At 38.5% G+C, this 288,358-nt stretch overlaps 1 protein-coding gene across 4 annotated transcripts; it reads left to right on the top strand.

The window, feature by feature from the left end:
* The first annotated feature begins 145,987 nt into the window (after positions 1-145,987).
* phf14 (PHD finger protein 14) lies at positions 145,988-287,880 on the top strand. Of its 4 annotated transcripts, none has more exons than XM_033998851.3 (18): positions 145,988-146,105; positions 148,561-148,671; positions 153,552-154,231; positions 156,739-156,883; positions 175,081-175,240; positions 186,091-186,202; positions 186,439-186,576; positions 199,104-199,250; positions 199,647-199,917; positions 200,229-200,335; positions 201,331-201,426; positions 208,272-208,375; positions 210,989-211,120; positions 216,231-216,399; positions 224,750-224,806; positions 224,893-225,014; positions 245,431-245,548; positions 287,357-287,880. In XM_033998851.3, coding segments are annotated over exons 1-18 (2,742 nt in total). In that variant the 5' UTR covers positions 145,988-146,104; the 3' UTR covers positions 287,429-287,880. The 4 variants fall into 4 exon arrangements, with proteins under 4 accessions (XP_033854742.1, XP_058877980.1, XP_058877979.1 ...); XM_059021997.1 differs by lacking the exon at positions 287,357-287,880 and adding an exon at positions 246,859-248,452 and having other exon boundaries at positions 216,231-216,387; XM_059021996.1 differs by lacking the exon at positions 287,357-287,880 and adding an exon at positions 246,859-248,450.
* Positions 287,881-288,358: the final 478 nt, after the last annotated feature.

The raw sequence follows: 288,358 nt of genomic DNA, 5'->3' as shown, positions 1-288,358 counted from the left end.
ACCACTCAATAGAAAATGAACACACAATAAGAAGTTAAGTGTTTAGAGACCAGCCCTAACCTACTCTAGTACCACTTAATTATCACTAAGGGGGAAAGGAGACTTAAATAAGCAATAGCTCGGATATCTTTATTATGTAGTAAAACCTAATATAATTAATTACAAGTAGAAAAAGAGAATAGATGATTGTTAAAAATAAACCTACTATTCAATTACAAGCAGTATAATAGATAATGTAGCATTCAGTCTAAATAAAGGAAAAGCAATTTAAATAAGTGAAAGATAATACATATCTATTGTGTAATATACATTTTAGAACACTTCACGTTTCTAATCTCTTTTTTCTTACAGCGCTATACTTTCAGCGTCCTTCACCTTGCTCTCCCACTCTCTCGTTTTCCTTTTTCAGGCTATTTTTATACTCAAAGCACATAATTGGAAACACCTGCATTTGCACGAGATGAAAATGCATGCTGTCCCCAGTCACTACGCCACTGTGCACGCACATTACAAGTGTGTTTATTAAAAGCTAAGTCTCAGAGTCTGTAATGAGCGGTCATTACAAGTATATTTTATACAAGAATATACTTTATAATTTGTATTGTAAACATCATTCATTTTAGGAAAAGTGTTAAAATGTCCTTGAAGTGTTCCTAAGCTTCATATTCAACACCAGTTAAACAATAATGTTTTCTTCACTGGGTTTCAGCAACCTGTCCAAAAAATACATTTAAGTAGTCAATTTGTAAATCAGATTTTTGTTACAAGGATGTATCAAACAACTAGTAATATATATATATATATATATATATATATATATATATATATATATATATATATATATATATATATATATAAATAACATCTTAAATATTAATACAGGCCCATTTTTGCTTGTATAACTTTCTAGGGTGTCTTAGTATTCTTGGTAAAGTGTCTTTGAGAAGTGTAATGAGGTAATGAGATTTTTCCCCAACCTTTTAATACCTTACACATTTTAAATAATAATAAAAAAACGTCATCTAATTGCAGAGGCAAACCCAATGGAGTGTGTTTATCTTGGCTTTACACATGGGGATTTATTGGAAAATTCACCTTACGCTAAATCTCATGTTCACTGGTGCATTAAAATAAAAATTATGAATAGAGAATATTTTTAAATACTTTGAAATCAGAATCAGAACACAAGCTGAGTCTTACTATAGAGGCATTGCACATTCTTATTGTACATACATAATACACTTAAAAATGAGAGCGAAAGTATGGGTGTTTATACTCAACCAAAAAAAAGTTAGGTATTTAAAGTTCAACATTCTTTATTAGTTTTTTGTAATTTAAATTCAAAATTGATTAGCAACTAATTAATTGTTGGAAATTAAATTATATTCTATAAATGTTGGAGGTCATGTTCCTGAATGTTATCCTTATTACAAGGACCACCCTTTAAAATAAAGCTAAAGCTGATACTTTTCTAGAAATTTCTCCAAAACAAAGAATTTTAGGAAAAATCTTTTGCAGCAAAAGTTTTGCTTTTGTGGATGAGGAAAAAAAAAGTTACAAGAAATAGATGTCTACAATTATTTATTCCAGCAATTTTTTGCAAAACTCCAAAAATGCTAATTCAAAAGTATTCATACCCTTTGATGCTATGACAGTATTGTCTACCAGGTGCTAGAAATTTCAATATGATAATGCAGAACCTAATTCTAGAAAAGTCTAGAAAATGCTGGATTGTAGGTGAACATTCTTAGAGAGTATACGCGAGTTAGGCATAGGATGATTGCTGTCATTACCAATAAGTCAATATGGGAAAAAGTAAAGAGCTATCTGAAGACCTTAGGCAGAACATCATTTATTGTCATAAAGCTGGAGAAGGATACAAGAAGATTTCCAAGCATTTGAGTATCCCAATTTCAACTATTATCAAGAAGTACAAGACTCATGGTACTGTCACAACACTCCCTCAGTCTGGAAGAAAAACGGTTCTTTCACCAAGAACAAGTAGAATAATTGTGAGGAAGTTTAATAACAAGCTGAGTTTGACTGCCAAAGTGAATTGGATGCAAGTGGGGCTGGGGTTTCCATTTCAACCATAGGTCAAGTATTGCATGGTGCAGGTCTCAATGGTCGCAGGCCAAGGAAAAAGACACTCTTTGGAAAACGTCACAAGGACAATCGCTTAAAATTTGCAAAATGGCATTTGAAGGATGGATATGGGTTCTAGTCAAAGGCTGTGTGGAGTAATGAAACACAACTTGAGCTATTTGGTCATGCTGATTGCACCGTGTAACAATTTATTATTTTTTTTTGGTTCCTGGGTAGTAAGTGTTATTTCCTAATTGCTTATGCCTCAAAAGTATAGAAAATGGCTATTATTCCCCACAAACTTTGCTTTTGTGACCAGGACAGTGATATTTTGAAATGTACCTATTTTCCAGAACATTCCAGATAGATTCAGTGCTGAGTAAACTTGGAGTAACTTCTAGAACTTTCTAGAACTTTCCAGTAATATAAATAGTAGTATAAATACAGGGGCCTTAAGCCCACCAGTTCAGTTTAGTTCGAGCTGCCTAAGTGGATACATATCTGCATTTTTCTGAGATGGCATCAAGAGGCTGCAAGCATCCGGCAGACGCATTTTGCTATGTCTGCGGCCAATTTATCAAGACAAGAGTGAAAAAGTACTCCGTGGAAGCATCTGCTAAGATGTGTGAGGCCTACAAGGCATATTTCGGCATGCCTGTCGGGGATCAAGACAAACCCTGGGCACCTCATTTCACCTGCAAGCACTGCAAAAAACTCTGGAAGGTAAGATGGACAATTGTTGCTCGGAATTTTATGTTATAAAATTTGTTAAAATTTTTAAAATTGTAAAAGTTTTTAATTTTAAAATGTTTTACAATTTTCAATGTTATTGAAAAAATATATCATATATGAAAAATGTTGCGAGAATCTCTTACACATTAGTCATGGGTGAAATAAATGTATTTTTGTAGGATGGTACAGAGGGGAAAAGAGAGCCATGAAGTTCGCTATCCCAAGAATTTGGCGGGAACCCACTGACAACTGCTACTTCTGCATGGTGGACCCTTCCAAGCGGACCGAGTTCTCTGTGGGGAGGAACAACGTCAAGTGGGAGCCACTGGTGGACCCCCGGAAGGTGCTGATGTCACCACTGCACATCAAATTGGGCCTTATGAAACAATTTGTCAGAGCTCTAGATAAGGAGTCGGCAGCCTTCAAGTACCTTCAAGATTTCTTCCCTAAGCTGTCTGAGGCAAAGGTCAAAGCCGGTGTCTTCGTCGGACCACAGATAAAGAAGATCCTGGAGTGCAATGAATTCCCCAAGAAGCTCACTAGTAAGGAGAAAGCGGCTTGGAACAGCTTTGTCGCAGTGGTTCGGGGCTTCCTGGGCAATCACAAGGCCGAAAACTATGTGGAGCTGGTTGAGACTCTGGTGAAGAACTATGGCACAATGGGCTGTAGAATGTCCCTCAAAGTCCATATCCTTGATGCTCATCTTGATAAATTCAAGGAGAACATGGGAGCGTACTCGGAGGAGCAAGGCGAGCGCTTCCACCAGGATATACTGGACTTTGAACGCCGCTACCAAGGACAGTATAACGAGAACATGATGGGAGACTACATTTGGGGGCTGATTCGTGAAAGTGATTTACAGTTTAATCGTAAATCTCGAAAAACTACTCACTTCTAAATCTTTTGTAGTCATTTTTGTATTACTTTAGTATAAATACATGTTAATTTGGATTCATATGTTGTTTTTTTCTGACTTTATGTGAACGAAAAGACACAAATTTCATTGGAAATAGGTAAATTTCAAAATATCACTGTCCTGGTCACAAAAGCAAAGTTTGTGGGGAATAATATCCATTATCTATACTTTTGAGGCATAAGCAATTAGGAAATAACACTTACTACCCAGGAACAAAAATTGTGTTACATAGTGTTGTCGTTACATTAGTCTGGTGAGGCGTACGAATAAAATAACACCATACCTACTGTCAAGCATGGAAATGGTAATATCCTTCTATGGGGCTGTTTTTCCTCTAATGGCACAGAAAATTTAGTTCCAATACATGGTAAAATAGATTCCATAGCATAACAAAAGATATTGGCCCCTCATCTGAAATTCTCCGGTTTAAAGTGCAACTGGATGTTCCAACACAACAGCGATCCAAAGCACACATCAAAATCTACTTCAGAATGGTTAAAGAAGAAGAAAATCAAGGTTCTGGAATGGCCTAGTCAAAGTCCCGATCTAAATCTGATTGAGAATCTTTGGTATGATTTGAAGAAGGCTGTGCAGAGAAGTCCTCCGAATTTGAATGAACTGGAACAATTTTGCAATGAAGAATGGTCAAAGATCACTAAAGAATCATGCCAAAATTTCATTGACAAATATCCTTATCGTTTAAAAGAGGATATTATTGCTAAAGGTGCCTCAACTAGCTATTAATTTCATTTTACTTGTCAGGGTAAGAATACTTTTGAATTAGCATTTTTGGAGTTTTGCAAAAAAATTGCTGAAATAAATAATTGTAGACATCTATTTCTTGTAACTTTTTTTCCTCATCGACAAAAGCAAAACTTTTGCTACTAAAGATTTTTCCTATAATTCTTTGTTTTCAAGACATGTCTAGAAATTATAAATTTCCATTGGGGTATGTAAGCTTTTGACTACAACTATACATATATATATATATATATATATATATATATATATATATATATGTGTATATATATATATATATATGTATATATATATATATATATATATATATATATATATATATATATATACCATATTACTTCAATTTGGTGCCGCCCTCGAATAAAAGATGCCCTCATATTGACGCCGCAGTCATATATCAGCTTTATAATAGAGGCCGCATCTCGAATAAACACAGCGATCAATAAAGAACATTAAGATATTTTTTTCTCCCCCTACAAAAAAAACCACACACAGTAAACAAATAAACGTGCCACAATGTAACATCCCCAAAGAGACAGGAGCCTCAATCTAGCACGTAAATTATAAACTAATGTACACACACATAGCAAGCACATTGTATTTTATGGCAGTACAGTTCTGAAAGAAAATCCAAAGAAACACTACTTACAGAACAGCAGTCTTTCTGGAGTTCTTATAGGTGGTTTTGTTTTTAGTTCAATTGTAATTCCCGTACTCTATCTATGAGAAGATTTAGTTTCGATTTATCTTGCAGAGAAATTACAAACAAGTAATTTACAGTGAGAAAAAAAATAACCATAGTTTTTACAGAAATCAAACTGATATTCTGAGGTAATTTTTGGTGCAGAAAAACATCTACGTCACACTCTTGGACTTAACTGCCACACCAGCATTGTCCCACCCCTTATATATGGATGATCCTGTAAAGTGTGGAACTGTAAAGACCAAATTACTATTTTTAGATGATCATGAATAAAAAAATGTTGTGATTAAAGCAATAAGAATAATGTATTCATATGACATTGATAAGAACAGGGTCTACAGAATTAAGATAAGCCAAATATCACTGATCAGGATCACTGATTACTGAATATTTTTACCCAATAACTTGATCCAAAATAAACAAAGTTCCCAATGATGAGGAGACCTGAGGCAGGACTAAGTGATGCAGTGAAATAATTGTACTCTTTAGTAAACGAGACAGTCAACTCTGACAACAGATAAATGACCTACAATGGGTTTGAATGGATAGCTGCACACAGACATTCAAGCTAAATTGAAAAAATGAGTTCAGTCAGTTCCTTGGAAGTGTTTAAAGTATTATATGTGGATATGATATCATTAGGTGTGAACTAATGAACTGCCAAAAGGCATTTTGCTCTGTTAAAAAAATATCAAATTAATCTAGTGTCAGTAAATTGTAAAAATTGAAAGGTGACAAATGGTGCCTAGTTAGTCATACACACGTTTTCAATACATTTTTTCAATTTTGGCTTAAATAATTGTCAAAGATGTGGCAAGTGTTTTTCTGATCTATTAGAAACAGGTTAAGGAAGTTTCATAACCAGGTTAATTGTAGAATGCTGAAATGCAGTTGAAGGGAGTGGCAGACTTTATCACCTTGGAAGCGATTATTGGTTTCAAAGTGGAACAATTTAAACGTCTGATAAACAGTCACGCCATGATTAAAAGAACTGTCCAAAGTGCATTTTTACTGCTTGTGGCTTGTGGAAATCAGTGGAAAGGAACTGTAACAATCTATCCTGCAGTGGACATAACTGTAGACACAGTGGGAAAGATATTTTCTCAAACACTGCCACAGTTTAATTGAATGCAAATCAGTAAAAATAATAAATAATAATAACAATAATTTGCATTTGTTTAGAAAACAGCCCCCGAGTGTGGCAGTACAAAAACAGCATTACTCTCCTCATTGAGTAGATGGTGGTCATCACAGGTAATTACAGAGAATACAGCTTCAATTTGTACAAAACACTAGGCACTGTATATTTGTTATCCACTTGCTGCACTAGGGTAAAGCATTATTCCTTAGCAATGGAGGATGTAGCAGTTATATAGCCCTGGCTTCAGTATCTGCAGGGCTGAGTTTGAATCTGTCACAGTCACACACACAACATGAGTGATCCGATCAGTTCAGCAATAGGTGATGACTTTTTGTCAGAACCAATATATTGTATAGGGGGCTGGACCAAAAAAAAAAATAGAAATACCTGCCAAAAAAATGTCAAGGACACCACTGATTGTTCATTTTCTTCTGGGGTACTAAAACTGGAAAGATGCTATGAAAACTGAAAAGATGCTATGAAAACTGGAAAGATGCTATGAAAACTGGAAAGATGCTATGAAAACTGGAAAGATACTATGAAAATTGGAAAGATGCTATGAAAACTGAAAAGATGTTATGAAAACTGGAAAGATGCTATGAAAACTGAAAAGATGCTATGAAAACTGAAAAGATGCTATGAAAACTGAAAAGATGTTATGAAAACTGAAAAGATGTTATGAAAACTGAAAAGATGCTATGAAAACTGAAAAGATGCTATGAAAACTGAAAAGATGCTATGAAAACTGAAAAGATGTTATGAAAACTGGAAAGATGCTATGAAAACTGGAAAGATGCTATGAAAACTGGAAAGATGCTATGAAAACTGAAAAGATGCTATGAAAACTGGAAAGATGCTATGAAAACTGGAAAGATGCTATGAAAACTGGAAAGATGTTATGAAAACTGGAAAGATGCTATGAAAACTGGAAAGATGCTATGCTTATTTTAAAAAGAATGCATGTCAAAGACAACATGATGGTACTATTCTTGTACAATTTTAACCTTGTTCTTATCCATAGATAGATAACTGTAAAAAGATGGAAAAAATAACACACTTTTATTTTGTACCAGCACCCATGAAGTAAAAGAATTCCAGGACAGAGAGAGAACAGAAAAAAAGACAATAAATGCCGAAGCAATGCAGTGCAGTGACCTATTTTGTTCAAATCCAATGAGGAAAGAAGTCTTTGACCTTTTGAAAGGTGTTTTGGAGAAAAAGGTAGAGTGTATCAGCAGCTACATCTGATTTTACAGCAGTTTTAATTGAAGTGAAAGATCCTTGACTTCATACTGTTAGGTTAAGCTTATACTGAGGAATCACGTAGGATTATTAGTAAAGCTTCTGAAAGGAGTGTTTAGTGTGCCCCATCACACAAATGGAAAGTTGAAGGTCTGTGATTTCAAGGGTGTTTTTCTAATTCTCAGGTGTACAGTTCTCTCTACTCCAGTTAGTAACCATTTTTAAAAATCAAATGCAAATTTAGAACTGAACAGAATCCCGTTTTTATTATGAATTTAGTATTTTAAATAAACAGGTTTATGAGAGCTTAATTGTAAAGCTTGTTCTTAATCTTCCTCTGACAATAGAGAAACAGTGCCAGGCTTTTTAACAGTGCTTTCTAATTGTATCTTCAGAATCAGACCAACATCTGCAAAAGGCATAGTTAGTCCCAAGATATGATTTTTTAAATGCAAAGCCTGCATTTGACAAGTTTGGTGTTAGAAATGTTAAACTAATTTGAAACTATTAAAGTTCCAAACAATTAAGAGATATAAATAGGCATTTGTCTACAAGGACTCATTTGCAGTATGTATGATCAGTGCCTGGCCTGTATTAGTCCTTAGGGACCTCTTTCTCAGCATAAACTGTAATGTTGGATATCTGGGTATTAACATCGACTGACACCCATTTTAAATTAAATGACCAGAGGTGCTAAGCATTATTTAAATACAGGAGTCATGGATTTTCAATGCTTTATATACACATCTTTGAATATCCCTTAATTGTTTGGAACAGTGTCATTTAACTTGCAAAGTCATTCAAGTTTGAGATATGATCATACAGATTATAATTAGGGCTTCTGTTTTTCGGGTTTTATTAATTGTATTTTTCGGTGCTTATTTTTAGCTATTTTTGAGTTTTATGTAAATCGTTTTTTTTTCAGGGCTATCATTTTTGATATACTGTATGAAATTAGTGTTTTTGGTTACTTTTCAACATGCTTGAGCGTTTTTGTTTTTTGTTTTTTTTTCTGTTAAAATATGTATAGTAGTAACTCAACAGTACTTGCACACTTAAGTTGTACCTTCTTTCCTTTGCTGTCTTCCACAACAAAATCCCTGTGGTCACGGGCACATTCTTCTGGGGTTTTTGTGTGTAGGAATTTTCTTTACATTTTGCCACAATTCTGTTTTAAATCCTCTGTATCTTAATTGTAATATATCTTTAAATCCCGCTAACAATCCTCCATCCTGACTGTAATCTCGTTTTAAATCTCACAAGCAGAGTTTCCAATACCAGTAGTTGGGGCGGGTTTAAAGTATTCAGAATGAATCAATGATAGATACAAGTCAGGGAGGCGGGACATTGCCCAGCAGCCCTGGGAAATGTATTTATTATTATTTTTGTAGTAGGGTTTATTTTTTTATGGGAAGAGGAGAAAGTCATTGTGAATTGATTAACCATTTCCACAGTTTTTCCGGTGTCTATTGGCTATCCACCAATTTCATTTTTTTTGTATTGGGTGTGTTTTATCAGGTTTTATCGGTTAAAACCTAAAATCAGAAGCCCTAATTATAATGGATACTTACAGTTACAAACACTATTGATCATTCTGTTTAAATTGATCACCTTTAAAATCAGGTTGTGTTCTGTCTTGGATTCGATCCTATCTCTCAAACAGGTTGCAATTTGTTCAAATAGAGGAGGAGACCTCTTTGTTGTCAAAGGTTACATGTGGGGTCCCACAGGGCTCAATTCTTGGCCCAACTCTCTTTTCTTTGTATATGCTGCCTATGGGCAATATTATGCATAGCTATGGGGTTAATTTTCATTGTTACACTGATGATGCAGAGCTTTATTTATCCCTGAAACAGGGCGACACCTCTGTAAATAATTTGAGCACCTGTCTTGTCGACATAAAAAAATGAATGCTTGAAAACTTTTTAATGCTAAACAGATAAAACAGAAGTGATGATGCTGGGATCTCAGAAGCAACAAAGTAATATGTCTGACTTACTCCTTGGCGGCTTCACTTATGAACTTGCAGAAATCTGAGTGTGATCTTCGACCCAAATCCTTCTTTTGAGACATTATTAAAATGTATTTTTATCATGTAAGAAATATTGCCAAGTATTCTTTCCCACTCAGATACTGAGCGATTGATGCATGCTTTTGTATTTTCTAGAAATAAGAAATGCCCTGTTCTCTGGTACTCATAGCCATGTTATATCTCAACTGCAATTTATACAAAATGCTTCAGCTAGAATTTTAACCCGGACTAAGAGACGAGACCACATTATTCCTGTGCTAGCATCTCTGCACTGGCTTCTGGTCCCATTCAGGATAGATTTTAAGGTGTTGCTTTTAACTTATAAGGCATTAAATTGCCTTGCACCATCATATTTCAATGATCTTTTAATACCATATATTTCTAGACGCCCACTCAGATCACAGAATGCCATGATGTAGAGCATTCAGCTATAGGGCCCCAAAATTCTGGAATGATCTGCCTAGCTCTGTAAGAGACACCAAGTGTCACAGCTTTTAAAACAAGATTAAAATCACTATTTTATAATGTAGTGCTTTTATGCTAAGATTATGTTCCTTTTATGCTCTGCCTTGTTTTACTGTTCTATGTGTTCTTTCTTTTGTTTTTCTTGCATTCTTTTATTAATATTTGTCAATGTTTTTATTCATGTGAAGCCCTTTGTGGCAATTTTTATTGTGAAAGGCGCTATATTAAACTATATTAAAAATAAAGATTATTATTATTATTATTATTATTATTATTATTATTATTATTATTATTATTATTATTATTATTTTTTAAAGTATTAGTATTAAAAGACATCACAGCCTGCTTTAATTATTCTTTCTAATGTGTATATATATATATATATATATATATATATATATATATATATATATATATATATATATATATATACACATGTTTTTATATATGTTTTTACAACATATATAAATATCAAGAAAGGAGTGGCTATAAGAAGATACTTAATGGAATAAATAACTTATATTTTATTTATAAATATTTATTTTGATCAAATAATCGAGAGTAGTGTCCATTATTGCTTATAAAGACACTAAGAATAAATGTGTATTATGTCATTGCAATCACTCAGGTGAAACAATGTCTTGTAATTTGCCCAAACATCAATATTTTTCAACAAATCTATCAGGAAGTATTGTACAGTCATAAAATAACACCTTTTTTTATATACTTTAGTTTCTCTAGGCAGAACACATAATAACAATTACTTCACTTTAAAAATAAATAAATACATAAATAAATATGGTGTTGAAAAAAAGTGAAAAGTTTGCATGGTTTCTGAAGTACTTTATAATGTTCCCCAGAGTGTTCTGAAAAAAGGATACTATTGCAAAAAATAGATATTTAGTGAATTTCTATAGCAAGACAGTCAAATACAGCCAAAAAACGCCTGGTCCTGGGGGAGCAACCCACTGAAAATGTTTGGTCCTGAAAGGGTTAAATGTCCTGCATTGCCATAGTCATTTAATAACTTTTTTTTTAATTACAATTAATTATGTTAAATACCCAAAGCTGATAAGACAGAGAATTATTCACACAGGTAATTCTATTTTCAATACAATGGCAACAAGTGACCACATTTATTCACTCCACAATACAGTGGTGCTACCTTAATTTTCCCTTAAACTAGTAGGCCTGTGGGTGTGACCGGTCTGTATAGGCCTTGCCGTGCTGCTGGTACAATGCTCCTCAAATTGATTCATACTCTTTTATGGACTCTGCCTACCTGTTTACTCATTGATGGACACCCAATTCTGTACGTCGTTCACCAACACACCCAATGCTCAGCCTAAATGACTGCAAACACTTGATTGGTCATCAAAACTTTTGATAATGATTACATTTGTAAAATGTAAAACTGTCATAAAATAAATTATTTATTTATTTTGTATTACATAGATATTGTATAGGTATAGAAATCATGTGTTACATACATATTTGAATGACTGACACATATTATGAAATGTTTACATCTGCTGATGGTTAGTTATTGCAATTGTGACACATGGTGAGGTTTTTTTAACAAAATCACAGCATGTACTTGGGGATTTCCTTTTTTCTTCAGTCTATGGTACAATATTTGAAATATTTAGATTAAAATGCTTTAAAACAACACTTTTCTGTAACATTCTTTAAAAAAATAGAATGAACACTAATAGGGGATGTTGGTGAAATGTTCTCCCAAATAAATAGACTTATGATCAATGTAAGGATGACAAATACTTTTACAATTTTTTTTTTTAAACAGTTCAATAAGGATTATTATTATTCTTAAAGATACAGGTGTTCGTAATAAGACAGTTCTAATATATAAAAATAATACATCAGTGTCAATGTTATTTGCCGCTATTAATTGTCAATTCCAATTAAAGACTGTTAAACTGCATAATCATTAAAAAGTATGTTGAATTCAGCAAAATAATGATTAATTACTAGCACAGAGTAAAATACATCACTGCTGATAATGACATCTAAAATGTATGAGACGCAGCAGCAAATGTGTTACTGTCAGCTCCAATTTCAACAAATCACGTCATACAGGCTTTTTGTAAACTTCATGAAACACTAATCATAATAATTAGTAAATAATTGTTACCCACAATTACTTGTATTACTACTGTAATAATAAGGAACTAGTTGTTTAAAAGTTAATTTGGCCTCCAGATTTAGTGAAATTATTCTATTACATTTAGGGCACAAGTTTTGGAGAACAATCTACAAAATAAAACAGTAACCAATTCCAAAAACAGATTGCAATGTTGGATAAGGAGTCAAAATCAAGCTGCTCCACAAATTCCCTATTGGTGGTTATTATACCACCAAATACTGTAGTTTCAGATATCCTGCATCAAATACATCAGACATCAATCAGATCGATTGTTCTTGGGACTGCTTGTTAAAACAGGTTCCTGAGCATAATTAAGCAATAAGGCACGAGAGGGCCTGGGTTGTGCTGGATATTGCCACTTCTTGGTGCGTTGTTAGACCTTGTTTAAAAGCCCGATGTGTTAGCAGAGAGAGAGCAGGAGAGATTTGAATTTTATTTAAATCTGTTTCTGAAATCAGAGGATGGTGGTTCTGCTTCACTCTCATTAAGAAATTGTTCAGATGACAATCCTCCAAAAATTCACTCGTGTTTAATTATTATTAGTAAGGCGTAGTAATAGTAATAGATCAGGTAAGTGAGTAGGTCTATGATGTCATAGCCGTGCGGTAAGACAATTGTTACTGCACGGCCATGTGATCTTGTTCAGCCAATCATAGCACTTAATTTAAGTCATTTTATAATATATAGCGCTATATATAACAACAACAAAAAAGTTCCCATAATTTGGAATATTCTTTGCATATGTGTTTGTTTTTTTTTAAATTGAGACATACTTTTAAAAATGCTTTTTGGTGTGTAATTTCCGACGCAGTTCCCATACAGCTGGTTTGGGAGTACAATTCAATCCAAGGACAAGCATTATCTGGGTAACACACTACACTTTCCTTTGATACAAATATATTTTAAATGCCACTTCCCTGAAACAAAATACCAATGGAAAAAGTACATTGTTGCCAATCCAGGAAGCTTTTAAAATGTTGTTCCCAAAAATAATGTTTAAATTATCCTGTTTAAGTTCTGACAAGTGAAGTATGGGCTAAAGTGAAACCATTTGGTTACTATAACTGTAATTACACAATTCTAGTTCTCTTCAAGTGATTTTCCCCTCATCAATACATCACATGAGTGGTGTGATTGAGCATTAAAAACACACCTGTCAGCTGCCACTAACATCTGGGTCATTAGCATCACAATCTGTAATCTAAGGCACTGTTGATGCCATCCAGATTTTCCATACTGCATGTGTTGCAACACTACTGCCAAAGAACATACTTTAATACCCAACTTCCTCTTTAGCTGCAATCGTTTGTTCCTTTATTCACCACTTGTTCAGGCCTCTACTCACATACCCAAACCTAGTGGTAATCCTTGACAACGACAAACTAGTGAGCAGAGATACAATGCAGTAGACATGACAATATGTCTTTAGGGAAAAGGGGATGGTGATGTATAACACTACAGAACTGTAATAAAACAGAATCTGCTTGGAAATCTGATTTTCCCTGAATTTAATCGTTGCTGATGTCCACTGTTATGACAGATGGTGAAGGCCACTTGTGTACTCCATTAAAACAAAAAATCACCCTGTTTTTGTAAGGTAAGCATGTTTTTACAAAGCATATCAACTCTGTTAATGTTATTTTTGTTTAATGCAATATACTGTATAGGCTTTGCGTATATATTAGTTAACTCAAGCTTCTGTTGCCTAAATAGCACTATGGCCATACAACTGGCTTTATTGAAACAATACTGATGGGGTAAAACCAAAAACCAAACAGGACATAATGAAACCTATAGATAAACTAATTAGTCCCCTAACTTCCTAAGTCGTTTTTTCTAATGAATCTTCCAATAAAGATAAACCAAACCTGCAATGGTTGCTGCTAATGGCCATTAAGAAGTTATAGACCTTTGTTTTGGCATCTCAGTAAGCAAGTAGATTGCTGTTTTAATTCTATGGCATGTTAAGCACACAGTATAATGTCATGGGCTCTTATGTCTCCTGTTCCACAGAAAATACAGCAGCATTTTAATTAGGCTAAACAACTCTGATCCTTTTTGTATAACCCTCTATTGTTAATATAAATAGAATATTATATGGGTCCAAATATATATTATTACACATTATACACCATCACAACCTTTCCAACTAATCAAATCGCTCCATTCCTCCAGGATATGGCATGACACATTAGAGCTTTTGATTCCTGTAGTGTATGAAATTAGGTTTATACAAAAAACAAACAAAAAAAAACAATTTCATCACTACAGCAACAATGTCGACGACTGCAAAAAGCAAAAATGTCTACATTTATGCAAGCTTTCGAGAAAAAAAGAAAAAGTATTAAAACAGAACGCGCTTTAAGGTGTTTTTTTAGTAATGGTGTATAATAACTCAGAGGTAAACGTTGCAAATTCTAAAATAAGCAACTTGGCAGGCCATGTTTATTAGAATTTGGAATATTTACCTTCTCGTACACTACAGTTAATCTCTTAAATAGTCTCAAGGTTTCTGGCAGCAATGCACAACTAGAGCAGCCAAGAAATATAAATAAACCAAAGAAAAATACATTACTGGTACATAAGTCAATTTTCTACAGTACTGTGCGTGCACCAACAGTGAAAAAAATGTTTGTTAGTAAAACTTGCAGATAGGAAAGGGTTATGACTTAAGGAGTTGTATTTTACAGGAATATATTTTTTGCATGAACATGAGGAATACAAGGATGCAACTGATGAAAGTTCTTCATTTAAACCTCCGGGAGATTCAGTTCAAAGCATATGTATATTTCGCTTCTTTTTGTAACAGTATTTAATCATGATCATCACCCCTCCTTGGATTCTTAAAAAAGAATATATGCAAATGAAATATGGATTTGTGTAATCTTTATTATTTATACTACAGACTGGGCTTCAAAGTTTCTATGACTTGTACAGTATTTATTTACAATACCAGTACATACAATATGGGATTCCCTTAAGGAGTATGTATATTGCTTTGTAGCAAGGGGACAAAAAAAAAGTGTTTTGTGAAATGGTTATTGAAGGGATGATAGTAGGGGAAGTCATGACATTGTACTGATTGGGGAGCTGAAAATAATTGTAACTATTGTGTGAACCCTGACAAGTCTTAGAAATCAGGCTTGCATTCTGTAACAGTAGCTTTAGCATAATCGGGTGTTGAAACCAATCAAGAGAAAGCCAAACGTAATCTAGGGTGACACTTGACTAAATTTCAAGGTTTTGGAAAACTTTAATATGGTTGGAATTCACATTGAATCTTTTCATATAATGAATAGAAAGAGCTGGAGGATGTGGTTGTTATCTCCTGTAAGACCATTCTAACTGAATAGTCTGTTTTATGATTTACGTCTTCCCATTATTGTCACTTTCTTTCATTTTACTGACAAAATATTTCAGCTGTATTGCTCAGGGTGTGCTGAGTAACGAGTATCTGTAATGAATAGGACAGTTTTTTTGTTTGTTTGGTTTTTTTTTAGTACAAAGCTCATTACTCGTACTTTTTATTTAGGGTACTTCCAGATTTAACTCGGCCCACTTGGTAAAAATACTTGTTAGGTCTTTAAAATTTGGACACAAGCTAACATGGTGCACAGATCCCACATGCAGCTGTGAATCAGCTGTTCTCTATAGACAGTATTTTTATACATAGTATAATGAAGTGCAGTTAATGAACAGTAAAAAGTCATCCAAACAAAGGTACCTGGAGAATTGATATACAGTACCAATCACAGTGCTCTTTCCAGTTTTCTCTTTCTTTCACTTTCTCTCCATTCTTCTCTCTGACTCTCTCTCTCCTACACTCTCCTTCTCTCTCCTACACGCTCCCCTCATTTCTCCTACACACTCCCCTCCTCTCTCCTACACACTCTCCTTCTCTCTCCTACATGCTCCCCTCTCTCCTAAACACTCCCCTCCTCTCTCCTACACGCTCCCCTCCTCTCTCCTACACACTCTCCATCTCTCTCCTACACGCTCCCCTCCTCTCTCCTACACACCCTCCTCCTCTCTCCTACACACTCTCCTTCTCTCTCCTACACGCTTCCCTCCTCTCTCCTACACGCTCCCCTCCTCTCTCCTACACACTCTCCATCTCTCTCCTACACGCTCCCCTCCTCTCTCCTACACACTCTCCTTCTCTCTCCTACACGCTCCCCCCTCTCTCCTACACGCTCCCCTCCTCTCCTCTACACGCTCCCCTCCTCTCTCCTACACGCTCCCCTCCTCTCTCCTACACGCTCCCCTCCTCTCTCCTACACACTCTCCTTCTCTCTCCTACACGCTCCCCTCCTCTCTCCTACACGCTCCCCTCCTCTCTCCTACACACTCCCCTCCTCTCTCCTACACGCTCCCCTCCTCTATCCTACACTCTCCTTCTCTCTCCTACACGCTCCCCTCCTCTCTCCTACACGCTCCCCTCCTCTCTCCTACACACTCTCCATCTCTCTCCTACACGCTCCCCTCCTCTCTCCTACACACTCTCCTTCTCTCTCGTACACGTTCCCCTCCTCTCTCCTACACGCTCCCCTCCTCTCCTCTACACGCTCCCCTCCTCTCTCCTACACGCTCCCCTCCTCTCTCCTACATGCTCTCCTTTTCTCTCCTACACGTATTAATGAAACTTTTGTTTTATTTTAAATGCATCTGCGTGGAGTATGGATTATGTAAAAAAACAGACCTGACTGCTGAGTTGACATCCACGTAGTTGTTATTTTTAGGTCTATATCTGAAATGCCTTCATCATTCAGGATAGATGCTACATTTATTCAAATGGTAAATCTAAGCCCTGTATGTTTGATTTTATATTTTCATTATATAAATGTCTTTGAATTAGAGTTGATTTTCTTGTATTATATTTCTGTGAAATGTGTCAAGGGTTTTCAGATTTTGAGATTCCCACTGTAACAATATATACCTTGGGCATACCTACTTTTGTTTATTTTTACACCTGGTCTGAATATTTTTGTACTAAATTAATTACTCTTATGAGACATGTTAGTTTTCTGAAAAAAATGTACTCTTCATACTTACCAGATACCAGTATTAGCATTCTAGCTCAAAAGAGTTCATGTTAACACACATTCACATGATTTTATGCATATTAACCTATGAGACTGTTTTTAATTATAATTCTATGCAATGTCCCAGAATGTTTATTTTGTTTTAGTTACACTCATTTCATTTCATGCAGAGCATTAAACCACCTGTCTCTGTTCTAAGGACCTAAAAGGAAAAGGTATACAACAATAACCTGAACCATTAAATTAGATTTGTTTCATAAAAATCATACACGTAAGATCATCATATGTTTACACTGAGCCATTAGAAGGTTGAGTGAAGCTCAATGAAATGAGATTGACATATTCATGTGATTGTCATTTAGGAAAACCAGGGCAGCAGCTAGGTTGCTCAAGGGTCCAAAAAAAGGGTTCATAAAATGTAACAGGCCTTGTTGGACTGATAACTAAAACAAATCACACCTACAGAATTGTTACAGACAAGTCTTGTGATTAGAATGATATGCAGGTTTTTTATTGGTGGTTAGGTGGTCAGTATCCATATTTTGTAGAATGGTTGTTAAAAAAAAACAACAAAAAAACATACAAACAAAAAATAACAATATTGTGTTCTTATTCATTTACTGCGCAAATTAGAAATTGAACTGTATATAACAATAAAAGGTACTGTATTTTCATGGGCAGTTGTTGATTTAAACAAGTATTTATAGAATTAAACCTAGATTTAAACCGTTGCCTCGATTTCATTTCATATCCAAAAACAATATTACTTGCTGACGTACAGATTCACCCACAATCTTAAACACATTCCAGTGCTCGGTTATATCTGCCAGAATGCTCATCTGTAAACCATTCAGATTTTTTAATGAACAAAAATGGACATTGTGAAAGTATGTTTTTTAACAGGAATATAAAACATAAAAAAGTACAGCAGAAAACCAAGCATTCCCATAGAAACCATTGTGAAAGCCCCATTGAATGTGCAGTACTGTCAAATAAAAAGGGCACAGTAGGAAATCAAACAATGATCCTGATTTATTTTTTCATTAATTTGTAAGGATATGCGCTTTCAGTTTAAGGATCACTTTTTGTGTCGTTTTTAATGCACAAAAGTTTTCTTTTCTAATACAGCAGTCTTTGTGTATAGGAACATCTCCTAAGAGAACATTTGCCTAAGGGAACAGCATTGTGGTGAAACAGATTTTTCCCAATGCAAATGCTCCTGCTAAAGGAACAGGAACTTTGCTTAAAAGAACACCTTCTTGGCATCGGTAGCGATTCATTTACAACGGATACAGTACTCTTTTGTAACCTGATAACTCATAATCATCAAACTTAAAATAAAATGGTTTATTCAGTCTTTTTCAAAAGCGACTTGTCATCGCGAGAGTGTCTTGAGGTGATATCATTGTCTTGTTTTGTATTCTGATTTCTACGAGAGCTACAAAAAGTGTAAATTGTATATTGTGTCTGGTGGCTAAATCCATCTTAAGCCCCATTCACACTGGCACTCCTACCCAGGTCACAATCCCGCATAGTGAAACCAAGTACCTAGGTTGAACCCAGGTTGACCCGGGTCACAGCAATCCACTTCAGGATGTGGGTCGACATGCTTTGACCCCGGTTGAGCGAGACAAAATGCATGATGGCCGTTCATGAGCTGATGAAATAACAAACATTTCTGTTTTTTCTGTTTAGTCATATTTTTTTCAATTGAGACACACCATGACCCAGATTGCAGCAGGGATGAAGAAACATTTGCTCTAATCAACATTTGGGCCGACGGTTCAATACAGAGAAGCTTGGATGGAAGTGTCCGTAACAAGCTGCTTCTGGGGCATTGATACGCGCATTGTGTACTTACGTCTGTCACCCAAAGCACTGTAAAATTGCATAGCCGACCCACAAGACACCAGGTCCTGACCCTGTAGGTTCTGACCCGGGCAGAGTATGCCAGTGTGAAAGGGGCTCTAGATTCCACCTCTATATCAAGTTTAATTACAGATAAAGTCAACAGGTACAGACCAGAACTGCAGGGGTTTCTTTGTATATTTGAATACACCATATCACCTTGTCCTGTTAAATTAAACTTAAAATCTGCAAAGTGTAGAGAAATATCATGGACCATCAGACAACAACCCATATGGAATACTATAATACCTGCAATTTTCTGCAGATCATCAACTCAGTTGCCTCCCTCGTGAATGAGACTACTGGTTAAAAACACTTTACTGGAGCATTTGTTCTCAACAGTACTCTATTCCAGGACCTTGTTTTAACTAGACCCATCATCATTTAATTGAAGCTAGCAACTGGAATTAACTTAGAGTGTTTTTTTTTTTTAATTTTTTTTTTAATTTAGAGTCATCTCTTGTTTACAATACTTGAGTGTGCGCCATTTCAGTCTTATCTTATTTTGAGGCCTTAAAAATGGCTGCTTCACAACCATTTAAACCAGCACAGTGACTATCATCTTCATTGTTGCTACAGAAACAAGTGTGGAATTAAGTCTTGCGGTGAATTGCTGTACTGTTAGCTGCCTGTTACGTACATCACAGTAATATAAAGATCATTCATTTTCAATTTTTCTATCTTGTTTTCTTTTTTTTTTAAATTTAAAAAATATTCTTTGATGTACACAACTTAAAAGACAGGGAGATCTCGAGCTATTATATATGATATGATTGCATGCTCTGTAAGTATCTGGAACATTCTACAACTTTTGGTGACATATATTGGATAACATGTTATGATATTTGGTAATTAAAGATACCAATACCAAATCATCTGTGGCCACCACTGGCAGAAGAATTACCACCTTGGAGCTTGATCCTCTCTTATCTCAGAAGCTAAGCAAAGTCGGGCCTGGCCAATGAGCAGCAGATGCTGCAGGAGTTCCTTGCTGTTGAAAGTGCAGTCTTTTCACTCTAAGGGTGGCTGCTAGTGAAATACTTTGAGTCAATAAGACAGATTATTACTGTAGAGTCAAAACTACTTTTTCTGTCAAAAGGAGAACACCTGTTAAAGTTACAAAATGAGAAATAAACACAGTAGGCAGTTTAAGTAAGTTAGTTGTAACTTATGCTCTGTGTGAAAGGTGCTGCAAGAAGTACTACGAGAATATTTTCCAGAAGGTCTGTTCCAGGAGAAACCAGGCCATACCCAGTTGGTACAGCATCACATCCTCTTAAAAGAGCAAGTGCCAATACGTCAGAGACCCTACCGAATCCCCCCCAAAATGTTGTCAGTCCTGAAGGGCAAACTGGACTTGATGTTAAATCTTGGAGTTGTGCAGCTATCCCAAAGTGAATGGAGTAGTCCTGCAGTCCTGGTACCTAAGAGGGATGGAAGTATGTGCGTTTGCCTTGATTTCCATCGGTTGAATGCCATCTCTAAATTTGATTCCTACCCCACGATAGATGATCTCATGGAGTGCTTGGGGAAGGCAAAATATATCAGCACACTACATCTTTGACACTAGACACAGCCTTTAGGTCACCATTTGGGCTCTACCAGTTTGCAGTGATCCCATTCCATCTTCATGAGGCACCTGCAACTTTTCAAAGACTGACGGACCAAGTTTTACAGGGCACAGAAGACTATGCAGCCAAGTATCAAGACGATATTGTCGATATTGTACAACTCGTCTTGGGAAGAGCATCTCCAACATGTAGCAACTGTTCTGAAAAGGATCAAAGAAGCTGGATTGACGGTAAATCCAAAAAAAGCCACTTCGGCTAAAAAGATAAGATACCTGGGATATGTCCTGGGTTATGGAGTTATACTTCCTCAAGTAGAGAAGGTAAAAGCAGTCAGGAAGTTTGTGAGACCTACAGCGTAGAAACAAGTACTTTCGTTTTTAGGCCTAGTAGGGTGGTAATAATAATATAATAATATCTTTATTTTTATATAGCACATTTCATAGTGGACCACCATCACAAAGAACTTTACAGAGGTAGACTGTGAACTGTGCATTATATGCAGGGTCGCTTACAATAGGACATTGATTTAACATCTCATCCGCAGGATGGAGCACAAGGAGGTTAACCTGTTAACACTTTGCGGTCCATTTATTCAGCACCTCTCAGGCGCGTCAGGTCCAATTTATTTTCACATACGTTGTTTATTTTACACATGCTATTTAAAAGTAATTTTATTTATAGTAAAACAGGTTTAAAATACACTGCATATCAACAGGACACTTAATACTGCATCTCCAGCCCTGTCCCACCCCTTGTTCGCTGTATTTATCACATATCTCTTCATAGTAGTGCATACTGATAAATCATCTCCTGAACACTCGTTTTATCACCAAACTCCTTAATAATGCTATCCAAGTCATTATTTTATTACTATAACATCTCAAAAAGCTTGGCAAATGTCTGTGATATTCTTTAAGCGCTGGATATGGAAGCAGCTATCTTGTTTGTTTGTCCATGTTATGTCTGTGGTGAAGAGACTATGCGTATTGCTCAGATCCGCCTCCTTTTTTTTGGCTTCTCTCGGCTTCTATCGGCCTCACTCGGCCATTGAAAGCTTTTCTCTGCATTTTTTGGAGAAAAAACAACTAGAGACCTGTGCTTGACATCTTTCTGATAATGTCGGACCGCAAAGGGTTAAAGTAATCAGGGTCCATCAAGTACAGTGGACAGAGGTCTGCACAAAGTCTTTTGACTTGTTAAAATAAGTTTTATGACGAGAGCCAGAAGTTACAACCAGTGGCCTACATCAGCTGAAAGCTCTTTCCAAGAGAGGGTCATTACTCTACCATAGAAAAAGAATGCTTAGCTATTAAATGGACAGTGGACTCTTTTAAATACTGTCTTTTAGGCAGAGAGCTTTTCCTCAAGACGGACCATAGAGCACTACAATGGTTAGGAATAATGCAAGATTTTAATGCCAGGGTGATCCACTGTATCTCGCTGTGCAACCTTTCCATTTTACAGTAAAGTACCGGCAAGGACGTCAGAACCTAAATGCAGATTTTCTCTCTTGTTTCCCCAACGGCAGCAGTTGCAATGAGAGGGGGGATGTTAAGCCTTTGCGGTCTTATGTTGGACCTGGTCCGACATTGCAATTTTCCCTTTCCAGTCCGATGTTGGACACTGTCCGACATCATCAAAAAGACGCAAAAAACAGGTCTCTAGTCGTTTTTTCTCCGGAAAAAGCCGAGAAAACCATTGAATGGCTGAATGAGATCGATAGGCACTCGTTCAAAGCTTATTTATTTATTATTTGCATCTGCATGAAAAAATGGATTTAGTTATTTTAGCATGTCCAAAATCTGACAATAGGCTTATGACACAATCAGAGTGCACTAATCTTCAGATTCACTTAGACCTTGTTGTCTTGTTCTTAGTTAATTTCTTTGCAGTTCTAGGTTTTCAAGCTCATTCTCTGTTACGTTCATTTGCCTTTCTGTATTATTGCTTGTAGTACTAGAGTTTTGTAGCAGGTTTTCAACAGCTGTAGCTGGATCGGGTGTTGTAGGTGAGGTTGGTAAACATACCCACTCCGGTATTGATATGTGCCCATGTGGAAGGGTGGTGGGCAATTCACTGACACACAGGAGACAGAACTGTAGTTGAAATGCCACTCCAGCGCACTAATTTATTATGGCATGCAGAGGACGCTGTTGTCCATGGCCTGAATACCGGCAATGGTAGTCAGGACCACAGAGTTACCAACACTGGTATACAGTCCGGTTCACGCAGGTGCTCAAAATAATAATGAAAAAAAAGGCGAAATGAAAAGGGAAAATAAAACACAGTAATAAAACTACAAAATAAAGGTGCTGCTTATGCAGTGCCCCCACTGCCGCTAAGCCGGTCAGCTCGGGTCTCCATCCTACACTGTTATGCACTGTTATGGGGTGGCCAAGGTTCCACTATCACTACACACGTCCCCTCGGGTACGTAACAATATATTTTAATAAATAGTTTATTTATTGCTGGCTGTCTTCCTCAGCCGTGCTTGCTTGTTTTGGTCGCTCGCTCCAACCACTGGCGATCTTGCCTGATCTGTGTTTACACTGGCCTTCTCAGCCAGCGTCTCTGTGTATTCCCAATCACAGCCACCCGAATGCATAACCAAGCGCAGTACTCATGGACCGAGCAATCCCCCAAGGCCCTGACAGGCAGATCTAAGAGGCTGCTGCCCCCTTCCTGCAGTACCATGCATGCGCTAGATGGTCAGCACAGATCCCCCCGTTACAGCCCAAATTAATCAAAATGTACATAAATAGACTCAGAGTTTAAGTAGCTTGTCATGTTGTCAGTTTAGCTGTAAGCAGGAATGCAATTTTTAAAAAGTTGGTATACACATGGATTGATTTTAAATTTGATTCACAGTTGGTGCTGAGACATTCCAGTGGGCATCTACCATCTATTAGAGCCTGCTAGAGCTGGAAGCTGATTGGCTGACGGTACTGAATCATTTTCTAATGGGCATCTGTATTTGTAGAAGCCAGTTCTAAATATAAATACTTTATTATCCTATATATTCTTTGGCTATTGCAATATACCTGCTGCCAAGCCACTTTTCCAGAACAGGAGGCGTAAAACAATCTGTTTTAGAAAGGCTGTCATTCAAAGTGTAGTGAGGCAATTTTAGAGGAGAGGAAGTTGTAGCCTGCAATTTAGGAAATGTACGTACCCTGTAATTTCCAGCTTCCGCTGTGCACTTTTGGCTTTCAAATGGCCTTTTCTACCTTGTGCCATTTTACTTCCCATCTCAAAGAAGAGTATACTGTTTGTCTCCAAAGCACTCAAAGAATACCTGCTGGCTTTTTTTTTTTTACTTAACCAACTTTAACGGGCAAAGAATGGAGGACCATTTTTCATTCTGTCTCATAATGAGAGTAAGCAGTGAAAATGCTTATAATTGATTACTGGGGAGGATTCCGTGACATTTTCTCATAGATGGCTGCAGTGGAACTGTTCATGGTTGAATGTCATTCTGGTGCATCACAGTCTGCCTTCCATAAAGAACAAACAGTCATTTGAAACCCCCCGAAAGGTCATTTAAATCTAACAAATACCTTATGAAACTCTTAATGCTTTTTACCTTTTCCTTCGCACAAGTGTACTTCTATCAATTTCCAGCTTCAGTGCAGATGAAGAGAGATAGAGGGAGAAAATTGGAAGTTTAGTTTAAAATGCAGACAAGTCTGCCTTTTCTGCTTGACAGACTGTAACATTTCCATGCACTGCACTTTGCATGGAAGAATAGCTACTAGTAATAGAATTCTCCCACAGTGGAGGTTAATTACATTTCAGCTCCTGCAAAAATACATTTGCTGTCAGGCCTGGTGACAGTAATGTGCTACTGTCACCATTTTAACCTGTAGTTTTAATTCCATGTTAATTTCACCATGAATTTACTGAATTTGGTTTCTCACTGGTGGGTCGTGGACTGCTTCTAAGTGGGTTGCAAAGCTTCCCAAAATAATTAATATTATTAATTAATTAATAGCATTTCTTCCTGTCTCAACATTAACATTAATTATTTTTTTAACCCTGTGTAATTTGACTCCAGTAAACCAAAATAGTGTGCTTGCAAAATAAAGAGTACCGCCAATCAACAATCTTTTTAATTTACACTGAGAACGAGGCAGCTGGAAATGATGTTGAGTGCAAGAAAGTGAGTGCTTTTGAACTGTTAAGACTCGAAGAGCGCTAGGATCTGAAAAGCTCAAGTGGTAAAAAGCAAAAGGTGTAAGGAGTAGTTAAGAATTAAAGTTAAATTAAGTGTTTCTAAAACAAAAGAAAATAAAATAATTGCAATTAATTAGATTTGTGAATTAAACAAATAAATACATAAATAAATGGATTGTTTCTGGAAACACGTTGGGCCTGACCAAGAAGCTGCATCACCATCGAATTCAGTGACAGGGTCAGCAGAAACCAAAGGCATAGCAAAAAGAAAATAAAAAGTGGTGGGCCTCAACGTAAATATGACAAATCGTATCTTCAGTTGGGCTTCCGAAACTGAACCCCAACCACAGTGTGCCATTGCTGTGAAGTGCTTGCCAATGAAAGCATGAAACCATCAAAACTCAAGAGGCATCAACACATGCTACTCCCAGGTGATGAAGGTAAACCTTTGGCTTACTTTGAAAGTAAATTGAAGCCGATACAACACAAATATGGTTAGCTGTGCTTCTACTGTATCTCAGAGTGCTTTGAAAGCTTCCTTTCTAGTTTCACAGCATATAGCTAAATGTAAGAAACCCCACACGATAACTGAAGAGTTGATATTACCAGCTGCTTTGGATATGTGTACCAAAATGTTTGGAGAATCTGCTGCCAGGAAACAAGTCGATTGATGCTGTACACAGGAGGATAACAGACATTTCAAGACACAAATGCACAAATTGGTAAATGGTAAAAAAAAATCATCTTGTATTATACTTCCAATGGGGTAGATATATTAAAAAATAAAAATTCTATATTGTGATTAATGAATTATTCATATGTCCTCATTTGAGGACACTGTGCTTCATTGACACTTCAATACAAAAAGCGGGCATTCCAGGTTTCCCAGGTTGCTTAGAACACATCAATGTGATCTGGCAACAAATTCAATCAGCTAAAAAGGAGAGGAAGGAGCTCCATGTGACATTCCTGGATTTGGCTAATGCATATGGTTCAGTGCCACATGAACTACTTTGGGCAGCATTTGATTTTTTCAGTGTACCGATGACAATAACAAATTTAGTGAAAGCCTATTTTGGAGATTTGCAATTCAGTTTTTCAACTTCAGAATTCAGCACTACATGGCAATGCCTAGAGGTTGGAATAATGGCAGGATGCACCATTTCTCCACTGGCTTTTACCATGGCAATGGAAGTAATCATTAGGGCATCAAAATGGGTAGTAGGAGGAGAGCGCTTGGCTTCTGGATTGCGACTACCACCAATTCGAGCATATATGGATGACATGACAACCATGACTACAACAGTAGCCTGCACTAATCGATTATTGGGCAAATTAACCAATAACATTGAATGGGCACGAATGCAATTCAAGCCCACTAAATCAAGGAGCATCTCTATAATTAAAGGCAAAGTAGTAGATAAAACATTCTTCATTAATGGTGAGGCAATACCAACAGTGTCTGAGAAGCCAGTGAAGAGTCTTGGGAGATGGTACGACGGGGATCTAAAGGACACAGTTCGTGTGGGAGAAGTTAGACAACAAGCAGTGGAAGGGTTGAAGAGCATAGACAGCTGCGCTCTACCAGGTAAACTAAAACTCTGGTGCTTTCAGTTTGGTCTACTGCCGAGGTTGCTGTGGCCACTGACTGTGTACGAGGTTTCTTTGACAACAGTAGAGAAGCTGGAAGCTTTAATCAGTTCATACATCAGGAAATGGTTGGGAGTTCCACGCTGCCTTAGCAGAGTGGGACTTTATGGTAAAGGAATACTGCAGCTACCAGTCTCTGCTCTAACCGAGGAGTTTAAGTGCGCCAAGGTCAGACTGGAAATGACATTAGTAGAGTCACGCGATAAATGCGTGAGGGAGGCAGCACCTGTGTTGAAAACTGGAAGAAAGTGGGCGGCAAAGGAAGCTGTGGAAGATGCAAAGGCTGCCCTTCGAATTGGTGATATCATGGGGCAAGTTCAGCATGGAAGAGGGGGTCTTGGTTTCAGTTCAACTCCTCCTACATGGCACAAAGCGGCCCCAGCTCAAAGGAGGAAGCTGGTAGTCAACGAGGTGCAAAAGCAGGAGGAGAGGATGAGGTGTATAAAGGCCATTTCCCAGGCCAAACAGGGAGAATGGATGAGATGGGAGAGTGTGGAACAACGCAAGATTGGCTGGAAAGACCTATGGTCAATGGAACAGAGCAGGATCAGTTTCCTCATCAGGTCAACATATGATGTTCTCCCATCACCACAGAACCTAAACCTCTGGGTAGGAGAGGATCCCTCATGTCCTTTGTGTTCATCACCTGCAACATTAAGGCACATTTTGACAGGATGTAAGGTGGCTCTTAGCCAAGGACGGTTTACTTGGCGCCATGACCAGGTGCTGCGATGTTTGGCCTTAGCATTGGAAGACAAGCGTAACAAGACCAATAAGTTGCCACCTGTTCCATCAAAACATTACACACAAAAGACAACATTCCTCCGCCCAGGAGAGCAACCACCAAGAAAAGGTGTTAAAACCAATCCTCGCCCAGGACAACTGGAAGCTGCTAGAGACTGGAATATGTTGGCAGATGTTGGTCAACGGCTTATTTTTCCACCTGAGATTGCCACCACTAACCTTCGACCAGATATTGTCTTGTGGTCTGGATCAGCACGCCTTGTTCACCTGGTAGAGTTAACAGTGCCATGGGAGGATGCTGTAGATGAGGCGTATGAGAGGAAGAAACTGCGGTATGCTCAACTAGCCACTGAAGCGGAACAGCGAGGATGGAGAGTTCGGGTTTACCCAGTGGAAGTGGGTTGTCGAGGATTTGTGGCACACTCTACAACCCGGTTTCTCAGAGACGTCGGATTCAGTGGCCAAGAGTTGCGTCGCACAGTGAAGAACTTATCTGAAGCAGCAGAGAGGAGCAGCAACTGGCTGTGGTTGAGACGGAAAGATTCTGGCTGGGGACAGGTAAGTAAGCTGGGCTGAGTTGAGTGGGGGACGGAGGGGGGTGATGCTGGGACGCCAGAATCACCGTCGAGCCCTCTTGAGGTGTCGTGGGCTAGTCGACGAAACACTGAGGATGGAAGGTGCCCACTTGAAAACCCCAGAGATGTACCCTACTTAGCTCAATCCAGACGGTTGTCATGCTGATGCGCTGGGGAGGCCGCACTTTGGTTGATCCCCGGAGCCAGCATTGCAGCCGTTGTGTGTGCTGATGCGCCAGGGAGGCAAAATAAGCTGATCCCTGGAGCCAGCATTACACTTCAGCCATTAACACCAGACAGAAGGATATCTACATCATCATATGGAAGGAAACGTAAATGGATGGAGACACATATGGATCACATTAGTTTACTGTAAAGCTACGTCTTAGTTGGTGCTTATCTTGGCGAGAGCCGAGTTCAAATCAGCATGAAGTTTTAACATCTACTCTCGTGTAATGGAAATCATGAAGATCTGGATACGTCCAGTGACTGCTGTGAATAGCGCAGCTGGCAACAAGGGAAAGACCTTGTGACAGCCTGGAGAGACAGCTGACAGGAGGAAAGAGACCCCATTGGGGCTGGTAAGGGTTAGCTACCCTTGTCGGCAGTATCCAGCTCTGTGTTTACAGGATGCTGGAGACACCCGCCCAAGGCTTCTAAGAAATTAAAGAGAAAAATACCCCTAGAGTCTGCGAGAGCGGGGGCGGAAGATGACTCAACGTTGGACAACACGGTTAACGACTTAGGAACGGAAACGGATATGAGTATGGAGAGTACTTCACAAAAGACTAGTTCAAGATCTGCAGTTAACAAAGACATGGAACTCCAGGTTTGTGTCTGCGGCTGGAGCAAGGCGACAACGGTCAGGGGTTTGAAGATTCATCAAGGGAGAATGAAATGCTTGAGGGAGAAGGGACAAGGGCCTCGCATTGATCAGTACTTCTTACGAAGTCAGTCAATTCAGTCGAATGAAATCCAGCGACAGGAAGCAAACCACAGTTCGCAGGATATCAGCACCCCTGTCATAGATGTGAGGAGGACTTGCATGGACACAGTTAGTGATGAACCTAATGATCCTTGTGAACCCGGTCAGACAAACCAGCATAAGAGAGAAAAGAACCTCAACGGGCACAAGCCTGGAGTTAAATGGCCAAGAGCTTGTGAGAAAACTGCATGGGACACAGTAAACACAGATCTCTGCGTTGCATTGGAAAGATTAAGTGGAACAGTTGAAAAGAAGCTGGATAAATTTGGGGACATCATCTACGCATATGGAAGTGAGAGGTTTGGAGTTGAAAAAAGGAAGGAAAAAGTACAAACTATTCCTGGAAAGTCTAGACGGCAGCAGGAGATTGAACGCTTAGTTAGAGAAAGGAGACAGCTGAGGAACCAATGGAGAAGAGCAGAACAAAGTCAGAAGGAGGGACTCAATCTCTTACAAAAGGTCATAAAAGATAAGCTTGCAACATTGCGCAGAGCTGAGCGCCTACGGAAACGCTACAAAAAGAAGGAGCGTGCGAGAGCTAACTTTTATAAAGACCCATTCAAATTTGTAAAGAAGTTATTCACCAGTGAGAAGAATGGCACACTAAAAGCATCTAAGGTTGAGCTGGAGAGATATTTGGAGGAAACACATACAGATTCAAAAAGGCAGGAGTCTATGTCAATTCCGTCAGACATCCCACCTATCAATCCACCAGAATACCAAATGGAGGACTGTGCACCTAAGTGGAAAGAAATAGAGCAAGCTGTGAAAAAAGCAAGGGCTTCATCATCTCCAGGGCCTAATGGAGTTCCGTACAGAGTGTACAAGAGTGCTTCAGGAGTTCTACGAATTCTGTGGAAATTGATGAAAGTGGCATGGGAAAAACAGGTTGTACCAAGAGCATGGCGCCGAGCAGGTGGAGTCTTTATACCTAAAGAAAAAGATTCTACAAGCATCAGTCAGTTTCGTCCCATTTCCCTATTAAACGTAGAAGGCAAGATTTTCTTCAGCATTATTGCTCAGAGATTGTCAGCTTACCTATTAAAGAACTGCTTCATTGACACTTCAATACAAAAAGCGGGCATTCCAGGTTTCCCAGGTTGCTTAGAACACATCAATGTGATCTGGCAACAAATTCAATCAGCTAAAAAGGAGAGGAAGGAGCTCCATGTGACATTCCTGGATTTGGCTAATGCATATGGTTCAGTGCCACATGAACTACTTTGGGCAGCATTTGATTTTTTCAGTGTACCGATGACAATAACAAATTTAGTGAAAGCCTATTTTGGAGATTTGCAATTCAGTTTTTCAACTTCAGAATTCAGCACTACATGGCAATGCCTAGAGGTTGGAATAATGGCAGGATGCACCATTTCTCCACTGGCTTTTACCATGGCAATGGAAGTAATCATTAGGGCATCAAAATGGGTAGTAGGAGGAGAGCGCTTGGCTTCTGGATTGCGACTACCACCAATTCGAGCATATATGGATGACATGACAACCATGACTACAACAGTAGCCTGCACTAATCGATTATTGGGCAAATTAACCAATAACATTGAATGGGCACGAATGCAATTCAAGCCCACTAAATCAAGGAGCATCTCTATAATTAAAGGCAAAGTAGTAGATAAAACATTCTTCATTAATGGTGAGGCAATACCAACAGTGTCTGAGAAGCCAGTGAAGAGTCTTGGGAGATGGTACGACGGGGATCTAAAGGACACAGTTCGTGTGGGAGAAGTTAGACAACAAGCAGTGGAAGGGTTGAAGAGCATAGACAGCTGCGCTCTACCAGGTAAACTAAAACTCTGGTGCTTTCAGTTTGGTCTACTGCCGAGGTTGCTGTGGCCACTGACTGTGTACGAGGTTTCTTTGACAACAGTAGAGAAGCTGGAAGCTTTAATCAGTTCATACATCAGGAAATGGTTGGGAGTTCCACGCTGCCTTAGCAGAGTGGGACTTTATGGTAAAGGAATACTGCAGCTACCAGTCTCTGCTCTAACCGAGGAGTTTAAGTGCGCCAAGGTCAGACTGGAAATGACATTAGTAGAGTCACGCGATAAATGCGTGAGGGAGGCAGCACCTGTGTTGAAAACTGGAAGAAAGTGGGCGGCAAAGGAAGCTGTGGAAGATGCAAAGGCTGCCCTTCGAATTGGTGATATCATGGGGCAAGTTCAGCATGGAAGAGGGGGTCTTGGTTTCAGTTCAACTCCTCCTACATGGCACAAAGCGGCCCCAGCTCAAAGGAGGAAGCTGGTAGTCAACGAGGTGCAAAAGCAGGAGGAGAGGATGAGGTGTATAAAGGCCATTTCCCAGGCCAAACAGGGAGAATGGATGAGATGGGAGAGTGTGGAACAACGCAAGATTGGCTGGAAAGACCTATGGTCAATGGAACAGAGCAGGATCAGTTTCCTCATCAGGTCAACATATGATGTTCTCCCATCACCACAGAACCTAAACCTCTGGGTAGGAGAGGATCCCTCATGTCCTTTGTGTTCATCACCTGCAACATTAAGGCACATTTTGACAGGATGTAAGGTGGCTCTTAGCCAAGGACGGTTTACTTGGCGCCATGACCAGGTGCTGCGATGTTTGGCCTTAGCATTGGAAGACAAGCGTAACAAGACCAATAAGTTGCCACCTGTTCCATCAAAACATTACACACAAAAGACAACATTCCTCCGCCCAGGAGAGCAACCACCAAGAAAAGGTGTTAAAACCAATCCTCGCCCAGGACAACTGGAAGCTGCTAGAGACTGGAATATGTTGGCAGATGTTGGTCAACGGCTTATTTTTCCACCTGAGATTGCCACCACTAACCTTCGACCAGATATTGTCTTGTGGTCTGGATCAGCACGCCTTGTTCACCTGGTAGAGTTAACAGTGCCATGGGAGGATGCTGTAGATGAGGCGTATGAGAGGAAGAAACTGCGGTATGCTCAACTAGCCACTGAAGCGGAACAGCGAGGATGGAGAGTTCGGGTTTACCCAGTGGAAGTGGGTTGTCGAGGATTTGTGGCACACTCTACAACCCGGTTTCTCAGAGACGTCGGATTCAGTGGCCAAGAGTTGCGTCGCACAGTGAAGAACTTATCTGAAGCAGCAGAGAGGAGCAGCAACTGGCTGTGGTTGAGACGGAAAGATTCTGGCTGGGGACAGGTAAGTAAGCTGGGCTGAGTTGAGTGGGGGACGGAGGGGGGTGATGCTGGGACGCCAGAATCACCGTCGAGCCCTCTTGAGGTGTCGTGGGCTAGTCGACGAAACACTGAGGATGGAAGGTGCCCACTTGAAAACCCCAGAGATGTACCCTACTTAGCTCAATCCAGACGGTTGTCATGCTGATGCGCTGGGGAGGCCGCACTTTGGTTGATCCCCGGAGCCAGCATTGCAGCCGTTGTGTGTGCTGATGCGCCAGGGAGGCAAAATAAGCTGATCCCTGGAGCCAGCATTACACTTCAGCCATTAACACCAGACAGAAGGATATCTACATCATCATATGGAAGGAAACGTAAATGGATGGAGACACATATGGATCACATTAGTTTACTGTAAAGCTACGTCTTAGTTGGTGCTTATCTTGGCGAGAGCCGAGTTCAAATCAGCATGAAGTTTTAACATCTACTCTCGTGTAATGGAAATCATGCAATTAAGGTTATACAAATACTTACATTCGATGCACAAAACACGTACAAAATCAGTATATTAGTTTAATTACATAAAACTATTTACATAAATGTCAGTGTGGCTTAGTAATTAATAAACTGAACTACAGACCACAGGGTCAGATGGCAGGTACAGATACTACTGCCGCTATAGCCGTGAGTAAGGAGGTACTTTACCCTAAAATTGCTGCAATAAAATATAGCCAACTGTATTAACAGGAACCAGAATCTATGCATGAAATATAATTAATTCCCAGGTGGGACACTGCTGCTGCTGCTGCTGCTGTACTCTTGAAAAAGGTACTTGACCCAAAATTGCTCCCGTTTACTTTTGGAAATGACCCATACAGGTTGGGCAGATGGGTACTCTGCATTTCACATCGGAACCTGGTCTCTTTTTTTGCATGAGAGTCATGACATCTGTTCTCTTGATGACATCTGGTCTTTTCTCGCCAGTGAGTGCCAACTTCATGGTATCGCACTTCTCTCGCAACTGTCATGGCGGGTGCTCTTCTCTTTATTGGGGGTGGTGTTATGTTTTTAGAGGGGTGACCTCTTGTTCACTTCTCTACATTGCCCATGTTGATCAGAGAATGCGCAACTGAAGCCTGGTTTGACGATACAATGCAATGTGGTCCATCATATCCACTCCTCCCATGTGGTGGTTGTACACTTTCATGGAGTTTGGCCGGTCAATTTACACTTTTGCCTTATCTTTCTTAGACCACATGTACAACAGTATTGTCCTGCCAATGGTAATGTTATCATTTGAAGTGGCTGACTGATCCCCTCCCACTCCTCTTCAACTCTTTCTCAGCTGTCAGTTTCTCTTCACATCCCATCAGCCAGTTGCATCGAATTGTGCCAAAGCTGTGCACTCCTTTCTCTTTGAGATGCTGGATCAGGGGTATGGTGCAGAAGAGGTTATCAAAATATACTTTGTGGTTCTTGTAATGCAAGTCCCCACACAAACGAACCACAACATCTGGCACAACACGTAGGACAACAGGAGCATGATTACCCCCACTGCCTTGGTAGAATTCATATTTATAGACGTATCCTGAGACACCAGCCATCACTCACACCTTGTAGCCCCATGGGTGGGGTTTATCTTTGATATATTGCTTCAGAGTGGATCTTCCCTGGAATGGGATCATCATCTCATCAACAGACACTTGCTCTACATCAACAGCTTCATGAAATGTTTGAGCCAGTTTGTTAAGGAAAGGCCTGATCTTCCAGAGATCAGTGATGAGGTCTGGCTTGTCATCATCATTTGTGATATGAAGAAACTTCCTGATTTCTTCAAATCGTCGCAGTGGCATACTGTTGGCAATGAGGTTTTGGCATATTGAAGCTTGCCCAGACCAGTACATTCTTACACGTGCAAAGTGGATGTAAGTCATAACAAAGTTTATTCCGAGAAAGGTGAGGAACAGTGAGGTTGAAAGTTGCACTTTGGTGCTGCATTGCATGTAAGTTGGACTGAAAAACCATATCCTGCAGAAAGTCCTCTGGCACTAGCTGCAAGAATAAAGCGACAGGCTCTTCTTCATCAATGTTCACCTTATGTTCCCCAGAGAAGGGTGGAGGAATGGTGGCATGGTTGTTTTCCTTCCTGACACTCCAAATTGGTCACATTGTCTTATCTGTGGAGGAATGACTGATGGGCTGTGCACCTTCATCTTCTTCAACTTCTTCAACAGGTTGCAAAGCGGGTTCCAGTTCAGCTTCATTAACATCTTCATCAGAAATGCTGTCGTCTTCTGAATCTGAGGGAAGTGGTTCCTCATTACAAATCAATTACAGAGCATCTTCTGCTCTGCTGTGTAAATGCATTGCATCATGGAAATCAATCCTGTGACAAACAAAAAGTGGTAATAAAACTGAGTAAATGTGTATCACTAAACAATAACTTCAAAATTGTATCAGATTAATTTCACAAATAAAAATGTACCTTCATTCCAAAAACATTAACTAGGTGGCTTTATCTCAGAATAAAACTTATATATTTAAAAAACTAAACTGCTAAGTCTGTAGGAAAATTATAGTTGGATATGTATTATTATAATATAAATGAAGGAACTGTTTTTTTATACACACTGGCTGGCAACTTTATTATTAACTAAACCTAATAACCTGTTTTTCCAACTTTTATCCAACAAATAGCCCTGGAAAAGGATAATAATAAGACTTTGAATGCAAGTCGCAGGAAGGGCGTATTCCTTTGAGTGCTTCGGAGACAAACGTCAGTGTACAGTGATTATTATTATTATTATTATTATTATTATTATTATTATTATTATTATTATACTTCATTACCATTGATTCATTATTTATTATACTTCATTAACATTGATTCATTATTTATTATACTTCATTAACATTGATTCATTATTTATTATACCATCTCACAGGGGAGGGAAAGGCGTGCTCCGATAGGGCATAAAACACGACTTGGATTTCACTAAACACCGTATTTCTTAATAAAGTGGCCAGCCAGTGTACAACATCTCAAGGTGATTTACAAAACAATAAATATTTAAAATATATGTTGTTACCATATTTCCCTGACATTTTAACACCTATTCATATTTTTCGTGTAAAATAATCACGAAAGAGACCACTGAAACAAACGCGCATAGCTACCAGGCTTCATGTACTGTATTTATACCCACTATTGCGCAATGTTTGCAAAAGAGGACACATATAAATAAGTTTGTTCCTCGTAATTCAAATTGAAATACAAATACAACTTCTAACACTCTTGTGACGGAAATATAATGAGTTCTGGTTGTAAATCTCCCTCCCAACCTGTGAAGTAGCGAAAGGGAAAGGCTTTGGACGGGTTGGCCTGACAGTTCATTTCCTGGTTCGGAAAGTCAGTCAGCCTGGAAGAAGGCAAGACTCCATTGCAGGAACGTATTGACCCGGAAGGTAAACAAGGTAGCAGCTGCAGGCAATAGAGTCAGCTGTAATCGTTTACCAAGGGGTCATGCATGATCGCATAAAGGGGGCTGGAGAATTGTAAATCTTTCCCTTCGTTTTGGTTTTGAAATAGACTGTGTATTGAGAATCGTGAGTGTTTTGTTTGTTTCGTCTTGTCTATAATTGTTACTTGTGTGTTTATAGACGGCTAACATGTTCCGGAGCTGTCGCTTAGGGCCAGCACTGAACCCGGAACAGCACTGCACCGTTCAGTTCTGGTCACCTCGTTACAAAAAGGATATTGCTGCTCTAGAAAGAGTACAAAGAAGAGCAACCGGAATTATTCCGGGTTTAAAAGGCATGTCGTATGCAGACAGGCTAAAATAATTGAATCTATTCAGTCTTGAACAAAGAAGACTACGTGGTGATCAGATTCAAGCATTCAAAATCCTAAAAGGTATAGACAATGTCGACCCAGGGGACTTTTTTGACCTGAAAAAAGAAACAAGGACCAGGGGTCACAAATGGAGATTAGATAAAGGGGCATTCAGAACAAAAAATAGGAGGCACTTTTTTACACAGAGAATTGTGAGGGTCTGGAACCAACTCCCCAGTAATGTTGTTGAAGCTGACACCCTGGGATCCTTCAAGAAGCTGCTTGATGAGATCCTCGGGTCAATAAGCTACTAACAACCAAACGAGCAAGATGGGCTGAATGGCCTCCTCTGGTGACTGTGGTTGTATATTGTGGGAGAGATACTGTGTTTATTGTTTAGGGCTGCAATCCGTTACTGTTCTCTGTGTTTTCCACATTGCTGTGTATAACCGGAGTTTATTATTATTTGGTCACCAGACCATTTTCCATACCGGATTACAAATCTCTATCTGTTTATTCCTGCACTGCATCACCTCTGCACCTGTTCATAATCAGCAACCACTTTGCCACAACTCTCTATAATACTTACTAAGGTTGATCAAAAAGACTCCCTGTTTCTGTGTTGTATGGAAAGCTGTTTGATTTATGACACAATACCGACATCACAAGCTTGCGTACAAAACCATGGTAACTGAATAGCTAATACACGTCCTGGAAAGCAATGTGGCATGTTAAACACAAGGGGCTGCAAACCACTTTCTGAGGTTGTTGAGTAAGCACTAAGAACAAGAACAGAATAATTGATGCATTTGTGAACGAAGAAAACCACGATTTTGTATCTGTCAAATGAGGACAGAGCAACTTGTGGATTTTTTTTAAGCGAGCAAGCTGTTTGCCATTCAAATAGAAGAGTTGACAGATGTAGCTGACTGTGCAGGTTTGCTTTGTGTGTGTTACTGCTGCAATGGTGACTTACAGGACTTACAGAATTTGCTGTATAGTGCAGAACTCCCACACAAAAACAAAAGCCGAGGAGATTTTCAAGGTTTTGAACACTTTTATGGTAAAAAACGCATTGGAATGGAAGAATTGCTACAGATGGTGCTGCCGCTGTGACAGGCAGGAAGTCAGTGGTTGTTCAGTGCATTTTGCAAGTAGCAAAAGGTTCTCCTTGGTGTCACCACTCGATTTCTGTCCCTTTTATTGTTGGAAGAGAGAGCTCAACACTACCGATGAAAACACACATGCAGATTGGCAAAAAGGGAAATTTATTCTGAAAGAATAAAATAAAAAATTATGTTTCAGGGATACACTTCTCAACTGGCAACTCAGGTCACTGTGTAAACAAACAAGTATACTGTATACGTTTAATACATATCCAGGTCATTCATTTTCTGTGCGGGCAAAAGTAAATTAAATTAAAATATCCTTAACACCCAGTCTTTTTTACATTCTATGTATTTACCAACACACACTATCGATCATGACACTGTTTTTAACTTATTAACAACTTAATAAACCAAGTTTTATGTATTTGTCACAAAGACGGCCGGAGTGGGTGGCGTCAGACCAGAAGCAGGAAATAAACAGACAGAGAGGTGTGGTTTGGTGAAGCTGAGCGAATGCTTTCGCTCAGCATTTAATAAACAGAACAGAAAATAAAAGGTTTTAAACACAAAACAGGACACGGCACTTGCGCCAAAATAAATAGACAAACAAAACGTACTAAACACTTAACAAACGGTGCACGGAGAGACAAACAAACACGGTGAGTACAAACACTTACAGATTATTTCACTTTATTTTTTCTCCTTCTCTTTCTCACCCGTTCTCCACTCTCGAACACCCTACCCTGAGTGAATGAAAATGTGTCTATATATACTGTTGTGCTGGGATTCAATTACTAATTCATTATTCACTTGAATCCCAGCACGTGAATTAATTCTGTGCAACCCCGTGCTCACATATTACATTTAACCAGCACGTGAAGTGATTTGTGCCCTCCTCGTGCCTAAATACAAATCTACATTTTTAAATACACGTGAAACACAGACCCGTTTATATCCCGTGTACCAATGACTATACACCAACATTAACACACGCACGCAACATACAACACATAATATGCACACAGGGGCGGGGCACATTGCCACATATACCACCCCCTGTGCAAAGCACTCATGGCCTCAACGGCCACCTCCCCCCTTAAAAATCCAGCAGTCCAGGACAAAGTCTCGGGCTGGGAAGGGAGGCTTCAGTGGGCCCATGGCTGGCCATGCTGTCAGCACCCCTTCCGGTAGTGGCACGGCTGACAGCCTGCTAGTCCACGCTTGCAGCGAAATTGCTGCGGGGGATGCTGGTCTCCTGACCTCTCCCCCTTCCTTAGTAGCCGGTAGCTCCCCTTGGTGGGGCTCCGACCACAGTACTGCCGGCAGCGAAGAAGCTGCAGTGGGAGCAGGTCTCTGGACCTCCCCCACGATCTCCGGCAGCGAAACTGCTGCTGGGGTTGGTGGTCTCCAGACCTCCTCCCCCTTCTTCGTGGCCGACAGCTCCCCTTTCTTGGGCTCCGGCCACCATATTCTCTGTGGTGGAGGTACGGGAAGCAGAGACAGCTCCTGCTGTTCTGCTTCTGGCAGTGGCGGAGGCAGATGCAGCTCCTGCTCCTCTGCTCCTGGAAGTGGCAGAGGCAGCTCCTGCTCCTCTGCTCCTGGCAGTGGTGGAGGCAGAGGCAGAGGCAGCTCCTGCTCCTCTGCTCCTGGTGGTGGTGGAGGCAGAGGCAGCCCCTGCTCCTCTGCTCCTAGTGGAGGAAGCGGTGGGGGTGACGGAGGCAGAGGCAGCTCCTGCTGCTCTGCTCCTTGCGGTGGTGGTGGCAGAGGCAGAGGCAGCTCCTGCTCCTCTGCTCCTGGCGGTGGTGGAGGCAGAGGCAGCTCCTGCTGGTGAAGGTGGCGGAGGCAGAGGCAGCTCCTGCTGCTCTGCTCCTGCCAGTGGAGGTGGGAGCGGCGTGTAGTCTCCTGGCGGCGGAGGTGGGAGCGGCGTGTAGTCTACCCTTGTTTCAGGGGACTGGTGCGGCCCTCCCTCTCTTGCAGGGGACTGGTGCGGCTCTGCCTCGGAAGGGGAGACCAGCAGGCATTCACCCTCGGCTGGTGGACAGGGACCCAGCAGGCATTCACCCTCTGCTGGTGGACAGGGACCCAGCAGGCATTCACCCTCTGCTGGTGGAGACTGTGGACGCTCTACCTTCCTCTTCTTGGGCCGTGGACGCACCAACTCCTCCCTCTTGGGCTGTGGACGCACCGACTCCTCCCTTTTGGGCTGTGGACGCACCGACTCCTCCGTTTTGGGCTGTGGACGCACCGACTCCTCCCTCTTGGGCTGTGGACGTTCGGGCTCCTCCCACTCAGGCGTAGGACGTTCGAGCTCCTCCCACTCAGGCGTAGGACGTTCGGGCTCCTCCCACTCAGGCTGTGGACGCTCAGGCTCCTCCCGCTTGGGCTGTGGACGCTCAGGCTCCTCCCACTTGGGCTGTGGACGCTCAGGCTCCTCCCGCTTGGGCTGCGGACGCTCAGGCTCCTCCCGCTTGGGCTGCGGACGCTCAGGCTCCTCCTGCTTGGGCTGTGGACGCCCAGGTTCCTCCTGCTTGGGCTGTGGACGCTCAGGCTCCTCCCGCTCAGGTACTGGAGAGGGCAGCGACTGCTCCTCTCCCTCTTGCTCACTGGAAGGCATCCCTCCCATGTCTGCCGCTAGGTACCCCAGCACCACCATGGTGAGGTCACGCACTGATGCCGGGTTGTGCTGTTGCTCCCAGTCCTCCCATCGTTCTCCATCTCGCATCCGTAGTGTGTTAATAACCCAGGGGAGGTCACTGGCGAAGTTCCCCTCGGGGTGCACCAGCCAGTCCCATATTTCCCGGGACGGTGGGGAACCCGGTGGCAGTGGGGGTAGAGGGGTGGCTACTGCCCCGTTGTGGCTGTCCTCCTCCCAGCCCGGCATGCAGGGTGAGGACTGCAGCTGTTGTTGTTGCTGCTGCTGCTGCTTCCTGCAGCTCTTTCTTCCCATCCTCACTTTACTTTTTTTTTTTTTTTGTAATCCAAAAAAATGCGGTTCCTGCTCTGGCCTGAGTCCTGGAGGCGCTGTCGATCCCACTTCTGACACCACGTGTCACAAAGACGGCCGAAGTGGGTGGCGTCAGACCAGAAGCAGGAAATAAACAGACAGAGAGGTGTGGTTTGGTGAAGCTGAGCGAATGCTTTCGCTCAGCATTTAATAAACAGAACAGAAAATAAAAGGTTTTAAACACAAAACAGGACACGGCACTTGCGCCAAAATAAATAGACAAACAAAACGTACTAAACACTTAACAAACGGTGCACGGAGAGACAAACAAACACAGTGAGTACAAACACAGATTATTTCACTTTATCGTTTCTCCTTCTCTTTCTCACCCGTTCTCCACTCTCGAACACCCAACCCTGAGTGAATGAAAATGTGTCTATTTATACTGTTGTGCTGGGATTCAATTACTAATTCATTATTCACTTGAATCCCAGCACGTGAATTAATTCTGTGCAACCCCGTGCTCACATATTACATTTAACCAGCACGTGAAGTGATTTGTGCCCTCCTCGTGCCTAAATACAAATCTACATGTTTAAATACACGTGAAACACAGACCCGTTTATATCCCGTGTACCAATGACTATACACCAACATTAACACACGCACGCAACATACAACACATAATATGCACACAGGGGTGGGGCACGTTGCCACAGTATTATTCAGGTACCTTACAGAGGAATGAAAAAGATAACAACTCACCCACTGCTAGTCTCCATTACACTGTTGTATAGTGGTGGGAGTCGATTCTCAGAAGAGTCGATTCCCGATTCTGACGTTCGAAATTATGAGAATCGATTCCAAGGATGAGGAGTGAAATTTCTTTGGAAATATTTTGTATTCGAGGGCGAGGAAAGGAAAACGGTGAAATGCCAAATGTGCAAGAAAATTCTTGGATATAATCAAACAACGTCTCGTGAAACATCTGAAAATTTACCACAAGGAAAACATTGGGCAGGATCCACAGGTACCGGTATGTTTATTTTTGTTTACATTTAAATGTGTAACATTGCTTCCCTTATTACTGCTACTACGTAGTATTAATAATGATACCTTTATATTTATTTACATACTTATATTCATATTTTTTCTTTGTTTTAGAGTGTTGAATATGATGGTGATTAATAACAAAAACGACTATTATTATTATTATTATTATTATTATTATTATTATTATTATTATTATTATTATTATTAAATATGCAGTAGCAGTGTCCTAACCTAACATACTATTTGGGTATGAAATGTCTGCCTTTAAATCTCAATCAAATGTTGTTAAGAGCATCTTTCTACATTTATTACAATATAATGATTTCATTCACGGACAGAAATATACATAGTCGTTGGAACGTTGGGCACATGCAAGAATCCGAAATTGCATTAGCTACTCAAGGAGCCGCTAATTCTTTTCTTCCGTGTCATACACATGTAGAGAGTTAATAATTGACCAGTTTTAAAAAAAATGCTCCAGTCTTGGAGCAAAGCAAGTGAAAGGGACAACGTGACAGCTACTTTTGTTATGTTTTGTTTTATTTATTTATTTTTCAATTATGTTTTCACACCATAACCTGTCAAAGGTGACAAAGTGACAGCTTTTTTGGTTGTTTGGTTTTATTTTTGTTGGTTTTTTTTTCCAATTTTGTTTTATTTTTACTTTTTTTATTAAGCAGACCAAATTGTAAATAGTTTTGTGATGCAATAAATATGCTTGTTTACACAGCAGTATGTGTGAGTTTCTTTATCTTTTATTTATTGGAATCGGAATTGACAGGAATGGCTTTGGGAATCAATTCTTGGAATCGATCCCATCGATTCTCAAATTAAGAATCGATTCTGGTATCGACTCCAAACACTTTGGAATCGAACACCCTTACTGTTGTAGAATGAGGTAAAACAGAATGCAATATCTAAAATGGAGGGAGTCTTGACCTGCCTGGTGACTGTGAAAACAATCTCATAGAACCGTTTGAAGAAACCTTACAGAGGGCAAGCAGGCACAGATCAGGTTATTTTTTTTAATATAATTTAATTAGTTTATAGTATTTGTAAAATGTACTGTTCGGTTTCTTTCTTTCTTTCTTTCTTTCTTTCTTTCTAATATCTACATAAAATTAAGTATTTTACCTTTTTATGTCTTTATGGCTTTGTTTTTACTGAGTGGGTCACAGCTTCAGTAGAAAAATACAAAAGTGGGTCTCCAAAAAGAAAAAGTTGAGAACCACCTCTCTAAGGTATATTTGGGCTTAACACTAATACAGTAACAAGATGTGTGTTAAAAAGTATGCTTGCCTCTCCCAGGAGCATTGTAGAGATGATTAACTGGCCTGTCTTAAGCCTTGAAGAGCTAAATAGGATCCAACCGGAAAGAAAATGTCACCATAAAGACAAAATACACAAATGTGGCAAAGAAAGATTAAAATATGTAATGTAAATCCCACTTGCTCCAGAAACAGTATAGAAGTGTCTCAGTAATGTAATACTTACTTGATCTTACCACTGACCGAAAGACAACATTGATGCCTCTAATGTACTATACATTTCTATATTTATAACTCACAAAAATTACAAAGAAATATAATACTTTACCATAATTAAGCAATAATTTGTTAATTATGATTTGTTAATTATGAGTTTAATTTGCAAGGTGATGAATATCTTGTCATTAATTTAGGGCAAACTATATCATAAAAACAGGGGTTCTGATTTCAGTTAGGCCCAATGAGAAATATGTTTAAAATGATACTAAGATATTGGACAGCACAGGTTACAGCAAAGGAAAAGTAATCCATTTCTTGTAAATACTGCAGAGTGTTCTGTAACATTTTTAGGATCTGATTTTACCCAATTTCCCTATATTCTGTATCTCTGTGCAGAAATAAAGCCAGATTAATCTTGTTTTTTTTAACCTAGAAATTACAAACCCTGCATATACATATAAACCTTAACACAAATCCAGATATGTTTTTTCTTTCCAACTAGCAGGTTAAAAAAAATAGAACAGTTACTGCTGGATGAGTCACATGTTCATTAGCATAAAGTTTTAGCACTCTAAGACCTAGCTTTGCTGCAACATCTGCACGCACTGAAGACAGGAGCCTCCAGTGCTTTTCCACTAGGCAATCCTCCCACCGGTCCAAAGGCAATCCTCCCACCGGAGCCTTAACCAGGCCCAGCTTTTCCATGACTTTCAATGAAGCAAGCCGAACGGCTTGCTTCAACACACTGAAGGCAAGGGAACTGCAATAGACTCAAAGCTCTTTTTCAAAATACGTTTAGATACTAGCACAGAGGGTCTTACCTTACCGTCTTGAGAGGCAAAAAGAAAAATGGCTTCCGTGGAATAACGGCTTTAACCCCTCGGTAAGTGGGATCCATACGTAATGTTTTGGTGGTCGTTTTTGAATTGAAAGAGAATCCTGCTGTCTTAACCATCTGACTCGCCTTTCTTCACTGTCTCTCTTCTCCTTTACCACCGCACACTCACTCTCTTTACAGGTACAAAAATGTAACATTGACATGCTAGAAAAAAACTCGAAATGAAATTAATACCACAAAACAAACAAATTGAGCTGTTAAATGCTTAAATGACTGGCTTTCAAAAAAAATCACTTTAAATTAATTACTTAATGATTAATAATCTTCATCCCAGCAAAGCACCTTAAACTCTTGCTCTGTTTGGTATACGCTAGAGCCAGTGGGAGTTACCTAGCAACAATGTTATGTAGAATATGCTGGAAGGGCTCACAGAGATACAACTAAGCAAGGTTTTTTTGATAGGTATTTAAAGTCAGAAAAATTGACTGAAACACATCTAAGCAAGGTTTTTATAGTTATTTAAAGTCTTTATTGAAAAAAAATGTATTGCTTTTACTGAAACAAAAAAAAATGAAAATCTTTTACTTGAATATTATTTCTAGTTCATAGGGACTATGTTGTGGAAGGTTATACCTCAAAATGTTAATACATTTTTTAGAAACAATATAGATTTCTCCTTTCTTTTTTATAAAACATTTAAAAATCCATTTTATAAAAGCAATAAGGCATTTGAGGGCATGGGTTGTGCTGGATGTTGACACTTCTTGGTTGGTTGCAGGCACTCGACTGTGTCTCGTGCCTAACAACGCAACAAGAAGAGATAATATCCAGCAGAACCCATGCCCGCTCGTGCCTTATTGCTTAATTATAATTAAATCAAGAAAGCCATCATGTTGAGAACATAACATGATTAGTAGTCACATTGTTGGCTCAAAAATGTTGCCTTAGTGTCAAAAACAGCGAGAGACTGTTAATTACCATACAACTGGAAAGATCTGCAATCTTGTGAAGGTCAACATTAGTGAAACATAAATGTGAACCCACCTCTTTATAGTTATATATCTGTGTATAATAAATTAATATTATTAGGCTCTACACATTTACTTCAGATTGTAACATATTTCTATAACATGTGTCTTGAGAGTGGCATAGATTAATATTAAGTATTGTGTATCAGCAAACAGTACTTTCTTAAAATCAGGTTTTTACAAATGGATTTGAATGTACAAAGAATCAAGCAGCCCTTGTTCCAGATATTAATGGCCACTACCACATTGTTTGTAGTAAATGAAAATACACTTGGTTTGCAAGAACAGTTTTCTAGTCATTAAATGCACCGTCAAGCACAGTTTTTTTTTTATTTTGTTTGTATTTTTTTATTTTTGTATTTTAAGGATCATAATATATTTTCCTCCAGTAATTTCATACTCAACCTAACATTTTTTTTTATTTTTGTATTTACTTCTTTATGTCCTTGTCTATGTCCTTATGGCCCACACACTTTCAAAGAGGCTTGTTTATTTCCAGGTATAATGTTGCCACTGAATGAATCTAATAAAGATGGCTGTTATAATGTAAAGTAGATATATAAAGTTGGCTGATTATTTTGTTTTAGATCCAACTAGTTTATTCCATCACATGTCACCTTCTATCACCTCAGTGAGGTGATCAGGAGTTCTTGACACCTAATAAAATGGGCACAGAAAGCACATTAATGCATTCCTTCAACTGAAGGTACACATAGTGTATCTGGAGTAAATTAACAGGTTATAGAAGAGGACATTTTGCCAGCTGTTTTATTTTTAAATTACAGTGTTGTGATTGGATTCATTCTCTGGTCCCCCCTAGTAAACATTACCTCAAGGAGTTGAACTCATGCAGACTGTAAAACCAGAGCAGCAATGTGTTGTCCTCTTTGCATTAAAAAAAAACATCTATAGTAGAACATTTTCTACAAAAATATATTATTAAAATAGTAATAGTAGTGTTCTGGTCACTGTACCTTCAATTCTTCTCTCTCCACTGATCTACCCAAGCTTTGAATTCTTCATGATTGCATGCCTTAGTACCAAGGCCTCACAGCCCTGTATGGTACTTGTCCAGATTCATTGCTGGTAATGTAGTGATCTGCCTGTGATTTAAAAAAAAAACTGTAACATATTTAAAAGTGCCAACCCATTCAATTTAACCCATTTCAGGGGTGATCTGGAGTTGATAAATCACTAAGTAGGAGTCTGATTGTGGGTGATTATTTTTTTTTTTTAACTTTTCTTTAAGGTTTGTAAATAGGTTACTATATATTAACTTTCATCAACAAAATGAACAGCATTTGGTAATGTGTTAGTAAGCCAGTTATTTCACCTCACCACTCCATCCCACTTACTGATCAGGAGGACGAGAGATCAACAGCTAACCCATTATTAAGCCAATCGGCTCTTTTCACCCAATAAACCTAAGCGTGTCTCAGCTCTTACTGGCCTCACTGAAAAGCAATGAGGCAAACTATCTCCAATTGATTTTATGCACTAATCCACAGGAGCACATAGACCAATAAAGCAATCCCTGCAGACCCTAGCCAAGATCATCAAACTCAACGCGACCCGTATTTGAAGGAGCAAGCTCCTGATTGTATGGCTCATTCTGTATATAGTCCATACTTTACAGAGTATATGTTATATAGCAGCCCAGTTTGAACAAATGGGGACAAAAAAAGCAAAAGGAAACTGTTGAGTTGTTGGATAGCAGCAAGGAGTCACTGGAGATCAAGAAAACAGTGAAGTGAACACAGAAAAGCACCTTCATGTTCATCATGAACATATCAAGCAGCATGATATTGGAGATAGATTACCTGTCTGTGGCAGCTAACAGATCTCCCCTAAGGGCTAGTAGACAAGGTGCAGCCAGTAAATTCCAATTACTGTGGCTTAGAAATAAGAGATGAGTGAGTTTGGCACAAAATATAGACATGCCTTTTAATCCATGATACTGTTTGAAAACCTGACACCACTAGTCTGACGGCATACCTAAAAGTACAATATAAAGAGACTCAAGAATACATACAGTTTTCTTGAAATATTGGTCAAATGTTAGGATCTAAATATATATCAAGTAAAAACAACTGATGCTATTTTAAAGACATTAATTTGCCACTTTTACCAACATCAATCTCCCTGTTTTGAAATTAAAACCCAGTCCATATATCCATATCTAAACAATGTCACCCTGTAGAGAAAGGATGCTGGGTAATGTAGAAGATATGACATATAGTACTGAAATGACAACACAAATGTCTGCAGCTACAAGCTGGTTAACACCAGTGGCCCTCCACTGAGGTTTATGGATACAGGCTTTTTATGTTTTTCAGTGGCATTGCAGAATAACTTGTAAATTAGTTTATTTCACCAGTAGTGATAATAAGGTTCCAAAAAGTGACAAAATATACAGAATATGTTAACAAGATCAGTTGACACACGTCGTCAGTGTTGTCACTTCATTGTTTTCCCACCAGCATATCAATACAAAGGTGCTTATGGTCTCTTTTTTTACTCCCTATGAAACTGATTCAGTAAGCCTGTTTAAATTTAAATGGTTTACATTTAAATTCTTAGTTTTAATATTCCTCTAGTATGTATTCACCTTTGTAGATTTCTATGACTAATATACTTTATAATTATTATTATTATTTATTTCTTAGCTGACACCCTTATCCAGGGCGATTTACAGTCGTAAACAAAAATACATATCAAGGATCGCAGTACAAGTAATAATACAATTAAGAGCATGATAAATACAATGACTTTGGTTCTAGCAAGTACAAGTATGACAAAATATGATTCAATAACGGAGCAGTGCTGTCTGAAGAGGTGAGTCTTGAGGAGGCGCCAGAAGGTGGTCAGGGACTGGGCAGTCCTGACATCTGTAGGAAGGTCATTCCACCACTGCGGGGCGAGGGTGGAGAAGGAGCAGGCTCTGGAGGCAGGGGAGCGTAAAGGAGGTAGAGCCAGTCTTCTAGTGCAGGAGGAGCGGAGAGGTCAAGTGGGGGTGTAGGGAGAGATGAGGGTCTGGAGGTAGCTGGGTGCAGTCTGGTCAAGGCATCTGTAGGCTAGTACAAGAGTCTTGAACTGGATGCGAGCGGTGATTGGGAGCCAGGGGAGTGAGCGGAGCAGTGGAGTTGCATGGGAGAAGCGAGGCAGAGAGAACACCAGGCGAGCAGCGGAGTTCTGGATGAGCTGGAGCGGACGGGTGGCGGATGAAGGCAGGCCAGCCAGGAGGGAGTTGCAGTAGTCTAGGCGGGAGAGTACCAGGGCCTGGACCAGGAGCTGGGTGGCGTAGTTAGTGAGGAAGGGTTGGATTCTTCGTATGTTGCTCAGGAAGAATCGGCAAGTGCGTGCCAGAGTGGAGAAGTGCTGGGAATAAGAGAGGCAGGGGTCCAGGGTGACTCCGAGGTTCTTAGCTGAGGAGGAGGGAGAGAGTGTGGTAGATTCCAGAGGAATGGAGATAGGGAGATCAGAGGAGGGGGAGGAGGAGGTGGGAAAGAAAAGGAGGTCAGATTTAGAGAGGTTGAGTTTGAGGTGATGCGAGTGCATCCAGGAGCAGATAGCAGACAGATAGGTAGAGATACGGGAGGGGAAGGTGGAGTCAGAGGTGGGGAAGGAGAGGAAAATCTGAGCATCATCAGCATAGAAATGGTATGAGAAACCATAGGATGCGATGAGGGGGCCCAGGGAGCGGGTGTAGAGAGAGAACAGGAGAGGACCCAAGACAGACCCTTGGGGGACTCCTGTTGAGAGAGGGCGAGGTGTGGAGGTTGCTCCACGCCAGGTTACCTGGTAAGTGCGGTTGGAGAGGTAGGAGGAGAACCAGGCCAGAGCAGTGCCAGAGATTCCCATGACTATGTAAATAATCACAAATGCATGTCAAAATCAGGTTGTTTTTTTTATTAAAAAACAAAAATCCTGGGAATGTATCTGCTATTCATTACAACACAGGTGGAAATCAATGCAAAATATTATTTTCCTAGAGTTCTGGGTAAATATCAGGGGTAATATCGGGGGACGGATGTATATTCTAAATTTACAGCTGTGGTTTATCTTGATATACATGAGTATTTCCATATGCTTAAGGGAGTGCCATTTCAGATAAAACTGATCTATAGCATATGTTAAACCTGGTCCTTTTTTGGTAAAAATAAATAAATAACAACAAAAAAAGAGGGCTTGATCATATGCACTCATTTGCATGAGCCTTTCTCTTCTTTAAAAAGAATGGGAATTGTGAAGAAGACCCCAACGTTTTTTTAAATAGAAATGAGTTTAAAAACAACAACTACTGCAACAGCCCATGCACATCATTTAGGTAATTCTGATTCAGAAGTCAAACAATGTATATTGTTTACATTAAATGTATCCTGTATGTCACTTATAGAGTTTTCTTTCCTATCATTATATATATAAGCTAAGTTCCTCCATATTTCTCCTAGGGCGACTTATAATAGCCATTTGCTGACTTACACAGGTCCAGAAAGTATGACAAGACAGTTGTTAACATGAAGGCACATTTGCTCTTACCTTGCAATGTTATGCAGGACTACAGCAGCACAGATGATGTTACAGGCTCGCTCAGGCACCATCTTCAGTTCTCCATGCAGACAGTGGAACCTTCTCTTCAGCACACCAAAACACCTCTCTATCACATTCCTTGATTTTGTGTGAGCGTTGTTATTGTGTGTATGGGCTTCATTGGTTGGGTTGATGAATGGCGTAAGTAACCATGGTTTCAGCTGATATCCACTGTCTCTGAGCAGTATACCAGGTATTGTGCCACCTTCAAAAGCTTCATGTACAACAGACTGCCTCAGGATGCGAGAATCATGGGTTGAACCAGGCCAGTGTGCCACACAGTTGATGATGCTCAGGTTAGCATCAAAGATCATTTGAACATTTATGCTATGGTATCCCTTCCTATTGACATACAGGTGTTCATCAGCTGAAGGAGCTTGTATCAACTGCTTCCACAACATTAGGAAAACCAAGCGCGGGAGGGGGTGGAGGGCGGACACATAACAACACACTAAACAATCTGACTAAAATACAAAATAAAATAACTTACAACCCAGGTAAAAATACAAGGCAGTAATACTGTAGAACAAAGGAGGAATATCAAAAGCCAACTGTAGAAAATAGCTTTTCAAAAGGGCTCTATATACCTACTGTGTTTTAAGGATGAAGGTAACATGAGTGTTGTAATAGTGAAAGGGAGACTAATGCTGTGAGTACACTAGTCTGAAACACAACTTAGTAAAATGTGCAGAATATGTAGTCTGAAAAAAACAGGTGGTACTGTAGCAGTCCTGTATTTAAATTTTAAATCATGGTATCTTGTACTATACTAAGCTAAAGAAAGTTTCCATGTAACTTTCCCTGTATGTGTGTTACTGCTTCACTTCCTTTTCAAAAGCATCGCCATTGTTTAGGATTAAGTTTCAAGTACAGAAAATAGTTGATCTTTAACCTTCAAATGTAACATGCATATATTTTAAAGGGGCTATATCACACGTATTCTTTTTCTGTGTAGATACAATTGAACAGTAAGGCACTACAGGGGGGGGGGGGGTCTTTAACATGGATCAATCAAGACTTAGGAGTATACAGTAATACAGTAGCGTACAGTAAAGGTTTTAAAAAAACAGTATCATTAAAATCCAATCACTATTTAAGAAGAAATAATAGTAAATTAGTACAATATATTCCTTATTCAGATATGCAATTTAAAAAACCTAGGCCTTTGATGGGTTGTCAAAATGTAATGATCATCATACATTTAATCTTCTCATCTATTTAAGAACATAAGAACATAAGAAAGTTTACAAACGAGAGGAGGCCATTCGGCCCATCTTGCTTGTTTGGTTGCTAGTAGCTTATTGATCCCAGAATCTCATCAAGCAACTTCTTGAAGGATCCCAGGGTGTCAGCTTCAACAACATTACTGGGGAGTTGGTTCCAGACCCTCACAATTCTCTGTGTAAAAATGTGCCTCCTATTTTCTGTTCTGAATGCCCCTTTATCTAATCTCCATTTGTGACCCTTGGTCCTTGTTTCTTTTTTTAGGTCGAAAAAGTCCCCTGGGTCGACATTGTCAATACCTTTTAGAATTTTGAATGCTTGAATCAGATCACCACGTAGTCTTCTTTGTTCAAGACTGAATAGATTCAATTCTTTTAGCCTTCTTTGCACTCTTTCTACAGCAGCAATATCCTTTTTGTAACGAGGTGACCAGAACTGAACACAATATTCTAGGTGAGGTCTTACTAATGCATTGTAAAGTTTTAACATTACTTCCCTTGATTTAAATTCAACACTTCACAATATATCTGAGCATCTTGTTGGCCTTTTTTATAGCTTCCCCACATTGTCTAGATGAAGACATTTCTGAGTCAACATAAACTCCCAGGTCTTTTTCATAGATTTCTTCTTCAATTTCAGTATCTCCCATATGATATTTATAATGCACATTTTTATTGCCTGCGTGCAGTACCTTACACTTTTCTCTATTAAATGTCATTTGCCATGTGTCTGCCCAGTTCTGAATGCTGACTTTTGCTGCTGCAACAGTGTTTGCCACTCCTCCTATTTTTGTGTCGTCTGCAAATTTAACAAGTTTGTTTACTATACCAGAATCTGTCATTAATGTAGATTAGGAATAGCAGAGGACCTAATATTGATCCCTGTGGTACTCCACTGGTTACCTAGCTCCATTTTGAGGTTTCACCTCTAATCAGTACTTTACAATGTGTTGCACCGGTTGTTTACTGTACAAGAAACACTTAATATGGAAAGATGAGTCCAGTTTAGAATTGTTTGAATGAATTGCTGTGTTTCTGACTCATACAACAAAACTAATGATGAGAAATACACATTTCCAACACAAAGTTAAGATTGCCATTATGAGGCAGCAAAATGTGTTAGTGTTAAATCTATAGAGAGGCATATATAAAGTCAGAGTAGCCAAATAGTGTAGGTACTCTTGCATTTGTTAATTAAACAAACAGGATTAAAACAAGCCTGGACTTTCTTTTCTTGTATTTAGAAGTAATATGTTTCGATTCCTCCAGGGCAGATAAAACAATGTATCATATATATGAACCTGGTTCTTAAAACCTTTTATTAAAAAAAAAAAAAAAAAAATTCTATACATGTACAGTATTTGATAAAAAAATAAATATGTGTTAAAACCCATCCTTTCTTTAAATCATGGAGTGGAACCAATTTTGTGGGGAGGAAACTGTTATCATAAGCTCATATCAAATAGGATAGGGAATATACATTATCTGCTATTGCTGCATGTTGTGTTGCACTGTACATATCCGTGCAATATGATTGTTTTGATATTTGTATTCACATATCCATGATCATACATGCTTTTGATGTTTTTTTGTTGTTGTTTGCCACCATGCCACCCATCAAGGATGCCCATGAAAACTCCATGTTAACATCACTCTGCAGTGGTGGAATGACCTTCCTACAGATGTCAGGACTGCCCAGTCCCTGACCACATTCCGGCACCTCCTTAAGACTCACCTCTTGAAGGAGCACCTGTAGAACTCCTCTGTTTGTATCCTGGGACACTATCACCCTTCATGTAAATGTGCTTTATTTTGCTCTTATCTGCCCCCTATTTTACTGCATTTAATCCTGTACTTCAGAATACTGTAATCTGCCAAGTGTTTAACATGTAGTACTTTGTATTTAATCATATCCTGATGTAACTATCACTATTTAATCATACCCTGATGTAACTATCACTATTATCTGCTGTATTATTGAATTGTGGTTTGTCACACTTATACTTTGCTTGAACAAAAGTTATTGCATTTCTTGCTCTTATTGTATTACTTGTATTGTAACACTTGAAATGTATTTGCTTACGATTGTAAGTCGCCCTGGATAAGGGCGTCTGCTAAGAAATAAATAATAATAATAATAATAATAATCACTGCATCCACTGTTTACATCAGGCCTGTGACTTGTCCTTGGTTTCCAGTGAGTTTAACGTTTTGATTGGTTCATCTGTCCACCATCTTTGCAGATGTTCTTTTCAGCTCACTCCACGACATACACAGATGCATGAACAGGTTTATGAATATGCATGACATATGTTAGACATGGCACCCTTCAAAAACAATTACGATTCTTAACTTCATGAACGTGTATCCTCATTATATTCTATTATGTTACAGTATATTATATTATAATATATTATTTGCTGTGATTTTACAGAAAATAAGTGTCCCTTCATACTTATACCAATTTACACTGTTATATTATACTCTTCCAAAAGTTTGCTCACCAAGGCTTCAGGGTCCTCCAGGATCATTTATTTGTGATTAACCAATGTGACTTTGTGGATTATTGTCAGACCAATCTTAAATCTGATCCAGTACATTTTAACGTCATGTCTGCTATGACTACAAAGACCAGCTCATTTGAAGATTATGTCTCAAATATTGTAATATTCAATAGATAAAGCCTTCAGTAATCCAAAATGTAATCTACCCTCATCTCTAGGCTTACATTTGGAATTATAAAAGAGGATTTTACAAAATTCATAGAATCAATCGGATATTTTAATATAATGGAATACACTTTTTTCTTTTTTCTTTTTTTTTACTTTGGCATCATTCATTTTAATAAAGTATTCATTATATGTGTAGGTGTAGGCTTACTGTTAGATAAAGCTAAGAAAAATTGATGAAAAGCAGAGTGGTAGGTTTATATTTCTTTCAAACCAAATTATATGTATGCATGCTTCACTGAGAATTTCAAGTACAATTAAATTTTAATATGTTTTATTTTATAGTTATGAACCACCTGCACAATACAGATAAGATATTCAATTAACTAAACCATAAAGATCCATGTCATTAAATAAATATTAATAATCTTAAATATTGCTTGATTTTAACTGCTTAATTATAAAAGTACTAAGTATTAAATAACTCTTAATTCTTTTGATTTATAATCAAACACAATTAGGGTTAACCCTCATGAGAGTCCTGTTAATGCACGAGAAGAGACTCATCTAGATTCCTTCTTAACACAGCATTTGCCACCATTTTTAAGAAATGGAATAGCCCTTTAGCCCTATATAATATTTTTTATAAAAAGACGTTAAGATAATGAGGATAAAGGTTTTCAAGATACAGTCCTAGTGGTGCTTGCACTGAACAGGGTATTATTTAAAAATACATGGTTCAATTGTAACAAAAAGTAACAAGGTTAGGTTTGCAATGGGACAATAACAGGCTGACTTTCATTCCTCTAAACTGCTGAAGCACCTCGCTACTGAATGAACACCTTTGAGGTTTAGTTTCTTCACACTTGCGACCTCCTAGAGCTGAAACTTCCATATAAGTGGCAGCATTGGGAGGACTTACGAACAGTTCTTTTTTTTTAAGCCGAGGCACCAGAGAACGCTGGTAAGTCATTGTCAGAATAATGGAAAAAAAACAGCGGGTGTGTTAAGCAATTATACTCTAAGGCTTTATATTACTGAATACTTTAGCACCTGAAAAAAGTAATCCTGCTGATTCACAGCTCTTTTTACATTCCAGTAAGAAGTGAAACATGTCAAAGTATTTCCATTAAGAAATATTTAGGGACCTAGGAAATAGGAGAATGGGAATCACCTTTTATGATTTTTTGGGGAGGATGGTGACCTTTGACCCAATTAATCACAATAACACCACACATGCTTTGTATCTGCTGACATGTCTAGCATACGTTCACCACACTAATGGAATGAATACAAAGGGAGAAAAATACACCCCCACATTTGTATCTAATCTAAAAAAGACATACATGTTTTAGAAGCAACATGACTTTTTGTATTTTCTGTTGGCTGTTTATAGTGTGACACTGATGCATTTATGTAATCAGAATTCCCCTACAAAGGGAATTGAATCCAGAGTCTTCACAAGTGTTTATTGAGCTTGAGTAGTCTTAGTACCATAACAAGTGTTTTCAACAGTACTCAAGAACATTCAAACTTTTCTCTTTTTAAGTATCAAAGGACCTGTACACCCGCAGATATCAAAAAAGGAAATAACCTTGCAGTCTTTATTCATTGTTCAGCTTGTCTGTGACTCCAGATATTATAAAACAGCAATCGTCAGACATTGGCCATTCTTCTGTTCATTCTGTAGGTCTTTTTTTTACCAAAGGGAGGTTATGTAAACCCAATGATGTTCAATTTCTGATATGCATTTTAAAAAATGGATAATGTCGATAATGAAGGAATGGAAATAACCATCCACCCTATATTTATAGAGTAAGTAGCAGGGTTCTGAAAAATACAGCGTTATACGTCGCCACATGTTGCTACAACTGTTTAAATATTTTTTTTCAAAATGGCCGCTGTAGTGCACAGGTGTTTGAGCTCTGTCCTCAGTCTAAATCACGGCAAGAAAAAAAAAAAAAACATAACAACACGTGCCCTGGCTTTTTTAGTTCCGTACCACATCATGGATCGTTATTGCTGTGTTACCTGTTTGACAATGTGAGCAATAATCCTTCACTATCAGTGCACTAGAGCGACCATTTTGAAAAAAGCTTTGAAACAGACTTGAAAGTTATATATATATATATAATATATATATATATATATATATATATATATATATATATATACACACACACACACACACACACACACACACACACACACACACAGTGTATGTAAAGCAATTTAATATGCTCTCTGGTAATGCTGTACTTTAAAATCATGGTATATACGGTAATCAAAACCGAAACCTGATACTGAAATGCTGCACCTCATAATAAAAGCTATCTCTATTGGCCTGGGGCTTTAGTGAAATGTATTTTGATTGGAAAGTCATCCCTGAAGTTTATCTTGTGAATATTTTGCAGTTAATATTTAGTAGATGTATTCTGGGGTTTATAAACATTTTGGACTATTTAGTATGATTTCTGGTACTCTTGTACTTGTGATAGCCAAATCTCCTGACAAAAAAAAAAAACTCACTTGTCTAGCTTTCTGTCAATCTAACTTTATTATTATTATTATTATTATTATTATTACTATTATTATTATTATTATTATTATTATTATTATTATTATTATTATTATTATTATTAATATTATTATTTATTTATTTATTTATTTATTAGCAGACACCCTTATCCAGGGCGACTTACAATTGTTCCAAAATATTACAGGACAAAGTATCACAGTACAAAATATTACATTACAGAATATCACATTAGAGTATCATATTACAGATAAGAGCAGTTATAAAATACAATAAAATCAGTAGCAAATAAGATCAAATTCAGATAAGAGCAAACTAAAGAATACAGTAAATAATTATATTTGAGAGCGAGTTCGACTAAGAGCAGTTAACTTATAGTAAAAATATTTGCGTATATGAGTAAAGTCCAGTAAGAGCACGTAGTAAGTACGATAAATGGGTGAGAACGATTTCAAATAAGAGCAATTACAAACACGTAAATACAGATACCTATAAGAGAAAAATCAAATACAAGATGCAGGAAGTAATTATAATTAAGAGCAGTAGTAGAATATGGCAAGGTATGGAGCAGTTCAGTACAAGTACAAGCTGATGCAAGTACTGGTACAATTGGGTGCCATACAGTCGAGAGTTTACAGATGCTGTCTGAACAGGTGTGTCTTGAGAAAGCAACGGAAGGTGGTCAGGGACTGAGCAGTCCTGATATCCGTGGGTAGGTCGTTCCACCCCTGATGGGCAAGGGTAGAGAAGGGCGAGCAGTGGTGTAGCATGGGAGAAACAAGAAGGGAAAAGATGCAGTAGTTGCAGTAGTCAAGGCGGGACAGTACTAGGGCCTGAACTAGGAGCTGTGTGAAGTAGTCGGTGAGGAAGGGGCAAATTCTGTGTATGTTGCAAAGGAAGAAGCGACAGGAGCGTGCCAGAGTAGAGATGTGGTGAGAATAGGAGAGGGATGGGTCGAGGGTGACATCAAGGTTCTTGGTAGATGAGGAGGGAGAGAGGGTGGTGGATTCAAGAGGAACAGAGAGAGAGAGATCAGTGGTGAGGGAGGAAGAGGGGGGGAGAAAAGGAGGTCTGATTTGGAGAGATTGAGTTTAAGATGATGCGAGTGCATCTAGAAGATGACCAAATCAGGTAGAGATATGAGACGAAATGTTGGAATCAGAGGGGTGAAAGGAGAGGAAGATCTGGGCATGTGACAAGGAGCGAATTAATCTGAATCAACAATCTCCCTTTCGACCTGTGAGAGCACTGTACAGCAGGAATTGCCTGCCCCGTACTGAATGTTTCGGCAGTTTATTCCGGGGGCAGTCGGAAGCCGGCCATTCAGGAAAGGGATGGCGTCACGGTACCAGGAGTCACCACCCTAGTACGGTAAGCAAAGTTTCATTCGTGAATTGGAGGAGACGTGATTGAACTTGCTATCGAAGAGGGCGGGGCTGAGTATACTTTAGGGGGACGTGATGCCGTAATCGGTTCCTTTGTTGTGGTTGATGGGAGGAAACCAGGACTGTTTGCAGCGAGAGTTGAGTGTTTTTGTTTGTTTTGCAACCGTGTGTGTTTTGTCATTGCCAGAATAATTAAGCACGGCTCTGGGAGCTGCAGCCTGGGGCCAGCGATTCACCCGGACTTCACCTCACCTGCACTTAACCAGCATCACTGTTTCCAGCACCGCACCTGCACTAAGAGCATGCACTGTCCGGAGACATGTCTGTGTTTGTGTTGTGTCTGTGGTTTTTGTAATTATTATTTCAGGACTGCAACCCCTTGTTTTGGCGCTGGCAATACCCATTGCTGGGTAGAGCCAGCTGTATCATTTGAGCCCGGTTTTGTGCTGGCAATACCCATTACTGGGTAGAGCCAGCTTTATTATTTAAAACGTTGGTCAAGAAATAAAAGGAACTTGAACCGTGAACTTTCTGTTTGTCCTTGTCTGGAGCACCTGCATCACCCTTTTACAACGCACTGCAACCCACACGTTCACAAGGCATCATCAGCATAGAAATGATACAAGAAGCCATAGGAAGAGATGAGGGGACCCAGGGAGCAGGTGTAGAGAGAAATCAGTAGAGGTCCCAGGACTCAGCCTTGGGGGACACCTGTCGAAAGAGAACAAGAGGCAGAGGGTGAGCCATGCCAGGACAACCCAGTACATGTGATCAGGTAGGTAGGAGGTAGGAGGAGAACCAGGCAAGAGTAGTGCCGGAGAGTCCCAGGTCAGCGAGGGAGGACAAGAGAATAGTATGGTCAACCATGTCAAAGGCTGCAGAGGTCGAGGAGAATTAGGACAGAGGAGAGGGAGGTGACACGGGCAGAGAGTAGAGAGTTAGTGATGGAGAGAAGAGCAGTTTCAGTGGAGTGTGCTTGGCAAAAACCAGATTTGAGTGGGTCGAGCAGAGTGTTGACAGGAAAGCAGAGTTGGCGAAGTACCACTCGCTCAAGGGTTTTAGAGAGGAACAGGAGAAGGGAGACAGGACAGTAGTTCTGGAGGGATGAGGGATCAAGGGAGGATTTTTTTAAGATGGGGGTGATGCAGGCCTGTTTGAAGGCAGAGGGGAAACAGTCAGAAAGCAGAGAGGTGTTGAGAAGCGAGGAAATGAAAGGGAGTAAAGAAGGGGCAGCAGTCTTGAAGAGGTGAGTGAGGAGGGTATCCAATGCACACATGGTGGGTTTATGGCTCTGGAGCAGGGGTGGGGAGTGAGTGAGCAGAGGACGGGGGGGGGGGGGGGGGGTTGGTTGGAGAAGGAGGCTAAGTATTGAAGAATCTGCGGATATCTGTGATTTTGGAGGAGAAGAAGGAGGCAAAGTCATCAGCCGAGATAGAGGAAGGTTGAAGGGGGGGGGGGGGGCTAAGGAGGGAGGAGAAGGTAGAGAAAGTTTACAGGAATTGTTAGTGGAAGACTGAATAATAGCATGGTATTAGAGGTGAGTGTAAAAGTGAAGGAAGAGAGGAGTGAGCGATAGAGATCCAAGCAGCAGGGAGATTGGTTTTCTTATATTTCTTTTCATCAGAGCGCAGTTCGGTAGGAGCTGAGCAGAACATGGAGGACAGCCAGGGCTGGAGTGGGGAGGGGCGGTCAGATCGAGGGGTGAGAGGACAAAGGGAGTCGAGGCAGGAGGTGAGGGAGGAGAAAACAGTGGAGGTGGCCAAATCTACAAAGAGTTGGGAGAAGGATAGAGGGGAGGTGCAAGAGGGCAACAGAGGAGAAGACAAAGGGGGAGAGGGAACAGAGGTTTCGACAGAAGGTGACAGAGGGGGTCAGCAGAGGAGGAAGGGATGGGAGCAACAGACAGAAGGAGATAAAGTAGTGATCAGAGATATCGAGAGGAGTGACCGAGGGCAGGGGGAGAGCAGTCCCTGGTGAAGACGAGGTCCAGTTGATGGCACGCTGAGTGAGTGGGGGGGACAAGGAGAGACAGAAGGCAAAGGAGTGAAGGGGAAGAAATCCAGCAGAGTGGTTGGGGTTGGAGATGTGGATGTTGAATTTTAATGTACATCATGGCTCACCTCTCTTACTTAAATCTAATAAACATTAATTTTATGTAATACTTGAAGTTTCCGTAGTATATTTAACATCATGTAATCAAATGTTGCAAGTTGCAGTCTTCCACAAAGTACCCTCCAGTACCCTCTGCCATTTTTTCAAGATTTCTTTTTTTGATACCGCACTTAGGTAGACAAGATTAATCCATGTTTTTCCTACTCGATCAGTGCCCACAGGTGTGACCAATTGATTCCTCTTTAATCGATTAAAACCCAAACTTTGCATTTGATCTAATCTATATGTTCACCAACACTCCAGTAATTTTCATTTTTACAGTTTTTAGCTCAGTTATATATATAATGAGTAGCACTAATGAGTATGCTGTAAAGGTTATTACACATTTTTAGATCTTGTACGGTTTTATCCTTTCCCTCTTCCAATGGTAAAAATACACATACAAATTATCAAAACCAAAATTGACTAAGTACTGGTCCCAGAAATGAGTTTTATGACACTTCTGATTTTACTTCTGAGTTCTCATAGCCTAATTAGTATGAGTATGAGTAATGGCCACTCTCCACACACCTAGTCAAAAACCTCACAGGAAAGGTCAGAGTAGCATGTTCTGTGGTACTGCAGCAAGCAGTCTACTCGCTCTGTGCAATGTATCGAGATCTCTATATAATTACTGTCACTACAGGGATATACAGAAAACAGGAAGCTCAATGAACATGACATTACATATTATTAGTTCATATACTCCCATGTTTTTATTGTATCTTTCCCAGTCTTATAATTTAAGCACTAGTCAGGAGAAGATTCATGTAACTGGTCTTTGGTAACCAAAAATAAACATGGCCATGAGTTTATCAGTACTTGCAGCAGAAGGTTTCTCCGCAGGTAGCCCGTTAGCTACCTTCTGGGACACTATATTTACCTGTGAAAACAGATACCAATCTGTCACAGATGAAACAAAGTCCCTGTCTTTATTAAGTTTAAAGGACAGCATAGGGGTTTATCTCACCCTACAGGTGAGGGATCCTCTCCACACACAGAGCTGGGGCTGGTTGTGAATAGTTCAGGCCTAAGGAGATCTCCAAATCTGGTCAGTTTGTTTGAGATCACCACTTTCTGCACCACCGGCTACAGAAGGAATGATTTTACTCTGTGCACCAGATGTCTGTGTTGCACAGATAGTACAAAAAGTACAAATATATCTTTGTCAAAACTTTGCTCTTTTATACAAAGTCACACTTTAATAGGAGACCTTTAATTAGGCTGTTATGGTACTGAAAGGCCAACAGAGAGAACTGGAGAATAGAAATGCCATCACCTACAGTGAAGGATGCTCTTATGAGATCTAAGATGGAATTGCACCAGACATTTATCCCTGTCAGAAATAAATCAAAGCAATTGTCCCTGGCTGTGAAGTCAGAATTAAGTACATCTGTACTTTTTTATGAGAACACTTTGTAACTGTGCCATAATACATGACTTCATTTATTTTAATGCAACTAAGCAACTTGTAAATTTAGACTTTGAAATATGTCTTTTAAATATATGTCCATGTATGTTAAATAGCAACTTAAATAGCAGCATAAATTGGACTAACTTGTTGTGGTGGGCTGCGATATGTATGTGATATGTATGTATTGGTGCACAGAGTGTGGGTTATCACTGGTGATTTAAAATATATAGTTGTGTTTAGGCACAGGGATTGCACAAATTAATTAACATGCCGTGTTTGTTTTGGGTTTGTCTCACCGTGTTTGTTTTGGGTTTGTCTCATCATGTTTGTTTAGGGTTTCTCTCATCGTGTTTGTTTTGGGTTTGTCTCATCATGTTTGTTTAGGGTTTGTCTCATCGTGTTTGTTTTGGGTTTGACTCACCGTGTTTGTTTTGGGTTTGACTCACTGTGTTTGTTTAGGGTTTGTCTCATCGTGTTTGTTTTGGGTTTGACTCACCGTGTTTGATTTGGGTTTGACTCACTGTGTTTGTTTAGGGTTTCTCTCATCGTGTTTGTTTTGGGTTTGTCTCATCGTGTTTGTTTTGGGTTTGACTCACCGTGTTTGTTTTGGGTTTGACTCACTGTGTTTGTTTAGGGTTTGTCTCATCGTGTTTGTTTTGGGTTTGACTCACCGTGTTTGTTTTGGGTTTGACTCACTGTGTTTGTTTAGGGTTTCTCTCATCATGTTTGTTTAGGGTTTGTCTCACCGTGTTTGTTTTAGGTTTGTCTCGCTGTGTTTGTTTAGGGTTTGTCTCATCATGTTTGTTTTGGGTTTGTCTCATCGTGTTTGTTTTGGGTTTGACTCACCGTGTTTGTTTTGGGTTTGACTCACTGTGTTTGTTTAGGGTTTGTCTCATCGTGTTTGTTTTGGGTTTGACTCACCGTGTTTGTTTTGGGTTTGACTCACTGTGTTTGTTTAGGGTTTCTCTCATCGTGTTTGTTTTGGGTTTGTCTCACCGTGTTTGTTTAGGGTTTGTCTCACCGTGTGTGTTTAGGGTTTGTCTCATGATGTTTGTTTAGGGTTTCTCTCATCATGTTTGTTTTGGGTTTGACTCACCGTGTTTGTTTAGGGTTTGTCTCATCGTGTTTGTTTTGGGTTTGTCTCATCGTGTTTGTTTTGGGTTTGTCTCATCATGTTTGTTTTGGGTTTGTATCACCGTGTTTGTTTAGGGTTTCTCTCATCGTGTTTGTTTTGGGTTTGACTCACCGTGATTGTTTAGGGTTTGTCTCATCGTGTTTGTTTTGGGTTTGTATCACCGTGTTTGTTTAGGGTTTGTCTCATCATGTTTGTTTAGGGTTTGTCTCATCATGTTTGTTTAGGGTTTGTCTCATCATGTTTGTTTAGGGTTTGTCTCATCGTGTTTGTTTTGGGTTTGTATCACCGTGTTTGTTTAGGGTTTGTCTCGCTGTGTTTGTTTAGGGTTTGTATCACCGTGTTTGTTTAGGGTTGTATCACTGTGTTTGTTTAGGGTTTGTCTCATCGTGTTTGTTTTGGGTTTGTCTCATCGTGTTTGTTTAGGGTTTCTCTCATCGTGTTTGTTTTGGGTTTGTCTCATCATGTTTGTTTAGGGTTTGTCTCATCATGTTTGTTTAGGGTTTGTCTCATCATGTTTGTTTTGGGTTTGTATCACCGTGTTTGTTTAGGGTTTCTCTCATCGTGTTTGTTTTGGGTTTGTCTCATCATGTGTGTTTAGGGTTTGTCTCACCGTGTTTGTTTAGGGTTTGTCTCATCGTGTTTGTTTTGGGTTTGACTCACCGTGTTTGTTTTGGGTTTGTCTCATCATGTTTGTTTAGGGTTTGTCTCATCGTGTTTGTTTAGGGTTTGTCTCACCGTGTTTGTTTTGGGTTTGTCTCATCATGTTTGTTTAGGGTTTGTCTCATCATGTTTGTTTTGGGTTTGACTCACTGTGTTTGTTTTGGGTTTGTCTCGCTGTGTTTGTTTAGGGTTTGTCTCATCATGTTTGTTTTGGGTTTGTATCACCGTGTTTGTTTTGGGTTTCTCTCAATGTGTTTGTTTTGGGTTTGACTCACCGTGTTTGTTTAGGGTTTGTCTCATCGTGTTTGTTTTGGGTTTGTATCACCGTGTTTGTTTTGGGTTTGACTCACCGTGTTTGATTTGGGTTTGACTCACCGTGTTTGTTTTGGGTTTGTCTCATCATGTTTGTTTAGGGTTTGTCTCATCATGTTTGTTTAGGGTTTCTCTCATCATGTTTGTTTTGGGTTTGACTCACCGTGTTTGTTTTGGGTTTGTCTCATCATGTTTGTTTAGGGTTTGTCTCATCATGTTTGTTTTGGGTTTGTATCACCGTGTTTGTTTTGGGTTTGTCTCGCTGTGTTTGTTTAGGGTTTGTCTCACCGTGTTTGTTTTGGGTTTGTCTCATCGTGTTTGTTTTGGGTTTGTCTCATCATGTTTGTTTAGGGTTTGTCTCATCATGTTTGTTTTGGGTTTGTCTCATCATGTTTGTTTTGGGTTTGTCTCATCATGTTTGTTTAGGGTTTGTCTCATCGTGTTTGTTTAGGGTTTCTCTCATCGTGTTTGTTTTGGGTTTGTCTCATCATGTGTGTTTAGGGTTTGTCTCATCATGTTTGTTTAGGGTTTCTCTCATCATGTTTGTTTTGGGTTTGTATCACCGTGTTTGTTTAGGGTTTCTCTCACCGTGTTTGTTTAGGGTTTGTCTCATCATGTTTGTTTAGGGTTTGTCTCATCGTGTTTGTTTAGAGTTTGTCTCGCTGTGTTTGTTTAGTCTCTGTCTGTTTTGGCCACCGTGCCTTTTTTCTGTAGTGTTTGTGTTTTTGTTCAATCTTTTTATTTCTTTATTTATTAATAAAACGCACAAGCAGCGCATTCACATTCACTCACAGTACCATGTGTTCTTCCGGGTCTGACGTCAATTGACTGATGCAGTATCAGCTACACTGAAACAATATAATTAACAAATCTATGGAAATAACTATAAATGTTATCCAATTTATCAAAGGTAATAAATTATTTTTTCTGGATATAGTACATTACTGTTTCGATTTTCATATTAATCAAGTGAGATTTAACACGACTGAAATCCCTCAGGCCACCAGAGAAGTGGTATATTACCAGTGATACCAGAAAAATGGTTTTAGTTCTGATTTGTAAGTTCTGTAGTGACAAGTGTCACTGTGTCTTTATCCGTGAAGAGAAAGGTCACCAAGAGTGCTGTGTGTTTCAAGAGAAATGGGAAATTTCGCATTTCTTTGTGGACATGAATGGAAAGCCAACGTGCTTAATTTGTAAGCAATGTGTGGCTGTTGTGAAAGAATACAGCATTAAGAAGACACTTTGAAGCAAACCATGGCAAGAAATATGATAAATACAGGAACGTTACCTGAAGATAAATACTCTAAATTAGCACAGGCATTGAAAAAGCAGCAATTGATGTTTACGTATACTTGTAGCAGAAGTGATGCTGCTGTTAAAGTGAGCTATGTGATTGTCCACAAAATAGCTGTTTCTTCAAAACCATTTTCTAATGGAGAGTTTTTGAAGAAATGCTGCTCAAAGATGCTGAAATAGTGTGTTCTGAGAAGCAGCAAGCTTTCTCAGTCATGAATATCAACAAATCTAAATGTTGTTCTCAACTAACTGACACACACCATAACTCAATACCGAAGAGATCCTCAGCCCAGTCATGCTCCAGATGTTGATGCGCTGGTTCAAGCAAAGAGGTCCCAAGTATCAGGAAGCAGCAGTAGCAGTCACTAATATTCTTTGTCTTTATCTTTTGGTGTGTGTTAAATAAAATTAAATAAAATTAAATAAAAAATATAGATCCATATCTATTTATATTTTGTGATTTATTGCAATTTTATTTATTATTATTATTATTTATTTCTTAGCAGACGCCCTTATCCAGGGCGACTTGCATTATTACAAGATATTACATTATTTTTACATACAATTACCCATTTACACAGTCAGGTTTTTCTCTAGGTAAAGTACCTTGCTCAAGGGTACAGCAGCAGTGTCCCCACCGGGGATTAAACCCACAACCTTCCGGTCAAGAGTCCAGAGCCCTAACCACTACTCCACACTGCTGCCCATTTACCAGCATCCCATACCTGTCAACACTGAGTTTTCAAAATAAGGGAGCTTTTGTGAACTGAAATCTTAGTGTCCTTAATTGAAGTGAATACCTACATAAGACAAAGGCATACAACTATTCCACTATTACTTGGTAGAATGATAGACTGTGATACGGTGCTCCTTCTAATTGGTTTTAAAAAGGAAAAATATCAAAAAGAAAAACAACCATGACATGCGTCACAATCAAATGCTCTCTTGGCCCCAGTGGTTCTTATTGTACTGTAGTTGTAGTTGGATGATTTGGCAGCAGCACCAGTACTTTGTAAACAGGTCCAATGTGGCTGATTTTGCACGACAGCAAAGCATACATACACAGCTGGCATTGTTACTTTCATCACACGGCAAACCTAAAGGATGAGCTGTGGCATGTACTTTATAACAAGAAAGAAAACCCTCTAAATTCAATAAGTCATCATTAAAATAAAAAAAGCCAAAATACACATCATCAACATGGTATTGCAATGTTATTCACTACACTGCACATATGTGGCGAATCAATAATACCACTGTCAGTAACATTTCATTGTTAACTATCTTCTATTTTAAATGAACACACTAGTACTGTATATAAACACATGCTATCAATCTGAATTTCTAAAGCAATGTTGATGCTGAAATTGTAATAGAAACGCCTTTCACTATTTGTTAGACTTTTTGACTTTCCCGCAGAATTCTTTGCAATTTGTGAGTCTGGTACCATGTTTACTACAGATTTGCTGAACTAGTCACAAGATGTAAAGGTCTCTGCATATGTAACTTTATTGATCTCTGTTTTTCCTCTGGCAACAAAAGTTATTGATACTTGCTCCCACCATTAAAATCAGTCCTGCATAGTTTACAGAAAAAATGCATTTTTTCAGCGTTGCTTCGGATTATGTAAGAATATGTTGTTGTCCAAGAAGCATCAATATTTGTGTTTTTTTTTTACGGGGAGGGCTTATTGCACGCAAAGCCATTGTAGATGGTCAAGTATGTGAGCATGCCTCGTGCACTGAATGTATGCCTGCCACAGGACTCCCCTGGGTCCTAAACCCTGTCAGGTACAGACAGAAATTGCAGTAACCACAGACTGTACATGACTTTTGCAGAAATTAAAGGTTTGCTGACATAAAGGGGTTTAACAGTAGAGTTTTGAACAAAACACAGGAAAAAACCTGTCCGGGAGAATTGTCAAAAAAACAGGAGAGTCCCAGCAAATAAGGGAGAGCTGACAGGTCTGGTATCCTATTGAATAAAAAAATGATATTCTGCAATATTCCATGGGCCGGATCACATCACTCCAGGGGCCGGATCTGGCCCGTGGGCCATATGTTTGACACCCCTGATGCAGAAAATCCTTAATTTCAGAAAATGTGTTTTAACCCGAGTTTGTTTCAACTCATATGTATATATATATATATTTTCTTTTAAGTGCCAGCATTTCTCACATTATTCACAAAGAAAAAAATTCCTGCATAATTTGTATAAATTCATGAGCTGAAGACAAGTAATTCTAGGGCAGCTGTAAGATAGCTGCCAATGCCAGATGATGAACCTTGAAATTGTGGATATAGAAGACAGGATGGGTAATACAATCCCAACCCCTATAGTCTTGCTGTAAATCATTTGTTGTTGCCATTATTTAGGCTGAGGCCCTGTACATGTAAACAGTGTGTTTTTGGAGTTGGTTTTGTAAATAAGGGGGGTGTTGACACAGGCAGGGGCAAAATTACAGGCATTATTAACATTAGGTAAATACATTACATTTACAAATTAGGCATGCACACAGTCACACTAAAGAATCAAGAAGTGTAGTTAACATATTTATTGACTGGTGAAATACAATTCAAAATTGCTGCAGTATGTCCACTGTTTTGTCATTTCAAATATTTTCACAAAACAAACATTAAACTTTAAAGCTACAGTGTGCCACACAAAAGCACATCATGAAAAAACACATTTGTAGGTGAAAAATGCTAGAATAAAAGTCGCTATGTTTAAAAAATATATAAACATGTGACATGTTCGGCCCACTAAAATAAATGGCTTTAAATAATATCTGTAAGTAACAAATGCCCAGTGTGAAAAGACAACACAAAATAAATTAGCATAGCATCCAAAGTAGCACTATAGCATCAAAATGTGCAATACAAAAAATGCCTGAGTTACAACTCTTGCAGTGTCAAAAAAAGAAAAAAAAGAAAAAAATCCAAAATATGGATTATAGTGTGTGACGGGGTATTCCCCGCCCCTGTGCATATTATGCTTTGTGTTATTTTGTATTCATTGTATTAGTATTTAAATGTACTCTTCTGTGTATTTAAAACACACCGTTTTACTGTTATTGTTTTACAGCCTGGATAGGGTAAAATGCCCCACACAGATAAAATCATGAGTATGCGTGGTCAACAGCGAGTGCTTATTGAGAAACTGGCTGTTGAACACACATATGATAAAATCTGTGCTGAATATGGTTGAGGAGTAAATTAGGTAATTGATAGCCAGTTGACCTCTAGGCCACAATATAAAAGACCTGCAGCTTTGGCTGAATGGGGTTAGTGTGTTTAGAGCCGGAACGAGACGTGAGTGAAAGAGAAACTAAAAGAAATCACCTGTTTTGGCCAACATGCCTTTTTGTTTCTGTAAAGTGTTTTGATATTTTTCAAACCTTTTATTTATTTTACAATAAACTGGCACATCAGCACATTCATTCATATCCCAGTACTATTGTCTGTCTACTTGCTTCCTGGCCTGACATCACCACACAAGTCATCGTGTGACTCAAGCTCTTGCAGTGTCTAAAAATAAATACAAAATACAAAATATGTATTGTAGCATAACAACAGGAAAGCGTAATCAATCAGACTGCAGAGTCTGTAGCTGATGCAAGCAGTTGTCTGAATCATTAATGCACAGATCAACTATTTCTATGCAGTTTTTTCTATTCACGTGAGACGTGATATTTCCCCTCAGGCATTATTTGTGCATGAAAGGGGGAGGGATGAACTTAGATGGTGGACAGCCGGCCCGCTGTTGTTTCCCACCAGCTGTGGAGCGTTGCTCAACTCCAAGGTTGTACAGCAGTGGGCCCGCAGGTGTCCAGGTTTCCCACTGTGCCTGCAGAGGTTCCTTGGTGGGGCCTCCCTTCATCTTCGTTTCATACGGGTCTAGTGGGGGGTCACTACTCACCTCTGGGGGGGAATGCTTTCTGAGTGAGGCAACAGACATCAGCAGTCAGCACTCCAAGCTTCTCCCTCTGTGCCTGATACCTGCTGTTCAGTCTCTTCTTCAGATCCCCCTGTGGCTCCACGATCCCGAACCACAGGTTGAGGACTGCCAACAGAGTCTGGAAGTCTTGCTGCTGCTCTGTATCCATGTCCAGCAGTATCTGAAGCACCACTCCTTCCAATGCCTCTGCCATTAGAACATAAGAACATAAGAACGTTTACAAACGAGAGGAGGCCATTCAGCCCATCTTGCTCGTTTGGTTGTTAGTAGCTTATTGATCCCAGAATCTCATCAAGCAGCTTCTTGAAGGATCCCAGGGTGCCAGCATCAACAACATTACTGGGGAGTTGGTTCCATACCCTCACAATTCTCTGTGTAAAAAAGTGGCTCCTATTTTCTGTTCTGAATGTCCCTGTATCTAATCTCCATTTGTGACCACTGGTCCTTGTTTATTTTTTTAGGTCAAAAAAGTCCCCTGGGTCGACATTGTCTATACCTTTTAGGATTTTGAATGCTTGAATCAGATCGCTGCGTAGTCTTCTTTGTTCAAGACTGAATAGATTCAATTCTTTTAGCCTGTCTGCATACGACATGCCTTTTAAACCCGGGATAATTCTGGTTGCTCTTCTTTGCACTCTTTCTAGAGCAGTGATATCCTTTTTGTAACGAGGTGACCAGAACTGAACACAATATTCTAGGTGAGGTCTTACTAATGCATTGTAAAGTTTTAACATTACTTCCTTTGATTTAAATTCAACACTTCTCACAATATATCCGAGCATCTTATTGGCATTTTATATGGCTTCCCCACATTGTCTAGATGAAGACATTTCTGAGTCAACATAAACTCTTAGGTCTTTTTCATAGTTTCCTTCTTCAATTTCAGTATCTCCCATATGATATTTACATTTCATATGATATGCACATTTTTATTGCCTGCGTGCAGTACTTTACACTTTTCTCTATTAAATGTTATTTGCCATGTGTCTGCCCAATTCTGAATGCTGTCTAGATCATTTAGAATGACCTTTGCTGCAGCAACAGTGTTTGCCACTCCTCCTATGTTTGTGTCGTCTGCAAATTTAACAAGTTTGCTTACTATACCAGAATCTAAATCATTAATGTAGATTAGGAATAGCAGAGGACATAATTCTGATCCCTGTGGTACACCACTAGTTACCTCGCTCCATTTTGTGGTTTCTCCTCTAATCAGTACTTTCTGTTTTCTACATATTAACCACTCCCTAATCCATGTGCGTGCATTTCCTTGAATCCCAACTGCGTTCCTATCCCTACTGCATTATATTCGTCTCCATCACTCTCAGACAACCAAGTTTCTGTAACACCTATCACATCGTAGTTACTTGTTAGTGCAGTAGCTTCAAGTTCTAACATTTTGTTTCTGAGACTTCTAGCATTAAGATAAATACATTTAATAGCTGTCTTACTTGAGTTGTTGACTTTGTTTTGATGTGGTCTCCCTTCTGTTTTTTTTGTTTTCTCCCCCCTTCCTTTCTAGTTTAAATGCGTCTGAACCTCCTCAAGGATCCTTTCTCCGAGTAGATTGGTTCCCTTTTTGTTTGAGTGCAGTCCGTTACGCCTATATAGATAGTCCTTGTTGTAGAATGTGCTCCAATGTTCAAGAAAGATGAAGCCTTTCTGTGTGCACCACGATTTCAGCCATGCATTTTGATTTTGTATTTCCAGCTGTCCATATGGTCCTTTGCAAGGTGCCGGCAGTATCCCAGAAAATACCACAGTTTTGGTCTTGTCTTTTTATTTCCTTCCTAGCTCTCTGAATTTGTTTTGCAGGGATTTTGGTCTGTCTCTTCCAATGTTGTTTGTACCGATGTAGACGACTACTACTGGGTCCACATTCTTAGTGATGTGTGTGACAGAGGCTCCTGGAAGGCAGCACACTGTTGTAGTAAGAGGGTCCAAACTGCGAACTGAACTTGCTGTGTTTCTCAATATGGAGTCCCCAACAATCATGACCTCCCTTCTTTTTGCTGCCTGGCCAGCACTGTTTATAGGGTCCTGGATGTTGTTCCTTTCATTCTCTTGATGTTGGTTTTGGTCATCTAAAGTGGCTCAAATTTGTTGGATGTTTTGATTTCTGGTGGTTGTGTTTGACAAAGTTTCTTTATTTCCCTGCTTCTGCCTATCTGAACCCAGCTGTTTCGAACCTCTTCCATCTCCCTGGTGGCTTTCAGTCTGCTAGGGGTGCAGACGTCCATGAATTGTGGGTGTGCCAGCTCCTCAAGCTCCTGTTGCTGTCTCATTTCCTGCAGCTCCATTTCTAACACACTTATTCGTTTAAGCAAGTGCTGGATCGTGCGACACTTTACACAAACTTGGTTGAGCTCTGTTGGGTTTTCTCGGATTTCCCACATCATGCAGTTGTCACAGATCACTGGCTTAATTTTTTTATTTTTTTGGAAGTTTAGTTTAGTTCGTGCAGCTGTCAACCTGCTATCAAACTGCTTCTAACTGCTCTGTACTTTTCCACGACTGAACTTCTCCCATGCTGTCGCATCCACACGCTGTGAACACTGGCAGGCTTTTGTTTGCTGCTGGCTCCGCCCCTCCCCCGTATTCTCAGAACGGCGGCAAATTTGAATCAGCTGTTCTGCGTTCAGCTTGTTATCAGAAAAAGACACGCAGCTGTTAGACTTTAAGCTGCAGTGTTTTCTGATTAAAGCAATTAAAGATTGAACTTACCTTGATTACCAGCCTGCTGCTGGTCTGCTCCTCCATGTGACTCAGCCCCCCATTGTCTGCGGCATGGTGCTTTGCAACGGCACTCTGCTGCCGCTGAGTCCCGCCTTTCCCCCATGGCTGCAGGGCTCCCCTCTCACTGGCTCCGGGCTGCTGGAGCGGGTCCCTGGCTTGGCTGTGGGGCTCCTTTTGGCTGGCAAGTGCCGAGCTGTTGCTCCAACCTGGTCCGCAGCTTGGCCACCTTCACCAGCAGCCATTACAGCCTAAGCAGGCTTGGGCAGGCGCTTTCTGCTCGGCCACCTCTGGCAGCTATGTAGCGAGCTAGACTGGAACTCAAGCAAGATGCTAGTTTTCAGGAAAAACATCACGCTCTTTATTGAACATGAACAGCTGGTACAGTGTTCAGCACCACAAACAGCAACAGCAACACAGCACATTCCAAAAAGCAACTGAACACAGAGCGCTCTTGGCGCTTGCAGATATACAAGACAATCGGACCTGGTTGAATAACTCCAAGTCCCTTACAGGGGTTGGCGCAATGCCAAGTGGGGGAAAGGTCGCAGTTGTCCCAAAGTGCTGCAGCAAGCACACCCGCTGCCTTGCTGCAATATATATGTATGACTGCCTCCACCATATCCCCTTTGAAGGGGATTTCATAATAATATTATTACAAATCGCGGCCAACAGTAAACAAGGATAGTTTTAGAATGTAAATGTTCAAATTATATTTCTTGTACTGTGTAAATTATTCTGAAGTATGTTCCAATTAACATCTTCTTATTTAACATGTCGTTTCTAGAGCTAGTTGTTAATGGATTGCTTCAGCAAGGTACTATTCATATACCAGGACAAACCTTATTAATTAAAACAGGGAGCACTAGCTCTGTGGCAGTTATGACAAGCATGCTGGTGTTGATGCCTTAGGTTTGGTATCTAATGAGACTTTGAGCTTTCAGGCAAAGTAAGACTGCATCGCTGCCTGTCTGGTATGGACTAAGCATTAACACTGTAGGAGACCCTGCTTATCAGCTACCTTGCTATTACTATTCCAATCCCATTATGCATAAGCAATATTTTCATCCTCTTCCCAAGAGATTTATCTGTCTGTTGAAGTAGAAAATGAATATTTTGCAGTTCACTTGTCTGATCAATTAACTACAAGCTGTTGTGGTATTTTACAGCAAGTGGGAGAGCAGTGTAGGTGAGGACAGAGACGTCTAGAGGGAATCTTTTAGCCAACTACAAAAAGATGTTGAGAATAAGCTATCTCAAATGAACCTTTGTTTAAATGGGTCTAGTCAGATATTTCAGCACAACCACTGAAAGCTTTTAAATGACAATCAGAGTGACATGAATTCCAAAGGTGACAAAATATGATTGCATGATTAGAGGATAATAAGTGTTGTTTCATTCAAAGCCAATTTGTATTTCATAAGATGACTTCCCCTTTGTATTCTCGAAGCAGAAACCTGCCTCTAGATAATTGTAGTGAAATTAGAAAAGAACAAAGGCAGGCTACTTGTGTTAGTATTTATCCTGTTTGCTAACTTTGTTCATAAATTGCAAATAGTATACACACCACTACATTATTTGTTACAAAATCATTTATAGGGCATCACAGTGTGTGTAGTTTAATTTTGTCATTGAAATTAGAGTTTAGGTGAACACTGTAAATAAAGACTAAAAGACTAATATTAATGAAAGAACACAAGCTGCCAACAATACATCATATTTTTAAATGATGTGTTTGCTGTTTGAACACGGTTTTATTTCATTATTGATTTATGTATTATGTCACTTATTTAGTTATAGTTTCACAAGTAGTTTGATTATATATTTACTTTTGATTCTTTGTGTTACTGATTTCACCTGATTGTGTTTTATTTTATTTTTCTTTGTGTTTTATTCACATCCTGCAACCAGAAACGGATTTAAGCACTGCCACCTGAAATTAATGAGTGGCCGCCCACACAGCTTAAAAGCCGGCAGGTTAGCCAAACAGGGAGAGAGAGAGATACAGGAGACACAGAGAAAAGTGGAAGCAGGAATGAGCAAGCAGACAGGACTAAAGAAAGGCAGAGAGAAACAAGACTGCGGGGAGCAACTGAGAAAGAAAAGAACAAGATCAACAGAAGCTGAAAGTGGATCGAAACAAGGAAGAGAAAAACAGCATACCGCCTGAAGTCGGACAGGACTGCCCCAGGATGACTGCAGATTAGTGTGTCTGCAGATTTACGCTAGTGAGGGAAGCGACAGGAGACAATTTTTTCCAAGACCAAAGTTAAGTGCACTAAGACAGACGAGGACCTCTCTGGATCCCATTTTAAACGATTTAGACGCATAGAGTCCTGATTACTTTTTATAAAGCGACATTAATCTTTGCAATTCATTGGTGACCTCAAGGCACAGTCCTGCACGGGTCAGATTTTTACTACCAGCTTCCGACCCGGACTCGTTACTACAGGACCCGACCTGAACCCGCAACCTGCTGCCACACCGTTTTCTTACCCGCGACCCGACCCGAACCCACAAGTGTTTGTCCTTTACCTACTGCATGTGCCAACTGACTCTCTCATGCACTCACATTCACACACACAGATATCACTACCATTCTCCACAGATTTAGTTTTTACCGTACACAATAACACAATGACTTTTACAGGTTTTACAAGCAACAAATCCAGTCACATGTTCATGTGATTCTATGATTCTAAATAAATTCCACACTTCTGATTTACCTCTCAAACTATTATCCACTGCATGATATAAACCCTGCGCTATCTCTTCTTTCACTCGTCCACAGACATTTTTAATATCACCAAGCAAACATGATAAAAGGATCTTGCGACTATTCGAACAAGCGGCAAAACAAACCGAGAACACTGCTTAGTCAGCTGACTCCTTTATAATAGCCTCCTGCTTTAGTGCAGAAAATACATTTATCTTCTAATACGTTATTTGGGAAAGGGTTACAGATGAGTACACAGAAAGGACAGAAAAGGTTGGTGGTGATTCAAATTCAGACCTGTCACAGGTGTAGGGGGTTTATGTCTTTAAAACCTTCAGTTTCATATTATAAAATGTAAAGGATAGAGGGAGCAACAAGTGTTCCAACCAGTGTAGATATGTCACTGTACCAGCACCATATTTCAATACCTTGTTTAATTGCTTTGATAGACTACACATTATGATTATTTACCACTTTCAACATAAGCTTGTCAGGCAGTTGTTTTGAGCATTCACTAAATAGTGTTCAAATTCTTGTTAACCAGTTAACGAGTAAGTAGCGGGGTTCCAAAAAATCTAGCGTTACACGTCTCCACTGTAGCTACAACAGTTTAAATAATGTACCTGTAATTTTTATTTTCATTATTAACATCCTTACAACTTTTTACACTGCCTTTAGTCTGTTTCAAAGATCTATGCACTCTAGTGCACTGAGTATTGCCCACATTGTCAAACAGTTAACACAGCAATAACAATCCATGATGTGGTACGGAACAGAAAAGCCAGAGCACTTGTTTTTATGTATGTATGTATATATATATATATATATATATATATATATATATATATATATATATATATATATATTAATTGCTCTTCCTGCAGGTTTACTTTTATTCCGAACAGGGCCAGCACAGGAACATCTTAATAGCACAAGCACACATACCTGTACTCCATAGTACTCCATGATCATTAATGGACTAGCCTAGCTGTATTTAATATCCTCGTTCATCTCCATTGGGTGTTACTGTGCAGGTATGTGTAGCAAATAGCCAAATGAAATACATATTATGAATATTTTTTTGTTTATTTATTTATTTTGTAATTTAAGTAACACTAGCACATACCTATATGTAGCACAAAGGAATTATTCAGGAAAAAGGACACCCCAGAAAAAACGAATATAAATATAATTTCAGTCCGGTTATTGCAGTGAAATGCATATATTAAGATCAGTCTATTAATGCTGCCATCAGTAGAGTGTGACAGCGCCTCTATGACACAGTGCTTGATAGGAGGCTGTGTGGTCCAGGGGTTATAGAAAGGGCTTGTAACCAGAAGGTCCCCAGTTCAAATCCCACCTCAGCCACTGACTCATTGTGTGACCTTGAGCAAGTCACTTAACCTCCTTGTGCTCCGTCTTTCGGGTGAGATGTAATTGTAAGTGACTCTGCAGCTGATGCATAGTTCACACACCCTAGTCTCTGTAAGTCGCCTTGGATAAAGGTGTCTGCTAAATAAACAAATAATAATTGGGATACACCTTGGATTAGCCTTAACAAAGACACCAGGGTGAATGCAGTAAATTGTAGATGGATGTGTGGAGCTGTACAGTTCACAAGAACTTTTCTTTTACTTTTTGCAGAAAATCAATAAAAGTGTGTAAAAGCAGATTCACAAAGCTTTAACTCATGAATAAAATACAGTTTAACATCCATGGTACTATCCAGAACATGCAGGAAGGGTACGTTGTCATCCCATAACGCCCTGTGTTGTAAGACCGAAAGAGGGGTTCCTAGCCATTTTGGCTTGATAAACACCATACTGTAGCATTCAAACGTCATATGGTAAGGACAATACAAAAAATGATTTATGTAACTGCGAGAAGAACACACAGAAATCTCAATCTAAAATATTCAAATCTAAAATTTGATAGCTGATATAGAGATCTTGCTTCTAAGCTAAACATAGCAGCTACAAAGGAAAACAGTCCAAGTAATGTTTTAAAACCATTGCATAGTCTCACATATATGCTCCAGTTCAAAATCAATAAACTCTAATTTGCTTAATATTACAGAAAGAAATGTATCTTGAACGGCTAAGAGTTTAGCATAATAATGCATGTTACAAAATACTGGTAAGTAATTTTCATTACTTTCAGATAAAAAAGGGTTGTTCACTACTGCGCTTAAAAAATAGTGAAAATATTTCACAAAGAACACATCGCACCATACTTTAAGCACCTATCATACTTTAAGTACCTAAAATCATCAATGTAGTTAAAATGCCCAAACGTACAGTAATACTAAGAGGTAAATTGTATTTTGAATAACCATACTAACATAAAAAAACTGGTATTGTAGCTGCTGTTTCATAAACACATGCAAAATACCCCAGCAGCGCAAACAAACACTTTTCTTTTTTTTTTTTACTGGTGTAATAATTGATCTGTGCACCAACTATGACAAAATCCACAGACCACTTCTTAAAAATTCATTGAAAACAATACAGTTCCATCCTCAACCTGCTTTCATTTGGCAATGTTGATTGTGCTTATTCCCAAAATCATGCTGCTGTTGTCTGGTCTGCCCATTTTCGTTTTTTTTTAATGTATTCAATAAAAAAGCAAATCATATTTAACCAAACTAACTCTAAACCATCTATCCAGGATGCAAATCCGGATGTATTAAATTAATCAAACACATCTAGAGCTGATTAACTCAATTCTGGAAAACAAAGATGACCGTGCATCAGCTTCATTGATCGTCTGTACCGTGTGCTATAGTGCCAGTGGCTGTAGAGTACAGGAATGTAAAAAACAAATAAATACAATTATTAAAGCTCCAGAGGGTTGTTTGTGTGTTCATTTCTTGGGCAGTGCATTATTACATTACATTTCATGTACAATTGTATTTTATTATTTTAATTTTATAAGATTGTACATGAGTTTGGAAGTGGTAGTTTGGATTTTAAAAACAATTTTAGCAAAATATGGCTTTTTCACCAGTTCTTTTTTGTTTTCTAAAACAAACATAGTATAACGTCAGATCAATATACATTAAACCAGACAACAAACACTAAACCCCTTTTCTACCGCATTTAAGTTTTAAGCTTATGTAAATAAAAATCTATTGATTGACCCACCAAATAAGTATTGATTGGTAAGATATAATAAAACAGGACAAAAACGATTATTTTAGAAACAGTTTATTTTAGTTTGGCATTTCTCAGTGCTGGCAGGATGCAGACTGCTTATTTCTCTCCGTCTACTCCATAGTTTTTGCAAACTGGAAGAGCGCAGGTACTCTAGATTTACCTTCCATGCTGCTGATGCTCTTCTCTCTGTCTAGAGGCGCAGGCCTTGTGCGCGCCAGAAGAAGGGTTGCATTTATTGAAAATGAAACTGATCGTGTAATTAATTTTATCATAAAGACTATGACTCGAGTCAAGTGGAGTGGAGTCGAGTCACTGATTCGAGTCATTACAACTCTGAGTTACCTTGTATAGTTTGTTTATGTGCAAAAGGACTGAGTCCAGCAAGTGTTCACATTGAGGTTTAGCAAGCAAACCAAGTTTGTTTGCCAAACGGACCGAGACCACCTCTTCAGGTGTACTCGGTACAGTACATTTCCCAAGCAGACTTCTTTGTTCACGCTTCACACCAAATGTACCATACAGTGTGGACCAAAACCTAAACTGACCCAGTGTTAACACAGCCTTAGATATTTAAACAGGATTAATCCTCTAATGTGCAGCATTTCTTTTCCAGGGATGTCCTGGCGTCGTTTATAGGGTTTGGGAATGTAAAGACTTTTCTTTGTTTTGGTTTTGACTACCTCTTACTGTGTCTCAGATAAAGTAGAATGCATTGGGCATTAATAGAGGGCGTACAGGAAACGGGTGGGTTAGAGGAACGGATATGAAAGGAGAAACATAAATAAAGTTGAAGTTCAAACATCAGTGCTACGTTTGTATTCTTTTGTGTAAAGACAGAACATCACAGATACCACTTCCTGCAGTGCCTGTGTTTTTGAGTATCTCCCATCCAATTGCTGACCAAGATATCTTAAAACTATTAAAACATGGGTTAATTATAATAAGATAATTTATACGCATGTCAGGTGACAAAGGCATCAGCCATTATTTCATAATCAGTTTCTTATGCTGTCATAATAAATGATGTTTTTCACATCAAAGATATATATTTTCTGATGTACAATTAATTAAGTAAAACAGTCTTAATCTCAAGCAGATTCTTCCGGCCCAGATATATAAGCTATTATTAAATCTAAGCATTTATCTTCATTAAACAAACATTTAATTATAGTGTCCTGGATTTTGCAGGGTGTCTTATTGCAATACTTCTAGAACTCAGACATGGTACTTAACATAAGATGTTTGTAGTCAGGGATTTGCTGTGGGGATGTCAGCACGTATATAGGGAATAATGCATGGAGCAGTGTGTGATGTGAGAATTGAATGCCCACCTGAGGGGTGGGATGCTACATAAACCCGAGGGGTGGTTTATCCAAGCATCCCACCCCGAGGGTGGGCATTAAATTCTCATTTATCACACACTGCCCAAAGCATTTTTTTTTTATAATCTGTGGTAAGCATTTATTTTCCTGTCAGTTTTAAAATTCTGTGTTGCTTGTTGTGGAATTCCTTTCAGTTTGACAGCTCACACTGGTGCTCTGTTGCTGGTGAGCATGCGTTTCCTGTAATAACCGGCCGGTTATTTATGGGAAATATCAACTGGATGAGCCCATTGAAAGGAAACAGTTCAAAGCTATTTTTTTTTTTTTTTTACATATTTAGAAATACTAAAAGCAACTTAGTAAATACAAAATGTTTTTCCATGTTTGACTTATTTACTTGCTTATATGACGTACTGTAACTAGCGGTGTTCATACCTCAGCATAGATATTGTCTAATACGAACAGAATCTGCATATGCACATTCCTCTTAATGGCACCATGGGACCATTAATGAAAAAATAGTACTATTCATGCATATTAGAAAATCTATATGGTTATCCCTGGATGGGTTTGCCTCAAAATGCTTAATATGCTAGTTTATAACATTTGACCCAACTTATGTCAAGCATGCAAAATCAATTGTGTGCATTTAGGCTGTATTATATTAGCTCAGGTAGCACTGGTATAGTTTGTTTTTAAAATATGGTCTGCTCAGGATGTGTTTAACAGAGTGTGTGCTGTCTTGTTTAAAGATATTTGCAAACTTTGGGTCATTGTACATATCTGCTGTGGTCAGCTATAATGAATCATTGTCCACAAAGTCTGTGAGGTATATTATGGGAGTTTTGGATATCTGTGGGTAGAGTTTCGATTATCCAAACCATTTTTAAAAATTAGATAACAAATATCAGTGCGTGTGGTTTATAAGAAATGTTGTACAAGTATACATAGAAAGTGGAATTTCTTCTTCTTAGAAAGGACTAATTCAAGTATTTAGCAGCTTTTATCTATGTTGTTATTTAAAAACGTAAATGATTTAATTAAAATTTCAATTAATAATTCAAATGAACTATATTGCATTCTATACAGGCCTGTGAATCACTCTTCTGTTTGTAGCACTGCTACTCAAACACAGAATGTGGTTAGAAGCAAATTGGGTGAATTACAACAAAGTCCACACCCCAGTCATTCTTCATAACTAGAGAACTGAATTTGGTGCATGTGACAGGGAGGACCCTGTCGCTGGTTCTTGCGCGGTTGTGTGCAGCTGGGACGTGTAACAGGAGACATGTTGCTAGGCAACCAATTGAGCAGGGAGGCTCCCCCGGCGCTGAGCTGATCGGGAGGTCTGGATTGGCTAGGGGGCGTGCCCGGGAAGCCTGCACGCTGCTCGAGGCGATTGCACCACCATGGTTACACTGACAGGTGCTTTGTTTACATCAAAGAGAGCGTCCACTCCGCAGGATAACTACTGCAGAACCCTTCAACTGCAAGACGGTGCCTGTGAAGGCTCTGCTCAGCCAGGACCATCAGAAAGAACCGGAGCCGCCGGGAGGCCAGGAGCAACAGCAGTAGGTTAGTTTAGGGGATGTGGATCCCTACCAGTATGGAGAGGGTATCCTAGTGTAGTAGGTTCCTGGAGCGGGATGTCTCTTATAATGAAGTTAGCACTCGCCTTGTGCGGCAAAATTTTACTTGGAGCTTTGTTTTGTTTTGTTTATGATACGAAGGCTACCACTGCTTGTACCCTAGTGGCACCTGTGTGTTTATTAAATCTGTGCACCTGTGCGGCATGTTAACACCCAGTGCTCTGTGTCTGTCTCATTATTATTCAGTGACGACCCACTGAATATATTTGAAGAAGATGATTATTGATTTTGAGATTCATATTATTTGTAGTAAGCAAGTGATCTCAGTGGAGTAAAAAAGGGGGAAAAGTACCACAACTCATTGACCACAAACCAGTATACTATCTACTTTTTTGGTAAGCCTTCCTATAAAATATTCAATTGAGCCATTGTGAATTTGGGAAAATTGGAAAACAGCCCTGTGGCAGAGCAGGGCTCTGCCCTTAGAAATACTGGCAGGGAAGGAGTTAAATTCTCCTCCCTGCCCAGATTGATTGTGTCAGGTGGGAGCAATCAGTTAATTAATCATCCAATTAAGGACCCAGCCACCTGGCATAAAAGGAGGCCTCAGCCTCTCATTTTGGAGAGAGAGTTCCAGAAGGAGAGGAAGCAACTGTTTGTCTGTGTGTGCTGTTTTGTAAGTTTTTGAATCCAGTGAAGGCAACGCCCAGCCTGGAAGCCTTATTCTTGTAAGTTTTGTTTTGTGTATTTTGTGTTTAGAAACCTTTTTGTTTGGCCCTTGTGCCGATTTATTTTGTATTTTTGTTTATTAAAAAAACTTTATTTTGAACTTTAAACTGTCTCTGAGCCTCAACCTCGGTCATTCTTGTCACAAGCCCTGATAAAACAAAACAAATTGGTGGTCAGGCACCAATTGTGTTATGTTATTGTGGAATGTCTGTAGAACTGGGAGTTTTTTTTTTTTTATTTATAATATCATTTAAATACTAAGCTTGCTCATAGAAATTCATTATAAACAGGGGCTGTTCAGTTCTTAAAAGAACAATTATATATTACTGAACATTGCTTTTGCAATTATTTCAATTAAAGTGTTCTGACTTGACTCAGTTATTTCTTTTGGGGACTATGGTGATATGCTCGCTGTCATTGCCAAAGGATGAATGTTTTATTAAGAAACGTATAATTTTTTATAATTGACTACTGGGATTTATTTTAACACAAACAAACATCTAATGAATTTTAATTGTCTTGTTAATTTTGTTATTTGTGTGTCTGTTCCCAAGAAATAGCTTTTAAATGTTTGAGTCAATAAAGTTTTTACTTAATAAAGCTTCTGTATTTTACAAAATGTTGTTATTTTCTCATAGCGGGGGTTATTTGCAGGTTTATTGTATGTTGTGTGGTACCAGCTATATATATTTTCCTTAATTTATTGTAATGTAAACGGAGATAATGTTGGAGTTCTGTTAGATGTGGTAAAAATCCTGACCAGATTAGGTTTCAGTTTTACATGCACAAGAAAAACCAAGACAACAATAATATTTCAATTTTCAATCTTTTAAACAATTCCTCAATGTTTATAGTGATCCTCAAACTGTATTTCATTTTGCTACTTTTGACAGTAAATGGAGTTAATATAAGTTACTAAATAAAAAGGTGTATTTTTATTTGGAGAAAGGCATTTCAATGTACTTTTAATAAATTCTTATAATTAGGTAAGAGGATTTAAATGCCCTGTCAGGATGTGAGTGGTGCAGGTAAGGATACAATGTCCACAAAGAAGGTGTTTTTACAGCAATTGTCCTGTTTTAAAGAACTGTGTCCCCACTACCAGCAATGGTATCGGGGATCAAACAGTAGGCTTGCAGTCCCAAACAATAATAAAGCAATAAATACAGTCCAAGGTGCTGGCACGTGTTGTGGGGATGGGTACGTGCTGAAGTGCTGGTACAGTTGTAGTGGCAGTGCGGCTGGTAGTGCTGGCTCCGTGGCTTCAGCTCCCGAATCCGTCTCCATCTGCTAGCACACAAAAAACAACAAACACAGCAGCACTCCCGTCTGCTCACGTGTCAACGTAAGGGACCGTACTCGTGTAGCTGCATCCTCTTTGTACTGCTAAACTCCTCCCTGTGATCAGTGCGGCGTACCACCAATCTTACTTAGCGCTGTTCCAGGTCAGGAGGTAGATGTGCAGCTCAGATTCATTCTCTCCCATTCACATGCTCCCACTGTTAATAACACCCATTCCCTGTCACATATGTAAATACCAAATTTGAGCGATCAGTGTAGTACAAAAACTGAATAAACATATGCATTGTACATGTAAAAATGTAAGTGTGACATATGGGCAGACATCAACAGATTCTGATACTTCCAATTATTTGCGATGATGAAGAATGCTCGGTAATAATGTATATAAAGTCAGACTGACAAAAACCTCCTTATATTCCTAGATTAGATAGTCTTAATAATTTGTGTTAAAGAATGACAAAACCTAGTTTTATAATTGGATAAACTTCTCTAAAAGTAAAATGTTAGTTTACATGGAGACAGATGACCAGTCTCCAAATAGCAGCAACATTGATGTTATGAAGAGGAATCCAGAACAGAAAGAAGTCTTGGATTTAGGTTTAGGAGATTTGAGAGAATAAATATGTTTGAGTTTGTCTTTCACAACAGTGCTCAGTTAATTGTACAGAAAACATCATGAAGTAATGCCAAGCCAAAAAATAGATTCACAGAACTATATTTATGGTACATTTTACATGATATGATTTGGGAAGATCTGACGAAATAACATATATTGGCAAAGTCGACGATCTTCGCTGGGGACTCGCGTCATATGGGCTTGTGGCAGAGTGTCCCGCCCGTATTTATTATTTGTATTTTTGTTTGCGGCGCGGATAAAAGCGCTGCGTCTTTTGTTATTGTTTTTTTTTATATTTATAATTTAAAAACCCTGTGAGGATGCATGACTGATCAGCTACTGATTATTTAACTAGCCGACAGTCATGCATCCTTACCAAACACGTGCAGACTGTGGCCGAGGGGTAATAAGATAATTAACAGCTAGTTAACCCCTCGGCCAGAGTATAAGAACCTGCAGCTGTCCGTGCTACAGGGTTGGGTGGACAGAGAGGAGGTACGGGGAGATAGAGAGGAGACAGAAATTAAAATAAACAATTGCTAAAACGTGCTGGATTAGCCAGCACGACACTTACTTCTTTGTCTGTTTATTCGTTTGGCCCTCGTGCCCTTTTGTTTTTGTTGTTTTGTTCAAATCATTTGTTTTGTTTATTAATAAAATCAACTGAACGCCATTGCGTTCAGTTTCACCCGCCCATCCATTGTTGTGATTCAGTTACTTCCTGGTCCATGACGTCACCACACCTCACCACTGTGAGCCATCCTGCCACATATGGTGTCCTGCGTGGGACAAACAACGCCTCCAGGAGCCGGACCAGGAAAAGGACGTTTTTTTGTTTTTTTCAAAAAGTGTGTTTTTTGTGTTTGGAGGAAAAATTAAAAAAATGGATAAAGTGGATGCCTACATATAGAGATGGCATGCGCATCAGAGGGAGTTGAAGGAAGGAGAGGCTACATGGTGCCTTGCCTGCCTGGAGTATTGGCACCTCCCTGATGTGTGCCCATATGAAGACCCCCTCTTTGTGCAGGCCTTCGATCGAGGTGAGGTGAAGACCGCGGAGGAGTGGATCCACCTGAAGGCCGTATCATCGCCGCAGGGGGATCAGGAAACCTGCCTCAAAGGGGAGGAGTGGTGCTTTGCCGTCGGCAAGGTTGGGCACAAAACACCTGACCAACCCCCTCCATGGCAGGAGGTGGAACTGCTGGTCCCGAAGAAGGAAAGGAGTGGTGGTGCCAAGAAGGCAAAGAAGCAGGCTCCAGCGCCTGAGTGGGAGCAGCCCGAATGTCCACAGCCCAAGAGGGGGGAGTCGGTGCATCCACAGCCCAGAAGCGGGAAGCGCGTGCATCCAGTGCCCAGAGGGGGGGAGCACGTGCATCCAGCGCCCAGAGGGGGGGAGTGCGAGCATCCAGCCCCCAGAAGGAGGGAGCCCGTGCATCCAGCGCCCAGAGGGGGGGAGCCCGTGCATCCAGCGCCCAGAGGGGGGGGGGGAGCCCGTGCATCCAGCGCCCAGTGGGGGGGGGGAGCCCGTGCATCCAGCGCCCAGAGGGGGGGGAGCCCGTGCATCCAGCGCACAGAGGGGGGGAGCCCGTGCATCCAGCGCCCAGAAGGGGGGAGCTCATAGGTCCAGAATCTAGGCCTCCAGGAGCAGAGCAGCGGGAGCTGCCTCTGCCTCCGCCACATCCACCGCTTCCACCACCAGGAGCAGAGCAGCGGGAGCTGCCTCTGTCTCCGCCACCTCCACCACTTCCACCACCAGGAGCAGAACAGCGGGAGCTGCCTCTGTCTCCACCACCACTAGGGGCAGAGCAGCAGGAGCTGCCTCTGCCTCCTCCACCAGCAGAGGGTGAATGCCTGCTGGTTCCGCCTCAACCACCGTGGGAGAACTGCTTGCCCCTCCCACCTCCACCAGCAGAGGGTGAATGCCTGCTGGTTCCATCTCAAGCGCTGTGGGAGGACTGTTTACCGCTCCCAGCTCCACCAGCAGAGGGTGAATTCCTGCTGGTTCCGCCTCAACCGCCGTGGGAAGATTTCTTGCCCCTCCCACCTCCACCAGCAGAGGGTGAATACCTGCTGGTTCCATCTCCACCTCCACCAGCAGAGGGTGAATACCTGCTGGTTCCACATCCACCGTCATGGGAAGGACTGCTCCTGCCCTGCCTCGCACCGCCCAAAGATGCCTGCTTCACACCGCCCAAGGATGCCTGCTTCGCACCGCCCAAGGATGCCTGCTTCGCACCGCCCAAGGATGCCTGCTTCGCACCGCCCAAGGATGCCTGCTTCGCACCGCCCAAGGATGCCTGCTACGCACCGCCCAAGGATGCCTGCTACGCACCGCCCAAGGATGCCTGCTTCGCACTGCCCAAGAATGCCTGTTGCTCCGCATCGCCTGGGGCTGCCTGTTGCTCTGCATCGCCTGGGGCTGCCTGTTGCTCCGCATCGCCTGGATCTGCCTGTTGCTCCGCATCGCCTGGGGCTAACTGTTGCTCCGCATTGCCTGCAGAGCCACCAGTTACAAGGTATGAGGGAGAAGTGGAGTTCCCGCTGCCGCCTCCATGGCCAGGGGCTCCCCTCCCGAGTTCGCCTCCCGAGGGTCCGCTGCTGCTGCCGTCGCCTCCCGAGGGTCCGCTGCGGCTGCCGTCGCCTCCCGAGGGTCTGCTGCGGCTGCCGTTGCCTCTCAAGGGTCCGCTGCTGCTGCCGTTGCCTGCCGAAGGTCTGCAGCTGCTGCTGTCGCCTCCCGAGGGTCTTGTTTTGCCTGGGGTCGCTACCAGTCCTGCCATGCGGCAGGAAATACTGTGGCTGGAGCCCCATGAAGGGGAGCTGCCGGCCACGGAAAAGGGGGGTGGGGATCAGGAGACTAGCTCCCCCAGCCGCACTTTCGCGGCAGGAAATACTGTGGCTGGAGCCCCATGAAGGGCAGCTGCCGGCCACGAAGAAGGGGGGGGAGGTCAAAAGACCAGCTCCCCCCGCAGCAATTTCGCTGCAGGAGAAAGGGTGGCCGGAGCCCCATGGAGGGGAGCTGCCGGCCATGAAGAAGGGGGGGCAGGTCTGGAGACCACCCCCCAAATTTTTCTGGCCAGAGGAGCTGGCCTGTGCGTGGTCCACTGAGACGCTACAGTTGTTGGGGTGGGAGGAGGACATCCCGCCGTGGCCGCCCCCGGAGACACCTTGCTTCCCCTGTTCCTGGGCCGAGACTGCTACCCGGGACTTTAGGGAATAAGGGGGGGAGGTGGCCGAAAGGGGGGGCATGTGTGGCGGAGTGTCCCGCCCCTATTTATTATTATTTGTATTTTTGTTTGCGGCGCGGATAAAAGCGCAGCGTCTTTTGTTATTGTTTTTTATATTTATAATTTAAAAACCCTGTGAGGATGCATGAATGATCAGCTACTGATTATTTAACTAGCTGACAGTCATGCATCCTTACCAAACACGTGCAGTCTGTGGCCGAGGGGTAATAAGATAATTAACAGCTAGTTAACCCCTCGGCCAGAGTATAAGAACCTGCAGCTGTCCGTGCTACAGGGTTGGGTGTACAGAGAGGAGGTACGGGGAGATAGAGAGGAGACAGAAATTAAAATAAACAATTGCTAAAACGTGCTGGATTAGCCAGCACGACACTTACTTGTTTGTCTGTTTATTCATTTGGCCCTAGTGCCCTTTTGTTTTTGTTGTTTTGTTCAAATCGTTTGTTTTGTTTATTAATAAAATCAACTGAACGCCGTTGCGTTCAGTTTCACCCGCCCATCCATTGTTGTGATTCAGATACTTCCTGGTCCGTGACGTCACCACACCTCACCACTGTGAGCCATCCTGCCACAGGGCTCTGATGCTCTGGCAGGTTAGGGAGGCAAAACCGGCAGGGACTATTTCTCCTAATCTTGCTACATCAGACCCAACGACCAGGCACCTAATGAGCTCAGGCAGACACTTGCTGTGTTGTTTAAATATATTTTACAACATTTTACTTTTATACTCAAACTTCTTTATGACATGTGCACTCTTTTGAAATCTACATAGAAGACACCTAAAGGTGTCAAGTATGAATCTGTACAAATAAACACTGTTTCCAAAATGCTTTGTTTATTCTACAGCTATGATATGACGTGGTATAAACGTCCAAACAAGTACCAAACTATCTATATCAATTTTAAATCACTTGTTCCATCATTGTTAGTTTGTTCATAGGTTGACTTGTTTGACTTGTGAGATTTGCATTAGAAAGCGAATTCACATTCAGTCTGAGCTGCAGGGGATATCACAAAAAAAGGGGATTCCTTAATTGTTTTGGCTTCTTTTTAATTTTTTTTATAACTGTAGTCGTCGGCAATGATTTTTACCCCAGTTTTCTCCCCAATTTGGAATGTCCAATTATTATTTTCATCCTGGTTCACCGCTGCAACTCCCACGCCAACTTGGGAAACAGCAGCAGACACATGCATCCTCCGAAACGTGTCCTGCCAAGCCATCTTTTTTCATGCTGCAGGTCTACAGCGAAGCCACCAGACCCATAGTGCTGGAGAAAAACACAGATCTGAGTGGCTTCTAGAGCAGACCCGTAGACGCCCTATTCGCCACAGGAGTTGCTGGTGCTCGGTGAACCAAGGATTGCCCTGCCAACCTGAGCCCTCCCCACCCGGGCGGCCAATTGTGCGCCGCCCCTTGAGAACTCCCGGCCACGATCGGTGAAACTATTTCTTTTAAAAAATAATTGTCAATAATAACGGTTCATAAATTATTCTATACTTATACAAGTTGCTACTTTGTAGCTGTTCGACACCATTATTAAATACATTGTGGCATTTTGTATATTTACTTGCAACACTATTGTAATAATGTTCATTATTTGTGAGGACACTCAATTATCCTCAACTCCTCCAGTGACAAATACTTTGCATTGAAGATACTTTTTACCTTTTAAGCTGCATTTGTTTGGGTCTTTGATAGGCACAGTAGCTGTATTTTGAAAGGTAGGTCATTTCAAGCAAAGCAGTCTCCCTAGCTTTCTATGTTTCTCATTTTAATTTCTAATTGAGTTGAAATGCGACCATGATAACCGCCATGGGGGTGGAGCAAGTAAAAAAAAAGTTGCGAAGGAGGGGCTTGATTAAAAAAAGGCTGTTCCAGCAGCATTTGCCTGTGAATGAAGCAACAGTGTGCTGTAATATGGTGTAGCAAACCAACATCAGATAATGCAGCTCTCCATGTGGACCTCTAGCCAAGATCAGGAACTTTGTACGACCAAGACTCAAACCGATAAGCTCCGGATTGCATTTCTCACACCACATTCCACATAGTACCTGGGATGCTACTGAGGACCCTTGAGTCTCTTTTTCCTGGTATAATACCATGAAATACATCTAAAATAGTCTTGGCAACTCGATTGAAATGTTTTTTGTTGTATTCAATACTTGGAATGAAACATTTCCACTGACTGTCATTTTATTTGATTTGTATAAAGTTGTACAGATCATCAGGAAACTTTTCAACATACATGCATTCATCAGCATTCCTCCTAACTTGTTAATGCTAGAGACTGCACATGAAAGCTAGAAATAATCAAATCATCAAACCCTTAAACTAAAAAAAACTATTTAAGTTTATGATTAGGGAATGATGGCTGGCCTAGCGGCACTCATTCCTGGACTTTGGAATGTGACAAGGTAAACAGAGGGGCTCAGGGGCAGATTACAGTGAAACTGTAACAGTATTTTAAATGGGTGCTTGTGTCTTACTAAATGTGCATTTCTTTAAAAATAGAATTTTTTTTCTGTGCCTGGACAGTTTCTACATCTCTGCAAAGACAGCTAACATACTTCACATTCTATGCTGCGTCATCCCCTCATATTACTTTCCCATACCTTTACACACCTACACCTGTAGCCTTGTTTAACTAGTTATACTGCATCTTTTTCATTCACCTTGCAAAGTATGCGTGAGATACTAATAATGTTTCAATTGACATTTCAATTTTAAATGTTCTAAAGGATTCCAATGAGTACAATTTACCATTTTGTAGAGCAAACCCTCATAAAACGTTTTGGCAAGCAAGATTTCAGCAGGTAATTGATTTTGATATGTCAGTAAACAGTGCAAGCAAGCTGATGTTCCACTTTTATAAAGAAATACATATTTTTCTGTTTTGTAAATATTTTAAAAAGAGAGGTGTTGTGTTACATGAGCTCATTTATGTTTTGAATAACCCTATGTTATGACTTATTACTCTTTCATCTTTTTTTTCTAAATCCTCTCATTCTACACAAATATGTAAAAGCACTTGCTGTAAACTCGCTGAAATATCATGTAGTCACTTCTCAATCGTGTATGTAAACTATTTAATTTGAATTTCAGGTAAGATTTAGATGTCCTCGAAAGCATGCCATATTGTTTGTGTTGATTTATTTTTCTTTACAGTTTAAGCTTTAAAGTTGGCGAAAGCAAATAAAAAGTACATTTTGAATAGGTTCGAAAATGAGAGTGATGAAATAAGGAATGGTTACCACCAAGCAGAAAATATGCACATTTTATGTGTAAGTTAATTATGGCACTTCAGAGGCGCTTTTGAAAGGATAAGGAAAGCTGCATAAATTTAGCTGTAATCCAGGCAGGCAAAACTCATTTGCAAGGACGGTCTTATCTAGCCACTGCAGCTTTCTCAAAAAATTAACCTTGGATATTTGGGCCCAATTCAGAAAGTATTTGATTTTTTTTCTCCTCTGCTCAGCATATGAGAATTTCAAATGCAATACAATAGCTGACTTTTAAGAGGCACTACTAATGCTGTAGGCAGTTCAGAGTTATTACTGCTATGTAAAAAAAAAAAAAAAAAGAAAAGAAAAAAACATTGGCCTTCATGGCCGTTATTCCAGCTCCTTATATATGCATCAGAAGGCCTATCTGGAAATGTATGGTGTTTTTTTTTTTGGATTAAGGGAGGATGCAACTCATTTTTATGCACTTAAAATAATCATCAAAGTTCATTGCTGAAGAAGTCATGCATACTGGCTTGCTCATTCCACTGGAAAGGAAAATATTCCCCATAAAATATGTTTAATGAAGTGTTGGACTGAAGTCTATTCAGAAATTATTGGTTTGTATGCAGCGCAATTAAAAGTTTGGTTTTCTTTTCTTGTTTATCTTGTAAAGTGGACTCTTTGACTTGTATATTAAGTTTAATAAATTTGAATATTTGACACCTAAGGATTCTGTTTACAAATAAAATAAGCGATTGCAAATACACAGAAATAGATTTACCACAAACACAGTGAAACAGAATGTATGTAGCAACAGTGTGCCTTGCTCTTCATGCTCTCACCACATTTGTGTTGTGATATCTTGGGCAACCCAGGAGCTGTATTGTATTTTATGAAATTAAACTCCTAGTCTACAGGAAATAGAATAGGAAAATACTAATTATTATGAAATTGTTCTGATAAACTCTCTTATTGGTTGTAAGTGATCACATGACTGTGAAGTGATTTCCGCACTATTGCACAGCTGTGGCAGCATTCATTCACACTGTAGTTTTTTGTGTGCTACCAACTTGACAGAAAATAAAAGATAACAGTGACCATTTTGTCTTTCACCTTGAAATCTGAATACTTTCATAAATATTTAATATAAGGAATAATGGACACCAAACCGCATAAAAAAGGGTGTAATTAGAAATGCATTTATTAATCTCACCAGAAAGCCAGTATATGTATGAAAATATTCAGATTTCAAAGCGAAAAACATAATAGCCGTTGTTATTTTTAAATGTTATGTCAAGTTGGTAGCACACTGATACAACTACAAGTTTGCTTATTAACAATTCATTTTCAACTGCAGTATTTTATTTTATTTTTGGGGGTGGGGGTGCACGGGATGACTTATTATTACTGTATTATTATATATGTCTTATTACTAAGAATCAGGGTAGAACATTTGCTTGGCTTTTTTGAAGTGGAGTTGGTCGATTTCTTTTTGAGGATGTGAGTGTTGGTGCTGGAGACAAAGGCAGTATAATAATAAAACTGCTCCGTGGTGCTGTGTTAGTGCAGGTGCTCGTGCTCCATGGTGCTGTGCTCCGGTGTAGTGCTGTGTTAGTGCAGGTGCTCGTGCTCCGTGGTGCTGTGCCCCGGTGCTGTGCTGTGTTAGTGCAGGTGCTCGTGCTCCATGGTGCTGTGCTCCGGTGTAGTGCTGTGTTAGTGCAGGTGCTCGTGCTCCATGGTGCTGTGCTCCAGTGCAGTGCTGTGTTAGTGCAGGTGCTTGTGCTCCGTGGTGCTGTGCTCCGATGCAGTGCTGTGTTAGTGCAGGTGCTCGTGCTCCGTGGTGTTGTGCTCCGTAGTGCTGTGCTCCGGTGTAGTGCTGTGTTAGTGCAGGTGCTTGTGCTCCGTGGTGTTGTGCTCCGTAGTGTTGCGCCCCGGTGCAGTGCTGTGTTAGTGCAGGTGCTCGTGCTCCATGGTGCTGTGCTCCGGTGTAGTGCTGTGTTAGTGCAGGTGCTCGTGCTCCGTGGTGCTGTGCTCCGGTGCAGTGCTGTGTTAGTGCAGGTGCTTGTGCTCCGTGGTGCTGTGCTCCGATGCAGTGCTGTGTTAGTGCAGGTGCTCGTGCTCCGTGGTGCTGTGCTCCGGTGCAGTGCTGTGTTAGTGCAGGTGCTTGTGCTCCGTGGTGCTGTGCTCCGATGCAGTGCTGTGTTAGTGCAGGTGCTCGTGCTCTGTGGTGCTGTGCCCCGGTGCTGTGCTGTGTTAGTGCAGGTGCTCGTGCTCCATGGTGCTGTGCTCCTGTGTAGTGCTGTGTTAGTGCAGGTGCTCGTGCTCCGTGGTGCTGTGCTCCGATGCAGTGCTGTGTTAGTGCAGGTGCTCGTGCTCCATGGTGCTGTGCTCCGGTGCAGTGCTGTGTTAGTGCAGGTGCTCATGCTCCGTGGTGCTGTGCTCCGGTGTAATGCTGTGTTAGTGCAGGTGCTGTGCCCCGGTGCAGTGCTGTGTTAGTGCAGGTGCTCGTGCTCTGTGGTGCTGTGCTCTGGTGCAGTGCTGTGTTAGTGCAGGTGCTCGTGCTCCGTGGTGCTGTGCTGTGTTAGTGCAGGTGCTCGTGCTCCGTGGTGCTGTGCTTCGATGCAGTGCTGTGCTAGTGCAGGTGCTCGTACTCCGTGGTGCTGTGCTCCATGGTGCTGTGCTCCGGTGCAGTGCTGTGTTAGTGCAGGTGCTCGTGCTCCGTGGTGCTGTGCCTGTTGTAGTGCTGTGTTAGTGCAGGTGCTCATGCTCCGTGGTGCTGTGCTCCGGTGTAGTGCTGTGTTAGTGCAGGTGCTTGTGTTCCGTGTTGCTGTGTCAGTGCAAGTGCTCGTGCTCCATGGTGCTGTGCTCCATGGTGCTGTGCTCCGGTGCAGTGCTGTGTTAGTGCAGGTGCTCGTGCTCCATGGTGCTGTGCTCCGTGGTGCTGTGCTGTGTTAGTGCAGGTGCTCGTGATCCGTGGTGCTGTGCCCCGGTGCAGTGCTGTGTTAGTGCAGGTGCTCGTGCTCCATGGTGCTGTGCTCCGTGGTGCTGTGCTGTGTTAGTGCAGGTGCTCGTGATCCGTGGTGCTGTGCCCCGGTGCAGTGCTGTGTTAGTGCAGGTGCTCGTGCTCCATGGTGCTGTGCTCCGTGGTGCTGTGCTGTGTTATTGCAGGTGCTCGTGCTCTGTGGTGCTGTGCTCTGGTGCAGTGCTGTGTTAGTGCAGGTGCTCGTGCTCCGTGGTGCAGTGCTGTGTTAGTGCAGGTGCTCGTGCTCCGTGGTGCTGTGCTCTGGTGCAGTGCTGTGTTAGTGCAGGTGCTCGTGCTCCGTGGTGCTGTGCTTCGATGCAGTGCTGTGCTAGTGCAGGTGCTCGTACTCCGTGGTGCTGTGCTCCGGTGCAGTGCTGTGTTAGTGCAGGTGCTCGTGCTCCGTGGTGCTGTGCTCCGGTGCAGTGCTGTGTTAGTGCAGGTGCTCGTGCTCTGTGGTGCTGTGCTCCGGTGCAGTGCTGTGTTAGTGCAGGTGCTCGTGCTCCGTGGTGCTGTGCCTGTTGTAGTGCTGTGTTAGTGCAGGTGCTCGTGCTCCGTGGTGCTGTGCTCCGGTGTAGTGCTGTGTTAGTGCAGGTGCTCATGCTCCATGGTGCTGTGCTCCGTTGCAGTGCTGTATTAGTGCAGATGCTCGTGCTCTGTGGTGCTGTGCTCTGATGTAGTTCTGTGTTAGTACATGTGCTCCAGGTGGTTGTGCTGGCTCAGTGGTCTCTGTCTGCAAAAACAAAACAAAACAAAGCAGCGCTCTGGCTGGGTCACGTTTCAGCGTAAGGAGCCGTATTCACGTAGCTTTGTCCCCTTTGTACTGCTAAACTCCTCCCTGTGATCAGTGCGGCACCACACTCTATCCTATCGCCACACGCAACACAGCTGATCACAGTACAGTCGTTCAGAAGTCTTACAGCTACACCTTTTTCCCCAGATTATCGACTTCCAGTTCCGTCCTACCATCGAGTTGGCCCCCAACCTTACTTAGCACCCTTCCTGGTTGGGAGGTGGATTTGCAGCTCAAATTCCTTCTCTCCTGTTCACAGATGGCCATCAGTCTACAGTACGAATGGGTCGGTATATCGGTTTTGAGGTTTACCGCGGTTTAGATACATTCGGTATAGATACCATTCCTGTGGCGCTGCACCGCAATTATCGGAATTGCGGTATAGAATGGTTAATGCTCATCTTCCTATGAAAAAAGTGAAGGAAAATGTAATTTTCATTCGAACTTCTTTTTATTCAGCATCCTGTACAAAACAAGTCTCGAGTACTACTCTGCTCTCCCACCTAGTTGTGCATTTCCACGAACCGTCCTGTTAATCATCAGTGCCACCATAAGCTGAGCATATAGAATGTTAACACATGTCAACATAATGCGTTATTTATTTGTATTCTCTAAAATATAGTATAGAGAATTTATTAGTTTTGGAGATGGGGTTCTATGTTAAAAAAAAAAAAGACTCAAACGCAAACTGCAAACCATGAATAAAATCCATGTTTTACAACCGTGTTGTATTTGCTTCATTTTATAACGTGCATGATGTATACCGTGATAACAGGGTTACCATGGTATTTTTTTTAAAGGCTATCATACCGTGAAAATGTTATACCGTCTCATCCCTAATCTATACCCACAGGGGGCATTTGGCTGAGGTAACTTCTTACTACATTTATGTTGCTTATTGTTTTTCTAAGTACTGTACTTGCATTATTCTGCTTCAAGGTCTGATTAAAGCGTTCCAACAAACCGTCCGTCTGTGGATGATAAACAGACATCCTGATGGGACGTATTTTTAATATTTTATATGCCTGCTGTAACGTGTTAGACAAAAAGTTGGTCCCATGATCAGTCAAAATCTCCTTGGGGATCCCTACTCCCGACATAATCTGTACTAACTCTGTGGCTATTACAGCAGCACTAGTGGACCTCAATGGAACTGCCTCCGGGTATCATGTTGCATAATCTACCACTACTAATATATGTGTATACCCGGAGTCAGAAGGTAGCAAAGGGCCCACTATGTCTATTGCAATGATTTCAAAAGGAGTGGAAATAATCGGCAGTGGAACCAAAGGGGCGGACCGCACTCAACCCAGCGCTACTCGCTGGCAGTCTGGGCATGTGGCTACATATTTCGACACATCAGTATGAAGACCTACCCAATAGAATTGAGCCAATATCTGTTCTTACGTCTCTACGTTTTTAACCAAAGCGAAGGAACAGATTACGATTCTCCGTCCCCCTTATATGCTGTCATGCATTACCCCTTGGTAAACAAATGCAGCTACCTTTACAATCTGCAACTGCTACATTGTTTCCCTTCCGGGTCAATACGTTCTTGCAACAGAGTCTTGTCTTCTTCCAGACTGACCGACTTCCCGACCTGGGGAAAGAACTGTCAGGCCAACCCGTCCAAAGAACTCTGTCCTCGCTGCTTAGCGCCCTCACAGGTCAGAAGGGAGATTTACAACCAAGATTCATTATATTCCTGTCACAGTCCCACAACCTATCTAGCTGTAGAAGAAGCTGATCTTCTGTTGCTGCTGACAACATATCAAATAACAAACAAATAAACTTATAATTACTCTAGCTTTCAGTCAATCTTAATATTTCAGTAAACAAAAGCATGATTCTAAAAACATTTCAATCTCTGTAGAGCATTCACTGTCTTTTTTTATAGAATTAACTGAATGGTGCTCTAACTATAAAAGATCCTACAGCTTAAGCTATTTTCTATAGAGGTACATGAATACAAATAAAAGAAAAATGCATTTCCCTTTTTTTAATTGGACGTAAATAAAGTGGAAGGAACTGCAAGACAATTAACTTTGTTTTTTATCTCTAGCACCCAGTTTGAAGGTGGGGGGGTTAGTGTATGATGATAGTAGGCTGTCTTTGCTGCCAGGCAAAATTACTCTGAGGCATTTGAGGGGCTTTGTTTATCTCATTTTCCAATTAACCTCAGTGATTTAACTTCATCATAAAGCTGGGTGTCTGTTTGCTAAAGAACAAATAAAATCATTTTCACTATAGTTCCCTGCCAGTAGTCCTATGCTTTAGAGAACTGAGTTTTGAGAAAAAAGCTGTAAATGTAAGATTGCACAAAATCTATCACAAGTGATGCAGCTTTTTTCAACACATTCTCTCTTTTTGTCAAGTTTACCATCAGAAAGAGAGAAAAAAATGTACCATTGTGTATATTCTGGTTGTGTCTTTAAAATTAGACCTACTGTACATTTAACTTCCCAGCAGCTGTCTTGTGATATGTAAAATCTAAACACAACCAAGCAGCGATGCTCAGACACCAGAAAGTTCCAGGATATTTTTGTTTTCTGTTGTTAAGAAAAACAAAGATTTCCATAATGAATATCAGTTCACAGGCAGGAGCTAGGGATGCGTGAAGAATATGGGTTAGTATTTAGAGGTTTAGCCTCGAGGGAATGATGATGGCCTGCGGGCCAGGAGTGCTTGTTTTGAAGGATGGTGGCTGGACTTTATACCGCAAGAACCTCGTACTGTTATGGTCGGCCCCATGGGCCCCCGGGACCCCCTGAAAACATAGAAATCCACTGGCAATTTAAATATAGAGGAGGAGGGAGGAGGAGGAAAAAAGCAAATGCAAGAGAAGGCGCTTTCCCGATATTTTGCGGGTTGCTATTCCGATGGGGCTAATTCTGAAGATGGGGATCGGAGCTGGGAAGGAGCTAGCCATGAATTCCTTGTCCATCTCGACTTCAATTAGTAAACAGTGATTCTGGGTTAGGAGGAAGCAGAGCAAAGATTTTTGCATATGAATGGGACAGAGGAAGACTATGAAGGGGGCCAACCAAAACCCACTTTAAAGTTAACATTAAAGAAATACTTAACTGCTTTAAAACCCACAATACTTTACAATTTTACAATATCCAATAAAAGTTACAGACATAGTAGGAAACCTCACTAACTGCATTAGCAACAGTGTACAAAAAGTTAGCGTAACAGAGAGAAATATGCTCCCACATGAAATCATCGAAAAACTCTCATTTGATTGCATTAATTGTGTTGTATGCTGGTTGGCTAATTTTTATTTATTTTGTAAGCTCACTCTGGGTTATATACTGGTTGGCCGATATTTCGGTATACTGCACTAAGTCAGTGTTTGAAATATTGTTACAAGATTTCACATTATTTTTACATACAATTACCCATTTATACAGTTGGGTTTTTACTGGAGCAATCTATGTAAAATACCTTGCTCAAGGGTACAGCAGCAGTGTCCCCCACCTGGGATTGAACCCACGACCCTCCGGTCAAGAGAGTCCCAAGCGTGAACTATAAATGCGAAAATCCAATATTGATTGAATGGAATAGGTTGAATATGGTTTTGTGCACAGAAAGTTGAAAATGAAGACCATCCTGAAGAATAAGTGGCTTTTGTTAATGAGGCTAATGCTGATTGAAGGAGATTGGAGAGGGTTGAATTCAATTGAAGAGCAGGTCTGGAACTGAGGGATCTGAAGTGGTGTTGGTGAGGCTGAACCAGTTGGAGGAATCAGAGCACCTGGAACCAGAGAATCTGATGGAGCGACCGTGTCTGTCCTGATGAGTGGATAGGGTTTGGCACTGAAAAGTGGGAACTGAGAAGGGGGGAAATATTGTGCTGACCTACGTGAAATGTATTGGAAGCAGCTGTCGGACACGTAGACTCTGCAGGCATTTGCATGCAGACCGCTGAAGATTTGTTTGAAAAGATCAGTGTTGGGACGAGACCAATCTGTAATGAAGTTGTCAGAAGCAAGGACTGCAGCTGCTTTGGCTGAAAATGATTTATGATAATCGTAAAACATTGTGCCACCGTATCTGACTGACAATTCCACAACATAAAGCAAATATTGATCGAGCTCCTGAGGCGGCTACACGAGTTTAGCATGGATGGGGTTACGAACTAAACCACACCTTTTAAATAATAATATAACAAATAGAAATACAAAATAACGCATAGACACACAAGGGCGGAGAGTTGCAGGCTCGACAGCCCTAGGCGGTGCAGGCTTGGCAGCCTTAGGGGATGCAGGCTCAGCAGCCCTAGGTGTGGCAGCACTAGGTGATGCAGGCTTTGCAGGCTTGGGCAAGAGTTGATCCTTTGGAGGCAATTGTGGGATCTGATTCTCAAGAGGTAGCTTCAGCTCCTCTGGCAGTGGAGGCGAGAGTAACAAGTGGTCTCCCTCTGGCGGTGGAGGTGGGAGCAGCAGGTAGTCTCCCTCTGGCGGTGGAGGTGGGATGAGCAGGTAGTCTCCCTCTGTTGCTGGAGAATGGTGTGCCTCTCCCTCGGTCACTGGAGACTTGGGCTTCCCTTTCTTGGGCTGTGGATGCTCGGCCTCCCCCTCCTTGGGCTGTGGATGCTCCAGCTCCCCCCTCTTGGGCTGTGGACGCTCTGCCTCCCCCTTCTGGGCGCTGGAGACACTGGTACCTTGTCTGCTGTTCTCTCCAGGTCTCCCTCTAAATAGCAGAGGACTAATTCTGCAATTTTCTCCAATGACCTTGGGCTGTGTCCTTGCCACCAGGCCTCCCATCGGTCCCCATCCCTCTGCCACAAGGCATTAATTGTTATTGGGCTGGTCTGGTCCTCTAGCCCAGGATTTGCCATAATCCAATCTGACAGCTGGCCTGGCTCTAGCGCCACTTCAAATTTTTCTCCCTTTTTTCCAAAAAAGTGTACCCGCAGTACCGTCTCCCTCCAGACCTGTGACCATGGCGCTGTATCCCTCTGCTGATCACCAAGTGTGGCAGGTTGGCTGGGTGGTGTGACGTCACAGACCCGGAAGCAGGCAGACACAGACAGCACTGGGGTATGAATGCGCTGCTTGCGCGTTTTAATAATAAATAAACAGAACAAAGATTTAAAGTTTTATCATTTTTTCCCAGTGGGTATAGGTTCTTTCTCACGAAGCGACACCGCTAAAACCACCTCTTGTCCACCTTTGAATCTTTATTGTCACTCTGTATGTGGAAGCCTAAATATGCTGGCATACTCATTCTCCTTCACTGATGCCAAGTGCATTTACTTTACTACTAAGCACTATGGACATTTGGAAACTGGACAACTCATGTAAAAGCTACATGAAAATAGTATATAAATTACTATGTTATAATGATATTGTACAACATCATCACCAGTAAGTCACAATTACCCACTTCACACACTTCACGTACTTCTCCCACTGCCTTCTCCAGCCAGTGATGTCACAGGAGTGATTTCCAGCAATGGCGGATTATAGTTTGATAGGCCGCAGAATTTAAACAGCTCTTTTGACATATACCGATCAAAAACAATCAAAACAAACCCGAGATTACATTGTTTTCCCATCTATTTTATCATTTACAAACAAACCGAAAAGTGTTTCCTATCCCCTTTAAAAACAATATTACCCTGCGCGTTCTGGGAAAATTCAATTACTGCAGCAGTCATGGCGAATGCTGGAGAGAGAAGCTTGATGCAGAACTATTTGGGGTTTCAGCCAGATGACAACAGCAATCTGGTCGAAGGCAGACAGTCAAAATGTCGAAAGTGTTTTAAAAGAAGTGAAAAACAAAGGAGGAAATGCCCACCAATTTATTGAAACATCTTTCAGATCGCCACCCCGATCTCTTTGCTGAAGTTTACTTTTACTGTAGTTGCTTCCATTCTTTTAGTTTAAGTAAGTAAATCCCAGTGCGTATTACTTATAAAAAAGTCACAGCAAAGATAACAAATAAAACAGGAATGCGCTAGAAGCTGATCAAAAGGGAGTTCATTGATGCTTGTTTATTTCGTTATTACAGTGCATTTACTGGAAGCTGCAAAAAATATAATTTGAAGACATGTGTCATTAAAACTGTGCCGCATGTCAAAATGTTAGCAATGTTTGTACATATTCTTTGGATTTTGTGTTAATTCATATTTTATGTGCATGTAATGTGATAGCTGTGAAGATCCTGTGTTTTGAATTGCATACATCAGCAGTGGAAAGACCAGAATGAATACAGACTTCATTGCCAGCATATCAGTTTCTCTAACAGGATCAATGTGTCGCGTCACCTGCAGGGGAAAGCACAGGAAAGCACAGGACCTATAAAGCTTCAGAGTCACACTGCAAAAGTCCGCCAATGCAGACGGCTACAGGTTCAGCACGAAGCAATAAGAAGTACTTACAGTTTATTACAGTAGCCAGAGTGTTTGACTTTTGTCTAATTTACTTTCTTTGCAATATTTTTAACAACCAAACAAGCATGATGAGCCAAATGGCCTCCTCTCACTAGTAAAATGTCTTGTGTTCTTATTGAAGGTGCACTGGGGCGCTGTTTTGACAGAGACATTTGGCTTGAATACGCTTAAACAGAATTCTGTTCTAATAGCACGTAAGAGGAAGGCATCTACATTAGTGGCCCATTTGTTTTAGAAATGTAGCATTAAATATAATGCTTAACTTTTAATTTTTTCACTATTGAATTGCATATGTTAGCAGCGTTTTTAGTAAAGCATTTCTTTGCCACAAATAAATGTTTTTGATCCGCTGAACTAATTTTATTAAATTATTTGGAAGTGGTGATTTTCAAAATAAAGTTTAGCATTATTCTCTGTGTTTACTTGTTTTATGTTGTATGTGATTTTTCAAGGACATAAGAAATGCTACAAACAAGAGGAGGTCCATTTGGCCCACCTTGCTCATTTGGTTGTTTATTGATCCAAGCAGGAACCTCATCAAGCCATTTCTTGCAGTAACTGTGTAAATCAACTTCCACAACAGTGTTTCATTTTTTCATTTGTTGCTCACATTTTTAGAGCACTTCTAAGAAACTCCTGTATGTAAAACATCTGGCCGTGTTATAAAAAGTGCTTCAAGGAAAGTATTTCTGTGTTATTTTGTTATATACAGTATATAAGAAGTAAGAGATTCATTGTAATTGGAGTATTTGAAGCTGGCTGAAACAAAGACAATGGTGTCTTTTACACAAAGTGTTACACTTTCTTATTAGTTTTATTTTAATTTTATAGTCGGTGGCAATGACCTTTGAAAACACTGAAACTTGTTTTCAGCAGAATATATATATAAACACATGTCGAGCATCAAAAGAAGCGTATCACTATTATATTATAAGGTATATAAATAATGGAGATTGACTAAATGTTTTTGGTTTCTTTTTAATCACTCAATCATTCATCCTTGACCATGATGTGCTTAAGTGACTATGACTGAAGCATATGCACTTAATCACCTAATTAGTGAGATAGTTGATTGAACACTGGATATGGAGTGATTTCAGCTGTTGAATAGCAAGTTTGAATAAAAGCAATAAAGAAAATCACAGAAAAAAAACAATATGCCACATCTGTCAAGAGAGCAGCGCCTTCATGCAATCGGCATGTTGGTGGCTGAACTAGGGCAACGTACTGTAGCTCGTCGTCTTAGGTGCTCACAGCCAGCAATTTGAAACCTGGCAAGACGATATAGCCAGACACACTCTGTCAATGGCAGGCCATGAACTGGCAGACCAAGAGTCACAACACCTGTCCATGGTGGAATGCTTGCTGTATATATATAACAGCAAGCATTCCACCATGCTGTAGCATTATTAACTGTATACAAGCCTGTAATAGGGGAGATCTGTGCTGACTATCTGGTGTGTCCGTGGTTCTGCAAGAAGAGGGCAGCAGTCTCGCAAGATCTGCCTGTCAGTCATGGCGATGACACAGAGAGGTGGGGAAGAGGGTGTGTTGGCTTTCCCTCTCTCTGAGTGGCCGAGAGGCAGGCCTTGGGGGATTGCTCAGCCCATAAGAACTGCGCTTGGTTGTGCATTCGGGTGGCCGGAGAGAGGATACCCAGTGACGCTGGAGAAAGACGTCAGTGTAAAGAAAGAGCAGGCAAGCACGGCTGAGTGAGACAGCCTGCCTTAAAACAAACAAAAGAATAAAATAAATAATTACGTACCCGAGGGGACGTGTGTAGTTATACGGGGAACTCTGGCCACCCCAGTGTATAGAAAATAGTGGAGTGTAGGTCGGAGGCCTGTATTGACCGGCTTAGCGGCAGTGGGGGCACTGCGTAAGCAGCACTTTTGTTTTGTAGTTTTATTACTGTGTTTTATTTTCCCTTTTCCTTTCGCCTTTTGTTTTCATTATTATTTTTGAGCACTTGTATGTGAACTGTACTGTATACCAGTATTGGTAACCCCATGGTCCTGTTTACTGTTGCCAGTATTCAGGCCACGGACAAAAGCACCGTCTGCGGGTAAAAATAAATCAGTGCGCCTGAGTGGCGTTACAAATAAAACCTTCTGTCTCCCGTGTGTGTCAGTGAATTGCCCATCACCCTTCCACAAATCCTCTTATCCACTTTGCTCTTGCAAAAAAATTGAATTTGGCAGTGTAACGAGGGGGTGGGGTGGGATCTGTGCTGACTATCTGGCGCATGCGTGGTATTGCAGGAAGGGAGCAACAGCCTCGTAGATCCACCTGTCAGTCATGGCAGTGACACAGAGAGGTGGGGAAGAGGGTGTGTTGGCTTTCCCTCTCTCTGAGTGGCTGAGAGGCGGGCCTTGGGGGATTGCTCGGCCCATAAGTACTGCGCTTGGTTATTCATTCGGGTGGCCGTGATTGGGAATACACAGAGATGCTGGCTGAGAAGGCCAGTGTAAACGTAGACCAGGCAAGAATGCCAGTGGTTGGAGTGAGCAACCAAAACAGGCAAGCATGGCTGAGGAAGACAGCCAGCTTTACACAAACAGTTTATTTAAAACATATAGTTACGTACCCGAGGGGACGTGTGGAGTGATAGGGGAACCTTGGCCACCCTAGTGTATAGTGCACAGCGAAGCGTAGGACGGAGACCCGAGCTGACCAGCATAGCGGCAGTGGAGGTGCTGCGTAAGCAGCACTTTTGTTTTGTAGTTTTATTACTGTGTTTTATTTTCTATTTTTCTTTGTACCATCTGTTTTGATTTATTATTTTTAGGCACCTGCGAGTGCTTGGACCATAACCATCTTTACCATCGTTGGTATAGGGGAACAGCGGAACCACAGTGCCACCTGCTGGTAAAAATAAAACAGTGCACCTGAGATCCAAAGTATCGCATAGTATCGAATACCATGATACTGTGTATGGTATCCTATCAATACTCCCTAAAGGAGGTATCGCAGAACACTAATAGTTACTATATAGTTGTATTTGGCAGTAATATGGACTTGTAATTAGTCTAAAAATCTCATAGTGAAAGCTAGACGCTTCCAGTAATGTCTACTGCTGTTAATGTCGTGTTTACTATGCAAACCTGGCGAATAAATGTTACAGCAACTCAACACAGCTTTCCTGTGGCTTAGTATTAGAGCCTTGAGAATTTCACGAGAGAGTTCACACTAACTGATTTAACTGCAATTCAGTCTTATAGCCCCCAGATGTCCACTTAAATAATAATTGGGTTATTAACAGATTAACTATTAGCTAAAGAGTAAGTATATCCATGAAAATCAGTGTGATTAAATGATAAAGCGTACATTCAAGGCTTTATGTTATGGTAAAAAAAATCTAAAACATACCGTACATCAGTACACATCTAGAGTATGTACACTGATAATAATATATTTTTTCATACTCTAGAAAGTCTAGCTGCATCCACTATTGTTCTTCCGTTTGTTTTACAGTGTGCTGCACACTACAAGTTTCAAATGGCTACCCCAGGAAACACACAGTTAAAAACCATGAAGTGACTCCTAACCAGAAAAGGGCTCTTTTCTCTGATCTTTGATGAACACCCCCCCCCCCCCCAGAAAGTAACTATTTAAAAAACTACTCAGAATGAATCTCTTTGGTACCTGCAGGCATTGAGGGAGGAAAGAGGAGTACATTGGAGGAAAGGGCTGGAAACCTTTCTGAGAATCCACAGCATGTCTTTGTGGGGGAGTCCAACTTAATTTACAGCGGGAGGTTTTTTTTTCCTTTTACTACAGTAATGTACTTCGAGGTATTTACTTTGCATGCTAGAAACTGGATGAAGCTTTCTGACCTGAGGGTCCCAGTTTCAAATTCCTGCCCTAACTGATAGCTGACGGACCATTACAGAAGTCAATTATGCTGCAAGTATACCTTGCTTGAGGGGAGAGAAATTGTCATTACTGATAAGAGGCAGCTCAGCTGACTAACCAACCCGAAACAGCAAGGTGAGCATGAGATTGATACTCCCAGGAAGGAATACATGAAAATGGTTTCTTTCCAACAGCCTAGTGAGGGTAGCAAGCTGCAGTGGCATTCAAACGAAGAATTTAAACATATCAATTCCAAGCTTTCATTGGCTATGTATACAACAAAAGTAGAGGTAGCAAACTATGAAAGTAGTGCTCTTTTTTTATTTTGACATGGGTTTAAGTGCTCGGCCAAATAATGTGATGTTAAGGAGGGAGCTATGCTAATTTGTATCCTTTATTTGAAAAAAAATATATACTAATTCACAGCTACTGAACCATGTGAACTTCTTTTTTTGGTGATCTCTACATTTTTCAGTTGTCTTTTTCCATTTTGAAAAGCCTTTTGTACGAAACGTTTCCTCTGCATCTACTGCCACCAAGTACTGTATTAGTTGATCAACAGTGATAGGCCTGCTAGCATTAGTTCCAACAAGAGTCTCACTATTTAATTGGGTAGCTACATATAAAGTGCTGGCTTGAAAACGTACAACACAACGTACAATAAATGAAGCTCTAATATCTAAAATCACACTTACAACATGTCGCTATGGTTACACACTGTTTTACTGCTTTTGGAAAACTGATGCAGACCTAACCTAATATTACTGCCTTCAATTTTTATTCAAAGTTCAACTACAAGAATCAACATGCTCATTGTCTCAATCAAATGCAGGAATATTAACACAGTAATTCATTCATTTTTGCTTTGTACAGTATTATCCGACAGCAGGACACATTTGATTTTTTGTGCAGCTTCCTTAACTAGCATTATCTTCAATGATGTCCACACTGAGACAGGTAATAACACCAGCTTCTTACCGATTGTATGGAGCAGCTTGGCTTTTGCTGAGGATTGTTAAACCAATTCTTTATAAAAATAAAAATCTGATTATCGATTTTTGTTTCTGATTTAATTAAAAATGAAAACAAATATTGTCCTTTACATTGACGAACAAGTATATTTGTATGTGTTAACTGTACCCTGTTCAGTGACCCTAGCTTGGGACCTTTTGCAACCCACAGTTCGGGAGCTGCTGCTCTAACTCACTTCTTTGGGAGACTGATGTTACTGTTTCTTCATGCGACTATCACTGTCAATAGTGATTGTAGTGCGTTTTATAAAATACGAATCTAAAGTATACGTTTGGCAGTTTTTACATTTTGATTAGTATCACACAAAAACACAGTTTAAAAGATAATATTAATAATACAGGAACCAGTAGTTAAACTGATACTGCAGCTTTGCCCCTTAAACACAAAAGTGTGGGGGGTGAATCCCCCCTTGCCCCATGTAAATCCTGCCTATGGATTCAATCCAAAACACTCTAAACAATAGGGATTTACCAAACTCCCTGTTGACAGAATATATTCTCCTGACAATTAAACTCACATTTGTAGATGTCTGAAGACTGCGCCATTTGATCCACTACATGTAAACTTTTATGGATGAACTGCTTGGGATCAAAGGATAAACTGCTTGTCTTATGTTTATCCGTTGCCTTAGAAAACAGTTTAGTGGAGATTTCTACATTCTTACAATCTGTATTCTCCATGCAGTTTAGGCCCTGGCTACTGTGGTAATCACAGTGTGCAGTCCCAGTCCTTTATCCTTAGATCCCTTTGTGCATTAGCCAGATGAAGAAACCAGTGCTTAGGGAACAGCTGTCCTTTTGTAAACAGGAAAGGCTTTCATTTTGTTAATACGCAGCCTGTATGTGATGCCAATTATATGATTACAAACCACAATCCTGCCACAATTCCAATGTCTAGAGCAGTATTTACTATTTCCTATGTCATAGAAAATATAGCAAGCAGCTAAAGCTATATTTGCCAAAAACAAAGGCTTGCTTTAGTCTTTTATTTTTCTTTCACTTTCGTCACATCCAGCCTACTATACAAACTTTGTTATTTGACAATATCACCAGTCTTATGTTTATGTTTCAGAATTACAGAAGGTCTGTACCAGGTTTTCTAAGGGTTGATGGTTGCATGCCCAAATGCATGCTGATAATGAATTAAATCACCTTCATTAATTGCAGCTTAGATACTGTCTTCTTTCTGACACAGATTAATACGGTAATCAATATATGTTGTCCCTGTACATTTAACAAAGCATGTCTAAACCCAAAACAACAATATACTAATAAATCATGCAAAACATATTGTGGCACTTTGTCTAATTTTAGTAAATAAAACCATTGCTTTTCATGCAGAAACACATTTTGTCAAACACATATTATAAAAACTAATGATGTGTTACTCTCGGGGGAAAAAAAAACTATGTTCTCTTTATGATAAACACTATTACTAGATATGTCCTTTGATGAAAAATTCCAATGTATATGAAGGCAGTGATCAAGGTTATTATAGCCATCCATGAGCCTACAAATGAGGAAAACTAAATGATACAGATGGATTGCTTTTGCAAAGAATGGATGAAAACGCGAGATTTACTCAAATCAGGTGGAAGTCCAATCCATGCAGTAAAAGTGAGCATGACCTTTTGCCAGCGTGTTTTCTATAATGTCACTTCACCATTTGCTTAACAGCATTTACCCACATTGTGTTACTGTAATTGAGCCGTTCTTTGTATTTAAACCACAGTATAATGAATGAAAATAATATAACTATGCAGGCAATTATTTACATTATATATTCATATATTAATATGTATTTACACTATTTAAAACTATAGACCTGGCAACAATAGACAAATATCCCTCCACTGTAATTGCGTCAAAGAATTAGAAGAACATTAAATATCCATTTACATTCCTTAGATGCTTGTTGGGGGTAATTCCACATTGACTTGGGGCACTTTTACTGAATTCTATTAACATTTACGTTTAGAGAACATTGTGTACAGTAGTAATGTTTCAGCAGGAGGCATTTGCATGACTCTTGAGAAATGTTGCTTATGAATATGTAACATTCAGTCATTTCACCACATTCTTATGGCAGCATGCATCTCACTCACAAGTCCTTCTTTTTACTGCAGGGGCACAATTCATTTTCCTCTCAGGCTATGAAGGCAAGTGTGGCTAACTGGCTGAAGCTGATAAGCCGCCCTATAGAAGCAGCACTGCTGGCAAGACAAGATTTGCGAGAAAGACAATAGCCCATTGGGTCAGACAAGCTAGGCTGTATATCAGACCTATCAAGAATCACATCTACTAAACAATACCTTAAACATGTGCCAGCTACCACAAAAGCCCTCTGCTGTTTCAGTTTAAATGCCACATTATAATATTCCTTTTTGTTTCTTTAATTTTAAGAATTTTGAAAGAATTCTCCAAACAAGCAGTCTAGTTTAGTTATCTGAATAAAACACGTAACATGTATTGAAAAAATACACTGTACTGAGCCTGAGTTTTAGGAATTGTTGGATTTGGGAACAATACATTCTATTTATCATAAGAGATTACATATTATTTAATGTCTTATCTTGTTGTTTATTTTGTGTAAAAATAGGACAGGAATCTCATAATAGGGAAGGATTACCACAACCTTAAATGTCTGTACATGATAAAACTATACATTTTTAATTTATCAGGGGTGATGAATTAATGCCTCTGAGCCATATGCATCAATATGGAATTTCTAAAATGGCCCCAAAGCTCAGCTATGCTGTATGCATTTCAAGTGACAAAAAAATAACAAATGTACCATGGTAAAATGAATATATCTTCTTCAGTCCCTACTTTTCTTTCTGGTATGCCTAGAAAACCCATTAGTGTTATGACCATAGGATATACCCCAACAGAAAATAATGATATTTGATTGACAGATTTGTTTTCTATGCTCATAATACTGGCCCCAAGAAAGGTTCATTATTACCTAGTGGCTCCTGTTCATATGGTTTCTGATCACACCTGTTCATGTTGTAGCAATTGTGGTATCTGCCCAACAACAATTTGATGGGACTCCGGACAATGAACTAAATTCTATGTATAAACATTAATAAAATTGTGGTTCAGGTCAGGTAAGATCTTCCCATGTTTTATTTAAAATACAGACTGTGACAGGGCAGAAACCCTGGATGCAAATAGTGTGTTTTTTGTAAATAAAGATGGTTTCTTTTGAATTTAAGTTTGGAAGGGTTGGGGTTAATTCCATCCAAACCAAAATCCACGTGTGGAATGTGGCTGGGTCTTGAGTGACTAATTGATGGTCAATCAAGCCCCAGACACATAGTATATAAATGTAGCAAAATCCTTTGTTTAGTGGGAGGTAGTTGGAAGAAGCGTTCAGTGAAGGCTAAAGCCCAGCCTGAACAAAGTGAGTAAACACACATGATAGCCGAAGCTTGGGTGTTTTGATTTGTATTTTGTTTGGTATTGTTTTGTTTCAACCCATGTTGTGTTCCTGTGTTTTTGTATCTGTTTTATTTGTATTTGTAAATACAAGTGCGCATCCATGCTTTAAACTGCAGCTTCCTGCCTCTGAGTCTCCTCCTGGAGGGATCCAGTCATGTCCGCGACGTTACCCTTTCACGCCAACCCTGTCATGTATTTAATTAATCCTATGTAAATAAAACATATGATCAAAGTTTTTAACCCACATTTTTTTTCAAACTTACACAACCATCATAAGATGATTTTCTTTATTTATACTGTACAAAAGTATAAAAATATCAATAAGCCTGTGCAGTTTAAAGTTTGTTGTTGTTGTTGTTGTTGTTGAAGCCATTGACTTAGTAAATCAGTTTCAGCTACATACTGTTTGAAGTGAATATGTATTCTTCCTTTGTGGTCTCTTTCTTTTTCTCTTTTTCTATCATGGCATCTGATAATTTGAAGGCTATTACATTGTAAAAGTTTCTTACTTTTTCTATTTGGCAAGACACATAGAATTACATATTCTGAACGACGGGTAATAGCATGTTACTATCAATCATATGTCAGCCACAGCACAATTTCTGTAGGGCATTCAGGACATTTTGATGTCTATAAATATTAAAGTCAAAGGGAATATCAGAAAGCTTCCTGATGGATTGGCGTAAGAGCAGAATTCAGCTATGACAGCTGATTACAAATTACCTAATAAATTAGTATCCTTAATCAAAATTAGTCTTTGCTTAACATGACAGCAACCGATGTACAGTCGTCAAACCATAACCACACACATATTTTAAAATTTACAAATACAAATAAACTCTCTGCACATAGTAAACCTTAGCTTTCTCTCACAGAGTTATTTAGTCACAAATGTTCAATTTAATAGTGTGTAAAAAGTAGATACAGAACATAATAAACAAGTAGATAAAAATAAATACATATCATACCCACAGATCCAGATTGCACAAGTGATATACAATCAGAAACAAAAACACATCTGAAATGTGAAAAAACATCAAGTTATCAAAACTGCCCAGCCATTTTAAAGTGGAGATATTAAAAACACAAGCCAAGTTTCAAGAAACCATTGGAGCAACCTTGCCCAGCACAAAGCAAATATGCACTACTGTAAAATTGGTGGAGGCCCAGGTTGCCCCAATTGTTTCTACAAACTTGGCTTGTGTTTTTGATCCAAGTCTGTGAAGGTTCACTTTTGCCAGTGATAATATGGTTGTTGATCTTACAGAAGCTTTATGAGCCTTAATTCTAAATAGTATGTTGATTAAATTAATTAATTAATTATTGGTCCAGATATGTGAAAAACATGTAATACTGAACCTGCATTAATAAACTTGCACCCACTGATTCAAGTGACATTCCCCTGCCTCATTGCTATCTCTTTTATGCCAAGGGTTAATAGGATTTGCTGTTGACTGATGTGACTTTAAGGCATGTTAAACGGATGGTACAAACAGGGGTCAGACAAAACAGTCAACTAATAAGATGAAACTCAACATGTGGGGAGTCAGATAATATTGCCCTGGAGGCCCAATTCTTTATAGGATAAATATCTGGAGCAAAAACTAAAATAAACATGTTCCTTGATTTGTTTGGATTCCAACATTCAAATCTTAAAGGGATTCTTTATCATATCTAAATATTCAAAATATTTTTTGGAACCATGGAACTACTCCAGCAACAAAAATTCCCTTCTATCCACATAGACTGCTTTTGAAAAGACTCCTAAAAGCAGATTATTATTATTATTATTATTTTAAATTGAGATATGGAAGCATATAATGAGGCACGTGTTTGTGATTGAGAACAATACCTTTTTACTCCTGCAAACTTTGGCACGCAAACCTTTGGGTGCAGGGGTTAAGTTTTGATCATACAGATGATTATGTTCCATTCCAGGAAATCAGCTTTTTTCTCTAAAATGATGTCTTCTTAATAACAAAAGGCTATGTTGCAGTTGAGGAGCAAAATGATAAACCAGTGACTACATATTAACTTACTATTAACACATAATTAAGCAATACATCCTGGCTAGCTGTGTGCCTGTTTGAGTGAATCACTTTAACAAGGGGGAACCATAGCAAATGCTGTGCGATGTTAGGTAATTTTCAGGAATGTAGTTTGACAGCATGTAATAAGGTATCCCTGTAATTGGAAAAATCACAACTCTTGGTTCCCCGGTATCACAAAAATTAATATTATTTCCTGTTTGTTGTGCATCAGTTGTTTTGATCATTGTAATAATACTGCTACTACGACTACTACTAATAATAATACTACTACTACTACTACTACTAATAATAATAATAATAATAATAATAATAATAATAATAATAATAATAATAATAATTAATAAATAAATAAATAAATAAATAATAATAAGCAGACTGAGAGTATACTATGAGGAGCAGGAATTTGACATCCTTGAAAAATTGCCTTACAAGTAAACCAGATTTTCCCCCCTGGATTCTTCCATCAGTTATTGATTAAAAATATGTAATTTAAATGTTATCAATTAAGGTTGCAAGTGCCAGTGTTAAAAAGTAGAAATCCAAAAATGGACTGCTGTCTGTAAAAAGAAATCTGCAGAATGTAGGATTGTTCTCAAACTGAAACTTTGACGGCTAACATTTTGGAAATAAAATGCTGTGGATTTTTTTCATGCCAATCAAATTGATTGTTTTTGCAAGTTTTCCAATTAGAAATCTTTCAATGGTCAAAACAATGAGAAATGGTGGGTTTAAATACAGGTTGTATGTTCTAGAGAAAACAAAGGCTGTTTGTACCAATAATTCCTTAATCATTTACAGAACAAAGGTCTAAGTCAGTACACAAATTGAACATAAAGCTTATACAACAGACTGTAAACCCATTTTGGTATTTATATACATTATCCTTGTATGTTTTACTGTATACACTACACTGGAAATGCTATAGACCCAGTTGAAAACACTAGGTTTTTTAGAGGGGTTGTAATGCCGTAGAGTATGGCCTAAAGCTGTGGAGTTAGCAGTCATGCAAAAGCCTTGTCTGCTTCAAATGAAACATAGGACTAGATAGATATTCACTGAGTGCACCGGGCAATCTGCGCTATGAGCACTGAGGGCACCGAGCACTGTGCGCACCGAGTACCACGTGCACCGGGTGTCGTATGCACTGAGGCGCTATGCACACCGAGTGCACAGAGCACCGTGCGCAACAAGTGCAATAAGCACCCTGCGCACCGAGCACCACGTGCACCAAAGTACCATGGGCTGAGCGTGCACTGAGGTACTGGAGCACCGGGGGGCAGCTGAAGCAGCGGTGCCTACCCTAACCGCGTGTAGTCACACACCTGGCTTCTCTCGGCTCCTTTCAGTCTCACTAGGCCATTGAAAGGTTTTCTCAGCTTTTTCCGGAGAAAAAAATGACTAGAGACCTGTGCTTGACGTCTTTTTGATGATGTCAGACAGGGTGGAGGACATGCTCCCACATGAGTGAAGGCTGGAAAAAACAATAACACTCACTCCTTTAAATCAATACTGCACAGGCAGTCGACTCACGTACCACAGATAGGAAAGCAGCAGCCTGCAATGCGAGTGAAAGCAGGTTGCTGAAGAAAGATAGAAAGCAGCAAGCTAGGCTGAAAGACAAGGGAACTGCAGCTGACTCAGAAGCTCTTTTTCACAACACGCTCAGTTACCAACACAGAGGGTCTTACCTTACCATCTTCAGAGGCAAAAAGAGAACATGGCTTCCCTAGTTTGACTATTTAATCCCACTGTAGGTGGGACACCCCAGGGGCCGATTGGCAGCTCTGGTATAGAGAGCTCAGAAAATACCTACCAATAAGCAAGCATATCCCATATGTAATGTTTTGGTGGTCGTCTTCAAATTGAAAGGGAACTGCAGCTTCTGACTGGGTCTGCTTTCCTGCTGCTGACCAGCCTTGACCACAATGCTACCCTGCTACAGGTGCCAATACTTTTTTAGGCTTACAGGCCCATAGGGCTGTGAAGCCTATTGTTATTGCTGGGATTATTCTTATTATTCATTCCGCCAAAAGTTGCTTGAAAACTGACAAAACTCGGTAGGATGGTAGATGCTTATGACTCCTTGTAGAATGCAGATCGGGCCATCGTTACTATGGAACACATACAGTAACCCATGTATGCTCTATCAAAACATGTTATTGCCTGTGACCTTTGATCTTTCCTAAAGGTTAAATGTAAAACTGGCTTATAACTCATTATAGAGTGCAGATAGAGTCATGATTACTATGGAACACATATAGTAACCCATGTGTGCACTCTGCACTATTTGCTAAAGTGTTTGGTACTGGTACTGGTATTCTGCACTATTTGCTAAAGTGCTTGGTACTGGTACTGGATGCTGTAAAGTTGCTGGCAACTCTAGTTATTAATCTTTCCACCAAAAGTTGCTCGAAAACCCACGAAATTCGATAGGATAGTAGATGCTTATGGGAAGTTGGTAAATGTTAATTGAAGATATGTCATAAGTCACATGGTTTGACCACCATATTGGATTGAAAAAAAACATTTTGCCTAAATGTAAAAATTCATCTTTCGAAAGCCACTTATTGCAGAGCGATGAAAGTTGGTAAACTTGCTGAGGGATAGTCCAAGATTAACTGGTGCTCGTAAGAAGCTGATAGGTTGTGTGGTATGGAGGCCATGCTGCATGATGACAAAATTTCATGGTACAGACGTCCTAATCACAAACTACAAAGATCTTCTCCCAAACCGCTAGTCTGATTGAACCAGAAATTGACACACATGATCCTAGTATGGTTGTCTATAAGACTTGGTCAAGGGAAGTTGCTACAATGAAAAACATGGCGGCCACATTGGATGACATCATCAACATACAAAACTGGCTTACAAAAATCTTCGTCTCTGAAGCCACTAGTCTGATTGAACCAAAAATTCGCACACATGATCCTAGTGTGGTTGTCTTTAAACGTTGTTCAAGGGAAGTTGCTATAATAAAAAAATGGTGACCACGTTGGATAACATCATCAACTTACAAAACTCCTTGTAGAATGCAGATCGGGCCATCGTTACTATGGAACACATATAGTAACCCATGTATGCTCTATCAAAAAATGTTATTGCCTGTGACCTTTGACCTCGCCTAAAGGTCAAATGTAAAACTGGCTTATAACTCCTGAGAGAGTGCAGATAGGGTCATGGTTACTATAGAACACATATAGTAACCTATGTATGTATTCTGCACTATTTGCTAAAGTGTTTGGTACTGGTACTGGTACTGGCATTCAGCACTATTTGCTGAAGTGTTTTGTACTGTGTGACAGAGAGCAAATTAATCTGAATCAACAATCTACCTCTCGACCTGTGAGAGCACTGTACAGCAGGAATTGCATGCTCCGTACTGAATGGTTGGGCAGTTCATTCCGGAGGCAGTCGGAAGCCGGCCATTCAGGAAAGGGATGGCCTCATGGTACCAGGAGTCACCGCCCTAGTACGGTAAGCAAAGTTTCATTCATCAATTGCAGAAGACGTGTTAGAACCAGCTATCGGAGGGGGCGGGGCTGAGGGTACTTTAGGGGGATGTGACATCGTAATCGGGTCCTTTGTTGTGTTTGATGGGAGGAAACCAGGACTGTTTGGAGCGAGAGTTGAGTGTTTTGGTTTGTTTTGCAACCATGTGTGTTTTGTCATTGCCAGACTAATTACGCACGGATCTGGGAGCTGCAGCCTGGGGCCAGCGATTCACCCGGACTTCACCTCACCTGCACTTAAACAGCATCACTGTTTCCAGGACCGCACCTGCACTAAGAGCACGCACTGTCCGGAGACATGTCTGTGTTTGTGTTGTGTCTGTGGTTTTTGTAATTATTATTTCAGGACTGCAACCCCTTGTTTTGGCACTGGCAATACCCATTGTTGCGTTGAGCCAGCTTTATCATTTAAACCCGGTCAAGGAGACCACAAGGATATTAAAAGAAAGAAATTGAACTGTGAACTCTTGTGTTTGTCTTTGTTTGGAGCACCTGATTCACCCTATCACTACCCACGGCAACCCACACGTTCACATACTGTTACTGGCATTCTGCATTATTTGTTAAAGTGTTTGGTACTGGTACTGGAAGATGTAAAGTTGCTGGCAACTCTAGTTATTATTATTATTATTATTATTATTATTATTTAGATGTCCTTATTCAGTTGTTACAAAATATCACTTCATAAAATATTACAGTACAGGGTATCACATTGCAGAATATCTGCTTACTAAGTAGGAAAAGAACGACTCTGAATATCGTGAGGAGAGCTTCATGAGTTGCCATGAAGATAAAAACATTTAACAAGAGAAATGAATTCACGTGTTGTCGCGCACATTCTGAATTACGCCACGCATTAGCTACTTGTTTGTCTGGTTACCTTTCCAACCCACGCACACACACACACACACACACACACACACAAAATTATATCAAATCTACTAAGTACATATAATTTCTACTAAGTACAAGTTTTGATACTTAGAATTTATATTTGTGTGTGTGCGTGTGTGTGTTTGGGTGTGTGTTTGTGGAACATATAAAAGTTAAATTTCATTAACACTAAAACCGCCTTTTACAATACATGTTTTTATTTTGAATATAACCTAGAATATTATATATATATATATATATATATATATATACACACACACACAAGCCTGTTGTTATCTCTACTGGACCTTACAGCCATCATTTCCTTCATTTTGTACAAGAAATGCACCGGGGAAAATATCAGTAGGAGAGATTTCATCTTGAAGCTAGCCACAGCGCTTCAACAGAAACATTTTGATCAGAAAACTGCAAAGCTGCGGACTGCAGAAGCTCCACCTGGATTCTGTGCTGCAAGTAACACACACGCAAGATACAGTTTTTACAGTTTTGTATGTACATAAACCTGTTTACACACTAGTTTCTTTTGAAATGTTTATTATAGTTTTTCATTTTTTGAAGTAGTGCTTTATATGTGGCAAGTTGGAAAATAAACCCTTTTATGTTTAATTGTTCATTTATATACAGCGTTTCGGCTGTGCAGATGTTTGATATGATGTGTTTGAGTAAAACTTTTGAGTTGTATCCGATAGTTTGTCTTTCATTTTAATATTGATGACACCGTGTAACAATTTTTTTATTTTTTTTTGGTTCCTGGGTATTAAGTGTTATTTCCTAATTGCTTATGCCTCAAAAGTATAGAAAATGGCTATTATTCCCCACAAACTTTGCTTTTGTGACCAGGACAGTGATATTTTGAAATTTACCTATTTCCAATGAGAAAACGGGCGAATTTGTGTCTTTTCGTTCACATAGTCAGAAAAAAACAACATATGAATCAAAATTAACATGTATTTATATTAAAGTAATACAAAAATGACTACAAAAGATTTAGAAGTGAGTAGTTTTTCGAGATTTACGATTATACTGTAAATCACTTTCACGAATCAGCTCCCAAATGTAGTCTCCCATCATGTTCTCGTTATACTGTCCTTGGTAGCGGCGTTCAAAGTCCAGTATATCCTGGTGGAAGCACTCGCCTTGCTCCTCCGAGTACGCTCCCATGTTCTCCATGAATTTATCAAGATGAGCATCAAGGATATGGACTTTGAGGGACATCCTACAGCCCATTGAGCCGTAGTTCTTCACCAGAGTCTCAACCAGCTCCACATAGTTTTCGGCCTTGTGATTGCCCAGGAAGCCCCGAACCACTGCGACAAAGCTGTTCCAGCCGCTTTCTCCTTACTAGTGAGCTTCTTGGGGAATTCATTGCACTCCAGGATCTTCTTTATCTGTGGTCCGATGAAGACACCGGCTTTGACCTTTGCCTCAGACAGCTTAGGGAAGAAGTCTTGAAGGTACTTGAAGGCTGCCGACTCCTTATCTAGAGCTCTGACAAATTGTTTCATAAGGCCCAATTTGATGTGCAGTGGTGGCATCAGCACCTTCCGGGGGTCCCAGCTGTACTCATCATACTTCAAGGCATCCAGCAAGGTCTTGATGCTGTTGTAATCCTCTTTGAGGTGCGCCGAGTGAGCCAGGGGAAGAGACGGGTACTTGTTACCATTATGGAGCAGCACGTCTTTGAGGCTCCTGGATGAGCTGTCAATGAAGGACAGTATAACGAGAACATGATGGGAGACTACATTTGGGGGCTGATTCGTGAAAGTGATTTACAGTATAATCGTAAATCTCAAAAAAACTACTCACTTCTAAATCTTTTGTAGTCATTTTTGTATTACTTTAGTGTAAATACATGTTAATTTGGATTCATATGTTGTTTTTTTCTGACTTTATGTGAACGAAAAGACACAAATTCACCCGTTTTCTCATTGGAAATAGGTAAATTTCAAAATATCACTGTCCTGGTCACAAAAGCAAAGTTTGTGGGGAATAATAGCCATTTTCTATACTTTTGAGGCATAAGCAATTAGGAAATAACACTTACTACCCAGGAACAAAAATTGTGTTACATAGTGTGATGTTTAAAATGTACTGTGATAATGATTTCCGTCGGTGGTTGTAGGTATGAGTATAACCGCAGTGGTCCTAGTGTTAAAGTACTGCATAAATGTACAGTGTGTGTGTGTGTGTGTGTGTGCGTGTGTGTATTGGGGGGGGGGTGTATGTTTTGTACGGCCTTTCTCATGGAGATTACGTGAGATTAAGTCAGAAGAACTGGATTTTGACTGCTGCGTGATTCCTGCTCCGGTTTACTTGTTTTTTTTACAGCTATTTTTATCGTGAGAAAGCTATTGACCTTGCCTTAGAGTCGCGCTGCCAAAAGAACGTTCTTTTGCTGTTTCACGATGTATTCGTGTGACAATGTCGCACAGTCATTACCGTAGAGTCGATTTTCAAGTGCATGTAAACCCAACCAATGAGACATCAGCTTATTTGCTGAACTAGTATTTGCTTTGCTTTTTTATGTGGCATCAAAAAATATGTAACCATTATTCACAACCAACAATGGTACATCCCTTAGTCTAAGATGGGTGTAGAGCCCCATACAGGACCTCTAGGTTGGGGGTTTGATATATTTGCAGCACATTATAGGAATGCTCATTCCAAATCTGTATATAAATCAAAGTTCCTGTTGTGGCATCCTGTGGATTCTTTACTAATGACTTTTACACTTGGAAGACAGAAGACCAAATTGCATTTTTGTATTTTGTAGTGTACATTTTTTCCAAATAAAATAAATGCAATACCTTTTACAGTATAATCTATATATTTTACAGTATAATCTTTATAACACTGTCACACTTACGTAGTGTTTTCACATTTCTTTAAAAACAAATCCTTATTTAATTGTTTTACATTTGTCTTTCATTTAGTAGTAACAAAACAAAAAAAAATCAGGAACAAGGTTCTGACCCCTAAACTCTGGTTAGATTACTAAATCACTCACTATTTTGGTTGTGTTACAGCCAAGGCATAAAAGTCCCAAATCCTTTTGTTAGCATGAGATTTAATAGAATGCTTTTTGATGCTAAACTTCTCCTTTTATAGGGTTTATATTTTAACATTTTCCTCATTCTTTATAACTCCACTGGATAACAGCAAACTGGTAACTTTAACTTGATTACTGTTCATCCAAATGTATGAGGATATTAATGTAATGATCAAAGTTCCCTTGCTAGAAGATTAAATAATCTGCACACAAGCATGGTGATTGGGGAGCTGTCCCTGAAATAAAAATGTATCTTAAAAATGTACCTTTTCTATTTTACATAATGAAATTACTTATTTTGTTTAAAAGTATAAATTTGTGGTGAACATTACCACTTTTAATTTACTGCTTAGCCAAAGCTTGTGAAAACCATGATTACAATTATTGGAATACTGTGTTTAGATGGTTGTGGCAAAGTGGTTAACAGTGTGCAGGTGCAGGTGATCAATAAACAGACAGACAATTATAATCCAGGTGCAAAGTTGTTTAATGGTTGTATTTTGTAATCCAAATGCCTGATGGCGAACAACAGTAAATAATAACAATGTCAATGGGAAGCAATACAGCGGCGTGTATTGCTTATCTGTAATCCGCAGGTTGGCCCTGAAATACTAACAGACCCGTTTTAATTCAGCCACACGTAACACACACACACAAACACTCGTCCACAGTGCATGCTCTAGTGCTCGTGGTGAAAATACAGTACTTTAGTGCAAACAAAGTGCAGTGTTGTCCAGGTTTGTGCTGGCCTTTAGCTGGATCGTGTTTAGCCATCTAAATAATCACAAACAGTATTATTCCAACACGACAACAAACAAACAAAACACGCACGATTTTCTCCACACAAAACACAGGTCCTTCCAGGTTGTTCTCTAACCAAAACGAAGGAACAGATTACGTCACTTCGTCCTCTATTTATACCGTCACACATGACCCCTTGGTAAACGATTGCAGCCGCTCCTCCAATCTGTGGCTGCTACATCATTTCCCTTCCAGGTCGATGAGTTAATGTACCGAAGATCCGCCCCCCCGTCTAAATGACGGACTTCCTTTTAACCCTAGGAATTAAGTATTTTCTATTAAACATATGAATATCTGTTCTTTAAAGAAAATAGAAACACTGCTATTGCTATCTGACACCTAATGTTTTTTTTTTAATATAATATTGGGTTTGTTTCTTTTGCCCTCCTTTTGACTTTCTCAATTTCACAAACGTCATGATTAATATAAATGAGCTTAGTTTCATTCAGATACGAAGGGAGCTAAAGACTGATGGTTGGAGCAAACAAGAGGGATGATTCGGATTGTCCTTGCACTATGATAAATGATACTGAATCATGCATTAAAACCTTGAATTTTATCACACAGCATCAAACTCTTCATAATACATCATGACATACAATACAATATCCTTTTACTATAAACAGTCAACTCTCTTTATAACATATTCACAGTGACCAGATATACAGTACTCTATACTGTTTGTTGCAACCAATTTACATTTTTTGTAAGGTTTACAGTATTGTGGCATTCCTGAATCATACATTTTGTTAGTAAAAATATTTGCTACAAAGAACAATAACACATGCCATATCCATTATATCCATGAAATGATTTAGGATGTCAGGCACGTATGCATCATGGGGCAGCATGCACGAGAAAACCTTTCCCACATGCCTAGTTGAACAGGTGTGCCTTGCTCTCTGCTCATACAGACTTTAAAAAAGATCAATTGTTAGCTAAAAGGCACGCTTAGTTGGCTTGGAAACATTAGCCATTCTTCAGTAGTTACTGATACATAAGGTTACGATTTTATTCTGGGGTTCAGGACAACTCAATTTATAGTAGTTTCCACGTTTTAATGTATTGCTGCTTCTTCCAAAAGAACAAAAGGTACTATATACAATACAAATCACTTGCAGTGATATTTATCAGATTAACGTGGGTTTATGAAAAATTACGGAATAAATTATGTTGGCAGCAGGAGTATCCCTGAGCTTTTCAAATGGAATACTGGCAATTTCTTTGATTAATAGATGTAACAAACTACAACACATAGGATCTATTTAAAAATATATTAGTCTTTAAACCATTCATATATAGTATGATTCAGGGGTGAAATTCTCAACAAAAAAGTGCAGGTTCTCATATGCACAGTTGGGTGTAAACATTTTAAAAATGGAATCAATTTGAGTACCAATGAATAAATACTTAAAACAATGTACACGATACATTTATAAATACAGAATATGTATACATATTGGTACACGATACATTTATAAATAGAAAATAAGCCTTAAAAAATAACCAGTCCACCATAAACAAAGAAGCTGAAAATACTGAAAGTTTTGTACCTTCTGCTTGTATCACTCAGTCATGTACTGTAATATAACACTGAAGTTAAACTTTAAATGACAAGCATTAAGAAATATTACACAATGCTGTAACTGCTGCTTTTGTTTCAAGATATCCTAAAAAAGGGAAGATGTTATAAAAAATGATATAAAAAACAACTGTGCTATGAAAGAATTATACAAAAAGGTCTAAGTCAAACTGCATAATAGGGGCTAAAATACCCCTCAAATGTATTATGCAACAGGCATTACTATGACTAATGATGTACTTGACCATTGTAATCTCCATAGTATTCTCTGAAATCATCCCCATACTCACTGGGTATAGCCTTGGATTAGAACATATATCCCTGTTTCTTTTATTTATTTTGTACTTATTACTTATCTTACAATAACATGTTCTGTGTGCTTCTCTGTTGTGTTTCTGTGTAGTTTAATTACTATGATCTATTCCAGAAAAAGATTTTTCAGACAGAAACTGTATAAAAGTAGACTTTTTATTTTATTTTATTCCTGGTATTGTGGTTTCTGCAGAAGAAACAAAGTGGCAAAAGACACATTTTCATAAAGTAATATCATTACTGTGGTTCACTTTTGCCGTTTTTTTTTTTTTTTTTTTAGATGTGCACACAAGTGAAAACTCACATTCAACTTAAATAAACTCTTCAAAATGTTTTAGAAAAGGGGGCATTATACAAAGAAAAAACACCTCACCGTTTTGGTTTTCATTTATTACAGTCCTCATAACAGAAAATATTATGATCACAACAAAACAACACATTGATCACTATGCTTAACATGTACCTTGCAAGTTGGGCCCGTGTTTGAAAAGCGTGAAGCACACCTCCATCTGTATCTCGATTCTGACTCGCTTACCAAATCTGAAGCAACATTTTGATCTTTTCTTTACATTATTATTAATCCCTACTGTCCCACACATCACTCGCCATTTTAGAAAATGTTGCTCAAATTCTGGCAATGTGGTAAATCGGTGCAAGGCAAAACGCGTTATTATAATTATTTCTAATATTTATAAACTATGTAATTTATGGCGAACACTGATATGGATTTTTGCCTTCAAATTCATGTACAGCAATGTTCATTTAGAATATTTCACAGTTTCTCCACCACACTAAAGAAAATAATTATTACTTCATAATAATGATAATTACTCCATACTGCTGTTTCACGTTGCACTTGTAACCAAGATAGAAAATGACTAAATGAAGTTTCACAAAATTTGACATCGGAGAACCTAGAAGCCTTAGTTACATTGTTCGGGAAGTCTGTGGGGAGAGTTGGTTGCGTGGTGCGATCTGAGAGCGCGGTCCATTTTGCTATGTGGCGTAGGGGTGGATAATAATAATTGTGGAGCCTTTGCTGTGCAGTTGCATTTAGGTAAATGGTACAAATGCAGACAGTTATTTCTGATATTATTTGATTTACCCCACTGTGAAGTAATTTGCTGTAAATTTAGTGTTTCAGAGTTCTGGCATAAATGGTATGATCCGATCTTACTGATTAGTGTAGTACAATCGCCATTTTAGCCAGTCCGCGCTCTTACACTCAGAGAAAGGTAGGCGCTGCTCTTTGCTTTTAAAATAAATGTGTAAACATAACTCAAAAATAAGTTAGTCTTGTATTTTATGGTGAACATTTATTTTGGAATTGTATTATGTAATTTTGTGTTGTATGAATGTGTGATACTTTGCATTATTTAAAAGAAAGGAACGATACGTTTTTTATTTTTTATTTTAAGGCTTAATGCACTGTTGTACTGTTTCATTTTATTAGCATAAACTGAAAGCAAAGAGCACGGCTTCACTGATTACCTGCAGACTAGACTATCTTGTTCAATAAGGTTATTTTGTTCATAGAGTACTGGTATTTTGTAAAAACAGAGAATGATTCTTCTTGTATTGCTGTTTCTAGCTGAGAGTTGCGCTAATGAAGAGGGACAGCAACCCTGATTATCATTTTCTGTTTGCAGCACAATAAAACAATCGCCTTGTGAAGCCAGTAGTGTGAAGTCTTGATTCCAGTGTGAAGTGGCATGGGGAAGAAAGAGTGACCCAGGTTACATTGGTGCCGTGACTCGGATCACTCCAGATCAGCGCTGCAGATCGCTAAAGGAACCAACAGAACTTTGCTGGGGATCAGAGATACTCGCTATTTCATTGAAAGTGTGGTAGCTATTGATATAGTACATAAGTGTGTATTGTTTTTCAAGGTATTTTGCCAGTGTATAATAGGGTGAAATGGATATCAATGACACAAATACACATCCAAGGCCGGTTACTGCATTGAGGTTAGGCATTAGGGGTGGTCACACAATGGGGCCTGCATACTCAACACCTGTTAATGTCTGTAGGGCAGAAGGGATTCGTGCATCCCCGTATGTGATGCCAACACAGAATATGGGTGATGTTAGGGAATGTCCTCCTCTTTTAAGAAACTTTAGTGATATACCCCCTGATCAGCCAATAGTTAAACAACGGCGAAAGGTCAGCCATAGCAGGCAAAGTCTCTTATCAGCTGACAAGGCATCAGCAGTTGGTGTTCTTGAAGGGACTGGTGACTGCCAGCAATATTTGACAGAGCTTATTAAGCAGGTTGGAAACCACATAAGTAGCTCTATAGTGGGTAGCTTGGCTTCGCATCGCCAAGATGTTGACAACCATAGTAACACAGAGAGTGGGACCCAGATAGGTTATAGCCCCCGGGTAAATTTGGTTGTGAAGGCTGATATAAAGGAACCTCCCATATTTAGGGGTGACAATACAGATAAGTGCACTATCCATGAGTGGGAGGAGATGATGCAGTCATACCTGGTAAAGAAAAGATATCCTGTGTCTGAACAGGCTACAGAAATTATGGAGAGGCTTATGGGTAAACCAAAGGATCTTGTAAAGATTGGGATTAGGCATAATGCACACATTGATGTCAAACGGGATCCAAGTGTTATATTTAGCATTCTGAAACAGCATTTTGGGGAGGCTATTTCATCTGTTACCCCGCTTGCAGATTTTTATTCAACCTTACCAAAGCAAGGAGAGGGTTGTTTAGATTACTGGGTCCGTCTGAATAAGGCTGTGGATTTAGCTAATGAATGCCTGAGGAGAAATGGGAAAAAAGTAGATGATCCAGGGTATGAGGTGGCAATGATGTTTATTAAACACTGCCCAGATATCGCATTATCAAATGCCTTCAGAAGTAAACCAACAGAAAAATGGACAGTTGGGGAAGTACAAGAAATGTTAGACAGTTACCAGAGAAATAGGAGGTTAACTGTAGCTAGTACGGTTGTAGAACAGCAAAGTGTAGCCTCATTGCAAACGCAGACAGTTCAGTGCCAGGCTAAACAGGGCTTACAGTATTCAGCTCCAGCTGGTGCTTCTAACGAGAAAGGTGATATTCAAAAACTGATAGAGTTGATGGAAAAGGTTGTCTCTTATCAAGAATATGATAAGGTGAGAGAGACAAGACCAAGGAGAGGTGCTATTCCAGGACACCCTTGCAAAGTTTGTAATAATGTCACTCATAGTACTAAGTCTCACTGTGTTAGGAATAACTTGTGCTTTAGTTGTCTGGAACCAGGGCATAGGAGCCGTGACTGTCCTCAGAGACAACAGCAAAGCAGGCCAGTCCCCTCAGATCATGTAACGCAGAACCAGGGAAATTAGAACGCCTGTACTCGAGGGGGCAGAGTGCAGGCAACCCTGAAGCCCCAAGTAACAGTAATGAAGACTTAGAAAGTATGTATTCACACCATTGTGAGAATTCACCCGAGGACACTATTGTTATAGTGCAGCGCACACAAAGGCTAACTGATAGTGACAGTCTGTTTTATTCTACAGTATTGGTCCAGGGGTTGGTAGAGCTTAATGCTATGGTAGATAGTGGCTCTATGGCCTGTACAATTAGTGCAGAAGCGGAACAGAAATTGCTGTCTGCTGGTGCCATCAATATTAGCGCTGTGAATCCCTCCTCTGTAGTTCTCATAGGATGTGGAGGACAGAAAGTAAAGCCAAAGTGTGCATACGAACTAGAGTTAACCATGTTCGAGTGTAAAATGTTGGTTCCAGTTTTGGTTGTTTCCAGACAGCAGGATGAAATGATAGTAGGAACCAATGTTTTGAAACACCTCCTTCACCATCTCAAAAAGAGTGGTAATTATTGGGATTTGTTGTCTAACCCAGATGAGAGTAGGGGTAAGGAAACAGAGATGTTTTTGGATTTATTAGCCAACTTACAGCGTTGGAAGGGGGACAAGATTCCTAATAAAATCGGTACTGTAAAACTTAGGCAGTGTGTTACACTACTGCCAAGACATGAGCATTTAATATGGGGCAAGTTACCGAATGCCGTGTCCATATCAGTTGGTAGCACTGTTATGGTAGAGCCAACAACTTCAAAGGCAGCACAGCGGAATGTTTTGGTAGGGCGTTTAGTCACACCGTTGTGGGGAGATAGATGGATCCCTATGAGGGTTATCAATCCATTGGACAAGCCCATGGTTATTAAACGTAATGCAAAAATTGCTGATGTGCATGCCTGTATCGCTCTAGAAGATTTTGAGCCAATTTGTAACAGACCGCATGTCACCTTGAAGCAAAGTTATTTGCAGAATGCTTATCATTCTCAGGAATGTGCAAAGCTGAGCACACCATCAAGAGAGCAGAGCCAGTCTGTCGGAAGTAGGAAACAAACAAATCATGACAACTATGGTGATACTACACTGAAGAAATTGGACTTGGAGGACCTTGATATTGCAACCTGTGAGGTGAGCGATCATTGGAAGCAGAGGCTTGTTGATTTAGTCTCCCGGTATGAGCAGATCTTTTCTCGAGGCAAGCTAGATTGTGGAGAAGCAGCAAGGTTTGTGCATAGGATTAGACTGACAGATGACAGGCCTTTTAGGCTTCCTTACAGGAGAGTACCACCTGCGCACTATCACAAGTTGAAGCAGGTCCTTGACGAAATGGAAGAAAAGGGGATCATCAGTAAATCAACCAGCGAGTGGGCCTCACCATTGGTTTTAGTGTGGAAACCTTCTGGTGATCTGAGGATTTGTACAGATTTTCGGTGGTTGAATGCCCGAACAATTAAGGATGCCCATCCTCTTCCTCATCAGGCAGATGCTCTTGCTTCCCTAGGAGGAAATTCATTATACAGCACCATGGATCTTACCTCTGGATTCTATAACATTCCAATCCATGAAGACGATCGGAAGTATACAGCATGCACTACTCCAGTTGGCCTTTATGAGTACAACAGAATGGCCCAAGGGTTGTGTAATAGCCCAGCGACATTCTCCCGAATGATGATTTCTATCTTTGGTGACCAGAATTATTTAAGCCTGTTATGTTACCTTGATGATCTTCTGGTGTTTGGAAAAAGTGAGGAGGAAGCCCTTAATCGCCTTGAAATGGTCTTTATCAGATTACGTGACCATAACTTGAAGCTTTCCCCAAAGAAGTGTCATTTCTTCAAGAAGACTGTTAAGTTTTTAGGGCACATTGTCAGCGAAGAGGGTATATCAACAGATCCAGACAAAGTCTCTGCCATTGAAGCTATAACCAGTGAAGATTTGATGGAAGCTGATGGAAGAACGCCATCTATGAAGAAGATCAGGTCATTTTTGGGTCTAGCTAACTATTATTCACACTTTGTCCCAGGGTTTTCAACGATGGCAAGGCCCCTGTATAAACTCACTGCTGAACCAAAACAGGGGAAGCGACCCGGTGGTCAAGTCAAACTGCGCAAGCCAGTTTTGAGGAAGCTTCGATCAGAGGAGTGGACAGAAGACTGTCAGAAAGCTTTGGAGGATCTGAAAGCTGTTTTCTTAGAGACAGTAGTCCTGGCTCACCCAGATTTTACAAAGCCATTCATACTCGCAACTGATGCATCTCAGGATGGATTAGGGGCTGTGCTCAGCCAGGTTCCTGAAGGGGAAGAAAAAGCAAGACCAGTTGCATTTGCAAGCAAGGCACTCACCCGTTCACAGACAAGGTACCCAGCTCATCGTTTAGAGTTTTTAGCTTTAAAGTGGGCTGTGTGTGACAAATTTGGCCATTGGCTGAAGGGGCACCGTTTCACTGCGTGGACGGATAACAATCCACTGACCTACATAATGACGAAGCCCAAATTAGATGCCTGCGAGCAGCGGTGGGTTGCGAAGCTTGCTCCCTATGATTTTGATTTGAGATACGTTCCGGGGACCCGAAATGTGCCTGCAGATGTACTAAGCCGCCAGCCTTTTACTAACCTGAAGGTAAGCCGGAGGCTTGTGAAAGAGCCGTACAAAGCCCTGCTGGCTGAAGCTAATGGTGTTCCCAAAGACAGTGTCCAAGGAACCTTCTTATCGTCTGTGAATTGTCAAGCAGCCGAAAATTGCAAAATGTGTGACCAAGAGAACTGTTGTGAAAATAGAGTTTTACCTGAGCCATCAAAACCTGTTTCTTTGATGAGCGAAGATGTGAAGGCAGTTCTAGATACCCACCTAAATTGGGAGAAGCATGTGCCTGCTCGGGCAGTGTATGCTACACAGCATGTTCAAAACCTGTTGCCGGCAGGCCAGCCCACACTTCCAGTTTTCACCCTTCAGAGGCTGCAAGAAGAACAACAGGCAGATGTCGACATTGGAAGAATTATTTTCTATGTCCAGCGAGGAAGGAGGCCATCCCGTCGCGAGTTAGATCATGAGACCTCACAAACTAAGAGACTGCTGAAGCAATGGGAGAAGTTAGAACTTAAGAATGGGATTTTGTACAGAATATCTAAGGGACCATCAGGAGTAAAGAGATACCAGTTAGTTGTTCCCACCCCCCTCAAGAAGGAGGTTCTGAAGGGAGTACATGATGATGCAGGTCATCAAGGTCAAGGGAGGACCTTATATTTGACTCGCCAGAGATTCTTTTGGTTGGGATTGGAAGAGGAAGTAAAGTCTTATGTACGCCACTGTAAAAGGTGTGTAGTGAGCAAAACGCCTGAACCTGAAGCCAGGGCTCCCCTCGAGAGCATAAAGACTACAGAACCACTGGAATTATTGTGCATAGACTTCTGGAGTGCTGAAGACAACAAGAACAATAAAGTGGACGTCTTAGTGGTGACCGACCACTTTACCAAGTTAGCACATGCATTTCCGTGCCAGAATCAGACGGCAAAGCAGGTAGCGAAAAAGTTGTGGGATAGCTTTTTTTGTATTTATGGATTCCCACGAAGGCTACATTCAGACCAAGGTACATCATTCGAAAGTAAACTGATCAGTGAACTCCTAGAGATGGCTGGAGTGCAGAAATCACACACCACTCCTTACCATGCGATGGGAAATGGCCAGACAGAGCGATATAATCGGACATTAGGCAGTATGTTGAGAGCATTACCACCTAGAGAAAAAGGCAAGTGGCCACAGATGGTCCAGACGCTGACTTTCTGTTACAATTGTACAGCACACGAAACAACAGGCTATCCTCCGTTTTACTTAATGTTTGGCAGGATCCCGCGTCTCCCAGTGGATCTTATGTTCAGGAGTGTATTAAGAGACCGGGACGTTGTAGATTATGATGATTTTGTCACTTCCTTAGAGAGGGATCTACAAGAGGCAATGAAAACAGCTCAGGAACATGCTAGTAAAGAGCAGAGGAAACAAGCCGGACAATACAACAAAAAGGTCAAGGGGACATGTATTAACATTGGCGATCACGTTTTGCTTGCCAACCGTGGAGAAAGAGGAAAAAGGAAGCTTGCTGATATATGGGCATCTACAGTGTATAAGGTTATTGATATCAATCAAGATATCCATACTTATAAGATCCAGAATCCAGCGACTAATCAAGTGAAAGTTGTACACCGGAACCTTCTGCTGCCAGCTAATTTCTTACCATTAGAACCAGAACAGGAGGATATGTGGTCGGTTTGGTCAATTTTGTCAAACGATGAGACAGAAATAGAGGAAGTGAGACCAGAGGCAATTGAAGACTTAGAGAAAGAAAATCAGACCTCTAGAACACTGTTTTGGATTTTGCAGAGCCCAAGTGGAGAAAATAGAGAAGCTGTGAAGCTTACTGAGAAAAATGTCGAGAGAGAAAACATAGATGTATTTAATGATCATGAAGATGTTGATGAAGTACAGAGCGTTGGGAGAGTGAGTTATCAAAAGTCAGAAATGTCTAGGATAGATGACCATAGAGAGCCTGATGTGAGTAGGGTGGAAACTGAAGCTGAGATTTCCAGTCAAGCCAGGACGTTAACCGACAAAAGAAAAGAGTTGATTTCTGGAAGTAGCACTGGACAGTCTGGTAGTGAATGTAACCAAAACTCAGTAACTGGAGCTTGCACTTACTCATCTAGATCAGTAGCTTCAAGGAAAACACAGAGCTCTAAGAAAAGTGCATTGAAGAGTGTTGTAGTACCAGACACCGAAAATAGCTGTGTTTCAGGGGGACCATATAAGACTAGATATGGTAGGACAATAAAACCTGTAGAGAGATTGATCTGTGCCATGAACATGTTAATTTCTCACACGGAGGACAAAGAACCTTTAGCTGCAGTTTTTGACGCCCTTGTGAAGTTCATAATAGTATGATCAGTTATTATTTGGTGGGTAGTGCTATGTAGCCATAGGTACAGATTGCAGTGAATAATATCAAGGAGGGGTATCCTTTGTATTTATATTAGATACAGAGATGGCTTCGAAAATGTGAGGTGTATATGGGCACTTCAGAGACCTGCTCGAGATAGAATATGTCTCATGAGTAATCCTTTAGTGGATGGGTTAGTAACCGGAAAAGCCAAAGTTTGAGAACCCTTAGCAATTGTAAATAATTAAGATCTTTTAAATATCTTGAGATTCCCTAGATGTGCAAATTTGGTGAAATTCAGAGGGGGTAAATGTAACCAAGATAGAAAATGACTAAATGAAGTTTCACAAAATTTGACATCGGAGAACCTAGAAGCCTTAGTTACATTGTTCGGGAAGTCTGTGGGGAGAGTTGGTTGCGTGGTGCGATCTGAGAGCGCGGTCCCATTTTGCTATGTGGCGTAGGTGTGGATAATAATAATTGTGGAGCCTTTGCTGTGCAGTTGCATTTAGGTAAATGGTACAAATGCAGACAGTTATTTCTGATATTATTTGATTTACCCCACTGTGAAGTAATTTGCTGTAAATTTAGTGTTTCAGAGTTCTGGCATAAATGGTATGATCCGATCTTACTGATTAGTGTAGTACAATCGCCATTTTAGCCAGTCCGCGCTCTTACACTCAGAGAAAGGTAGGCGCTGCTCTTTGCTTTTAAAATAAATGTGTAAACATAACTCAAAAATAAGTTAGTCTTGTATTTTATGGTGAACATTTATTTTGGAATTGTATTATGTAATTTTGTGTTGTATGAATGTGTGATACTTTGCATTATTAAAAGAAAGGAACGATACGTTTTTTATTTTTTATTTTAAGGCTTAATGCACTGTTGTACTGTTTCATTTTATTAGCATAAACTGAAAGCAAAGAGCACGGCTTCACTGATTACCTGCAGACTAGACATCTTGTTCAATAAGGTTATTTTGTTCATAGAGTACTGGTATTTTGTAAAACAGAGAATGATTCTTCTTGTATTGCTGTTTCTAGCTGAGAGTTGCGCTAATGAAGAGGGACAGCAACCCTGATTATCATTTTCTGTTTGCAGGTACTGTATTTTTGTTATTTCTCTTTTACTGTTTAAAAGAAAGCTGAAAAGAAAACCACTATACGATCATTAATGGTATTACGTTTAATTGTGTTATTAATTATTGTAATTGTATGCATGTTTGGATCCGCGCTCTTACACTCAGAGAAAGCTGAGAGTTGCGCTAATGAAGAGGGACAGCAACCCTGATTATCATTTTCTGTTTGCAGCACAATAAAACAATCGCCTTGTGAAGCCAGTAGTGTGAAGTCTTGATTCCAGTGTGAAGTGGCATGGGGAAGAAAGAGTGACCCAGGTTACACACTGCTAAATTCTTCTCTCGGTTGGTCAACAAATGAGCACTGACACAAAGCGAAATGGGCGGAGATTATGCCAAAATGAAATCCGATCAGAATGAAAGCTCGGCCAATCAACATGCAGTGATTATACTGACGTTAATGGTGGCCAATAGCAGCTAACAGATCACAGAAGCAGTGCGAGGAAACAGAATGCAAGCAGCATGAACTGTGCTGAATGAAAGCGCATTTGAGAAACGTTGCACTTGTGCACTGTGTGAGTGGATGGAATGCACCTGTGTTGGATGAAAAGGAGATTAAATAAGTCCCGGTACCCAGTACTGGCATCAAAATAAGTCCCAGTACAGAGTACCAGTGAGTACCAGCAGAATTTCACCCCTGGTTTTATTCAATACTTCCTATTTACAAAATGTATAAAGTAACACTCCTTGTTGCATCCAGCATCCAAAAGCTATAAAGTGACAAGTTATAAGATATTCTGTAAAACATGTTACAGACTTTAGTTTTTAGTGTTAATTTCATCTGTCAATTTATTGTAATTTTGAATACATAGAACAGTTTGTTACTAATATCACTATCTTTTGTGTCTACATTTCCACTGGCCATATTTACTTTAAAAGCATGTCACCTTTACAGAAAACAAAGGTCTATTCTCTTTGATCTTTGATCTTTGCTCTAGGCTAGATAGCCAAAAATGCCACAAACATTACAGAGGGCTGGAGCTACACACATTAGTTTGTAGTTGGGCTTCAGCGGTAGTGGCAGCTCTGGGCCCCCTGAGATGGTGTTCTTTTTTTGAGTGACACATTGCGAGGGAGGGCTTATTGAATACTTGTAAATGTGCTTAAAAGTGGAGTGATCTGGTACATTCTAGGAACCAGTTACAATAAGTGTGGGTTGTGGGCAGTGTACAGATGAATTTAAGATTTGACCCAGTCCTGCCTCTTAACCTGTTATCAACTCAGTCATGTAACACTGATCATAAAAATAATACCCTTCAAAAAAAGAAACGCATAGCAAAACAATATTTTGTCACATTGTCAGGATCGAAAATGCATGACATGCGCCAAAACGACAAAACGTGAATATTCCCAAAATTAACACCATTTGCTTAAGACTTGCAATATTCACGTGCATTCACTGCACGTGCAACATGCCGAGGTGTGTCTATAAAAGTGGACGGTTCTCAGCTTGCATGTCTTATTGGTTTTGCTGTAGACATATTTGAAGTTATGCCTAGACTTACCATGGCTCAAGGAATAATGCTATTGTATATTTGGAAGCCGACAAATCTCAGTCCCCCGTAGCATGGCGTCTGAATGTTTCCCAGAGCACTATAGGACGACTTTGGCACCAATACCAATAACGTGGAACAACACTTGACCACCCAAGATCCGGTAGACCACATGTGACGACAGCAGCCCAGGACAGATTTATATGTCTACATCATTTACGTGACAATTTACATTCACCACTGCTACCTCTACAACATCTGCAGTAAAAGGAATGCATAGAATTTCTGACCAGACTGTCAGAAACTGCCTATGGGAGGCAGGTATCCGAGCAATAAGGTCAGTTAGAGGAGTGATTCTTACACCGCAACATCGTCGACAACGACTTCAGTGGTGTCATAATCACAGAGTATGGTCCATACAAAGATGGAGAAGCATGGTGTTCAGTGAATCCAGATTTCTGCTTCAACGTGCAGATGGAAGAGCCCGGGTATACAGGTGACGTCATGAACATTTTGCAGCCAACTGTGTGTGACAGGTTGACAGATTTGGTGGTGGGAGTGTCGCGGTGTGGGTGGCAATCTCAGACAGTGGCAGAACCAACCTTGTTCATGTTCAAGGCAACCTGACAGCTCAGCACTATTGTCACGAGATCATACAGCCTCATGTGATTCCATTCAGGAACCATCGTAACATCACGTTCCAGCATGACAATGCACGACCGCACAGAGCCCGGCCACCACAGCTTTCCTCACTCAGAACAATGTTCAAGTGATTCCCTGGCCGTCTCGATCACCAGATCTGAACCCAATTGAGCATTTGTGGGAAGAGCTTGATCAACGTGTGCAACGACATCACCTCGAGCCACAAGTTAAAAGGACTTTTCCAGGCACTAGAGCAAGAGTGGGTTGCCATTCCCCGGCATGTTATCACATTATCATTAATCTCACAAAAAACTGTTTTCCTATTTGTGGATTCCATGTGTTGGTCCCTCTATAGTTTTATATTTATTTACAATCCAACATTTGTTTGAACCAACTGCTAAATCACACTGGAGTCATTTTATTATTATTTGTTTATTTAGCAGATGCCTTTATCCAAGGCGACTTACAGAGACTAGGGTGTGTGAACTATGCATCAGCTGCAGAGTCACTTACAACAACGTCTCACCCGAAAGACGGAGCACAAGGAGGTTAAGTGACTTGCTCAGGGTCACACAATGAGTCAGTGGTTGAGGTTGGATTTGAACCAGGGACCTCCTGGTTACAAGCCCCTTTCTTTAACCACTGGACCACACAGCCTCTTGTATTAATCATTTTACTGCATTTTATTAATCACCTTACTGCATTTAGAATGATCAGTTTACGGTTTCCTTTACTCATAAACTGATGTTTTTCATTGCCATTTAAAAAAATATAATAATAATAATAATAATAATAATAATAATAATAATAATAATAATAATAATAATAATAATAATTTGAAATTCTCTTTTATTAATAACTTGAAATTGTGTAAATAAAACAAAACATTCACTGAGTAACAGTTATATCCTCCATAATTGTAAATAATATTGTTTAAAATAAATGTGGTTATTGAACTAAAACAAAGCTACAATGTTAACGGTCTGCAGTAGAGCCCTGCAGCAGGACTGCTGGAATTAACTAAATCTCTCATCTGTGGACCAAGAGTAGGCTAATCAGGAAATTCCTTTCTTTTGTTTGAGCTTCTCTTTTGTATAAGTATTTAGCTCCAGCGCTCTGAATCTGGGATAAGTCAGGTCAGAGAATCACAGGTCTCATTGTCGTTCTGTGACGTCACATACTCAGATTATCATTGTTGTATCAGCTTGCTGTCAATGTAAAACCTGAGGACGTACAAGATTGAATTAAAAAAAATTGTACAGAGCTCATAAGAAGAAACATAGCAAGTCAGACATTTGGAATACATTTGTTTAAAAATGAGTAAATATTGGTCAATCAATTGGTAGCCATTTTGCTGATTGAGTTGGCTATGTTCACTGGTTGTCTAAGAATTGTTTCTTTGTTTTGTGGAGTTTTGAGTAAACAATGTACTCCTCCTTATATAACAGTGATGATGTATATTATTACAGTAGCAATGGAAGTTTAAGTATTTTTGTTATGTGGTTTAATCAAGGTTTGTTGGTCTGTTTCAAAGAAACATAATGTGACGAAATTGACATTCACAAGCTATTTTGTGTTGTGATGTTTTTATACTGTTTGCTGTCTAAAATGAAACATTTATAATACCGAAAGTTCACGGTAAACCACAGCGATGAAAATATAGTATTTTTCACATATAACAATGGGGAGGGAGGGGGGGGGGGGGATATTTGTCACGACACCATTGAGGAAAACAGTCAGCAACCAAAAAAAATGCAATTTTCTTTTCCATTTTTAAAGAGCAATTTGAATAATGAACGAAATGTCACAAAAATATAACATATTTTACAACTTAAGTGAGCGATCTGAGCCGTTTAGTTTGAGTGTGGTAACTTTTTTTTAGGTATGTTTTTTTTCAGATTCCAATTTAAAAATAAATAATATTATTAATAAAGAAACAGTCTGAAATATTCCCGCACAGGGCTCTGATCTGCAGTCGGTAGCTATCTACTTTGCAACAGTACTGGTTATAGTATCGTACTTAGCTTGATTCGTGGGTTTGCAGTGATCCTGAATTTCTAAAAGAGTACTCTATCGAAACTGATGGGTTTAATTTGTTGTTGTATTGTTGTTGTCTGTAGCAGACAAACTACTAGGAAGTGTATTTTAAGAAGTAAAATCAAATCAAAAATGTATTTCTAGAGTGCCTTTCATGGCAAGCCATCTCAAGGCACTTAACAAAGAAGAAAAACATTTAAGTACAATAAAACAAAAGAATAAAACAAAAAAATATAACAGAACAAAAGATCAGGTTGAAAGTGTGAAAGACGTATTATAAAAGTGAGTCTTTAATCTCCTGAACTGAATGCTCTACCACTGTCTTTTGCTTTAATATCCTTGGGACAGTCAGCAACTCTGCATCTTGGGATCGAAGAGGCTGCCCAGGAACATAGGGGCCAAACCATTTAGGGCTTTATAGGTAATGAGAAGGATTTTGTACAAGCTGCAATCGTGATAGAACATAGTTTGGAATTTGGATAAGAGGGCGTTACAGTAATCAATCCTAGAAGATATAAAGGCATGCACCAATCTCTCAGCATCTTGCTGTGAAAGAAAACACCTCACCTTTGCAATATTTCTATGGTTATTTTCCGAATATGTGGCTCGAAAGAGAGGTCAGGGTCAACAGTTACACCTCCTCATTTAATTTTTGGGAAACTATCCTCTGTTTTATCTAAATTTAACATTAGAAAGTTGTCTGACATCCATAGCTTAATGTCAGCAAGACTGATTCTCAGAATATTTATAGATGAGGAGCCACCCGGTTTTAGAGACAGGTACAATTGGGTGTCATCAGCATAACAATAAAAGTTGACCTTATGTCTACAGACAATATCGCCCAGAGGGTTGCATTTATCTTCACATAATGGTGCAAAAGTACTATGATACAAAACTACAAGATTTCTTAGCTGGAAAAAGCCACTTGTTCTGCAATCAAATGTCACCATTTTGTGAAATCAAGAGAATTGTTTGGGAGTATTATATTAACCCGTCTTTGAGTGATGGCATTCGCTTGACCTACTACTGTTAGTTGTGTGAGAAATGCTAGTCAAACACAAACTCCAGGCACCTTCACTTGGCAATTCACAGGCGTGTCTTTGTTCAAGCCATATTTGCATTCCAGAGTCCATGGAGCAGCAATCCACACCCACAGCCAGCTACGTGGCAGAGATTTCTGTGTACGTATTGTGGGGTGTGTGTATCTCGTGAGTAGCAACAAGCACGTAGATCCAGGCTATGCAGGATTTATGTGCTTTTTTCAGAATATACCCCTAAGACTTTAGATAGAAACGGGAGATTTGAAATAGGCCTAAAATTGTTTAGGGTTTGGGGATCAAGGGTAAAGCAGTGGTCATACTGCAGCAGCCTTTGAAAGAATTAGGCACAGTGCCAGATGAAAGCGAGCTATTAATAATATTTAAGGCAGTATTAGAAAAAAAATGTTTAAAAAGAAAGCATGGGTTATCTTTATTGGTTTCTAGAAGATTTGAGTTGAATACGGGGCAGCCTTATATTTCAAGATATTATCTTTACAAGCAAGTAGGAAGGCCTGCAGTTTGGTATCTTTCCATCTGCGTTCTAGTTTTCTACATGTACGTTTAAGTCCACGTGTAGTTTCGTTGAACCATGGGGAGAATCTTGTAACAACTTTCTTATTTTTGATAGGTGCTAAAGCTTTAGTGTTAAAGATAGTGCTCAGGGTGGTGTTGTAATAATCCACCAGCATGCCAACTGATTCTGCCTGGATGGGAGCTTGAGTAGGCAATGCGTCCAAAAATAAATTAGTGGTTTGTGAGTTATAAGGGCAAGTTTTAATATAGTGCACTTTGTGTTTAGTAGAGCTAGGTAATGATATTTCAAAGGAGGATGGCAGAATGGTCTATGAAAGCATGTTTAGCACGCAGGTGTTACAGCAGACTTGACTACACTCATTCAATCCTGGCATGCATTCGAGTGTATTAAAATGGTGCCACAGGAAATGAATTATGGTATGCCAAGAGGGTCAAGACAGAGGAGTGTGATTAAAGTGTGTTAAAAAAAATGTATCTCCAAAAAAATGAACACGTTAATCGCATTAGTTAACAATTTATTATTATTTTTTTTTTTATAAAACATTTAATCATTGGCAATGGATTTTTTAACAAATTTTTTCCCAATTTTTAAATCACCAATTGTATGTATTGATCTCGGTCCACTGCTGCAACCCCCGCACCGACTTCGCGAAGTGGCAGCAGATCATTTTCCACTATAGCCCTCCTCTCCAGTCCATATATATATATTGTGAGGATAGGGCGGAGGCCCTTTAAGAAATGGCTGTCTGGTTGAAAACCACATTCCCCAGAAGCCCTGGGGGTTAATGAATTGGGAGGAGTCTGCTGATATATAAGGAAGCCAGCAGATCACTTAGGGGGCTGTGGGGTATACCCTGACGGAGTTCTACAGGATTCTAGTTGTTGGAAGGTACTGTTTTTGTGTGTGGAAGTTTTTCTTGCAAAGTCGTTTGGATTACAAAGTAGGTTGGCTGGTATTAGACACCAGTTTACTTTATTGCTGTTTTGGTGCCCAGCTGTATTATTGTTTAACTTTGGGACTTTTGGGTTAGAAGTAGCGGAGCAGAGAGTAAACCTCTGCACGTTAAAAGGGCACAGAGCTCGTCTCGGCTCCGGGCGGGGCCAGTGCCGGTGACATAGTTTAGAGACGGGACCATTTTTTATTTCTTTAATAGAATAATAAAAATAAAAAATGTACTGTTTGGAGTTTAGCAAATTATACTCTCTGCAAAGTGAACAGAGATCATAACATTTAATTGGGATTGGGTACTGTGTGATTCTGGACAAAATAATTCACAGACATCGGGACAAAGTGTTCTGGACATTTGGTTTTATTATTTAATAACACTTCAGTGTATCCGCTGTTCCAGGATAGACGGAGCTTTCATTCTGTTTCAATGCGTTGCAGTGTGTTTCCTGGAAAATACGGTTCACCACGATAGCAGGAGCTGTCGTTCTGTTTCAACGCGTTGCAGTGTGTTTCCTGGAGGTACTGTTCACCAAGATAGCAGGGGCTATCATATGGTTTCTACGCACTCCAGTTCACTACTTGGATTACAGTTTTCCACAATAGCAGGAACTGTCGTATGGTTCAACGTGCTCCAGCAGAGAGAGCCTGTTCTGGTCTACTTACCCGTGTGGTCGACGTGCTCCAGCCGGGATAGCCAGTTCCAGCTCACCGTGCTACAGCAGAGGGAGCCAGCACCGGAACACACCAACCTGTGCTTGGCACTTCAGCCGGTTGTACACTGAAGAACTCAGGGTCTGCAGCCAAGAGACCTTTTAGACTGTACCCACTTGAATAAGTGAACTCCTGGGGTAGGTTTAGATAGGGACTATAAGTGAGATAGTTAGTAGCCCGTACAGGGCATGATACTTTGGGTGGGGGTGATATACGTTTGCTTATGGTTTAAATTAAAGTAATTCACCTGTGTACACTTTGAGTCTGTCCAGTTATTGAACGAAAAATTACGCCCGCGGCTGGGTGTTTGTAACAAAATATATATATATATATATATATATATATATATATATATATATATATATATATATATATATATGGCACAGACACAGTAGTTGGGCAGTTTAAAAAAATGAGAAAAAACCACAAAGAAAGTGATTTCTAGAATTTCTAATTGTTCTATTGAAAGATATAAAGCAAAGTAGAGGTGCAGCTATATAATAAAACAACACATTATTTCTTGGCATCTTTCTGGAAATATTTTTTCCTATACTTCAACACATTTTTTCAGAAATTCCTTGATAGACTTTGCAGAATTCTTAGGGTCATCATCATGCTGGAATAGAACCTTCACATAGCTGCATCCCGTTTGTACTACCCAACTCCTCCCTGCAATCAGCCTGGCGACCTGGTTTGTCCAATCGCTGCCTGCCCTGTAACCGATCGCAAGGGATTCATTTCTTGTACGTGCAGCTACGTACTTCCGTCAAGATGGCCGACCTCCGGTTTCTGCCTACCGTCGACCAGTCTGCAGGGAACCACTCACCTTACAGAGCGCCCTTTCTGGTTGGGAGGGAGATTTACAACTTAGACTCTATCTGTCTCTGTCACAAGGCCAGAACCAAAAAATGAAATTGCTAATAAGAACAGGTAATTTCTTAGTGGTTGGTATGACAGAGTGGATTTGCTGACTGAAGGTATCAAGTAACCATCTTTATAGCATTGCCTTGTTTACTCTTCAGTAACTCTGTGCTCGCATGGTCAAAGTATGGCTTTATTGATTTAAAAAGTCTGGATCAGGCTATAAAGCGTCACATCAAGTACTTTAAGGGCTGTATAGAGCCTAACTGTATGGGGCACAACATCTTTAATTTCAGGAAGTGTCCATTAATTTCAGGGTTATCTTTTTTACTGCCTGTATCTATATATTCTTCCTAAAGTCATAGTATTTGTGAATTACATCTAAGAACTGCATTTTCTCCTCAGTGTGTAATATATTCAACCTTAATCCTTTACTAATTGTTGATATATCCCTCCGACTCTGACACTGAACAGTGTCTTTGAAGCTTCAAATTTATTTTTTCAGTTATATTTTGAGTTAATTTTATTCCCAGGAGACTTCCTTCTGAAGTTTGTTACAAAGGATATAACCTGTCCTCATATAAAGGCTTTAAATGCTTCCAAATAAAAAATGTGGTGAGAGCTGGGGGGGGGGGGGGGGGGAATTACACTACAGGAAAAAATAAATTACAGTGTTGTGTTTTGTGTTTCCACCTCTAAGTTCCCAATATCCCAAGAATTCGGTAGACAAAATGTAATGATTTAAAAACCTGTCAATGAATGAATATCTAAATGGGGTCTGTTTTAAGAATCTAAACAGTAGATTCTATAAACATCCTTCCACTGCAGGGATGGGAATAAGACGCCCATTGCATTGCAGTTTGATCCATTCCTGGTTTTACTGTGAGTTTAATAACACACCCCTGAGCTTGTTACCTATACACACTGTGGCTACCCAAGCTTGTAGTAAAACCTGGAATGGGCGAAACTGGTATGCAGTAGGAGTCTTATTTACATCCCTGCACTATGTTTTGTATTAAGAGGTGTGAAGAAGAGGCCTATAAAGCACCTTGGAAAAACAGCAGCAGGACTAATATAGAGTTAATGAGCTGCAGTATTTCGATTCAGTCCTGTTTTCTATCATTACATTAACCAGTTTCAGAAGTTTTCTATCATCCAGTATAAAGTTAAAATCTCCTCGGAAAACCCCTCTTGGCTATATAAAAAGCACACCAATTTACACATCTCGAAAGGTATTATTTGGTTTGTTGTTTTCAAGACACTGGTACAGGTATCCCCCAATTTCCAACCAGTATATATTTTGCTAATTTAATTATTTTAGATACTATTTTAGTAATATTTCCAGAAGTTGTTTCCTTTTTAAAATCCATTTTGCAGTCTTTCTAGATACTGTACAGTACTTTTTATGTTTTAGGTGTCACTTGTGGCCTGTTATGTCTTTTGCATATCAGTAATTTGGAAATCGTTTCTTGAAGGATTTTACTATTTGAATTCACATTAATAAGCTTTTTTTGTTAGTTTGCAGGTATTCTCATTTTTTTTGTTTGTAGTTGTTTTCTTTTTTTTTTGTAGTTGTTCTCTTAGATATCTTTTTTTAATTAAAAATAAATAAATACTTATATATTCAGTAATTCAATATGTAAAATGGGTTTGATAGAAATGTGTGATCTCAAATTTTAAGCTCTTAAGATTAATCAAGGACAGTGTCTTACTAGCAGTACTACTTGTTTAAATATGGGGTACAACACCACAAATATTAGGGGTGAAAAAAGCTTTTTCCTTTAAACTCAGAAAAAGCAACGCTATTTTAAAATAGAGTACTATAAGATGATATAGGAGTAACAAATTATATTGCACAACAAAAATGTTTCTTTCTTAATCTTCCAACACTGCCATTGTGTAACCTTTGATGTTTCAATCTGGCTACAAGGAACATCCTGTGCAAAGGTTCCAAAAAGTGGTTAGCTTATTTCTGACACCTTCCATTTCCCTTTAAAACATGTAACTATTTATAAAACTTCCTCCCTCTATCCTTGAAGCCTGACAGTGCTTTCATTTAACTGATGGATGTCTGCTGTCATCTGGAAGCTATGTGGTGCTTCTTTAAGTTTATGGACATTGTTTTCTTCCTGACAATATGAAATCTGTGGAATCACTTTAATTTACAATAAATAAAAAATAATAATACAACAGTATTTTGTATACTGGACTATAAGGAAAGTTAAGATTTATTTCTCACTGAATTTAGTTTCAATCCCTTGCATAATCCTGCTACCCTTTTTAATTAGCAGTTTATTATTGTAGTATTTATATATCTAAGATGAACTGGTGTACAATATCTTAATTTGTGTGTGTGTGTGTGTGTGTGTATGTGTGTGTGTGTGTGTGGTATAATGACAACCACAGTCATTGTATTTGGATCTTTAAAGTAATTGTAGCTAATAAAATAATAAATCTTACCTGTTATATACTTCCATTAGCCAAATAGGTCTCTATTGTGCAGTTTTGAAAGAAACACATGTTATAGCACATATGCACTTTTTAATTTAAAATATGACATCTGCCACTACTTTAGGTTAAAGGAAGTTCTCAGTTTCTATGCCGTTTTCTAGGGTGATCTGTTTGAATTTGCACTTCCTGGGTCATTTCACCTCAGCAGCATCATCTGGGTCAAACATGTTACTGGCTGAAAGCATGTCAGTCAATATGGGGAGGAGCAACTGACTGGTTATTGACAGGAAAGAAGCCAGTGAAGGAGTGGGGAAGTGCAAGACAGTCTAACAGCATGGTGTGCAAAAAGAGATTTCTTATCCTGGAATAGTACCAAATATGTTTTAAAATGAACATACATGACAGTGCATGTTTGAGACCTATACAATGAATGGATATGCATGGCAGATAAAATGTATGGAACTATTTTGTTAGCTACATGTACTTAAATTTTAATTTAGAACACTTCAGCACAATCCCTGCCGGAACAACAGTGCACAGTATTTAACACAAGAGATTTAGAACAACAGTGCACAGTATTTAACACAAGAGATTTAGAACAACAGTGCACAGTATTTAACACAAGAGATTTAGAACAACAGTGCACAGTATTTAACACAAGAGATTTAGAACAACAGTGCACAGTATTTAACACAAGAGATTTAGAACAACAGTGCACAGTATTTAACACAAGAGATTTAGAACAACAGTGCACAGTATTTAACACAAGAGATTTAGAACAACAGTGCACAGTATTTAACACAAGAGATTTAGAACAACAGTGCACAGTATTTAACACAAGAGATTTAGAACAACAGTGCACAGTATTTAACACAAGAGATTTAGAACAACAGTGCACAGTATTTAACACAAGAGATTTAGAACAACAGTGCACAGTATTTAACACAAGAGATTTAGAACAACAGTGCACAGTATTTAACACAAGAGATTTAGAACAACAGTGCACAGTATTTAACACAAGAGATTTAGAACAACAGTGCACAGTATTTAACACAAGAGATTTAGAACAACAGTGCACAGTATTTAACACAAGAGATTTAGAACAACAGTGCACAGTATTTAACACAAGAGATTTAGAACAACAGTGCACAGTATTTAACACAAGAGATTTAGAACAACAGTGCACAGTATTTAACACAAGAGATTTAGAACAACAGTGCACAGTATTTAACACAAGAGATTTAGAACAACAGTGCACAGTATTTAACACAAGAGATTTAGAACAACAGTGCACAGTATTTAACACAAGAGATTTAGAACAACAGTGCACAGTATTTAACACAAGAGATTTAGAACAACAGTGCACAGTATTTAACACAAGAGATGCATTGCTCACCTGTTATAGGCAGAGGAGGCTGTGTGGTCCGGTAGTTAAAGAAAGGGGCCTGTAACCAGCTCAGCCACTGACTCACTCTGTGACCTTGAGTAAGTCACTTAACCTCCTTGTGCTCCGTCTTTTGTGTGAGACAGTGTTGTAAGTGACTCTGCAGCTGATGCATAGTTCACACACCCTAGTCTCAGTAAGTCGCCTTGGATAAAGGCGCCTGCGAAATAAACAAATAATAATAATTAGTGTATGCTAGCTTAGGTGCAAGTAGGGCTTATGACCTCTTACGTTTTTCCAAGGAACACTAAAACAACCCTAAAGACAACTATTTGTTTGTGTCTACTAAGGAGGTTTACAACTATACTTATGGCCTATTTATAGGTAGAGTGAAGAAAACATACAACACACAACACAATTGCCATAGGTTTTTACTACTGATTGCATAGTTTGTCTTAGCTTGACCCTAGATACTAAATCTATCTGTATATATAAAGCTACTGTAAGACATATAATGCATTGTGGCAATGTGCCCCGCCCCTGTGTGCATGTGTGTGTTAAGTGTTGTATGTTGCGTGTGTTAATGTTGGTGTATAGAGATTGGTACACGGGATATAAACGGGTCTGTGTTTCACGTGCTGGGATTCAAGTGAATAATTAATTAGTAATTGAATCCCAGCACAACAGTATATATAGATGCACGTTTGACTCACTCGGGGTTGGGTGTTCGAGAGTGGAGAACGGGTGAGAGAGAAGGAGAAATAAAAGTTAGTTTAAATATCAATTGCTATTACGTGCTGGTAGGACCAGCACGATACTTGTTTATTTAAAACTCACCGTGTTTGTTTCGTTTGTGTGTCTGTTTACTGTATAGTCCGTTTTGTTTGTCTCTTTATTTTGGCGTGAAGTGCCGTGTCCTGTGTTCTGTTTGTTAAACATTTTTATTTATTTGTTATTAAACGCTGAATGCAGCCATTGCACTCAGTTTCTCTCATCATCACCGTCTGTCTGTGTGTTTCTCTCTCTGGTCTGAGTTCCTCCCTGCAGCCAGCCTGTCACATGCATGTATTCCAGAGCACAGTTCAGAAGACATTATTTACTTAACATTTCCAACAAAGATGTTACAGTTTTCAGTACATAGATACATAAGGGCCCTACTAACCAATTTTATGGCTGAATGGATAAAGCACAAGAAGGTTAAGTGGCTTACTTAAAGGTCACATGGTGAGTATGTGTCTGAGATGTGATTTGAAAGTTAAGGGTTACATCATTCTGCTCCTAGTCTTTGTCCAAGTACAATTCCCACTTAAAGGGGCAGATGCAACTGACACCTTATCTGCTCAAATACAGATCTGTTTTGTTACTTTCATTTAATTGTGAATATGCATATTTTTAATGAACAGCTTTATAGCTTTGTAAAGCTTAGATTGGTCTTAATGGTATAGTTCCTGTGTCAGACAGTTTCAAATTGTCTACCAAATGGGGCTCTTTAGCCAGACCACAGAAATGATTATGGTGAATTTGCTCCTAGATCAGGTACTTATAATCTAGTATATTTTATTATTTTGCCAAATTTTCTGTTTTTTTATCTGCTAAAGATTGCTATGAGTTCAGAAAGGTACCTTAATTGCCCCGTGGAACGACTTATTTTGTGAAACACTGAGGCTTCACTAAGAGCGGAAATTTTGTCTTTCAATTTACAACTTCAGAATTTCAATATACAACTTCAGAATTTCAATATACAACTTCAGAATTTCATTCTATCTCAACTTTATTTACTAAGCTCTCAGCTCCAACTGAGGGACTTACAGTTGATTAAGTGAACTGCTTGCAGTGGCCATGTGTATCCCACTTATTGCAGCTCGGAATTTTAACAAATGTTCATTTACATCACATGGATAGGTGCTTGAGTGGATTGTGAAGTTTCCTTGGTGACACAAAGCTGAGTTAGTCATTGCTTTACTCATAATCAGGAACATACTGTATGAGTGTCTCCAATCAGCACTCTTATCAGTCTATCTCAGATTTGATGGCCATCATTTTGAAGGAAACTCACTTAAAGCAGGGAGATGCCTTTTAAAAGTGAATCTCTGGTATAATTAAAATAAAATTGCCTTACTGTGCTTCGTGCAGACTAAAATAAAACTTTCAATTAGGTGGGTGAAAAAAACAACAATTCAGCCTGCAGGCAACTCATTTGTTGTGATGTGCTCGGTTGCAAACAAGAAATTATTGTTAATTCAAGTAAATTTGTTTTAAGGGCAACATAATGGCATCAGGAAATACAAATAAAAGATCCATTATCTTATGTAAATTAGGAATTAAAAGATTTAAAAGTTTGAATGCAGGTTGTCAGGTTCCTTTGGACAAGCTAGACTCTCAGACTGCAGCCTTCTGCTATGTAAACATTTTTCATGCATACGCATCTGCCGACTGATACGTCTTTGATGAAATAAAAATAAAAATAATTGTTGATAATTATTAGTAACATTAAAAGAAAATAGATTGCACCTAAATTGATTCCTGTTTGGCATCAGATCCAGTTTCAAATAATAAAATAAATGAATGATGTGGATAAGACTGCTATTCCATTGATTAAATTAGTCATACAGAACAGCGTTCTCCATTAACCTTCCAAAATATGGCAAGCCCTTTTACCATGTAATCCTCAATTTCTAAAATCAGTATTCTGTTACTGATATCTGGAACTGGAACTGGAGGACCCCTTCTGCTGATCCAGCTGGTTGCCGGTGTGCCAGAGAAAGTCCAAGCCCAAGATGCCCCCAGTCACTGTGCACAGCTGCTTGGTAGTAGGTTCAAGGCAGTGGTGTAGTGGTAAATAAAAAAGTGGGTAAACGCCCGTTTGGTTGAACAGATAGACTGAACAGATACATTGTTATTGGCCCTCAGCCAACCAGAGCCCCCCCCCCCCCTACAATCATTTCCCCTCTCAGGTGCTGTTCATGTCTAAATAGTCAGACCCGACGGTGCGCTTCACGTAAGTAGTCCTTTGAGCGTCCTTTTTCAGGCTAGGATGAAGGCTACTAGCACCACCCTGCAGGTCTAGTGTGCCTAACAACAGAACATTAACAGAACATGAACAACCAATCAAAGAACACACACACAAACAGAACACGCAGTCCAGTGGCCACGCCCCCCTGCCCGCGCCACAGTTCTGACTGAGAGCTCTCAGCTGTCAGTCTCACGCGCAGCAACACAACACAGATGCTCACCGTTAAAATATACTGTCTTTAACCCAGGATTTGCATCTCACAGGAGATTAGAAATAAGTAAACTCTGTATCCCTTATATTGAAGTGGGTAAAAGCTATATTGCCCAAATTAAAAGTGGGTAAACGCCATTTACCTGCGTATACCCTTGACTACACCACTGGTTCAAGGCAGTGCTGTTGGCTCCTGGTGATTTGCTGGTAGACAGCAGGCTGTACCAGTGTTACGCTGGACCCGGTGTCCATCAAAGTGGCGCAGGGGACCCCTTCACTGCGGGTGGGGACATGGCACCATTGTTCTCCCCACGACTACAGCTGCGCTTGGTAGAGCAATGTAGGTGGGCGAGATGTCAGCTCCTTCTGGGGGAAGCAACTTGTGTTTTTAGTATTGTTCCACAAAGCAGAACACATTAAAGGCATTTGTGATGAGGTGATGTAAAAATCAACGGACATTATCAATAACTTTTCTACTTTATACAAGCTTCTAATGCGTTACAACGACTAACAGACTCGTGAGATTGCAACCGTGCGATTTATAAAATCCCTCGCCCCTGTTGTGACAGTGAGCGCTGATTGGTCTATTATCGTTTGTGTTCAAAAGCAATGTAAAAAGGCATAATGCACTGCGCACACAGCTCATAAGATTCATGAAAGCAGCAGGATTTATGATTGCACCAGTTTCCCATATGGAAAAAAATATACACAATAAATATATTTGAAAAATATATTTTTAAAACATATAATGAAATATAACAAAATATAACATATTGTAAAAATATGTAATTGTATATATTTAAATATATTTTAGACATACATTGACAATATTTTAAAATATATCCCAACATATAGTATGAAATATAAGGGAACTTATGCTTCCATATAGTTTGAAACATACTTAAATATATACAATGTCCAGAAAACAAAATATAAAGGAATATATTTCAAAGCATGCTTCCATATATTTTTACACTTTGATTTCTATTATAATACTTTCTAACATATCATAACATCTCTGCTACACATCCATTCTACTCAGAATTGATGACAGACTCAACAGAGTTAAATCAACCAAATTTTAGCCACCCAACCCATACAGCTGCAGAGCATAACACAGGTCAGGTAATTCAGCACACACAAACGACACACTATCACACTATACGGTAACACATCATACTTACCCCAGACAGGACAGGATGGTGGTACACACAAGGCAAACAATAACACAAGGGGAAACAATAACACAAGGGTTAACATTCAAAAAGGGTAACAGAACAGCCCATCTGTCCTTCAGAGCCAATAGCAAGCCCAATCGCTCTGTCCCAGCATGCCCCACTCTGACCATATGCTTATAGGTCCCCGATTGCTTATACTGTGATGTAATGTCATTTATAATGTTGTTTTGTGTCAAGACAATAATGACTTGTGTGTGATAATATCAAGTGTTAAACTTCTTCAGGAAAGGATACATACAAATTAATAATAAAACTGCAATATACGAGTGTTCATTTGCTTTCCTATATTAGTAAAATACAGTGTCTGGTAAGCAATATATTTTGATGAAACCCAAAATATATTGTAGCATTCTGCCATCTATAATATACTGTATATACATACATACATATATATATATATATATATATATATATATATATATATATATGTATATATATATATATATATATATATATATATATATATATATATACACACACACACATATACACACATAGTGTTCTTGTAGGAATGTACTGCAATATATTTTGAATGTTTTCTGAAATGTATGAGAATATATTGCACTATACAGCATATATTTAGGAAAGAGATGATATTATCATGTATTTCAAATATAGTTCTATTGCTTTGACATATACTGCAATATATTATTTTTCCGTATGGGTTGTACCATGGACATTTCATAATGGAAACTACAAATTGGTTAAGACACTAATCTGTGATGGCTGACTGACCTTGGTAACAACTCACCCCTTCATTGACACAATACTGAGTGACTTCAAGATAACGCAGATCTAATTTTATTCATCTGGCAAAAAGCGACAACCACCCTATCTCTGTCCCCTATAAAAGGCAAACCTGAGATCGACTTTGACATTATACATTTAAAAATGTAAGTCTTTATTGAGTATATTCTGATATGTTTTGTAAGTAGTGGGATCTCAGTACCTTTAATCCATGTTGCAACACGGTTGTGCTTTTTGCTCAAAACTGCTGCTTTGTTGCCATGGTTTTCGAAGTCCCGCCCATAAAGAACGTCAGCAGTTTGTGCTCAAAACGTAGAGCGCATTGCTGGTTCGGAGAGGAGTTCTTTGTGTTACAGCACATTTATTCAGTAGTTTTCCTGTTAGAAACGTGAAATTATTTTAAAGTGAGTGTTTTTTATTTATTGTTGTATTTCAATATTTAAACTAAGCCAGTAAAGCGATGCTAATGTATTTGTTTATTTTTTAGTGAACATGGATGAATGAATGTATGCACTGTAGTATTTTGTCAGAGGCCTATTTTGTTGATTCACTGATTAATCATTCGTTCTTTTTTCATATATAATCTCAAAGGTGTACCTTACTTGCTTGAAGCGGGTTGCTTTTTGTGTATTGTATGGTTTCTTGTTTAGCATTGTTACTTCTTTCTTGTAGTATAGAAACCAAGATCATACTGAACTAGACTAGGTGGAAGAAGCTAGGATACATTGTATCCGATAGATAGCTAAATGCATGGAATACTTAAATTATAAGCAACATTTTCTGTATATACAATATTGTATCCCAATTGTATTCTTTATTTAATTCGAATTTACATGCCTACATAGAATAATTAATATACCTACATCTTTGTACTTTCCCGATTTAAGGATGCACAGCCCAGTTATGGGGACGGCAATAATAATAATAATAATAATAAAAAGCTAATTTGTAATCTTTAGTAATATAAAACCCTATGCTTCATTATCGGATTTAAACATGTCGGTTTTTGTAGTTGGAGCCCGTTACACAATAAATATTTTTAATCATTTTAGCATGAACCAATTCGGTTGAGTCACAGGGAGATTACATTTCTTCTTAGAAAATGCATTTGAAGAAAGTACAGTATCTGCATTTTTTTTTCAAATCCACCATTTTAGCTGTGTGTGTGTGTGAATATATATGTATATATATATATATATATATATATATATATATATATATATATATATATATATATGTGTGTATGTATATGTGTGTGTACTTTTATTAATAATTGTTTTTAATAGAATGACTGAAACTGAATCATCATCAATTATACATAAAGTCATTGCTATGATATGGGCAACTTAATACACACATAATTGATACTCTATTGGCTGAGCTATTGAACGATATATTAGACCACTTGACTTGACATAATTTTAATTAACCTCAGATGCTATTTTGGTTCAAAAGGTTGGTCAGCTTTCACAGACCTACAACCCGATTGTTTGAGGTATCAAATTCTTGAGAACACTTCTGTAAAAGTGTTTTTTTTTTTTTTTAAAGCAAGTTTAACTAACTTATAAGCACACTCTATCATTTAGATTTTATAAGTCTGGTCCTAAAATCAGAGGTCCTTGAAGCAGGGTGGTGACCAAACAGAATGTATTTAATAAACTGTATCCGTCAGGTACATCTGTTTACATAAGTTCTAACTTCACAAGGTATGATTAGAGTCTTGTAAAACTTGAAAACTCACTCACCCTCACCCCCAATACCCGTTTTAAGTGATGCAAGTGTAGTGTACATTATCTTTGACTTGCTGCCCACAGTAGCACTAATCTTAGACTTCCTAATGTAACTAAAAGACATTTTTATTTAAACCGTTTTGTCTGAAACAGAAGCTGCCAGTACAAAACTTTCTGTAGTTTTGTATAGTGATGAGCTTCACTTTCTGTAGTTTTGTATAGTGATGAGCTTCACTTTCTGTAGTTTTGTATAGTGATGAGCTTCACTTTCTGTAGTTTTGTATAGTGATGAGCTTCACTTTGGTATGTCCTTAATGAATCTTGACTGATGATGTGCCAGAGCTAAACCCCCATAAATTGTGAAAATAAAACTCAAAGCAATTGTGTTCATGACTTTTTTTTTTTTTTTAATGTGAAACAGTACAGTAAAGGCAGGACACAACAACAGTCAGGTTTGTACTTGTAAAAATGGCATGGTGGTGTTTTTCATTTAGATCTTTAGGAACATGTAGTTGTATTGGCCCGATTCATAAAGCTAGTTATTTTTTTATTTAGTTATTTAATTTAAGAATGTCATGAAACATATTCCATATTGTTGAACATTGGCTTTAACCACAGCCCGGAATATCAAATGCATTTTGTTCATAAAAACTGAGAACATATTCTTATGAGTTAATGCTTTGTAACTGTTAGCCTATACGCTGCCAAGCTTATACATTTTACTATGTTTGCAAAGAATGTATTATCTTTATTGTAAAAATGTAATACAACTTTATTGAAAAACAGTTTATCAGTTTATTGAAAATATCAGCTTTTATTAAAAAAAATCTAACAAAACAAATAAAGAATGAACTGTATTTTGAAATTAGGAAAGAAAATTTTACAAAATTAACAATGAAAACAACTTTATTTAATCTTAGCGTCTGCTAAGAAATATTATGCAGTTGTTTGGTTTTAATTTTAGGAGTTAAGGATGGGAGAAAATATTTTGAAAATAAATGCCTAATTTTACTTTGTAACTGATCTTTATTTCATGAAATCTAAAACAGTTCTTAAAGTATACATGTTGAACTAATATTCCGTCAGCATTATCTCACCTTAATGGATTTTGACTTCTTATTGTTCACAGTGGAACGCAGTTCAAAGAGAAGACAAGTGAAGCCCTTGGCAGCTTCTCTGCTGGAAGCTCTTGATTATGATAGTTCGGACGACAGTGATTTTGAAGTTGGTGATGCTTCAGGTAACTGCTCTAAAAGATTACTAACTGGTTTCACAAGTTGAAGATTATGCTGGCAATGTGTATCATTTTTCTGTTTCTATAGAAACATGTATTGCCCCTTTCATTTTCACTGTAGGGATTAGGGCCACCATTGGCATTCAGAACAGAACTGATTTGATGTGCTGATTCTGCAAGGTGACACAGAACTTGACCATTCCTCATTGATTGGTACCTGAAAGCAAGTGAACGTCTGTCATTGATTTATTAATGGATTTGGAAAGCCCTTTCTGCAAAATCATGGCCAATATCTTGTCTTTTTATATTTAAAGTATAGTCTAAATTATAGATTGCACACACATAATCAGGTAGGGACTCCAACTGACTCTACCAGCACAGATGTATGTGTCTATGCCAAAGAGTTTGTCTGCATCCAGGTTTTTTAGTTGAACAGCAGAAGTGGCAGCAGCATGCGCTTCTGTAAATAGATTTTTGTTCAACAGCCTGCTGTGCACAATTGTGTGTGTGTGTGTGTGTGTATATACAGTGCCTTGCAAAAGTATTCAGACCCCTGACCAATTCTATCATATTACTGAATTACAAATGGTACATTGAAATTTCGTTCTGTTTATTTTATTTTAAAACACTGAAACTCAAAATCAATTATTGTAAGGTGACATTGGTTTTATGTTGGGAAATATTTTTAAGAAAAATAAAAAACTGAAATATCTTGCTTGCATAAGTATTCAACCCCCACACATTAATATTTGGTAGAGCCACCTTTCGCTGCAATAACAGCTTAAAGTCTTTTGGGGTAAGTATGTACCAGCTTTGCACACAGTGTCGGAGTGATTTTGGCCCATTCTTCTTGGCAGATTTGATCCAGGTTGTTCGGGTTGGTTGGACGACGCTTGTGGACCGCAATTTTCAAATAGTGCCACAGATTCTCAATGGGATTGAGATCAGGACTTTGACTGGGCCACTGTAGGACATTCACCTTTTTGTTCTTGAGCCACTCCAATGTTGCTTTGGCCTTGTGCTTGGGATCATTGTCCTGCTGAAAGGTGAATTTCCTCCCAAGCTTCAGTTTTTTAGCGGACTGAAGCAGGTTCTCTTGCAGTATTTCCCTGTATTTTGCTCCATCCATTCTTCCTTCAATTTTAACAAGATGCCTAGTCCCTGCTGATGAGAAGCATCCCCACAGCATGATGCTGCCACCACCATACTTCACTGTAGGGATGGTGTGTCTTGAGGCTTGGGCAGTGTTAGGTTTGCGCCACAGATAGCGCTTTGAGTTTTGGCCAAAAAGCTCTATCTTGGTCTCATCTGACCACAAAACCTTTTCCCACATCGTAGCTGGGTGACTCTCATGCTTTCTGGCAAACTCCAGACGTGCTTTCAGATGGTACTATTTGAGTAACGGCTTCTTTCTTGCCACCCTCCCATACAGGTGTTATGCAGAGCTCTTTATATGGTTGACTGGTGCACCATTACTCCACTCCCAGCCACTGAACTCTGTAGCACCTTCAAAGTGATTGTTGGCCTCTCTGTGGCTTCTCTCAGAAGTCTCCTTCTTGTTTGAGCGCTGAGTTTTGAGGGACGGCCTTTTCTTGGCAGTGCCTGGGTGGTGTGATGCAGCTTCCACTTCCTGATTATTGATCCAACTGTGCTCACTGGGATATCCAAACACTTGGATATTATTTTGTACCCTTTCCCTAATCTTTGCATTTGTATTACTTTATCTCTAACTTCTATAGAATGCTCTTTGGTCTTCATTTTCCTTCAGATTCACAGCCTGACCAATGATCCTTCAACAATGGGGTTTTTATCCAGAAAATGTGACATCAACTTTAATGGTTCACAGGTGGAGGCCAATGGTAAGGTAATTGTGTCCTCGTTAGGGCAATTTCTTTCATCGGTGTAAACTGGGAGCTTCCACAGCACAGGGGTTGAATACTTATGCAAGCAAGATATTTCAGTTTTTTTTATTTTTCTTAAAAATATTTCCCAACATAAAACCAATGTCACCTTACAATAATTGATTTTCAGTTTCAGTGTTTTAAAATAAAATATCAAACAGAACGAAATTTCAATGTACCATTTGTGATTCAGTAATATGAGAGACTTGGTCAGGGGTCTGAATACTTTTGCAAGACACTGTGTATATATATATATATATAATATATATATATACACACACACAGACGTGCTCAAATTTGTTGGTACCCTTACAGCTCATTGAAATAATGCTTCATTCCTCCTGAAAAGTGATGAAATTAAAAGCTATTTTATCATGTATACTTGCATGCCTTTGGTATGTCATAGAATAAAGCAAAGAAGCTGTGAAAAGAGATTAATTATTGCTTATTCTACAAAGATATTCTAAAATGGCCTGGACACATTTGTTGGTACCCCTTAGAAAAGATAATAAATAATTGGATTATAGTGATATTTCAAACTAATTAGTTTCTTTAATTAGTATCACACATGTCTCCAATCTTGTAATCAGTCATTCAGCCTATTTAAATGGAGAAAAGTAGTCACTGTGCTGTTTGGTATCATTGTGTGCACCACACTGAACATGGACCAGAGAAAGCAAAGGAGAGAGTTGTCTGAGGAGATCAGAAAGAAAATAATAGACAAGCATGGTAAAGGTAAAGGCTACAAGACCATCTCATCAAGCAGCTTGATGTTCCTGTGACAACAGTTGCAAATATTATTAAGAAGTTTAAGGTCCATGGAACTGTAGCCAACCTCCCTGGGCGCGGCCGCAAGAGGAAAATCGACCCCAGATTGAACAGAAGGATAGTGCGAATGGTAGAAAAAGAACCAAGGATAACTGCCAAAGAGATACAAGCTGAACTCCAAGGTGAAGGTACGTCAGTTTCTGATCGCACCATCCGTCGCTTTTTGAGCGAAAGTGGGCTCCATGGAAGAAGACCCAGGAGGACTTCACTTTTGAAAGAAAAACATAAAAAAGCCAGACTGGAATTTGCTAAAATGCATATTGACAAGCCACAATCCTTCTGGGAGAATGTCCTTTGGACAGATGAGTCAAAACTGGAGCTTTTTGGCAAGTCACATCAGCTCTATGTTCACAGACGAAAAAATGAAGCTTTCAAAGAAAAGAACACCATACCTACAGTGAAACATGGAGGCTCGGTTATGTTTTGGGGCTGCTTTGCTGCACCTGGCACAGGGTGCCTTGAATCTGTGCAGGGCACAATGAAATCTCAAGACTATCAAGGCATTCTGGAGCGAAACGTACTGCCCAGTGTCAGAAAGCTCTGTCTCAGTCGCAGGTCATGGGTCCTCCAACAGGATAATGACCCAAAACACACAGCTAAAAGCACCCAAGAATGGATAAGAACAAAACATTAGACTATTCTGCAGTGGCCTTCTATGAGTCCTGATCTGAATCCTATCGAACATCTATGGAAAGAGCTGAAACTTGCAGTCTGGAGAAGGCACCCATCAAATCTGAGACAGCTGGAGCAGTTTGCTCAGGAAGAGTGGGCCAAACTACCTGTTAACAGGTGCAGAAGTCTCATTGAAAGCTACAGAAAACGTTTGATTGCAGTGATTGCCTCTAAAGGTTGTGCAACAAAATATTAGGTTAGCAGTCCCATCATTTTTGTCCATGCCATTTTCATTTGTTTTATTATTTACAATATTATGTTGAATAAAAAATCAAAAGCAAAGTCTGATTTCTATTAAATATGGAATAAACAATGGTGGATGCTAATTACTTTTGTCAGTTATTTATCAAGTTATTTCAGAGAAAATTGTGCATTCTTCATTTTTTGTGGAGGGGTACCAACAAATTTGAGCACGTCTGTATATATTATTTATTTGTCGTGCCCCTTCCTGTAAGGATGAAGTCTCTAGTCTTTAACCTTGGACAGTGTATTGAGAACCTTGCCCCAAACATTCATATTAACACAGTTTAAAAAAATTATTTCATAGCCAAAGTTACTGAAATGAATTGTAAAAATCATTTAAACTATTTCACAATACTCTTGGTAGACATTTTTTTTGTATGTACTAGCGATAAAATCTGTTCAGCATATAGGCAACTGATTTTAAGGAAGTTAAAGGCTGATTCAGGTTTTTTGCTTCATTTGCTATTGACAAGAAGTTTATTTGATTTATACCTACCTATTGTTTCTGATTGCCTGACTATTGTGGGAATTAATGAGGCCACTCACATTTCATTTGCAAATTGTATTAAAAAGAAAATCTTGACATCGATAATAAAGATTTTTTTTCTTCTTTTTGCTCTGTTGCATTATGAATGAGTGGCTGAACATAAGAAGTATACATGGTATAAGAACAGTTTTGAACACGAGAAAGGCATTTGGCCCTTTAATGCTTGTACAGTTCCTAGTCGCTGATTGACCTTGGAACTTTGTAACTGAAGTTGATTCAACAGCAACAGCATAACACATTCGCCCATTTCAAACACACCACTCATTGTGTGAAAAATAAATAATAGTGTTTTCTACCCTCTGACCTGGACACCAACAGTCCTCTGGTCCTGTTCTCTTTGCTGCTTATGAATAGTGACTTGCATTAACCTTGACTATTTTTAATATTTCAAAGACTTTGATTAGGTCTCCCCTAAACCTTTTTTTGTACTAGGCTAAATAGGTTCTGCTTTCTTTAACATGACTTTTATAGCCACAGGATTAGTCTAGTTGCCATTTACTGGTGACTATAACTGTACCAGTTATATATTGTAATGGAGACAAAATACAATTAAAGTATCATTTTTCATTAGTGATGCCAATTTGAGTGCGCAAGTTGCTGTTTTGGGAGGTATAGCAATAGACCATCTATTAGTCTGTATTCAAAGCTATTCTCACAAGTTATTATTTTAACTTTTTTTCCTCCTTAATTTACAGGCTCAGAAGGCAGTGGGAATGGAAGTGATGATGACGGGTCAAAGGAGAGTGCTGGAGGATCAGACAGTGACTCTGAAGCAAATGCTCTGGAAGAGGAGGAGGAGGAGGAAGGAGGATCGATTTGCGAAGAGCTGCCTAAAAGTCTGAACACTGAAGAAACCTCTGTCACAAAGGAAAAACCAGATGATGAACCATGTGGATCTGTGAGCAAAGAGGAGGCTGTCACCAAATGCAAGAAGAAAACTGAAAAAGTTCTGGAGGGTGAGGCCAGTACCAGTACCAGTGCCAGTGCCAATGCCACTACAGAAGAGTCTTCCTCGGAGCCCAAAAAGTGGAATTTGCGCAGAAACAGGCCTATGTTAGATTTCATCACAATGGAACAGCTGAATGAGATGGATGACTATGACAGTGAGGACGACAATGACTGGCGACCAACTGCTGGGAAGAAAAAAGGTAAAGCTACAGCGCAGAAAGGGGGAAGTGATGAAGAGGACGATGGGAGTGGGAGTGATGAGGATGAGGATAATGATTGCGATGAAAACGATGAAGATGACAGCAGTAGCGGGAGCGAGGATGAAAGCCAAAAAAAAGCCAAAACGAAAGCACCAAGAACAAACAGTGTGGAAGAGGAGGAGTGGACTAATGATAGCCTAAGTGTCTCTCGGGGTAAAAACAATGAGGTACGATGTCTTTTCAATATTTTGTTTTTCAAGTAATATATATATACTGTCACTCACAAAAAAATGTATTGCAAATTATAAAATATTAACAAGTCATTATAGTACAGTATAATGACACTATCTTAATCATCAATAAATACTATTGATTAACACAGCTACTATTCTGCTGCTTTTCTCAGGTTTATGAAAGATTGTTGTTGAGTGCATTAAGACTGCTGATTGTACAGCTTCAGTCATTGCTCATTATACTGCAGGTATGCTCTAAAGCAGTGGTTTTCATCTCAAGTACCAGTGTTTTCAGCAGGGACCACCAGGTGTATCAGTAACTATGTGCAATCTTAACTGGCGGTTGTAAAACGGAGACCTACCCCATTACAACCAGGTTTGTTGTGTCTGTACTCACGTGTTTGTTACCTCATTCTGCTGAATGGTTGATCGATGCAGATGATGACTGCAATGAACTCTGCATGTTTATATTTTGTTGTTTATGGAATTGGTGCACAGTTGTAATATGGGAAATAGATTGTTTTCCTGCAACAGCTGACCATGCTTTAGTACAAAACTCACGCTACATTACTGTTTTTCATTATGGTAACGGTACTCTTAAATTACCGTCCCTACTTCTTTGGCTGAAGAAATACTATCAACTCATCATCTAAAGCCCCATTCACACTGGCATGCTCTACCCGGGTCAGAACCTACCTGGGTCAGTACCCTGTGTAATGCGAGTCGGGTACGCGATTTCACACTGTTTGATAAAGCAGAGTTGATCTGGGTGACAGAGATGCAAATACACAATATGCGTATCAATGCGTATCGAAGCAGCTTGTTACTGATGCTTCCATCCAAACTTCTCTGGATTGAACTGTCGGCACAAATGTTTATGCATCCCTGCTGCAGTCTGGCGCATGCTGTGCCTCAATCAACAAAAATATGGCTGAACAGAATAAATAGAAATGTTCCTTTGCGGAAGTGAAACCTTCACACAGACGTGGCTGTTTGTTATTGTGTCGGCTCACGAATGGCCGTCAAGCATTTTGTCTCGCTCAACCCGGGTGAAAGCGTGTCATCCCACATCCTGAGGTGGGTCGCTGAGACCTGGGTTAACCCGGGTATGATACAGGTATGTGGTTTCACACTACGCAGGATTGTGACCCGGGTAGCCAGGACCCAGATAGGAATGCCACTGTGAAAGGGACTTGACTGGGGAATCTGCTGCACAATGAAATCATCCTTTAAAGTCCTGACGGTAAACAGTGTAATTAAATCTATTATATCTGGGGTGCAAGATGCAACAGATGAAAAAAATCAGTTCATGTTGACTCAAAACTTTATATAGGCACTCTACGATTTGACTGGCGAAAGATAACATTGGTTTATTGGAATTCACAAAGACTTGGTATGGCAACCTTTTCACTTCCTTTTTTGTTTAATTGTTGAGCATTTTGCTGTGTTTCAGCCCTTCATTAATTATTTTCTTTATTTTAAGTTTCCAGGGCAGTTTGTTAATGGTACATGTGCAATACACAAACGTTAAGTGTATTTTTGTTTTTGGTTTTTGCTGTTCTTCTATATTTCTTAAAAGGAGCTGTTCATTTTAAGCTAAACTTTTACACAACAGTACTCGCACATGTTTGGTCACCATCACAACTGGGGTTCCTGTATTCTGCCGGTGTAAATACCTCTCTGCACTTACAAGCATTTGTATTCGATCAGATTGTTACTGTCCTTCTCGCACTTGAGTTTATTAAAACATGTGATGTGTTTTTAAAAAAAAAAAAAAAAAAATTATACAGACCGACGTCATGTTGCATTCATAAATACTGATAGATGCTTTCAAAGGGAGAGGCAGCCTTTTTGTGCCTACCCTCGAAAAAACAATTGTCAAAACTTTTGTTGTCTCATTTGCAACCATTTTAGTCGCAGTGTGGAGACCTGCTTCATCATTTCTTTGTGATTCAGTGGTACAAACAGATTGATACATTACGATGGTGCGATTAAGGGAGTATTGTGGTTGGGGAATCATATCGTCATAAAGAACAACTGCCGGTGTGTACCAGTTGCAAGCCTGTCACATACCAGTACTGGTACGCGTACAACAGGTTGAAAACCACTTCTCTAAAGCACGTTGAGAGGCTCCATTCAAAAAGCTTATTGGGAAGCTAGTGAGTTGTGTCATTGATCCAACAGCCAAACATGGTGCAGTGAGTGGTGTTGGTTTTTTGAACATTTTCACTAGCCTCTAAATTATGAAATGTATAACAATCTGTTCCATATAAAAACAATCTGTTTAGTCAAATTTGGTGATGTTTTGTTTAGCAAATAAATTATAAGTAAAACAAAGTGTCAAAAACACACCCCAAAGGAAATCCATGCAAGAACTTAAAATGTTGTTCTATTTTTGGCCCAATGTGCATTGGTTGAGTCACTTTCTCATCATCAACTTTTAGATGCACCTTTTTAAAATAAACAATATTATTTGTTGATTTTTCTTTTAAAAAATGTAGGATTCAATGGAGCTAGACAAAAGCCAGAACAGGAGCTCCCAGAAGATGGATCACATACTGATCTGTTGTGTGTGCCTAGGTGATAACAGTGAAGATGCAGATGAAATAATACAGTGTGACAACTGTGGAGTAACCGTACATGAAGGTAACTATATTGCTTTTCCATATCTTAAGTTACCTGCATAGTATCTGAATTAATTAAGAAAATTACATGGTATTAAAACTCATTTTTGCAGCTACAGTACCTTAAAGCCCTGGGAACACAAAGCGACTTTTCCAGGAGCAGTGGCTTTAAAACTGGTTCCAGGAAACTGCCACACTAGGAGACTTTCCAAGTTTAGCCAATTAAACTGTATTACTAAAATGTTCTATAGTAAACTAATAGTTTCTTATCTTTATTTCAATCAGTATTTTATTTATGTATTTCTCAATTTCTCTCAATCATCTTTCAGTTCTTTTGTCAAAATCATTCATCTCAGTTTTTGAAGATGTTTCTTTCATGAGAAATATTCAGGAATTTCTATGTTTTATTATAATGAACAGCTTGTGATATATTTCCCAAATAAAAAAAAAACAATCAAAAGTATTGCCTTACAATGAAAGAACGTGTTGGTTGGATTTGCAGTCAATTTGTTAAAGAGTAAAACTAGGAACGGCCAGCAAGGGACTGATTCACCTGTGTGAGTTAAAAAGAAAAAGTAAACTCCTGTCTGTGTTCTGATCGAGGTAACACAGATTTACATTTACTCTGTATTGTATTTTTTAGAATGCTGCTGTGCCATATATGATTATTTCAGGGCATGAAGTTAAGGTCATGAAGGGCAAGGCAATGTTGCCTTCATTGGGTGTGAAGATTCAGGGGCACCAAGGCAGTTCTAGGGGGAAAAAAGGCAAAACATAAATCCAACCCAAGGGCACCAAGGCGATTTCATACTAACAGCAAAAAAGAAATACAGAGAGCCTATTATGTTGATAAAATTATAATTCAAACAAACACAAATCAATGTTTCCTGAGTGATTCACATCCTAATTGTTACAAAAATAAAATATAGGTCACTTTTCCATTGTAAAAATTAAATGATATAAAAAAATCAAATTTAAAAACATACATTTTCATAATGAAAAAATAAAGGGTAATTTGGCAAAAAATACATATTCAGGGTATTTGTACTAAACTCTGTCACACACCACTGACTAATACATAGATTACACTAGAGGCTTAGATACAGCCTTATTGATACAACAGCACAAATAAGCGATGTCAGTGACGGGAAAGTTTAAAAGAAAAAATATATTTTCAGGCAAACTGGCTGAAGATGTACTCGTGGCTGGAGTTTAGTAACGGTAGTGGTCAAATGAGTTGTTCGGTCTGCAGTGTCTGCGCAACTGTAGTTTGCTAACCGCTATTACAAAACCTGTACAAACAACGCGGCTTTGAAAAAAGAAAGAAAAAAATTTGAAATAGAAACTTCGTCAGGCAATGGAGAGTGCTCTGCATCACAATGATGAAAAGCTGGATGTATATAATGTTAGATGTTTACATTTGAGAAACTTTATATAGTTTCACAGTTCTTAATGTACAGTTGCAAAGAATTTACAGTTTTGTTATGGTGCATTGCTGGACACTTGATTTCAGGAAAAAAAACAAAAATCAAACGGTATGGCTGTTTTAAACGTACAACACATTCTAACCCTTTTCGTGAAAACACACGTTTTACTAGTTAAAAAGCAAAATTACGTAAGGTATTGAGAATGTATTGCACAAAAATAAATGAAAACAGACCGCTCTTCTCCCTTCTTTTTTTTCAAATGTTTTTGAGTTGGCATGGGGCCCACAGACACACAAATCACATAGTGACACTGCCAGTGAACAAGTGTGATTGAAAACTCCTGGAAACGTGGTCATATTGAGCTTTAAGCCCGAGACAGATAGGCGCGGCATGCGAGGCATTTTGCCACGTGTATTGCTGGCATTGCTTTCATATGGTGTTGGGCAGATCAGCGCGGGACGATACCGCTAGGCCCGCGGTGTCGCTGACGGTACCGCTCAAATCGAATCCAGAGCTTTTTTTTCTGGTTGCCTTTAGTAGTAGGCTACTTGCTGTCAGCAATGTATTGTATGTTTCTTTGCTCAGCTCAGATCGCTCATTTCATACACCTGCTTATAGATGACAGAAAAACAACTTGTACAAAGCAAACCAGTGTTTTTATTTAGTAGATTATATGGGGGGCATTACAGCTACGACCAAAGGTTTTGCATCATGCTCTATAGAATTAATAATGTTACGTTGACATATTGAAATTACATATCACTTTGTAGTTTTCCAAAAACTTAAAATGTGACATTTCAAAATCTAACATGAAATACTGTACTACTACTGTAGTTTCTGGTAGATGTTTGCGATACCATTTTGTAGTTTCTTAGATTGCATGATGTTAAATAAAATATCAAAATTATGTTCATATAGTTTTTTTTTTTTAATTATGTCTGCATCATAATCTACTAGCTGATGCAAACCTTTTGGCCATATATGTAAATTATATTTGAGTCCATAGTCTACGGTGTGGTACTGACAACTATTGTACTGTACCATTCCATTTTTTTATATTGTAAGAAAAGTCAGTCGCGTAGTGCATACCGCTCCTTTGTGTCCGGGTGCAGACTAGTGGTATCGCACCATGAAAATGCCCAGCGGTGCCGCACCGCGCCTGTCTGTTTCGGGCTTAACAGTGTCTTTCCCTCTGTTTGCCCATCATTAACCAATGGTACAGTATGTCTCTTGTGGCTTAGTGCTGGGAGGGGCACAGTAAAAACAATGGCAACAATAATACATTATGATAATGACTCATTGTCACAAAGACGGCCGGAGTGGGTGGTTTCAGACCAGAATCAGGAAGTAACACACAGAGATTTGGGGTTTTGGTGAGGCTGAGCGCGTGATCGCGCTCAGCATTTAATAACAGACAGAAAATAAAAGGTTTGAAACAACAAAACACTGGACACGGCACTACACGCCAAAATAAATAGACAAACAAAACGGACTACACAGACAAACGGTGCACGGAGACACAAACAAACACGGTGAGTACAAACACTTATATTTACGATCTTTCACTTTCTAGTTTCTCCTTCTCCACACCCGTTCTCCACTCACCGAACACCTAACCCTGAGTGCAAGAAATGTGCGTCTATATATACTATTGTGCTGGGATTCAATTACTAATTAATTATTCACTTGAATCCCAGCACGTGAATTAATACTGTGCAACCCCGTGCTCACATATTACATTTAACCAGCACGTGAAGTGATTTGTGCTCTCCTCGTGCCTAAATACAAATCTACATTAAGTACACGTGAAACACAGACCCGTTTATATCCCGTGTACCAATCTATACACCAACATTTACACACGCACGCAACACACAAATGCACACAGGGGCGGGGCGCATTGCCACATATACCCCCCCTTGTGCGCAGCACACATGGCCTCAACGGCCACCTCCCCCCTTAAAAATCCAGCAGTCCAGGCCAAAGTCTCGGGCTGGGAAGGGAGGCTTCAGTGGGCCCATGGCTGGCAATGCTGTCAGCACCCCTGCCGGTAGTGGCACGGCTGACAGCCTTCTGGTCCATGCTTGCAGCGAAATTGCTGCGGGGGATGCTGGTCTCCTGACCTCTCCCCCTGTCTTTGTAGCCGGTAGCTCCCTTTGGTGGGGCTCCGACCACAGTACTGCCGGCAGCGAAGAAGCTGCAGTGGGAGCAGGTCTCCGGACCTCCCCCACGATCTCCGGCAGCGAAACTGCTGCAGTGGGAGCAGGTCTCCGGACCTCCCCCACGATCTCCGGCAGCGAAACTGCTGCTGGGGTTGGTGGTCTCCAGACCTCCTCCCCCTTCTTCGTGGCCGACAGCTCCCCTTTCTGGGGCTCCGGCCACCGTACTCCCCGTGGTGGAGGTATGGGAAGCAGAGACAGCTCCTGCTGTTCTGCTTCTGGCAGTGGCAGAGGCAGAGGCAGCTCCTGCTCCTCTGCTCCTGGAAGTGGCAGAGGCAGCTCCTGCTCCTTTGCTCCTGCCGGTGTAGGTGGCGGAGGCAGAGGCAGCTCCGGCTGCTCTGCTCCTGCTGATGTAGGTGGCGGAGGCAGAGGCAGCTCCGGCTGCTCTGCTCCTGCCGGTGAAGGTGGGAGCAGCGTGTAGTCTCCTGCCGATGGAGGTGGGAGCAGCGTGTAGTCTCCCCCTTTTCCAGGGGACTGGTGCTGCTCTGCCTCTCTTGCAGGGAAATGGTGCGGCTCCGCTTCTATTGCAGGGGACTGGTGCGGCTCTGCCTCTGAAGGGAAAACCAGCAGGCATTCTTCCTCTGCTGGTTGTGCTGGGGAAACCAGCAGGCATTCTTCCTCTGCTGGTTGTGCTGGGGAAACCAGCAGGCATTCTTCCTCTGCTGGTTGGGCTGGGGAAACCAGCAGGCATTCTTCCTCTGCTGGTTGTGCTGGGGAAACCAGCAGGCATTCTTCCTCTGCTGGTTGTGCTGGGGAAACCAGCAGGCATTCTTCCTCTGCTGGTTGTGCTGGGGAAACCAGCAGGCATTCTTGCTCTGCTGGTGAAGGTCGGAACAGCTGCCTCTCAGGCTTCGGATTCCCGCGGTCCCCCCGTCTGGGCGCTGTACGCTCGCGGTCCCCCCGTCTGGGCGCTAGTTCCTCCTCTTCATACTGGGTGGGGCATATGGCTAACGTGTGCCCATAAGCCCCACAGCCAGGGCATAACTCTGCTGCGAGGTTCTTTAAAAAAACCTCCCAGCCATCATCCCCGACCTCCTCCCTTTTGGGCTGTGGACGCCCCGACTCCTCCCTTTTGGGCTGTGGACACTCGGGTTCCCCCCACTCAGGCGTAGGACGTTCGGGTTCCTCCCACTCAGGCGTAGGACGCTCAGGCTCCTCCCACTCGGGCTGTGGACGCTCAGGCTCCTCCCACTCGGGCTGTGGACGCTCAGGCACCTCCCACTCGGGCTGTGGACGCTCAGGCTCCTCCCACTCGGGCTGTGGACGCTCAGGCTCCTCCCACTCGGGCTGTGGACGCTCAGGCTCCTCCCACTCGGGCTGTGGAGGCTCAGGCTCCTCCCGCTCAGGTACTGGAGAGGGCAGCGACTGCTCCTCTCCCTCTTGCTCACTGGAAGGCATCCCTCCCATGTCTGCAGCTAGGTAACCCAGCACCACCATGGTGAGGTCACGAACGGATGCCGGGTTGTGCTGTTGCTCCCAGTCCTCCCATCGTTTCCCATCTCGCATCTGTAGTGCGTGAATAACCCAGGGGAGGTCACTGGCGAAGTTCCCCTCGGGGTGCACCAGCCAGTCCCATATTTCCCGGGACGGTGGAGAACCCGGTGGGAGTGGGGGTAGAGGGGTGGCTACTGCCCCGTTGTGGCTGTCCTCCTCCCAGCCCGGCATGCAGGATGAGGGCTGCAGCTGTTGTTGTTGCTGCTGCTGCTTCTGCTGCTTCCTGCAGCTCTTTCTTCCCATCCTCGCTTTACTATTTTTTTTTTTTTTCACAAAACCCCCTCTCCTGGTCTGACGCTTGGAGGCGCTATTATCCCACTTCTGACACCACGTGTCACAAAGACGGCCGGAGTGGGTGGTTTCAGACCAGAATCAGGAAGTAACACACAGAGATTTGGGGTTTTGGTAAAGCTGAGCGCGTGATTGCGCTCAGCATTTAATAACAGACAGAAAATAAAAGGTTTGAAACAACAAAACACTGGACACGGCACTACACGCCAAAATAAATAGACAAACAAAACGGACTACACAGACAAACGGTGCACGGAGACACAAACAAACACGGTGAGTACAAACACTTATATTTACGATCTTTCACTTTCTAGTTTCTCCTTCTCCACACCCGTTCTCCACTCACCGAACACCTAACCCTGAGTGCAAGAAATGTGCGTCTATATATACTATTGTGCTGGGATTCAATTACTAATTAATTATTCACTTGAATCCCAGCACGTGAATTAATACTGTGCAACCCCGTGCTCACATATTACATTTAACCAGCACGTGAAGTGATTTGTGCTCTCCTCGTGCCTAAATACAAATCTACATTAAGTACACGTGAAACACAGACCCGTTTATATCCCGTGTACCAATCTATACACCAACATTTACACACGCACGCAACACACAAATGCACACAGGGGCGGGGCGCATTGCCACACTCATTTTCTCGCAGGACGAGATGACGAATTAAATTGAATTGTGACAGAACGGGCCAGCTGACGCTGAGCAAGTTTGTGAATGGGTTGTATATCAGGTGTGCTGGTGCTGAGGGACACAGGCGGCAATGACGGGTGGGCTGCTTACTGGCAACTTTTGCTGTAAGTTTTATTTTTGGTTTTTTTTGGGAGGCATTGCGGCAAGTAGCTTGGGCCCTGTGGCAATTGCCGCCGGTGTCGTCGGTTATTTCGCGCCCTGATTATTGTAACTACGCTGATTTAAGTGCATGCATTTCAGTTTTTTATAATTGGTCCCCACTCTGGGTATCAATTTTGGGGGGATGAGACTGTTTTGCGGGAGATTTTGAATTTCTGGGGGTGAACTTAAAAAAAAAAAAAAATAATAATAAAAACTGACACCCAATACATTTTAATAATAATATATGAATGACCTAATAATAATAAAAATAAAATAATTGTGGCTAGAACACATTTTCTTATTATCCTTGTCCATATGTACAGCAGTGTGTAAATTCAATTTCTTCATCTTGAGAACCAAGTATCCAATATTTGATGAACCTTACTAAAGCAGTGTACTGTCAGTTTTTATTTATTATCCCCCACTAGGGTGACTGGGATATTCAGGTGCTTGTACATGCTGTAATGATACAGATGGCTATAGTTTTGTCTTTACAGCGTGGTGGGCTGAGGGGAATGGAAGGGTGTGTATGCCAGTGTACGGTTAGGTGTCCTTTTGATCGTTAGCTTAAACTACATTTTGTCAGTTATGGCCTGCTGGATGTTCATTAATAATTTTTGGATCCTTGTTATGATTTAGCTGTGTTAATGCCTACTTTTTTTTGCCAAATTTGATATGCAGGGGAATTTAATTCCGCTTGAAGTATAAAATGGGAACTAAATATTTAAAGATTAAGACTTAATTTTTCTAAATAATCCCCTTACAATCCATTAAGGCTTGAAGTAACTATTGCACTATATTTTCTGTGCACCTCCTTGACCTGTATGTATTTGTAATGAACTTTTATGAAATGTATAATAGGGTTGCCAATAGCTGTTATTCTCTCTAAGTTGGGACATTAGAGGTGTTTTATGCCCATCTGTCTATTTCTGCTCTACTGTGTGCTCAGAACCATCTTGTCAAACGTTGCATTTTAAATCAAATCTTCATTTATCTTTTTGTGTGGGGCTGAGATTAACAGAGAAAGGGAAAACTGAGATCAATCATTATCTGAACTGCCAACTGCATGTAATATCATAAATGATATGTAATTATGCTTTACTAAATCAGTATAACCTTGAAACAGTGAGGGGCAGAAATAGCTATGCAATGTCAGCCCTTGGAGCTACATACAGAATGCTAAAGGCAGTCAGCTACTGTATTTGGGCTTTTCTACAGTATAATTAGGGCTTCTGTTTTTCATTTTTTATTAATTGTATTTTTCGGTGCTTATTTTTAGCTATTTTCGAGTTTTATGTAAATCGTTTTTTTCGGGGCTTTCATTTTTGATATATTGTATGAAATTGTGTTTTCAGTTACTTTCCAAAATGCTTGAGCGTTTTTTTTTTCTGTCAAAATATGTATAGTAACTCGACAGTAGCTAAGACAGTAATTGCACACTTAAGTTGTACCTCCTTTCCTTTGCTGTCTTCCATTACGAAATCCCTGTGGTCACGGGCACATTCTTCTGGGGTTTTTGTGTGTAGGAATTTTTTTACATTTCGCCACAATTCTGTTTTAAGTCCTCCGTATCTTAACTGTAATACAGCTTTAAATCCCACTAACAAGCCTTAATTCCTGACTGTAATCTCGTTTTAAATCTTGCAAGCGGAGTCTCCAATAGAAATGTAGGAATGTGCTGTCACTCAGTAGTTGGGGCGAGTTTAAAGTATTCAGAACAAATCAATGACAGATACAAGTCAGGAAGGCGGGGCATTGCCCAGCAGCACATGGAAATATATTTACTATTATTTTTGTAGTAGGTTTTATTTTGTAATGGGAAAAGGGTAAAAATCAATGTGAATTGATTAACCATTTCCACAGGTTTTCCAGTGTTTGTTGGCTGCCGTGTTTTTATCAGGTTTTATCGGTTAAAACCGAAAATCAGAAGCCCTAAGTATAATACGACTGTCTCAAGAAAATGTTGGCTATTCAGTTATTTTCCTTTTATCTTCTGTATATTTTTGTGCTTTTGAAATATATTTAATCTTCATCATTTTTTTCCTCCAATGATTTTATTTAAAAACAGCAAGTGGTTTTCAGTGTAGGAGAGTAAGTTTCTTGTGCTTATTGTGGTTTTTGGTTTTGTAAAAGTAGATTGGGCAAACATTTTTTTAGATTTCCACAAACAAAACCCCAAATAGGTTATTATTAATAGTTTTCACTTAAACATATCTGAAATTATTATTATTATTATTATTATTATTATTATTATTATTATTATTATTATTATTATTTTTTAAATGGTTAAAAATACTTTTTTACGCACCAAATTCAACTACAGTTCCTATCCGGTGGCCATCTTGGATTTGCACTCTACTGACTTCAGCTTTTAGAATTAAAGATTTGTCACTAAAATATTAAAACTTTTCATTGGAAAAATTCATTCCAAGGTAGATTGTGATTTTAAATTGAAAGATCTTTTTTTTTTTTTATTATGCTGAAGCCTACCCCTAAAAACACGTCTGTCACTCTGCCAAGAGTTCGTGGACTCTTTTTTTGTACTGCAAAAAAATGCATAGGCGTCATTTTTAAATGCAAGGGTTTTATTTATAATATACAGAAACGCAACGTACTATAGCATGTTTTAAAGGACATTTATTTGTCTGTTAAAAAATTATAATTATATCCATTATGCAATATTTTTTTTTAGTATTTCTTAGCAGTCAAAAAGTCATAATAACGTTTTACATATTCGTAATTTGTAAATCATGTTATTATACAACATTGGATTAATGCTTTTGCCACTGAAAAAGCAGGTAATGTGAAAAAGCAGATAATGTGAATATACATAATTAATATGAAGCAAGTTATAAATGTAATCCAATTTAAACTAAATCTGTGCAAAGTCATGTATTCCACATGTTTTACCTTCTATTTTACAAATCCATGTATTTAAACAGTCTAGCATATGCAGACTCAGATCCACCGTGAATTGTATCAATGCTGTGAGTGTCTGCTCTATCTGAGCTGCCCTGTGACATTTTGACCAGTCATACCATCTATGGCACTGCTGTCAATCATGCGTCTACTTGCAAGTAGAAACGTGCCTTTTAAATGTATCCAGCGTATTCTTAGTCGAGTTTCTACATACACTAATCATGTTATTTATATATGTGCATATCGCGCATCTGAAATACTGTTCATGCTGCACATTTCTAATATCGAGACTGGTTGCGATTTAAGATTATTATTTATTTATTTCTTAGCAGACACCCTTATCCAGGGCCACTTACAATTGTTACAAAATATCACAATACAAAGTATCGCATTGTAAAATATCACATTACTGAATATTATAATATAGATAAGAGCAGTTATAAAAGTATGATAAGATCACATTCAAGTAAGAGCAAAATAAAGAATACAGTAAACAGATGTTATAAACTGCAAGAGTTACATATCGTTCTGTCTCGTTAATACTTTTGGCAAATGTATAGATCTCATGCATCACCCCATTTGTTAATAATGACACAACATATTTTGCACAAAGGAATTCTGCTTCCCCTTATCACTGTTTTGGTGCCTTCTAACACTCCCAGCAGCAGAACTTGTTGTTGTCATTGTCTCAGAGGGGAGGGAACTTCGACTGGATCCCTGTCAAAACCAGAAGCGCGCCACACCCAAATATCTTACAAAACCACACCTGATGGTAATAATTCAAAGAGGTGTGTCTTCTGGACACATCGCTGTAACCAATTATATAGTTTTTGAGAGTTTGGAATTTGGTTTCGTTTTCGAAATACCGGCCCAAAATATTTAAACATTTTTTTTTTTTTTTTTTTTTTTAATGTTCTGACTTGTCAGAATAATGTGAAAACTGAGATTCAGAAAGATAACTCTTTGAAGTTTATTTTAATGCTGTTTGTGTGTAGTGTAATGAAGTCAGTTTGTTTTTTTTGAAAATAAGACATGACACAGACTTGGCGCCGCAGCTAAGTCTGGAAATACCATTGCCGCTTGTCTTACAAACAAACTGCTGTCCTGTAAAATCCACTTAGAAAAGCACAAATTGTGCATCCCTTCCTGTATGTGATGCCTGCTCGCAAAGATTTTGTTTTGCGATGTGACCTCCTCCATTGAGATGCGACGGTCCCATCGGGCATTGTGTTCCGGGCTTTACTAGCACCATTACTATATGCGTTATTTGAACTGTGAAACATTACCGGTATGCATGTCAACAGCTGCAAAATTGTCAAGGCTTTGCTAAATTTGGCCTGCCTTGTACCAGTATTACCTATAAATATCTCCTCTATGCTGCATCAAAATGATATGTAACTGTCGCACTTGCACTTCATTTTGCTGTGCTGTGAAATTTCATACAGTCACAGAAGAGGCTTGGGGCTGTATTTAATGCCATGACTTTGTCATGTGAGTTATGAGTTGTCAGATTCAAGCTGCCACTTAACATCGCTTGCTGAGCTACAGCAGATTGTGTTCTTCAGCAGGGATAGAATGGTGTTATACTCATGCAGGTGATAAATCTGTTTTATAATATGTGTTAGATGTACTGGTTGAAGTGGAATGGCTTTGGTATGGAAGGCTGTTGGCTTGGTTTTAAAAAAAAAAAAAGGTTCTTCTTGAGCTGCTACAAATTGTCATTTCTGTAGCATAAAAAAAAAAATTCCAATATTTTTCCCTGTGATGGGTCACTTGTTACCAGAGTGAAGAGACAAAAACGATGTTTTTTAACATGATAGTGCTTGGTCAGCAGATATCCACTATGGTGGTAATCTTTTATGGAAACCTTAGGCATTTTGGAAATTTAATTTGGCAGTGTTGTTTTTTTCCTCGCAACTCCAGTTTTCTGCTTTTTTTTTCTTTTACACTACACCCAGCCAAGTTGATTTAATTCATGTGACTTCACTTGCGTGTCTCTGCCAAAACTCAACACGGCAGCCTCACTAATGAAGAAAAAATGCAATGTTTCAGCAAAAGACAGAGCTAATCATTTTTTGATTATTTATATGAGGATGGTGGGATACTATTCTGCAACTTTTGCTGTCATTCGATTGATTATGTACGAGTCAGTACCATTAAAGATCATATTGCCAGTTAAACACGTAGAGAACAAGAAAGCAAAAAAGGTGGCAACAATGGCAAAGCATTGCATTTTTCTGTGCTGAAAAACGCACACTTTCACACCTAGTTCGTTTGACCCATTAATGCGTAATCGCACCAGGATGCGCATCAAACCAAATGAACCGAGATCACTTGAAATGGTGGACTCGATTTGCTTGGAAGTGGACTCGGTACATTTGCCACTTTGCTCCATTTCAGCTTTTTGGAATATGAAACCAAACGTGTTCCAGTTCACTTGGAAATGAACTGCTCCAAACAGCGAAGCAAATCGTGGAAGTGACGTACTATTTAAGCAAGCACCAAGCAATACAGGGTTTGTCAAAAAACATAAACATGCACACAATAGCACATCACAAAAACAAAATACTGTGATTTATTAACTGGTGCAACCCGGTGCTATTCAATCAAATGACGCTAATATGACTGTTTTGAGATTTACTATTGCAACATGCACATTCTTTAAGAATAATAGCAAAACTGTTACAAGGCAAAGAAAAGAAAAATATGAAATGACAGTTGAGTAATTATTTAGCACATGTATGACGTCTGGCTTCATTATAATTGTGCCATATACGCTTGCAGGGAAAACATTGTGCCAAGACAAGGTGCTGCTATCTGTACAGACAAGTTACTATTGCATTTGCTCTGCTTTGCCTGAGTTTAGTAAACCATCTTCTGTTGCATCTGAATCCCACCACACTCACCCACACAACATTCACAACAAGCTGTTATCTTATTATTATTATTATTATTATTATTATTATTATTATTATTATTAGTAGTAGTATTGGTAATGGCAGTATTGTTATCAATAATAGCTAAATAGCAGTTGGTTGAATGTACAATATGTACACTGTTTTCATAATCATGATTTCGGCATGTGATGTTTTTTCGGCAATGATTTGATGTTGTGTGCAGCAAATAAACCAGAAGAACATGGACAACAGCACAACCACATCATGTAAAGTATGGAACAAAGTTTTTTTCAGAGAGAACTTCCGCACTAGTAATCAGCAAGAGAACCGAGTGCGTTTGGAAAGTGCAGTGTCAAACCAATAGAACTGTGGTCTGGATGAAGCTGCACGCGAACCAAGCAAATTAATTTGAATGCAATATAATACTAGAACGGCCGTGCTTATACACATACCTAGAACAACCATGAGCAGTCAATTTGACCGGCTTATTAAAAAAACAACTTAAATATTATAATGCAAGGACAACATTACAAAACATTGTAAATAAACAGACATTTTAACAGAAATATGTGTTTCTATACAGGCATATTACAGGAGGCTCATTGAAACAATAGAAATGTCAGAAGACTGATATAATCAAGCTTCAATACATGGAGGCAAGTCCCTTTCACAGTTCTCTGTCATTTCACAAACACATTATCACCTGATTATGTTGGCCAATTAAAGTCTGATTATTGTGGCAATTGCTGGCCGTAGGAACTACTAGCTTGATCAAAAGCCAAATTGAAATACTTGCACAAAAATATAATATTTTTAGTGAATGAGGAATGGGGAGAAGACGTAAATCAGTTTATGAATATTCAAAAGAAAATGAATGTTTCGAAGTATACAAAAAGCAAAAATAGCAGAAGTGTGTCAGATGAGGCAGAGGTAACATAGCGCTGCAAATACTGCTGCATTGAGGTACATGTCAACGCTGACAACAAAAGAACATACTGAAAAGTAAGCGACACATTAAACTAAAACAATAAACTGAGAGACACACAATTCATTTATGAAGCTTTTACACATGCTTTAATAAAAGAGAGCGCAGAATGAAAGTTTTAGAACATTAAAACTCAAGAACCAGATTTGCCCTGAAAAGCTACACAGACACAGAATGCATTATGAATTACTTATACCATGTATGTCTTTTTACAAGAAAAAGAAAAAAAGAGTGTTAGAATATTATATACAACCCATGGAAACAGAGTTTTGCAATAAGGCTGAAACTTTGCTGCTTGATTTCTTTTTCTTTTTCTTTTATCTGATGCTTTTGAGCGTTGTTTGTTCGTTTTTTTTCTGGTGTTCCGAATCCAAGTCTTCATCTTCTACAACTTGTTGTTCTGTTTGTTCTATTTCACTCTTGCTGAAAAAACGAGTGGATTTTCTTCTGCGACATTTTACAGTATTGGCTAACAGTTTTGTTTTTTTAAATCGCGCACACGTTTACCACAATCATGTATTTATATTGATGATAAAGTTATAGAAAAGAAGGCAAAGAAAAGTTCACTATCCACGCATCTCTACAGCTGACCTCAATACGAAAACATATTACTGGCATTTTTAAATTATTGGTGACTAAAACGTACAGTACTGATGCTAATTAAAAAATAATAATAAAACACTTACCTAGTAACAGTGTGATGGATGTCCCTGCTTGTTACCACACAAATCACTGATGATGGCAGGGAAATTGGAGAGAGCTTCAGTCGCAAGACATTTTTGGCGTTTTTAATCTTTGATGGTATTTCGTCTTGATCGCCCTTTGCTAGTAATGTACTAGTACTGAGCAAACAATCCACATTTTTCCACTGAATTGAAAGCTAAAAACTCTTAACTGTCACACCAGACGTAACGGCATGTCAAACTAGACCGCATGACAATACAGCGGTTTTTGACTGGCCATACATTGTGTATTTTGAAATGAACCAATAGTACTTAAGTTACAATAAACTTTAATCGGGTCATTGAAACAAATACATATCGACTGCAGGCATGAACGCACACAGGAAATAAAATGAGTTAAAGACTAGACGTTTAGTTTTTTAAAATGTCTTTTTTGTATCCTACACAGACTGCAGTAACCACCCAACTGTTTATATTACATTTAAACAACAGGGCTTATTTAAAATGTACATATTTGATATGTAAATTAGTCGTGTGTGCACTGAACGCTCTGTCACAGCTCGTCAGTCTGGTGTTAGCGATTAAACGTAGCTTACATGACAAAAGTTTGTAATAGATTGGCAAGTGGTACTAAATAAAATGCGTTGTCTGCCATTTCAGAATTTTTCTCGAGTACCCCCAGGGGTACGTGTACCCCAGTTTGAAAACTGCTAGAAGAAACCACATTACCAACAGATACAGTTTAATAGTAGTCGTATTTAAATGCTGTTGTCCTGACTGGTAAATTCTTCCAGCTTGCCCTTTTTTTTTTTTGACAATTTCCATATAAAAAACGGCATTTTTATCTTGACATTTTTCATTCTTAGCCACCAAGTAAATATTTTGGACAGTTTTCAAAACAATTGTTGCTTTATTTTTACAACACACGTTGGTGTTGTTAATAAACGCGTATATCTGCTTCAGGTTAAACAATTGGCCCGTGTTACACAGAACACTACAAATAAAATGTCAAATATACAATAAGTATTTCGTTGGTTTTGTGGATTTGCTATGTTTTTAACTTATTTTAATACTGCACATAATGATATGGTTTTGAAAATGCTACTTACCAAAACCATGCTGCACGTGAACTGTATAACATAATAATTTCCTTTATTCCGATTCCAGTGGTGTTTTCTCAATGCAAGATGTATTGTAGGCATATATACAGTGCCGTATAAAACCACATACACTGTGTATATATATATATATATATATATATATATATATATATATATATATATATATACAGACGTGCTCAAATTTGTTGGTACCCTTACAGCTCATTGAAATAATGCTTCATTCTTCCTGACAAGTGATGAAATTAAAAGCTATTTTATCATGTATACTTGCATGCCTTTGGTAGGTCTTAGAATAAAGCAAAGAAGCTGTGAAAAGAGATGAATTATTGCTTATTCTACAAAGATATTCTAAAATGGCCTGGACACATTTGTTGGTACCCCTTAGAAAAGATAATAAATAATTGGATTATAGTGATATTTCAAACTAATTAGTTTCTTTAATTAGTATCACACATGTCTCCAATCTTGTAATCAGTCATTCAGCCTATTTAAATGGAGAAAAGTAGTCACTGTGCTGTTTGGTATCATTGTGTGCACCACACTGAACATGGACCAGAGAAAGCAAAGGAGAGAGTTGTCTGAGGAGATCAGAAAGAAAATAATAGACAAGCATGGTAAAGGTAAAGGCTGCAAGACCATCTCCAAGCAGCTTGATGTTCCTGTGTCAACAGTTGCAAATATTATTAAGAAGTTTAAGGTCCATGGAACTGTAGCCAACCTCCCTGGGCACGGCCGCAAGAGGAAAATCGACCCCAGATTGAACAAAAGGATAGTGCGAATGGTAGAAAAAGAACCAAGGATAACTGCCAAAGAGATACAAGCTGAACTCCAAGGTGAAGGTACGTCAGTTTCTGATCGCACCATCCGTCACTTTTTGAGCGAAAGTGGGCTCCATGGAAGAAGACCCAGGAGGACTCCACTTTTGAAAGAAAAACATAAAAAAGCCAGATTGGAATTTGCTAAAATGCATATTGACAAGCCACAATCCTTCTGGGAGAATGTCCTTTGGACAGATGAGTCAAAACTGGAGCTTTTTGGCAAGTCACATCAGCTCTATGTTCACAGACGAAAAAATGAAGCTTTCAAAGAAAAGAACACCGTAACTACAGTGAAACATGGAGGAGGCTCGGTTATGTTTTGGGGGCTGCTTTGCTGCGCCTGGCACAGGGTGCCTTGAATCTGTGCAGGGCACAATGAAATCTCAAGACTATCAAGGCATTCTGGAGCGAAACGTACTGCCCAGTGTCAGAAAGCTCTGTCTCAGTCGCAGGTCATGGGTCCTCCAACAGGATAATGACCCAAAACACACAGCTAAAAGCACCCAAGAATGGATAAGAACAAAACATTGGACTATTCTGAAGTGGCCTTCTATGAGTCCTGATCTGAATCCTGCTCCGTTTGTATGGTATACTTTTTAATGAATCTCAGAAAACAACCGATGAGTGCAAGATCGCACAAGAGTTGCACAAGCACGTCTGTAGGAAGAGATTAGCTCCTCTAATTTTGAGTTTCTAACTGCTGAGCCCTCTGGATACGTATTTCCAAAAGCTCTGTGTTTGGTTTCAAAATGGCTTTTCATATTGTATTCCTTAACTACTGACATGCATTCATTTCACAATAAACACATTGACTTTGCGTTCTGTACAGTTGGTAAAATAAATAAGTATTTATTGATCCACTCATTGTTGAATCTATGATTTTCATCATTGTTTTCTCTTTTAACTAGCTAGAGTAGAGAGAGACATGTTTTACATAACAGAAAAAAAAAAAAAACTTTTAATAGCAACGAGTAAAAAACTAAAATTGCCGCAGAGTACGCAAGCGGAGCTCAGTGGAACTGGCTTGCGTGAGTGGTGCTGAGTGGCTAGTGACTGGAAGGGGGGGGGGGGGGGAGTGTGATGGGCGCGCTGCTTTGCCGGTTACAAAAATAAAACGCGTCTAAATCCCAAATTGATTTAAGATGTTACTATTTTTGTTTTTTATTTTAATTATTTTTTTATAATTTTTGCTGACTGTCGGCGGCCCACTTGGTTGTCCCTTGCGGTCCGGATGTGGCCCGCGGGCCACCAGTTGAAGAGCCCTGCTATAGGCTATACAAATAATACAGGCACTTGGTCTGCGATTTTATTGTACACATTTAATGTGCTATTATATATTTTGTAGATATATGCACTGCATCATTAATGTACAGTATGCATATGAATGAATTATGCCCTTTAAAATTATACAAATCCCCAAAAAGCATCCTGAAAAAAATGTTTTGGCAAAAAAATAGCCCTGTCAACAAACATTTGTTATGGGTGCTTTAGGGAATTAAAGTGTGTCACTTTTCCTTTCTTGGGGAAGTAAGTTAAACAGGTGGTTTAGAACAATATAACTGGTACCATGCAAGGCAACTGCTCATTAAATTTATCACAGTGTAATTACTTCACAAAATGTTGCCTTTTGCAGATGTATAGAAGTCGTACTGTTTTTTAAACCCTTTTTCATGGGCTAATGTGTCACAATGGGTGAATGCATTTGTGCCAAGATCTTGTAACTGGCTTGTTAATACCAGCACACCCCCAACTGTGATGCTAGCACTGCTGACATATTGATTGCAGTGTGTCTGAAGAAAAATGCCTGGTACATCTCATATAGTGTTTGACACTAGCCCCTTCATAGTGCACTTGACAGCGAGTGCCCTTGGGTCCATTTACCATAAATTAAACGAGATACAAAGTTATTAATCTTGTTGAACATTTTTCATCTTTGCTCTGTGACTTTTTGCTGTATTCTGCACTGACTACAGCTAACCATTTAATATCCATTTCATTGCCACATAGCAGATACTGTAGGTGTGCCCTTAAGTCTTCTTGAAAATATTAGTGCTATTTTCTGGGACTCTTCATTTATTGTAATTTATGATAGATACTGGAGATGGATAATTTAAATATACATAAATTGATGGATTAAATTGTGCAGGGGGGGAAGGGTATTCCTTTGAAAAGAGGCAGAACTGACATGGATGTGAACCAATCACATGACAGTCAGAGACTGTTGCCCGGTGGTGTAAGGTAGTCAGGGCAATAGTTCAATCTATATTTGCTCTGATGAGGTTTTAAACAATCACAGACCAGGATTTCCAACCACTGATTCATATACATACATTATATATGTGTATATATATATATATATATATATATATATATATATATATATATATATATATATATATATATATATATATATATATATAATGAATCAGTGATCATTTAAAGAGAATCCTTGGTCTTCTTTGTAACAGCAATAATGTATACACATGCTAATATTTAAACTATTTAAAATATTTTTTTAGGTTGCTATGGTGTTGATGGAGAGAGTGATTCCATCATGAGTTCAGCTTCAGAAAACTCCACTGAACCCTGGTTCTGCGATGCATGTAAAAATGGAGTTACACCCAGCTGTGAGCTGTGTCCTAATCAGGATGGGATTTTCAAGGAGACCGATGCTGGCAGGTGATTCAGTGATTTATTTGGTTTAATTGTATTCATTATTAGTGGTATTCTTTTTAAAATGTGTTTCCCTGACTACAGTTTTATGTTGGGAAACTTGGTAAGGGCATTCTTGACGCCTTAGCAACTCTGAAGCCTTTAAAATGACAGTATATAATAACACAGTCATAACAACTCATTGTTTTCTTTCTATTGCCATGACATGTTAAACGCACAAAAAGCAAGATTAGAAAAAATAGATCAGCTATTACTTGTCTGAATTTTGAATGGATATCCGAACATGGAAATAGCATGTCAGTCCTAGCACTCATCTATATGCTACTCCCTTAAGGCAGGGATAGTATCTTAAAGCCTGCATTTGGCACATTAAGTGTAGCAGCTGGGAATGGAATATTGATGAGATGAGTAAAGTGTTATGTTAAGTTTCTAAAGGACAGCTCTCCAGATAAGGTTTTGGGTCATTGACTAATTTACTCTCCAATTTAGACACTATGTGAGCAAAATGTATTTTGGGTGAGTAAAATGCAACATTACTTTGAAGTCATGAGTACTTCCAATAAATACAATACATACTTTAATGCAAACTTATGGCATATGCATTAACTACAGCCTTACATTTGAACTGTAATGCAGGGGTGAAAGTGCTCAGTCTGTAGAGGGGATTCGGTAAAAAATGGCCTCTCCCAGGTCCATTCCTATGATTTGTGTAGACATGCCAAAAAATCTGTTTGTTTTCATGTGTATTTGATGACTTGTGACCTTTTAGTATATTTGTTCCTGTTTGAACTGTAACTTCATTCAGATCATAGGCACCTAACCCATAGAGCACAGGGAAGGCAAACTATATATTATGCCATTCTACTTTTTTTGCTCAGTGTAAACACACTACTATTCTATGTTGTTATGGTTTTGCCTATAAACGGTTTAAAATGTAAAAAAAAAAAAAAAAAAAAAAAAAAAAGGAAAGTCATTCATGAGACGCCATAAGTCCAACATTAAAAATAAATAAATAAATACCCCCCCCCCCCCCCCCCCCCATTGTCCGCTCTGCACTATTTGCAACAGCTAACGTTCCCTGTTAAAGAAATTATATTCAGATGGTTCAGTGTTTGCTCCAGGATTTACAGACTGAGGGTCAATGTGGCCCCCACTCTAAATTTTAGGGGGACATTTTCTTCAGTGAGGGGGTCAATATGTTTGATAATTCAGAACCAACCACCATTTCTTATTTTTGTTTGTTTTTAAATATGCCAGCAGAGTTTACTGACCTTTTGAAAAATAAAACTGTAAAGTTGTAGATACAACCAAGGTGTCTCTAAAATACTCACCGTCATTGTTGGGGAAAATATTGGTTAATGTGTCACAGTGACGCTGGTGTGTCACCGAGTAGAGTAGATTAATTGTACCAGATCACACTAGAACAGGGGTTTTCAATATTTTTAAACTGCATACCCCTTTCCAAAAAAAGTAGTCCACCGCGTACCCCCATCTGAGATACAGGCATTATAAAATTAAAACAGAAAAAAAGATTTGTACAATAACATGATACAACAAAACGCACAAGCCTTGGAGTGTGTGATGGATACAATTATAAAAGTTACAGTATTATAATGGAAAAAATATATATTATATTTACTTTTGGATAAAAATAGTCCCTCAAACAGGTTTCTAGTTGTTGGAAACATCAACATCATTTTATTGTAATTACAAATCAATTAAAACCAACAAAGCCTCTGCTAAACTCAGTCACTCAGAAATGACACAGGACTATTCCATGATAGCAAATGGCAAATCATGTATTTTTATTGATAATAAAATTACAGAAAAGGTGACAAAGAAAAGTTCATTATCCATGGCTCTCTACATCTGACCTCATTACAAAAACATATTGGCATTTTTTAATTCTTGGTGACTAAAAAGTACAGTACTGATGCTAATTAAAAAAACAATAAAACGCTTACCTAGTATCAGTGTGATGGATGTCCCTGCTTGTTACCACATAAATCACTAATGATGGCAGGGAAATTGGACAGAGCTTCAGTCGCAAGACATTTTGGGCGTTTTTAATCTGACGGTATTTCGTCTTGATCGCCCTTTGCTAGTAATGTACTAGTATTGAGCCAACAATCCGTATTTGTTCACTGGATTGAAAGCTAAAAACTCTCTCACACGGCTTGTCAAATTAGACCACGTGGCAGTACTAAGGTTACTGATTTGCCATACATTATGAATTTTGAAATGAACCAATAGTACTTAAATTACAGTAAACTTTAATCGGGTCATTGAAATAAAAAAATAATAATTCGACTTGCAGGCATGAACGCACACAGGAAATAAAATGAGTTAAAGACTAGGCTTTTAGTTTTTTAAAATATGTATTTTTTTTTTATCCCAAAGACAGACTGTAGTAAAAGCCCAACTGTTTATATGACATTTAAACAGGGTTTATTTATAACGTACATATTTAATGTGTAAATTAGCCATGTGTGCACTGAACGCTCTGTTACAACACAGCAGTCTGGTGTTAACGATTAAACGTTGATTACATAATAAAAGTTTGCAGTAGATTGGGAAGTGGTACTAAGTAAAATGCGTTGTCTGCCATTTCAGAATTTTTTCTTGCGTACTCCAGTTTGAAAACCGCTGCATTAGAAGAAACCACATTACCAACAGATACAGTTTAATAGTCGTATTTAAATGCCATTGTGCTGACTTGTAAATTCTTATCTTCCAGCTGCCACTTTATTTTGACAATTGCCATATCAATAATGGCTTTTTTTTGACATTTTTCATTCTTAGCCCCCAAGTAAATATTTTGAACAGTTTTCAAAGCAATTTTTGCTTTATTTTACAACACACGTTGATGTTGTTGATATGATAAACGCGTATCTGCTTCAGGTACTGTATTGAATTTTTTTCAAGGTTAAACGATGGCCCGTGTTACACAGAACACTAAAAATAAAATGTCAAATAAACAATATGGATTTCGTTGGTTTTAATAATAATTTCTTTTATTCCGATTCCATTGGGGTTATCTCAGTGCAAGAAGTATATAATTTTTTTCTTTTTCTTTTTTTAATCATGTCCTTATAGGTCTACTGGAGAAATGGCCAAGAGACAGTTTGTGCTTAACACATACTGAATTATTTTGGGACTGAATTTTAACATATTTTGTCATAGAAAAGACACATTTCGCATATTTAATAACGTAACCATAGGCTACTTTTTTTTTTATCGATGCGGTTTTCGTTTCACAAATCTGCTGCACTTCATCTATTAACTGTATTGCAGTACGCATAAGTTCAGATTTCTCCCATTCACTTGCTAGATCACTCCATATCTCCAAACATCAGACAGATATTTTGTCTAGCAAATAGAGTTAACAGCGGATGAATTTCACAGTATTTTTAAGCACAAATATAATAGCCTACATTTCAACAGTCACTGCCGAAGCTATTCTTCCAGAAGTAATGGTCGGGTGTTGTAACAGGGATACAAGGTTATATTTGCGCCGGGCCATGTTGTTAACAAGCCTGATGTTGTCGTCCAGGCTTTACTGTGAAACTGACTGTAACCAAGGAGGGTGTGAGTGCATTCTACTGGACTGCAGAATAAAAGCACGGGAGTTTAATTATGAAAATGCAAGTGTAAACAAACAAGTTAAAAAGATTAGCCTGTCGCCAGACATGTCATGTTAATACAAAATGCATTAATTTACTTCGTATTGGTATTGTGTTTCTTCTGGGAAGGGGGACATACAGGCGCGATAAGAGAAATTCAGCGGGACATTTTTTATTTCAGAGGGGCATTGGCGCAATGGCGCGGCCTAGCGCGAACACTGGATGGTTATTTATGTATTTTTTTTTAAATAAGGACCCTAGTAGGTTTGTGGTGCTGCGGGGCCCTGAACAGGTTTAAGTTCAACAACAACTCTAAATAAAATGTTACTGCTATTAACCACTGGTAATAATCTGAAGCAGTGGTATTGCAAAATAACAAAATCCTGTTTTTACTTTAGAATTTTTTCATTAAAAACTTGTCCTTCTATAAATTAATTTTCAGCTTCATATTGAAGCTTGTTGTGTACTACTCATTTAAGCAAACCAAGTAGGGATTTTCTTTAGACATTTTTTTAAGTGAAGTAAGCTTATTTGTGTATAAATAATGACAATAGTTTAATCATAATTTAAAGGCACGCCCCTGAATCGTAAGGTAATTAAACTGTTTGCTTATACTCTCCCTGCCATTCTGCGCACTGTCAATCCTGGTTAAAGATATAAATAATGTACCCGATCTGAAGCGAGTGTAAAACTTGCTCGAATATTAAAGTAAAAAATAAAGATATTTTAAAACTAGCCACAAATGACTTGTTACATAATTGTTTTACATTTATTGTTTTGCCCTCTAACTCAATGGACCATATTTGGAAGCAAGCACAAAGGCAAAGACACCATTTCTTAGAGCAATAAGACCATTTTAATGGTGTAAAACAAGAAACAACTCTTGACTGGTCCTTCCTGCTACTAAGTTTATACTGTTGAAATTGTTTATTCAAAAAAAAGTAAATAAAAAGTCTTTGCATTTGCTTCAGAGTGAAGTCTTTTTTTATATAGTAAAACAGTGCTTTTGACATGGCAAATATTTTGAACGGCCTTACTTGGGGAATAATTACCTTCTAAAGAACAGTACTTGCTTTTCTTTGTTTGTTTAACACTTTCCTTTAATAAGCTACATGTGGGAATTCTAGGTGTAACACTGTGCAGAGACGTGCATGTATTTGCATTTAATGCATGTTCAGTAAGTACATATTGTACATTTTATGCTGAAACATCTGCCCAATTTTGTAGGTTGGCAATGAAACCGTAACTTCACAACAGCAAGGCTTGATTGGTTTCTTAAAGCTTCTTAATTGTAAAAAATAAATAAATAAACATTTGCTTCTCTACGCTCAGCAGTTAGTCCTTCAGTTTGCCCTCCTACTGTTTAACAAAGTTAGGTGTCTGTGATTGACACAATTCTTTGACCATTGCTTCTGACATTGATCAAAACACTGAATTGTTGTACTGTTTTTAGAATGAAACACTCACCTATAGGTACCAAAACTGACTTGTGTTACTGAATAAGAAAGGTTACTGGTCCAGAGCTTATCTACAAAAGTGAGTATAGTTTAGATTTTTGTTGTTATACAGTTAAACAAACTGTTAATGCAAAAAAGTTTTACAGTTGGTTATTAGTTATTAACATAGAAAATGATGTAAAACTCAGAAAAACTGTACAAACCCTGTATTTACAATCTGATTGAGTTAAGCAGAGATTGTATATGATTTTTGCGGCTGAGGTTTTATACAATTAATATGTGATCGACAGACATGATCCCCCAAAAATTTAAAAAACAAAATGTCCATAAATATATTTTGAAATCTCTACCGTTACTGCACTAATGCAAATAAAGAAGCAATAATATTGTATCCTTTATTGATCGCCTTGCTATAGCAATATAAAGCATCCTGACTCTCTCCAAATACAGAATATTGTATTTCTGTAGATTTACCTTCCAAAAATTTGGTTGACAGATAGGTCAATTGGTAAATTAGGTTGAGGGGGGAGTACGACGGTGCTGAGAAATCCTAAAGATTAATAATCCAGTCCCTTTTTTTTTTTTATTGGTTATGTTTCTGGCAATTCTCAGGCAGGTTACATTTAGCAGTCCCGGCATTTCTATGATCCGTTCTCTAGCTGTCGCTTGCACTATATTAACAATTGATCATCGACATGCCGGGAACCGCCAAAGTCCAAGAAGCTTGATAACATGCAAACTTAAGATGTGCAGGGATTTACTATGGGTATTCTCTACATATAAAAATTTAAATATCATACATAATTCATATTTTTTCAATGTGTAAAACGCCAAGTACGCCACTTATCTGGAGCACTGGGTCATTTTATTTTTAATTTGCTTTATATTTTATGTCTCTACACTTAAGTAATTACTGTGTGTTCATTTATGATGGCTTGCCTGTCTATTTTTACCCACATGTGATATCTACCAACCTACCTACCTCATTGCTGTGTATTGCCTGGGATTATTGTTTTGGTCACCAGATCTGGATTATAAATATAATCTATTTTCTGATTGGATTATCACTGTCTGTCTCTTACCCTGCGAACCACTTTGCCACATATATAATAATTATAATCAAATGTATTTAATATGTAAAATAAACTAGTGTAGGCACATACAGAAGTTCCTTATAATCCTGTAATAACAGTAACCAGAACAAACAAATAAATACATATCTCTCTGCATTGCCACTCGGCATTGATGCAGACATCATATGATGGATGATTTATGTTCAAAAGGGAAGCAAATACTGTTTACCATCGATGTGACATATTGTAAATAAGTAATTTAATATAAGAAAATAACATACAAATAGATATCTTCTATATAATACAATATTTTGAGCAATAAATAGCATATAACCATGAATGTTTTTATAAATTGCATTTACTTATTCTTCACATCAATTTAACTCTTAGCATATGACCTGAGATCCCTGTCGGCCTTGAATTGCATGTTGGCTAATCTCAAGAATAAAAAGCTAACGTTGACGGCGATCATATAAACACATGTTATATTGGTGTTACATGTTCGAAACGGCAATCAAATGGCGCTTAACTAGCTTCCTTTGGCTTCTTACTTTAGGAAGCAGTATGTTATTAAACAATAAGGTTTACTGTAGACCCTTGCATAATTTAATAGTACCTTCTGACCACTGTCTATACTGTGTTTTGTGCAGGTGGATACGAAGTGATGATGTAATGCTTGGACAGTTTGTAATTCATATAAAAATCGAACAATTATCAGATTATAATCAAATTCAATCCAAAATGTCTATGGGAGGATAGGAGTGAAATGATAAATGTTTGGTAAAATTTGGTGCAAAAGCAAGGCAGTTATCATGTTATAATGATAACCCTGAAAAGCGCAACCCCCCCCCCAAAAAAAAAAAAAACATAAATTGATTTTAAGAACAAATTGTTATCATGACAATTTGTTCTTTAACAAAAACAATTGTTTTACTGGTGAGAATAATCCTGGCAATAAATGTATTGTAAAGACTAAGGATCATGAGCTGCTTGTGCATACGGAATGAGGACTGTGTACAGAGCCCAACGTCTTAAATCTAATGAAATCCTTACTAAAGTGTTCTGAGAAGGGCAGCATGAAGCACGCCGTCAATTGCGGTGTTATCACAGATAAAATTCTGCAGCCTGCACTAGCATTTAATACTTCACTAGAGCATGAAAAACAGTGTAAATTAAATTGAAAAGCAAGTGCTTGTTGAAGATGTGTATCTTTTATATTGGACTTTGGGTTATTTCCTTTCCCAGAGTCTGCATTTAAAACCATATCTGTCTAAATAGCAGGCTTTGGCTTTTAAGCAGATAAATTCAAGAAGCACAGATTTTCCACTCCAAGAGAACAGTGTTTTTTTTTTTTTTTTTTTTTAATCCGGGTACCATTCGATGTAACTGGAAAGCTACAGTACACCAGTTTTACTATGCTGAGATAAATTGTTATTACTTCAAGCTAATGCATTTATAGAAATCTGGGCTCCAGGCAAATCTTTTGCCTTAAAAGCCAATGGAAAGTCATCGCATCGTCTGTGAATCAAACTTGCAATCTGTCCACACAAGTGCTGGCACAATTGGTTCACATTTATTTTATCTTCCAAAACCAGCTAATCAATACTATGCACTGACAAAAGCAACCAGTCCTGTACACACAGCTGCCGAATCAGCCAATCACATCCTGTCAGCTCGACTCTAATTATTATTATTATTATTATTATTATTATTATTATTATTATTATTATTATTATTATTATTATTTATTTCTTAGCAGGCGCCCTTATCCAGGGCGACTTACAATTGTTACAAGATATCACATATTTTTACATACAATTACATTATTTTTTACACATTATTTTTACATACAATTACCCATTCATACAGTTGGGTTTTTACTGGAGCAGTCTTGGTAAAGTACCTTGCTCAAGGGTACAGCATCAGTGTCTCCCCACCTGGGATTGAACCCACGGCCCTCCGGTCAAGAATCCAGAGTCCTAACTACTACTCCACGCTGTTATTTATGTGATCCTTTATGAACATTTTTGGGACTATTTTCCTAGAAATTTTCTCAGCAGAAGGGTACACAATGAATCATTACATAAAAAAGAAAATAATGGGAAAAATTGTGTTTTAATAGCAATAGTGCCCTCTCGATGAAGACTACCGTGTGATAGTGAAATAATGAAAAGGGGTTACCCATTTTTTTTTGAGTAATTTCCATGAGTATGTGCCATTTTTTTTTTCCTGACCTGAGGTTTGTTTTTAAAAGTGGTAGCAAACCTAGTATGTCACGTCCAAATCTGTTACGTTCCAAATCATCGTAAAAAAAATATATATATCTGAAAACTTGCCAGCACAGGATATATCTGCACAACTTGACCATCTGCTGTTGTTGTGATCAGCAAGTGTGGTGAGATCGCACTGGAGATTTTTCTCTTCCACAATCAGAGAGGTCTATTGCAAGGAGGCTTTTGTACAGATCAGAATAGTGTGGATATTTAAAAAATAATAATTATAGTGCATGTACAGTAAGGTCAGAGATCATAACAGCTATCAATTTGCAAATTCTTGGCTCACAATGCACTAATAGCTCTGCCCAGCAAAAAATTTAAATGCATTTAAAATGGTGCACTGTACACCAGTCAAACAAATTACGTTGCTGAATGACATCACATAACAAAATCTTCCACTTCTCTTTAAGATACATTGGCTATCTGATAACAGGCAGCAACTATGTACAATAAAGTATTGGCGTGTTGTTTTGCTCTTGTCTTTCTTTAGAATCAACTAATTACTTCCTGTGTACCAAAGAATTGCTACACCAAGGCACCAGTGCTGTCCACTACCCCACACATTAGTATTGAATGGAATCAAGAGAATGTCTATTTTTAAATCCTAATTACAGTCCCAAGTATTTCTATGCATTCTGCTTTCACCATTCATAAAATGATCAGTCTGATTTCTCTGCAACAGCGGATGCTGCTTTAGTACAAAACTCATGCTACATTTACTGTTTTTCATTATGGTAATGCCTTAAATTACTGTGCCTGCTTCTTTGGCTGAAAAGATATGATCAGCTCATAATCTAATTTAGCTGCACTATTAAATCATCATCAAACACCTGATGGTAAACAATATAACTTAATCTATTATATCTGGGATAGATGCGGCTGCTAAAGAACAGTAGTCACACGTTTAGTCACCATCATAACTGTTGCATGCAACTGGGGTTACCATATTCTGCTGCTGTTAATACAGCACCTCTGGACTTCCAGGTATTTGTGTTCTGTCAGGTTGTTACCATCCTTCTCATACTTCAGTTTAAAACATGTGATATGCAGAGTTTTATTTCTTTGCTGACAGACGTCACAGTGCTTTCATAAATATTGAGACGTTTTTAAAGGGAGAGTTTTTTGTGTTACAGGTGCCAAGTCTGCAGTATGGAGCCCTGATAATACAGTATACAGTAGAGAGTCAATTATCCGATCTTTGGTCAGCTGTACTGTCTAATCAACCGAGCGCACCTGTAATCACGTAATGAATTACGTGTGGTGTATTACGCACACAGCTTCTGCTGCTAAAACGTAGATGAAATTTAGCTGCCAAAAAAAGGACCAGCAGACTGAGGCAAAGGAAAGTTACAGAATTATTCAGACCACCAAAATCTTAGATGGAGCATTGTGTGCTTTAAATTGTTGCAGTTAAGCAAATTTAAACAGTCGCCTCCTTCTTGATTTTTCTTCTATTTCGTCAGTAAGGTCTGGAGATCCTGTTTGTTATTAAGCAGCAAAGAACTGTTATTTTATTCATTTCAGTTGCACGTTATTATAATGCCTTAACAGCAAGTATCAGTATAGAAACATTTTACTGAATTTAAGTTTAATGATTCCTAAAGTTCTGTAATGTGTCAAAGTTGTACTGAATTGTATTCTTTGATTTTCAAAGTCTGATATATGGTGCATTTAATTACAGTATTTAATTACCTTAACTGTAGGTGTTAAAGTTTTACTGAATTGCATTAATTTAGTGATTTTGTAAAACTTTGTAATTTTGTATGCTTAATGTGATTGAATAGGTTACTAGCTATATATCATCAGTAGGTACTTGTATGTTAACTGTATTCTTGTATGTTATGTATTCTATACATTATTAAAGGTACAGTAAATTATGAATACCTGTTTGATTATCCATACAAATCGATTATGCGAACTATTATCGGTCCCGATTACCCAGTTTGGATAGTTGACTCTCTACTGTGTTGTAGGTCTTAATAATTCTTTATTGCAAAAAAAGACAACTCTTGCAAAGATTTATTGCTTTTGCTGTTTTATTGGTATATTTTGTATTTCATTAAACGCAGTATTTATATAGTAGGCTTCAGAACTAAAGATAATATGTTCATTATCTACAGTTAAAATAAGTTAGTGGACACAATCATTTTCATACTAACTTTTGGGAATGAATGCATTATTGTAGAGATATTTGCGTTAAAGCTTTTGCTGTAATACATTATGTCACTGTGATAAAATATACTGCATTTTATCAATGAAAATGGCTAAGATCAGTAGGCAAGTTAATGACCTTGTGTTTTTATATATAAAAAAAGACTAATTTTATTTTAATTATTTAGGCTAACCTTTTGAAAAGCCAATGGTGCTGCTTTGTTACAGATCTCCTACACATGGTTGTTTAAACAGTGTTTTCCTTTGTTGGTATAGGTGGGTCCATGTTGTCTGTGCCCTTTATGTCCCTGGAGTAGCATTTGGAGACATTGACAAACTGCGTCCAGTGACTCTTACTGAAATGAACTATTCAAAATACGGTGCCAAGGTAAGCGTTTCAACAAAAGCAAAGTAAGAAAGGTTGTTCACAGAATTCTATAAAAACATGTAGCAAATGTACACTAAGGAATATGGTTGTATTGTAACATGATACTGTAGCTTTATGGATTTTATGTTTTGATGCAAGGCAGAATCTTGTTAAATTAATACATCATTAAATCTTATGTATTTCCTGGGAATCAATTGATAGGAGTAGCTTATTTAAAACGTTTTCTTTCATTTTAGGAATGCAGCTTTTGTGAAGACACCCGTTTTGCACGTACCGGTGTATGCATAAGCTGTGACGCAGGCATGTGCAGATCCTACTTCCATGTGACGTGTGCTCAGAGGGAAGGATTGCTGTCTGAGGCAGCTGCTGAAGAAGTGAGTTAATACTGATCTCTTTAAGAATTGGTTTAGGGTTTTATGAAATTCTGTTAAATCTGGTTTCTTGTAAGTACACTCAAATAAATCCAGGTTTTACATTGTTCATTACTGATATTCGTCTCCATTCATCCAGGACAGCACATGCTTCACTTCAATGTTCAGGATATATTGTCTGCTGAATGTATTGTGAGGCTGTAATGAATCACTTAATTTAAGCTTTTATGTCAAGGAACAAATTAAGGTGGTTGTTCTCAAATGGGATTTGTCACAGTAAGGGGTTTTTCACAAGTCTTAGACCGCTTATTTCCTGGTCACAGAGGCACTGGGGACTTTTAGTAACACTAAAGGTGTATGTTTGATAGTGATGTGATTATACACAAAAGTAGACCTTACTATCATCCTTTGCTATATGTGTTGGGAATACTAAATATCCATGGCCCAAACAGCAAGACAAGTAATTATGTTTATTGTGTAAAGTGTTTGCCAAGAGAAAAGTACACAAACTTAATCCTGGTGTGTGTGTGTTTTTTTTTTGGTAATGACACATAGCTAGAACTTCAAAGGTATTTACCTTAATTTGTTATTTGTGCATTTTTCAGAAAAGAAAAAAAAGCACCGAATAAAGTTACAAAACTATACATAAAGTATCCAAGCATTTAATTAAAAAAGCACCGAATAAAGTTACAAAACTATACATAAAGTATCCAAGCATTTAATTTAGGGCGCCTGTCAATAGTCTCAAGTTGTTATTTCTTCTCTATCGACTACATGGAGTAGCTTTGAGAATCCAGCCCATGGAGTAAATAGCTTTGAGAATCCAGCCCGTAGTGTGAAGAAACACACTGAACCAGTCCTAACCACTGCAAAAAATAATTGTAACGGAATGATTATCCTCTTAAGTTCAATAAATTAAGAGATTTATTAAAAGTAGTATTTTGATGAATGTTTCCATCAGTGTCTTTATGGGACTGTTGTAACCACGATGTGAGTGGCAATCTATAAACTTGGACACAAGGAAGATTTATTTTGTGTAACATTTGCATAAAAATGTAAGTAGCTGATTTAAAAAAAATATACAAAGAAAGAAGATAGTGTGACAGGACTTCTGAAACATGGTACATTCTGTTTATATATATATATATATATATATATATATATATGTGTGTGTGTGTGTGTGGTTTTTTTTTTTTAATATGTATAAAGAAATGCAAGCATGGAAAGATTGGCAGCCAGGTCACAGTTTGTCTAAAAAGAGAATGAGGAATGCTAGAGAAATAATGATTGGCAGCACTGTGAACCAAGCAGGTTTAACAGTTTATGTAAACAGGTCAACTAACTCATTGCTATTTTCATGATAAGCAGCTTTCTAAAATACATATTTTTCTGTACTATGAAAATTATGTACATATAAATCATGTTCTTTGAAAGGTTGACTGGATTTTCATCAGTGTAATCAGAAACTCTTACTTTCAGAATGACATGCCTAACCTAGCCATTCGGCTTATCCAAGTGGTACTGATGAAATTATATATATATATATATATATATATATATATAATATATATATATATATATATATATATATTAGTGCCTTGCAAAAGTATTCAGACCCTTCCTATGGTTTCCCATTTTGTGAAATTACAAAATTATGCATACACATTTTTTTAAAACTATTTTATTCAAAATTTGAATGCTCAAACTGACAAGTTACAGTGTCAGCAAAAACTAAAGAGAAAAAAAGAACTATCTTGATTGCATAAGTATTCAGACCCGTCAAGTCAATATTTGGTGGAAGCACCTTTGGCAGCAGTTATAGCCACAAGTCTTTTTGGGTAAGTCTCTACTAACTTTGCACACTGACTTGGTGCATTTTTTGCCCATTCTTCTTGGCAGATTTTCTCAAGCTCTCTCAAGTTGCTTGAGGATCGCTTATGGACAGCAGTTTTCAAGTCTTTCCACAGATTCTCAATCGGATTCAAGTCAGGACTTTGACTGGGCCACTCAAGGACATTCACTTTCTTATTCTTAAGCCAGTCCAGTGTAGCTTTGGCCTTGTGCTTTGGATCATTGTCCTGCTGAAAGGTGAACTTTCGCCCAAGTTTTAAGTCTTTAGCAGACTGAAACAGGTTTTCGTCTAGTATTTGCCTGTACTTTGCTCCATCCATTTTTCCTTCAATCCTAACAAGCTTTCCAGTCCCTGCTGAGGAGAAGCATCCCCATAGCATGATGCTGCCACCACTATGCTTGACTGTAGGGATGGTGTTGACTGGGAGAGATGCTGTGTTGGGTCTGCGCCAAACGTAACGCTTGGCATTTATACCAAAAAGTTCCAATTTGGTCTTGTCTGACCACAACAACTTTTGCCACATTCTTGCAGGATCACTCAGGTGCTTTGTTGCAAACTCCATGTGGCCTTTGAGATGGCTTATGTTTGGTAATGGCTTCCTTCTTGCCACCCTGCCATACAGGCTACTTTTGTGAAGTGTTCTGGATATTGTTGACTGATGCAAATTTTCTCCCATCTCAGCCATTGAACTCTGTAGCTATTTCAAAGTTGTCGTTGGCCTCACAGTGGCATCCCTCACCAGTTTCCTCCTTGCCCGGCTGCTCAGTTTGGAGGGGCGGCCTGATCTAGGCAGTGTCTGGGTGGTACAATGCACCTTCCATTTCTTGCTGATTTGAGTAGACTCTGCTCACAGGGATATTCAGAGACTTCGATATTTTTTTGTACCCTTCTCTTGATCTGTGCTTTTCAATGACTTTATCCCTGACTTGCTTTGAAAGCTCCTTGGTCTTCATGGTTGAGTCTTTGCTTGAAATTCACTACCTGACCAAGGAACCTGAAGAGACAGGTGTTTTTATTCTGAAATCATGAGACCCTCTAATATTGCACACAGACAGAGGCCATTCAACTAATTGTGTGGCTCGTTAAAGTCATTTTGTGCACCTGAATTAATTTAGGTTTGCCACAGCAAAGGGTTTGAATACTTATGCAATTTTTTCAATTTTTCAATTTTATTTCAATTATCTTATTAACTTATTTCTAGTTTTTTTGCTTTGAATGTGTGGAGTAGGTTGTGTATATAACACATTAATTCCTATTCCTATAAGTGTTATGACTGCAAGCTTTAAAGCAACAAAATGTGAAAACTGTGAGACGGTCTGAATACTTTTGCAAGGCACTGTAATATACAGTGTATATATATATATATATATATATATATATATATATATATATATATATATACACACACAGTGCCGTGAAAGTATTTGCCCCCTGTCTGATTTTCTGCATTTTTGCACATTTTTCACATTGTATTTGGTCAGATTTTTTTGTGGTTTGTTGTAGTAGTATATAGAGGGAGTCTGAGAGAAAAAATGACACCAAAGTTTGGTGCTTCTTTCATTTGTTTGGTGTGCAAGGTAATCAAATATGCAATCTTCAGGTGTGAAAAAGTTATTGCCCCCCCTAGTTAACTCAACCCAATTAAAGGGATAATTAGGGTCAGCTGTTTGAGTACTTTGGTTAACAACCAGGCCTGATTTGGGCCAGCCCTGCCCAATATAAATCTGAAGTTGTCAGAACACAGGTTCTAGAGCAGGGGTGGGCAATTCCGGTCCTGGAGGGCCGGTGTCCCTCCTGGCTTTTGTTCCAACTGTGCTCTAAATTACTTAATTACACCAATAATTGGTAATAATTGGTCCTATTAAGTAATTTAGGGCACAGTAAGAACAAAAGCCAGGAGGGACACCGGCCCTCCAGGACCGGAATTGCCCACCCCTGTTCTAGAGGCACATCATGCCACGAACAAAAGAAAATCCTGAAGACCTTCAGGAAAAAAAAGTTTTTGATGCCTATCAGTCTGGAAAGGGTTACAAAGCCATTTCTAAGGCTCTGGGGCTCCACCGAACCACAGTCAGAGCCATATTGTCCAAATGGAGAAAGTTTGGGACAGTAGTGAATCTTCCCAGGAGTGGCCGTCCTGCCAAAATCTCTCCAAGAGCAAGGCGTAAAATCGTCCAGGAAGTCACAAAGAACCCTAGAACAACATCCAGCGATCTGCAGGCCTCTCTCGCCTCAGCTAAGGTCAGTGTTCATGACTCCACCATCAGGAAGACACTGGGCAAAAATGGGATTCATGGCAGAGTAGCAAGGCGGAAACCATTGCTCACTAAGAAGAACATGAATTGCCAAAAAGCACCTGGATGATCCTCAAGAGTTCTGGAACAATGTTCTATGGACAGATGAGTCAAAAGTGGAACTTTTTGGCCGACATGGGCCCCGTTATGTCTGGCAAAAACCAAACACTGCATTCCACAGTAAGAACCTCATACCAACGGTCAAGCATGGTGGTGGTAGTGTCATGGTTTAGGGATGCTTTGCTGCATCTGAACCTGGACGCCTTGCCATCATTGCTCTGTATCAGAGAATTCTACAGGAGAATGTCAGGCCATCCGTCCTTCAGCTGAAGCTGAAGTGCGGCTGGGTCATGCAGCAAGACAATGATCCGAAACACACATGCAAGTCTACATCAGAATGGTTGAAGAACAAGAAATTTAAAGTTGTGGAATGGCCTAGTCAAAGTCCAGACCTAAACCCCATGGAGATGTTGTGGCAGGACCTGAAAGGAGCAGTTTATGCTCGAAAACCCACAAATGTCACTGAGTTGAAACAGTTCTGCATGGAGGAGTGGGCCAGAATTCCTCCACGCGCTGTGAGAGACTAATCAATAACTACAGGAAGCGTTTGGTTGCAGTTATTGCTGCTGAAGGTGGCGTAACCAGTTATTGAGTCTAAGGGGGCGATTACTTTTTCACATGGGGGCATTGGGTGTTGCATAGCTTTCTTTAATAAATAAATTAAATATGTATCAAATTTTTGTGTTATTTGTTCACTCAGGGTCCCTTTTATCTAATATTAGGTTTTGGTTTAAGATCTGATAACATTCAGTGTCAAAAAAATGCAGAAAATCAGACAGGGAAAATACTTTTTCACGGCACTGTATTGATTGTGTTTTTGATGGTCTGTCAGGTCAGAAAGGTTGTTTTTTGGAAGCGGGGTGCTAAAGCAAAATGAAAAACTCTGAAGGTCATGCTCTGCTCACATTGAAATAAAATCGTTCACTTCACTTTCCTCCTGTTTGAGATGTTACCAATACATTCACAAATTCTGCACAAAGTTTTCACTGAAGAGCATAGAAAACCTACTCAGTCAATTTTATGTTTGGTCCTGACCTATGAGCAGGAATGAACATAAAAGGAGATCAGCTGGTGTTAAGCGCCTGGTGTGCCACTGCATGGCACACCAGGGGAGACTAGTGGCACCAAATCAGCCAATCAAAAGCCCATGCCTCTTTTCCCCAAAGATCAAAGAGGTGGATAATTTAAACTTGCACCGGTTTGCTTTCTGCCTGCTTCAGCATGGTCAATAGTCTGTCCGCCAGTAAAAGATCATAGGCCCAACTACCGTGCCCCGCTTAACTTTATCAGACATCCTTTATATCCCACTCATGAGGAACCGTTTCAGACAAAAATGAGGGAGATGGGAATTAATTGAAATCATTTTAATATGCATGTTTTTTGGGGTGGTTTTAGCCTGGTAAAGTTACTGATGCACATTCCCAGGTGAGCGGGAATGCTGTATTGGGATGCTGTATCACCCACAGAGTCGCTGCCTATGTGAAATGTCTATATGTGTACAGTCTTCCTACATATTTTTACATATTTTATTATTTAGTGGGTAAGTTAAAATTGATCTTGCTGCATCTAAATAAATAATCATTACTTTAACAAGATGTAATTGTGATAGGAGTAGCTGCTTTACGATCGCACTTTTCATTTAAAATATTGCACAGTTATTGACCAACATCTTTTACACATAGAAAAATATTGCTTCCTAATGTATTTATACCCTTTGATTTGATCAAAATACTGTAACTTTATTGTAATTGTTAATTTTGAATAGCGATATTACTTCTGGCTGCCAGAGTAATGATCGGCAATGATCATTTGTATGTGCACAAACAACTTTTTATATCGGTAAATGTCAGTACTTTTGCCAGTATATTATATATGTGACAATTTACATTTACTACAACCAATCTGTTAATATTACAATGTTGCATTGTCCTGCAATTGTTTTTCTTTAGTGTAGCATCATAAAAAAATAATAATAAAAAGAATACAAACATAAAATAATATAATATATATTTGTGCAATTACTTTTTGACTTTTTTCCCTGCTGTTTTGGGACAAGTTTCGATTGTGCTTATATAACATTGCAAAGACATTTGTACCAGAAGCTTTTTTTTTTTTTTTCCAGATTACACCGGTTTAAATTCTCATTACGTATTCATGTAAAGCTCCTAAGAACCACAGAAAATGATGCATGAAATGTGATCCGCCAGCGGGTAAAACAGAGGTCCACTTTAGAAAATAGGAGGATATTTTTTATAGGATTAAAAGGTGGACAAATTAAGTGGATTTGCCGTTTCCATAACAGCACACATCTGACTAAAATACAAAATAAAATAACTCCCTCTCTATAATACACATATAGTGAAGCAATAATGTAACTTTCCGTGAATTAACCATGCATAAAGCACCATGTAACCAACGCTATGTTTTTTACAAAAAAAAAAAAAAAAAAACATTCCCACTCGTGGATCATTTTAATTGGTATTTTTTAAACTATAGCCTGGCTAAACGGCGGTCGAGAGTTCAGTTTGAAGCGACAGACAAGAAAACCAAGTGCGAGAAAGAGTGGGTCGGGAGAGGGGAAGAGGGAATGGGCTCATCCCAGGTTCGGCTGCTGGAGCGGGGCTGAAGTGAAGCTGAAGTGTCTCGTCTCCCGGAGAAAGCTGCAGCTTTTTTGTAGCAAAAAAGTAAATGCATTGGGAAAGATAACTACGTAATATGCCTAATATCAATTTAGTTATAAAACGAATACTGAATAAGATGTCTGTGTTATAAAGTGCCTGCCCAGCTTTTCTTCAGTTCAGATACTGTATCAAAAGGGACAGACAGAAATGGAAGTTAGACTGAGATGTTGTTTACAGTTTGAACAGCACCGGTGTTGTAGGGAATTAGTAGACCGGGGGAAAAGTGGATCGCACAGGCGCAGTAAGGAGCGGCAGCATTTTGATTAAAGGGGAGGTTAACTACATCAATCAACATTTTCTATCTGGTCATTTTATTTGCCAGATCGTATGGTAATGTTTCACCCACCACTTTCTTATTTATTTATTTTCTGTCTGTAAAATATATGTGCAATGCAAAGTGTTCAGTTATAATGTAACTTAGTCTCTCTTTATACTAGGCCTAGTGTTAAACGCTTGTCAACTTTTTTCTGCCTGTAAGAATGTTGTTGTAGTTGATGTGTGATTGCAAAGATTTATTTATTGTATATTAAAAGGTTTTACATGTCAAAATGCTGTCAATCTTCAATCGAAATTAAAGTGTTTTAGTAATATATTCTAATGACATAATCATACAATATTATTGTAGTATTGCAAGGTCTATTATTATTTTGTCAGTAGGCCTAGCGTTAACTATCACAGTTTACAAAGACGAAACGTTAACAGAAAAAAGTAGAGTAAAAAAAAAGACATTAAACATGATAGCTAAATTAGTAAACACGTTTTTTTTTTTTTTTGTTTGAACAGGAACAGGAGTTTTGTCATGTAGCCTATGTACCTAGGTTGGAAAATAAAAATGAGTACTGTCTGTAAAAATAAATGAAAGAACAAAGCCCATAATAAATAATAATAATAATACAAGTGCATCAGTGATTGCTGTGCATCATGGCCTAAGTTAATAACCGCAGCATGGAGCTCAATTTTGTCCATGACTGAAAATCGTGCTTTAACTTTTTGATAATCGCTCGCATACCTATCCTTACAGTACTGCTTACACGTTAAATATGTAACAAAAACATCTTGAGTTGCTATAACGTTTGTTAAACAAACAAACATATAAATGACACTTACAAAGTTCATTTTAAATGATTTATTTTTAGTTAATATATACAATCAAGAACATAAGAAAGTTTTCAAACGAGAGGAGGCCATTCAGCCCATCTTGCTCGTTTTGGTTGTTAGTAGCTTATTGATCCCAGAATCTCATCAAGCAGCTTCTTGAAGGATCCCAGAATGTCAGCTTCAACAACATTACAGGGGAGTTGGTTCCAGGCCCTCAAAATTCTCTGTGTAAAAAAGTACCTTCTATTTTCTGTTCTGAATGCCCCTTTATCTAATCTCTGTTTGTGACCCCTGGTCCTTGTTTCCTTTTTCAGGTCGAAAAAGTCCCTTGGGTTGACATTGGCGGTGTTTACATGCAAGTTTTAATCGCGCTACTATAGTGCATTCATGACGTGTCACGCGCAAATGACGCATGATTGTGCTCGTTCCAGAAGTGCACGGCAAAAAAAGGTGTGCATTACACTTTGGTAAAGCACGGTAAAGTGCGTGCTAATTGGCCTAATTAGTCCCATAGCAACAAACTCCACAGTCGTGCAAAATACTTAACGATAGACTTTCATGAAATAACACGATACCTCCTCCATTTCCCCTATGTAAAAGAACGCTCTTCTCTGGGATACAGACTTTCTGTCCTCCTCTGTAGCGTAAGTAAGATTTTCCTTATCCCAGTCTTACTAATACAAATCAGTTAAATATCCATCCATCCATTATTATCAATCCACTTCTCCTGATGAGGGTCGCGGCTAAATTATATATAAATTGCATGAGGGGATGTTGATTTATACCATTATTTATTAATTTCAGTGTATTATGAACGATGCACGAGAACTACTAGATCGTTATGACCATCATTATTATCATAATAATAATAATAATAATAATAATAATAATAATAATAATAATACGAATAATGTAGCTTTTTTCCCGCAGGATGTTTCAAGCTTCCACCCCTTCTGACAGCACGCAACACCAGGTCTGCTGGACGGATGAGGAAACTCGTTCCCCTCTCCAAATTATTGCAGACCTGGGGGTTATGGATGAACTGGATTGACCTCTCCAAATAAATGCCACCATTTTCACCAGTATTACTGGTGCTCTGGTTGAACTTGGTATAAATAGAACGCTCCTGCAGGTACGAGATAAATTCAAGAAACTGAAATATCTGTACCTGCAGGAGAGAAAACGCCTGCAGTCCTGCGGTCAAAGCTCGAGATCCCAATTTCGGAAATGCAGCGGTTAATGGGTGACCGGCCAGTGGCAGTGGCATCGGATCATTTGCTGGAATCCTCATCATTCCAGACGTCCTGTGAAATACCAGCCCCATCAATACAATATGATAACTGCGCCAGCCATCATTTACTTTTCTAAACTAAAATATTCTACCTCGGTAAAGTCAGCTTGACGTTTGATATTTGTTTGATATTTGACTCACGCTAACCCGACATGAATGAAAATGTCTGTATCTCGCCAACCACAGAAGCTAGAGTGCTCAAACCAACTTTAATTTAAAGGAGACCAATTGTGAATTGTTTCACAGTCTCTGTTTTACATGTGAACCCTAAGAATAATTTTAAGGAAAATAATAACATACCGCACATACGCACACTTAGCCTCAGCCACGCGTAAAAGGGCTTTATCTCCACAACCACAGTAGCTAGAGCGTCCAAACCAACTTTAATGTGAAGAAGACCAATGTGAATTGTTTGACAAGTTCTCCTTTACATGTGAATCAAACAAATAAATTGTGAAAAACAATAACATACCGCATATACGCACACAGCCTACCTGACACGCGTAAAATGGCTTTATCTCCTCAACCACAGCAGCTACAGCGCTCAAACCAACTTTAATGTAAAGGATGCCAAATGTGAATTGTTTCACAGCTTCTGTTTTACATGTGAAAAAACAAATAGTTGGGGATATCGAGCCATTTTACACATGTCGGGCTAAGTGTGTGCGCATATGCGGTATGTTATTGTTTTTCACATATTATTCTTAGGATTCACATGTAAAATAAAAGCTGTGAAGCAATTCACAACTCTTCTTCTTTAAATTAAAGTTGGTTTGAACGCCTTATCTGCTGTAGCTGCTGATCCAGGAGCATCGTCTGATCAACAGCACCAAGAAGAGGTGGTTGCGTTGCACGCCGAATTTCTGCGCGCAATACGATTCCTTTCCTGCAAACCCATTGCATGGGACTGAAGGAGTTCTTCCCATACAAGACTTAATCTAGCCAGTGTTTGACTGCGTCTTCCCCGTCCGTCCATTTTTGTCGCAACTACGTTGTAAGTAGGCCTATGATTTTATATACCCTTATAACTAATTAGCAAATACACACAAATTATGTATTTATTATATTAACAGCGTTTGTGTAAGTTTCCACATTTTCTGCGTAATTCATTTTAATATTTCAACAAAGTACCTGTGTTTGAAACCAACACATCATGAGTTGTTTTTAATACATTTGTTCCACATTAACGCATATGTGTGATTATTGAACGCATAATCCTTTTGTTTAGCACATTAACAGTTATGCAGTTGGCTAAGACTGATATATATGGGTGTGTGAAAGGACATCAGTAGCCTAAGAAGCATAAGAAAAGCAGTAATAGGAATTGGTGAGTGCTGTCGGTTTTTGTACACATGATACTTCTACCATTTCTAGAACAACTAATTCTAAACAATAATAGTAATAACTATTATTATTTTCTTCTTCTTGACAGCATGAACTGTTTTAACTGCAAGCCATTTGCATTCTAGATAGATGGGGGATAACCTTCTCTTCATCTCTGCCTTGCGCGTAAAGCCTCATGCATTATTTGAACGATATCCTTTGTCGCGCAACATCTCTTTTCAGCGCGTTTGGTGATTTTTAAATAAACCCTCCCATTATTTTATTATTAATGAGGTCGTTTGCATTTAGACGACTAAATTCTCTCTCTAAAATAAACTCTCATGTAAATGTGGAAGCAGAACTGTCATGACCAAAAAAGCACGAGAGATCTGTTGTCACGCTTTTCAGTTTTTGCTTGTAAACTGCCCCATTGTCTATACCTTTTAGAATTTTGAATGCTTGAATCAGATCACCGCATAGTCTTCTTTGTTCATGACTGAATAGATTTAATTCCTTAAGACTGTCTGCATATGACATGTCTTTTAAACCCAGAATAATTCTGGTCGGTCTTCTTTGCTCTGTTTCTAGAGTAGCAATATCCTTTTTGTAGCACAGTGACCAGAACTGAACACAATATTCTAGATGAGGTCTTACTAATGCATTGTACAGTTTTAACATTACTTCCCTTGATTTAAATTCAACACTTTTCACTATATATCCGAGCATCTTGTTGGCCTTTTTATAGCTTCCCCACATTGTCTAGATGGACATTTCTGAGTCAACATAAACTCCTAGGTCTTTTTCATAGATTCCTTCTTCAATTTCAGTATCTCCCATATGATATTTATAATGGACATTTTTATTGCCTGCGTGCAGTACTTTACACTTTTCTCTATTAAATGTGTCTGCCCAGTTCTGAATGCTGTCTAGATCATTTTGAATGACCTTTGCTGCTGCAACAGTGTTTGCCACTTCTCCTATTTTTGTGTTGTCTGCAAATTGAACAAGTTTGCTTACTATACAAGAATCAAAGTCATTAATGTAGATTAGGAATAGCAGAGGACCTAATACTGATCCCTGTGGTACTCCTCTGGTTACCTCGCTCCATTTTGAGGTTTCTCCTCTAATCAGTACTTTCTGTTTTCTACATGTTAACCACTCCCTAATCCATGTGCATGCATTTCCTTGAATCCCTACTGCGTTCAGTTTGAGAATTAATCTTTTATGCTGGACTTTGTCAAAAGTTTTCTGGAAATCTAAATAAACCATGTCATATGCTTTGCAATTATCCATTGTTGTTGTATCCTCAAAAAAATCAAGCAGGTTATTTAGACACGATCTCCCTTTCCTAAAACCATGCTGACTATCTTTCAGGATACTGTTACCATATTGGTAATTTTCCATTTATAGTTTCCATATACCAGAAATCAGGCTTACTGGTCTGTAGTTACCTGGTTCCGTTTTGTCTCCCTTTTTGTGGATCAGTATTACGTTTGCAATTCTCCAGTCTGTCGGTACAGCCCCTGTGTCAAGAGACTGTTGCATGGTCTTGGTTAGTGGTTTGTAAATAACTGAGCTCGATCTACTAATTCCCCAGACGTAGTACTAGTAGGCGTAAACATTAGAAACAATGGAACCTTCCCTTTAAATTCTAGAAGGCGATCCGTTTTTTCCCCTGTCTGCTTATTTCCCAGGACACCGTTACTGTATTTACTGTAAGAAATATTTCATGAATCACTAGTATAGGGAATTGGGAGACATGCTTTAGGAGCGTTATAATCAAGAGCCTTATAGCGAGGGAGCACTATACATTATTTTATAAATTTGATTTTAATATATATGTACAGGTCCTGTGTTTGACTCTTTTTTAAAATGCATTTCTTTGCCTAGGGTTGTAGTCAGTGTCAATTTTTCTTCTTTTTTTTTTTCAGGACATTGCAGACCCATTTTTTGCTTACTGCAAGCAGCATGCGGATAGGTTGGACAGAAAGTGGAAGAGGAAGAACTACCTTGCTTTGCAATCATACTGCAAAATGTCCTTGCAAGAGCGAGAGAAACAACTTGCACCAGAAGCACAGGTACTAATGCTAAATCTTTTCCAGACTGATTATCATCAGGATTGAGTAAGAAGAATAGAGTAGCTCTGTGATTGAAAGTGAAATAATGATGACCAGTAAAAATGCCACAATACATTTACAAATTCTTTGTGTAAAAAGGTAGTACAGATTAACATTGCAATCTGACATAAATTGATTGCATGTTATACAGTCTTCAATATTATTTTTGCTTTACCTTGTTTTTATATTTATGTAGTTTAATCAAATGACTATTGTATTCACAACCATTAGTTAAAGTAGTTTAAAGTGGGCCTCATGATTATTTTGTTTTTTAGGCCTCACAGTTCTTAAGTTGGTCATAAATTATTTAGCAAATTATATACATTTTTAACATGACCTCTTACTATATGTCTCTAGGCCCGTATCACTACCAGGCTTCAACAATACCGTGCCAAAGCAGAGCTGGCTCGCAACACCAGACCACAAGCCTGGGTACCCAGAGAGAAGCTGCCACGGCCACTCACAAGCAGCGCCTCTGCCATACGCAAGCTTATGCGCAAGGCTGAGCTGATGGGAATCAGCACAGACATCTTCCCTGTAGACACCTCAGATACCAGCGCCAGTGTAGACGGCAGAAGAAAGCATAAGCAGCCAGCCTTAACTGCAGACTTTGTGAATTATTACCTTGGTATGAAGAACACAATTATTAATACATACAAATAAAATCATTAACATATAGGGTAAAGATGCAGGTTAGCCTGTTAATAATCTTGAAAATACCCAATTACCCTTTGACAAAAACAAAGGCTAAAGTCATCAGTCTTAATTTTGTAGTTGCTGTAATTCACTGAGTGTCACTATAAAAACGTAGCAAGTGTTCCATGCAGATTGAGCAATGCATAGAATGTTAATGTTGATATGAGTATGATTTCCTTTACTATGACTTGCACATTTCTGACTGTTTGTAGAAAATGATCATTTTCTATTATTTCTTTATAGAAAGGAATATGCGAATGATACAAATCCAGGACAACATTGTAGACCAGAAGAATCTTAAAGATAAGCTTGAAAATGAACAGGAAAAACTTCACATTGAATATAACAAGGTACAGTAGGAACACTGTTTTATAATGCTGATGTGCTTATATTTACAAATAATAGTAACTTGTACTATTACTTCTCATAGAGAGGACACTGAATCTTAATTAATTTCATGTGTTATTTGTCTCCAATACTGCAGTGTTTTTATTTTTATTTTTTAAAGTATAAAACAAACCATACACTCATTTTATAAAGCAGAATGGACATTATTTTAGTAGATGGCACAGTAAGCAACAGTAGGTTTTCTGCCTGTCTAACCAGTGCACTGCTCTATTACTGCTGATAGCATAACAAATCCCAGTTTTCATGAGCATTATCAGTGAAGTCATCTATAATTATTGGGCAATTTCCATGGAAAGAAAAATGTCTCACCTTTTTCTCTGTTTTGGTAGTACCTTCAGGTTGTGTGTGTGTGTTTCCATGTAGTTTTCTTTTAGCCAGATACATTCTCCTTCCAAATAACCTAATTAATGTTAAAATGCTGGAGGATATATTTTAATATTTGTGTCTGAGTTACAATTTGGCCTTGCATGACTGCTCATATCGTACAGCTTTCTTAAACCGGGTTTCCGTGAAGTTTTTTATTTTGATTTTGAGCCTATTGCTGTGCCATCATTCTGCTTGTCATTTTCGTGTCCAAACGTAAAATACTGGTTTTCTAAAACTATCTTGATCATATTTAATATTGTTTGTTGGGTCATCAATTGTGCTAACAGTTTAGATACAACATTGTTATACATCTATAAAGAAGTAACAAAGGATTTATGGAATATCAGTAACCTCCTAGAACATTTATAGACTATTTTATCTGGTCTGTTTGCTGTTGAGTACCAGTATGCCACTTGAATTGTAACAAACTTTTCTTTTTTTCATGTCTAGGTCAAGAGTGCCTCCTATAGACAATAATAGAAAATGCTAAGAAATAATGCTGTTTTCTGTCTCTTTTATTTAGTACTTGCTGCTTATGCTACTTTCATTTTTGTCATTTGTCATATTCTAGTTGTGTGAGTCTTTGGAAGATTTACAGAATGTCAATGGGAATCTAAGGAATGAAGGGCAAACAATATGGGCAGTACTCGGTAGCATTGTTGGACAGGTTGGTGAACTTTTTCATCTCTTTCAATAACACTTCCTTTTCTATTGCTTCCCATCAACCTTTACTATTGTGCTTTAAAAAAAAATCAGTTTGATCAGATCCATTGGTATGCTGGGTAATGATTTCTGATTGAAATAGATGTGGATTGGTGCAAACCACCTACTGGAAACGTAAGGTTTAATTTTGTTATTGTAATAGCTATCTTGTTTGTAAAATCCTTTCATTTGCTGTAACTGATTGACCTGTCATTCGTGATGAAGCTGGACCTGAATCTGAAGTTTAATCTACCTAGCACCTCCTTTTTGCCATGGCAACAGCTCTGCCTAGCTGCTCAGCCACACACTATTGGCTATTTAATCAGTCTAAGGAAAATATGAAGCAAATAAATATACTATAAGAGATTTATTTTTTCTTCTTTTGTTTGTTTGTTTCTCTCATTTTCAGTGGTAATGTACATATTATGTGGTAAAAAAATAAAATAAAAGCTTCTTGTCTGCATAACTGTTATTAAATTATGAAAGTATTATTTTAAAAAAATTATTTATAGTCCAATGAACTGGATCTTTTCATATTGCTGCACAGACATATTATCAGATGCCTAATTTAACATTCCCTTCTATTACCATTAGGGATGTCATGGTATACCATTTTTCTATACGGTTACCGAGTTCACGGTTTACCCTGGTATGCAAAAGTAGTACACGTGTTTCTGTTTCTACCAGTTCCAAACTGCCGCTTGTCAGTTTTGAACTCCAAAAAAAGAAAAATGAGCGGCGCTGCCGTTTTTAAAATGTGTGGTATTCAGCACAGGAAACTGTTGTGTTGAAACTAAACAAGCAAAACACAAATGTAGTTGATGATGGAAAACCAGTGTGCAGAGCATGCAGGATTCAGGTAACACAGCTAGAGGAGGGAATACATCCAACAGAGCATGCAGGATTCAAGTAACACAGCTAGAGAGGGAATACATCCAACAGAGCATGCAGGATTCGGGTAACACAACTAGAGGAGGGAATACATCAAACAGAGCATGCAGGATTCAAGTACACAGCTAGAGAGGGAATACATCCAACAGAGCATGCAGGATTCAAGTAACACAGCTAGAGAGGGAATACATCCAACAGAGCATGCAGGATTCGGGTAACACAGCTAGTGGAGGGAATACATCAAACAGAGCATGCAGGATTCAAGTAACACAGCTAGAGGAGGGAATACATCCAACAGAGCATGCAGGATTCAGGTAACACAGCTAGAGAGGGAATACATCCAACAGAGCATGCAGGATTCAAGTAACACAGCTAGAGAGGGAATACATCCAACAGAGCATGCAGGATTCAAGTAACACAGCTAGAGGAGGGAATACATCCAACAGAGCATGCAGGATTCAAGTAACACAGCTAGAGGAGGGAATACATCCAACAGAGCATGCAGGATTCAGGTAACACAGCTAGAGGAGGGAATACATCCAACAGAGCATGCAGGATTCAAGTAACACAGCTAGAGAGGGAATACATCCAACAGAGCATGCAGGATTCAGGTAACACAGCTAGAGAGGGAATACATCCAACAGAGCATGCAGGATTCAAGTAACACAGCTAGAGAGGGAATACATCCAACAGAGCATGCAGGATTCAGGTAACACAGCTAGAGAGGGAATACATCCAACAGAGCATGCAGGATTCAAGTAACACAGCTAGAGAGGGAATACATCCAACAGAGCATGCAGGATTCAAGTAACACAGCTAGAGGAGGGAATACATCCAATAGAGCATGCAGGATTCAAGTACACAGCTAGAGAGGGAATACATCCAACAGAGCATGCAGGATTCAGGTAACACAGCTAGAGAGGGAATACATCCAACAGAGCATGCAGGATTCAGGTAACACAGCTAGAGAGGGAATACATCCAACAGAGCATGCAGGATTCAGGTAACACAGCTAGAGGAGGGAATACATCCAACAGAGCATGCAGGATTCAGGTAACACAGCTAGAGGAGGGAATACATCCAACAGAGCATGCAGGATTCAAGTAACACAGCTAGAGGAGGGAATACATCCAACAGAGCATGCAGGATTCAAGTAACACAGCTAGAGAGGGAATACATCCAACAGAGCATGCAGGATTCAGGTAACACAGCTAGAGAGGGAATACATCCAACAGAGCATGCAGGATTCAAGTAACACAGCTAGAGAGGGAATACATCCAACAGAGCATGCAGGATTCAGGTAACACAGCTAGAGAGGGAATACATCCAACAGAGCATGCAGGATTCAAGTAACACAGCTAGAGAGGGAATACATCCAACAGAGCATGCAGGATTCAAGTAACACAGCTAGAGGAGGGAATACATCCAATAGAGCATGCAGGATTCAAGTACACAGCTAGAGAGGGAATACATCCAACAGAGCATGCAGGATTCAGGTAACACAGCTAGAGAGGGAATACATCCAACAGAGCATGCAGGATTCAGGTAACACAGCTAGAGAGGGAATACATCCAACAGAGCATGCAGGATTCAGGTAACACAGCTAGAGGAGGGAATACATCCAACAGAGCATGCAGGATTCAGGTAACACAGCTAGAGGAGGGAATACATCCAACAGAGCATGCAGGATTCAAGTAACACAGCTAGAGGAGGGAATACATCCAACAGAGCATGCAGGATTCAGGTAACACAGCTAGAGGGAATACATCCAATAGAGCATGCAGGATTCAGGTAACACAGCTAGAGGGAATACATCCAACACAGCGTGCAGGATTCGAGTAACACAGCTAGAGGAGGGAATACATCCAACACAGCGTGCAGGATTCAGGTAACACAGCTAGAGGAGGGAATACATCCAACAGAGCATGCAGGATTCGGGTAACACAGCTAGAGGAGGGAATACATCCAACAGAGCATGCAGGATTCAGGTAACACAGCTAGAGGAGGGAATACATCCAACAGAGCATGCAGGATTCAAGTAACACAGCTAGAGGAGGGAATACATCCAACAGAGCATGCAGGATTCAGGTAACACAGCTAGAGGGAATACATCCAATAGAGCATGCAGGATTCAAGGAACACAGCTAGAGAGGGAATACATCCAACAGAGCATGCAGGATTCAGGTAACACAGCTAGAGGGAATACATCCAATAGAGCATGCAGGATTCAAGGAACACAGCTAGAGAGGGAATACATCCAACAGAGCATGCAGGATTCAGGTAACACAGCTAGAGAGGGAATACATCCAACAGAGCATGCAGGATTCAGGTAACACAGCTAGAGAGGGAATACATCCAACAGAGCATGCAGGATTCAGGTAACACAGCTAGAGGAGGGAATACATCCAACAGAGCATGCAGGATTCGGGTAACACAGCTAGAGGAGGGAATACATCCAACAGAGCATGCATGATTTAGGTAACACAGCTAGAGGAGGGAATACATCCAACAGAGCATGCAGGATTCAGGTAACAGAGCTAGAGGAGGGAATACATCCAACAGAGCATGCAGGATTCAGGTAATACAGCTAGAGGGAATAGATCCAACAGAGCATGCAGGATTCAGGTAACACAGCTAGAGGGAATACATCCAACCTCTTCACCCACACACGAGAGGATCACACGTCCCTGTATAGTGAAGCTCGGGTATGTAAATTCATAGTCATGTTTTTATTATTAAAATAAAAATAAAATATACTTTGCTTTGTGTACTTGTAAATAGATGCTGCTTGCAGACACTATACAGTAAGCTTGTATTGCAAGAGCACGTTGTGGCCAAGTAAATAACTGCAGCTAACTAACTTGGTCAAAACAGATTTAACAGTGGCACTTCCATGAATGTTATCATTCACATTTCTTTTGCCATTTAATGTAAAGCTAATGAGTTAATCAAATGTATTAATAAAGTATCACTAATATAGAACAGTTCACTATGGATTATGAATACTAAATTCCGAGGCGATCTGAAAACTTTATAGCCAGTACATAATATAACTCTTTATTTAACATTATTAATAGCAGTATCACGTTTGAACACAATACAGTTCAAATTCAAACTGATGGAAAATATTTAAATTTCTCAGTGTTTTGTAGGAAAAATGTAACTACAGTAAAAGCTTTTTTTTTTTTTTTAATTTAGTTATCACCAATGGTTTTTTACTCCGGTTTTCGCCCCAATTTGGAATGCCCAGTTATTATTTTTTATCCCGGTTCACCGCTGCAACCCCCCAGCGACTCGGGAAACGGAGGCTGTGTCCTCTGAAACGTGTTCCTGCCAATCCGTCGTTTTTCACATTGCGGATCCACAGCGAAGCCACCAGACCTATAGTGCCGGAGGACAACACAGATCTGAATGGCTCCACTGCAGACCTGCAGGCGCCCTATCAGCTACAGGGGTCGCTGGTGCGTGGTGAACCGTGGATTGCCCTCCCTACCCGGACGACGCTCGGCCAATTGTGTGCTGCCTCTTAGGAACCCCCGGACATGTTCGGCAATGAAGTACCCTGGATTTGAATCTGCGATCTCCAGGTTATAGGGCGCAACCTGCATTCCACACGGAGCGCCTTCACTGGATGCGCCACTCGGGAGCCCCACCTAGCTGTTTTAAAACAGAACACTTAATGTTAAAAGCAACACAACTTATTTTTCTAATTAATAAAAATTTTAGTTGACCACTGTGTATTTCTTTAAATAGCCATTTTAAAAATGTATTAAAAAAAAAAATGACATTATACCGTGGTATGACGATAACCGCGGTTATCGTACCGTCAGAATGTAATACTGTACCTTGACATCCCTAAATACCATGAACAGCAAGGGTGAGGAAAGTCGTTTTAATCTGGTCTTTTTCTACTTAAAGTTGTCAGGAAGAGAAATGCTGCATTCTTTGAGCAGGTGAAGGTGATGGGATTCCAAAATATGAATGAAAAACAAGTGATATCCTTTTATAGTTCTAGAAATTATTATTGCTACTATGTCTGGGTAGATATACATTTGGTGCCAAATCCAGCACTACCTATTTGATGCAAGATGTTTTTGGTCAATGCTGTTAAATTCAGTTTCAAATGCTAGTTGCTGCTGTTGCAAATCTACCGGGTAGGTGACCACTTTAATATACACTGTATATAGTGTTCAAAGACTTGGGGTTTCTAAGGCCTGTGGTAATGATGAGAATCAGGGTAGAATGAGTAGACTTTATATGTGGGTCACAATTCATTCTTTGACTAAAAAGCAGCATTTGTATAAACATTAGTTATGCGTCTTTCATTTCTCCTGGCATTTGAATTTCCACGTGGCTGACTGCTACTACGTCCATACCTTGTATAACAGAGGAGTATTCCATGGTCCGATAGTGTGTTCTGCTTCTTAAATGCTCTCCTCTGAACTTGGGTTACAGTTTATTGAGGTGTTGAGATTGCTTTGTCACTATTGATTGATTCATATTGCAATAAAGGAAAACGAATAATCTTTCAATCAATTACAAATCCCAAAGGAGATCAGGTGTACTTTTGAAAAATAAATCCACAACATCAGTGGCAGTGTTGTAAGTGTGACAACACAAGAATGTAAGGCCACATAAATCACTTACTTTATTTATGTATTTATTTATTTAATATTATATTTTTTGTTTTTTACGAAACAAAGTTTCATAGCAGATTTACAGATGACTTTCATTTTATAGCATTTACATTTTTTTTAAATTTATTAGATATACTGAAAAGACTCACTTTTACAATAATGAATACAAAATCAAATAACATTCACCTCCCTCTTTTAATCCTGTGATTGTATTTGATTTCTAGGGTCTTTGTGAGTTAAGACCATATCAAATGTTTTTTATAGGGACAGGTTAAAAAACATGCTGCTGTCGATTTGTATCCTAGTAGTTTTATAAATAAGAGATACATTTACTAAGGCTTTATTTTATATTATCCTTTATTTCTGCCAAGCTGTCTGATATACCTGTAAAAAAAAAAAAAATGAATTAAAGACCATGAAGAGCATTTAGCTACATCGTTCCTTACCCTGAGGAGTCGACTTTTTTCATATTTACCAACAGAACCTTAGATGTTTTACCTTTTGATAACCTGAAATCAGAACAAGCCAACAAATACAAGCTGTAGAAAAGCAGCAGTAGGATTCGTTTGCACAGCTTGCATGGCACTTTCTTCCAGTTGGCTGAACAGATGCCAACCCACAGGGCTGCAGAGAAATGACTTTGATAGATGGTTGCTGTCTGAGAAGCTAGCATGCTGCAGATTAGTGGAAACCCGAAGAGAATCTTGTCTGCTTTGTGAGGAGTTTGGCCCAATGAGATAATTTTTCTAATTAACCTATAGAGCACCAGTGTTGCAGGGAAGTTGAGAAAAATAAACTACCTCAATATTCTTTTGCCAAGGATAGTGTTTTTCTCCCTTCTTAAACCAGCTTGCCTTGTCTGTCACTTTCAAAACTCCCATAGAAGTGAGTTGTGAAATGCATTATTTTGTGGAGTTTCTGCATGCATGGCTATTTTGAGATGTTGCTAAAACCATGCCTAAATTGAGTTTTTCTTTACTAAATGTTAAGTAATGTATTTAGTGTTTGTACAGAAATAAACATTTAAGTGTTGTTACTAAATGGGTTGCATTTTTTAACTATACAGTTTATCATACAATTTCAGATTTCTGCTTTTCTTCCCTAGATTGTACTTCCTTGTAAATGTGGTACAACCAATAACTGTAAACATTTAAATGGTACAGTTTAGTTTTCCTAAGTTTGTAATACATTTTTGCAATTAATATTTTCCATTGTAAGAATGAGCTGTGGCTAGTTCTGTTTAATATCACTTCTCAAATACTCAAATTGTCTCAAATGACAGAAATTGAATGCCCCAGCCATTTTGCGAGCACCAAAGGAAAGAAAGCCAAGTAAGAAGGAAGGAGGGACACAAAAATCATCAACTCTTCCAGCTGTACTTTACAGGTAAGTGATATAAGATATAGAGGATACTGAATGATCGTTCATGGTATACGGTTTTTATTCACCGCAAGAGGATGTCCCAGTAAATCACGAGCCCCGAGAGGGGTGACTGGTTTATGCAAGACGTACTCCTAAGTCTATATCAAGTTTATATTTAAAATAAATAGCAAGAAAATGTGTACATTTTGTATATTAAATCAATCCTAAGTTTCATGAAATGTTTTAATTACAGCAAATGTTAAGTAATAGCATTGTTTTTAACAACATTTTAGGCCATGAGCAATTCATTTACGACAGAATCACTGCTCGTCATACAAGTTTCGTTGTTTAGCCGAGTATACTGTAGAAGTGTGCTGCATTCTTTTTCACTATAGGTTCCATATTAAACAGAATAAATAAAACCATTAATCAAAGATTTCTATTTTTAATGAATCTGTGTGGAGTATGAATGATTAGTGCAGTATGTCTTTTTCCATTCACTATACAGTAGAACCTGTCATATCCGCTCCTGTAAGATACAATACCCTCTATTAACCAATGGACCTCTAGCATGTGTCATTTACACAGGCTGCTACCAGCAGAGCGGTTCTGATGAAAACTGGTCAATGCACATTTTATTATGGGTCTAGGACAGAATGGATTCAGTTGCAGAAAAAAAAAGGAATTCAGTTTCACTTGTTACATGCTGACACCACATGCAACTGCCCAGTTTAACCATGTTAAATAAAAGAAAGCAAGGGAATAATATAATTACTGTACCGTGACAGATTTTTTTTTTTTGATGACCTCCAAAGCCCGTTTGTGTGCATGCTTTCTTGTTGTTTCTGTCTCTGGTTAACATGAACAGTGCAGAAAGACCTGTTGGATTACTTTGGCTTAAGCTGAGAGCTCAGTAAGAACTGTTTTTGAAATGCTATTTTGCAAATTGCCAAATACTGTATTACAGTGCTTTGTTTTGCAATAATTGTAACCTTTCTTTTATTTTGTATTAATAGTATAAGTGCAGTACTGTACTTTGGTGTTGTAGACACACTGATGTACCTGACTGATGTAATTTATAAAGCCCCAATATTAATAAAGCTACTACAATATACTATAACGACTCCCTCTGAGATACAGTATTTTTACATATCCATATCGACCCTTGGAACCAATTAAATAGGATATTACAGGTTCTGTACATTAGTCATGACAAATGAAATCTGTGAAAGTAGAGAAACTTACTGAGTGGTGAAAGTAGCTTTATTTGATTTATTTTAATGTTTTAGTTTTTATTGTATTTTTTTTTTCAGTACAGTATATTACTTAAATGTTTGAAAGTGTAGATCTTGAAATTATTGGTCATGGCCTTACATACAGTGTGTGTTTCTTTTTTTAAATCTATTTTTTCATAATATGAGGATTATCTGTAACATAACCTGGTTTACATTTTTGGTAAAGTTATTTTATCATCAGTCTATTTCAGTGATAAAGTTTTATTACACTGCAGTGCAGTAAGCAGGGGAGCAAAATTAGCTGTAAAACATACAATACCAGTACAAGCCTTTTAACCCCCTTACAGCCAAACGATTTTGTCATAGATATCACCCAACAGGCAAGCATTTTATGTCCATTTTAACCAACATATTGAAAAAACCAAAACAAAAAAACATGGTATAAGACAATTACAGTTAATTATTTTCTCAGATTGTCAAATATAAGACCTAATGGAAAGAATTAATATGTATACTAAAATACAGAGATTATTGTGGGATGTTTATACAGGCGTATACTTCCTAATAAGCGTATTTCTAAACATTAGATTATCACAAAGTTAATTGCTTACATGTATTTGATGGTTTTGTTGTTTTGAAATAGAATTGAAAGTTTTTGTAGGGCCAAAACAACAATAAAAAAAGAAATATAAAAAACCCTGAGCAGAATACCTGGGAATCTGGGTCTGTGAGAGAGTGACAGGTGCCAATCAAGCAACTATCTTGAATAGCCTATCAATAAAGTTTTGTAAGTAAACAGAGGCAGGTTCACAAAGGGCTTGACTGTCTCTATACAAAGTTTGGTGCAGTTTAGTGAAGTAATGCCGCAGTTACACAGCCAAGAAGGGACACATAGTGTGAAATCAAACATGGCCGATGGTAGCTACCCAAAGACCACTGGGTAATCAAACATCGCCACTGAAGGCTGCAAAGGGGTTAAAGGGACTATACCTTTTATGACAAGCCTTCTTCATTAACGATGTAACAGCTTGTATAGGTCATCCAACTTCAAAACACTTAATCAAAATTATAAGGTAAAACTTATGCTGCTTAGTTTACAGCTTGTATGGGAAATGTGTTATGTGATGCACACATTTATTTAGCAACAGTAGACTACAGGGAATACAATAGGCTTACGGCAATCCAATTGGTCTACAGTTGCTACCTGCCCACTTGCATTTCTTCTTTTCATGGCATATATTTTAAAAAATAAGATCTGGTGACTTCTACAGTATGTTTAAACTTACAGCATGTGTGAAATGCATTTTTAAATCTTTGTCATACATACAAAGGTACACAAGCAAACTCACAAAATGTTAAATGTGATTAAACAAGATTGGATTATAAATGTATTTCCTGGCAGCTGTGGGATTTGCAAGAAAAACCAGGACCAACACCTCCTCCTGCTCTGTGATACCTGTAAACTGCATTACCACCTGGGCTGCTTAGATCCACCCCTCACAAGAATGCCAAAGAAGACTAAAAACAGTTACTGGTGAGACTATTTATTTTTTCTCTTCAATCTTTTTGTAGCTTTTTGAACGTTACATGCATAGTATTAATCACAGTTTGAATAGTTTCTTTAAATATATACCTACGTTATTTTTTACACTTTAACTGCCAGGTCCCCTCTTTAGACCATTCTTAAAAGAAAAGTAGAACATTTAAGTAAAGATTGTAGAGGAGTTGAAGCTGAATTTATTTTGCTTCATTTTTGTAGTATAACGATATACTTCAATGAGACATTTTGCATAGACTTCCCACAGATCCCATTATCCAATCTTGAGCGATGCAAGTCTGTTCCTCTTGCAGCTTTCCCAGGGATCTGGAATGATGCAGATGGATTTGTCAGTTGCTCTATAATGGAATGCATGTCAGGCGAATTACCTTAATCTGTAAAAAAATTGGATGAATGAATCCTGTTTTAAATACCATTATACACAGCTGTAACAATTACTATATTCACACAATTATTTTATTGAGATTCAGCCTTTATTAGGGAGCTCCCCTAAATCCCTTGTTTAGAAAGATACAGGGTATTATTAATGCTTGCGAGTGCTGTGTGGGTGCGTGCATTTACTGCTGAGTGACAGGCAGGAAATTGAGACGGAGGTTGAAGTTGATACGCCCCACAGGTGAACCAGGATTTATTTACATATCAACACGCTGAATAGCTCATGTGACACTACCAGCAATGGCAGCACACGGAGCACATAAACACAGTGTATGAAAACTTTGATAGGATCTAGAATATCTGAACTAATTTTCTCTGTTCAATAATAAGTTAACATTGCTGAAGAGGTTGATCAATGCGAATAAACGGTTAGGGCGGATATGTGACGAATTACTGTAGTTGAGAAAAGCCAGTTGCCCAGTTTGTCTGCATGGTTAACATAGTGGGAGCGTGTGCTTCATTGCTTGTGTGACTGACTGACTGGCTGGCTGTTGTAATTGCATCTCTGATTTGATAGGAAAACTGTAATAAATATTCAATGCACTTACTGTTGTTAAGATGGACTGACATCTACAGTACCTACAAATGTTTTATTTATTTTTTTTACAGCATGTACTAATGTAGGGATTATAGAGACAACTTGAAATGTACTGTAGAATCTTGCTTATCCGAACCAAGCAGTTTGTATTAACCTACAGTTTATTACACACCACTGTATCATAATAAATGCATGCTGATAGCAAGTCTAAAAGCTGCATTTTCACCTATTAAGTAATACTGCAAACAGTGACCTGCACATGTAGAGTACAGTGCAGTTCATCATTAAACATTCCCGTAAGGGGAGCTGGTATGGGTTTGCAAACTTTTTCCCTTAGAACAGTTACGATACATTAGGCAAACATTGCTTGTAGCTGTTTCACAGTGGAAATTTAAGGGCTCTCCATTATAAGTGATGTCGTTATTCTAAATTTAGGGACCTATCAAGCATGTCCAGTTACAGATGGTGATATGTAAAGGGGTTTTGCATGCAGAAATATACTGGAATGAAAGACTTCACTGAAAAAGTTCCTTATTCAAAACAATATATATCGGTGGCTATTTGCATTGGATATACAGCAACGGGCACGAGGTAGATTTATATCTAAAACTAACATGGCATGTGTTATTTAAGAAGTTGCACATTGTGCAGGTTACCCAATTATTTAAACATATTGCTACACCAGAGGTCTGGCTGTAGCAGCTACTATATTGGAGGTTCTGCTGTGCCAAAGAGGTATAAACAATGATTTTAATAAAAAAATAAAAATAAAGGACGTTCCATGAATGTTAATAAAGAGTTTTTATGTATACCATGTATATTTTCCTGTTATTTATATATATATATATATATTTTTTTAATAATGTCATTAGCCTAAATATATGTTTCCGCTGTTGAATACTGCCAGACAGACTTCTCTGTAAAATATGATGGCCGTCATGACTGTGCAACTCGAATCAATAACATCTAAGGAGACACAACCAGTACGCAAGCTCTGTTTTTAATTCAAAGCATACGTGTGATTTGTATTTCGTGACAGATACTTCAGTGGTAAAGCTAGGCAGAGACTTTCTACAAAATCTTCAGTTTGCTGTTGCCGATCTCTTTGCAAAGCTGCATTTCCTGACTCAGAAATTGTCAGTTCAAAAACAAACAATAAAAAAAAGGCTCAACTTGTATGAAGTATTGGCATTCTTCATTCATTCTTGTATATAACATTTCATTTTCAGACCATTGATTAATGAATAATAATGCAAAACTAATGTTTGGAAGTTGTGCAAACATTATTACTATTTTTTCTTGTGGGATCGTCAGTGTTAGCGTTTTCTTGGTAATGTTACTCTAAGCCCAACGTACATGCCTAAGCTGGCATCACTTGATCATAATTCTGTTCTAAAACTGCATTCATCATCGCTACTTACCAGCATACTAATTAGGCACTTACACTAAAAATGCGATTGCTGTAATGTTATTGTAAGAGGACAGTGTGGAGGGAGGAGTTAGCCTCTGCTTTTTTTGCTCTGGGTCATTTCTTGTATGGACGAAGGACCGTTTGAATTTGGATGGTTCGTTGCCATTGCCAACAAGGATATGGGACCATGTATTTCTTTCTTCATGGCTCGCTTGCCAGTAGCTTCTGATAAGTAAGTTATTTACAGTGTTTCAAGCTCAGCTTTGGTGAGAATATGAACAGCAGTAGATTGTATTGAATGGTTTGTGTATCCGCCACTTGCTCAGCTTCGAAATCATTGAACCAATGTAATTTATACCTATTTGCTCCAGTGAGTTAGTGATGTGGGAGGTGCCGAAAATGTAAATAAAATGCAGGTGGGTTTTCAGGCATTTTTATATGTATTTGGGTATATTTACAAGACCATGTTAGGGAATGGTGGGTGGTAATGCTGCTAAAGTACCCCAGAGAAAGCAGTAGCTTAGAATTGACTTTCCCATCATTACACATTTAATGCATCTCTGTCGTAAGTAGTGTCTAAGCAAGTGCTCTGTTCACTCAGCTGGATCCTCAACCATTTCCATTGATCCAGGTCCAGCAATTGGCAGAGTTCTGAAATCTGTACAGCATATGCCTTGTAAAAATGTTTTGTAACCTACATGTCGTAAACCAGGTCTTCTCATACTTTTTTATTTTTTGTTTTAATTAAAACTCTACTAGAACATCCCATAGAACATCAAATGCTGTTGTTACTGGATGTTAACCTGAGCCTGAGAGCACTCCATTACATGCAAAGCAATTTTTCCAGTCAGTAGTTTACCATGCAGATTTTAAAATGTTCAGGTGTTGCTATGAACAAACAAAATGAAGATTTTCTTCTTCTTCTTCGAAGACGCCCTTATCCAGGGCGACTTACAATTGTTACAAGATATCACATTATTTTTTTACATACAGTTACCCATTTATACAATTGGGTTTTTACTGGAGCAATTTAGGTAAAGTACCTTGCTCAAGGGTACAGCAGCAGTGTCTCCCACCTGGGATTGAACCCACGACCCTCCGGTCAAGAGTCCAGAGCCCTAACCACTATTCCACACTGCTACCCATTATATTTTTTAAAGAAAATGTACAGCAAGAATAAGGTAATTTATATAAGCACACCCTCCCAACTTTCATCAGATTTACAAAGAATCATAGATGGCAGCCGATGACAAAACATTTAATTGGTTTTATAGATCCTCGTTGGTGTGTCAGGTGGGTACTCCGCTTTTGTTTTAAACCACTTGCTTGTCTTAGCAGGAAATTTCATGCTTGAGTTGTGCTTCTTATCTCAAACTCGGCTTTCATTTTTAATTAGTCCAAGCACTGTCTGGTAGATATGACTATAGTAGAAGGAATGGGGCTATATTGATTGTCTTCCTTTCATCTTTGTTGTGTCCCTTTCAAGATTAATAGAACAGAGATGAAACATGAGGCTCTTTTTAAGTGTTTTCAGTTTCTTTGAGGTTTCTGAACTGTTTCCTGTTGGACCAATGGTTATCAGAGAGCACATTTTAAAACATAGCTAGAATGTCTGCCAGCTCATTGACTTATCAAATCCCTACTAACAGAAGAAGTGCACTACTCCCATCATTATTTCCCAGAATTCTGGAATTCTTGGCACTCAAGGGTGTACCCATGACAAGCATGGTGGTGTTTTGTTTTTATTTAAAGGTTAAGTTCTGTAGTTCTTGTTGGAAGCAAGTCAACTAATGAAAGTACCAGTAAAGTAATATACATTTAAAATGAAAAGAAAAACTGTGTTACACCATTCAATGTAATGGTTCGGTGTGACATCAGGTAGGAAGCAACATGATTGTCAAGTACATTTAAAATTACTTGAATTTTATACGTGTGATATTGAGGACCTACCTGACACCAGTTTTTATTCATCATGTTTATCCCATTTAGGCCACTTGTCCCTTCTTTAAAAATAAACCTTTCTAGAAAGTATGTCTCTGAGACCTAAAAATCCACTACATTCAGATCCCCTCCTGACTTATGCTATCAGTGATCAATGAACAGTTTATTTCTGATTTACTGGATTGAATCCCTCATAGCCTGACACAGACCCCTTCAGAAGATAAGTTCAGCCATGTTAAAAATAGCGGACTACAGATTGCATCCATGTTGACACAGTCTATCAAACAAAAGGAGTGCAGTTTAAAAACACGGTTGTTTTGCAGGTCAAGGCCCACTTTTTGTGCCAAGAGTTCTAATCGTCAGGAAGCATGCTGAGTGCTTTCTTTTGAGTGGGTATAAAAGCCACGCTGCTGGGGGCAAAAAAAAACATAAGGTAGTAGTGTGTTTAGAAAGTAAGCCTGTTTTTAATTGAGAAGACAAAGAAAAAACATAAGTAAATAAAACCTAGATGTACCTTCCTGGTTGATGAAAAACATTCCCAATAACACACACTGTTTTAAAATAGATACAAATGACATTTTCACCAAAACTTGTAAGTACAATAGATATATTAGTGTAATAAAAGGCATTCATAGTTGTTCCCTAACATTGCTTAATAGTATCAATTTGATGAATAAAATGGCATAGAGTTTTCAAATCATAAAATAAGCCGTATTTAACATTTCTGTAGTTGTTGTAATGCAATCTTTTTTACTTTACAGGCAGTGTTCAGAGTGTGACCAGGCAGGTAGCAGTGACATGGAGGCAGACATTGCCATGGAAACCCTACCAGATGGGACTAAGAGGTCAAGGCGACAAATTAAGGAGCCATTAAAATTTGTTCCTCAGGATGTGTCCCCAGAACCTAAGAAGGTCCAAGTAAGAAACACGGTAAACTTCCTCCCTGAAAATATTTCGTTTTTATTGTATAATGCACTTCAGTGGAAAACATTAATCTGTACACCATGTATATAGTTAGATAAAGAATTAGGATTTATGAATTGTGTGACCTTTCTTCTAGTCTAGGCTTGACTGTGCTCCACATTCAGTAATGGTAAACAAAAAATTGGCATTTAAAAAAAGATACCGTTATTTTTCTTGTTGACTGCTTCGTGTTATCTCAACAAAAAGAGAAAATGAGGACACCTATTGCTCTTTATTCACTTTATCTAAAAAGGAGATGCAATTACTCATGGAGGCATTTTTGGGCTGATTGGCATGTCTATTTAATAAGGACACCCACCCCTCGTTATATCGCCCCTCGCTATATATCCGCTATACTGTGGATTCGGATATATCGCGGTCCTGGAGTTGGCTCCCCATTTTTACTGTCTAAATGCGCATGCCTTAGCTGCAATATACATAGACACTTAGAATTACTGTTTGTTTTATTTTGTACTGCACATCACAAACAACAATATACAAAACAATTAAAAACAAAGCATTAATATCATACTGTTATCATATACACACGTATTGCACAGTAACACAAAACAAATTAAATATCTACTTGCTGAAGCGGTTTTTATTTTAGCCAACAAGGTGTTCACGTGTGGCAGCAATGCACTAGCAAAAGTCACAAGGCAGTGACGTCAGCTCCCTAGCAACAAGCCTTCTATGTTTGAAATGGATTCTTTCAATGCAGCGGGTTTGTGCATTTGAGAAAGGAGAGAAAGACTCATGAAATTAATTGGAAACTAAAGTTGATGAGAAGCAATTACCCTCTGCTGTACACATTACAACAGTGAGCTGCTTTTTATACAAAAAATGAGAAAAAGCAGGTTGCATAGAGGATTTATACTGGACCCTGACACCCCCAGATAAAACGAGGGAGTGGTTGTACAGTATTTGTTAGCCTATTTGTTTTTCTATGGGTCTCTTGCTATATCGCGGCCCTTGATATATAGCGGATTTATTTTGGACCCCGTAGGGGTGGTACATACAGCCATTGGCTGTATCTGTATCTATTCGTGCCCATGCTATTTGTTTATGAATCTGGATGTGTAGTCGTCAAACCGGAAGTGGGTGGGGCAAAATCTGAAGTTGTTTAAAACTCGTTTTTTTTACCCTGATTTGCACTGGGAAAATGACAAAACAATGTACAGTTTTCAATGCAAACTTCACTTATACTGTGTATAATATGTGCAGTCCAGTCCTGTGCTGTATTTTGTAACAAAGCTCTACTATAAGTAGGGCTTTTCGTTTTTAGCGATCAAAACGATTTAATAATTTTAAAAATCTGCAGTGGATTTACTGAGGCAAGTGTAGTCAAAGCAAAAAAAATGCTGCCTTTTTTAATAAATATAAATAATTGTGATTTTGGGGTGAAAAAAACAGCACTGCAAGCTATGCTGAAGAAGTATAGATTGACTGAAAGCTGTAAACACAGTCAGTCACGGAGCAGCCAGTATTAAGCAAACACACACACAAAAAGAAAAAATTTAAATCAAATAAACTTTTCTAAAATCCCAAAACTCAGTGAGACAGTGTTTTTCCGCACAATGCACAGAGACAATGGCGTCTTGCTAAACTGTTTACAAAAATATTAAATTTATATTTTCACAACGTTTAAAAAAAAAAATGCAACATTCCTACCCCTTCCAAAAACAGTATTTTATTTATATTATGACAACACAAACTTTTTCTTGACACAGTGAAACAAATTTAAGCACAATTCCGCTTTACTTTTTCCCTATACAGCCCTCTCGAATCGAATGAACTGAAGCACTGAACTGAACTGACTCTGTGCCCTTCTTCCCCACACCGATTGGCTGCCAGTGTCACAGACCGCAGAGGGAGGCGTGGTTGAAATGAGAGACACTTCAAACATTTATTTTGCAAAGAATACTGCCTGACACTATTCGGCCATTACTAACATTAGGAAGGACCGTTGCATCTTGCATGTCCGAATACGAATTCGTATTCGGGAACAACCCTAGGACTCCGACACCGCGATATATCGTGCAGGTGGTGTATAACAGCAAAAGCGTCAGAGGGGAGAGGGGGGAGGGGGACGGGGGGGTCAGCTAAATTTTACATAATGACATACAGTGTTTATTCAGGTACTTTTTAAAAAAAAAATTTGCTGCTCAAGATATTAAACACTTTAAAGATATACAAGTTTATCTTTTTTCATTCTTTACTGTGAGCAAAGAAAGATAAGTCAGCACCACACTCTGCTATTGTTTGTTTTCACTTACCATACTCTACCATACCCAGAATCTCTGAGAATCTCTCTCTCTCTCTCTCTCTCTCTCTCTCTCTCTCTCTCTCTGAAATATTTTTAGAAAAGAAATATTTTTTAAAAATCCCAGCTAAATGTATCCAATAGCTTTATCAGAAGGTGCTTTTTTTTAAAAGTTCAGTAGAGTGAACTTCAGAATGGAATAGTCTTTATTGAATGTTTTGTGTGATTATTTTTTAATAGCAAGGAGGAAATAAACCCAAAATAAGACAGACAGTATTGCTTACTGTACTTTAGTTATTGGGTTTACCTTTGTTTTGCAACTGGGTATGTAGCCTCCTTGTAATGGTTAAACATGATTAGACACTTAAGCATCCTTGAACATGACAGAGAAAAATTATCGTCATAAATGTTCAGTAATACAAATCCACGAGGAAATGCTTTTGGCTATATGTGGCAGGATGACAGAGGTTTGAGGCTCAGAGACAGTGGAAGGGGCAAAATAATGATCTTTATTAAACAAAAAAATAATCAAATAAATAGGCACAAGGGCCAACAAAAAGGTTCAAACAAAAATACAGAAATGTAGGCTGGGCATTCGCCTTCACTACAGTTTCTTTTTTCAAAACTAAACAGCACACCAACAAACAAACTCACCCCAAAACTCTTCTCTCTAACAAAGGGTTTCAGCTGTCTTTTATAGTCTGTGGCTGGAGCCCAATTAACTAATAATTAACAATTAAACACTTAAGGCTCCAGCCACATTCTCACATGCATTTTTACAGGGAGGAATTTAACCCCCTCCCTGCCAATCCAAAACAAACCAAGAATCACAAAAACCATAATAAAAATAGTAAAAATACAACAATAACAAAACACAAATTTATAGGGGCGAGCTAGCACCCCATCACACTATATTATTAGATCGCCCGTAAACCACAGAGCATAGTCTTTAATATTCTTGGGCAATTTGCAGATTTAAATACATAGAATGTAATTGTATACAATCTAGTTCATATTTGAAGACCCCCTCCCCCAATATTGTATACTATACACAAAATGCCTTCCATGAAAAGTATTATTTCAAACAATAACAATAATTTATTTCTTGCCGGGCATGGCTTCTAGCTTCCTTCAATGTTGCCTTCCAAGTGTAGGTGGCTTATCTGAGAGCAACGCATGTCGTATTTTGTGTGGTCATCCTCTGAAACGTGTGCCAGGCATGATACTGTGATACAGCTAACCTAATACAGCTGCCATATTTGCCATATTATTTATATGACTTTCATTTCCAGATGATGAACACCCCATGCTTTGAAATACAGCTCTGAATTTCAGTTTAGGTCTGTATTCTTACATCTCGGTTTCACTGTCAAGTTTGATTATGGAAATCATTCAGTACAGAATAGCCATTTTACATGGACATTTATTTTAATCTTCGATTATATTAATTATCAGGACTACTGGATGTGTGATTATTGGGATGTATATAAATAGCTGAGAATCTAAATATTGCCACTGAGATTATTAAAATTGTGTACCAATATTTTGAAAATCAAGCAACTGATAGTGTAAGCGAGTCTCTTTCGTGCATGTAAGACACCAGAAAGGGTCCTATTTAGTGATTTTAGAGGGCGGCAGCTTTCAGATCCATTACCATTGAAATCAAATGAATGCATTCCGTTGTCTTCAGATATGAAACACAGCTATGTACCATGATTCACTCTGTCTGCTTTGGCTGTTGGTTTCTTTCAATAAAAGGTAAATTAATTGTGGCCAGAAGTATGTAACCTTTCTGACATATTTCTGAAACCCTAAATGATATATTGTCCCCCACTTACAGGCACTACTCATTTTACATACGATATCAATTTTACTTTATGTTTGCAAACCATTCTATAAGCAGTGCCATTCCCCTAGTATACTAGTACTGGAGATGTATTTTTTTGTGATGTTTAATTGTGTAAATGTTACCTAACCACAGTTAAGTTTGAAATGAGAAAAATCTGCCACTGAGGAGTTGCTACCTCCAGATATGTTGCTTGTTCTACCACATTGTTATTCTTCTGTAATTTTAAAGTAATGTGGAATTTTTCCAGGTTTTTCTAAATGAGAACATGTGATAAGAACTAGCATAAGACTTCAAGGACTAAGTGTTTTGATTTTCAAAAGACAGCATTTTCAATAAATTAGGTTCAGAGGGTCAGTGTGGAATTATCTTCAGACAAGCAGCCATGGTACTTGGTTTAAACATGGCGATGTCAATTCCCCCTGACTGTTCAGCGCGCTGGATCGCGTCAAGCGCCACCTTCCCGGTATACAAAGCAAACTCCTCTTCTGGAATGGCACTGAAGCCAGGAATTGAAGCGGAATCCTCCTTGACATGAGACATTACAGGAACTCTTCTAGGGTTGAAAATCCGTACGCATTTCAAGAACTTAATTGCGGGCTGCCCACTCTCAGTATCACTGATGGACCATTTTTAACGATCTTAAGGGTTATTATGCGGCAATGCTTGATCATACGTTTTATGCGTAAAATTACACGGGCGCGTAATTGCGTAATTGCCCGGGATGTATATAATAACCAATGCCCTTAAATTTCACGATAACTGCTTGGATGGAAGACTTTATAGTTGCTAGCAACTCTAGTTATTATTTATTTCTTAGCAGACACCCTTATCCAGGGCGACTTTCAATTGTTACATACAATTACATTATTTTTTACACATAATTTTTACATACAATTACCCATTTATACAGTTGGGTTTTTTACTGGAGCAATCTAGGTAAAGTACCTTGCTCAAGGGTACAGCAGCAGTGCCCCCCCACACCTGGGATTGAACCCACGACCCTTCGGTCAAGAGTCCAGAGCCCTAACCATACTCCACACTGCTGTCCAGATGATCACTTATCGTGATAATACCGGGATATTTTCTGTTCAGCTTGTATCATGATGTGAAAAATCTAGTATCGCTAAAACCCTGCTGATGATTTGAGGTTTGCGTTTTCACATACTGACACTTGACTGGCTGGGGTATTGTTAGCTGTGTCATAAGAACCACTTGCTTGGTTTTGCTTGGTGTATGGGCATTTGTTATTAGCTGAGTTTGAATATTTACCTGAAACTGGCATTTGATAGAATATGTTATTCCATGGTACTAAAAATGTTTTGTGATTCTCCCCTAAAAAACAAAACAAAACAAAACAAAAACAATGACGTTTAAGCGGACAGCATGAATATAAGGTGGTGCACTAGGAGGGTTAATTGTATTTGTTCAGAAATGTTTAATCACTTCTGTTTTAATTTAAATAAATAGGTTAGCGCGTCTAGAAGGTTATTGGCCTTGATATATCGTCTCAGATGCATCTCTGTCAATTTCTTGCTGAAGTCATTGTCTGGCACTATTCGTCAGGGGTAATGGTATGAAATTGAGCTGCCAATTGGTGATAACTGCTCCAGCTGCCATGTCTTTTGTTGCCAAAGGCAACAGATGGGATTATATTCACAGTCAGTTTAAATATGTTGTCTATTTTTCTTCCTTTTTAAAAATCACTTGAGTACCTTAATTTTCAACTTGACTTTAAGAATGTGTGTTTTGAATGATTTACTATACAACAGGATTTTTTAAAGGTTGGAGTGTCTGAATTATGCATTAATACATTGTTTACCATTTGTTTTAATCTGTGTTAGGCAGTCCCTGCAATAATTTACTGTTCCAGAATTCTTCGCAATTTACTTCTGAAGTGTGTTTTTCTGTTTAAAAATGGACATAACACATACAAGGGATTCCAATGATTTGATTGTTCTGTGATTGCAAGGCATACAGTAGCTGTAATGTTAAATATGACCAAACTGATTACTATATTTATGACCTATGGTGAAACTCTCTTAATGTCACTCCTCTTAATGTCACACATGAATATTATCACTACATTGAAATGCCTGGCAAGAGTATAATGGGAATCAAAGGAAACATGCTGCTGTTAATATCAATTAACTCCCCTACAGTTTCACTTAGCTATAGCCCCTCTCTGCTTCTTCAGTTGTGTGTATACTGTATATGCAGCAGCATCGTCAAAATGAGTGAACCCGTATTGCATGATGAAGAAAACCAAAGATTTTATTTTCTTACTTTCTTACAGTTCCTATCATTATTCTAAATGCTAGTAGTGTTTGCTCGCAACGCCACATTTTACTTTAAATGTACATTTATTTTCAGCACATGTCTATCTCACAATAAGCATTGCGTTCTGTACAGCAGACCAATGAAACAGTTTAAGGCCCATCCTTCTTCTTTTGACTTTTACCGGATCTTTGCTGCACAGAGATTTTACACACACTAGAAAAATCTTGATATACAAAAATTGATTTGTTGTAAAAAAAACAGGTTTAATCCAAAACCTCCAGCAGTAATTATACAAATTGTGTACCATAGCTGTGTATATAATAAAGCATTGCAATTCCTTTAAAAAGCACAAATATTAATTATCAAAACAAATAAATAAATAAACAAATAAGTAAATATATTGCAGTACTATCTAAAGTCAGCATTTGTTGTGACTCACAGTTAGCTAAATTAACATTCCAATTTAAACAGGTTATAAAAAAAGCATGTCATTCTCGTTTTCCGCTTTCTGCTTTAATGATATGCTGACATCCTTCTTGCCATCACAAAGTAACTGGTAATGGAGACAACCAGTTAAATATGCCTACTCTTCTGCAACCAATCAATGAACCGCTTGTTCGCTTATCTTCGCCACAGAGACAGAAGGCAGATAATACAGTCAAATCTGCTCATGTGACCACCTTTATTTAGCAACCACCTGGTCTAAGCGGACACTTTAAATTCCTCCCAGTGATATTTGTGTTTATATTGAACTGTATTAAGTGACCACCTGTCTAACACGACCAGCGACCACAGTTCTCTTACCCAGCAACACACTCAAACCTGTATTAAGTAGCCTTACACAGGGCTGTTATAAGAAAGATATGGTTTTAAATGGTATGTCCTAAATTCAGAGGAATATTTTATCCATAATCAATAAAACAACAGTGCTGTCTTGTAAAGGAATAGAGAAAACGTAGAGAAACAAAAGGTGCTCCCTAAATGACAGAATTAAAGTTATTAAACTTGTAAAGACAGTAAGTGCCAGAAAAACTGCTTAACAATTCAGCACTAGAATGACGCAGATACAGCATTTTGAAACAGAAAGAACTAGTGCTTGAAGTTTTAGGTTTTTATTTTTGTTCACGTGACCGTGTTTTGAGCCGATTCTATATCTTATTTAAACTGTTAATTACTCAACAAAGGCGCTTCTTTTTACCTTGATGTCCTGATTGACTTGCTGATTCTGTTTCACCTTCTTCATTATTCGAACACAAGAACAAGCAATGACATTAATCACTTCCCCCAGATGCTACTTTAACTTGCATTTCGTTCTCGCACTTGACTGGGAACTAGGTAGCTTCCAATGTGTCCTTTTCGTGTTGTGTTGTTCTTTCCCACTAACATAACAGAATGTTGTCATAATTAGGATGTGGTGGCTTAAGACTTGAAGGCAAACCGTTAAAAGGAAAATAAACACCAAAACATTCAAGCCAGACTTATATGAGTATGAAAACAATGTGCGCGGTAATCGAAAAATATCTTGTGCTTATGCTGGCGTCGGTTTCAGGATGCAATTAATCAACATGTACCTGAAAGGCAGACACAGGCATTGAAATTTGCAAAGGATTTTAAACATTGTGTGTGACCTGAGACAGGCAAACATTCATTACGTTCATAAAATAATTTGTTTTGTAAATGCATTATCTAAATGAATGTTATTAAATTACATACTTCCTTTTGTTCATATTACATCTTCTGGGTTTTACAATGTATGTTAGACATACATAACTACAGGAAAGCATGTCAGAGACAAATAGAAAAGTTATGGGCCCTCTTTTAAGAGACCATCTCTTGAGGATATATAAAGAATCCTTTCTGTTTGTCTGTCTGTCTGTGTGTATGTCACACATTTTCAGTTTCACATGTGCATTTTTCATCTATTATAGAGAACTAGAGGCCAAAAACGAAAACGAGTCTCCATCTCCGAAGAGGAAAAAGCAGAGGTATGATATATTTATATATACATTTTCTATCTAGTAAAATATATCTTCTTCTTTGGTTCATCATACATTGTGTAATCTTTTCATAGGAGCCACCTCCCCGAGAAAGAAGACAGCGACAGTCAGTAATGCAGAAGAAACCAAAAGCAGATGATCTGAGGACCGAGTGTGCCACCTGTAAGGGTCCAGGGGACAATGAGAATTTAGTCAGGTAGGCCCGGTCTTGTTGACATTTTCCCTGATGAAGTTCCATCTTCATTAGGATCACCTTATGTTGTAATGAAGAAAATTGCAATGTTAAATTGAAAAAAAAAAAAACGGATTTAGTGAGAAATATCACTTCAGAAACCTCCATTTATCTGGCTTATTGAACTGCCACACACATGTATACTGTGGATTTAGATGTAATTAAGTAGGATAATCTGTTTGTTTTCAAACGCAAAGGGATTAATCCCTCTTGTCAAGTGTAGTTAATGGTTTAGAGGTCCTTGAGATAAACATCTAAAAAGCAGTCATTGAAGAATAAATCCAATTAAATGAATTGACAACTGGGCAGTGCTCGGTGTCCATACTAATAGAGGTTCAGACCAATGAATTCTGGACACAGAAGGCCAATGCAGTAGGACAGATTTTATATTTGTAGAATCACAATTTATTTAATGAAAGTAATATTATAAACCTTACAGATCATCTGATTCTGAGTTAAGGTGACATTATCCCACTAGTTAAGCTTCATGTCTAAAATTATTTCTGTAATGTCCACTGAAAATTACATCCTGTATATATAAAAAAGCTAATGTGTGCATAGCAATATAATTGCAAAAATGCTCTCAAACGCAGGTATTATGAGCTAGAAAGTTGACCTTGTTATGCAACTACTGGTGGTTTCTGTGATTGTTAATCATCCAATTATCTAACGAGTAAAGCCAGCTACATCTATTAGTATTGCTTATTTTAGGAAAAATGCCAACAGCATAATAATACACTGCTGCTTATACAAGGTTTGTCAGAGTAAAGGCTACTACCCACCAGACGCGATGCGACAAGTGAAACTGTGTAGCAATGCGACAAATTGAATATAACCTATACTTATGATAAGTACCTTTCACACCACAGGTGACGTTGGGGGCGATGCCAAATAAATAGCATTGAATCCTGTTTTTTGCGATTTGTCATGCGATAGCTAGGGCGTTGAGCAATCAGAGAACAGCGAAGTAGTATCCAAAATACAGAGGAAAAAATAATACGTGCCTTGGAAAAATACCCAGTTTCATGACTGATCATCGCGATTTGAAAGATAATATATGGACGTCCATTTCGAAGGGACTGGATAAGCCTGACGTCTATGATTTATTGCTATATATTAGGGGGTGAGTCTGAATATTCGAATAATCGAGTATTCTAAATAGAATTACTACTCGAATACTTTGATCAAGTTTTGAATACTCGTTCATTTCTAAAACAAATGGAAAAATGCTCTAACTACGCCCGAAAAAACTTGGCATGGTATTTTCGAGAGAGGAAGAAGTTGAAAGTGATCAGCCACTACAATTGTCACCTCACTGATAATTGACAGGGAGGCGGGCGCTCTTCATTTCCTAGCTCTGCTATTGGCTAAGGGAGTACATGAGCAGTGAAAATGGCATCTTAAAAAAAAGCAACACACAGAAGTATTTTGAAAAAGGTTAAATGAGACTACCATGCAATGTAATCTCTGTAGCACAAGTATTTTGTATTGTAAATCAAGGAGTTAAATACTCAGTCATCTAAAATGCAAACACCCTTCTGCTACTTTGGAAGATAACACATAATGTGGCAAAAAACAAACAAGCATTGCATCTTTTACTGTGCGTAGTGGTCGGCAATGTTAAGCCTTTGTTGTTTGAGTTCTGGTGTTACTGGGCTCGGCTTGATTCCAGAATCAGACACTTATATCATGGAATCAAGTATGGGTACACTATATCTCGTTTTTATGTTATTATAGCATAGATGTTATTGAGCAAACATATTTTGTTGTGCTTTTTTAGTAAGCAGGTGTGTTGTGTGTCAAGTGTGTTAAAATGCAGTTTAAAGTTTTGAAGGTCTTTTTTGTAACGTTCTGTGTTTTACAGTTAAAACCCCTCTGCTGCGTATTCTTATTTCTTACTTCTAGTTTAAATATTTTTTTACTTTGAATACATTAGATGCCTTAGATGTTTCTTTGCTGTTACTGTGGATGTATTTACAGTATTTATGCATCCCTATGTGTGGTTGCTGCTGATACGTTCTAAAGACCTGTCACTGTTGAGTAATTAGAGGTCAAGTATTCGGGTATTCGAAACTTTTATTCTTGGTATATTCAAATATCTTATTATTCGAAATTCCCACCCCTGCCATATATGTTGGAATACCATCAGAGAAGACACTTATAATTAGTACATCATGTTGATGAATATGTACTAATTCATCAACATGATGTACAAATTATTATTGACAAAACTATGATTAATAGTCTTAATCATAGTTTTGTCAATAATAATTTGTAATAGTTTTATAGATCTGGCAGTTTTCAAATCTGTCGCATCGCCTCTGTGTCGCTTCTAGTGTGAGGTGTAGCATCAGATTGGGTTATAATATCATTCTGTGTATGAAATTAACAGAAATGGAATATACAAAGGTGGAGTCCTAAGCCATTCTCTGTGTCCACTTGGTTTCTTTTCACAAACTCCCCCACTGACAAAGAATGCTTTTAAAAAGAATCATAAACTAAATACTGGACAAGTGGTTTATCTTCACCATTGCTGAATGAATCCTTTGGCGCCGGCAGTGTCTTGCAGAGGGTACAAACCAGATGGTTTTGGGTGCTTGAACACCTCGGACAGAAAACAGTCCATTTCATAAATCCAGCCAACAGGGGGGCAACCGTGGACCAATTGAGAACAATGGGCCGTCTCGGAATGAAAACAACCAATGGGAAACACCCCACGTGGACTCGGGCACAGCCCAAAATAAACAAACTATCCAATCACAGGGGTGAGAGAGGAGAACAAAAATAACCAGCGCAACTTTCAAACGGCGCTCCCCTTAATAGAAACAGAGCTTCCGAGGCAAGAGGAAAGAAAGTAATGCTGAGGAGAAGTAGTTCAGAGGAACAAAATGGAAGCTGAACTGCTCTGAAGAAAGTTTCTGAAGCTTGGAGGAAGCAATGGGAAAGTATGCTGGAATCATGGGAGAATCTATGGTTTGAAGACATGCTGAGAAAATCATGTTTGGAGAAGGCCTAAATCAGCTTTGAAAAGGGCCCTAGCTCTTTGGTCTACGAGAAACTGAACCAGTAAACGTGACACTGCCCTGATCTGAAAGCAGTCTTTGGTTTCCATGAAAACGAACTGAAGCATAACCAGCAGCTGGGCCTAAGGTCATATACTAGCCATACAGAAGAACTGCAACGAGAACACTTCCATGAACTACATAACTTCAATTGCAACGCATTATCTGAACTGAGTTACGTCTGGTCAATGCTGCTCTTTCCAGTTGGAAAACTGCTGACAAGACAAAGATAATGATGCAAGACGACTGGAAATCAGCAAGCTGATCTCCATTTGAAAAGAACTATTTGTTATTGAGAGCCGACACAATACAGTGCGTACTTCAAGCAAAGTACTGTCTTCTTTCATTGGAACTTCAGATCCAGAGAGAGAAGCTGCAGTGTTCATCACCAAAGAAGATTGACTAATTTGTTGAAAATCGATAAGTATTCAACATTTTGAATATTAAATATTTTATGACTTTAGAAATTAACTGTAGCTAATGCTATCAAGTTAGTGGATAAATTGTTCTAAAAATAGAATATAACTTCCTGTTTGAGTGTGTAAGAAATGTATTTTTGTTTGTTGAAAATGTGCAACTCAAAGGAGGTGCCTCATAAATTTCTGAGTTAATTTGAATATATAATGAGTTGAGGTTGATAACATATCTAAACTAAATTAACAAGGTAAAACTAATTTAATAAATTAGGTACTGGAATGTTGGATTCCGTTCTGAGTGGGAAGTTGAATTAATTCTTGTGCATTTTGATGTGAAACATGATTGATTACAATGAGAAACGAGTATTGAAAATACTAATGCAAAGTAGACACTGTGTGATCAGCCATAATTAATATTAGTATATTAACCATGTATGCTAATAATGTTATGATCGTTGTAATCGTTTGACTATATAATCATTGAACTATTTCAATGACCAATCGCCTCGCCTTTCTGTAATATTACATTAGTTGTGCACCCTTTTTATTCTTAAATAAAATATTGTTTTATATTTCTGACACGTTGTGTGAATGTCAATTATTGTCAAGAAAATCCGAGTTCTACATGATCCTGAACTTAAATAAGGTATATCTTGTTTATTATTTTGACGTCACTGAGTGGGTGACTAGAGACTCATTTATATTTAAATAAATTGTATACCTAATTCACTACAGTGGTCATGTCATGCGAATATATCTGTCCAGTGAAAAATTGTACCACGTCTGGTATGTGGCAGCATTTACAGATGCAGTAACGGTTTATAGACTATGATTAGAAGGCAGTCATTATAAAATGAAAAGAAAACAAAATCTAAAAATACAAGCATGGAGAATATAACAAATAATAGTGATTGTTAGAACCAGAACATTATCATTACTGTATGTTGTTTTTCCACCAGATTGCCTGTTATATTTCCCTTGGTCTCGCAACAAAACATTCTTAAATCAATTATGTTCTGTTTTGACTTTATAAACTTCTCAACATCTAACTTAAGTCCTGTGCCAATATCAACATGCTGTTTGCAATAATTTACCAGTTTGAGTTATCATAGCTGGAGTTCCAGTCAAGCTGGCCAGTAAGAGGTGACACACAGTGAAGCACAGAGCAGATTGTGATTTCAGTTCAAAAGTACCAAACTGACTCTGTGCGCTAGCAAAAGATGCTTCCATGATGGAGGAAGAAAAAGTAATCCAAAAGCAAACAATAACGACAAAGAACTGTTTATATGAAAGCTACATCAGATACCGAATGGTTTTTAAGATTGATTAAGTAGTTCATTTTCTGTTGTGCTGAGTTTTGTGTTTAGGTTCCATCTATTGTTAAGATTTAAACTATTATAACATTATAAATAATGTGTAATGCAGAAAATCTAAATCTTACTTCCACGGACATTCATGATGAAATGGCTACTGTTTGGAGCCTGTAATTCAAATAAATGATCACATTCATTGTCTTGATCTTGGGTTAAAGTCAATTTATTGTAGCTCCTATGATGTTACTGTGTCTCAGGTAACCCTGACCAAATCCTTTTTGTATTAAAAATGTAAAGCTATGGAACTTGGAAATCTAGCAATACAGAACAAAAAAAAAAGGTCTTTCAATTTGTATTTTAATCTAGGCCATCAAACTTTGAAGTTGCAGTTTCCTGTATCATATTTTATAATCCATGACCAGGATTAGCTAATGAATAGAGAGTGTATTAAACACACTGATATCTGCACGCTTGTGCCGCTTTTTATCAGTATGCTGCCATGGACTTAGTCTGTCTTGAGTTTCTGATTATATTCAAGTCATACAGAGATCAGTCGTTATCCATACATAATACCAAAATCACATTAACTCGTTCCCTTTCTTGGATAATCCTTTCTGACACTTTTGCTTAAGAACTTGAATTTCAGCTGCTGTTTGTGTGTGAGAAATAGATTGATTTTAATTATTGGACCAAATTAGACTAGATGGGACATTTTCTTAGATGGTCTGTATATTTTTTTTTCTTTGATTCCTTTTACTTTACTTTTTTTTTCAGCATCTCTGTGCTGTCATCTGTATATCTGTGTCTTATGGCCTATCAGTATTTTTGACAGGTGTCATCCATCCCCCCAAAACTGCATCCCTTAGAGCTTATGTGCTGTTTTTATCTGGCTACCATAGGGAATGTATATACCCATCTCCGTTGTCTTCCGACAAAAACTGCTTACCAGCATTAAAAATAATACATCTTTCAAAATAACTTGTAATAATTGTAGATATGTCTGCACGACTGAACTTGCTGTGATTTGACAAGTTGGAGGCAAAAGTTTTTTGTAGCAAAATAAAAGAAGCTAGTAAAGTTCATCGCGGTTTCAACTAGAAGTCTTCATCAATGTCTTTCAGTGGTGAAATTAGTTTTAGTTAGTGTGATTGTAACATTCTTCAAAACAGTTTTAGTGAGCAATGTTTCTACTTAATGCATTTTATAGGGGTGGGAAAAATATCTGAATATCCGAACAAATATTTTTTTACATGTATTCGAACATGAAAATAAAATATTTGTATTCGTCAGAAATGCATATTGTGCTGTTTTTTTTATTACTGTTTTTTGCAAAGTAAAAAGTACATAATACATCATGTATGTGCATAATGAGGGGTTTATTTTAGTAACAGGCTGTAATGTTAGTGTCTGCTGCGAGAAATTACATTGTTGAAAACGGACGGAAATAAGCATCATGTGTGTTTGCTCTTCCGCTTCATTCAGACGTTGCAATATGGCAAGTGGCAAAAGGCCTCAGTCTCACGTGTGGAATAATTTTGACAAAATAAATGAACAACGTCTGTGCAAGTGCTAACAGTTGCTCTCGATCCCCAATTTAAAATGCTTAAGTTTCTTTCTGATGTCCAAAAAAAAGAAACCAAAAGAGAAATTGAGTCCAGATTACGCGCACGCAACCTAGAGCTGGCAAATACTGCTCTACCTGGGGATTCAGGTGCAGTTTTGGATTTGGGAAGCGAGACAACATCGGCATTGGCTTCTGTCAGCAACACGGATGCATTTACCACAGAAAATACCCACCGTGGCCAACAGAAAGCAAAACACGACTACAGCAGTTTATTTGGGTACGTAGGTGAGGAACCGGACACCGTGGCCGACCGATCTGAGTGATATTTTTTTGCAAGAACCCAAACTGTCTGTCACAGAAGACCCACTGTTATGGTTGAAGTAACATGCCTTGTGTTTTCCAACACTGTCCCAATTTGCAAGGGAAATGTTATGCAAACTGACAACATCGACTCCGTCAGAGGGTTTTTTCAGCAGCCAGTAACACCGTTACAAAGAAGCAGGCCTGATTCTGATTTGTTTTTAAATTATTTTCTGTTGGACTGTAAAGTGAACAACTCAAGGGTGAGTTTTTTTAAATTCTATAAAGGCACTTGAACACGTATTGCGAACGAAATGTTAATACATTTAAATTTCTTTATTGGTTGGTATTTGTTAGTTATGATAAGGTCTGAAGTACTGCTGTAATGTCAATAGTATATGCAAGTGCTGTGTTTTTGTTGTTTTTCAGGTTTTTTGTTTAAATGTCATACGCAATAAATATACTCCCTGAGTATCTCTCCACTTAAAATAACATGTTTCATTTAATGTTTTTTTTCTAAATTTCCGAACGAATATATTTATCTTGGACAAATATCCGAACATAAAAAAAAAGATGTTCACTAGCATTTTATACTATCTTGTTCATTAGTTTTTGGTACAAATAGGATATCATTTGATTTTCTGTGTGATGTGTATCCATTAAATTGGTTGCTTTTTATATTAAAACATGTCTTTTTCCCTTTCAGTGTTTCGACTGCGTATGCTCTTTAGACTGCCTACAAAATTATGTATATTGTGCAGTATTGTTGTCTGAAGAGGATAGGAATGACAATTCTTTATTTACTATTTTATTATTTTATTATTTATTATTATTGTTTATTTCTTAGCAGACGCCTTACCCAGGGCGACTTAACGTTACAAAATAAAATACATGTCAAGAATTACAGTACAATTAAGAGCAAGATACTATAGTGGTCTCTGTATAGTTTTTTGTGTTCTTATTGCTTGGCTCTCCCTGACTTCTAAGTTATCAGTGGTATCCTGGTATGCATCTTCAACACCTTTCCCAATCATTTACATAATGCAGCATCACCTGTTTCTTTGTTCACAATCTCGCTCCTGATCACAGGGTACGTTCTCCTTATTCTAGTCTCCATCTGTTTTATTTCTCTCTCACATCTGTCCTTCCAGTCCGTTACTTGACATGTACAATGCTGTCCTTTGTTGGGTACAAGTACCTCGTTCATTGTAGTTTATTTTTTTATTGCATCCCCTTGAGACCCAGCTTGTGTGGAGAATATTGATGCAGCAGTTTTTAAGGTTTTTTTTTTGTTTTTTGTTTTTTTTTGCCAATGGTTATACCTCTTAGCTTTTTAGTAGCCCCCCAGTAAATCTTGGATTCTATGTAAACACGTACAATAGGCTCTTGAACACCTGCATATTTACTTTTTATTAATGTCAAAATATAATAGCAATCTTTGTTCCAGTTGTTTAGTTAATGTTATCCCACAATATGCACTTATGCATGTCATCCTTAAAGCTTATTGGACTGATGTTTTGAAAAAACACCTTTTAAAAAGATGGCATTTAATTTTTATTAAAATCATGTATTTATAATGTTGCTGGCCTTTGCTAATGTCACCTTTTCAGATTGTTTTTTAAGTCAGTATAGTGTAATTTGATATAGGTGTACAAAAAGAAAAATAAATCTAGTTTAATGCTGCTTAAAAGCCCCTATCAGAATACTAGATACTAGAATATCTTACCTTATAATTTTAAGTGTATTTCTGTGTAAAACTGATTTTGAGTTCCATGAAAAAAATGTGCTTTCTTATTCATGTTGACTGTTGGTCTAATGTAATATGCTGTACTTGAGAATCTGGTTAACAGCATAATGTGACATTGTAAGATGGTGTAGTTACATATTTTTAGCATTTGTGCATAAACAGAGTAGTTATCCTTAAATCACAAAATCACTTTCAGCCGAGTAACTGCTAAAATCACTGCACTGTAGCATCCTGTAAATGCCTTAATCCTTCATCTGCCACATTAAGCCCAGGGAGAATAGTGAGCTGTGGTATCAGCACAGTTATATTAAGGGATGAGCCCTGAACCAAGTGGAAAGATGTTCTGGAAGAACAGTAACCTTTCCCATGATGAGTGCATTTTCCATTACATTTTTGACATAGAGTGGTGCAGAATGATTTAATGTTGGCATTTTTGTTTTGCTGACTCCCTTGTTTCCCAGTAAAGAGAACACAAAAGCTGGGTTAGATATGTAGATGGAGAGTGACCAAGCATCTGAATTCAATTGCTTGAAGATCCATTCATCAAAATTGCCGGTATCTTTCAGTATTGTTCCCACACTGCCATTTCTTCTTCTCGTGGTGCAATTACAGTCGTTCTTTAGGGTTAATTTATGGCATTGCCCTATGCAGTAATTGCATACAAGATTAATTATAAATCAGAAGTGCATAGCTTCTAATTAGTGGACGGAAGGCCCAATGGATCAAATATGCGACACCACATGCACGTCACAGCCCATTTCTGTAAGTCATTGATGAAAGAACACAAAAGGATATAATTAGGCTGCAAAGACGAAAGGTAAATATTCTCAACCAAGCATGATATTCAGTGTTACACATGTAGTATAGTGATGAGGTTTTAAAAATGCTTTTATACCCATTACCTTTAATAATGGAGGATACCTCATAAACATTCTTACAGTGCGCCCCATTTGTAATGCTGTAGTCGCGAGCCATAGTTAAGAGACTGTGCTATTTGTGTTCCGCCTAATAACGAGAATACTAGTGTTAGTGTAATGGCATTATGGGACAAATGGGAGCCATTACCATACCGCCTTATAACCTGTTCCACAGGATAAAGAGTCGCCTTATAAACAGGGAGCACTGTATTTGGAACAGTCTTTTCTTCCTGCTGTTTTGAATGATTGTGAGAACAAAATCTTCAGTAAAATCTATGTTTTTTTTTTTTATTTGTGCTGTTTTTTTTAAGCATGTTCATATGTGACACTCCTTGAAGCCAGTTCCTGGCCAAGACGGGCAACAAATGTCCAATGCCCCAACAGCACAACCCAGCACAGGTTTTAATTCCTTGGTAAGCCAGGGTATATCACCATTTTGGATCCAGACTCATTTTAGATACTATGTAAAAAGTGGTATTTTTCAGTTAAAAGAAGGGCCACTGCCAATAAAACATTTAAGTATATTTTCCTGACTTTACCTAAAGGGTGGGATTCTTTTTAAACATCACATTCTTCCATACTCCTGTGTTCGATTTGGACTTGATGTTTCCTTTTTGATTAGTTATCTTACAATATAGATGGTTGTGTGTTGCTTCTAGGTAAAGAGAATATTTCAATTGGTAAAATTTGAGTAGGGGATATACGGCATGTATGACAAATAGTATGGTAAATATTTGTTGGTATTTTTTTGGTTTGTTTGTTTGTTTTTTTTGCAACTTAAATGACCTACTGATCAAATCTTTAATTTGAAATCAGACAAGGTTTTTCCTGTTGTATTCTTTTTTGATAAAACAGACTCACTTAGCATTCTAGTAAAGGCTGACTAAATCAAAAAAATAGGTTGGCAAAATTGGATAATCTGCCCCTCTTCTACAAACGACACACAGGAAAAGCCTGAACATTTCATTCACTAGCCCTTAATCAAAATGGAAGTATATTGTCCATTATTGACCTGATCTCACGGTTACTCCTTAGTTAATTACTCTCTGTTCTTTGATAAATGTGTTATTTGCCACTTAGACAAATCTGCTTGGTGATGAAAAGATGAGGAATAGAAGGACTTTCGCCAATATAGTATGCTGATTACTTGATTCTTTATCTTTAAGTTTGTTGTAACTAAAGTAATCTTTTCTGTTTTATTAAACTCGGATGCAGGGTATTGGTTAGTTTGTTATGAGTCCCCAAAGTGGATGTCAGAAATGGAATGACCTATTATAGATGCTGTAATTCAACTTAACATTTTTAGTTTTTCATGCAGTATGACATACACCTTGAAAGAACATGTTACAAAATCTATTTACCTATGTTGTACAACATTTGCCCATTGTGAAGGGACAAAAAATTAAAGCTGTAGTAAAGTCTGTTCTCCAGAATGTGCAACAGAGTCATCACTTTAGAGTTTTTGTGAGAATCATTGGTAATTTGTCTACTATATATAGAAGCACTTGTCAGCAGAGTGTACTGTAGGTTCTTTATCCTGTCAGATTGGTACCTGAATTAGGCATTAAAAATTGGTTAAGCGAGGGTAACATTTTACTAAAGATTCTGCTGTCATAATCATCCAAAAAAAAAAAAAAATTGTTTGTGTATTTTATTATACGTTTATTTTATATACAAGCCGTCAAATATAGGGTTAAACAAGATACTTTATATTATGTGGTACTGTACTAGTTAAGTGAATGGTGATGCCATTACTTGACTTGCTGGAAGCTTCAGAGGGAGCATGACCTCTGACAATTTTTTGGTTAAATACATGCAAAATAACTACTATTAATTTGGTACTTTTGAAAGTTAATTTGATGCAATGCCATTTATAAGAGCAAGATATTTCTACCTTAAATGAGTAGCTTGTATGTGAATGACATTGGTATTTCCTTCTAGATGAACTCAATGACATTAGGTCTTTATATATATATATATATATATATATATATATATAATTTGCCTGAATACTTGAGTGGTAAAATATGAACCAAGGTGGCCATGAAGATTTATTCTTCAGCCAGCGTAAGCATAGATGAAGGAGCTTTGCCTTCAGGGAAACTGTTAAGAACTCCTTGCAGATTAAACGGATGAAACAGATACAACTAGCTTGAGGAGAAAGACATGTGTTGCAGACAAAGGGAATCGATCGTGTTCCCTCGCATCCAAATAAGATTACATAAATCAATAACCACTCTTTGGAGTGATTGAATTCTGCCAGGCTAAAATTTCTGTTTTCAGGATGCTCAATTTTACCAATGATTAAAGTAGTCCCAAATTGCTTTGATAACATCAAGGACCTTGTTGTGACAAGGTCTGTAGTGCAATCTCTTCAAAAGATAGAGGGGGAGAGGTATATTCTCGAAGGAATTGGGAAAGTACACTACCTGACGCTTCTCAAGAGTGCATCTTAGGTGACTCTTTGTGAAGTCTATTGCTGTTTATCAAATTAAGATACTATGTTCGATATATATGTTACACTCATAGTCAGGATTTGGTCAATGACCAATAAAAATAACCATTTCGCGATTTGAGCATTGACAGATTATCAAAGAATGAAATGAAAGGTTATTTCGGTCTTTCAGCAAATTATTTTGATCAAATTGCAAAATGGAAAATGTCAAACAAGCAAAGCGCGAAACACAAAAGAAGAAACAGCTTCTTCGGTCTTTGAGTAACGAGATATAATCAAATTGCGAAATGTAAAATACCACACAAGCAAAGAACGGAAACACAAAAGAAGAGACAGCTTATTCGGTCTTCGGTCTGCTGGAGGAGAATGAATTTCAGTTGTCCAATAGTTCCTTCCTAATTTGGACAAAGTACCCAAAGAAAACAAACTTTCTCTTCGTACAGTAGCAGCAGCTGCTTCTGGGGCTATGCAAGGCTTCATTTGTCTCAAGCAAAAGTGCTTCTGTGTGTGTAAGAGTGCAGTGCAATTGTAAATGCCACAGCAGCAAGCTGCAAAAACAAATACAGTGATTTGTATGTTAAAAAATAAAAACATTTAAGAAGGATTTTTTTGTTGTCAAAAAGCAGTCTCCGTCTTTATTGGACAGGCGTGCCAAACGTGGATTGACATTTGGTTTTGCAGTTTAAATACTGTGTATACAGTAGTTTTATAATATGAATAAAACAATCGCTTTTTAATTGTGTTATTTTTTTCCTATAAAACTATTTTCTAAATAACAAGACGAGAACATTCCGAACGTTATTTCAAATTTGCTTGAAGTTTAATGTTTGGGGTCACTATCCTCCTAAATTGCTTAATACAACCCCCTTGCAAGGCCACAGTCTCAATGGGTTAACTTCCTGCATAAATAATAAATACATAAATAATGACTCAGTTACCACTTTCACACACAAATACCGCCACCATGCAGTCTCTGAGACGTTTAAAGAATTCTTTAAAATACCCATTCACACAGCACGAAATTGTGCAATCCATGCCGGTATAATACCTGTCAGTCAGTCAACAGATCATTTTCTTGGCAACAGAAACAAAACAAACAAATGAGCAGAATATTGTGGGTAAGCTACTTTAATATATATACACTACCGGTCAAAAGTTTTAGAACACCCCCATTTTTCCAGTTTATTGAAATTTAAGCAGTTCAAGTCCAGTGAATAACCTGAAATGGTACAAAGGTAAGCGGTAAACTGCCAAAAAAAAAGTTTAGGTTACCAAAAACTGAAAAATAATGTACATTTCAGAGTTATACAAAAAGGCCTTTTTCAGGGAACAAGTAATGGGTTAACAACTTACAGCTGTTCTGCAGCAGTGGAAGTAAATTAAGCCTTGAAAGTTGATGCTAACAATTCCTACAGGTGTCCCAACTTTTGTTGATTACTTACAAACCCTCTGTCTGTATAAAAGCAGTGTTGGAACAGACTGTGTTACTACACCCTCTTAAGCATTATTTGGACAGTATTGTACTGCAGGAAGTAGTATATTGCTCTCATAATGGTGAGAAAAAGGCAATTAACAAAGGAAGACAGACAGACCATTATAACCCTTAAAAGTGTGGGCCTTTCCTTTAGAGAAATTGCAAAGAAAGCCAAGGTGTCAGTGAGTACAGTTTCCTACACCATCAAAAGGCACTTGGAAACTGGAGGAAACTCTTTGACAGGAAGAGGTCTGGCAGACCCAAAGCCACAACAGAATCAGAAGACAAGTTTCTGAGAGTCAACAGCTTGCGTGATAGGCGGCTCACAGGACAACAGCTTCAAGCACAGCTTAACACTGGTCGAAGTAAGCAAGTCTCAGTTTCAACTGTGAAGAGAAGACTTCGAGCTGCAGGTTTGACAGGTCGAGTGGCAGTAAGAAAGCCATTGCTAAGATGGCAAAATAAGAAAAAGAGGCTTGCCTGGGCCATGAAGCACCGCCAGTGGACTACTGAAGACTGGAAGAAGGTCTTATGGACCGATGAATCAAAATTTGAAATCTTCGGTTCATCATGCAGGGTTTTTGTACGCCGTTGAGTAGTCGAAAGGATTGTTCCTCGGTGTGTGACACCAACTGTCAAACATGGAGGAGGAAGCGTGATGGTCTGGAGCTCTTTTGCTGGATCCAGAGTCGGCGACTTGCACAGAGTGAGTGGCACCCTGAACCAAAACTGCTACCACAGCATTTTGCAGCGCCATGCAATACCCTCTGGTATACGCCTAGTTGGTCAGGGGTTCATCCTACAGCAAGATAATGACCCAAAACATACCTCCAGACTATGTCAGAACTACCTTAGAAGAAAAGAACAAGACGGTAGGCCTCAATACATGGAATGGCCAGCACAGTCTCCAGACTTAAACCCCATTGAGCTGGTTTGGGATGAACTGGACAGAAGGGTGAAAGCAAAGCAACCTACAAGTGCAACACATTTGTGGGAACTTTTGCAACAGTGTTGGGAAGAACTTTCCGAACAATATTTGATTTCCATTGTAGAAAGAATGCCACGAGTGTGTTCGGCTGTTATATCTGCAAAAGGTTGCTACTTTGATGAGTCAGAAATTTAGATTAAATTTTGTTAAACAAAATGATTCCATGATTTCTTTTTTATCTCCAATTGTTTATTTGTTCTATGCTTTAATTTCAGAGTACATTGAGACATTAAACTGCGTAAATTTCAATAAAAACTGGAAAAATGGAGGTGTTCTAAAACTTTTGACCGGTAGTGTGTGTGTGTGTGTGTGTGTGTGTGTGTATATATATATATATATATATATATATATATATAATGTGTGTGTGTGTGGAAAATTGAAGTGGGGACGCATTATTCATATTTTCATTCAGCCGTGTGATACCAACTGCAGTGTATTAAAAGTTGTAGGCTTGTCGACCATAAAAAGAAAAAAGCTCTTCCTATTGCATATTGTCACAGACGGTTCTAGCACGTCCCTTTTGTGCTATAAGTCATTAGATCCTTTTGCAAGGAAGGCCTCAGTTGCAAGGGTGTGCGGTTCTTTGATGGACCCAGATTCAGTTAAAATATGTTTGCCCACTGGTGATGGGAATGGGAATGTAGAGATGGGAGCCCAGCTAACAAGATTGAAGTTTTTGCAGGTATCAGACTTTTAAAGACTGTCACCCACACCTGTGAGCAGAAACTGACTCACTGAGAGCAGAAACTGACCCAAGACTGTCACAGCTACTAGAAGCAGGCTGATCTTTGGGAAACAAATTGAACATTTGTGAAACTGGAACAAATATTGTAATGACTGTAATGTGTGTTAAAAAATATTTTTAGCAGATGTGCACAGGCCTGTCGCGGTGTTCGCAGAACCAGTCCGAGCTGAGCATGGCACAGAGTTCGAATCCTGTTGGGAACGTGCTGAGTTATTGGATTAAACTAACCTATTTTAACCTGTATCGATTGAAATAATATGATATACTCTTTGTCAATAATTATAATAATACTGTATGTGTTCCTTTCAAAAAGATCTGTATACTCAGTAGAAAACAATGGATAGCTGTTGTGTGCAGTCTGTGAAAGCACCTGCTAGAAGGAGTCAAACTCGGCAGGCTCTTATCATAGGGCCTTGTTAACATATTCCAGTTTTATGAGAAAAAGTAGCTCTTTTGTTACTTTACTTTCATTACTTTCGGATAACAGAAGGTAGGAGTATTAGAAAATGCTTACGGTAGTGTCTCATACTAATCAACACCAAAGAATTGGCAAAAAGCAAAAGTTGTCTTAAAACCTGCTTTGACTGGATTTGTATGAACAGAGAAAGGGGTCAGACTTAATTCAGTGAAATAATATTAGCAACTGCTATACTGAAGTAACTGAATTAGAAATACATGTTATAAAATCATTTAAAGTTAAACTGTTATACAAATAACTATTGTTGAAAGAACATATTACAGTCAAAAACTAAAGCAGTTCAGTACTAACTGACACTGTCAGAATATAGTAATAATTACTGTGTTTTAAAGAATATAGAAACAGCATAAATAATATTGCAGCAAATTATGAACAGGTTACAATGATTTAAGCTAAGAAAATTGAACAAGTGTTAATGTTAGAAAAAAAGCTTGTCTATGTGCCTTTGTTATTAGAGCACATACACTTGTCTGTAACCTTGAAAGGAGGCTAGGTATTGCAAATTAGTAAAACAAAAGGTTAACTCTTTTTAGACAAAATGATATTTCAAACTAAAAAGACTTATTTGATTTTATTTGATTGTGTTGTTACTAAGCATGGAGGTTTTAAAAAAAAAAGTATTCTGATCTAATAATAGTGACAAAACACTCTGAAGAGAAATAATATGTTTTAAGTATTTTGATCTAATAAGAAACATAATATCTAAACTAAAGTATTTTTGCTTGTTAAGGTTCTACTGTAATACAAATAGACTGTAAAAGCAGGAGCGAGCATTTAATTTAATACTTTGAAGAATTAGTTCAATTTCTCCAACTAAATAAAAAATATTTTAGACATTACTGTATCAATTAAACCAAATAATATAAATGTTTAGTTTATGTCAAGGTTTTACTGCAAGAAAAAACAGAAACTGTTAAGTTGGAATGTTAGACAAATAAAGTGTAAACTGTATTCAATAATTTTAGTACTCAAAAAATCTACAGAAAAATAGCCTTGCCCTTATCTGCTTGCAAGCAGAGCAGTGCTAGATATGGAAGGTTCTTTTTGGCAGTTAAAGCGAGATTTACTTGTAGTCCGCAGTTTTGAATCCAAAGTCTTTCTATGATAAGAAAACCTCGTAGAAGGGAGCATTCCACCGAATTAGGGGAGTTGTATCCAGTCACAGTTCTTATCAAATAAGTAGCGACTTTCTTTGGGAGAAAACTGATTTAATGCGATGAATTTGGAAAAGTGCTTACAATGGTGTTTCATATTAATCAAAACAATAGTCTTGGCAAGAAAACAGGGTGTCTGACTCCTGCTTGAGCAGGTAACTTTTAGAAACAGAGAGAGGTCAGGCATAGTCTGAGAATGGTACAAGTTAATACAAGGCAGTTATACTTAACATGTTTATTATAGCTTAAATTTAAATGAAACTAATTGAACTGACCACTGCATGCTTATTCAAAGGCAGTCATGTAATATGTGGCTAAGAAGGACATATAATTTTTGACTAAATAATAATATAATTTTAGCTAAATATAATCAAATAGAGCTAGTGTTAGATATTAAAAACAACTCTCATATATACACATATACTTGTATTATATTATAGCAAGGATTCTGTGAACTTTGGTCCACCTGACTTTTTTGAAAAAGGAGTTGGAAAAAGAGAGCGATGAAATCATGTTTCAATGTTTTTTGACAAGAAGTTATATCCAATCAGTTTTGGTCGTATTCACAAGTCTCTGCCTTTTGAAGACAGTTCTTATTTTTCAATATATCCTACACTACACTTCCATATACTGGAAGGTAAGCATATATTTGAATTTAATATCTCTTTTATATTGATGCATTGCTATAAGGTATAGAAATTATGTTTTAGTCTTAAGAGAGTGATATATATATATATATATTGAATGTTCTAGAATTTAGCGGTGGGCGTTTTTAGCTTTTTGCATATTATAGCCTAAGAGCTAAATATATATGTCCATATCTGTATTACTGTATTGAAGTACTAATGCTGTTAAACCTGTAAAGCACTGGATCGCCCAGACTGCTTTCTACTTGGGATTTATGGTGGTCTGCACAACCAACCAATCCAATTTTTAACATAAGCATTTAATAAACCGAAAAGAGCACTACTACTGCTCTGATTCACTAAAACTTCAAATTAAATGAGTCTGTGTGATCTTTATTATTAAAAAGTCATCCGGATACGTTGCAAGCCCAGTGCACGAACAATCCACTACAGGAGTTTGAAACATCTTAATGTCCTCCTGAACGTCTCTACATGAATAAAAAGAGTACGTTGCGAGAATTCCTGACAATATACTGTCTACAGCTACAATAAATTGCAGATGCGTTGTTTTTTATATATATAATAGGTCTGTGTCACCAAAAGTGCCGCATCTGTTTAGTAGCTGTCACTCCTTAGAAACTCCTTAGAATTTCAACAAAGATCACGGTGGTCCAGTGGTTAGAGAAAGGGACTTGATACCAGGTTCCCAGTTCAATCCCAGCTCAGCCACTGACTCACTGTGTGTGACCCTGAGCAAGTTACTTAACCTTGTGCTCCGTCCTTCGGACGAGACGTAAAACCGAGGTCTTCTTGTAAGTTACTCTGCAGCAGCAGTTGTGATTCATAGTTCACCCCCTAGTCTCTAAGTCGCTTTGGATAAAAGAGTCTGCTCAATGACCAATGCTATGGAACACATCTATTAATTTTGAACCACTATACTTGAAAGTATCTCAGAACTGAATTTTTGAACAGCAGTAGGACACTGTGTGCACTTTTACAGAAAGCAGAATAGGCAGTGAAATCAATTTCCAGTTGCATACAGTATAACAATGGAGTAATTCTCATTAGTGTCTCTGCAGCATTCTACTCATTTGTCTTTTCAGCAGTTAAAATTTCTTACTAAATGTGTGCTTACCTCTGTGAATCGATTGTTCTTCAGACCTCTTATTTTTCACACAAATAGCTGTTTTTAATCTTGCTGTTAAGAAATTTTTGTAATGGTTTTTTAAATTTAGTTTTTTATTCCTAAAGATTTATGGCCAAAAAAGTCAAGTAAGCAGGACAAGGTATTAATCAGGAGCTGTGGGCTATGAGTTTGAATCTCCAGATATGGATTATCAAATATGATATTATAACATGAGTATTGGCACATGCACCATTAGTTTATAAAAAGAAAAATCTAATAAACAAAATAAGAAAAAAATAAGTGAATAGTACATGCCACCTACTGATTTTTTGCAGCAATTACCTCTTGATGAAGGGCCTAGCACAGTAGTAATACATCAGAGCTTTGTATGTGTGGGGCACTATATAGTCGTAAAGTCTGTATTTAAGTCTAAGTTCATTAAAACTGAGATCCAAGCACTTTTCATGTAGTTAGTTTAAAAGTCCCAGACTGGGGCTGCTGCCTAGAGAATGCTGAATCATTTTCCTTGTCTGTGAGAGTGGGCTATTAGTCAGTTTGCTTGACATCTAGTGACTTAAATGCATCTGTTCAGTAGCCTTTTGTGTGCCTTGAAAATTCAAACCTTTTCCCCTAGTGCTCACTACCAGACTCCTGCAGGCTAACTGATAAGACCCCCCCACCCCACCCCGTGCAGGTAGTAGTGGCGTAATGGAAAAAAAAATGTGGGCATTGGGCTTTGAAAATAAAATGAGATTGACCCTTGGCTGTTATCTCATTTATCTGATTTACATTGTAAAATCAGGATCTACACTATTGATTAGTACATAATTAGTTAATCATGGACAGGAAGGTTCTTGGTTGATTTCAGTGCAGTGGAAGGCAAAGCAGCACTGACTGTAGGACACAGTCAAATAGCAGATTGTAGTTTGCAAATAATAAAGGAAGTATTTCAGTGTCATTAAGTATTATGCAAAGGCCTTCAGTGTTAGAAAGTAGAGAGCGGTTTTCACAGCTCTTCTAATTATGAGATATCAGTTTGCCTTTTTTCACTTTTGTTGAATGCTACATAATTATCCAAGTACACATCAAACATTTTGTTTTGTAACACAGCAGCCTCACAATATTAGTAGTAGTCATATTTAATTTTTTTTGTTAGCTGTTCAGAAATTGCACAGCATAAACATATTGTTTATTTATATTTCTTAATTGAGTGCCCTTCTGTTGGCATGTCAGCATTAGTAATGAACTTGTTGTAGGATCTGGAATTATTTTTTTAGATGTGATGTTTGTATTTAGGAAAAACAGATTTTTTTTGTACAGGGTGGGTAAAGTAATTTACTTTTTATTGTGGCTAAGAGAGATTTCATTTGGTTCCAATTTTGAAATGGCTATCCAGGTGTTACTAAACTGCACGAAAGTAAAATGTACCTGTGACTATGGTGCATAAAACAAAAATTGTTGTATGCCTTGAAAACAATAGCATCCATCAGCTCATGATAGCTTATATTGCAATGTGCCAGGATGGCAGGGAAATGTAATGTGTGGTTCTACATATTTAAACCGCCTGTGCTGTCCTTGTTTAGAGGATAACAAATGCAGTGACTTCTCAAGACCAAAGTCGGCTTCTGACATATTTTATTTATTCTTATCTCACGTCATGCAGCGCCTACAAGGATGTAATTTGTATGCAAACATGATTTTGTCTGTGCTTGCCTTATGGCATTACTTGAAAAATATCACAGTATAAAATATAACACTCTGGGAATATGATTATGATGTCCATATCTTGGACAGGTTCGTTAAAGGGTATTGAGATGAGAACACTTCTTTCTGGAATGCAATTTCTGCTTTTGTATACTCAAAACTGTCAAATAAAGTCTATTACAACATGAGTGTATATTCAGAAAACATAGATCTATGAAATTTGAAGGAAAATCTTAAAAGCACATGGTATAGAGAAAATATGGAAAAAGTGTAGAATTTTAATTTATCCACTAAATTATGTTATCGTCCAGGTGTGATGAATGCCGCCTGTGCTACCACTTTGGATGTTTGGACCCTCCTCTAAAAAAGTCTCCTAAGCAGACAGGCTATGGTTGGATCTGCCAAGACTGTGATACCTCATCCTCCAAGGTAAGAGATAGCACTTGAAATTTCACATACGAGTCTTACTTTTTAGAACTGGAAACTGCAAACCTTCAAAGAAAAAGTAAGCTTTCACCTCTGGAAGCCGGGCTTCAACCCCACTATGGTCAAAGTGATGAGATTTGTCAGTCTTAACAAAAAGTCTGGTGTACAGTTGCCTATGGTACATCACAAAAACACCACACAAGACTAAAATCTGGAAAGCCCAGAACTGAATCACCAGTGAATTGACGGAGCCTGGTCAGGATGTTGCATAGCACACACCCTATACTATGTAAGATGTATGGAATAGTTGTGTTAGTTAATTACTGAAGCTACCCTACACACACAACCTGTTCCTCCTCATCCTTTCAGCCTCATGGTTGAATTATTTTTCAAGTTAAAGATGAAAACTACCTACCGGTTTAATGAAAAAAAAATAAATAATAATTATATAATCTAATCGAACACATTGTTGTATAATTGCTCATGTTATTATATAATGAGGTCAGAAATGTACAATACTTTATAGGGTATACATGTAAATTAGTTTAAAGAAATGGGTTTGCTTCTTGAGATTAGGCTTCAGAGAGATTGCATACTGTTTGAATACATTAGTTGCATGTGGATAGAATAAAAATTGCAATTCAGTTTTGGTCAAGTTTTTGAGCAAAAGTGGGTTGTTAGGCATTATTACCTAAATTGCTTCTCTTGATTCTTGTTCAAGGATTTCAAAACAAGTGTATGAACAATTCATAACATTTCATTTGTAAAATTTTGACAAATACTGGCATTAGACAGCATTAAAAAATTTGGATCGTATAACACTAGTGCTGGCAGTTTCAGTTAACTATATATTACACTGCATTATACTAAGCCAAGACAGTGTACTATACAAAAGAATGCTTTCATTCGGCTAATAAACACATGTATTTTGTACACTTTCATATATGTGTTTGGTAAACGCATGGTTCATGACTGTCTTAAAAACATGATTTCACTTAAAATCAGGTTTGGCTGATTTAAATCACTTGATTTTTAAAAATTATACATATGTTGTGGCTAAAGAACAATTACCTTTTTCTTTTACTACCTATTTTATAGTTTCTCAAGGAAAAAACATGAAAAGTGTGTTTTAAAAACCTTTTAACGTTTTACACCTGCACAAACGAACCGAACTTAGGTGTTAATTATCCTCTCCAAACGAACTAGGTGTGAAAGGCCCCTTAGGGTCAATTGCAGCGTAACAGTGATTTAGTCTAAGTGGACTAAATTGCGGACTAGAAAATTCTGCATATCTCTCCTAATCTTGATTTCAGCTTACCAAACAGACGATCCCGGTAACTGGTTTAACTGATCGAAACCGAAAATGGGGACTAACCTACAGCTATGGCCAAAAGTTTTGCATCGCCCTATAGAATTAACACATGGAATGAAACCTGTTAAATAATGTTAATATATAAAATTACATACCACTTGTAATTTTCCATATACTTAACAAAAAACTGACACATTGAAAAATGTGACATCTCAAAATCTAACATGAAACACTGTACTACTGTTATAAGCTTCCAGTAGACTGCAATATCATTTTTTCTTTGACTACATGATGTTGAATAAAATATCTATACACACACACACAGCCTAAATGCGGTTGCGAGTTCACCTTTTGCTCTTAATACGGTTTAAGTATACACACAGTTCAGTTGCAAAAGGCAGCAACAACCACACTAGTTAATCCTGTGTGGAACAAGTAGTGAGTTCAGTTATTAATTCAGTTTGGTTAGTTAATGCGCAGCAGCTGTGTGTGTGTATTAAAACTAAAACAACTGCAGTAGGTGTTCAGTGGATTTCTACTCAAGTAATGATGTCATTGTTTATCAGGCATTCTGTGTGATAAGCATGGCTTAAAAAAAAAAAATTCTAGGTGCCTGATGAGCCAAGTTGATTTTGTAATATTGATGAATAGTAAATGATGTATAACAATATAGTAAACAGTGCATACACATAATATACTTTATTTAATCAAAGTACAGTTGTATAATATTATGTCTGTAAGAAAAAAAAAGTTTATTTTTGGTTTTGCAACTTAATACTAGCACCGCCATAGCCGCTTTTGAACGACTTTTGCAATTCAAATTTAAATATCTTCGTGTAATGTGAATATTTCGTGCATGTCCGTTCTTAAGTGTTACTAAATATTTGAATTAAATACCCACACAGTGTTTCAGCTGCAGAATCGTAAAAATGAATAAGTTAGAAGCACTTGCTGCTTCAACCGCCAGACCCGCAGTTTATGCGGCATATTGAAATCAATACAATATAGCCAACAATGTAGTCCTGGCTTTATAATAAAATCAAAGTTATTGTGAAAGAACATATTATAAAACTGTTGAGTCCTTGAAACACTTATAACAGTCATTCTACACATCATATATTATTATTATTTACACTACATTTCTCAGGCAGAACGGCTGTGCCACCCTGAGTATGACGGTGCACATTTTTTTAAAAAATGTGCGTTTTCTAAGCTCTGCACAGATCAGCAGCCATCAACACTTTGGTTTTGTACAAGGAGTGCACTGGCAACACAATCACTCAGAGGGACATCATTTTGCAGCTAGCCATGGACCTACGGCAGAAACATTTTGATAAGAGACACGAAAGCCGGCTGGCAAATACCCCTCAACCTTCAGCCAGCGCTGCGCCCACTGGCACACAGAATAAAAGACAATGCCAGGTTGCTAAATGCAATAAAAACAGAACTTTTGATGTCTGCGCCCGTTATGAAAAGGCAGTCTGTGGCAAATGCACTGGTACAGTTGAAAAGTGTGTTTTCTGCGTAGATTGTACTTAGAAAGCTGAAATAGAACTCTGAACAGACAGACAGAGCCTTTGAACTCAAAGCTCTTTCACATTGCATAAGTTACGTTATTTTTGTTTTATGCTATTTTATAACTAGTTATTTGTTTTATAAATGTTCATACAGCTTTTTAGACCTGTTTGCACAGAAGTTTATTGCGTAAAATTGATTTTATTACAGTTTTTCATGTTTATGTATGTGCTTTTTTTGAAAAAAATAAGAAAAAAGTTTAATATTCAATATTAAATACAGTGTTTCTGCTCTGAAAATGTTATGTATGATGTTCATAAATAAAAATATTAAGTTGTATCCGATTGTTTGTTTTTCATTTTCATATCAAAGCTGTTTTAAAATGGAGCCTCCATGCTGCCGCCACACAGACCTAACAAATGTCGTGTAATGGTGGTCCGAGTTCAGGTGTTGGTTAGTTTAAACAGGGAGTGCACACTACATTTGCATATACATATCGGCTGGGGCGATGTGTGGAACGGCAGGTGGACAGTTTACCTGGCCTTGCAGAATTTTTTGCAGGAGGTTCAAGGGAGACATGTGCTTGACCATACAAACAACACTACCGTGGTGGCTTATATAAACCACCAGTTTATGGTTTTGTCTTTTGGCTTAGCCCTCCTGTGAGCTAGTCAGCGACCTGCATAACTGTGTAGTCAGTGCTCCTGAAACGAGCTAGGTGTTTGTTTTGTTTTTGTTTTCATTAAAAGTACGCGCAAGCAACCTGTGTCGGGTCTGTGTCGGGTCTGTTTTTTAAAGGGTCAAAATGAACGAGAGTGAGTGCCACTCCTTTACTATATATATATATATATATATATATATATATATATATATATATATATATATATATATATATATATATATATATATATATTATTATTATTTATTTCTTAGCAGACTCCCTTATCCAGGGCGACTTACAATTGTTACAAGGTATCACATTATACATTATACATTATTTCACATTATACAGATATCACATTATTTTTACATACAATTACCCATTTATATATATATATCTATATATATATATATATATATATATATATATATACACACACAGTATAATAAAATTGAAAACTTGACACTGAAAGACTGATAAAGGATGTATCATTCTGAGTGTAAAAAGACAAGACTGTACTGATGCAATACCTAGTTAAGTGTGAAAGGGGATTTTCTCATATGCACGTTAAAATGTAGTTAACGTGACCATGCGTGATGCAATAATGATTTGAATAATTTACTGTATTTGGAGTTAGTTTTTTTTAGAAGAAAAAAAAAAAACAGCACCCTGTTTATAATCCCAAAAGTGAAAAAGCTTGTTAAAGGGTGTAGTTCGTCTTATAGGTGGATTGACAGATCATAGGAAAATGAAATGTGTTGTCTGCCTAAAGAGTGTGAAGAATTTATTCTGTTCTAACAACCTTACAAGGTACTTTACTTGCAATTCTGTTAACTCTACTATATATTTCCATATTTTCCTTTCTGTCAAATAGTGGACAATCAGTGACTTTGCTGCAAGGCATTAGGGCAGCATCTTCTTGACTGCTTATTATTTTCAGTACTAAGCAGTCTATTTCTATAAATGCCTGCCAGTTGCAATAAAGCTGGAGGCTAATAAGAGCATACCGGCAGCAGTCTAAAGGATAATATCACCTGTACTTGCATGTTTATGTCAAATTATTAATTGGAATTTGTATTTGTTTTCCCTATACATTTAAGGTTTTGTTGAAGTAACCACCTCTATCCCACACACACAAAGAAAAGAACATCGAAATAGCAATACAAAATTGAAACATGTTTATACATTTCTGGAGCACATTAATCCTTGTGGATAAGGGATGAGTTGTTGTTAATTGTGGATCAAGATGAAAGAGATTTACTGATTGCAGTGAAAGCAGCACAGACTGTGCTTGTTAAAATCCTGGCTCTTTTAGACTTCCATTGTTGTTTGAAATCTCGTTATGAAGCACTACAGACTGTATGTAATGGCTTATTATCAGATTGCTGCCTTTAAGAAAACCTAGCTCTGTCAGAAGATCTTTTAAGCCCTACTTCATTTTAATGTTAATGTTCATTAAAATGGCACAAGTTCCACAAGAATAAAAATAACAGTTTGCTTATTGAATTATATTGTAGTCTGCACAGTACTGTGTATGTCTCCATTGTAAATTAATTCAATTAATAAATGTAGCAGCATTTAATTCTGTTTAAAGGGCATCAGTCTTGGTTTAACAGTATAGTTTCTCAAGCAGCATTTGCATGGAAACTGGAGGTTAATAAATATTTTAAATCATAGAAAAATTTGCTTAGTGAGGTAATAGCCTTTGCAACTCATGAATATACAAATCTAAATACGTTTACGAGGCATTCTTATTTATTGCTGAAACACTTTTTATTCTGTGTTTTGGACCTTTCTCATCTAGATGTAAGGCAGAGTGAACAGCTGTTCTAGTACTTTTTCCCATGTGATCAAACTTTAATTGGGTACCATTGGGACCATGTAAACCAAATGCAGAGCCGTAGTGTATATGATATACCTCTTTATAACACTTTTTGACCTTTCAGGGAATCGTACTATTTTTATTTGTTTCACCGGTAATTTCATTGCAGTGGATTTACATTCATTTGTGTATTACGCTGGTCTACACTTATGTCTAGTGCAGCTTTAAATGCAGAGTTTTAATTAAGGTTTTACCTGACTTCTAATTTACCGGATTATAAATATTAACAAGTAACCACCCCAACTTCATCCTTTGGTTATGCTAAATAAGGACATTTAGGAATCCATATAGAATGCAACTGACAGGGGACCTGCACCTCCATTATAAGGATTATGATTGTTACACAAGCAGAAAGTAATTGGATTAATTAAAGTTGAAAAAGACAGAGACTTAAAACTAGGGCTGGGTATCGGCAGTGTCTTCACAATACGATACGTATCGTGATACAAGGGTCACGATACGATACAGTAAATTAAGCATGAAAAAAAAATTACACAATTGTCTAATTTGCTTGTGCAAGTGTTTGCAATAACACTGGTAAAGCACTTCTGGTCAGATAAGCTTCACGGCCTGTTTTGCTTTTGTTTTCTGTTTTATTTTTTTAAATAAATTTATTTGAAACAAAATTACAAATGGCTCCAGGCCAAAAAAAATTGGTCCCCAAATTCAGTTGCTGGGTGCCACTTCAGGAGCAAGTTAGTTGCTACCATATTCACCTGCTTAAAATACAACTACTTGCATTTGTAACTTAATGCCTGTACTCACTTGTTTGTTGCCACATTCTGTTAAGTGGTTAATCTATGCAGCTGATGACTGCAATGAACTCAGCATGTTTATATGTTGTGTCTGGAATTGGTGACGCCACCTCTAATTGTGTACAGTTGTAACGTGAAATAGCATGCTGCACAGCGTTGCCAGACGTACGATAATTATCGTATTTGTACGATTATTTCAACCCTTGCACAATGTACGATCGATAATTGCAAAAATGGCCAAATGTACGATAATTCTGGCATGTCCACAAAGTATTCGACCTTCAATTTCCAGTTTAAATTTCCTAAGACTTTTCCTAATGACCTTCCAAGTCACGCAGCCACGGGCTTCAGCGGCTGCACAGATGTGTAGCTTTTTCGATGCACACACTATGTATGTTGTCAATGAAGTGCGACTTGATACCTGAGGCGGTGGAGGTATGTGACGACTAAGCACAGTAAAATATATTTTATATATTTGAAAGCTAGTAGGTAAGCAACATGAATACTGACTACACAGACTCTGTATTTAATTGCATTATATACAATGGAACATTGTAAACTCACAGATAACTGTAAATAAATGAGTGCAACACTAAGTACCTAATACAGTAGTTTACAAATTAAGAAAAAAATAGCGTGGGCAACCAAAGCATATATGAATTACATTTCTTGCAGTAGAACAAATAGTTAAACAAAAGGTGCTTGTGATCAGTGGACGATGTTGCGTAGATAAGCGCAGTGCTTATGATACAGTTTATATGATATCACATATTAAGGATGGCAAAAAAAAAACACGTTGTAGATTCTTAATTTTATAATGTACGATAATTCTTCTGAAAATCCGATAATTTTGAGGTTCCAATACGATATTTACACTTTTCAGATCTGGCAACGCTGATGCTGCAGCTCCCATGCTCAGTGTCAGTGAAGTCCTGATCAGACAGCATGTAATACAGACAGCTCTTATGATTTCATGTTACCATTTATTTTTCAGTAAAAACAAGTTTAAATTGTAGTGAGTTGGTTCTGCTATTTAAGATAGTAAATACTAAATGTTTATACAGCACTCAAACCCGTTTGGTCACTGTCACAACTGTTGCATTAAACTGGGGTACTGTATTCTGTGAGTGTTAATATAGCACCTATCTGCCCTTACACGCATTTGTATTAGATTAAATTGTTGTTGTTATTGTTATTATTATTATTATTATTATTATTATTATTATTATTATTATTATTATTATTAGTGTATTTGTTACCGTCCTTCTTGCACTTTAGTTTATTAAAACATGTGATATGCGTTTTTTCCCCTCGACGGTGCATTTTCTAGGTGCTACACTTTTCTCTGATAAAAATTAATAAAAATCAATTAGACTAGCATTCTGTCACCCTTATGTAGAACATCTAAATGTGCTTTCATTGTAGAGTATGGTTAAATACAGAAAGGTTAAAACTGATACATTCTTTCTACTTCAGAAAGTGCAAACAATACAGACTTGTAGAAATAATTGCAAGTAAAAAAGGTGTGCAACTAAAAGCTGATTAATTTTACTTTATAACCTTGGCTCTATTATGACTAGAGCAATAAATGAAAATGAAAGTGTTAGTATACAAGCACCAGTAATTTCACAGATGCATTGTTTTCATGGCAGCACCTTTTAATTGAAGTGCAAGAGCATGAATTGTTTTTCAGATCACTTCCAAGTTAATTATACAGTTTATGTGACAAATAAAGTTCTTGAAGCACAGTTTTTTAAAGTTATATCATTCATAATAAACTTCCATAGTCAGATGTATAAACGTGTTGACATTCTTGGTGTCTTTTTAATTACAAAATAAGTCTGATATATCAATTAAAAGCAATGATGACGGGAGAGATCATGTGACCTTACCACTGGGATGGCTACTTGCTGATAGAGCTCCTGTCTCCACTTCACTATTTCATTTATATTTGAAGAACTTACGCTCTTTGTATTATTTTTTGATAATTTTTAATATAAACATTATTTACTTACCATTTTTGGATGTCTACTTCATGTAAGGGACCCGTTGCTTCCCCTCAATCCACACCGGAGGGAAAGCGTATGAAGAGGTCACTGGGCCCCAACGAGGTTGCACGCACTTTCCGTGCGTCATTTCAGGAAGAAATTGACGAGGCTTTATGGCCTGTGATTCAAAACGTAACTGAAACAGCTACTATCCTCAACGCTCTTAAACAGGTTTTTGATATTGTTTCCTCTATGAAACAGCTAACTGCCAGGCAGGATATCACCAGAGCTGATCTTCGACAACAGAAAGACTAAATCAATCAGTGCAACACACGTATTGATGCTATACAGGATAAGATGGCGGTCCTTGAGGACAGAAATCGTGGCTGTAACGTCAGACTGGTGGGGCTTCCTGAAGGGGCCGAGTAGGAAAGGGGAGGCTGGGATTTGGGGTTTAGGTGTAGATGGGGAGCGCAACCAACAAATGAGAGGTAGTACATACCTTAACTGTGGTCTTGAGTTTTCTGATATGCAGTGTGCTCCTTCAGGCTTTTTTCTTTTATCATTCTAAATTTTTGTACCAACGCTCCCTTCTCAGTTTAATTTACTATGTTTTTGACAATTGTTGTATTGGGGTGGGGAGGGAGCAGAATCTGCGAACGAGAGGGAGTACAGATGTTAATTGTGGCTTGAGTTTTCTGATATGTAGTGTGCTCACTCTGGCTCTCTTTTTTATCACCTTAAATTTTTGTAAGCATGCTCCCATCTCTGTTTATTTTGCTACGTTTTTGTCATTGCTATGCTGCTGTCCTATAGAATATTGCTATATGATGAGTGCTGAGTCGGATCTTTCTCCATGTCATATTTTCTTGCTCTCCGAGTGCTATGTCTTTTACTCGTTAATTTTCCCTGATCTTTATCTCTATTTTTGACCATGGGTGGTGTTGTCATTAATTCCTGAAATTTGCGAGGGGGCCAATCATCCTCTAAAAAGAGCACAGTGCTTAGACACTATGTAACACAATTTTTGTTCCTGGGTAGTAAGTGTTATTTCCTAATTGCTTATGCCTCAAAAGTATAGAAAATGGCTATTATTCCCCACAAACTTTACTTTTGTGACCAGGACAGTGATATTTTGAAATGTACCTATTTCCAATGAGAAAACGGGTGAATTTGTGTCTTTTCGTTCACATAAAGTCAGAAAAAACAACATATGAATCCAAATTAACATGTATTTATACTAAAGTAATACAAAAATGACTACAAAAGATTTAGAAGTGAGTAGTTTTTCGAGATTTACGATTATACTGTAAGTCACTTTCACGAATCAGCCCCCAAATGTAGTCTCCCATCATGTTCTCGTTATACTGTCCTTGGTAGCGGCGTTCAAAGTCCAGTATATCCTGGTGGAAGCGCTCGCCTTGCTCCTCCGAGTACGCTCCCATGTTCTCCGTGAATTTATCAAGATGAGCATCAAGGATATGGACTTTGAGGGACATCCTACAGCCCATTGTGCTGTAGTTCTTCACCAGAGTCTCAACCAGCTCCACATAGTTTTCGGCCTTGTGATTGCCCAGGAAGCCCCGAACCACTGTGACAAAGCTGTTCCAAGCCGCTGTCTCCTTACTAGTGAGCTTCTTGGGGAATTCATTGCACTCCAGGATCATCTTTATCTGTGGTCTGACGAAGACACCGGCTTTGACCTTTGCCTCAGACAGCTTAGGGAAGAAGTCTTGAAGGTACCTGAAGGCTGCCGACTCCTTATCTAGAGCTCTGGCAAATTGTTTCATAAGGCCCAATTTGATGTGCAGTGGTGGCATCAGCACCTTCCGGGGGTCCACCAGTGGCTCCCACTTGACGTTGTTCCTCCCAACAGAGAACGCGGTCCGCTGTGGCCAGTCCCGCCTGTGGTAGTGCGCCTTGGTGTCCCTGCTGTCCCAAAGGCAAAGATAGCAGGGAAACTTAGGTAAAACTGCCTTGGAGACCCATCAGAAATGCCACCATTTTGAAGTCTCCTATGACCTCCCAGCCGTCATCATACTTCAATGCATCCATCAAGGTCTTGATGCTGTTGTAATCCTCTTTGAGGTGCACCAAGTGAGCCAGGGGAAGAGACAGGTACTTGTTACCATTATGGAGCAGCACGGCTTTGAGGCTCCTGGATGAGCTGTCAGTGAAGAGGCGCCACTCATTCTGGTTACAGACGATTCCGATTGCCTCGAACAGACTGGTCACATTGTGGCAGAAGCAGAGCCCATCTTGACGGGTGAAGAAGCTGGAAAAAGGTTGGTGACGCTTCCTCTGATCTGCGACTTGCACACTTTCATCCAACAAGTTCCACTGCTTGAGCCTAGACGTCAAAAGCTCGGTATTGGACTTGGTGAGACCAAGATCTCTAATCAAGTCGTTGAGGTCTTTTTGGTTGGGGTAGTATGGGTTTCTCTCCTCAGCTCCACCTCTGAAATTGTCATCTGGATCTACAACGTCTTCCTCGCTCTCTGACTTGCTGCTCTCTTCTAAAGACGGCTGCTCTCTCTCCGGAGGAGTGGGTACGGGGAGCTCATGGCAGTGTGGCACCGGGGCGAAGGATGAAGGAAGGTCCGGGTACGTGATAGCAGGTGCATTCTTGCCAGTCCGACGTTTGGAAGGGTCCACCATGCAGAAGTAGCAGTTGCTTGAGTGGTCAGTGGGTTCCCGCCAAATTCTTGGGATAGCGAACTTCATGGCTCTCTCTTCCCCTCTGTACCATCCTACAAAAATACATTTATTTCACCCATGACTAATATGTAAGAGATTCTCGCAACATTTTTCATATATGATATATTTTTTCAATAACATTGAAAATTGTAAAACATTTTAAAATTAAAAACTTTTACAATTTTAAAAATTAACAAATTTTATAACATAAAATTCCGAGCAACAATTGTCCATCTTACCTTCCAGAGTTTTTTTGCAGTGCTCGCAGGTGAAATGAGGTGCCCAGGGTTTGTCTTGATCCCCGACAGGCATGCCGAAATATGCCTTGTAGGCCTCACACATCTTAGCAGATGCTTCCATGGAGTACTTTTTCGCTCTTGATAAATTGGCCGCAGACATAGCAAAATGCGTCTGCCGGATGCTTGCAGCCTCTTGATGCCATCTCAGAAAAATGCAGATATGTATCCACTTAGGCAGCTGGAACTAAACTGAACTGGTGGGCTTAAGGCCCCTGTATTTATACTACTATTTATATTACTGGAAGGTTCTAGAAAGTTCTAGAAGTGACTCCAAGTTTACTCAGCACTGAATCTATCTGAAATGTTCTGGAAAATAGGTAAATTTCAAAATATCACTGACCTGGTCACAAAAGCAAAGTTTGTGGGGAATAATAGCCATTTTCTATACTTTTGAGGCATAAGCAATTAGGAAATAACACTTACTACCCAGGAACAAAAAAAAAAAAAAGAAAATTGTTACACGGTTGAGAAAAAAGGTTGATATTGCTTGTTTGCAGGAAGCTCATTTGGTTTCAAGTGATTTTTAAAATAAACATTACAAGGTAAACATAAGTATCATGTTATGTTTTGCGGTTTGCGAAGTCCACAGAGAGCCAAAATATATTAATCTCGGACCATGCCTCTGTGTCATGCATTTTCAGTTTTTCACAGGGTGTATTCCATCTGTAGATGATTTTCCGTCTTACTAAAAATATTTTGGGAACTGTGAAAAATGTGTGTGTTTGGAATGTGTACTGTAGCAATGGCGGGCGTTGGTGAGCCGAGAGCTGATTTCGTAAGCAAGAATGAAAAGTTGTTTTCAGCTTCTTGCACTTTACCATGAAAAAATAAGCATTTTATTTTCCTTACAGTATTACACTGTAAAGTCATACTTTTATCAGAGCTGTGCATTTGGTTACTATGGCAACGGGGTCAAACAAATACAGACTTCATGATTGGTGTTCGAGTTATACTTGTACTAGTCTGTACATTGACCTAGCGAGTCAGTGGCATATATGAGGTTACAATTTACTAATAATTTGAAGGTATCTGTGGTTTTAAAACTTCATAATTATTTCTACGTAGTATTAGAAATGGAAAGAAAAATACAAAAACTGTCATTTAAGGTTTGCCATGTATACAATTTATTGATTTAAAGGGAACAAAATATGGAACTTGCACGTTCCTTTTCAGTAGTATGTCAACATAATTTTAAAAGGTTTACAAAACTTGAAAATGTCACTGAATTTGTCACTCAAGGTTGTTTAAATATATATACATATGTTTTTGTCTGCATGTTTTTTTGCAGCCAACACATTTATAGAACATTGATACATTTTTAAAGATTGAGTTTCAATGCTTGAATGCTGTTTGACCTTTGACGTAGTGCAAATGCTTCCAAGGTTAACTCAAAGACATTCTATTTAATAGAATATAAATAAATAGAATATCTTTGGTTAGCTGTACCTGAGACACTGCAGTGAAAATGAGCAACCGTATTTAGCTGGAAACAAGGTATTCTCAGCACAGTAATAAGCTTTTAGTTTTGGTATGAAGGCAGCAGGAGCATAGCACGCCCTTATGCATGGTGACTCAGAGGTAACAAGTTATTACAATAAGCTAAGAAACAAGCAATACAGCTTTTTTGTTTAGGGTTTTTTTTTGTTTCTGTTTGCATTTTGTTTTGTAAAATGAAATGGTTTGTGCAATTTTTGTGCACAGTGTGTTTGTTTCTGTAGGTTGTATACGCATATTTGCTTTGTATTTGTAGTGTACAGGCTACGTGCAACTACTGTTAAAATATAAACTGCTAAAAACGTTCACCTTGCTTCAAATCGGCACCATACATTTTCCGTCTATGGCTACTTTGCTCTGTTCCCACCCGTTTTCATTCTTTTGGAAAGATCTACGTCTCGGCTACACTTGGCCAACGCAAATCTGATGGCAGCATTGGATACTGCTGCCGATAAAGAGGCACAGTTGTTTGAGTAAGATCAATTGCATATTATGGAATTTCCCCCAAGAATAACTTTCATTAATTTAATTAAGGTATATTATTAACTTTATATTTTAGTTTTAGTAGTTTATTGTATCTTGTTGTAATATTCTGGTTTCTGTCTTTAATATTATTTTGTATTTTTGTATTGTTGTGGTATTTTTTTTTTTTTTATCTGTATTGTTTCCCCCATTTCCCTCTTCCCAAGGGGTGGGGAAAAGAAAGAAAAATTAATAAAAAAATAATTGTTCACAAAAAAAGCAATGATGACTCATTTGTAAAATGAGGAATCTCAATCCCACTTAATACATATTGAGAAATCCAAAAGGTGGTGTATAGATTCGGACTGAGGCGCCCTGGTCGTGTGCCAGCAACATTTTTCATTAATCTGGCGTTAAAGTTACTTTAAAGTTCTCGGACAGAACCGATTTTAAGATATACTACCGTAGCAGCTCTGGGATGGATTTAAGATTAAACTAGAAAGGTTAACAGACAGCAGGCTATGCTAGGCTGAGTTATAAAATCATGATACCTTCAAATCCTAAGCACTGTATGTCATGTCATTCTACTGTGTGTTCCCATTCTAGTCTTATATTTAATAAATATTGAACATCAATACTTTGGAAGGCTGCTATTTCAATTAGTATGCACTACATTCATATTAGACTTGTTAAAAGGGTTTGGCTAAGCTATTAAGGCTGGTTCATACTTCAGACTCTGACATAATTTCTGGTCAGAGTCGAGGGTCGGCGACCCTGTGTAACAGGCCGGAATTACATCATCCACACTCATGCGACGTGCGTCTTTTTTGGAAAGTCGTACAGCCTTTTCCGATGCGTCTGTGACCTGAAATTGCGTGGGGTTGGATGATGTTGAAAAATGTGAACATTTGCTGCATGGTCGTACACTGGTAACCATCATGGAGCATGACTTTGAGGAAATTTTAATAGAAGAACTTTGTAAACATCCACATTTATATAACCCTCACTTAAAGAATATAGAGATGTCCAAATAATAGAAACAATGTGTGTATTATTCAGAAAAACATTGAAATGGACTGTAGAGAATGTAAAGCCCTTGGGAATTGCCAGATGCTATGTGCAGTGTGACTGCAAGTCTTTCTGTGTCACTGGCTACACATGTGTATTTTTGCGTTGAAGCCATGGTCCCGATCTGTTTAACAGATCATCAAACCTTTCACCTGTCTTTCTAAAATAACTCACTGTCACATACCCACATCTTTCTAATTAATGTATAAAATTCTCCCTTTCGGATTCTCTGTTGATTGAGAAAATGGATGTATCAACAACGATGCTTTTGATTTTTTTAAAACCTCTTGTATATGAGGTACAAACTCAGCGCATCTCATAAAATGTCAAATTTTCCAATTACATGAATGCAGTCTGTATTTAAAGTATGAACAACAGCTGTGCAGTCAAAAGGGCTGCGACATGATGCGTCCTTCATACAGCAAATAGTGAAGCTGCAGAACGCCTGAGTGTAGCCTGATATATCGCTTTCATCTGCGACAGAAGTATGAACCAACCCTTAGTCTCTGCGTGGAGCTGACATTTTGTGGTAGCACCATTCTAGCCTTCTTTGAACCTCAGGTGTTCTATATGGAACCAATTGCCCAAAGGTGGACTGTTGTGGGTGCCCAACCCCAACAAGGTTATTTGGATACTATTAATTGTTTTAATAAAAAATGGGTATCACACCTCAGGTTATGGTCATATGCAAATATCTGACATTAAAGGCTTTGCTAGGAAAGAGGGTCCCAATTATCAAAAATATGTGCATTATTGACATGTATGATGTAACCATTTCTGAGCGTACCTGATTGTTTGGAGCAGTTAACATATGGTTTTAAAAAAATGGTTAGATAAAGTGCTTTATTTAACTGGAAGAAAACTCTAGCTGTAAACCCTTAATTCAGTAACTTTTTTAAAATTGTCAACCCTTGGGTTTTCCATCCAATTTAATTAAAGCTTTAATTATTTTTATGAAAATTTGAAAATAATTCTCATTAAGGTACAGCTTGAAAAATAAAGGCTGGTATTTGTGTTATGCTGCTGCTGATAAAAGTCTTTATTAGAGAGTTTGGTTCAGTTCATTACTGCAGTCGCTTTCAGAGCCTGGCACTGGAGATAAACCTCCTGCAAATAGACAGCATCCATTTTCCTTCCACCCCAGGCCACGCAGAATTGATTTGACTAATAAAATGACAGCCTCCTGTAATATACTGATGGGTTTTTAATTTGCAAGCCAGTTACATTGCGATGCAAACCTTGTTTAAAGCCAGTTTATGGATTGTGTGATTCACTTGGGTCAGGGTAAATGCTAAATAGTATACGAACAAGTGCTACATAAACATAACATATTCAGCCTTGTTTACTACAAGTATAAGAAGAAAAAAACAAATGATTGGTAAGCTTGTTTTTGTAAAGTTGATGTGTCCGTAAACAGAACAAAGTGCAAAATATAAGGTCTTAACATCAAAATGTGTTTTTCCTTTACCTTGTCATTTTATTTACTTCATCACCTTTCACTTACCTTTTTGTATGATGTTTACAATACTTCTGAGTGGAACTAAATTTTTTAAATTTTAGTATTGTGTTTTATTAGTTCTCGTTACACCTCATCTGAAGATTAGAATCCTTGTTGCCGGTTCCTTTTTGTATTTTTCCGATTCCAAAGAAATCACCAAAAAAGCAGTGCCCTTTTAACTCTGCTATCCCCACTTTGTTCATACTATTACTATAGACCAATGACCAGTTCAGTAACTTGAAGTCCCATGTAGTTTACCCCTTAATGTTTCTTGTGTTTGTTTTCATATAGCTAGTTTCTGCTGTAGAATGAGGAAAGGGTTGAAACATTGTCGCATTATAAATGTGTTATGTGTTTAACTGTTTAGAATGTGGGTAATACAGTATCAATGTGTATCAAAACTAAAACTAATAAAGGTTCCCTTTTCAAGTACAAAATGTAACCATTACTGTATGGGTATTTACCTCCTAAAGACCCCGAAACCTGAATAAGATGTATCAAAGTTGCTCGCAAAGCCTGTGACACAGTCATGGCCTGCCCCCGAGGGCATAAAAGCACTGAGCTCCCAGACTTTTGTGCCATTTTTCAAGACTGACTTGATGGACGAGCCTTATTCAGATAAGTATTTGCTACCTCTAACTGCTATATAATTTGCATTTATTGTGTTTTTATACAAAATGTATGTGATATTAAAATAATCACTGTAATAGTTTTCACTAATTCCATGTAATTGTGCACCAACGCTTGTTACGTCCCATTGCAGCTTTGTGCCCCGCATGAAGCTAGCAGCTCAGTCGTTCCTTCCCAGGGATCCAGCTTGTCGGCTGACTTGTGCTCTCCCTCCAGGCTGCGTAGCTCCGGCTGGAGTTATTATTTCTCATTTTTATTCCGAGACATTACTATACTGTAATATTTATAGATAAGTTTTTCTCTTGTGTTCTCTGTTTCTTTTTACAGAGACTACCCGCAAGCCGGTCTGCTACGTCGTACTTTGCACATGTACAGTGAGAGCAGCTGCTGGGCTCAGCAGCACTGCGCCAAACCAAGATATGCGCTTTGGGTGCTTATTGCTTGCAATCTCATCCACAGTATCTTGATGCTGTTTTGGTGACTGCTTTTAGCATCACCATTAAAAAGGCTGTTAGTACCATCTAACAAGCAGGCTTCCCTCAGTCTCGTGTATGTACTGACTTAGTGGTTTTGCCAGTGGCTTGTACAGGTGGGCATCCCTGTACATTGCTACCCGTGGATACTGCGAACCGGTGGACCCGTCCCCTACTGTACCGAGGTCACCGGCCCACTCCATTCACGACCCGGTACCATACCGAACCGGGACTGAGGTTACCGAACCGGTGCCGACCTGGTACCGTGCCTATACCGTCCTGGTAACGTACTGACCCGGTGCTACACGGCCCACTACCGACCAGTGCTCACACCCCCGGTCAGGTACCAAACCGGTCTTGTTTGGGTCTTGACCAGCCCGGTTGCTATCTATAAGCAGATTGAGGCAGCACCTACACGTAGTGTACTGTACACGGCATTGCTTGTTTCTTGCATCATGCCTGGGTTTTATCCCTGCGGCACATGCAAGGCCATTCTGCCTGCTGAGAACAAGCACATTCCCGTCTGAGGACAAGGAGTCCGACGGCACGTCCCCTGTGGTTAAGCTCTTCCTATCGGCAGAGCTTCTATCGCTGATCGAGAGGGCCACTGCAATCTTGCAAGTGCCCTGGCCTACAGAACGCAAACCATCTCTCCTGTAGGATGTGGTAACTTTATTAATTTATACTGAATCAGACCATTCTACTTTTATAATTATTCTAATTACACGGTTTATTGATTAATTAAATATTATTCTTAAAAGATGATTATAGTCAATACATGGTTAAATTTTTTTATATTCATTGGTTATTCAAGTTACAGAAACATCACAATTATTGCAACCCATTCTTCTTGTCGAATAATGGTAGTCACCTAACTTGCAGTCAAAATAGTAATGAGCCATTACCTTCAGTTAGCAGCACCCTTTCAGAGCAGGTCCGGAGGTCGTTCATTTCACATGGGCAATTAAAATAAGAGTAGTCCCCACTATTTAGAATGGAGTTTTAAGGAAATAGGATTTTACTTTATATATTCAGATTGACTTGTGGTCATTTGTTTGATCTAGTAACCATGTGCCTGCAGAAGATAATGAACACTGTATAGGCATTTCTGATGATATAGATAAACATATAGCTATGTATTTTATATGTGTATAAATCTGGTGGCAAATGGAGCATGTTTTTCCGAAGGTATTCTTTATAGCATTCAGTCCTAAGTTTTGATTAGCTGTGGTTATGAAAAAGGGTTGTCATTTACACAGCATATGAACCTTCTATAATTGGCTGCTGTTAGTTATCTGAATATTTGGTGAAGTTCTTTGTGAGGGCTAGGGTTGGAACAATAATTGATAATATACATAATCACAATAATATTTTGCAGCAATAATTTTATTGCGTTGAAAAATTATCGATAATCATAATTATCATCCATGACCCAATGAAATGGCTCTGCACTGAGCAGCACTGAACTGTCTGTGTGAGGCGTAAAACATGATCTGTGTGAGCACTGCGTGGGAAGTTAAGTACTGATTTTAAACAATATGCTTATGCTTTTAACTTTGGTTTCATTTAGATAATAATTTGTACGCTGGCAAAGCATGACTGGTTTTCTAACATAAAAACACAATATTGTTGTTTGTAAAATAAATTTTAAAAACCGCTAGCTCACTGTAAAATTACTGTAGAAAAGTGGAACTTTTGACTGTTAAACATTTTGACAAAGGAGTTTTTAATTTTTTTTTTTGGATGTATGTACTTTAAATGAAATTGCAAAAAGAAAACAACAAAAAACACAACCATATGGCAAACGTGTAATAAAGCCTAAACAATGTGTTGCTTCTGTTGCTTCTTTATTTTATACTACAGTAAAGCCACGAGTACTATACTGCAGCCTATGCACCGCAAAGGGAAAAATAAGTGGGTGTTCAGAACCCTCGTATATGTTCTCATGGCATTGCTATTTAAAAGGGTAGTTTGAGATTTAACTTTTAATGGAAGGATAGGCGTTTATTTTATTAAACTGTATGCATATAAGCAGCCATGTGCAACTTAGTATGTTCCTAATAGTATACAACTCTATAGACACACACAAAAAACCTAGTTTGATACTCTTAATGGCAGATTCGCCACACAAGTAAAGAAAACAAATGCTTCCAGATAACGTTAGCAATTTTGTTTCGTTATATTAATACATTTGGTGGCACTTTTTTATGAAAGTAAACGTTCTAGAATTAACAAATGTTTAAATAGGAAAACTACATAATTTATTAATATACAAATTACAATAGGTGTATTTTTATACTCACATTTGTTGTGGGCATCTACCAGAAATTAAAAAATTTGGCGCATATACTGTCTAGTTTTTTTTTTTCTTCTAAACTCAGTGATTTGGAATGGCAGTTGTCATGCTGCTGAAGTATAAATTTGAAAAATTACAAGAATTTTAATTTTAATGTTATTTATTCGGCCAATAATCACTATTATCGTGATAATTAACAGACGATAATCGATTGCTGAAAATGTCATTATCGTCCAACTCTAGTGAGGGAATTGATGGCTTCATGCCTGGCATGACGTGTCTTTATCTTAGTTCACTGGGTTAAGGCTGCTGTAAGTTTTTAATCAAACAGCCCTTGCTTGAAATCCAGCAATGCCCAATTTATGCTAATAATTACTTTTTGGAGTTTCACATTCATTTTCTGCTGCCAATTTACAGAATTGCAGGCTGCTTGTTGATAGATTGGATGATTAGATAGTCCCTGTAAGTCACCTTGGATAAAAGGTGTCTGCTAAATAAACTAAATAATAATAATAATAATAATAGTTTTGTGGAGTCCCAGCACCTTACATGATGAAACATGCATGCTCCAAAAACATTGTGTTTGTGCTACAGGATTAAATACTGATATATGGCCCCAAATACTTTTTGAGAATGGATTCCATAAAAAAAAAAAATGCAGAACTGTGTTATTTCATAATACTGTTGTGCATTCAAATCAAAATTGTGGACATGGGGTGTAAATTTGTAATATGTATTACCTTCAAACCTCAAAGAAGACTCGGTACCCTCTGTGATATGCTGTAGTGCTGTTTTTTATGTGTAACTGTGCCCCATGGACTTTAAGATGGTTGGCATTAGTCAAACGCACTCTAGAAGCAGCTTAGGGGGATTAAAAGCATCAGCAGGGATCTTTTTAAGTCTTTTAGATCATTCTATTACACTCGCAAAAGCTAGAAGAAACCTGTAGCACTTCAGAAGCAAGCTCCATTAGTAAAACTGGCAATTCTTAATTGTTAGACAGTATGGGGTAGTTGACTTTTGAAAACAATGAAATACAAATAAGCCAAAGACTCTGTAGGCCTAATTCCATTTTATTCTGCAGTCAACACCCCGGTTTTAATGATCGCCCCAGCCCAACTTTTAGCTGAAAGTAAAATTTTCTCCATTCATTTCCGGTTCCCTAATGGGTGTTTACCTCCTAAAGACCTGAAACCTGAATATTTGTATTTCTTGCTCTTATTGTATTACTTGTATTGTAACACTTGAATGTATTTGTATTTGCTTGCGATTGTAAGTCGCCCTGGATAAGGGCGTCTGCTAAGAAATAAATAATAATAATAATAATAATATTCTATACCAGAGTTTCTCAGCCAAGCCAGTTACACAGTCATGGCCCGCCCCCGAGGGCATAAAATGACAGCGCTCACAGGTACTTTCAAGAACTGACCTGACAGGAGCCTATCAGATAATTGCTTATGACTGTATAATTTTTGCTTGAGTCACCCCTTCCCAGGGATCAAGCAACGTAAGTCGAATGAATTTGTGCTGTCTCCCCAGGTTGCAATAGCTCCGGCTGGAGTTATTTTATTCTCGTTTTGGTTTCGGACAAAATTATGAGACGGTTTGTATAATTAAAGTAATTGTTATTACTGTATTTTGTATGAGAGAAATATTTTCTTTTCTCATTGGTTTTCTGTAATTTCAGAGAATAAGCGCAGGCCTGTCTGCAATGCAGGCTGCGGCACACGTATAGTGAGAGCAGCTGCTGGGTTCAGCAGCGCTGTGCAGGACCAAGAGGCTACGGCTGTGGTTGCTTGCAATCCCTACCTTACCTTCTTGATGCAATTTTGAGGATGGACCCGTACCGTACCAGTACCGATGTTAGGGACCCTCTCCGATCCCAACCCGTTACCAAACTGGGACCAAAGTTAACACACCGGTACTCCACCGGTACCGTACCGACCTGGTGCTGGTGTCACCAAACCAGTATCAAACCGACCCGGTAACGTCCTGGTTCTGACCCACTACCAACCAGGGCTGGCATCCTTGGTCCGTTACCAAGCCGATCTTCTTCAGGTCTTGAACAGCCCCGTTGCAGCACCTGTACAGTGTTACTGTACATGGCATTGCTACTTGCATAATGCCTGGGTTTTATCCCTGCAAGACATGCAAGGCCAGTCTGCCTGTTGAGGCAGATGTTCTTCCTGACTGGGGCTAGAGCATGCAAACGAGGCACTGATGAACCGCAGCTTCTGCAAGTTTTTTGCACATTTCTCCAAAAGCACGCTGGAGAAATATCTCTCCTGCAGCACTACAGAGCACTCTGCGTCTCTCACTCCTGCACAGCGCTGTTCCTCATCACCCTCTGTTAGAGAGGTGGGTGCATCCTCCCCCCATGGCTCTGTGCCATGGGAGAGTAGGCAACTCACCTGGGAAAGTAGCCCACGCAGGAAGCCGTCTCATGGTCTTCCGCATCCTCCTCTGACCCTCCTCCTCCTCTGAGGAAGAAGAGTCGCCGTTCCAACGAACTTGGAACAGATGGAGAAGCTCGGGGCAGCAGTTTCCCACCAAGGAACGGTGCACACAAAGTTACTGCATAAACGTTCAGCGCCGCCTGTCCCCTTGGAGTCCCAGGGGTCTATGAGCACAGATTGGCAGCAGGATGACATGCTGTCCATCGCCACCTGGGCAAAACAGGAGCTGACATTCCAGTCAGACAGCACACCCCCTGCGGTGAGACAAGGCAGTCTATCTTTGATGATGAGCCTACCACCTCTCCCATATTTGCCAGAAACAGACGGTTCGGTGCTTTTACCGATTTTCTTTTTTTTCGCCTCTGACATTCTGGATCATCAGAAGAGAGATTTTGCTCTTTTTGAAGGCGTCATCTAAACGTATCTGCTTCTTTTTGTTCATTACAATCACTAAACAAACCGTATGATTCTATGAGCTTAACATGTCTGTTTCGCTTCAACTGAACACACAAGTCGACGCTTATGAATACGAAAGTTTGCAAATCAAAGGTACGCACAGTGCATAACGTTCAGGTAATCTCTTACCACTCTGTTTTTATAATGTTTCTTTACCTGAGCATCAAAAGAAACGTATCACTATTATAAACATTTATTTAAAAAAAAAAAGGTATATAAATGATGGACATTGACTAAATGTTTTTGGTTTCTTTTTAATCACGCGATCATTCATCCTTGACCATGACACGCTTGAGTGACTCTGACTGAAGCATGTGCACTTAATCACCTAATTAGTGAGACAGTTGATTTGACACTGGATATGGAGTGATTTCAGCTGTTGAATTGCAAACTTGAATAAAAGCAATAAAGAAACTCACAGAAAAAAAAACAATATGCCACGTCTGTCAAGAGAGCTGCACCTTCGTGCAATCCGCATGGCGGAGACTGGACTAGTGCAGAGTACTGTGGCTCACCATTTTGGGTGCTCACAGCCAGCAATTTCAAACCTGGCGAGACGGTATAACCAGACACACTCTGTCAATGGCAAGCCACAAACTGGGAGACCAAGAGTCACAACACCTGCCCAAGATAAACAGATCATTTTACAGCCTCTTCGTGATGTCAATTGTTAATCAGCACAATAAAAAGTCACTGCACATGCTCTAAAACAGAATTTGTCATTTTTCGATCACATCTAGTGAATTTTATCCAAATATAAGTGATAAGTTTCTTTTGATGCTCAGTATATATGTGTGTGTCATTTATAAAAGCTATTTTCTAAAATCCTATTTACTGGTGTATCAGTGTAGCAGTAGTGTGACATTAAAAAGTCCTCCCTTGTGGAACTTGCCACAGATTACTTTAACAACTCACAATATTTTTGATTATTAAAATCTTTGAGAGGTTGTTTTATTACATGTATTATTCACAATACTTTCTATGATTCCTTAAATCTGTTTGATAATTTTGCTGTATTATCATTCTCTTTTTAAGATTTAATTCATGGCCTGGTGTCACCTTTTTTTATGCAAGAAGATTAACTTTACAGCCCTTGCTATTAATATGAATAGCTCTACATATTGACATGTGAAAGAGCATAATTAAGTTACCCTAATTAAATTAATTAATTTTCACACTCTGTTGAGTTTACTATTGAAGGGCTATTAAAGGCAAATAGAGATAATTAATCATTGGTTTAAAATCATAAAAACATTTTATTGATTTGAGTGAAAAGATGTATTGCTGTACCAGATAAGCCCAAATAGAAAAAGTAAGTATTTATATATAGGGCATTCTTAATTATAAGGGCTTGGTTTGTCATAAAAACTAAATTCAATAAAAGAAGAAAAGAAAAATGCAGTGGTTGTTTTAATCAAATTGATTGAAATGTCTGTTGCTTAAATTGCTTTAGAATTACTACATTTTTTAAAGGTCATTGTTGATTTAAATTCTAGGGCAGTAACCTTAAGGTAGTGTTTCAGGTTGGGTCAGCATTCAAAGGCCTTAATTTTAAGCTTCAGTATTTATTTATTTATTTATTTATTTATTTTAACTGGGCAGGAGGCATGGGAAAACTACACGTGTTATTACTAAGAATTGGGGTACAAAATCTGCTTGGCTTTTTTAGAGGGTGGAGTTGAATGATTTCCTCCTTACGCAAGAGCGTCTGATTTCAAGGGCCATCAGTCTGCCCTGCCTAACATCCCATGGAGGGCATGTGTCTGAGGTAATTCCTTGCTAAATTTATGTTGTTTATTGATTTTCGAGTACCTTATTCTGCTTTTCCACAAATTTCTCCCGGTATTCTGCAGGTAGAACTTTAAATCTGCAGGCCGTTGTTGATCGTTTTGGTATTGACAGTATTGTGTTGTGTACATGTACTGGTGGAGTTTATTTACAAAACATTAGGTTAGCAGTTATAACCTCAACCTTATTATGTACTGGCAGTCTTATTATACATGGGTCTTAATCCTAAAGCCCCCACCTAATCCTGTTGTACACCACCATGTATAACAAGAATGAAAAACAGTGGCGTTTACAGGAAAATTATTGTTCCATGTATTATAAGAATAATAATATCTGAAGGATAAAACTATCCTAAAATAAGCAGCACCCAGTCTTAGGTAACCCCAAATGATTTTTGATGATACAGACTTCAATGTATATAAACTGTGTTAATGTTCCAGTGATGTTACAGGTAGGCTAAACCATGCTTTTACTTAAAAGATGATTTTAGGAAACTTTAGGAAAGTAATAAATACAGTAGCTTATGCAATGAAGTCGGCACCACTTAATCGGGACGCTGATAATCGTGAATGAAAGGAAACAAAAACAAGTCAAAAATACTAGTCCGCTCTTGTGCATGTGGTAAACTATGAGTATGAGTGTGACCTAATAATTAGGGCCACGGAAAATTCACGTTACTTTTTCAAGAAATTCACGAATGACAATAAAAAAAACAATACATTTCACGGAAGTGCCATTTTATTAAAAAAAAAGTTTCTATTGTAAGTTGCCTAAAATGAATAGCGCATCAAAGAAAATCACTGAGGTTGAAACATTTAATGGTAGCTACTGAGTCAACATTTACATTGTAATGTTTAAAACAATCTTTTAAAATGTAACAAACATGGGTCATTTAAATGTGTTGGCTGAAAAAAGTAACAAGCAGACAAAACTAAATAAAACAAGTTTGAATGACAAATTCGGCAACATTGTCGAGTTTTGTAAACGTTTAAAACTTAGGCTATGTTCATACAGTAATTAAACAGACAGTGTTGTATAGCGTTATTCTGACTTTGAAAAACAAAATGTTATAAACAGGGCTAAGTGCAAGTGACAAAACCGAAACTTTGTGTTTTTCTTTACACACTAAATTATATATGATGTTTTAAACTACATAACATCATGCTACTTGAGCGAATCAACCTATACAAAATAATCTGAAGAACAAGAACAGGAAAAAGAAGAAGAAATAATCGTATGCAACTTTTTATCCATCTAACGTGTTGTGCGCACGCACTGACGCACGCGCGCGCACACACACACACACACACACACACACACACACACACACACACACACACACACACACACACACACACACACACACACACACACACACACACACACTAGTTATCTGGCCCGTGAGCAGAAAACTAGTTATTTGCTAAAGGCCAGCATTGTGCATCTTGTTGCAGTTTCAACACTCATGGTTTGTCTTTGTGGTGTAAAGACCTGTCTGTCTGTATGCGGAAACTGCTCGCTCATTCATCTCTTTTCACAGCTTCTTTGCTTTATTCTATTTATACAGACGTGCTCAAATTTGTTGGTACCCTTACAGCTCATTGAAATAATGCTTCATTCCTCCTGAAAAGTGATGAAATTAAAAGCTATTTTATCATGTATACTTGCATGCCTTTGGTATGTCATAGAATAAAGCAAAGAAGCTGTGAAAAGAGATTAATTATTGCTTATTCTACAAAGATATTCTAAAATGGCCTGGACACATTTGTTGGTACCCCTTAGAAAAGATAATAAATAATTGGATTATAGTGATATTTCAAACTAATTAGTTTCTTTAATTAGTATCACACATGTCTCCAATCTTGTAATCAGTCATTCAGCCTATTTAAATGGAGAAAAGTAGTCACTGTGCTGTTTGGTATCATTGTGTGCACCACACTGAACATGGACCAGAGAAAGCAAAGGAGAGAGTTGTCTGAGGAGATCAAAAAGAAAATAATAGACAAGCATGGTAAAGGCTACAAGACCATCTCATCAAGCAGCTTGATGTTCCTGTGACAACAGTTGCAAATATTATTAAGAAGCTTAAGGTCCATGGAACTGTAGCCAACCTCCCTGGGCGCGGCCGCAAGAGGAAAATCGACCCCAGAGTGAACAGAAGGATAGTGCGAATGGTAGAAAAAGAGCCAATGATAACTGCCAAAGAGATACAAGCTGAACTCCAAGGTGAAGGTACGTCAGTTTCTGATCGCACTATCCGTCGCTTTTTGAGCAAAAGTGGGCTCCATGGAAGAAGACCCAGGAGGACTCCACTTTTGAAAGAAAAACATAAAAAAGCCAGACTGGAATTTGCTAAAATGCATATTGACAAGCCACAATCCTTCTGGGAGAATGTCCTTTGGACAGATGAGTCAAAACTGGAGCTTTTTGGCAAGTCACATCAGCTCTATGTTCACAGACGAAAAAATGAAGCTTTCAAAGAAAAGAACACCATACCTACAGTGAAACATGGAGGAGGCTCGGTTATGTTTTGGGGCTGCTTTGCTGCGCCTGGCACAGGGTGACTTGAATCTGTGCAGGGCACAATGAAATCTCAAGACTATCAAGGCATTCTGGAGTGAAACGTACTGCCCAGTGTCAGAAAGCTCTGTCTCAGTCGCAGGTCATGGGTCCTCCAACAGGATAATGACCCAAAACACACAGCTAAAAGCACCCAAGAATGGATAAGAACAAAACATTGGACTATTCTGAAGTGGCCTTCTATGAGTCCTGATCTGAATCCTTTCGCACATCTATGGAAAGAGCTGAAACTTGCAGTCTGGAGAAGGCACCCATCAAACCTGAGACAGCTGGAGCAGTTTGCTCAGGAAGAGTGGGCCAAACTACCTGTTAACAGGTGCAGAAGTCTCATTGAGAGCTACAGAAAACGTTTGATTGCAGTGATTGCCTCTAAAGGTTGTGCAACAAAATATTAGGTTAGCATGCCATTGTCCATGCCATTTTCATTTGTTTTATTATTTACAATATTATGTTGAGTAAAAAATCAAAAGCAAAGTCTGATTTCTATTAAATATGGAATAAACAATGGTGGATGCCAATTACTTTTGTCAGTTTCAAGTTATTTCAGAGAAAATTGTGCATACTTCGTTTTTTGTGGAGGGCTACCAACAAATTTGAGCACGTCTGTGTGTGTATATATATATATATATATATATATATAAAAATAATATATACACACATACAGTGCCTTGCATAAGTATTCACTCCCCTTGGACTTTTCCACATTTTGTAGTGTTACAACCTGGAATTAAAATGGATTTAATTGGGATTTTTACCATTTGATTTACACAACATACTTAACACTTTGAAGGTGCAAAATATTTTTTATTGTGACACAAAAGTTAATTAAACAAAAAAAAAGACATTTGTTGGTTGCACAAGTATTCACCCCCCTGAGTCAATACTTGGTAGAAGCACCTTTGGCAGCAGTTACAGCTGTGAGTCTTTTTGGGTAAGTCTCTACCAGCTTTGCACATCTGGATCCTCTGTCAAGTTGGATGGGGACCGTTGGTGAACAGCAATTTTCAAGTCTTGCCACAGATTCTCAATCAGATTGAGGTCTGGGCTTTGACTGGGTCATTCTAAGACATTCAGGTTCTTGTTTTTAAACCACTCCAGTATAGCTTTGGCTGTGTGTTTAGGGTCATTGTCCTGCTGGAAGGTGAACCTCCGCCCCAGTCCCAGGTCTCTTGCAGACTGAAACCGGTTTTCCTCTAGAATTTCCCTGTATTTGGCTCCATCCATCTTGCCCTCAATCCTGACCAGTTTCCCAGTCCCTGCCAATGAAAAGCATCCCCATAACATGATGCTGCCACCACCATGCTTCACCGTGGGGATGGTGTTCTCAGGGTGATGAGCAGTGTTGGCTTTGCGCCACAACATAGCGTTTTGCGCTAAGGCCAAAAAGTTCACTTTTGGTCTCATCAGACCAGAGAACCTTTTTCCACATGTTTTCTGTGTCTCCCACATACCTTTTGGCAAAATCCAAACAGGATTTGATATGGGTTTTTTACAGCAATGGCTTTCTTCTCGCCACTCTTCCATAAAGCCCAGCTTTGTGGAGCGTCCGGGTTATAGTTGTCCCATGGACGGTTTCTCCCATCTCAGCTGAGGATCTCTCCAGCTCCTTCAGAGTTTCCATTGGCCTCTTGGTTGCTTCTCTGACTAATGCCCTCCTTACCTGGTCACTGAGTTTTGGTGGACAGACTTCTCTAGGTCACGGTTGTGCCATATTCTTTCCATTTTTTAATAATGGATTTAACAGTGCTCCAGGGGATGTTCAAAGTTTGGAATATTTTTTTTATAACCCAACCCTGATTGGTGCTTCTCCAGAACTTTATCCCAGACTTGTTTTGATAGCTCCTTGGTCATCATGATGCTGTTTGTTTAGATATGCTCTCTAATAAACTCGGGGGCCTTCCAGAAACAGGTGCATTTAATCTGAGATCATGTGACACTTTAATTGCACACAGGTGGACTCCATTCAACTAATTATGTGACTTCTGAAGGCAGTTGGTTGCACCAGAGCTTATTTAGGGGTGTCACAGCAAAGGGGGTGAATACTTATGCAATCAAGACTTTTCAGTTTTTTATTTGTAAAGAATTTTGAAAAATATGTAGATTTTTTTTCCCCCACTTCGACATTATGGACTATTTTATGTAGATCAGTGACAAAAAATCCTAATTAAATCAATTTAATTCCAGGTTGTTACACTACAAAATGTGGAACAGTCCAAGGGGGGTGAATACTTATGCAAGGCACTGTATGTGTATATATATATATATATATATATATATATATATATATATATATATATATATATATATATATATATAATATACAGTCGTTAAGTTTTTAGCCAAGTTTTAATGTTATTTTAGCCGTTACGGCCTACCGCATTGCAAAGCCTACAACTAAATTTCGCCCTTCCACTGGGTCTAGCACATTCTTGGCTGCATGTACTCTTGTTTAAAGTAGCTTCAGGCATTAGAGGTAAGTAGCTGGACAGGTCTACAATTAATTATTTTGATCCCGGCTGGGATAAAATAGTGTTCTATTATTGTATTTATTGTTGAAAATGTTGAAAACCTCCAGTTTAACCGTGTCTGATGGACTATTTTTTCTGGAAAAATATACAATAAAATTGTTAGTTGTTTTTTTTTTTTTTTTTAAATAATATAAAAAGAAGTTTGTTTTTCTATGTAGTATTGTGTCTGTTTAATAAGCGGGATAACACACTTCATATGTTAATGCAACACAACCCACGCCATGCCGTGTGTTATCCTTTACTTAAGCACTCTTACACAGGGCTGTTATAAGAAAGATATGGTTTTAAATGGTATGTCCTAATTTCAAAGGAATACAGTAACCATTTTAGCGGTCTTTTATCTGTAATCAATAAAACAGCGCTTCCTTGTAAAGGAAGAAAGAAAACGTGGAGAAACAAAAGGTCCTCCCTAGATGACAGAATTAAAGTTATTAAACTTGTAAAGACAGTAAGTGCCAGAAAAACTGCTAAAAAAAAAATTGGAAATAGAAAGACGCAGTTACAGCATTTTGAAACGGAAAGGGCTTGAAGTTTTAGGTTTTTATTTTTGTTCACGAGACCATGGTTGGAGCCGATTCAATATCTAAATTAAACTGTTAATTGCTAAACAAAGTCGCTTCAAGCAATGACATTAATCACTTCCCCCAGATGCTACTTTAACTTGCATTTTGTTCTCGCACTTGCCTGGGAACTAGATAGCTTCCAATGTGTCTGTTTCGTGTTATGTTGTTCTTTCCCACTAACACAACAGAATGTGCTCATAGTTAGGATGCAGCAGCTTAAGAGTTAAAGGCAAACCATTAAAATGAAAATGAACACAAAAACTTCAAGCTATACTTATAAGAGTATGAAAACAATGTGTGCAGTAATCGAAAAAGATCTTATGCTGGCGTTGGTTTCAGGATGCAATTATTCAACATGTACGTGAAAGGCAGACACAGGCATTGAAATCTGAAAAGGATTTAAAACATTTTGTGTGACCTGAGACAGGCAAGCATTCATTACTTTCAAAAAATAATTTGTTTTGTAAATGCATTATCTAAATGAATGTTATTAAAATACATACTTCCTTTTGTTCATATTACATCTTCTGGGTTTTACAGTGTATGTAAGACATACATAACTACAGGAAAGCATGTCAGAGACAAATAGACAATTCATAAGTTATGGGCCCTCTTTTAAGAGACCACCTGTGTTAAGAGATCACTATTAGACTGTCCCTTGAGTGGTCTCTTAATACAGGGTTGTGCCATGCTAAAATTAACCATTACCTTTCCTGTTTGTAGGGACTAATCCTTAACCTAAAGGGTAACTTTGTGATGCGTGTGTGTGTTTTTTTTCATAATTAGTTACATTTATTCCAGCACATTCTAGATATTGAATTACAATTAAGATAAAGATCATGATGACGCCCTGTTTTGTGGTTTTGGTTAAATACCAGCATGAAGTAACATTGCATTCTAAAATGTCATTTAAACAGTGCATTGAAAATGTTTTGTTTGGTAAATGCAATGCAACTCGATTTGACATTAAGGTCTGGACATCATCAGTAAAGGCAGAATGTTAAATCAATTTTCAATGTCACCTTAAGGTAATAGAGATAAGGAAATAGTGCTCTATAGCCATTAATAACGTATATCTTGTAAAGGTTGTTTCTCTAGTAGTTTTAAGGGTTATCTCTGAACTGCAATACTTTCATCTAAAGTGAACACCATTTTATCAGCTTTCATATTTCAATTATTTTCAAAAGACAGTGTCATATTTCGTGTCAGATTTCTGTTTTTCATAAAAGAGATTTACATATAGCCTACTATTGTACATTATGCTTTTTGCATATATAGCAAATAAGTTATCTAAATTGTTTTAACAAATCATTTCAGTTATTCTGGAATTAATGTTACTTTTTTATTATTACTATCACAGGTATTACAAAGATTTTTCAGTATTTAAGAAAGGTTAAAGAAGGTGAAATACAATTACATAAATAAAGAATGATATTTGGTAGTGGGCAAATACTTAAAAGTTCAGCATGAATGAAATAAAATAAAATCAGTTCAGGTAAGGGTCATGCCACCCCCTCTGGGTGGCATGCTTGGTTAAGTTTATGTAGCACCCCACCCCTCGGGTGAACATTGAATTCTTATATAACACACTCCCCCATGCATTATTCTCTATTTAAGGATACCATTACAACAAACCTATATAGATGTGTATCATGCATGGTATGTAATTGGTTTATTTGAATACTATTAATAATAGTAATAGTTTTAGTTAGAACCTTAACCAGTTGTGCAAGAATCATACACTGTATAGATTCATAATACTACTAATTACAGCATCTCTCAAAAAACATAACAGGAAACTTGTGAAAAGGAAATAGGCAAGATTTCAAGGTTAAATCACAATACATAGAGTAGTTTTAGTCACTAGTTCATACAGAAAGCCTGAATTAAAAAAAAAAAAAACTGAATACAATAGATAAAAAGATAAACTAATAGAGAGATTATTTGGGATTTTATGTTGCAGTTGGGTGGAAAACCACAGTAAAGTGATTCTGTCTAGACGCACCCCAGATTAAAGTCATTCAGTCAAGAGTGTGTGATTTATTGAACTGAGATAAATCTAATGGGATTTGAGCATCTTATGCCTTGATCAGCAGCAAAAGGCTTAATTTTTTTTACACAAGCGAGAGCTTTTCAGCATTGTGCCCCAGTTTGCTTTCTGACAGGTGTCGATAGTCAAAGCTGGATAGCAGTAAGTGATCATTTGAGCTGCTACAACCTTTTCAAAAACATTGAAAGTGAAGTATGTATGGGGAAGCATAATGCTACTGTGTTAAGTGTATGTTTAATCACAGCTCTATCCATGTAAGTGTTGTGTTTAAGCTTCTGAATTAGGGTTGATACCACAACTTAACACTATTTTTCATACTGTGAATTTAGGTCAGTACAAACTATACAGCTGTGTAGAAGTGACATTGTTTTTACCAATACCTGAAGACGTACAGTGAGGGAAATGACAAAGGGAGGGAGGTGTTTCATTAAATTTAAATCTAGCCTTACTATTCGTTGCAAATTAGGATTTTTAAGGTAAAAATATTTTTCAAACGTATTTCACAAAACAAAATTCTAGAAATGTAATAGATCCATAGTGTGTTGCAGACTTTGAACTTGATCTGCCTTTTCTTGCGCTGAGGCAGTTAGTAGCCTACTGTATACTGCTTGTTGCTATGTGAAGTATGCTGAGGAATGTAGTGTTAACTGATACCGGGTTTGGTAAAACAGTGTGCATTATTCATAGGTGTGTGTAATACAACAAACTCATTACAGGAATTAAAAAATTTGTGGAATGCATCGGAGCGCATTTTACACACCAGTGCACAGCTATATCTGAAAACAATGGTAAAAAATTTTAAAGCCAGTTTAGTTTCATCACACCTGATCATTTTTTAAAATTACTGACTCCATAAAAAGGGTTTTGTTACTTGTTGGACATTCAGATCCCTGTTCAACTTTTAATTATATACACTGTTACTTCCAAAAATTACAAAACAAGCATAGCCAGGTCCTGCAAGTCTCAGATGAGCAGTGAAGGAAGCCTAAAACACACACTTGCTCCATCCACCACCACCAAAATTTTGTGACCACTGATGAGTCTGTTTTACCATTGCTTAGAATGTACTCCACAAGTTTATTGAAACATATTCAGCCTACTGTAAAAGATGTCGTTTTGTTTGCTGATGGTCCAGAGAGCTTTTTGTAGCACTGGTTGATCAAAGCATGTTATCTACAAAGCAGGACCCAACACAGTATCATTGTACTATACATGACAGTTTTGAAAAAGAGACCTCTAAGGTAACAACTTCTGATTGGCAAACGCACACAAAGACGGGGCTCACTCGGTCACCCCCCATTTGAACAAAGATTAAGATACCTGCTGTGGGCATTCTAACATGAATTCAATATAACCCATCTGGTACTCGATACCTCAAAAGACAATATACTGTGTCCTCTGAGCTGTAGAGGAGTGAAACAAGAATGCTTAGGTACTACAATCTGCAGGATACCGCAAGTAACTGTGTTTTCACATTTTGTTTTCATTACTAGTCCGTTTTACATGATGCCTGTAATACATCACATAAAGTACCATTCAAACTATAAAGCTTAATGAATTAAACCAGACACCTTGTTAAATGTAATAACTAAACAAACATTAAAGGGGAATAAATACTTTACACTTAGGTAAACCGTGAAATTGGAAGTGAAGCTGATCCTGAAAACTCTGGATGTACACAGATTGGAGAGGCTACTAGGATTCTCTATATGCACGTTCAGTCGACGGCCACTGTTTCTGGATTAATCAGAATTGAAAAAAAACTGGTTTTGTCAGGAAAACAGTTTAAACTCAAAAATTGTGTTTTGTTTGTTTACTGTGGAACACCCAAGTAACCAGACTAATGGGTGACATGAGACAGTAGAGTGAATATATATATTTCAACCCCCTCCCCGCTGTGCTACACATCCTCCCCCTCAAGTGTGCAACACTGATCGGCCATTCCAAGACCACCCCCTCCCCTAAAACACAACCACCCACTCTCAAGTCCACCAATGTCAATTTTTGCCCTCTTCCATGGGCTGGCTTGAGGGTGGGTCGGTCCCTCCGGCACTTCCAAGAAGGGACCGTGAACCAGCAAGGGGGAATCCGGATGGCTTGACCAGGGCGACTGGAGTGCAGGCCGGCAACCGGGAGCAAGCAGTGACAGGCAGAGGTGTGCGACTGTGGACCCACGGAGCGACGTCTGGAGCTTCAGGGGGAGCAAAGTGAGGGAAAGGGGGCGCACACGTGACGTCTGTATGTCCAGGAGGAGTAGAGTAGGGGACCAGACAAGCAACTGTGCCTGGCAATGCTGCGAACCGGGAGTCAGGACCAGCGGAGGGAGGTCTGGGCATTCCGGTAGGGGAACCACGACGTCGGGACAAGGGACCGCACCAGTCAGTGCCGGAGTAGTTTGTGGGGCTGGTGGTTGGGGCTGTGGAGGAAGTAGTTTCCTCACCTCCTCCCCCTTGATTGTTGCTTCTCCCTCGGGCGCTGGAGACAGCGGGGCTTCTCCCTCGGGCGCTGGAGACAGCGGGGCTTCTCCCTCGGGCGCTGGAGACAGCGGGGCTTCTCCCTCGGGCGCTGGAGACAGCGGGGCTTCTCCCTCGGGCGCTGGAGACAGCGGGGCTTCTCCCTCGGGCGCTGGAGACAGCGGGGCTTCTCCCTCGGGCGCTGGAGACAGCGGGGCTTCTCAGTAATGTACTTATTATAATACAGATATATATGTAAAAAGGAACAAAACAAAAAATATGCATAAATATAAAAAAACATCACCCCTACTTTCTACATTTTATTACATTATATGTTCGTCCACAATACAGATTTAGAAATTCAAAAAAAAATCGTAATCATTCATAGCGTCTCCTCCTACTTACATTACATTCTATCTGCGTTGACATGTATATGTCTGTATAATAAACTTTGTTACTATTGCACTGACATAATGAGATAAAAAACACAATATAAATCAAATACAGTTACTGTTATTTTACTGATTATAGAAAATATAAGATATAATTAACAAAGAATGAGTATATGCAGTATATAATACATAGATTACTGTATGCATATAGTAACAAATAAACATATTTCTAAAGTTTAGAGTATCACAAAATCAATTACTTAAATGTATCGGATGTTTACGATGTCCTTTTGAAATAGAAATAGAAAAAATAAAATCTGCAGGCGATCTGGGAATGTGAGTCTGAGAGAGTGACAGCTGCAGCACCAATCAAAGCCACTATCTTCAAAGCAAACAGCCTGTGAGTCAAGCTGTGTAAGTATACAGAGACACGACTGGCAGGTTGTTAAAGGGCTTGACTGCCTCTATACGAACTTTGTTGCAGTTTAATGATGGAATGCCACAGCTATGCAGGGATGCATAATGTGAAATTGAACATGGCTGATGCCAGTTACCGAAAGACCATGAGGAGAATCAAACACAGCCGATGGAGGCTGTAAAGTGGTTAATGTCTTACACATGTTAAAACGTGTTAATTCCAAATCTGTTTTTAAGCTTTCAGGTTCTTGACTTGAATATAAACAGTAGTTTTCCTATATGGGAATATATTCCCAGGTCACTATAAAGACTGTTAAGTACAACACTTAATAATTAAGAATGCCCAGTTGAGCTTGCAAATGTGCTGCCATTTCCACCATTTCACCAAGCAACTTCATAGTTTCAGTGTTATGGAAAGCATCCTTCACGTAGACCTGTGACCTAAGATAGTCATGTGACTTTTACAGTGGCTCTCAAAAGTATTCACCCCCTTGGACTTTTATTATTATTTATTATTATTATTTATTTCTTAGCAGACTTTTCCACATTTTATTGTGTTACAACATGGAATGAAAATGGATTGAATTAAGAGATTTTGCCACTGTTCAACACAAAAAAGTCCATAATGTCAAAGTGAAAAATAAAATCTACAAATTGTTCTAAATTAATTACAAATATAAAACAGAAAATAATTTATTGCATAAGTATTCACCCCCTTTGCTATGACACACCTAAATAAGCTGTGGTGCAACCAATTGTCTTTAGAAGTCACATAATTAGTTGAATGGAGTCCACCTATGTGCAATTTTGTTTCACATGATTTCAGGTTAAATACACCTGTCTCTGGGAGGTCCCACAGTTGGTTAGTACATTTCCAAACATAAACTACATCATGAAGACGAAGGAACATTCAAAGCAAATCCGGAATAAGGTTCTTCAAAAGCACCAATCAGGGGTAGGATATAAGAACATTTCCAAGGCATTGAATATCCCCCGGAGCACAATAAAGTCCATTAAGAAATGGAAAGAATATGGCACAACTGTGAATCTGTCTAGAACAGGCCGTCCTCAAAAACTGAGTATCCGGCGAGAAGGGCACTAGTCAGGGAGGCCACCAAGAGGCCTATGGCAACTGTAAAGGAGTTACAGTCTTCCACGGCTGAGCTGGGAGACACTGTGCATATGGCAACAATAGCCCGGATGCATCACAAAACAGGCATGGGAGAGTGGCAAAAAGAAAGCCATTGTTGAAAAAAAACTCACATCAAATCTCGGCTAGAATTTACCAGAAGGCATGTGGGAGATTCTGAGACCAAGTGGAAGATTCTATGGTCTGATGAGACCAAAATAGAGCTTTTTGGTTGGCCTCAACGCTAAGCGCTATGTTTGAAGCAAGCCTAACACCGCATATCATCCTGAGAACACCATCCCTACCGGCCTTGCTAAATTGACCACTGATCAAATGTGTCTGCCATACTGAGGTTATGTGACTTTTTAGATTTCTTCTGTATCAAGACAGTACCTTTTGAGTTATTTACACTTCTGTATTCTGTGATTTTCCTTAGATTTGTTTACAACAGGGTAGCAACAATCACTAAGGCTGTGTCATCCGTCTGTGACGCTCCAAAGAGATCAGTGATCAGGACTTGCTGAAAAATTTGATTTCTTATACTCAAATTTCCACACATTACATTCTCTGTTTTCTGTTTTAATTAAAAGGCATACTGAAACAGAAGTTAGCAGCCACATGTCTGATTTTAGCATAGAACATAGGTCATGATTATTTTGGTTGAATTTACATCCAATTATTATTATTTTGTTTTTAATCCATAGAAAGAAATGTCCTCAAATAGAATAATATATTATATCTAAATGAAGATCTATACTTCACTACAAACACTGCAAAAATATGTATTGTGTTGTCCTTTTAGGAGCTTTATACTGCAAGTTTTCGTATGACCTAGACAAAAAGATTACTGATACCTGATAATAGAAGCACTAAATATGAAGCTTTTTTTTTCTTAAACGAAGATGCAATAGATATTGCAAATGTACTGTTATCTGAGGCCTGTTCATATTGAATGTCTTATCAGAAGATAAAATAGTCTGTGCATTTGTGGCAGATTTAATTAAGCATTTCCTGGAAGTTCTTCTTGGTATCTTTCAAGGCTGACTAAAAATGAAATGTACTCATGGAAACTGCCATTTCTAATAAAAGAAATAAAATGCACAAATATGCAGAGTCATGAAATGTAATTGTGTTATCCAGTTGTTCATGCAATGCAATGGAGATACAGCTATACAGCCCTGCAGTGACAATGAGGCCATTACTCCCATTAATCATCTCAGTCTGTATTCTGTTGCTCATCTAGTATGACACTCAAAAACTCCATGTTGATCCATGTTATTGGTGCTGGCCTCTCAAACTGACATGACAAAACACATTCTACTTGCCCATGTAAACACAGTTTCATAATGGTGGACCTCAAACCCCTCATGCATCTGTCGTATAGGTGTCCTGTTTTTGAAGTTATCCACTTCTCTCCATGTTACTATGAATGTGAGTGCTGGCTCAACAGCCCCACCCCCCCCAACTCACAAATTGGAAATCTAATGTTACAGTCAATTGGAGTTTAACATTAAAGTGCCTACTCAACCCTAACTAGTGGCACAGCAACTGACTAGTATCCCACGGTGCACTGCACTATGAGGAACAGCACCTACTGCAGTTCTATGGAACCCACTATGATGTATGTAAGAGGCTGTGTGGTCCAGTGGTTAAAGAAACGGGCTTGTAACCAGGAGTTCCCCGGTTCAAATCCCACCTCAGCCACTGACACCTTGTGTGACCCTGAGCAAGTCGCTTAACCTCCTTGTGCTCCATCTTTCGGGTGAGATGTAGTTGTAAGTGACTCTGCAGCTGATGCATAGTTCACACACCCTAGTCTCTGTAAGTCGCCATGGATAAAGACGTCTGCTAAATAAACAAATAATATTAAGATTTTTTTTTTATTTACTTATTTATTTTTTTAAGTTGTACACAGACCCTTTTTAAGTTTAAACATTTTTATTATCACAATATGTTGTTGCATTTATTTCCATGGTAACATAAAATGAAGCAGAAAATGTCAACTTTGTGCTTAAAATAAACATTATTTAGTTAGTATTGCAAATTATTATTATTTGTTTTTGCCTTTGTCCAAGGCGACTTACAGAGACTAGGGTGTGTGAACTATGCATCAGCTGCAGTGTCACTTACAATTACGTCTCACCCGAAAGACGGAGCATAAGGAGGTTAAGTGACTTGCTCAGGGTCACACAATGAGTCAGTGGCTGAGGTGGGATCTGAACCGGGGACCTCCTGGTTATAAGCCCTTTTCTTTAACCACTGGACCACACAGCCTCCTATAGGCCCCAAATAGGCCCAAACCAGTGGATGATTAGCTCAAGTTCAAGAGCTCTTGCCTTGTGTGCTGCATTGAAAGTATTTTTTGTGGCTTCTTTTGTAGGTTCAATGTTTTATTATTATTATTATTATTATTATTATTATTATTATTATTATTATTAAAGCTCAAAAAACAAAGGGGGAAGGAAGGTGCCACAAAAATAGAAATTAACAAGAACAATTTAAAGTGTAAGTAGGTCTTTTTTGACCTTTAACAATTAAAATGGAGTTGCATTTGAGATCCAAAGGAACAAGAACATTAAAATAAGACATGCTGTACAATATTTATTTCAGCCCTTGTTCCCAGGTAAGAAAAAATAGATTTCACTTGAAACTTAATATGTATTTTGACTGGATACTTGAATCAAGTTTCATAGACCCTATTTTACCGTCCTGGCTTGTCTTAAAAACATCATTTACCTAATTTTGCTTGGCAGGTGCTGTTTTGTTCACTCAAATATTGTCATTAAAGTTCACATATTATTTGGTATACATTCTAATTTCAGGTGTAATCTGAATCATAACTTCATTCAATTTGGGTTCCTGAGCAAAAAATCCAACACAGGATTGGATCCAGCTTTTTTTTTTCAGCTTTTTTTTTTTTTCTTTTACTTCTCCTCACTTTCATCTCTGTACTATAGATTGCATTACTTTAACTTAAAAGCAAAATTAAAGAATAAAGATTGTATGGGAAATGTCAATATTTAACCGTCACCAGAAGGGAATTTATTAGTTTAAAAAAAAAAAAAAAAACATCAAACCATTACCAAAAAGCATGAAACGAATGGCAATTGCTTTTATTTTTCTTGTGGATTGCCTTCTGGAGATTTGTAAAACAGACAATAACAATTAAACAAATATGTAGTAATTGGTCCTTTTCCCCTTCTGAAAGATGTTAGTCATCATGGTCAATTGACACAGAGAGACAAATAAAATACAAAAAAAAGAAAACAATAAGAAAATACATTGTACTAATTAGTCTTTAATCCTCTAAGGACTGCACAAGTGTGATAAAGAATGGTAAAGCCAATAACAATTAAATACTGTTACATTTTAAATTCTTCATAGTTTATTTTTAATCCTTGTTTATGAAGTGGATTGTGTGTTGTGGGTGGCTTTATAAACTTAGAATAGAAATTTATGGCCACCAATGGTTTCATAATATTTTTCCTTCTCCTGAGAGAATATCACTATTGGCTTTTCTTATTTAGATAATTCAACTTGTAACAGAAAAATCTAAATGTTTTCATTTGATTAGCTCAAATCTTGTCTCTTACCATTTAAATGGTGAGGCTAAGTCATAACTTATTTTTAATAGGTGAATTATATCACAAGTCTGTTGCAGACAGTCTTAAGTCGTCACGCTCTAATGAGAAATAATGGCGATATACAACAAAGGCAAGACTGTCAACTTTCAAAAATCCCAGAGGGTGCATTTTCCTGATGGCTGCTTCAAAATACTTCATAAAGCAAATGTCAGGCTGTCAAGGCTGTCAGTATGAAAATGATCCATGTAGCCAGAGATCCCATTCACTGGAAAACAAACAGCTGCCTTTCCACTGCACAGTGGCAATGTTCAAAAATCTGCTATCGATCTACGCAAATGTATATCTGCTTTTGGCCTAATGATAAAGGTTTTGGTGCTGCTAAATGCACTGCTTATAATATCAATTAAAAACTAGACATGGCTGTAAAGTAAGGGTCAGTCCCCACCAGACTGACATGGTTGTTCCCTGGAGAACTAGGTCAATGCATTAAATGAGTGACAGTACCACCCAAGAATAAAATAGTGTAATGGTATCCAAATGGAAGTTCTATTTAGATCATATTACAGTTTTTAAAATTGTGTTGCCTACTTTGTTTGATTAATGTTGATATATATTGAATGTATGCCAGGGGAAAAGCTCATTTTTCTTCAAAGGATTGCTGTGTATCCAGATCATGCTCTCTCCTGCAACAGTGCTGGTTTTCTGTTCCCACAGTACAGCACTCATTTCAATCAAAACACAAACACTGCTGCAGGAGGAAGCATGATCTAGATACACTGCAGCCACATACTGACTACAGAAGGACCAGAGGTCAGCATCAAAGGGACAACCTTCTTCCCTCTGTTTAGCCAGTCACCACTTTGAGCATAAGCAGTGAATGTTATCAAGCTTTTGTATACTCGGGTGATGACACTTCAGCCTAACTGGCCACTGCCTAGCCTAGTGTCCGCCCCAGCCCGCGTGACTGCAGAGGCCAATGCAGCACACTTATGGATCCCCAGCCAAGATTGGCAACTCGCTGCGAATAGGATTTTAATAAGCAAGCTTCATATACTCACCCCACACTTCATGTGGAAGTGCCTTTACTAGGTGGAACACTTGGACCCCAAGGAAAACTGTCAGCTTGTGGTTCATGCACTTATAAAAATGTGTACATGGAAGCCTTATTCATGACTACATACACTTGCAAAGTTTGTTTACCACCTTGTCTTCCTGCTTGTTTTGTTTTTTTGCATTTGGATGCTCTTTCAGTATACAGTGTTTTAAATAAGCACCTTTCTTGTAGGTATTCAACAAGCCAATAAAATACACCTGGAATGGCCATTAGATCGAATCTGTTAACTTATCACAAGCAATTAGATTTGATTTATTCTACAAATGCCTGAATCCCTAAAAATCACTGCAATAAAAACACATTTTAACTGTATTTTACAGCCTAGATAACTCTACCTTCATTCTGAATGTAAAATGTGAAGATGAATGAATGGAAACAAGATTTGTCTGTAGATATGAATTTCTAACGTGTTTGCTATCACTATGAATTGGATAGTTGTTGCTAGACCTTGAGGTATTTTAAAGTATGTCATATCTCATGGTAGCAACCAAACTTCTGCTGGAGTCTACTTTGTGTTGGACACAGGGCACCTATCATCCCTATGGAAACTGGCAGTGTGATGTCACTCCATTTATACCATGTGCTCCCAAGGGATATGCAGTAAATTATGAGTAAAACCCTCCGAGTTAGAGCTTTATAAGATTGTTAGCATGCTGCTGCTTGACATTTTCATGTTTCCTATTTTAGACCTGACTGATCTTCAGATAACATATGGTGCTACAAGTAATTGGAAAATTGGCAGACTTGTCAGAAAGATATGGTGGATGGTACAGAAATATGGTGCAGCAGCACATAAGGTGCCTGGTGTTAGATTTATATATTTTTATCAGATGGGAAAGTAAAAGTAAAGTGTGTTCAAAAAAGTGAAAAGGTTTCTGGATTCATGTGTCTCCTCCAAAAAAAAAAAATACAAAAAAATAACTTTTACAAAGGCACAGTGTCTTGAAAGTTAACATTTAGATTTGATACTATGGGGAAAAAAGTGTTTACTCCAGTCTGTGATTTAGTCCCATTGTCTTTCATGTAAAAAGCTCAGCTAGTATTGGTGCCGAATGGCAGCTGTCTAGCCTTGACTTTTGCATACTTTTAACTATTTACTGACAGTATCTGAGCAGAACCGTCAATCCGGTTTCTTATACATGCATGCCTAGGACTACTGGTTGACAGTACTTCCTCTCCATATATCGCGAGTGAGTACATGACATTGGTTCTTGACAGGACAAAGTAGCACTTCGATAGCAACATTAATTGTTTTTAATCTTCATTTTCAGGAAGATGAAGATGAGCGAGAGGAAGAGGATTCGGTTAAAGAAGAAGCTGTGGAGGAAGACGGTCCAAAGTGAATTAAAGTTATTGAGTCCAGTTCACAGAAAGTGAACTGCTACACACTTGTGCCCTGCTCGTAATGGATGTGAATGCAATTTATTCTGCCATCACTCAAAGTTTTACCAACACGATGCTTTAAATGTGTTGTGATTGAATTGTTGACTGCTCGGTTGTTTTTATTTACCTTAAAAACATACATATCCAATTCATACAATTTAAAACACTTTCAGAAGGACATTTTCTGTTAAGTAGTCTGTAGTTTAGTTAGAAAGTCAGTATTGTTTTTAGTAATAAGTGCACAAGAAAGTGCAAATGATACAGAGTAAGTACTATGATGTGCATTTATGCTTGTATTCAGAAGTGAACAAAGTATGCATTCTTTATATGACCTTGACATGTATCAACTGTGGACCAGTATTTAAATGCCTTGTTTACATACAATAGTAAATAAATCTAAAATGTGTCAAAATGTCTTGTTTATTTTATAGTATTTTAAGTATTGCCACCAATGACAGTCTCTGCCATGAAATGATGTATTTGTTGAACCATTTCTGTTTCAGTATGCCTAATAGTGTTACATACTATAAAATTAAAATGTCAGTATTTTGCAATAATGCCACTGTTTATTTAAAAAATGCAGGTACACCCATCATATTTAATTGGTAAGAATATCACTTTAATCACTGTGATTGCTTGCAGTCTGTCCCACAGTATCTCATTGCCGTCTTGGTGACTGCTTCCATCACCATTACAAAGGCTCTGACAAGCAGGCATCCCTCAGTCTCTTACTCGTACTGACTGTGGTTTTGCTCGAAGCATATACAGGTGGGCATCCCTGTATACTGCTGACCCGGTACTGTACCGTTCAAAATGGAACAAGGTTACCGCACTGACCCGGGTGCAAGTCAGATTGCACATCCCCTGCGTTTAAGCTCTCCCTGTCAGAA

Source organism: Acipenser ruthenus, chromosome 4, assembly GCF_902713425.1.
Source record: "Acipenser ruthenus chromosome 4, fAciRut3.2 maternal haplotype, whole genome shotgun sequence".
In the NCBI taxonomy this organism is placed as follows: domain Eukaryota; kingdom Metazoa; phylum Chordata; class Actinopteri; order Acipenseriformes; family Acipenseridae; genus Acipenser; species Acipenser ruthenus.
Note: the sequence above shows the minus strand (reverse complement) of the source record. Positions and strands in the feature narration are given on the sequence as shown.

Coding starts and splice junctions, on each gene's coding strand:
- phf14 (XM_059021996.1), top strand. Junction 175,241..186,090: donor AAGGAGACCGATGCTGGCAG/GTGATTCAGTGA, acceptor TTGTTGGTATAG/GTGGGTCCATGTTGTCTGTG. Junction 186,203..186,438: donor ATTCAAAATACGGTGCCAAG/GTAAGCGTTTCA, acceptor CTTTCATTTTAG/GAATGCAGCTTTTGTGAAGA.